The sequence below is a fragment of the Larus michahellis genome, chromosome 2, assembly GCF_964199755.1.
Source record: "Larus michahellis chromosome 2, bLarMic1.1, whole genome shotgun sequence".
In the NCBI taxonomy this organism is placed as follows: Eukaryota; Metazoa; Chordata; class Aves; order Charadriiformes; family Laridae; genus Larus; species Larus michahellis.
The window spans coordinates 39,031,942-39,318,334 of record NC_133897.1 but is presented as its reverse complement, the minus strand read 5'-3'; the positions used below and the strand labels follow the sequence as shown (position 1 = coordinate 39,318,334).

The following is a 286,393-nucleotide window of genomic DNA, read 5'->3' as shown; positions in this document are numbered from 1 at the left end:
TAAACTTAACCACTGGGAAAATCTTTTGTACAGTATCTTTTTGTATTTATTCCTGCACTCTTCTGATGTGATTTTTAGGCTGTATGTTAAAGTACGAGAAAAGTCAGTGAATGATTCAACTGAACCCATAAACAAGGCTTGGACTCTAAGCACGTTTTCACTAGCGCTCAGGTAACTGATGCCTCCTTGGAGTGGAAACGTGCATTTCTCCCCTTCTGCTGGGCATGGGGCTTCTCCTACCTCAGGCTTCATGACCTGAGGAAAATCAGGATGGTGCTTAGTGACCTAGGCACCCCCTTCAGTCCTTTAAAACACTTCAAAGGTACTTATATCCTAAAATTAGAAATAGAAATCAGTGAGGCTTTGAAAGTCCTCATTCCACAGTTGTTGGCTGTAGATGTGAAGTCGGGTGGAGCTTGAAGTACCGTTTTGGCTATTATTTTAGTCTCATCTGCTAAAAACAAGGTGTGGTTAGCAATAACCTGGAAGATAATCAGATACATGTACAGATACATTTGAAATACAAGACACTTCTGGTGGTGTTTAGAATCCTCAAATTCTTTTTTTACTCAACTTCTGTACAGAATTTCATAGAATACATCGTTATGGTACATGATATGGTGCAATACACTTATGTCCTTATGATGGTTCACAAAGGCAGATAATTTATGGTAAGATTAAGTCTCTTAAACTTTTGTTGGATTGTGGGGGTTTTCTTCAAATGGATTTGGACTTTCTTCCCATTCCTTCAAACTTATTTTTCAAAAACTTTTGAACTTGGAAAATGGGATGAAACAGCTTCTGAAATTTAGATAAGGAAAGAGTGAAATCCCTGAAATTGTAGCCAGCAATTAGACTCAGGCTCTCTGTCTGGCACTTGGAAGACCTAGGGTCAAAGTAGGAGTTTGGATACAGCATCAGCTTCCATGTTGTGTTCTTAAGCCTGCAAGGGATGGATTAATTAGCAACTGATTAATTTCCAAGAACTGGCTTCAAATCTTTGATCTTTGGTTTGCTTAGTATAGACAACCATGTTTTTGTACAGACTGCTAAGCTTCTTGGCCAAATTGTTCAGCTGGACTGGGAGAGACTTTGCTGGTGCAGGTCTGGGAGACTTGAATCAAAATACCCTGTCTCTCAGATGAGTATCCTGACCAGCAGCCTGTTTCACATTTTATGTCTTACTGGCTTTCCATCCTTTTCTGTTCTTTGCATGGAAAAAATTGAAGTTGGTTCTGACGTAACAATATTATTTCTAACCTGAGAAGTTAATAAGCTCTGACTGTGTAGCATTAATGTTACCGTGTGATATCATATATTGTTCTATGAACTCTTTCCAAAGGTGTTTCCAAACTATTTTTTTGAAAAACATAACATCTCGTCTAAGCTATCACATCTTTGTAAAAGCTCAGCAGTTTATTTTCAAATAGAGATGGCTAAATTTCCACTCAAGGTATAAAAGAACCTATAAGGTTATATGTGTGTGTATATATGCATACATGTATACGTGTCTGTATAAGTAAGAAATGAAATCATGAAGTTTAATCATTAAGTTTTCTCGTTTGTTGAAGTTCACTAGAAGTTAGAAAGTAGTTCAGTTGCTTCCTTCAGGAAAAATTCCCCAAATTCTTCTTGCCTTTTGTTATTAAGAAAAAAATTAAATTCCAGACCCAGGCTGTGTCCCTTACAGATGTTTGTGTCACCTTTTTTCCTGGGGGTGAGGACAGCTGTTTCTCAGGTGTGCTTTTGGAAGCAGAGAGGTGTGGTTGTTACAGTCTAGATCATGAAGGGGAGGTCCAGGAGGTCCTGAAGTGGGCTGGGTGACCTGGTGGAATAGAGAAGACTCATTCCCAAATTCCCAGTAGAAAGTCAGACTCACCAACTACAAGGAAACTGGAGGCGTGGGGAATAAAGGTAGCCTCTTTCTCTACTTTAATGGAGAATTTCAACTGTAGCGGGGAAGTATGAGATTTTTTGTTGCTGAGTGAAGGCAAGGAGTCAGTCTTTTGTATCCAGCAGTCTTTTGTGTACCTCTGGAAATGCAAAAGGTTATAGAGGACTATCTAGTGTAAAAAGATCAGTACGCTTTGACGGAAGAGTATTTGGGTGCAATGTTAAAAGAATTTTCTCCAAGGGTAGGCTTCGGCTGGAGAAAAGACTCCCATTTTTGGCATCTTGTTGTGTTAATGAGCCTAGAATAAGTATCTTCCAATAGTTCTGTCTCTGTACTGGAAAATATGGAAAATATTTAAGTCTTCCTGTAAATGCATTGTAAATTTCTGTTTTTCTTATTTTTTGTTACAGGAGCTAGAGTTAATGCCAAAGACAGCAAATGGTTGACTCCTTTACACAGAGCTGTGGCATCTTGTAGTGAGGTATGCTTTCTTTTTTTTTTTTTTTTTTTAAATTGCTTTGTGTTAAAATAAGGCATCTCAAATTACCTTCTGTTCTTGGTTCTGTTTTATAAAATGAAATGACTCCAAATGTTTGGAATTGCAGAACACTTGCAACAACGTGTGGAGAGTATATATATCATATGCCTGAGTAGGAAGAAAGGGGAAAACGATAAACTTCCAGTTCTCAGGTTTGCTCTCTGCTCAGATGCCGTTACCTTGGCAGAGAGGATTCTGCATGCAGTGTTTCAAGTCCAGGTTGCTTCTCTTAAGGTGACCAGAGTGGTTCAACATGAGGGAAGCAGAGATGAAATAAGATTCAGTACAGCATTTACAGCATAATCTTTGCGTTTCTTCATTTCTTACACATTCATCCGTTCAGGCATTGAAGCAATAAATGGTTCTATAGGCCTGCAAACATATTTTTTTAAAAAAGCAAGTAATGAGTAATGATAGTATTGAAAATCACTTTAAAAGGCATAAATGAAATATGTAGAAAGTTTTTTTGAAGTCTACCAGTGACACAATTGTGAGAATATAGTAATGGAAGAAATGAATTTGTTATTGTTCCTCTATTGTTGATGTCCTAATAAAAATTTTAAATGCCTGTAGAAGATCAAAACAAACAGAGAAATGCCGAGCTTGTTAGTTTTGCATAAATTCGTCCATATATCTCCTTTGGGATACTGAGTCAAATCAACGTTCATTTCATGTCTCTAAAAGAAAGAGTTTTTAAAGATTCTGTGTAAATTTTTGTTTGAGAAGATTGCCAAAACCAAAATATTCAATTCAAGCATTGAGCTTCAAGTATTTGATCCACAAACTATCTAAACAAGCCTTGTTTCAGTTTTTGCTTCTGTATTCCCTGGATAAGTTGCATTATTTTGTCACTAGCATTAATACTGAAGTTATGTGGAGGTTGTGGTATTCAAAACAGCGTTTGAAAATTAATCTCCAAGGGCGCCTTTTTCCCAAATGCTATTTGTTCTTCTTGAGGTATTTTTAGGCTGCTCCTTTGGGAGCTGACCGAAGCACCAAACACTGCATTCTTCGGAGCTGAGGGACAATAAAAGCTCCTTAATCAGTAACACTTTTAGAGAGAATTGCTGCACTCAAACTGGACCTAAACGATAACGTCAAGAAATGCATTCATGGTAATTTTTTTTTTCAAATGTGAAATATTTTAAACAAAATGCTAACCAAAGGCAAATGAAACATGTAAACCAATCAGTCTACCCTAAAAGCAATGATAGGTGCCTGTCCGAATTTTCTATTTATAAACACGGTAAGTCATATGAGCCCACGTACGTTAGGTGGAGAGGTGGTTGGTACGTGTAGGCACTGTTTTCTAGCTGACAGACTTACATGGTTTCTTAGGTGTTAGGTCAAAAAAAGCTGTAATGAAAAAAAAATAACAAAACTCGTGCTAATAATTTCAGTAGAACATCTGGACTTACTCTTGAAGCAAGGACAGCTGCAATTAAATAAGGACACTGAAACATGCAAAATAGCTGGAATTACAGATCCGGCTGTTAATTGCACAAGTTCAAGCAACTTCATGGCAAGACTGTCAGGCTCCAGACCTTTATATTGGCGTGCCTGGTGTACATATGTGCAGAAATTATATATAGGAAATTATCTTTATGCTAGAATTACAGTGCTTCCTTCTGCAAAAGGAGTAACAACTGTTCTAAAATTTCCTTGTTCTGATTATGGTTTTTCTTAATACTTCGTTCAAATAAGACGAAAGTTCAAAATATTGATTAGATTTTTAAATCACTAATTGTTTCTTAGAGAAGAGAAGCTGTTCCGTTTCTCATTAAAATTAGAAGCCTGTGATGCAGTGTTTTCACTTTTATGTTTGTTCCTATGTTATTTTGTATTGACAGTAGAAGAAATTCGAGCATTGTAAATATAATTTATTGTAATAAATAGAATCAAGTGTTACTTAGCATTCTGCTTGTGCCCGAGAATAATACCTAGCTGTTGTACCACGATGTAATTTGAAATTTCCAGTAACTAGTTGTAACATGTTTTAAGTTCAAAGTACCAGCGATTCATTTGTGTGCTCAGTGTTTGCGTCGGCAGTCACCGAAAGCAATTAGTGAATTGTGGGAAGGTCATGGAGTTGACATAAAATGCGGTATTCATTGTCATGTTCATATCACCAAGAGATTTTTTTTTAATGCATTCCAATTGTGTGCACATATTTTAATGGGATTTGTTTATCTTGCTGTAAGAATTACAGTCTTATTTGTCAAATTTGCACAGCTTGTATGTTTAACAAAAGGAAATGAATAATCTTTTTGTGAGATGGAATTCAGTGCAACATTTTGAAACGGTTTTCAGGAGTTTTGCAACAGTGTATGTTGAAACTTTTTGTGATCGTGCTCTGTTTTATCTGCGCTAAACGTACCTTTGATAAGCTGCTCTTCTCTTTGCCGTTTCTTGACTTTAACAGTTGAAAACTTTTGCTTGGCAAATGCATGAAAATGCATTATAAGTTCACAGTAATCACACTAATCCTTAGCAATGGAAGAATTCCTAAGGAGGTTTACTGGGCTGTGGAAATTAGTTGTGTTGGCAGTTTGCCAGCCAGCTTAAGGAACTGGATAAAAGACCTGGAAATGGTTGATTCAGTTGAATCCTGTAGGGAGTATATTGCTCATGTTCATGAGAACATCCCCAGATCTGCATTTATGATAAAGTACAAATACCAAAGCATAAGATGATTTTTTATAAAAGAAAAAATTGTATATAGTTCTATTCCATTTTACTGACCTTGGATATAGGGCTGGCATTTCAAATCTTTACTAAGTGTCTTGGGTTTTTTTGTAAATGCTTTCAGGATGCTGTTCAGGTGTTGTTAAAGCACTCAGCGGATGTCAATGCTCGTGATAAAAACTGGCAGACACCCCTACATATAGCAGCTGCAAACAAAGCTGTGAAATGTGCTGAAGCTTTGGTGCCTCTCCTAAGCAACGTAAATGTGTCTGACCGAGCAGGCAGAACCGCATTGCATCATGCAGCCTTCAGTGGACACGTTGAGGTAAGAGTTATTATGCTTAGCTTGTTTCCCGCTTGTCCTTCTGTCCCTCACATTTCTGATGTTTAGTTTCTCAGTTTAAAATCTTGTTTCTCCCGTCCCCTCAGAAAAAAACCAACCCCTATTTTGTATTTGAATTTGTCGTTTGTATGCGTCTGTGTACAGAACAGTTGTGGAAAATATACGTTACATCATTTAGTTGGAAGGTTATTACAGTATTCACCTTTCGTAAGATAGAAGCAAATTTGCCTGAGTTAAGTAACAAATTTAAAATGGAAAAAAGAAGATATTTTTCTGTTTAGTAGATAGTGAACATATGGAATGTGTTGTCACTGAAATGTGGAGGAAATACATGTAATCAGCTCTAACTTGCTAGTTTTCGAGCCCAGAAAAATGACCACTGAGCAATTCGCATTGTAATTTTGCATAGGTAATTGAAGACAAAATGGCCATAGGCTTGCTTGTAATGATTACCTTTAGTGAATCCTGTAGTAATAACCTGTAGATTTCAAAGATTCCACATATTTCCATATGTCCACATTCCAGCCATATTTAACTGGGAAATCTTTTTGTTGGCATTGAGTTTTGTGTCCCTTACAGTCACTTCATTATTGCTGCCAAGGCAGGCAGCCAGATTTTTCAAGCTTATGGACTATTTAAAAAACAACACATTTACATCCTTTGAAAACACATATATTTTTGTTTTCTCCTATGATTTTCTTTGCCTAACTTTAAGCAGAGTTTTCCATTACGAACAGAGGATTTCTTTTCTTTCTGTTTATCTCAGATGGTCAGCTTACTGTTGTCTAGAGGGGCCAATATTAATGCATTTGACAAGAAAGACAGACGAGCTATACATTGGGCAGCATATATGGGTATGTACATATTTCACTTGATTACTGTTGTGGTAGTAAAAAAAAAAAATCACCTTATGTTTAGTGGTTTTATATATTTCTAGGAAAAAATTTACATTGTAAGCATTGAGGTTATCTGTGTGTCTGCCAGAAAACCATTAATAACGTTGTTCGATTTGCCTTGTAACTATGTTTTTGTGTTGAAAAAAATCAATTTGTTGGAAAAAGAAAAATAAGGTAAGTACTTCTGTTCTTTAAAAAGGAACGATGTTCCTCAATCAGCAGGAGTCTAATTACAAATGAAAACTTTTGCAATAATGCTAAATAGTAAGCAAGCAATTAATACAAGGGGCACCTGAAACATTACACCAACCTTGGGGATTGTATTTTAAAAGACGACTATTTCATCTCTAAAACTCCAAATTCTTGCCTTGCCATTCTCATTCCAGGAATGGATAATTATTATTCTTACAGTATTGATCAACACACTGGCAGTACTGTCAAGAGTCATGTACTTCATTGCCTTCTATCACTTTACCCTGAGTTTTGCGGGTTGATAATGAGTTGTTTATTGTATGGAATGTGCTTTGGTCCCAAGGACTGAGAATTCTGGTCTTTACAAAGGCAAGCCCACATATTTACAAAATTGGGCTTGTTTATAAGTTCTCAACAGGTTTTAAAAGTGATCTTCTCAGAGACACCTGGATTCACACAAAAGTGGAATTATTAACTGTTGTCTTTGCACAACTCTGTGTTTCAGGCCAATTTCACGTTAGTTTCCCGTCCCTGACAATAGAGGTCTGAAATAATCTGATAGCAATGTAAAATAAGGCTGTGAAATCCACATGTGAAATGCTAAAAAGAGCAATGGGACCCTGTTGAGCTTCTCTTCAGAGGAAAAGGCTTGAATGTGCCGGTGAATTATGAAATGATCATCAGAGCATTAATGCTCTAACTTATAATTTGAATCTGTATGATATTGCACTTCTAAGGAGCATCAGTGAGAGGACAGAGATGTTTTCTGGCCTGTTCTCACCTAGATGGGAGAAAAGCCTTCTATTGTTCAGATAAGCTACATGTACTCCAATTGTAGTCAGTGCTATTTCATAGGCTATTAACAGGAGACTGTTAATGAACAGTGTTTGGGTGGGAAAAATGTAATTTATCCGATGTTGATCAACTTAAATATCCTTGCAGACAATCGAGTATAGAAAAAGCTTTTGAAAGTCTTCAAACAAGGAAAAAAAACCTGTGATGTTCTCTCTCACATTTTAGAGCCATTTTATGTTGCTCCAATTGTTTGAAGAAAGCCTTAAAGCTTTTCCACTGTATAAAACTGGCCACACAATAGAAGTTATGCGTTTCGTCACTCTACTATAAATAATTTCTAGGGTTATATCCATTGTTTCCCTTCCTTCCTGCTTTTCACTCGGCTCCATTGCTGTCCGGCTGCAATGCTGCGACTAAAATGGACTTTCATTCGTGCATGTCTGCATCGCCCTTGTTAGTGTATCGGGATGTCTCCTCAGCGCGTCCCACTTCAAGTACCTTGCTCTTCTGTTTGAGTGTCTTCCACTGATTGCTGCTTGCGTTTTCAATGCAGGTCAGGGATATTTTGTTTGTTTTTTTCCGTCTCTTTAAAGTTTTTCTGCCACTGTTCTGTGCAGTGTCTTCCTTTCACTGCTTTCAGTATCTTCTGTACTTCTTTCTCTTGTATAGGGCCTGTTTTCATTCTTTTCCCCATTATATTTGGGTCAGAAGATGAATATAATGTTTACATTTCTCTTTCTCTTCTTTCCTACAATACTGAAGTAATTCAGAAGTGAAATTGCACTGGTAAATTGTATGTTTCTGGTTGGTGTAGGTAGCTGAAGGATCATTCTGTATGTTGTTGGGCATGCAGCATAAAATACATATCATGGTGACTGAATGTTTATTGAAATAGCTTTGTCTGTATTCCTTTGTGAGACGCTTCCTATTCAAAGTTCTGCAAATCTTTTAGTCATTGAAAAAGCAAAGACCCTCACTTTTTATGAAGCACTTTTGATACTTTTTCTTACACGTCTGGTGGGATAAGCGTAAGTATTCAGTGTGCCCCTCACCACTTTCTAAACTAAGGTAAGGGTGTCACTTGAAAGGTAAAATGAAGAATCCCACATCTGTGTATACAGGTCAGTTACAAAAGTAAAGCCCTACATACATTGTGGTCTGTTTAACTCAAATGTGCTCCTTTATTGTGCAGACTTTGTCATGATTATCCGTGTGTTTTCAGCGATTGACTTGTTTTGCGATTAAATTAACAACGCAGCAAGAAGAACAAATTTTTTTGTTACCCCATTTTCATCGCTTTTCTCTTAATGGGCAGTGTCATGACTGCGTGTTAAGTTCGTAGGGGAGCATGAGGGCACGGAGAAGGGAAAGCTGGTTGCCCTTCAGAGCAGTGGTGTGGTGTTGGGGCCCCTGTCCCAGCCACAAAGCTGGTGGTGCAGGCGGCTGCCCCCTGCTTCAGGGTGGGCTCCCCACTCTCCCCCTTACCTGGAGCTTTCCCCAGCTCATCCCTTCCCCACGATCCCGCTCAGACTTGTACTCTCCTCCCCGTGTCTCAGGAGAATAGTTAATGCTTTCAAAAGGCTACCTTTCCCCAAAGGCCTGAGTCAGTTTTGAAAACAGAACTTTCCTAAATCCTGGATGATTTAGGTCAATGTTTTAAAGGCTTTGCAAGTAAAGGGAGTTAAATTTGGGGGAAGGATATATTTTTATTTAAAAATACAGTATTTTTGTTTTTTTCATGTTTGTGTAATTTTTTTCTAAGTTTATGCTGAAGGCCTTAAAAAACCTTAACGGGCACGTTGGCAGTTGAGATGAAGGTGGAAGACTGACAGTCACATTCTCTTTCAAGTTGTTCACAGAAATTTGCTGTAAATGTTTAATAATTACAAAGTTATGTCACCTCTCTAGTTCTCAAATCTTCCCAAGAAATCCTTCTATATAAGCAGAAGACAAGAATTTTTTTTTAATGTACAAGATTATTTTTGCAGTATAAATATTGTGATTATTGGAGGGGGTATGTGGAAATACTGTTTTCTGGATATGAACATTTAATGTTGCTTTTATAGTTCATGATACAATTAGAATACAAGAACAATTTTTTATTTTCCAGATGAGGTCCAAATGAATAATGTCTTGTTCATGTTATAACAATTATAAAGTTATTAAGCTTGTAAACTTGGGGTGGTTAATATAAAATGCACCTTCATTCTTTTTGTCTTTATTCTTTTAGGTCATATTGAAGTTGTGAAATTACTCGTGGCCCATGGAGCTGAAGTGACATGCAAAGATAAGAAATCGTATACACCCTTACATGCTGCAGCATCTAGTGGGATGATCAGCGTAGTCAAATATCTTCTAGATCTTGGAGTTGATGTAAGGAAGAATAAAACAAAGCGATACATTTTTTGTTGTTGTTTGAAATGCTCTTGTTAGTATTGTAGCACACTGTTCATTTAGGTGGGTTACGATATAGTGAAAATAGTATTTCCAAAGATCTTCATTCACACGCCTTTTGTGTCATGAAGCCTTGTTCCCCCAAGTAATTTAAAAGCCTTGCAGATTTTGCAGAATTATTTGGAAATAAATTTGTATTTAGTAGGGTTTTTTTGTTCTTTTGGTATTTCTTAGTCTTAATTCATTGGGCTGGAACTCAGGAAATAGGAATTCCGTTCCTAGCTTTGCTAGACAACCCTCTTTGAACTGCAGGAAATTCAACTCTTATACTTCAGTTCTTTGTAAAATATAGATGTTACTGACTTACAGCACGTAAGTTCTGGAAAATATTAAAAATTGTGAGAAACTTCAATACTACAGTAAGGAAGGCTATGTTAATATTAAAATGCAAAATAAATTAAAAGGCTGTACAGTACCTGCATGTAGAAAGTTTGTTAACAACAAACTGTGAAACTGTAAGAAATCTGTGGTTTGCGTCACATTTTAGTCTTACAAGGCTGGGGAATGCTGCCAAAGTTCTACTCCTTGCCCGCCTCCCCGTCACTTATATGTACTTTAGAGTGTTGTTTGGTTTAGAGATCGTCTGACGTTTTCTAACTTGAATATCTAAACAGTGGCACTCTTACAATTCATTAGCAAAGTGTAAGTGATTGTATTTTAGAAGTAGTTCATAACTAAAATTCTTGTTGCACTCCGAACCTACAGATCCTCAATATCACTGAAAAATCTGCCTGTGTGTGTATACACGCACTACATCTAGGAGTTCTAAATTTAAAAGCCCAAAACTTATTTTGGGGAAGCTCAGTCCCTTTGACCTCCGTTTTTAACAGAAACCCACAAATGCTGTTGAGAAATGATAGAGGTCCATGCTGTTCTTGGTCTGTAGTGTCTGTGCAAATTGCCACTGTTGACATTTTTTCCGTATGTGTGTTCTGTCAAGTCGCGTACCGCGCACAGGAAACTGGTGTGGAGACAATTGGAGGAGGTTGGCTCACTTGTAAAGCAATCGTACTCTTCCTCGGTACATGCTTCTTGATCAAAGTACTACATCCAGAACTTGCTTTTAATTTCTGCTTTTGAAGAGTTCCAAAACATAATGAAGAAGTTGTCTCATGACAGGAGATTTTTCTTTGTGATAATTAAGTGCTGCAGTAATACAGGTTTTTGCCAATTAACTAATTTTGTTGGTTTTGTTTTATTTTTTTTTCTCTGACAGATGAACGAACCAAATGCCTATGGAAATACTCCTCTCCATGTAGCTTGCTACAATGGGCAAGATGTTGTAGTGAACGAACTCATAGACTGCGGTGCTAATGTAAATCAAATGAATGAGAAGGGTTTTACACCTTTGCACTTCGCCGCTGCGTCAACACATGGAGCGTTGTGTTTAGAGCTTTTGGTCTGTAATGGAGCAGATGTAAATATGAAGGTAGGTGAATCCTACCATGCCATCTGTGCACTCTTAAAGATGCGGTACATCTTTATCAGAGGTAATTTTTCAAAATGATTGTTACAGTAATGTTCTGAAGTTCCCACTGATTGGTGAAGTACTTCTGTGAATAGTACCACAGAAAAAATGAAACAGTGCGTTGCTGCAAGGAATTTGAGCTGAATCTGAAGACCTCAATGGGATGTAGTAAATAGCTGAAAAGGATAAAGAAGAAAGATGACAACACTGTCTGGTCAATCTTAATTATGTTTAAATGTCAGAATTGCAGGTAGTTTGTCTATCCGTATGAGTAAGAGCAAATAATGGAAAAATGCAAAAGAACATGGTGGGTTTTTTTTTTACAAATAAGCAGCATTAACAAAATCAAATATATTTCAGAGAAACGTGCATGAATAGGCCAATGCTGGAGCAGTTGAAGAGCTGATAGTGTTAAGATCCTAAAATCTAATTAACAAGGGAGAGTTGCAAAGGGTGTATTAAAAATACAAAAGTAAGCAGATTAGGCCAATGGAAAGTGTTAAATAGCTGGGTTTTTAATTACTCCAGCAAAACTTCACGAGCAGAATCAGTATGCTTTTTACATCTCTACTTGGTCATAAGTCTTTGGCTGCGGAATATTCCTTAGAATCCAGTCTTATGTAGAATTTCTAATCCACACAAGCATAAAAGCAAACTGTAACCTGTATCTTTTATTAGTTTATCGTGTGCGTAGGGTAAGGTCTTGACCTGTGAAAGAGAGATGTGGAACCCTCTGTTTTGTATTAAGTTGATTTTTACTCTAGTAATGAAAACTTAATTGTTTTCAGAAATATTCAGTGGCAGCGTCTGGTGCCTTGACAGGTTTCAGGCTGGGGGAAGTGGGAAACTGGTATGTGGCATGAAGAGTCCAAACACTCCTCTTACAAAACATCTAATTGCCTGTATGGTTACACACATGCGGCGGGAAGAGAATTATCCTTCTGTTTCTTAAAAAAAAAAAAAAAAAAAAAAAATTAAAAAAATCTGTTTAATCGAGTTATGCCTTAATTTCAGCACAATCTGGGTAAAAGGTAAATATTAGAATAGCTAACATTTCTGTTAAAAATCATGGGATTTGTGGCTTGCTTCATATAAGATATTCACATTGATCTTCAGATGACTAATTCTAAAATAAATTTTATATCTACTGCTGGTACAAAATCCGTAGCCCATTGAAAATTTGGGAGTAGTTTAAAAATAAGCTATTTGATGTGGAAGAATCTTAGATGTATGTTACTGCTCACTTTTACATATATGTAAACATGCAGCTCTTTTAATGGAAATGTATTTAAACTCAGTTCTGGAAAAATTCGTCACCAAACTGCCCTGGAGAAGTAAGGAGCTGTGCTACAGGATTTATTGACAAATTGTCCTAAAATACACAGGTCACAGTCCATTTAATATTGTTGCCAGCTTTCTGCTCCGCATAATGTCCTGGACTGGATAGGACTGAGGGTTTAGCCTTACAGGGCTGACTTCTGTCCCACATTCTTGAAACAGCCTTTCTCAGTAACATGTTCTGTCATGAAAATAATCCCCCAATGTTAAATATACTGATTACGTAAATATGTTACTTACACAAATAAGAGCAAAAGAGCAAAAGAGAAACATAAATATTATTACCAAGCAAAGAATTACTGTTTCCCTATATGCTGGCTTGCAAGGGTTCATGACTGTGTACATCTTTTTGATGTAGAAGAAAGAAGTGGGAAGGGCTTAATTTCAGAAAGATGTGCAGCAAGTAACAGGGGTTGGGGTTTTTTGGCTATTCGTTTTCAATTCCACCTAATTTTAAGTTGGAAATGAAAATGAAAAACTTTCAACATTCTATGGTGATAATTAAACACTCTTAAAGATTATAGTAATCTTTATGTTTGAACTTAAAATAAGAATCTTTGTTTTACATATGGTATACACTTGTAGGTGCTGACTACATTTAGTCAGTTATAACACTAAGTAATCTTAGAAATTGTGGAAAGAACAGCTAATATCTTAAAGTGACTGGCAAAGTTCCTGAGTTCTTTGAAGTTTATAATGTGGGTCAACTTTTGTTTGGAGGTGACAGAAGATGTTTTAACATGAGAGATGTATTGTTGCCTTCTTTCACATTCAATTTTAAGGTACAGCATCCAAAGTATGGATTTGTTGGTTTCTATAACTTTAAAAAAAAATCCTCAGAAGATCTAGTATGGGTAAACCCAAGTTTTCTCTTAAGCTTACTCTGAGATGACAGAATCATTTTTTCTGAAACATGATTGTGTTGGGGCTGGGAAATGCAGCCTGAAGCATATCAGAGAGCTGAGAATTTCAGCTGAAGTCTAAGAGCTTAGTAGAGATTTGGCTACTGAAGTTAGCCAGCTTCAGAAGAAAATGCCTTTACAGTGGAAAGGGTTAGTGGCTTTAGCTATAGGTTGGCTGTAATTAAAATGTGTTGATGTAGGACATACCAAAACTGTTAAGTGCAAAATTAAGTAAGTAGGGTTGTGTAAGGATTTTAAGCAATTATAGCTTGAGAACAGCATTTATCCCCTGTTTCTGCACCAACATGTCTCCATTGTAATTCTGTTAATAGCATTTCTGTGGATTTGTACCAGCATAACTGAATTTGGCCTGTGAATTTCCACCTGAAGCTGTGAACAGGCTGACTTTGTGTTTGAAAACTTACCACTTGCACTGTTGAAAAGTGCAAGAACTGAGGGAAGAGAAAATTGTTTCCAGGTCAGCTTCTGCTTCCCTGAAAGGCTATAAGGTTAAATCTTCAATTTAATCAGAAGAACAATCCTGAAAATACAGCAAATGTAAATTGAATTAGAGTATGTTGTGTAGCTAAGAATAATTTGTAGAGTTAAAATGGGATGCTTTTAGAGCATTCTTACTAAGTATTTATTGAAACCAAGCCTGTTCAGTTTCCAAATAGTGAGGCTGAAGTTCAAAATAGTTGTTAAAATTGTCATAAGATTTCTTTTTCATCATAATTGTATTGCATGTGTAATCTGATCCGATTGTTCCCTCCCATGTGCAACTGCTGCTGTGTTTGTGGAGGGAACAGAGCCGATCTGGATGGTAATCCAGGTGCAGAGTAGACAGTAGTATTAGAGCACTTTCTGCTGTGCGTGACCTAGTGGGGAAAGCTAAAGGGAAACGCTCTTATTCTTGATGGCAGGTGGTGGGTAAGTGCTTGTGCGTATCTCTGGATGCTGGCCTCATCTCAAGAAGGGAAGATGTAGCAGAGGATAATGGAACAGTAAAAATTTTAAACCTCTAATATGCTTTTTATCACCTCTGTAGGTGGAGGACATAATTTCATGCTATTTTTGTAGTCTTGTCAGTGTCCATATAGTACTGTAGGACACTGAATCCTGGTAAGTGTTGCTCATTACTGCAGCACTCTCTCACTATTCTGGATTTCCATGCATGAAAGAGCACGTTGAAATGAGAATGTAATGGAACAGTATTAATTGTTTTATGGGCCCCCTTGCTGCTTGAAAATTCAATGACCTAAATAGAAGTATTTTATTTCCGTTCGTGATACTAGAACATAGGAACTGTTGCTAGGGGGAAATTTCACTTGGAGGAGTGCTTGGCGGCATGGTAGCCCCACATTTCCCCCGACCCTCAGTAAAGCTCAGTGGTCTGAGAACGGTTAATGTCTGAGTAATCACTTGATAGAACACCTTGTGCTGTCTGTTAATTCTTTCTGCCTAACAGCAATTAGTGCTCGTAGCAAATTTCATATGATCTTAAGTATTTTGTGGGTATGTTTTCTCTAGTGATAGAGGAGGTTTGGGTGATTCCTTTCCTATTACCACACTTAATTGAATTTCAGTGCAGACAGCAGAATTTATCATTAGCCCGTAGCTATGCCATCATGTGCTCTGATCCTGTCTGATCTCAAAAAATCAGACAGCTGTAGTTAATATTTAGATAAAAGACCTTAAAGGCATTTAAAAAAAAGGGAAAATGAAGCAAAAGTTTTGAAGATACCTCCTTGCTTATGCAGTCCAACCTCCTGGGATCTCAGGGAATAGTGTTACAAAGACTTTGCTCAATAAATCGAGCCTCACTGTGTCATTGCTTAAGGAACTCTTTGGCTACTAGTTCTGATTGTGTATATCCTTCCCTCGTGGCAATGTCTAAGAAAGGAATTCTGAATGCAGTCCTATACCCAGCAGTTCAGCTTCAACACAGCAATTATCACCTTTGTTTAATTTTATACCTGTTCTGTGTTTGTATGTTGATAGATAGTTGTGTGTTATGTTATTTCTGGGTTTCAAAGGAACCCAGAGAGACTTTCAGACTGGAGAGAGGCATTGTGGATAATCAAATCCATTGTCTTAGAAATCTACATTATATATCTTTTTAGGTAAATTTTAGCAGGGTAAATTTAAAAATCCGTTATTGATTGTATTGTCATTTTTCATTTGCAACGGGAAAATGGTTTTGTAGCTTATTTTGCTGTCCTTTGCAAGATTTTACTCAAGCTGTCTTGTGAGGCTTCTTGCTTGACCATTGTGCCCCTTAGTTTCTAATACTGTCACCTTAGGTTATTCTTATGTCCTGGTAAAGTACTTTATTAATGTGCTGAGTGAGACTTGAACTACTTTTTTTTCCCTGCTCCATCTTCTTACTCTTCATTAACCTTCCTTTGAGATACAGATACAGCATACCTGACCCACTGATATTGGAGGCTTCTTTATTTGAACCCTTAAATTCTTCTGTCTGTTGACTTCATAAATTTCTTTCCTTACTTTCTCAAAGTTTTCCCTTCTAAAGTTTAGAACGTTAGTTACCAAAGCAGTTTTTGGTCACTCACTCCATCTAAGCTTGTTTTATATGATCATTTTTCTTTAAATTAATTGATTCTTTAGCTTAAATAAGGAGAAGAGTGAGGGAAAGAGACAGCAGGTGTGTACCAATTGTTTTAAAGGAGGAAAATAACTGGACACAGAGAATATTAATGGTTGGATAAAGAGAGTAGACTTAAACTGCGGGGAGAAAGGTGAAAGGTAGACATTAGGAGAAGATTCTCTAAGAAAATCAGAGCATAGAGATTGCTTGGGGAAGTTGTCACTTATGATGTGTTCGTGTGGCATTTTCTTAAGGCCTCCAGTGACAGAAGTAAAATCGATTGTCCAATTCCAAAGTGGATTTCAACCTAATTTTCTGTGTTTCTTTGCATCTGCTATGGGTATGTGGATGTGTCTTTTGGATTATTTACAATCAAAGAAATCTGCTAGCTGAAACATCTGGAGATAACTTGGCTGTCATTATCAAGTGGTTTATCTCTTTCAATCTAGGTCTGAGAAGACAACGTTTCCCACAGTTGCATTGTTCTAGGTGGTGCATGCTGTTCTGTGCAGTGACACAATGTAAAATTCCACATCCAACTCTGTCTACAAGGCTCTCCAGCAGACTTTCAGTAGCGCGTCATAGAATCATTTAGGTTGGAAAAGACCCTTGGGATCATTGAGTCCAACCATCAACTCCACTCTACAAAGTTCTCCCCTACACCATATCACTTAACACCACATCTAAATGAGTCTTAAACACATTCAGGGATGGTGACTCCACCACCTCCCTGGGCAGCCTATTCCACTGTCTAACCACTCTTTCTGTGAAGAATTTTTTCCTAATGTCCAGCGTAAACCTACCCTGTTGCAGCCTGAAGCCATTCCCTCTTGTTCTATCACTAATTACCTGTGAGAAGAGACCAGCACCAACTTCTCTACAGTGTCCTTTCAAGTAGTTGTAGAGAGTGTTGAGGTCTCCCCTCAGCCTCCTCTTCCTCAAACTAAACAGTCCCAGCTCCTTCAATCGCTTCTCATAAGATTTATTCTCCAGGCCCTTCACCAGCTTCGTTGCCCTCCTCTGCCCTCGCTCCAGCACCTCGATCTCTCTCTCATATTGAGGTGCCCAGAACTGGACACAATACTAAAGGTGTGGCCTCACCAGTGCTGAGTACAGGGGGACAATCACCTCCCTCCTCCTGCTGGTCACACTATTTCTAATACAAGCCAGGATGCCATTGGCTTTCTTGGCCACCTGAGCACACTGCTGGCTCATGTTCAGCCGCTTGTCAATTAGAACAGATGCCAGGCAACTCTCCAGCCACACTTCCCCAAGCCTGTAGCGATGCATGGGGTTGTTGTGGCCCAAGTGCAGGACCCGGCACTTGGCCTTGTTGAACCTCATTCCATTAGCATTGGCCCATCAATCCAATCTATCCAAGTCTCTCTGTAGAGCCTCCCTATCCTCATGCAGATCAACACTCCCACTTAGCTTCGTGTCATCTGCGAACTTACTGATGATACACTCTATGTCCTTATCAAGGTCATCAATAAAGATGTTAAACAGAAATGGTCCCAACACAGCCCTGAGGGACACCACTTGTGACCAGCCGCCAGCTGGATTTAACTCCATTGACCATCACTCTTTGTGAGCGCCCATCCAGCCAGTGCTTGATCCAGCAGATCGTATGCTCATCCAGGCCATGAGCCGCCACTTTTTCCATGAGAATTCTATGGGAGACAGTGTCAAATGCTTTTCGAAAGTCTAGGTAGACAATGTCCACAGCCTTTCCCTCATCCAATAATCGGGTCATCTTGTCAGAGAAGGAGATCAGGTTCGTCAGGCAGGACCTGCCTTTCATAAACCCATGCTGACTAGGCCTGATCCCCTGCTTGTCCATTAGATGACTTGTAGTGGCACTCAAGATGATCTGCTCCATGACCTTCCCTGCTACCGAGGTCAGACTGACAGGCCTATAGTTTCCTGGATCCTCGCTTTGCCATTTGTTTCCAAAGGAAGAGTAAAGATGGGAAGACACTTTTGCGCATGACAGCAATTCATATTTCAATACATATGTTCATATCATATATTCCCCCTACCATCTTTGTCTTTTTTAACTTCATATTTTGTGAACATTTCATACTCTTCAAAGCCAATGTTTAAAATTTACAGATGTGGCACGTGCATCCAAGAGTGCTTTTATCTTCTGAGTGTCATGTTTGCAATTTTTTGTGTGCTTTTGTAGGATTGTTTTTCTGCAGTAGTGCTTTGCCATTCCCTATAAAAAAGTACAGGGGGAAAAAGACCATCCTAAAATAACAATAACAGAAAAAAACTGGTTTTGTAAGTGCATTGAGATTGTTCTGTTAAACACTGAAGTTCCCTTATGCATTACCATTGGCCTACATGAAGGACATCTTCGCAGGGTGAATGACTAAGTGCACATTTGATATGTGTGTCAAATATATAGTACCTATTATGGTTGATTAGTTCTACCCTAGGATTACTTGTGGTTTATGATAAATTGCTTAAAATATTTCTTTATGGAAATTTCCATGAAACGCACGAGCTTTTTAATGTGTTGTCTTCTAATATAATGTGTAAACCTCTATAGTAAATATGGCTATTTTCTTTCAAGAAGCAACTTAATTTAAAGAAGCATTGTTCTGTTTTAGACTTGGGCAGGGGGAGAGTTGTTGCTAAAGTTGTGTGCTGTCATCATCCTCTTGAGTGATTATCCTAAAGGCATAATTGTGAGTGAGTGGGCGTCATTGAGTTGTCACTCACAGCTGGAAGAGTGATTAAGAGCAGTTCTTTTGAAAAGCTTGCCATGTCATGCTGACTTGTCACTGCCAGCATCCGTCTTGCAGAGATGCATAGAAACAATTTAAAGGAGGCAGTAGAGAGGAGAGAAGACAGTAAAAGAATGTCCTTTTTCTTTTTCTTTTTTTTTGTCAGTTCTGGTGCATTACTATTACTGTCCATACATATAAACACTGGTTTTCTTTTTTTCTTTTCCAGAGTAAAGATGGGAAAACACCTTTGCACATGACAGCGATCCATGGTAGATTTTCAAGATCTCAAACCATCATTCAGAATGGTAAAAAGCAGGAGGGAGTAGTTTTGTCATCAGATTTCCAGTATTACGAACATTTTCCTTCTCTTGTATTGATAACAGTGTACTGAACTTTTTTTCATATCCAGTGTCCAGTAATAGTTCATTTAATGGTGGAGTCTGGCATATCTGTTTATACTGTTAGATAAGTTATGTTGAAAAATGGTTTATTTTTCACAATGCAGGAAAATACATTAATTTTTCTTCCATAACCCAGGTTGCAGAAAGTTTGTCCCATACGGTTACATAACAAAATGCTTCTCTCTATTTTGCTTATTATTAATACTAAGTACCACTGAAAGCGGTATAGATTTTAAATCCAAAGGGAGTCATTCATGGGCAATTATTAATGTTGCTTAAATTATCATCAGTGCTGTTTTTCTAACAGAAGTATTTGTATGCCTACATATAGTCTTACTTAGTGTAATTACTTTTTATTATAGGAGCTGAAATAGACTGTGAAGACAAGAATGGAAATACTCCTTTGCACATAGCAGCTAGATACGGCCATGAGCTCTTAATCAACACTCTGATTACGAGTGGTGCTGACACTGCAAAGTAGGTAACTTTACTGACATGAATGCAAGCTGAGAAAATTTAGAAATGTATTTATTAGATTAACAAGACTAGTATGATTTCTTTTTTTAAATATCATCTTCAACTTGAAATAGGAAATACTTTGTGTATTATCCTGTACTGTTTATTAGCTACTCAGTACATCGCAATTTGTACAAAAAGAAAGAGAAATAGATTTTCCTCTATTGTATTTGGAATAAAAGCTCTGAAAGTTCTAATAGGCTGTTGCGCTGACTTAATGCATCCTGCTAGCTTGTAAGAAAGTGTTTAATGTGTGAAGTTTTCTAAGGCTCAGTATTCTAATTAGGTGGTTTGCTGAACCCACCATGAGTGTGCGCTTTGGCACACAATCATGTTTGTTTTATTGTAATTGTAATGAAACTGTGATACCTGATTATGATGTATCTTAGGCGGGGTATACATGGGATGTTTCCTCTCCATTTGGCAGCATTAAGTGGATTTTCAGACTGCTGCAGAAAGCTCCTCTCGTCAGGTAGGATACTCTTTAAAAATTTTATGTCTGCTTTGTATTTAGTTTTTTATTCCATAGAATAGTTTTTAATTAAGTCTTAATTTAGCAATACATAAAAATCTTTATAGTTTACTGGTAGCTTGGAGGTAGTGCTTGTTTTTTTTAATGGACAGTCCATAGTTAAAGTGAATGCAAACCTTTACAGAAGTAATTTTTTCCAGGAAAAAAAAATTATCCAAATTGAAATAATGGGTCTATAACTTCTTAAATGTTGTGTTTATGCATTTGAAGTTGGCCATAGAGGTGGAGTGACTGGTTCAGACCATAATGCAACTTCAAGGACAAAGACTAATGTTGTCTTAAATCATTTCATCAAGCATCCTCCATTTCTCTTCCGTGTCTTTAGCTTAATAGAGATCAGTCTATTCCTGTAGTGCGCACCTAATAGCTCTGAAGATTCTGTGGACTGCTACATTAAGAAACTGTTGGTGGTTTATTGTTAATTAAATGCAACCCGAACCATGCTTTGCTTTGACTGTTTGATTCCTTCCTGAAGTTGGGGAGGGTCACAAGGTTATTACTTCCCGTGTTGTCCAGAGTCTGTTCTGGTGTGAATTCTGAGCTCTTTGAACCATTGCAATTCTGAGAAAGTAGATTTGTCTGAAGGATTGTGGAAGCTTCAGGAACAGAAGAAGAAGAAGAAACTAAATGGTTCTACATTAATCTGAAGGCACTTCATGTTTTTTGAAAAAAGAAAATTAGGGGGCAGAGGGTTGGGGAAAGGGAGAGTAAGAAGTTGCTTCCCCAGCTTTATATTGTCTGTCTGGGAGAACAATTAAAGGATTATAACTAAAACTACCACTAGTAAGGCTTTTTATTTCACTGTCCTGTCATGGACAAGCTTGCAAGGATTCGCTCCAGGAAAGAACTGCCCTGTAGTTGACTATATTTCAATTGGATGTGTTCGAAATGAGGAATACTCTGGCTCTTTCTCCTTTCTGCGCATGGTGCTGTGCTGGCTGTGCTCTTACTGGAGATTTAGTATGGCAAAGGAATCCCTGTGGAAGACTTGCAAGTCTTGCAAGACTTGTACATGAGTTGAGCAAACTTGGATGTAAATCTAGCCTGGAGCACATAAGGACTTGAAGAGCGTTCAGCCTTCAGACTGGAAAGGCTATAGATGCTAATAAGCTAACAGCTTATTAGTACATGCTCTTGGTGTGGGGATTGGTATCTGCAGACTATGTGCCCTTTTGGTTTTGGGAAGAGTCTAATTTATGTAGATTAAGAATCTCTGATTTTTAAATTCATTAATATTCGTGTGTAGACCTCAAAAAAATTTAAAAAATCATCAATCTGCCTCATCCCAGTACTGAATGACGTATAAGTTGTCAGTGGTACTAGACAAGCAACCCAGGGATGTGGAAAGGGATTAAAGACTACGTTTCAAATCAGATTGGTAAACTATCTTAAATTGTTTGCTGTATTTCACTGCCTGTTGAAACAGGAGAACATAGTGGTGCTTACAAAACCTATCTTTTGGGGGATATGGAGTAGGAAAGCACTCCTGAATAGCAGTACTCCTGAATAACAAACACATCCTGTGTTGTCCACTATTTATTGTTCCTGAACAATTCATTAAAAAGGGAGGAGGGGATTGCATTCCCAGGCAAAAGTACCAAAAACTGGAAATTTAATGAATAAGTTTTATTACAGGAGAGCATGGCTCTTTGGAGAATATAGTTTTCTCAAACTAAAACATGTAGCTTTGAAACCTGATTTAAATAGTAATTTTCATGTCGAAGGATATGGTTAGGTATGGAATTGCACAGTTCAAGTTTGTCATCTCAAATTTGAAGTTCCATAGTTAACACATTTTGGGAGAACTACAGTGTTGTCTAAAGGGCTCCTCTCTAAGTAACTGCTATTTAAAGCCTTCACTCCAGCTTAAAAAAGTTCTTTTTCTGGGACTAAGGAGCTAAACTCAAGGATGAAATTTAAGTAGCTTCTGGATTTAGCAATGCTGACATCCCCCTTTTTGTTAAAAACCCCATATATATATGTATATTTGCATAACACTGTTAAATTCTAGCATATTCTTAAATTTTCCTGTTACCTTCCTATATTTTATATTTGATACTAAACTACACAGATATATTAGCAGGCAAATAGGGTGGGAAAGAATATAGCCTCTTGCCTCAGTGCAGCTAATTGTCTTTTACCTTATCCTGTTCAGTTTTACTTGAACGCCTGTTTTTCAAAATGTTACAAATAGCAAGGATGTGTTTCAAATGAAGTAAATTTTCAGTGCTTAAGTGCTATTTTGCAAATAGCTGTTAAGTTTGCTTAGCAAGCATTTCTCTTAAGAGTAGATGAGAGCAGTTTTGTGAGAGATGATGTTACATAATGACTTTACAAAATACTTGATTTGTAGGTTTTGATATTGACACACCAGATGACTTTGGCAGGACTTGTCTTCATGCAGCTGCAGCTGGAGGGTATGTAAAAAAGCATTCATGCTTTCAAATTTACTCTTCTCTTCTCAATTGCTGATCATTCCTCTTCTTTTTTTATTATTTCCTCTCTGTGCTTTTCCTGCCCTCTCCCCTTGGAATTTATGTAAACACAAAAATAATTTCAAGATGGATTCTATCTACAAACAATAAAAATAAAATATTCAGCCTAATAAGTAATTATTGGAGTACAGTGTCCAGGTATTATCAGCCTTACTTTAGGTATATGCTTGGGGATGAACTGAATTTTATTTTTAATTCCCATGGATGATGATATAATTTTTAGAATTTACAGCATTCAAAGATGGCATGCCCAGCTAAGATCACTGTAGGACATGAGGTGGAGAACAGCAACTTTGGGAAATACATTTTTACCATATCCATAAACAAAAGAGCAATCTAACTAAATTATTTACTATAAGCCATAATTAAATTCCAGAGTTTAGGTGGATGAAGTAGTCAGAACTACTTGCTCATGATCCGTATTGATTATTGTTATTGTATTGTAGGTTTTCTATAGCAGCTACTCAAAATTGCCTGGAAGAATTGGGTAATAAATTTCATGATACACTTTGTGGGACACAAGAACTCCATGATATTGATATTTTCATTTTTCTGTTTCAATGTTGTTTAAGTAATACTGTTAAGTAATCATTCTAAGTCAAAAGATACTTGATAGATACATCCTTGTTGCAAATGATTATGCTTAAAATGCTATCTTTTCATATAAAACCACATAATTTGTGACACATTCCCTCATTCATCTCCAGTTTAGGAAAGTTACTAAGACAGTGTTTAAACTATAAGCGGTAGTGTACATCTATTATAATGATCATATCGTTTTGAAAATTAATTACACTAAAAAGTAAAATATTTATGTTGCAACTTGTATTTGGCCTTAAAAAATATACATTAAAACTTGCCTCTGTGCTGGAATCCTGGTAGCAAAAAGCATGTGACATGCAGGTGTTATTGTTTGTTTGTTTTAAAAAATTTAAATTTCTATTAAATTAGGTTAAAGTTTTTGTGCTTTTATGCATGCCATTTGATGTCAATAAAATTTCTATATATGGACTTGAAATAATTTGTATTCTTTCCTGGTCTTGGTCCTGCAATTATGAAATCTGTTTTACATATAAAAATATATTTATCAAAATTTTCATATGATAGTTCAGTTCAATTAAAAATAATGTATGAGATGTATATGTGTAGCAGTTCTGATATTTGCAGAGGCCGATATTAAGGAAGTAAAATTTGCAATTACAAATAATATTGCATTAATTTAATAGGAATTTGGAGTGCCTAAATCTTCTGCTAAATACCGGTGCAGACTTCAACAAAAAGGACAGATTTGGGAGGTAAGACATTCTAGATTTTTATATTGTAAAGGGCTGTTAAAAGTATTGCAGAAGTAGCATATTGCTCTGTGGGCAAATCTGTGTATTCCAGCTTAAATGTTTTTTAAGATACAATGTCTCTAATAAACTATGCTTCAGCATATGTTATCAAAAGTTACAAACATATTTTGTTTATTGTGTTTTGTTAAGTAAGTGTTGAGTCTTGTTTTTAAAGACTGATTTCCATATTCAACTGTAATTTTTATGAGCCTCTTTTGCTTATAACATGGATCTAATGAGCTTAAATTGCTCTCATCCAAGGACATTAGTGATGCTCTTCAAATACTGTATTAGTCAAACCTATCAATCTGTTGCTATTTTTAAGCTTTTTTATTAAAAAAAATGTTATTTTATTTATAACTGTTTCACCTCTTTCCTTTCATTATATCCATCCTCTTCTGTTTCCTTGTTCGTGCTGTGAACTATTTTGGAATGACATTAATTTCTATTTTTAGTATAGAATTATTTAAATTTAGATGGCTTGGTCAGTACTTGTGTAAAATCTCACATTGCATCATGGAAAATATGGCTTTCCAGGATGTGAATGGCAGGAGCAGGGCTTGAGGAGAATGTTACGGATCCAAAGTTGTATTTTACTTTAAATTCCACTTCCACTCTTTCCTGAGAAAGGAATAACTAATTGTCACAACTTTTGTTATTGAAAGTTGGTTTTTTGTTGGGTTGGTTTGGTTTTTGGTTTAACATGCATGTTATGTAGAGTGATTATTTCAGGAGAGGTAAAAGATTAAAATAGTTAAAAATAGGGAGAAATGGGGAAAAAAGAAATTTTAAGGGAGAGAGAAAAGATAGGAGACTTTAAAGTGCCTGACTGTCTCCTCAAAATTGAGATATTTATAGTAGCCATCTCTTTTTAAAAATAGAACATGGAATTCTGAGTCATCTCTATGCTTTTGAAATTTTATCCAAACTGGTTTATTTAGAGAATTGTTGATGTATTTGAAGTTGGAATAAGTTGCCTTGGAGATTACATGTTAGTACTAATATTTCACTGTTTTGTTGTAAGAAGACAAGATATATTTTTAAAAGTTTTCTTTAATAATACCTCTGCTATGTTAGTATAGTTAAAAATAAATAATTAAAGCTTGCCTCTCTTAGAAATTCTGATCTGTTTGTTGAAAACATCTACTTGTTAATTGTTGTATTTTATTTTGACCTTGTTTAGTTGCTCTGGGGTTCTTAGATTTGTCCATATTTTTCCATGTGTCTTGAAATTACTTAACTAAAAATAATATTTCTAAGGTAAACTTGATTTTCCTCTATATGTTTACACAAGAAAATTCATATAAAGCTTTGCTTAATACAAAGTCTGTGCATATTCTGGCTGGCAAATAGATCCCCTAGGTATTGTTCTGCGTTATTAAATAGCCCCTAGAAAATGGCCCCATTTTTAAATATTGTAATGATGTATTCTTCACCACAAATACTTGTTAAAATTGTAAGGAGGATTTAAGTTTCATTTTATTTTGCTTTTTCTGTCTCTAGAATATTATTTTGCTGTTATTTACCATTGTACTTTTTATTTAAATGTGTACTAAAGAACTCCACTCCATTATGCTGCTGCCAATTGTAATTATCAGTGCCTGTTTGCCCTTGTGGGATCTGGAGCTAGTGTGAATGACCTTGATGAGAGGGGTTGTACACCTCTGCACTATGCAGCTGCATCAGACACAGACGGAAAGTAAGTGCCGTGCTTTCTACTAAAGCCTTTCTCCTTAGAAACACTTGAACTGTGAATTTGTGTGTCTATTCTGCCTTCAGACTTGCCAAATGCTTTTTTTTTTACATATATAGTTTTTTAATGATTAAACCTGACAGTGGATCGTTCATGGTATATAAAATATTTTATGTAACAAATATTTCTGAGAAGAATGAACAATAGTATAACATATTGTCATTTTTTGGTTATGTCCTGTAGTGCAGATGTCCTAATTCAGGAATTCATTGGGAATAGAGTTTTTAATCCCACCTGCAGTGTAGGGGTTGCATAAATATCGTTTCTGGGGGTTATAATGACAGTTGTGAGCAGTGGTGTCATTTTGCTTTAAAATCAAATTCTGATGAAGCATGGTGTGTTTTAGGGAGGATTCTTAATGTTGCCCTAAAATCTGTGTAATTAGTCAGAAATACACGGTAAAACTAGACTGCAGGTTATGTACAGTAGGCCTGGAAATTAACTGCCTAGAAATTAACTTGACATTTCAATATAAGATGCTTTATCCATTTGGTGTTTGATTAATCTATTTTTGTTTGGCATTAGAACTCTATCTCGTTAGTGTAATTTTTTGTGAAGTAGTTCCACTTTTATTAATGAAACACATCCAGAAACTTTCATACATCCATCAATGTCTCTTGAGCATGTTTGTTTTGTAACTCATGGTTATATTTAACGTAGTTATTAATGACTTAAATGCAAAGCTTATGTCGATAGCACAAACCTGATGAGGTTACTTAAGCTCCCGGCATTGTCTGTATTGAGGAGACTCGAGACGCATGCCGCTTGCATGTGCGCACACTCACAGACACAGGTCGAAAGAAGCTGGTGTGCAGCATCGCGTTTCGAATGCGTACAGTGACACTTTCACTGGAAAAGAGTGCTGCTCAGTGCCGCATCATCTTGTTTTAATATAGCACCTTTTAAAGGGTCAGGTAGCAATAGGAACGAGGTGGCACAGAACTTACAGGTTGGGTTTTGAAGGATAAATAAAGAATACTTTCACGGCCATTTAACTAGTAAAGTACACGCCTTTCTTATGTACAGCCAAATCGCGAACCAAAATTGTCTGCTGCTTTTTAGATACGCTTTCAATTCCTGCTGGAGTTTGCTGAGAGAATTTTCCTTTAATTGCCCTCTTACAAGTTGAGCTGGGGTTAATTTTAGCTTCACAGTTGCTCTGAAAACCTCGGAATTATAATGGTTCTTCAGATGACAACGTTTTGCCATCTGTCTTATAAAAGGCACGAGCAAGAATGATGATGGCAGTGCTGCAGAGCTTTGGGAGGTAACTCAAAGAATCGTCTCTGGAACCCACGCGATATTGCCCTTCCGATTACAGTTGGCTCTCGGGCAGACAGGCTGCAAAGCCGAATGGCCCGAGGAGAAGCTTCTTATATTGATGCAGCAAGATGATTAACATCTCGGGTAACAGCTGGAAACCCAGTACTGCTCAGCTCGTATTCAAAATAGGAATGAAGCTAAAAATGATTACTGAGTTGGAATATAAAGCCTGGGGAAAAAAAGTCAGGAAACTATCTATATAGAAATTCCAAAGATATTTTTATGCATTTTTATAGTCTTTGTTCAGACATCTTTAAAGACAGGTTTTAGGGACAAGGATGTTTTTGTTGAAAATTATTTTCTGGTTTGTTCAAGCGTTTCTTTTGCATCTTTAATAAATGCTTCTGATCTGGAACAAACACCAGTAAGCTTCATTGGGACAACACTAGAGAAAGAAGCATGATCACAGAATGAGATAAATTAAGCAGCGTCTTAGAGGAGAAATAAACCACGCTCTTTCAATGTTGTAATTATTTAATAGACAGTACCCCAATAAATAAATTGGAAATAAATTTAACTTAGCTGGCCTTTCAGAAAGTCTGATTAATCTCCTTTTAAAGAGGCCTGCTGAGGACAGTTAAGTATGCAAAAGATGCAAAGTTAATCTCTATCCTGGATGAGAAGAAAAAGCAAAAATAATTATCTGGTTTGCATTGGAAAGGATGGGTATGCAAGGATTTTTAGCAGACTTTGCTTCCTGCAGAGTATTTAGTGTGTTGTGGTTTTTGCGAGCACATAAATATAGAAAGTACACAAGTACAGAAATTAAGATAGCCAAGGCCAGTGATGTTTAACATTTATTAATGAGCCATGAATGTCAGTACAACATCATTGATTAAAATGAACAAAGAAAGTTAGATGATTGGACAAATAAAATGTAGGGACAGTAATTCTCACTCAATGGGACAAATTGACTTGTCTTTTGATTCTCAGAAATCTCATCCTGTTTCAATTCAAATAAAAATATACAAGCATGGTTGCCACTAATGAAATCCAGGCATTTGTTTACTGGACAAATAAAATTCAAATTAGTGGGTTAGGAAACATAGATATGCTTTACAGATAGCTTTTTATTAGATATATTGAACTTGTAACATAAATTATTCTTTAAAACTGGAGAAATTTTACCTTTTTCACTGCTTACCTGAGTTCTTTTCTCCTTTATGCTGGGCACAAAAAGATGAAAGTGAGAGTGCACCTTGGTATCGCTACTCTGCTTCTTGACTTTGTAATGAGACAAAGTACTTTGTAATTAGACAGTTCCTTGTTTATAGTTTTTCCTGCAGCTTTTTGACCCATTCATCTTCACTCATCTGGTTTTGTTACTTTCAACCTTTGTCTGGAAAAGCAAGTGTCAGGCCTTCTCTTCAGCAAAGGGCTGTTGTTGCACAGGAGGTTATTGGGCCCTTGACCCAGTAGAGCTGTCTCACTCCTGTTGAGATGTGCTCCTGTTTCCATCACAGCTGGTAGTGGATCATCATTTAGATGATGAACTTGCTCTGTTCCTTCTGCTGGCTTGTTCCGTGTTCCTTGAAACAACTTAGGAAGAGTTCTGATGTTGCAGGGTCAGGCCGTCTTCCCTCAGGAGACGGCTGCTTTTGTAGGATTTCTGCCCACATTTCTCCAAGGTTTGAATGTTCTCCGGGGTTTTGAATGGTAAAGTTTCTACTCTTAATGGCATTCATCAGAGGTCGTGTTAGCATTCCTGCCTCTCAAATCTAAACCTGCCATATCCTGCTGCAAGTTTATCACAGCATAGTCATATCATACAACTACAAACACTGAAATTTCCTTTAACAATTTTCCATGAGATAAATGGGAACTAAAACCCTCACATTATCAGTGTATCTGTGAGATTACATTATCTGTGAGACCTTCAGATAAAGTGTTCTAAGGAAAAAAGATTCCAGGCTGGATTTAACAATATACTTTTCAGCTTCACATGCGTTTTGTAATCCCAGAGAGAGGAAGGGATGGTGAACTGTTGCACACTTCAGAAAACCAAATGGCTTCACCAGCAAGTTCAAGGTCATGCTAGTGACTTTGCAAAATGTTGCTGAAATGATAGACAACAGAAAATTATGAATAAGTAGGGTTATTGGAATGGTTCTGTGTGCATGCATGGAGTATCTCGGAAACAGAAAAATAAGGAGAGGGAGCTGACTTTAATACCCTGTTTTTCATCCTCTTGGCTCAATGTCTGTGGTTGAAACTACGCTGATCATGTCAGGCCTTATAACTTTGCGTAATGAAAGTTAGGAATGGTGGGATATAAGTATGCCAACAACTAAGTGTGTTTACTATATAAATAAATCAATAAATTAGTGTCTGGTAGTGGAAGTGTATGTGTGTGTGACTCTTGGATACATACCATGAAGAACTCAGCTGCTGGTTCTCTTCCTTTTGTATTTAGATTTAGGTAGGGTAGATTTAGATTGGATATTAAGAAGAAATTCTTTCCTGTGAGGGTGGTGAGGCACTAGAACAGGTTGCCCGCGGAAGCTGTGGATGCCCCATCCCTGGAAGTGTTCAAGGCCAGGCTGGATGGGGCTTTGAGCAGCCTGGTCTAGTGAGAGGTGTCCCTGCCCATGGCAGGGGGGTTGGAACTGGATGATCTTTAAGGTCCCTTCCAACCCGAACCATTCTATGATTAAGTACAGAAGAGTGTACTGATATAGAAAAACATACAAAAGTAGTAATCATTTATATTAACAAAGGTAACTGCAATTGTATTAGAGAGGAGGAAAATAGCTGTGAAATACTAGTTTAAACCAAGTCAGATAATTCAGAGGATGTGGGATGTCTGCAGAGAAGGATTCTTTCAAATTTTAGAAGCTTCGTGATTGACCTTAACACTTGATATTACGAGTTAGGTGTTCTCTAGTCCTAGCCAATATTGTATGTGTGCTGTATTCTATTTTCCAATTGAATTGGAACAATTTATCATTTAGCGTAAAGTTGAAATTCAACATTTAGATACATGGTTGCATATGTCAATTTGAATAGGTGCCTGGAATACTTGCTAAGAAACGATGCCAATCCGGGGATCCGAGACAAACAAGGATACAATGCAGTTCATTATTCAGCTGCTTACGGTCATCGCTTGTGTCTTGAATTGGTAAGAAAACATAACGCAGATGAAAGCTGTAACAGCTGCTCTTACGGAGTATGATGCAGAGGCCAGGGGAATCCTCCACCTTGGAATACACTGCTAAATTTTTTCCTGATGGCTGAAATGAAATAACCACAGGTTATCCCACTGTTTAAAAAATTTCACAAATGTCATTTGAAGGAGCAAATTAAAATGTAGGGAAAACATGTAAAGTAAGGGTGCCTTTTAAAGTAATTTCTGTAGTTGCAGTAACTAACAGCCACATAACAGAATTGTAGACAATAAAGCCTCAGGTAGTTTTTTATTAATCCCTTTGCAGCAATGTGTATGTTACTTGATATGCTAATTTTATCTTCTCTGTGTTATACAACTTAGTATTTTTATACAAATTATGCTTTTATATTCAAATGTATTCAAACATGAATTCTGAATGTTTTTAATTGCAGATTGCAAGCGAAACGCCTTTAGATGTTGTAAGTGTGTATTATTTCTCACTGTTAAAGTACTACTGTACAGCAAAAGGGAACATGTAATTTAAAATATACTGCTTATTTTTAGACTTATTCAAGCATTTCTTCAATGCATAGATGTATTATTTAATTTCAATTACAATTTAGATTTAATTGCAATTCAGAATTTTAAAATAGAAGATAATTTTTTAAGCCTTTTGTTTTACTTAAACATTGGTATGACCAGGTCAAAAAAGTGTGATTATGAAAACTTAGTGATCTGAATGTATTTGGTGTTCTTCAAACACTTGAATGTTTTAATTCTACTAGTGTACTTAATTAATTATGGTCTTGAAAAAGACCCAGAATTAAAACTTTAGAACACATCTGAAAGTAACAAATAGAAATGTATACACATAGATATTTTAATGCTGTTTTAAAATATTTGTGCCTCTTTGGGTCTGTTTATTCTCTTTGGGAAATGCTTTTCTGTTCTGAAAAATCAATCCTGTCTTCTGGCTTTTCATATTGTTTTTTTGCTGACTTTTCACCTCATTTTATGCTTGCTTCTTCGGTTTGGCGGGGGCTCTTCCCTACTACAGCTGTTCTCACCTGCCCTTGTCTTCCCTTTGTATGCATTTCATCTATATTATTTTATATGGCTGCTTCAGGAAAAATAATAATTAGCTGCTGATTTAAATATTGCATTGTCATGCGGAATTAGACAACTCTGCCTGGGAGATGATTATGGGGGAGGGGCTGCAGTCATTGCAAGGAGATCTAGAATCCCTATGGAAACTGTAATCCTATATTATTATTCCTGTTTTTCTTCCTTTATTTTTTGAACTCTGTATACCGAAAACTGTAGCAATTACTGATGCATGTTTTTTGAAGGTGATGAGGGGGTTTTGCACTTATGCTGACTTTCTCTCTCTGCTAAGCTAATGGAAACATCAGGTACTGACATGCTGAATGATTCAGACAACAGAGCACCTATAAGTCCACTGCATTTAGCTGTGAGTATTTCATTCTTTAGTGATGATAGCTCATCTAATTGCAAACAGTTGTTGACATAGGTTTATTCATTCTTGATTTTTTTAAAATAGATCAATAACAATAAATGAAACGCAAAAATACATACTAATATTTCTGAATGAGATATACAGGGTGACTTTTTCACTTGAAACTTGCTTCATGGAACAGCTTTCATTTGGAATCTTCTAATTAAGACTGATGTTATGATATATACTAATGAAGCTTTTAGAAGACTTGTTTTATAAGGAACGATAACCTTTTTTTTTTTTATCATCATCATTGTTTAGTATGAGAAATGCTTGTCCTTAATACTTCAAAAGAGAGTAGCAAAGAGTAGCACAGGAGAGGATCTGATGAAACTGTCTGTACAAATAGACTCAAAATACAGAGTAACCAGCTCAATATGTAGCCTTCATCTTTTCACTGGACTTCGAGCAATTGAAAAACCACAATGTACTTTCTGAAAATAGCCTAAGTCTCATGCAGTGTGTGTGTATATATGTATGGCCAAAGTAAAAAGTAATCTTTAATACTGGTAAATAAAAGCAGTTAGAAGAGACTGTTCCTGTAAATGAGTTTTTTCAGGGGGCAGAGGTTATGTATTCATGACTATACACTTAAAATTTATTATTGAAATTATAAAACCATAGTTACAGATGTTTCTTTTCTTTACCAACTTTGACACTTTGACTTGACACATACCTACAGAGTATTCCCCATGCTGGTTTTTTGTCCTTTTATATCCATTCTGATCTCTTAACTGTTTCATCCCCTAAGTCCCTTCTGTTTTACCAGTTATGTTAACTGTAGCTATTCGCAGTGTATTCTTTTTACTTATAAATTTTACTGGCTTTTTCTTTTTAAAATATTTTATTTAAGAAAACTAATAGGAATTAGTTAAGTTTGCGTATATTCCTCACTTGAAATAGTCTGAGGGTGATGTAACTATAACATAAAGCAATGAAACATGCAGTATTCAAAATACTGATAGTTATACAAACTGGAGAGGGAGGATTTTCCGAAAGTAGTTTCAGCTGCTGACTGAAAGGATAAAATGGAAAAAACCCACCAGCCTTCTTGCTGAAATTAGTTTTTTAAATTAGGGGGGTTTTAAATTAGTCATAAATATTGTAGCTACTTACATGTTGCATCAGTAGGTCTTCCACATGTTAAAACAAAAATACTACCTTCACAGTTTCATTTGTGTAATCCTGGTAAGAAAGGAAATGTGAAGGACGGGAAAACTGAAGAATTTTTTTATTCTTGTAGGCCTATCATGGCCACCATCAAGCTCTGGAAGTGCTGGTACAGTCGCTGCTGGACCTTGATGTGAGGAATAATAATGGAAGGACACCACTGGATCTTGCTGCCTTTAAGGGACATGTGGAATGTGTAGATGTGCTCATTAATCAGGGAGCATCAATCTTGGTGAAAGATTATGTTGTAAAGAGGACCCCAATCCATGCTGCAGGTATGTGTTGAGCACTAACCTCCTCTAAAACTTTGGCTTTTGACCTGGATCATCATTGTGTTTAGAAGCCTCTATCATTAATGTTCTATGAAATGGTGTTTAGGAATAGATGATGACTCTTAAGGTATGTGCTGTGCTGAGAAAGGTGTAACAAAGTGGTTCTGGGTAGAAATCGATATTAACCAAATACTAAATTATTGTGGCTCGAGGGGTGTTGTTCCACAGTGCTCTGTAGATGGGTGTGTTGTCCTTGTCCATTCAGCTGGTGAGGCTCCCTGTGCCGACAGCTGTCAGTGACATGTTCCTCTTTCTCTCCTCATCTTTCACACAGCCCAAACTATAGGCCCAAATTTAGATATGTGAATTGTGTTGCCTGTCTTGGCAGTAAAATACTTCTAAAAATGGCTGGAGTCTTGGAGAATTTTGTCAGTTGGAGAAGAGACATAAAAACTGTACTTTAGGTTTTTTTCCAAGGATTTAAACGACTCCCAAGTGTTTTCAAAATAACAGCAACTTCACTGCATTTCCTAGAAAACTTCTATCAACCTACCTTTCTCAAAGTCTAGCATTCATACTATATTCTTTTTTTTCTCTCTTTGAAAATAGGCTTATTTAAATTGACATTTATAGTTAATGGTGTTACAGAAATGTTGCAGTAAAAAGAGCATTATGTACAAAACATCGTCATTCTAACCACTTAATTTGTTGTCCATGAGCACAAGCTGTATTCTTCTGTTTGATTTAGCTTCTCCTAACTTCTGTTAGCGCTTCTGTCGGCTGGAGAAGCATGAATCTTCACTGTTCTTATGTGGACTGAATGCAGCAGCTGTATGTCAGAAATAACTTCCCCTCCGACAAGCAATCATTTATCTTTCATGAGTTGCATTTAAATGCGATTTCTCAAATTTTTTTTTGTTTCTTTTCTTTTTCCTTTTTTTTTCAACTGCTTGGTTAATTACTTTGGTGCATTACATTTCCTTCCTCTCTTTCTAAATGTGATTTTGGTTATTATTTCACAGCTATGCACATGCTACACTTGCTAACAAAATCTGTATGTGATTGGCTAGGTGTGAGTTTACCTGTGCCTTAAACAAGCAAAAGTTATGCTAATTACTATATTTAGTTATTCCTTCTTGTGGATGTTGTATAAGCATATATTCTAATTATGGTTAATGTGTGCAACCTCATTTATATGTAAAAAATTGATACCTGTTGGCAATTGACAGTTGGAATCAATTACTTCTAATACTATACAGTTGAGAATGCCTGATTTCTGAAATACTTTCTAGTGTTTATATTTTTGGTTTTTCATTTAAGTTATAACACTGGTAAAGCTGTACTGTGGGTTCTTAAGCTAACGGGCTTTAGTCTGAGCAGGTCACTGTTCTGTTTGAGATGTATACTCAAAGGCAATTCATGTAAAACATATTTTTATATGATGTTTTACAGCTACGAATGGTCACTCAGAATGTTTGCGGCTATTGATAGGAAATGCAGAACCACAGAATGCAGTGGACATTCAAGATGGAAATGGACAGTGAGTTTAAACGATACATATTCTGTTCTTCACAAGTTATTGCATTTTATAAAAAGAAAAATAAGTTTTTACATGGGTGATTTTTAATTTATTACTTTAAAGGGAGATGATATTTGAACTAGGACAAATAGGACTGTATATTTTGCAATAAACGTAATGTTGGCAGTGAAAAATGTTCAGTTGGGAGGAAACTAAAATGTGTCTTATTGACCAGGTGCTGAAAAAAATGGATTCTAGTAACTTAATCAGGACTTATGAATTGGGGGATATTATTTTATTTTATTGATCTAAAAAGCAAATACAAGTTATATTTCAGCTGAGTGCCAGTCTGTTAAATTTCCATGTAGATTACACTTTATTTCACTCTCTGCTTAGGACTCCTTTGATGTTGTCAGTTCTCAATGGGCACACCGACTGCGTTTATTCACTCCTTAACAAAGGAGCAAATGTAGATGCCAAAGATAAGTGGGGAAGGACAGCATTACATAGAGGGGTAAGAGAATATTCCTCTTCTGTTCTTTCCAGTTTTATACATATTAACTTCCAATACAGACTTAATATGTAGCGTTACTGAATTTCTCATTATTCTCATCTTGCCATTCTTAGTTTTTGTCATTTTAGTTCTTTCAATAAGCCAGCTTTTGCCTATTTGCTATATGCTCTCAGAATTCTTTTGGACTTCCAGAGTCGCTTAATCTTGCTGTGAAGTGTTGACTGGAAACATCCCAGAGTACAACTTTTTGTTATGGGGTGGGGGTAGTGTTAATGGGAGGAAGAAAAGCATGATGCGTGCCATATACCAAATATTTTCTTATAGTCTCTGCCAGCAAAGACAATTGAACGAGCCCTAGAGATCAGCAGTTCATTCAGTGTTGTTCCAAGAAATTATTCTGTCATCAATATTATAACATATTGCTATTTTTCCAACAGAATGGTTGTTTCCAGGAATAAAAATAATAACTGTGCTTATTTTGTTATCGCTTAAAAATGTACGAAATTGCTTGAAGTGTGCTTGCTTTAGTTATACACCTTGGCTTACATACATGAATATTTGCAAACGTACTCTTTCCTGTCTTTCTCTCCCAGGCAGTTACAGGGCACGAGGAATGTGTGGAAGCATTGCTTCAACATGGTGCTAAGTCCTTATTACGAGACTGTAGGGGGCGAACCCCTATACACTTGTCAGCTGCATGTGGACATATAGGTGTTCTAGGAGCTCTCCTGCAGTCAGCTACATCTGTGGATGCAGTACCTGCAATAGCAGACAATCACGGCTATACATCACTGCATTGGGCCTGCTATAATGGTAAAATACATTAAAGTTAAAATACAGGTCTAAATGTATTTGTTGATATCGAGGTAGAAGTTATTACTACTTATAAAAGCAACGTATAAAGTCTGTCCCGTTTCAATTCGTATTAGTCAATGTGACAATACGGCTGATATCTTGAGGGGAGATGTGTTAACATCTAATACATAATATGAGGTGTTTATTTTTTGGTATTACATTTTTGTTATAAAATGCCTTCTTAGTTTTATGCCTCAAGGAGCCTTTCAAGAAATTCAGCATAGTACCTGTGAATAGAAATGTGCCACACACAAAACTCACAGGGAGTTTTGGGAGGAATAGTTTCAGATTAAATCTTTTTTTAAACTTGATTCAAATCAACCTTGATAGGCATAAGAAGCTAAAGTATATAAAAGTGATTCAATAAGAATTTTTTTTTTTCTTCACTGATACTTCTCTTGGGTTTGGGGGTGAGAGAGACCTTAAAAGGTAGGAAATTCATTCAGCTCCTTTGCTCAAGATTTTGTTCTGTGTGTTCATTTCCGACAGCGGAGGTTCTCAATTTCACCTTTGAGTCACATGACAGAGATCAAAAAGTAAGGGTTTAGAGCTTCATTTTCCCAATTTTTTTTAAGTAAAAAGCTAACTAGACTGTCTTCACAGCTGAAGCAACTGAGTAATACACTGATAATTTGAACTGGAATAACATCTCTTTATCACATTCATAAAATTAAACTCTTCCAGCTTGGTCCATTTTCAGAGTGACCACAGAGTTCGAATAAAACAGAACTGAAATATGTTTGATTTGTAGAATGAAAATTTGACAGGACTTGTGGAAATACAAATCTTCAGAGACTGGTAAATGTTGAACTAAGGTTCTCTACATATATGCATCGAAGATGAAACAGATGCAGTCGTTAGCTACCTGTACAGCAGCAGCCTATAGAACTTTGAAAAGAATGATACCATAGGTTGAGCCTGTTCTTTTTAAGCTTTTGTTCTGACAGTCAGCTTGGTTTTTTCTTTGGGTTTAGCAAGACGGTGGAATAAAAATAACCCTCAAATGGTGGAGACGTTTTCGTGTAGACTAAATGGTGAATGTACAGAAGAGTTTGAAACGTGGAGGTGTAAAGAACTAAATTAAGTGTTCTGGATATTCTGCAGACAGCATGAGATCCCTTCGAGATTTCACAAAGTTTAAAGTGTGAAATGTTAGTTTGATTTTCAGGATTCTAAAATTGTCTTAGGGTTCCATTTAGGAACTATTAAATATAACCAGCGTGTCTTTGAAACGTTCAAATAAAATATTGCTTAATCTAGTTTAGATACATATTTTTGTTATAATCCATAAATAGACTTTTTCCATTTTTTTAATACCCAACTCTTACATTTGCCTTAGGTCATGACAGTTGTGTAGAGCTCCTCCTGGAACAGGAAGTTTTCCAGAAAATGGAAGGAAATTCTTTCAGTCCGTTGCATTGTGCAGTGTAAGGAAGTGCAAAATTATTCTTCATACATTTCATTGCTGTATTTAACAAAAGATTTATCATTCTGTAAATAACAGCCTGTTTAATTCATTATAGGATAAATGACAATGAAGGTGCTGCAGAAATGTTAATTGACACACTAGGTGCTGGTATTGTAAATTCAACAGATTCAAAAGGAAGGTAAGTGTAAATGCACAGTGGAAGAATGTTGCTAATGTAATAGAGTGGCTCTGCTAAATTCTATGATCATTTGGGGTTTTTGTATTTGCTACTTATGTTAATTCCCCCTTCCCCTGCTTTTATTCTTTGAAAAAAAAAATTTTATTCTGTTCTAGAAATAAATTTTAGATTTCAAAAAATCCTGGTCCGATTCATTAAACTTGAATTGGCTTTTTATTCTGTAGGAAAGTTTGAGCATGTTTTAATTTGTATCACCTTGTGGGTAGTATTTTATGCATATTTTATTCTTTCTGAATCAAATTGTGTCTCTATTATACACTACATAGAGGGAATTCTTTGAAACTTGAAGGTGACTTTCTAAAGGCAGTGGCACAACTCCAGGCATACTGATTTCAAAGGATTCAGTGGGAGGGATTGCCCAGTCTTTTGTATCTGCAGGCTGACGGTCGGGATGCCCTTCTTGAATAAAGTAGAAAGCATGGCTGAATGTGGCCATATTGTCTTTTGATCTGTTGCAGAACTCCTCTTCATGCAGCAGCTTTTACAGATCACATTGAGTGTCTACAGCTTCTGCTCAGTCACAATGCTCAAGTAAATGCTGTAGATTCTTCTGGGAAAACACCTTTAATGATGGCTGCAGAGAATGGACAGACAAATACAGTTGGTAAAGAGAAAGCTTTATATATTTCTGCTCTTAGGAGCTCATTATGGGTGAAGTTGTCTTGTAGTTAACGTTCCTGTGGATATATTTTGTCAAAATTATGTTTTCATTTTGCACAAACGTAAGCCATTAAGTCTTTAAGGAATATGCTTTTAGTTAATACAAATCTTTATTTCCCCAGAGGTGCTGGTTAGCAGTGCTAAAGCTGATCTGACTTTGCAAGACAGTTCTAAGAACACAGCACTCCACTTGGCTTGCAGCAAGGTGTGTGCGTAGTCGGATTTACCAGTGCGGAGCTTTGTGTTACCACGCACTGTTTGCAGATATTAACTTGTTATTTTGAAATGGCATTGAAAGCAATTTTTGAAGAGTTTGTTATATGACAGATGTTTGTTCTGTATTAAGGGTCATGAAACTAGTGCCTTGTTAATACTGGAGAAGATTACGGATAGAAACCTCATCAATGCCACCAATGCAGCCTTGCAAACGTACGTATCAGCAGTGAGTGTGCTTTATGAGTGAGTTTTTGGTGTGTATCTTGCTCATAAAGAGGAATATTTTTCTGAATTTTTTTACCAAATTGGTTGAATTTTAATTGCTTGGTAGGAACCGAGACTTGAACCGACTTGAAGTGAAATGGTGTTTTGCTCATACTTAAAGTTCTGGTTTTAGATGGGTGAAAGGCATGATAAATAAATCTTCCGGTATTGTGGTTCAGGGAATCCTGTGTGGAATTACTGCAATCCACTGAGATTACCTGTAAACCAATATTCTTCTGTTTTGTAAATTATCTAATTTTTCAATTATAATTCACTTCAGTTAACAACTCTTTCAAGGCAAACTAAGACTTGCTCTTCAAAGCTAGCTAATAAAAAAAAAAAAACCCACCACCGCAACCCTTGCTGAAGTATGCTTGCATTCTTCAGCATGCTTTCTGTTAGCGAAAGATACCTGTTACTACCAGGATGAAAGACTGTCTTCTATTAAATATTACGGGGCATACAGTATTCTTAATGCTTCCTGAAGATCTTCTCTCAAGTAGAATTAAGCCTATTTTGTTGGCCCAGTTCTAAGGAAAACTTAAAAATGTAGTGGTATGTCATACTGGGGAATATATATCAGCATGGGCTACTAAAATGACTTGTGCATTTTTTTGCTTCTTAAAGAATATATTTGTGTTATGGGCAATATTTGACACCTGATATGTAGCTGAGTTATGTACGTGATTTGTTAGGCTGCTTTAATAACAGACCATTTAGCAAAAAACACCGGAACTTGTAAGTAACTCGCCTATTTCTCTGGCCTTACATCCCTTCTGGAATCTGTCACGTTCAGACTCCTCCAGTTCTTCCAGCCATTCCAGAGATCTGCTTGAACCCAGGAGTTACGATAATAAAACTTCTTGCTCTGCTCTTGCTGCTCACCATGGTGCACCTTGGGCAGCACGAAGTAACCAGAAAGCAGGAGAGGGACTGATGGCCTCGTTTCTGGCTTGAAGTAGGGATGTCTTGAGAGAAGGAAAAGCAAAAATGAGATGGGAACAGAAGTAGGAAAGGATGCTACCACAGGCTCATGTAATTCCACCCACATGCCTTGGCTCATATAGTCTGATCAAGTTATGTCATGGGGGAAAATAGGTACATATTCGCACCTCCATGAAATGTTTATATAAATGGCGAGATTTTAAAAGTTGTTTAAAATATTACTGGTTTAGCAAATGTTTTTCAATAACTAAACTGACTTTCTAAACGGCTTAAACAATGTTCTCCTTTGTGGATAAAATCGTTGGCCTCTGTATTAAAATTATTTTAATTACAGTACACTTTTCAGTGTATCTGTGGTGTGCAGTAGTTCTTTAATACTTTAATATAAGGACCATATATACAGCTGCTTCTGTTTGTTATGTTTTGCGCTTCTGGTCTCTAAGGCAGGCACTTGTTCCCAAATCAAAATACAGTTCACAGTTAATTCAAACAATTTCAAGAATCTCAAAATAACTGAAGAGCAATATAAAGCACAAGGGAAGTAAGCTGATTATTCTGTTTCCCGCTGAGTGATGCTAGGGTTTTATTTAACTCAGTGGGAACCAATTTTGAAAAACAGTTGCATTTGAAAGAGATGTAATTAGAATATTTGATGTAAAGCTACACTTTCCTTCATAGATCAAGTCATCACAAAACAGAGATAGTTAATAGTTTGAGGTTTTGAAAAGTAACCTGCTTTTCTTGCTGCATGCGTTATAGTGTAAAATAATTTTTTTTAATCTCTAGTCACGATGGAATATAGTGATTTCTAAAAGGCAGATTGATTAAATGCTTCTGCATCTCTTAGAAGCCTTTACAAGCAATAAAATGTGACTACCATTCTGCTGTTAGTATCCTAATGATTATTGCCAGTGATATATAGTAACTCAGATGCAATGATATCTGTTACAACAGTTCAGTGAAGGAGTTACCAACAGTAGGATACCAGGTGTTTCTAACTTTTTAACATGATAAAGTTCATAAGCAGCAGGTCTTTTCTGGTAGCTACTGCCTCACTGTGTGGTGCTGTAAAAGAAGAAGGTGCACAATTGTTATTGTACAGTTTCTTTGCAATAAGAAAAGAAATCCGCTGTTTTTCTCATCTTAGTTATTATATCTACAATATTTATACAGTGTGTAAATAACATACAAGTACTTCAATAATCCTTTAACTAGATGCAGGCTACCTGTCTTACTTAGTATCTTGTTGTAAGGTTTATAAATGAGTTTGCGTCTCTTCACAGACCTCTGCATGTTGCTGCTCGGAATGGACTAACGGTTGTAGTTCAAGAGCTTTTAGGGAAAGGAGCAAGTGTACTTGCTGTAGATGAAAATGGTAAGAAAAATTTAACTTTGTTTCCCCATAAGGAACTGTGGTTTTAAACTCTGCTCACTGAAAAGTAATAAACCTTCGGAAATTTCATATGAGCCTTGCAGTAGGTTCCCCCTAGGAAAAAAAAAAGTGTTGGTGATGGGTCATTTTAGCAAAGCAGAAGTGTAAGGAGAGTGAAAACTTTCAGAACAGTGCAGGTCACGCCATAGAAGTGTTTGGTTTGCATTTGTAGGTTTATAACGTATACCCTATAAATATACTAGCTTTGGCATACTGAAAAGGGTCAGAAAAACATAATGCTGAAAGTAAAATATGACTTTCAGCTGTTAAGAAGCTGGATTGAATTGCTATTCATTTTGTCACCGTAGGTATATTGGTGTTAGCTTTTAAAAGCAAGTATAAATTACAGATCTCAGTTACTGGTCTCAAGCTTTTGGCTCTTCAGAGTATTTTGCACATAGAAATAAGAAAACGTAACTGCTTTATCATAGAGAATAAATCCTATAGCTTGTAAGAACAAAAGAAAATTAGATCTACTGACTTCTTACATGCGTATTTTCATGTGAGACATCTGTGGTCCTCTGAAGCTGTGCTTTTAAAAGCGTAAGAGCTCCTGCTCTTATGCCGTATCCCACTGTGTCTTAAATGAAAGCAGTAGCCCCGGGGGTGTGGGGATGTGTGTTGTTCCGTCTCCGCCCCACCCGAAGGGATGTGCCTAATTAATAGTTCTAATTATATTTCCAGTTTGGAAAGTTCTTCCTCTCTCAATGTTTGTGTGACTTCCTCTGGGTGTTTCTCAAATTACATTGGATAGAGTGACATGGGTGATTTGAAGATCATTCCTTGCCTAAAATAGGGGACAGGGGTAACTACTAAATGAAACTCCCTAAACCGAAAAGACTGGAAAAGATATCTTTTTGATTTCTGTTTCTCATCACAAGTATGCTAACTGGAGATGTTTGCATTTTTGTGGGCTTTCCATGTGCAGCCAGCCAGTCCCTTGTTAGGGTGGATCTTTGGCTTAACAGAGGAAAACATTGTTTGTATAGAAGTCGCAGTTCTCTGGCAGCCTGGGGATCCAACTGCAACATGTTAAAACTTCTTTTTAATTCTGCGCGTATTTTAAATTTTAAAGTAACTCTGAATTGCCACCTAGCCTTGTTCCTCACTGTGGATCTTTTCTTTCTAATAGCAATTGCTTTGTTTATAAAATTTTGAGCAGCCTTGAGAATACTTGAGTTCTTTTTCTGTTGGATGAAATGTGCCAGCTTAAGGTACAGCGTGTGCAAAGCAATGAATACCTCGAGCTGTGAAGAGAGCAAGGGAGACTTTCATGGGATTTATCAATTTGTTTCACCTGCCACTGTAATTTTTTCTTAATTCTTGGAAGTATTAGTATGTCAGCAGGCTTGCTAAACCTGTTCAAAAGTCATCTTGATTTCCACAGTGTACCTTTTATATTAAATGGAAAAGCTAACAGTAGTGATAGCCAGGTTCTGCTTTAGGTCTGCTTGTCTTTGATTTTAGCATCGACTGCTAGAGTGAAGTGTTTCTAAAGGAAAAAAAATTACATATATTTATTTAATTCTAATAAAGTAAAAATATAGGAGAAACTTCAACTAATTAGTTTATTTTTTTATTAGAAAGGCTTAAAAGTATGATTCTTTTCAGGGGGTGAAAGCTATCTGTTTAGCAAAGCAGGCTGAAGAAACAGACAGTGGAATATTTTGCATCGCAACACTGACAGTCTCTTACTTTATCATCGTTCAGATATGATCTGCCACGCAAGCTTGGCATTTCAGATAGTCTTTGGAAAAAATGTAATTCACTTGGTTCTTAGAAGATTAAATGTAACTGAAACAGCAAATTAACTGTCTGGTATACTTTCCAAAAGGAGTCTTGTTGAGGGTTCTTTCTTAGTTCTGTATCAGTTCTCACTCAGATCTTTCAGTTTTTTACCCATGGTTCCACACCTGTCATGATGAAACTTTGCCATCACCCACATCTACAAGAACTATGTTGAATTTGACGTTAATTATGCAAGTTTACCTGTCTTAAAAGAAATTACTAGCTTTTTCTTTGATTTGACACCATCTGAAGCTTTATTTTTGGTCATTCAACCAGATTTTCAAACTTTTTTTTTGTTTTGGGTTTTTTTCCCCTCACTATTTAACTTACTAGGGTAAGACAAATTTCCTGGTACAGTCTGTCTTCTATTTGTCGTACTAATGTGCACCACAGTAGTCAGAGGAGGCATTTTCTAACTCTGGAGACTGACATAGCATGGAGATTTCTGTTATTTTCTAGATTCATCGTTACAGTGATCGTTGACCTTCCAAGTTTTTTTTAAAATTTATTTATTTATTTTGTCTAGTTCTTTTCCAAGCCTTCCTTTACTCGTATTCTAGTTTATATTGGAGATTCTGGACGGAATTTTTCTTGTAAATGCTTACAAGATGACTCATGCCTCAGATGACTTTCTTCTCTTTCCCAAGTGTAAGACTTCATTCAGTTTATCTTGAGAACCGTCTTTGCGCTGACCGCATTAATAAGCCTCTGATTTTCCTGTAGGCGCCTTCATGGAAACTTTAAAGCCCCAGAGGAGGGAGCAGCTCTGCATTTTGGTGGGGGGAGCCCTGGTCTTAAGTCAGTGTCCATTATGCAGCCTCTGTTTTCTGTTGTGCGAGGAAGTTGCTCCTATTTCCCCATCTACAAATGAAGATAGTAATTTTTTTTGTTGTTGTGTTAAGGCATATGCAGATACAAGTACAGATGATGGGGAACATTATAAAAGAACTGAGTAAGAGTATTTCAGTAGAGTCAGTACATTTACCAACATCTTAAAAGAAAATTTGAAGTATTTATGTCTATGAATGATCACTTTGCAGTTAAGGGACATAAAAATATAATTTGTTCTTATAGTTTTAAAATAACATGGACAAAAATAATATAGACAAATGCAGTTGCCAGTCTTTCATGGTGCAAGCAGTTACTTTATCTTGCTGTGTCTAAGGCAAGAATAAAACCGTGGTATTCCATTCCTACTTGTGAAAGCCAGGAGCTTAAGACCTATAATCGAATATTAGTTAATATAAAAACTATTTTTAGAGAACTTTTAACAGAAGAAAGTAATCTGTTTAATCTTTACCTTGGCCTTTAATTTTTTTATGATGCACTGGGATACTCTGTTCCAGAAAGAGCATAAGTATGAGTATTCAAGATTTTTTGCAAGAAGCAGCCTTTTAAAAAAGGAGGGCGGGAGGGGGACAAAACCCAAAAAACCTAAAAAGGATAGCGAGTGACTGCTCGTTTTCCTTTGAACTTTTATCAAGTCATGTTAACGAAAGAAATGTTGTTGAACGTGGCCAGCTTGCATAAACTTATTTCGTGTGTCATCTTACCATCGTACAGTCCCCAGCAACTGTAGATATTAAGTTGTGTGCGTTTGAGTATCGATGTGGAGCCTTCTGTTCTGCCTTACGTGCCTGAAATGCCGTCTTCATCCCAGTGCCGCAAGCTCTGGCCTTTGCTTCTGAATCCTCTCAAAACGCATTTCTTCCGCAGACTGTCACTGTTAACTCTGAGCTCTTTTATGTGCTGTGATTCCTTACTAACAATGAAAACATCTGCTGCGCTGCACTTCTGTCCGGCCCTATCGCATGGTCAGCTGCTGCGTTTTGTGCTTGAATTCTCTGTGTGTTTCCTTGGATTGTGTGCTCCTTTGGGCAGGGCCTGTTGTCTTACTCTCTTCCAAGCATCAAGCACAAGGTCTGTCCTGAGCAAATAGTAGTTCAACTGCAAGATTGTCCCCTGCTTGCTGTTTTCTTAATTTCTAGCTACACTTATTTTCCATAACGTGCCTACTTGTTTAAAACCTCTGTGCAATTGTACAACGCAGAAACTATTCCTGAGCTCTACCCTAAGACTTGACCTGGATCTACTTCTACACTAAAGGTGATTCCTTAGCAGTTGAAACAGTTGCTGGCTTTGTCTCATTTTCCATGCCTTCCTAAGGTCTGGATAGAAATCCACCATGTGGTTTGCTTTAAAGCCATCTGTCATTTAAAATCATTTGCGTGCTTCTTACCTGGATGTTGTACACCTTTAAGTTGTGGACTGGGGGTAGTGCAGGACTTCGGACTCCCAAACATACCTGAACATGAGTCTTCCCCTTCAGCTCACTGTGGGCATATGTGTCGCATGCGGTGAGATACCGCAAGGGTGTGACAAGGTGACGTGGCCACCCGCTTCTCTGTGGACCTGAGTACGAGGGAACTTACTTTGGTCTCGACAGCAGAATTAGCTGTTTTCTGTGGTTGTACTTATACGACTGCCATGCTTGGAGAGCTGCTATTGTCACCACCGATTGCAGTGCCTTGGTGATGTAGGGACCTGTGCCAAAACTCGTCCTCAGGTGCCTCGCTGAATGATTAAGCCGAAAGCCTGAGACAGGAGCAATACGCGGATCTCCACTCAGGAGAATTTGAAGTGTTTTTCTTGACATTTAATGAGTAGAGGCAAGTACGTAGGGAAGGGGGAAGCTGCCAAAGGAGAAATGTTGGAGGATTACTAGAGGCACGGTTACCCAGAGATTTCACAGCTACGCGACCTGACTGCAAATCATGCCACAGCCCGAGACCTCCTGCATTTTGGAGGTTGTCAGGGTAGCATTGCCTGGCAAGAGGAGTTTAGCCAGGCCAGTTGGGCAACCAAGCAGTGTAGTTTCTCTCTCCAAGTCCTACCCTACTAATCCAGCTGGCATTTCCTCAAGCTTCTGTGGATTTCTTAATTGATATCCCTCAAATAGAAGTTAGACGTTGGCTTGATAGTTTATATTACTGTGTATTGTAATAAAGTATAGGTTGGTTGAAATTGTATACTCTGCCTTTCCAAGTAACTGCCTCTGATGTTTTAGCCAGGCTGTCACTGAGATAGGACAGTCTTATTAAAATAACTGTCTGTGATGAACAGCTCTATGGAAGCTTCTGGATGCAGTTCTGCAGTGGCTCTCTAGTGAATGCCCTCACCCTTCACTGTTGGCTGCCATTAGTTGTCTCTCCTCGGCCAGGTGACTTCCTCACAATTTTCAAATCCAAGTTTTTCTCACTGGCCCAGAGAGTCTGACTGTGCCTAACAAAACAATTACATCTCTATTCCAAAGCCCAAAAACTTCTGGGTTGATTTTGTAACTGAAAGTTAAAAAAAACTCTAATTGGTAATGCATTTCATGTTACGTTGTTTGTTTGGGTTTTTGTAACAGTGCAGAACTAAGCAATATAAAATACTTTTGGAGCTGAAAGATGACGCGGTCTTGGATAAACTTTTACATTGTCTTTAATTTTAAATTAAAGTTTTGTGTTTTCCTGACTTTCTAGGTTACACGCCAGCTTTGGCCTGTGCGCCCAATAAGGATGTGGCTGACTGCCTAGCGCTCATTCTGGCCACGATGATGCCTGTTTCATCGAGCAGCACGTTACCTTCCCTTACGTTCAATGCCATTAATCATTACACCAACACCTCAAAAACTGTCACCTTCGATTCCTTGCCAATCATGAGGAGTGACCATAGCTCTTATTGTACTTTCAACAACATTGGCAGGGAAGGTGGCTACCCGTACACAGAAGAAGACGAACTCAACGACTCAGATTCTGAGACGTATTAGAAGCTACATTTTGTAGGTCTGAAGAGAGAACCCTCGCACTGGAAGGTCAGACTCGTGCTTTTGAAAAAAAGCTATCAGTGTTTGAATACAAAAAGAGGACAGACCTTTGAGAAGATGTTTTTTATTGTGGTTGCATATAAAAAAAAAAAAAATCTGTGAGACTCTAGGAGGATTTTTAAGAGCATATTTTGCAGAAGAAGCATAAATTCTTGAATAAGTACTTGGAATCCATGGCAAAAAAAGAAATAAAAAAAAGAATGTCAAAACTGTTTTATTTAACTGTATTATTCTACCATTCTGTTTCTGGTGCCGGGAGTAATTTCTGCAGGCTGAGCACCCTACTTGATGTAAATGAACAACACTATTGTACAACACAAAGGATGCTAGATTTAAATATTATCAATAAAACTAAAACCATTTTGAAGGCAATAAATGAGTTTGGTACAGTAGGCATTGTTTGTGCTGCAAATTGCCAAAGGACCAAATAACTTAAAGATTTTTTTTTTTTTTTAATTAAATACGTTTTTGTGAAAACTGGAATAGGTTATTTGAGAAGTTGTTTCAACCAAACCTTAATTACTTCTGGAAAAGAAGCTTAGATTTGGTTTTAAATGTTGATTTTTATTTTTTTTTAATCATCTGAAAGCCTTCCGACACTATTAAATGTACCGTGAAAGAAAGCAGATGTACTTTTAAGTTTTGTTTTCTTTTTCTTTTAGGTGAAATGCAAATGAACTTGTCATACTTTTATAATACTAAGATTAAACCAGCTAACAAGGTGAAGTCAGGGTGAAAAATGTACAGTGTAATAAACAAGGGAAGGGGTGGGAGATGTGGGAGGGAAGCAGTAATTGTTGCACAGGTTTAGATTATTTTTTTTTAACTTTTGGGTTTGGGATTGAGATTTTTTTTAATTTAAAAATGCAGGAGAAACTATGAAACTGCATAAAAAATTGAAATGAAGAGTCATGATAACCCTGTTGTGACTGAGAGTTCTTTTCAATAATTTGTCCACTTCCTCACATCATAAATTTGTATGTAAGTTTAAAATTGTATATCCCCATCACTTTTTTTTTTTTTTTAAAAATCCTGGAGTTAAAAGCGGGGGGGAGGTCAATTTAAAAGTCTATTTCCCTATTAGAGAAAACAGTACAGTGTCTGGTCTGTGGGAAGAGCTGTGTATCTTTGTTGTGCTCCATTTAGAAAATAAATGGCAGAAACAGGTCCCTGTAACGTAGTGCAAACTCGCCCGAATTATTATTATTTTTTTTTAATTTATAACAGACTACTGTGGTTTTCTAATTGCCTGAAGAATGAAAAACTGACATAAGTAAGCTGAAGTTTTGTCTGTTAAATATGAATATTTACTTCATTTGGCTCTGCTCTAACTATAACTGTTACTTTTCAAGTGAATTTGTTTATGTACATGCAAGGAATCCTTGCATGTCCTGGTAAAGTACAAATAAATTACTACAAACTGATTCCAATTTCCTTTTTATCCTTTTTGTATTGTGAAACTGGAAATCTTTATGATATTGTAAATTATCAGCTGGTTTTCTGAACATAGTGTGGAAACACGGGACAATATTTTGATCTATTTGATAATTTTGTGGGTTTTTTGAAGAATTAATGAGCATGTACATAGAAATAGTGACTGCTTGAATACTGTATTTACCTGCACTCTTTCAGTACTTCAAGATTCCTGTATATTTTACAGAGTATAATAAAACCCAAATGTGAGTTCTACTAATGAATAATTTATTTGTATCTACTAAGCATTAATGACGAAGTCTCTTTTGTTGAACTGTTAGAATTTGTAAAATCTACTCCACAAAGGCTTTGCCACCATTTTAATTCTAAAGTAAAGAGTGAAAGGGAGCTATTTAGATTAATTTTAAATGTTAAACTACTACGTTATTTCTTTAGGCTTCCTTTTAAGTATTACTTTCTTAACCATTTGTGCCTGCGTTCGTTGTTTATATATGCAACGTGTTTGTCTGTGAGCGGAGTTAGATGACTTCAGGGAGATCGTGATTTCTGTATTTTCTTCCATCTGAGTCTTTCAAGTGCGGGGCTGTGTGGGAGTGATGTACGGGCCTCGGCTGAGCACGCAGGCGGCGCTCAAAAGATCCATATTGGCCTGTCTCGAGATTCACTGCGGCTATTTAAATACAAAGGTTGAACCAGCACAGACCTATTTTAAATCATACGCCCGTGGAAAACGTGAATCAGAACGCCAAGTAGCATGCCCGTTATTTAAAAGGTAACAATTGCATATTTCCGTTGATAAAACTGATATTTTTTTTTTTTTTTTGTTGTTGCTTCAGATGAACTGTGAGAAGATGGTATTAATAGGCCTTTATTATCTGTGCTAACTTACATTTGACTTCAGGGTGACCTCTTAGATCAGAGTGTGGTGTCTGTAGCCACAGGGCAGTTCATAGGAGGGGACGCTCCTGTCGTCTTTGACAAAGCAGCAGGGCAGTAGAGACCGGGAACTGCTCGTGTCCACTGTGTGCCTGGATGATGGAGGAGAAGAAGCTCAGAAGGTGGTGGTTTAAAAGTTAAAGATTTGGGTACGGAATACAGGCAAATGCAGAAAGCAGAGCTGTTGAACACCTTTGTTTCCTTCTGTCAATCAGAAATTGTGCCTCTCTTCCATTTCATTACTGCTCGCCTCTTGAGGAGGAAAGCTTTTTTGCTGCATTAAATTGGATTCATTATTTTTAAGTTTTGCAAACTTTTTGGAGCTAAATATCTGTCTTTTTTTTTTTTATTACAAAAACAACCAAAAAACTCCATTACTACCTGGCAGTATGGGTAGGACAGTAATTGTGCCCTGTTAAGTGATAATTGGGACTATTATTAGAATATGGTCTTCCTCCAGAAACGGAACATGATTTGTTTAAAGAACATGCTGCTGTGGTCAGAGACCACTTTCTTAATGAGAGGTCAAGAAACAGAAGGTTCCTTGTTTCTGTAAAACAAATAATGCTGTCCGTGGCTGGTGGTTTTCTTTTTTTAATTTAAAAAACAAAACCAAAATGCGGTCATACCTCAGTGGAGGCCTGTTCGTTTCCAGAAAACGATATTGGAACCTCCATCTTTCTAAACGAAATCCTCCTCTCTCTGTACAGATGAATAGAGCAAGGTTACTGTTACAACCTTCATCTCCTGGATTTTCACTGAGAGCAGTGAGCCTCGGCTGGACCACTGAAGCAGTATGTTAGAATAAAAGAAACCCTTTTTATCCTGAAAAAAAAAAAAATCGAATGGACTTCAGGAACGAGGATAACCAGCTCTGCTTAGCTTTCTGTGTACTCTGACTTCTGGGATGTCTTACGGGTTTTTAAGTCCTCAGGATAAATATTCTACAGAAGAAAATGCCAAGTTAGTGTTAACCTTCTAGGTGGAGCTGTCACTTTTCGAGTGTAGTGTGGTACCATAAATGCTGGATGCTGTTAAAATGAAGAATCGGTCTGTCTCCACCCCTCAAGAGTGACCCTACTGTGATCAAAAAGATTTTTCTCATAATTTCTTACAAAATCTTGACCTCTCTGTGTCTCCTGCTTTGTATTTCCTCCTGTTACTCTCTGTTGCTTCCCCACGCTTAGATTATCTCCAAAGTAATCATATAAATATATATTTGGAACATTCAGATGTAGAAATACGCACGTTTTAAACTTGGACCTTGGTTGCGGTTGGTTGTTGTGGGTTGGTTTTTTTCTGGTTGTATGTTGTTTAAAACTGACTTGTCTAGCAGGCTAAAGAATTAATAAATGTTTGGTTAAAAAAAGTTAGTATTTAAAAATTAATTACTTAAAAGTTTTTCTCCTTTTAACATCTACACAAAGGGCACTAAAGCTGTTACCTAAGCTATATGGAAGATGACTAAAAGGGAGCATGAGACAATATTTACAGATTCTTCAACCCAGTAATTCTGGGTTTGAGAGGAAGTAGCCTTCCTATCTTGCCCAGAGATTACATCTATTTTAAAGGCAACAACTAGGTGAAGATGGAACTAGATGATCTTTAAGGCCCCTTCCAACCCAAACCATTCTGTGATTCCATGAACTACTGTAGTAATGCAGAATAACATATTCCAGTTTACAAAAAAACCCAGAATGTTCATTAAATCCAGTTAGTTTGAGATAATGGCAGTGTTGTTCTGGTAGTTCAGATTCTTTATTGGGGGGAAAAAAAGAAAAAAAGGTTGTGGTGACCTTTCTGTTAATCACGCAATAACTGGGTGAAAGGATAAGCCTGTAGAAAGGTTGTAAGCAAGTGTGAATACTGTACAAAGGACCGTTGTCTAGCATATGCTTGTGAGAAGCTTTTTCATGTGCATAATCATGGAACATTTCTAACAGGGAGCCCATCCTACTTAATTCCATGTTTGGATCAGTGAGGTTCACATCTTAAAAACTGAAACCTAACTGAAAAGGGTAAGTGTTTATGGAAACAGCAGTTCTGCAGAACTGGAGCTCTTTGGCTCAGTGTACCGCGGGGCGGGTGAGGGAGCTCCGGGGGCTTCCCCGGCTGCAGCTGCGGGAGCAACGGGAGGAGCTGGCAGGAATACCCTCCTCACCTCCGACCACTTTGCTGGTGGTACCTACCCATGTCCCAGAAGAAATGCTATTGTGCTTTTGGTTAAAAAGCATTGATTCCTGCTAACAATACTTCCTGATAATCCAGTCCTGGTTGGATCAGACTAATAACCTTGGAGAGAAGGGCCTTTATAATCTCTTACTAAGCAGTTTAAACTTTTACCACCCACTTCCATAGGTCTAGATTTAAACTCGGCAAAATCCATTCTAATATCAGGAAAAAGTAAGTATTTAAGTTCTTGAAGTTGATCCATCAAATTAATATAAATCCTTAAATCCAAGATTGGTAGTTATTGCCTCTTGTAGTCATCTCTCAATGATTTGTGATGACTTCCTTGTAATCCTTTTCTATGCTGCAGAAGCTGATGGGACAGCTGGAGAAGAATTCTTTCAGGTTAGGATTACAACCCTTTTATAATAAACGTGTAGCTATGACTCTAAATTGGACAAGATAAGAATTTATAAAACAGAAGTCTCCTTTACAGACTGAAACCTGAGATGTTAAATGTGAAGAGACGCAATACAGGCCTCGTAGCTGATAGCATTGGCTTTTTCCTTTTTCGGGAGTCCTTTTCTCCAGAATAATAGCCGTATGTTTTGAAGAATGTTTAAGGGCAAAAGAACCACCGCACATTAATTTGAAACGGCAAAACAACTGGTTATTCTTATGAAAATATCCTATTATTAGATTTATAATGATCTATAGGCCTTATCAAAAAAATCCCTTAATTTTACTGCTTAACAGGAGAAGCAAACGCCTGGCTGGACATTGTAAATGTCACCCAGGAGCCACTGATCACTGTGTCCTCACATACCTACCAAAACTGTCTGAAATGGCAGCCTTGGGAAAAGTGTTTCTTTCAGTTGTTCAGTCATGTGGAGCCCAAGAAAATTGCAAGAGTGTTTTGGTTTTCCTTTGCTTGGGGGAAAAATAGTTACAGGTGTGACTAAAATTTTCAAGCTGTGGACTTTTTCCTCTCTCTACAACTCATCTCGCAACTGAGTGTTCCTGACGGGGGAAGATGAGTGTCCCTACTCGCAGGCCTTGCAGATGTCTCGGAACTCTTTCCAACCCGGCATCCCAGTCTCTTTAGCACTGTTATTTGTCTTCAAATAAAGCAGTATCTAAATTCTCTCTAAATTATCCATGCTTCCCTGCTGCTGTGTGTTATCTTACCTTAGGATAAACTGAGCTCCCTCCCTTCCTTGCTATGTTTTAGCAATTTTCAATTTGAGGTTGGGAAGGGAATCTTGCAGTATTTCACCATGTAACTGTAAACACAGCTGAATAATATGGAACCCAAAGAGCCTTTCGAGCTGGCTTAATATTGTTCATGTCACTAAATATTTAAAGAGGAGAAAAACACCTTACATTATCTTTTTCATTAAAATTGCAATAGAAGCAACGCTATTCCGATTCCCAACAGAGTAAAACAAACCCCCGCTTCCAAGCCTTGTCAAATGACAGACGTGCGGGTTCTCTCCTCGTTGTACCTGGGGCTTCGACTTAGTTCACAAAGCTTAAGACACTGAGGTCTCAAATTTTCTTTTACATTAAAAGAATATATTAGATACCTTAAACAGCTTTAAAGCAAAATCTGAAGATTCGTGTCCTATCCTGTCATATATTTCCTATCCCTTGCCAAACTTTGTTACTCAAGCTGTCTGCGTAGTTTTCTTAAAAATCTTTCTTAGAGTCTATTAACATCTGACTGAATTCAGCCTTTCTCATGTCTTCTACCGAGAGTCTGTCTGCTCTGCTGTGGGTACCACTAACTCCTGTCGCCGACCTCTGACCTGCGCTGCCTACGCCTGCTCTCCCAGCGGAGGGAGGAAGGGGAGCACAGTGAATCTCTGAAGTACCGCCATTCCCCTTGACAATTAAAAACTTGATTGAGTGATAACTCCCATTTCAATTTGGGAATATCTGGGGTTTTCAGGAATGGCATTCATCGCCACTTTGGGTTTTTTTTACCCCGCATAAATGAAGGAGGGGGTAGTTCCTTCTAGCCACTGAATCTGGGTGCGTGCCATAGTGGTGGTTAGGTATTGTTCAGGCCCTCTTTCTGTAACAGTTCTGAAAATGTAATTTTCTTCAGTTGGCTCTTTTACTGGCTTTAGATGCTATGTCTGAAGCAGCCAAAGAGGGTCGTCAGTTTTTTGTGTTGGTCCTCTTGGTTTTTCTGTGAACGCTGAGGGCGTTTGTTAAATACCTGATGCTGCAAGACAGGTCACAGCCCGGGTAAGACCTGCTGTGCCTCACCCTGGTGGCTTCCTTACCTCCGTGTTGTCTGCAGGAGGCTCTTGAAGCTCGGTCACTTCAGTTGGGGGGTTCATTTCACCTGTAAAGATCTGCCTAAATGAGCTTATGCTCACTTGTGCACTGTGGAGGTCTTTGTTCTGTGCAGATTGTTGCAGGCTGTTACCGGCTCCTCAGCCTGTTCACGTGCCTCTCGATAACTGAACTCCAATGTCCTGTTTGCCAGATGTTCCTTTGGTGTGCTTTCTGGTGGCTTCTCTTGCTGTAATCAGAATTATCCCCACATCCACCTGGAAAACTCCCTGGTCACTTGAATCCCAAAGCAGCAGATACCTTAACGAAGAAACCCCCAACAGCTCTGGCTCGCATGCTGTTACCCCTACCCAGACAGACAGTTTCTGTGGTTGGTGTCCCATTCCCAGGGGCAGCGTCAAGGCCCTTCAAAGACATCATCCCCTGCTGTCTGCCTCAGACAGGGACGTTGGGTCTCGCTACAAATTTCCAAATCCTGATTTCATTTAAGTCAACAGACCGAGTGATTTAAAACGGTACTTCCCGGATGTCAAAAGATCCTTGTGTTCTGGTTTGGTTTTTTTGTACTCGCAGACGGAAACAGTTCAGGAAGCTTTAGTAAAACTGTTTGTATCTGCTGAAGAGATACAAGATGATGGGCTGCGTTCCAGTATGTTACGAGTCTGCCTGTGTGAACATCAGCCTTGCTGAAGGCTTATCAGTAAACGGCAGGTAGCTGCGCTCACGTGAACACGGGTCGTTCAGGAGCTGTGCTGCGTTCCACAGGGCAATGCCGGGATTGCTGTTCCATGCAGATGCCCAAAACCCACCGACTGGTGGTGGTGAGTGTCATAGGTTATTGCCTGGTCACCCTGTTTCAGAACAGATACATCTGCTGTCCCTCAAAAATCAGGATGGTAGTCAGGGGAAGCTACTTATTGGTAATTCTCCATCGTGCCTAGTACTGTCCTACTTTTTCCAGTGTCTCTTTGCTAAAGGCTGCGTTTTTGGGTGAAAGAAACAAGGTATGAGAACACGTTCTAATACTTCTGCCTGCACTTCTCAGGGAGGAGACACAGCAACATGTCCTGTGCAAATCGTAAGGCCAGAAGGTCTTCGTTTTTTTAACAGTTTTGACGTACCCAAAGTTAGGATGCTCTATGGAACTCACTGTGCAAGTATCTCACAGATAAATGCATTTTTTTTCTGAAGCATAGCAAATATGTCTATTTACTTGTTTAGCCTAATTTGTGATTATGAAATATTGTGATAATAAGTCTGCTTTGGAACTAAAGCTGAAGGATTTCGTTTCTATGAAAGAGGATGCATGTTTTTCAGCCTACGAAGTGAGGTGGGGAGGCTTGTCCTGAGAGCTGATATTCTGCAGCTGTTCATTGTTCCTTTCTTTCAGACTTGGCCGCTTGGCACTAGAACCAAAAGCATAAATAAGCACCACACATTTTCTGTTCTACCCTGTATGTTCTGGAATTTGGGCAGTGTTCAGCAAGAACACCGCTATGGGTGCCAAAGAATTAATGATTTTTAATAACCCTGCGGTGGGATGGCCTACTTCTACATCAACAAGTTTATGTCTAACGAGATACAGACATTCCCCTCTCCGTATTTCTGCCCAATATATGCTGCAGGATAAACAAACCTGTTGTGTTGCTGTATCAAAGCTGAGTGTGACTGGGTCCTGGCTCACAGTAATACAGCTTGGAGAAGGAAGGTCTGACAGAGCACAAGTATTTACATACTTATTTTGTGTAAATATTTATAAAACCTTGAGGTAGAAATTCAGCAATTTCTCAGTTGTTTTGCTTTCCAAAAGCAGAAAGTGAGTTCACTGAAAGCAGGAGCTTCTTGAGCACCTTTCAGTACACATACTTGGAGCTGCTGTAGTGGTTTGAGTTTAAACACATCTCGGAATTGACTCAGACAACCAAAGGGGAGACTTCAGCTCTCCCGTTAGCGCTCTGCTCCCCACTGCTCCTCCCGGCAGTTGGAATGCAACTAACATACTGAGCAACTGGAACACAAGGACTCACCAAAGTATCCGTTGTGTTTATTCCATTACTCAACAGCTATTATGCAGATGAAGTCATAACAGCCAATAAGAACACACAAAATTATAACGCTTAAGAAGAAACTATCTACCTTCTCTGAATTTAACCCCCAATTAATATCCTTTGAATATTCTCTTCCTAAATTCTTCATCGCAGTAGAACAGTTTGTCACTGCAGTACAATATTTATAGCACTTAATCTAGTTAGTCTCTGGAAAGAATGGTGTGTTTTACTCATTTAGCAGCAGGAACCTGCCATCTGGCACACAAAGTATTTATGTAAAAACCTTGCTGTCCCACAATTCATTAGGTGCTTTTCATAGCTCTTGTTGAATGAATTTATGAACAATGTGTAAGATGTCTTAAAGTCAAAACAGTCTTGAAATGACCTCTCTTTTAAACAGAGAAAGTTAAAGTAACTGAGCAGTACATAACCTAGTCGTTGATATTCATTGCTGACATTTTCTTTAAACACAATTCTTTGCACAGAAGGCTGGAAATTATGTCTTAATGCAGTCTAGTTTTTCACAATCATTTGATATCCTCTTCCCCAGACTAGCTGTTCTGTAGATGTTCACAACTGCAACATTCAGTTACTGTTAAAAGTGTATGAGAAAACCCACCAAGATTTTTAATGGGATTACAGACAACTGAGTGCCCAGTAAATGGTAAGGATTTCAGATGGGGGGTTTTGACTCTAAAAAAAATAATCATGGCACCCTGGCCACAAATCAGAACCTCACCATATAAAAGCTGTATGTATGTATACATACATATTTTCGTGCATGTCACGCACAGTGTTTCTGTCTTCGTTCCCTTTCTTTTTTTTTCTTCCTTTTGCAATGGTTTTTCATTCCGTTCATTTCCATATTCTGAGCCAGGACCCCAGAAAACCAAAGGATTAAATTAAAAGGAACAAATTCAGTTGAAATGAGAAATGTTATTTTCCAAATATAAAACATCTCAACGCATTACAAACCTTTATCTCAGCGAGGCAGTTCTTTTACTTCTGGTAGGCCATAAACTACGAAGGTACAGACTGTACTTACAGCCTCTTAGGTTAAATGCTTCGCTTATTTCAAATGTGGAATCCAATCAGTCACATAACAAAACCACCTGAAGCTCTAGGGTACAGATGTTATGTTAAGGTATATACTCTGAAAATAAGGGCAGTTTTTTTCTGATTCAGTCAAGTAATTGTGCTAATCCTTTTCATACCATCGTCCATATAGAGCAGCTGTCAGTAGGCCAGATGATGTTCTATTTTTGCTTATGAAATAGTGGTTGTTTTTCCAGCCCATGTGATCAGCATAGTCCAAAGTAATACCAGATGTCAGCAGTAAAGGAAAGATGTAAGACGTACTCATATTTCCCCATAGCTGGAAATCTATCAGAGCGGTGGCATCTGTAACCTCCTGTCCACAAGTGCTAAAGCTGAGACCACCACACTTTACTAAGGCACAGGCCTGAACATAGTATGTGCCGTGCACTGTATGGAGCCCATCAAAAACTCCCAAAGCATATAATTCATCGGTTACAACAGCTCTCTGGTAAGTTAAGTAACAACAAAGGGTATTGGCACAAACCTGGAGCTCTCCTTTTTCCCCCCATACAGGAACAAAGGTAAAGTTGTCGTACATCATTTCTGCATAAAACGTGGGAGGTAACTGTTCATTTCCTATTTCTGATACTCTGTCAGGGGTCTCTTGTCCCTCCTTAAAGCAAACTTGATCATCCATTGAGGCGCTTGTAAAACTCTCGCATGAGTGATGTAAATTCTTTATGAATCGTTCATTACTCTCCAAATTGGTTTTGTAATCTGTGGTAATCACAGGAATTTCTGCTACTATGAGCTTGCCACCGTAACCTTCCATGTCGTGGTAGATGAACGATTTGACTGGAGTGTATATGCCGCTCCCTGTCATGCCCAAGGTAGGGTAGTGGATATTAGCTGCTAAAATATTGACGTTGAAAGCTGTTGCAAAAGCTTGTTGAAATTCCACAGCAGACAGGAGCGGGAGCTGGTTCATCCAGGCAGTTGGATATACAATTTGTTTCAAACTGTATTGTCTGACGAGGTTCACTGCAGGCTCAAAAAAGAGTATATCAAAGCAAGTAAACATACCAAATTTGCCAGCAAAAGGGGTATCAAAGAGTTTATAGTCAGGCTCTGGAGGGGTATCAAAAGCATATTCAAAATACAGATTGTGTTTGCGATATGTGGCTACCAGCATACCGTCATCATTGAATGCCACATTGGTATTGAACTGGTACCTTCCATCAGATGGACAGTGAGGATCAGTGTGCTCACAGGGTTGCTTAGTCCCTAAGTTTGCCACAAGGAATATTTTGTTCTTCAATGCCATGCAGCTCAGACGCTGAAGAACCTGGAGATGGTATGGCGAAACATAAGCACTTCAGAATATGGAGGGATAGGTTTTACTTAAGCAGCTATGATTTAATACTTTTCAAATTATTATTTTCAACTGGAAATTGAACACATTTGACCGTATCTGTAAAATTTAAAAGTACTGATGATTTTGTGATGAAAGCTACTGGTAGCCAGTAGCTTTCTAGACTGAAAAATATTTCAGAAATTATTTTCAAAATAGCATTGAAAAAATTATCTGGATTTTTCTTTCCTGAGAAGTAAGTGAATAAATAATCTCTATTTCAAGGGCGTTAATGGTCAGAAACTTGTGACTTGCAGGAGTGCCAATGGCTTTAAAACACCACAGGTCAACTGAAAGCTTTGACAAGGCAGCATAACTGGTCTGTTTGTGCTGTTAGAACAGCAAACTTCTAATAGTGATCATTTGCACTTGCAATTGCTTGTTCCTGCAACTAGATGCTTTTACTCTAAATTTTTAAAAAAGCGATTACTAGCTACAGCTTAGAGAAGCAGACACGTAAATGGATAAACTTTGCATAGTTATAGAAAAGAAATACAAAAAGTTACACACTACAGTATTACTGGGATGTTTCTTCCATGCTATAGAGAGCTGCACCAAAGACCGCCAGTACTGCAGTCTCCAAATAGGATCTGAGTAACAAACTAAGTTCTTGCTTGTTCATCATCATTGGTAGTAAAGATTCACATGCCAAAGTAGGTCACCATTTACAATGGTGGTTCATGCTGGCACACACATTCTGCTTAGTAGGCACATGCATGATTACTTACTTTCGTTATAGCGACTACTGTAACCTCAACAGTCTGTAGTACTAAGCATGGTTATTTTTACTTCAGGTTCAGAACAGTCAATAAAAATACTCTTTTTGTAACTTGCAGGTCACATCTGTAATCACATTGGTATGTGCTAAGCTGTGACTTCTATTACATTATAACAGGTCAGGTCCTGTTACTTTTGTTAATTGTTTCACACACAATCACTGAGTCAGAATGTTCTGATGTCACTAAGTCATTAAAACTGAGTAACAAGAATGCATCAAAAGTGAAGATACTGCTATGGTTTTTTATATAAAACAATGTTGTTCAATATAACACTACTAACAATGTATCTTATTATAGAGTGATTAGCATTCCATAGGTTGGGGAGGGGGAGACGACAAATCCAGATGGCTCATATACAAGCTAATCTTGCTTGTATCTAAAACCCTCCTCTGCTAAGAACGAAACCAGCGTCAACTGAGAGTTCATGAAAACAGAATCTGGTACTATGAGTTGTTAAACTTCTTGCTTACTTCACCAAGCAAAACTACTAGAGCTAGTTTCCCACTTGGAGCACAAATCTAGCATTTAGTTATTCTACCTCTCTGCAAAAATCACTCCGACATTCACCTCTGTGTCATTGAACAAATACGGCTCTCTGCATGGATTCCACTTCACAGAATGTGAATGCACAATGAAATCTAAGTAAGGATAAATGGAGCTTCTGGTAAAGTTGAAGCCATGGATTCCATCTTCAGGAAAAACAATGATCTGTGCTCCCTGTATGTAAAACAAAGACACGTTTTGTAGGCAAAGCAAAACCAACCTACATACAAAAGGGAAAAAAAGGGGATCTCATAGGTAAAAAGACCTAAGGAAAGTTAAGGATAACCCAAGTACCTTTTGACAAGAATGTAGTTTGAAAATATCTTTTCTTTAACTTAATAGTATGTGTAACGACATGTATTAAAAATAAGCTTATTTAACCTGACACATACCTTTAGCCTGAAAAATAACTTATATGACATTATATTCAGGGCATGCAAGTAAGAGCAGACTTCATCCAAATTCTTACCAAAAATATTCTCCATTCACATGAGTCATGAGAATGACATTATTCAGGTTAAAGACTGATAATGTTAAAATTTGTCGTAAATTTTTTTCAGAACAATGCTATTTGCAGATGAACTTTGTCAAAGGTGCAGTAACTGTGTCAAAGGTGCTGTAACTGTGTCAAAGGTGCAGCATCATTTAGTCTGGGCTATATACCTTGATTAGGTATGTAGGGTTGGATAGGGTCAGAAACAGCTTGACTGTGGAAGCAATGCAGATTCCAGCAGAAATGTAGCCATGCCAGAGCTAGCCTGGCTCTACCTGAAGTTTGGGGAGATCTGTTCCTAAAAATGTAGTGTATTCCTCTTAAATCAGACACAGCAGCAGTCACTCAAATTCCTGTGACTGTTCAAAAGTCTGCTCAAAAGTGTTATCTGTGCTATGACTTTGGGATAATTTATGTCTTGGCTGCAGTACTGCATAAAAATAGCTATTATGCTTCTGGACTGTGATGCCCTATCATTCTCAAAAAAAACCCCCCAAAACCACCAAAACCAACCACTTTTTCAAATTATACAGAAATTGTAATTCTTCTGTTCCAAAACAATAAATTTGTGAAAGTTGCAAGTAATTTCTTCTCTGCATAGGGACAGTAATGCCTGCTTCCTCTGAATAGAACCAGCTTTGGGTTTTCTTGGTGAGGGAAGGAAAGGAGGCTGAGCCAGAAATACTAGTCTCCCTCCTCTAAATATATTTAGACTGAGAGCCATTCCATGGAGGGTAGGAGAAAGGAATGGAAAACTTTACTTCCACAAAGTTGTTAATGGTGGAACATTCATTTCCAAAGCATTTAACTTCCTTAGTTTTTAGAAACATTCAGGAATTTCCATTGAGAAAACTGGAAAAAAATCAAACCCAAAGACAGCTGCCTGTAAGACAATCTTTCAATAAAAACATTCCATTTAAGAAAACAGAAAGGAGCTAGGTATTCAGACCAAAATAGAAAATTAATTTCCCTATACTAAATAACTATAGGCGTGCTTTTCCAAGCTTGGAATAACTCAAGTCAGGCGAGCTGCTAATTGGCCTGATTTTTTTCAGAGCTGCTGGCAGGTCAGAATGTCTGAAAACCCAGACCACATTTATGTATATAAATATGGCTTTAGTTGCTTGGGAACACAAATGTGAAAGATTATCCTCAAATAGCACTTACTCTATATATACATGGGATAAAGGCAACTGCTACTAAGCTGCGCCATACCTGTCTTGCAGCAGCCACTACTTGCTGTTCATAGATGTCTAAGTTTCTGCCCATGAGTTCCAGCGCAGACCGTCGATCAACTAGGGCTGTCGGGTTAGGACTCAATATGGACTTGTGTTCATACACGGCGGCAACATAATGCCCCTCCTTCTGAACTCTTCCTGAGACTACTTGATAACAAAAAAAGCAGATGGACAGCTTCCAGCACGGATCCACCATGGTGCACACCATAAATCTAGAGGGGAAAAAAAGAAAAAAACCAAAACAACGGGCGGGGGAGCTTGAGCAACAAACAGTGCCAGGAATTTAAATTTACAATTAAATATGGACTGTAACTGAGACTCTTAGCAGTGTTTGCACTGTGTTGTTTTTAAATTCCTGAATGACCACGTGCATATTGTTTCCAAACCTAACATCTATCTACGTTGGTGCTTTAAATAACCATGTCCTGGTTAAAAGCATTTTTGCTTTGTGTATAGTTCTACTGATCTCCTTGCTTTGTCTCCCTTTCCAATTAACTTGTTCATTCATTTATAGATCTTTCACACCATATATCAAAACGTCTTTGGGAAAAGTTAAAAGCAGCTTGTACATTTGCAGCTTCTCCCCCATTTGGTAGTGGGGGATGTATTCAGAAGTAGCATTTCATCAAATTATTTGGAAACAATATTTAGTAGTCAAGTAGTGATATAACTTATCAATACCAAAACAGAGAACTGACAAAAGAATTACACTAGACACTACTTCTGCATTTATCTCTCTCTCTATCATGAAAATACCTCTCCTGATGGATTCTGGATTCACTCTATTCCAACTCCACATATGTAATAAATAGACTAATTTGTCTCATACAGTGTGGCTTTTTTCAACGTTTATAAAAATATTTTGAGTGCATTTCAGATCTGCATTCCTCCTATAAAATCCCGATAGGTAAGGTTAAAAACACTTTCATAGTAATAACAATAAAGCAAAAATCCATACAAAATGTGGAAAATTTGCATGACTGAGCTTTTCTTAGAAAGACATTAAATACTAGTCAGTCTAGAAGGCTGGGGCACTCTCTCCCACATGGGCTCCCCATGTAGCCTTATGACGTCCCAAGTTAGGAAAATACTTATACAGAACAAGGACTGACTGATACAGCTACTGTCTGTGCAATGCTTAAGAAATACTATAGAAATACCATGTTATTCTCACAATATGAGACTTCTGTATTTGTCACCACAGTGTTACTAGTATTGTTAACAAATTAAATCTTGAATATCAGTAAAGTTGAAAGAGCATGCAAGAGAGATGCACTGATGCTATATATTGATGGTCCACAGTCTTCAAGTTCAGTTACTGACTTTGTATTTGCTCTTTGGTAACTCTTATCCAAGAAAAAAAAATGTTCCAAAACACTCTCAGTGCCTTTCAGTCTTTGTGATCCATAATTCCTCGAGATTTTCCAAAGCAAGTACAGACTCTGAAAGACACATGCATGAAGAGCCTTCTCTAGTTCCCATTAGTTCAGCAGGAAGAGATGAATTTTAAACTAATCCCATTTTTTTTATTCATGTTATATTAACTGTAGTTTTCTACTGAAAAAAGAAAGTCTGTGACAAGTTAACTTAAACTTAAATTCCAGAATGAAAAGCAACTAATAAGCAATCTTCAATACTGTTGGTTTGTGGGTTTTTTTGTCTGATTACCAACTGGTTTAGTATCTAACAATGAACAAATTGAAGCATTTAGTAAGTAACAGCCTAATTTAGGCCACTTCATTGCTTCCATGAGCTCTACACATTATTTGCAATGGGTTTGATAGCAACACAATCCCGTGTAGGACAGGAAAATCATAACCTTATTGCCTATGGTAGGCAGAAGACTTGTTTTCTCAACCAAAAATTTTTAATATGTAATAACACTTGTAAGGGTCCAGAAGTAACTTAGCTATTAGATGCTGCTAAGCTCAACTACATATTCATATTTTCTTGAGGCTTATTTTGCCAATGTGTCCATATATACATGCCTTCAACAGTAAATTTAAGTTACCTAAAGCACAATAAAAACAGAATAAAGCCTTGGTATTTCTGTAAACACTTGTATTAAGGAGACTCCATTTACATAAACAGTTTTGAGAAGTGATGAGGATCCTACTTTGTCCTGTGGAGCTCAGCTTTGCAAATGAAATACCAAGATACACGTGAAGACATAAAACAGTAGCAGGGGGAGGGGAGAAGAGAGGTGGGAAGCCTCTCATCAGTTAAAGAAGCCACTGAAAAGAAACACACAGTGTTGCACTTCACTGACAAAACTATCTTTTCTATTTCTGTCATCCCTTCAGAGCCAAAACGCCTACTTAGGACAGGAATGGGTTCTAGTCAGCCGTTCCTCAACAAAGTTGTCAACTAAGATGCAATTAGAATTCATCATTACTAGTGAAGGAAAAAGTTGGAGAGTTTCAGATCACAGGATGGAATTGCTATGCATTAAAAAAATAGCCTTTTTGCCTTCTAAGACAAACACACTAACATAAAAAATTAACAAGTAAAGGGCTTCTACAAAATTTTTTATTTTACAGACATGCTTGAGGAATTCTCATTTTTCTGCCATGGTTTGTCTTCTGGTGGTCAGAAATACTCTAACTACTAACCTGAATCCCCTCCTCGTTTAGATGCACAAGAGGTTTAGCACTGAACATCCAACTACACAATCTCATCTGTCTGAACCTGGGCCAACTAAAATAATAACTAAAGTAACTCCTCAGATTCCTTATCCTTGGTTGTGATTATTGGTAGTCCCACAGACAATGGCTGAGCACTTATGTGAGTGCTCACTTATGCCTTTCCCCTATTTGAGAGCTTAAACAACAGAACCCTGCCTGTGGGAATGGATTGCCTCTAACAAGGAGAGCTGTGACAAGCTCCAAGGCTGGGCCTGGGGATAGTAACCTTTCCAGACAAAACAAGGACACCATCAGGGTTTACGCAGCTCTTAGGCTGTGAGACTCCAAGTCAGTCCCAGCCATATTCCATTTTGGGTTTTTTTTTTTCCAGAAAGTTTTTTTTCCAGAAAGTGCTACGCTATCTAATAACTCCTTTCCTTGAAGAGAAGTTAATTTGTTTAGGGTCTTCAGAACTGTCACCTCACCTAAACTACGGCTTTAAAAGAAATTTTCATGAACTGAGATGCTTTATAAGTTAATCTCTTTTTCTGTCCCTTTCCTGTGATTTACGTGGTCTCTTGCCTGGCAGATACGCTTCGGTAGGCTCATCTCACCCAAATATAAGCATCTCATAGCAGTATTACTGTCATGCAGTCACAGTATTCTAGTTATAGTTCTATACAAAACGTAAAGAGACTGGTGTTTAAGTCTGGATGCCAATTCAGACAAGTTTTTTCCCCAGTCACAGTTTTTCTCCAGTCACTGATTTCCTATTCACTTTTTCAGAACTATCTAATCTTGGTACACTGTGAAGTAAAGCACCCAGTCACTCACATTTCAACAACTTTGGAAACCTCACCATATATAGATGTTTACACAGAGAAAGGCCATACATACCCTGCTTCTTAGAACTTTTACTCAGAAGAATTCACCAGACCGTAAAAAACAGCAGCAGCACAGCACTCGTCTGGGTCCTTGTAAGCGACTAATAACAAATGCCTGTTAAGATGTAGTAACATAAACACTACTAATTACTACGCAAAACATTAAATTTGCTATGAAAAAATATGTGAAAGTCTTTCTTACATTGACTGATATCCATGAATTGTGATGTTGCTGCCATTCTAATATATAGAATATATAACACAGAAGCCCCTACAGAGATGTAAAAATACAAATAAATTCAAGTTTTTCCCACTGATCCCTCCTGTCTACTGCTTTTACATGCTGCACAATATTTAATACAGTATTTTACTATATAGGTTTTAGGAAGACTTTTTTTAGCAATGCAATCATATCTCATTTGAAACACATATCTTGCATTTCATTTTCTGAAAACTGTTTATTCTGTGTGCAATGCATTATATAACCTTCCTCTAGTTTCCTGGCTTTTATCCAGAAGCACAATCTATTTTTAAAGAATGCTGTCCATTGTAATATAACGGTTTACAAAAATGTTGTACGTATTTCACAGGATTCCTGAAACATGCTTTGTCTCGTAATTAGAAGATCTATGTTATCTAAGTTATCGACAGAGTGAGGATGAACTGAACGCGGCCGTTACTAGCGGTTCAGCTCAAACAACTCAAAACACCTGCACAACTGACAAGTCAAAAGAGAGTGAGGCAGAGCCTACTGTCAACTGTGTCACTTCTCAGACACATGCAGGCTTGGCGTGGCCAGGATGGGCAGACCAGGTAAAACGGTGGCGCACCATCCTTCCCTTTGGTGAGGATTTTGGGAGAAGCATGTCACACTACGCTCCCGCTCCTCTTCATGAATGCTGGCATCAGGCATCTTCATCTAAAACTACCCCGTACTTTGCCCTGCTCTGTGGCAGCAACCTCTGACCGACTCCACAAAGCGGGTTACACCGCCGAGGCGGCCGCCCTAGTTACAAACTCGGTTCGCCCTGCGGATCACACAGGCCTTCGAAGCCGAGCCGCCACAGGCCAAGCGCGGCCTTAGGGGAGCCTGGGCCGGGCGGGGAACCCGACCGCCCTCTCTCACCTCCCCCAGCTGGAGACCGATGGCTCGGCTCCCCACAGGAGCCGGGCAGGCCCCAACGCCTCCCTGCCCTCTCCCCCGCCGCACCAACCCCTCACAGACGCGCCACCGCCGTTCAACTGCCGCCCCCCGCGCGCCGCCGCGCCGCGAGCCTCACGCTGCGCCGCTTCACGCTCGCGCCCCCTGGCGGCTGCGCGGCGCTCGGCACGGCGTGGGGGCGGAGGGCAGGCAGGCTCCCCTCCCCGGCCTCTGATTGGGCTCCCGCTCTAGCCAATAGGAGGCTCCTCTAAGCCTGCCAACGGGGGTCAGAGGTGGCCACCCTCGGACCCGCCCCCTCCGCTGTCTCATTGGCCGGGCGGCGTGCCATTCAGCCGCACCCGACCTTCGGCCGGGGGTCCTCTTCGCTCCGCTTCCCCGGTGGGCGGCTGGGGCCGGGCGGTGCGGGGATGGCCTCCGGGAGCGGTGCGGAGGCTGTCAGCGGGGCCCAGCTCATCGCTGAGTCCCTCAAGGCTCAAGTAAGAGGGCGGGGGGACCGGCAAGCGGCTTCCCTACGGCTAGCGGGGACAGTTCGTCCCTGCGGCGTAGGGGGAGGTCGGGTCGGGCCATAGGTGCCCGCGGGGCTGGACTCACCCTAGGCGCCGCTGCCGTTGTCCCGGGGGCGGGCACAGCGGGCGAGAAGGGCTTGCCCCGTCGCCCTGTGGGAAGGAGGGAGGTGCCGCTGCAGCAGCACAGGGAGCGGGCCCCGGCCTGGCCTCGCCAGGTCCCGGTGCCGCCGTGGGCAGGTGGTGACCCCTCTGCGGCTTTCCCCAGTCCTGCACTTAATTTCTTCCTTTGTATGAGCTCGCACCTTCCTGATACCTCCGTTACCGTCAGGCGCCGCTGGCTGCCATCTGCGGCTCTGGCTGTGGCAGCTCCACCTTTACAGCTGCCAAAAGTCTGTGCTGTCTCTGAACGGGAGATGGTGGTGAACTGACACCAGTCATAATGAAGGACTTTCTTTTTTGGTCTGTGATACATGAAAAGGTAGTCCAGTTGTAATAAAAATAAGCATAGTTTTTTCACGTCTAAGCTTCTTGGGCATGGTACCATCCCAGTTGTTTCTTGGGGCCTTTTTTCTGTTAATTTTCTGTGAAAGCATAAGAACATGTAATGCTACAAGGAATTTTCAGAAGAGACAAAATTGAGGTACTGAGAAAAAGGAAGAGGCATCCCAAGTAAGAAGTGGTCAGTTAAAAAAGCTAAACGTACACTGACAGAGAAGCTGAGCTGAACAGTTGCGGAAGCACTGCATTTTGGAGGCCTACGAGCAGTGGAACAACTACAGAGGACTGAGTTGCAAACACCATTGTATACATTCCTACAGTGGCCTGTGAACTTTTATGTGAATGTATATGTTGTTATGATTTACTTTTAAATTGCCTGTATAGTTAGTGTGACTGTGTTTCACATGTTTAGTAAAGCTGTCTTTTGTAAACAATTCTAACTTCTTCTAACATTTTTCTTTTTAGAATATTGAATACATGTTTGGCATTGTTGGTATTCCAGTCATGGAAATTGCAATTGCAGCTCAAGCAGTTGGAATCAAATATGTAGGAATGAGAAATGAACAAGCCGTAAGTGTACATCTACAGTAGCACCAAGTCTTTCTTTTAACTGTTTTACAACGGAATGAAATCTAATTTACCTTTGCTTACCAGGAAGAATGTGGTCTCTGAACGGTCCTTTAAAGAACCTGTAGAGAAGCAGTTACTGTCATTATAGAGTAAGGGAGAGCATTGATGGATTGGGTTGGGTGTTTCTTTTCCCCTTCCATTTTGAAGTGCTCCCTCCTCTTCTCATAAGGGAATTGCAGCTTTCTTTTTTTTTTCATTTTTTACATGCCTTTCTCCAATAAGGGAGAGAAGATAGGATAGAAATAGGGAGAACAAGAATTTGAACAAAGCATTCTACTGCAGAAAGAAAAAATTATCAATTCATTTTTCAATTTGTCATCATTCAAGTAATGTATTGTCAGATTGTGTCCACCACTTTTTGGGGAGGCTCATCCAGGTTTTTTGTTTTTCTGTAGACTTACCAAGATCGTTCTCCCTTAAATTTTTCTACTGTCATTTTCTTTTGCTGATGTCTTCCCTTCCAAATTAGGACAATATTATCATTGTCTCTTTAATTGATAATATTTTAATTAATTTTTTAGAGCTTTCTTAGCTACTTCTTTATGTTTAGTTTTTCTTAGGAGTTATTACATACAGGCCTAAAAAGGTAGATTTTTCCTTGTCCCTGTTCTGTTATTGCAGTGCTCAAACAGGAAGGTTTTCCTGGTGATAAACTTGTCCTGACTATTTTCAGTAATTGTAGTATCTTTTTTTTCCTTAGCTGTGTTTTAAGAGCTCACCAAACAGCAAACCATATAAAGTTACAATGCTTCTGAATGCTCAAAACTAAGCACAAACATACACTTAGTCTTAATTGCATATACTTAAGCTTCATTGTCTAGGTATCAGAAATTAGACTCAAGCTCATTAGCATTTTGATGTTATGCCGCTAGTTCTCAATTTGTTTGGTTTTTCCCCATTAGTAACTCTTCAAGCATGCAGTAGTTTCTTAGGTGGTGTGAGGCTGAATATAATAACCTCAGGCTTATACCTCATTTTCAAGGATCACTATACAAGCTGCCTCTGTATTGGACTGCTAGCAAATGGACCGTCAGCATTCTATACTGAGTTCCTCTACCATACTTGTCAATTTTCCATAGCTGATGTCAACAAATAAATTAATTGTTTGATTATTATCTTATCAGGAGATTTTTTTCTTGTATTTTAACTTGTTTATGAATTCTGTCTCTCTATGAATGCTATTAATTAGAATTTTACCACGTTTACAAGGAACTCCTTTTAATATTCTGGACCTGCACGGTATTTTGGTGCCCATATTTTGCAGCAGTGTTCTTTTTCCACCATGTAGTTCATAAGCTTTGTGGATTGTCCCAGATGTAAAGTATTAAAATAGTATTTCTCCTAAATTAGGTGGTCACAAGCTGTATGTTTTTGCTGTCTGATCCTTACATCCTTATATTGGAATGTGAGAACGTGGAGAGGACTGCATGTCTCTATGGAAAATCTGTAACGTATGAGAGAGGCAAACATACGCAAATATGTTTAAAAGGTGTATTTGATTCCTTTGAAGGACTGGGAATTCAAAACAGTCTTTATATTCCTGTAGGCCATTTAGCAAGTATTCTAGTTTTAGCTTTGGTTATTAACATGATTAAAATTAATTTCCTCATGCGTCTGTAGTCAACAGAGAAGATTGCTTTGCACTGCCAAATGAGATGCTGTCCTATTTTTCAGTCTTTACTAAAAGACTCTTTTCTGTTAGTGAAGAAGGCAAGAAGCATTCTTCTCTGTAAATGATATTTTTGCTTAGGGGAATAACAATAACATGAAGACTTGTTTCAACATCAAAATATCAGGGTTTCTCTTCTTTGGGGAGTGGAAAAGGATAAACAAAGGTATATCTTGTAGTGGGTTTTGTTTTGTTCTTTGTCCTCAATGAAGACAAGCTAATTGCTTGGTAGAGGAGAAGGTAAAAGGTTATACACAATATATTCAGAAACACTTAATATTTACGCATGTCATAGTTCTAATTGTTTAAGTTTATTAGTTGTGTGGTCTGGCTGTGGAAGATGTGTATACAACTGCTTCCATTTTGGTGAAAGCAGCCATATATGATCTGAGATATATGGAAAACAAAGTTGTTTTTTTTTTTTTTTTTTCCAGGGGTTGAGTTTCCGCCTCATTTCTAGGCCAGATGTAGCAAAAGCCCACACTTAAGTTGTATGTCATAACAAAAGACATCAAGTACCAAGCTCAGGTTCATACAGCAAGTTCTCCTAACAAGTTGATCACAAGCCCTGTGGGAACGTTTAGCATTAGATACAATTAACATAAGGGCTTCCAGCCTGGTCCTAGGCATGGAAATACTATTTTAACTGGGCCACTCAGTACAAAAATGCTTAACTATTGTTTACCAACTATGTTGTGTTAGTTTGCTTGAGTTGAAGACAAACTAATTTGATTAAATCCTATTTATTGTGCTTCTGCTTGTATGGGAGCAACATGCCTCTGCTTTGGCCACAGTTCTAGGCCATCACTCATGGGTGGTTGCAAACTTTGAGTTCAGTGCCTGCAGCTGGACCTCCTACATTTTTTCCTAATTTTGATTGTTTGTTTGGTGGTTATTGGCATTTTATATGCCTACATGCTTCTTGCCTGTCTGAGCAAAATAAGGATCTAGTTTCAGCTGATCAACTGTGTTGTGACCTTAACAGATAATGAGTGCCATTACTTATATTTTAGTGGTTGGAATGCAAGATTCATAAGTAAAATGGGGTTTCTTTCTTACTGTTCACACATGCAAAGGCATCTTTTAAGTATACCTTCAAAATTATTTACGATGTCCTTTCCTCTAAATACAGATAGATTAGTCATGTTGCTTTCTTGCAGAATGAAGCAGTAAAAGTTTTAATGGCAATGACTGTACATGAACTCAAATTCTATGTGCTGCTTTGTTTTGCCACTCAGTTCTAAAAAAGCGATTGTCATGGAAACTCAACACCATGCTTTGAGCTCCATTAACAAGATTTTTAGTAACACCTACTCCAAATATTTCTAAGCTTTTGCACACAGATATGTCATCAAATTGTTATCTAATTCTTGAACATCAGCGATATTTTTCTTCTCCATGTCAGAGGCTTATGAAAAATAGAAAGAGATTTTTCTTGTCAATATACTTTTTTGTCAACAATTCCCTATCCTAATGCTGCAAAGAAAATAAGGGCTGCTTATTATTCCTCTACTAAGCCCCATGTTTCTCTCAGGCATGTGGTCTGTATCTGTATGAGCATGGGGTATTAAGCACAGTTTCTCCTTCTGTGTAAAAGCTTATAATAAGTCTGTGTTTTCACTCATTTAAACTGACATTGCTAACATGCTGTGTCACCTAGAATTATTCATAGGTTTGAGGAAAATGTTTAGTAGCTTTGTAAACTTACAGAAGGAGCTTTTGTGTTACTTATTCTCCTTACCACAATAGTACTCAAAACTAAAAAAAACCCCAAAATTCCAACTCTCTTTCAAAATGAAAGAGGCAGGTTATAAGGCCAGGAGCTTACTTTACTTTTTTTTTTTTTTTTTTTCAAAATTACTTTTTTCCATTAAGTGCTAGAACTTGCTGACTGCAAGACAAAAGCATGAGAATATGAGAGAGGGAGTTGGCAATGTCACATGTGTGAATCCTTTGGAGTTCTCAGGTTGCCCCTAAGTTCCTGTTTCTACTTGATCTCTTGTTGTCTTGTTACCAGGTGAACTTTATATCTGAATGTTTAATATTACTACAGGAATAGCATAAAAACATACTGTGTAATAATACAACTGCTAAGCTATGTTAACACATGTTGTAGGCATTACTTCTGTGAAAATTACTCAAAATGCAGTTTTTCTTTAAAATGTCAAAATACCTAAAGCTAAGTGTGATATCAGAAGTGGAATGAGAAGTACTTCACCAGCTCATCTTGTAAAAGACAATCCCTGATCTGCTAATGAATCTCTCCAGACTGTGATTTCAACCTTTTTGCTTAATTTCTGAAAATGATGAGTCATTCCAGTAACGGCTGGATTTCTGTTTATTGCCTTTCTCTTGTAAATCCCTCTTCCATGTTAGTCTAGAAGGCAGAAATTTATTATGCTGTTCTGTTCATTTTGCTTCCCTGGTTACGGGGGTTTTCTTTTATGTTGTTGTTTTGTTTGCTTTTTTAAATCCTGAATATTCCTAATGTAATATCCTGGAACAACAGAAGCCTGAAATGTGGAGACAAGTTTTGAAATTTTTCACATAGGCCTTCATGAACGTGCTTTATAATGGAGAAGGTGAAGGGGTGCTTCTCCGTATATTTAAGCTCTAATGATGAGGGCAAAATCTGTACCTGCTTATTTTCAGTGTTTTTGTTGAAAGTCTTGTACAAGATATCATAAATGTATATACAATAATAACTGTATCATTGATATTTTCAATAGGCCTGTTATGCTGCATCTGCTGTTGGATATTTGACTGGCAGGTACATTCCATACTTATTTATAATAATATTAACTCTGTTAGACTCAACAGTTAGAAGCTAGGAATGTTTTTCTGTTTTGGAGCTGGATGTTTTTAGTGCGTGCAGACGTGGGCAGTTAAAATAGAGCATGAATTCTAAAATAACTGTCAATAATAGTTATCAATATTTCTATTGCTATGATTCAGGGCAGGAAGAAGGAGCTGCTTAAGCTCATAGAATATAGTCCATCTTATAACTTTCTTTATTTTTTCTCTTTTAATTTCTGCATAGTAGCTTAACACCATTGGTACGAAGGGCAGAAATCAGGCCACCATAATTTGTTGCAACTTGGTGGACCTTCTGTACCTTAATGTCATCATCCGGGTGTATTATTCAACAAATACCCTGTCAATACAGAGACTGATCATATGCCTTCCAGTCTCCCATGTGCTGCTTCTGACCCAAAATACTGGCTTTTCCTCTTTTCTACTGCATTTTGCTCTTAATGTTATTGGCAACTATTCTGTGTCGTATGTCTTGTGAGGTGTCCGTCTTGGGTATCCCATGGATCCTTTTCTGAATTAAACACCTGGTGTCTGCCTGCTCACAAGGGCAGACCTGATGATGCAGGTGATCATTCCTTATTCTGTTTGCAAGCATGACACCTGTGTTACACAGTTTTGTAGTTTTTCTTCCTTTGAATAATTCTCTAGAAGTAAGCTGACTTTTTTTTTTTGTGATATGTAAAGAGTCTGTAAAGCTACTAAAGAATGTTCAGTAGTTAAGAATTGTCATTTTCTCATCACCTGGAATAACAAATGCCTATGCCTGAATTGAACTATAATAAAATTTGTCTTGAATCAGATGCACTTCTTCCTTTGTGAGCTTTCTTCATTGATATCTAGTGCCAAAGGGAGTTGAGAAAACTGCAAACATAAGTGACTTACCAAATTCCATATAAATGCTAGATGATGGAGTAAATGCAATAGAAGAAGTAAGGAAGCCGTGTTATGATGAGCCTGCATATGTTGCAGACCTCTGTGTGGGTGGCATTTAACAACTGTTCACTTGCTTATTCAATTAGGTTGATACAGCTAAATGATTTCTGATTCACATGTCTATCTTTAGTTCTTCATACAAACCCCTTGCTGTTAATGCATTTTGATGACATGAGTAGAACTTTAATATTTTATATTTCAGCATCTTACTATTTTTTGTCGGTCATCTATTCAGTGTTCCCTGTGCTCACTTTCCTTTTCTCTCTCCCTTTTTTTTTTTTGTTTGTCTGTTTTGCTCTAGACCTGGAGTATGTCTTGTAGTGTCCGGTCCAGGATTTTTACATGCACTTGGTGGGATGGCAAATGCAACCATAAACTGCTGGTAATTTAACTATGTTTTTCCCTTCAAAATTCTAATAATTGTTTGCTGTTATTTGTTGCAGATGTTGACCTCTGCAGTATTTAATACAGGATTATGTTTTTCTATCTTGTGGATAATGAGAAGGGTATTCTTCATTTATCAACCCTAAAAGTAATTTAGTTCCATTTTTTTCTATTCTCATGGATAAAATTCTCCTTTTTGTCCTACCCCATTATGCATATGTTGGAAAATCTATCAGTATATCTGATTGTATGGATACATTTGAAAATGAAGTTGCTGTTCAGCCTGTAATGCTTTATTGATTGTGGAGAGTCTTAGAGTTTTTTTCTGAATTTAAATACACGTTGCCTTTGAATTACTGTATTTCATATGTGAACAAATTGACAACTGCATTGTTAAAATCCATATTTGCTCCCCACGCAGACATTTAGAGCAGTAATTAAGTATTGAATTAAATAATGTACAGAGTGATAGCATTTACTCCCACAAGCCTTCACTGAGACATGGCAACTTTAGCTGGTCTGCCAGTGAAAGCTGTTCAGAAAGCTGTATGAGGTATTTTGGGTAGAAGCTCTGGTAATGCCGAGCACACGTGATCTGGAGCACATGGCTGATAGACAAGGGAACTTTTCTTGATAATGGGAATGCTAACAAATCAAGTCTCTGACACTTTGAAGATCAAAGACCTCTAGCGTTCAAATTCTTTTTTAAAAAAAGTTATTGACTAAAGTTTTGCTGTCCCTATCTAAAACTTTGCTTTTGAACAGTCGTGGATTTGGTTATAAGAAAAGAACTGCTTCTTGCCCTCTTGACAACTCTGGCACTTGTCTGCCCCAACAACCACATTCAGTTCATTATTCTAGCAAAAAGCCAACCCAGCAAAAAATAAGTAAATAATGTCATGTTAGGTAAGTGATCTAAATCAGCTCACTGCAGTCAGGCAGGCATCAAGCACCTAGGCAAGGGAAGGAATGGATTATGTAGCTGGGAGCAGAAGTTAGAGAGGTCTTCCTCTTTTTGCGGCAGCAAGGTGTTAAGTTTCCTGCTTTATACTGTCCCCTGCAAGAAAGTGGCCTGAGGAGACCAATTTGTAGCGCAAGGTTAGCCCTCATCAGTATCTCCCAGATGTCATGAGATTCCATGGCATTACACCTGGCACTGCTAACATGCTACAGTGGCTGAGCTTTGGCTCATTTCTCACAGAAGTAAGCTAATAGTTGAACTGTCCCTGCTGGTTCTGACATTGAATAACTCAGGGTAAGTGATAGTCCTTAAAGCTCAGTCTGATTTGTCCTCCTTGAGCCTGGAGACGCATTCTTCTGATTCTGCTCCATTTCAGTCTCTTCCAGGTAAAAGAAACCTCTTCAGTACCCACTTGAAAGAAATTCAAGCAGTCTGAAAGCACAGTTTGGTACCAATTGTGCTTTTAGATTGTATTGCCTGAGCACAGGTTGGCTGAGTAGAAGAGCCTTTGGTTTACCGTGGAAGCTTGTCACAGTGAGCTCTTGGACATGTATATCTAGCCAGCTAGGTAGCTAATTAGGTCTTGGTAAACTGCGTTGTGTTTATTGAAACACTTAAATAAATTTGAAAAGGATAAGTGAAAGGAACACAGGGTTTGTCACTGTGAAACAGACTGGTTATATATGGATAGTCATAATCATTTCGCTGAGGGGAGAGAATCAGCAGAATAAAATATCTAGAGTGTACACCAAATGGGTTTTCGATAAGGATTTTTTTATAGAGGGTAAGATATAGCCTGAAGTTCTCATCTCACTGTGTCAGGGGATTAGAACTGAGATTTTTGATTTGTGGCAGAGAAGTGGCCTGGTTATGAAGCTTAGATCTAGATACACATACCCCCAAATTTTATGGGTGGTTAAATTTAGCACTATGCATTGAGCATGCTGTAAATGTGTCAGCTTAACACCTTCTATAGATAAAGGCAGTTGAAGGAAAGATGGTATCTGAAGAGAAATTGTTTAGGAAAAAAAGCCTAGAAAGCTCTTGACCCAATATTTCAATTTAGTGTGGATGAATGAGCAGATTAATAAGCCAGCTTTATCTTCAGTCAGCATTTAGCATTTTAAGGAGTTTGAGTGTGACCTACAAACTGAATAAAAGGCCAGTTTTCATTCACTGTAGGACAATAATTTATTGTATTTTGTGGAAATTATAATAAAAACGTTCCTGTGGAGCATATAGCTCATATTGTAAATTAATGCTGCCCTTCTCACATAGCTATGAACTAATTTAAGAACAGGACCACTTGTAGGTGTGTTAAATTTTTGTTCATCTCTTTGGTCTTTGTTTTTTGGGTTTTGTTTTGGTGGGTTTTTTTTAGTAAAAACTGAATGCAGGGAGAAAGAGAGAAGTGCTGTCAGATACTCAGCTAATTTCTGCTGTGTTCCAAATTATATACGAAGAAAATCTAATCTTGCTGAAAAAATTGTTTCCTATTGTGTTTCTTAGTTCTAGTGTTTGTGCACGTTACAGTGCCTCTTATGAACAAACATCTTAATGCTTTCTAGATCAATCAATGCATTTTGGATTGGCTGTTGCCAGTCCTCTCAAACCATCTTGTCACCCGTGTTATCAAACTTTAATGACAATTGTGAGCAGTATGACTTGGTTCTAGAATTTTTATGCTAGATGTGGATCGCATAATACAGCCAGACTGTCCTAAAACTAGTGGCTCAAAAGCTGCTAGGAAGTCTGACGGCTGACACATTGATATTTAGAATCCCCTCCTGTATTGTGCCGGTCACTTTCTATTCCTGTTGAGATCTGTGCATGCTGAAGGTGCACAATATCCCAAGAGCAGTAGGATTTGACCATCAGGAGAGTTTATTGATGTGATTGCAATTATAAAATATATATGTATGCTTAAGGCTGGGGTTTTTGTTGTTTGGTTTCTTTTTTATACACTTTTCTAGGCCTTTGATTGTTATTGGAGGCTCTTCTGACAGAAATCAGGAAACCATGGGAGCATTCCAAGAATTCCCACAGGTACACAGACATAAACTTTGTACAAAAAGATGTCAGTTAAATAATTGGTGTTGTTTCTTCATTAGTGTAAGAATAACAATCCCAAATGCTAACACTTTCTAACAAATCTTATAATGCAGTCGATTTACTCCATCTACTGGTTTAAGACTGATACTGCGTAAGTACAGCAGATTATTTAGTATGTCTTTGTCTACAGTCATATTAGAATTCATGCTCTACTTCAGGTTCTCTGCTGGTATAAACTGCCTTTGTCTGTCTGTTCTGAGATGGAAGAAAGAAAAACAAGCTTTCCAATAAAAGAGGCACCATTTTGGTGGAAAAGAAACCCTAAGTACTCAGTGGAATGAGTATGGCTTTGACAGTTTCTACCAGCTGAGGAACTGCAATTTTTTGTGGGAGTTTTCAACTTGTTGCTTTCCATTTGCCTTTTTTTCCTGGTTATTCATGTTGAAATGAGATAGAAATGAAGAAATCACTTTGATAAATCAATATGATGGTTATATGCATTTATTCAGGTTGAAGCTGGCAGGCTGTACAACAAACTGTCTGTCCGCCCAAGCAGCCTAGAAGTTATTCCTGCTGTTATTGAAAAGGTATGAAAAAATACTAAGTTAGCAACAGAACATCAAGTAACCGTCTCCTACTGTATAAGCTTTGAGGGTTTATTTTTTGTGTAGCTGTTACTGTAAGTAGTTTGATCCTGCAGATGTTGGATGATGGTTTATTGCATAAAGTAACAACCAGGGAGGTTTTTCCTTTGAACTGTGCTATGGAACAGGTTAGAAATAAATTCTGGTCCAATCTAATGTGTACTGATCTCTGCAGCATTTTATGTTAGCTTCAGTTAGAGATGGAAAGAGTTTATGAAAGAAATGCCTTTAGGGAGAGGTGCAAGAACTAGAAATGCAATACCACCAACTTCAGCACTTTTACCATTCCTATTATAGTGAAGATTTGGAGGGGTGAGGGTGGAGATGGTTGGGTTTGGGGGTTGGTTGTTGGTTTGATGCGTTTTTTGAGAGAGCAGGAGAAAACAGCCTTATCTCAACACTCCAGAAAGGATTACAAAAGTCTCTTACTACTGCTGTGGCAATGCTTTAGCCACATCAGCCTAAGTTCTGCATACAACGATACTATCTCCAGAAGTGCAAATGCAGCAGAGCATCTACCTGTAATAGAATTGGAATCAAAAGTAATAGAAAATGGAAGCATTGGTTGTCTTGGTTTTCTTCTGTTTGTGCTACTTGAAATAGAATTTAGCATGAAAGTTTAGTATTTCCAAATACAATAGCTGATAATGCAGTTGTCTCATTGTAAATTAAAGAAAGAATTTACAGTCCCACACTATGTGTCTACCGAAAGGCTTCAGATGGTATATAGTGGAAAATGTAAATAGCTGTCAAAACTTGAATTTATTGACATAAATCAGTCCATGGGAAATTTTCTTGGGTTTTATGTATAAAGTTTTTCAAAATCCTTTCAAAAAGTGGTTAAAACTGTGATCATCTGTTTTCTAGGCTGTAAGAACCAGCATATATGGTCGTCCAGGTTCCTGCTATATTGACATACCTGGGGATTTTGTGAATCTTCAGGTGAATAAGAGCTCTGTCAAGTGCGTAAAGATTATATTCATTGTTTTTCAAGGCACTGAATAAAAGAAATGTTAGTTTTAAGTTACTTTTATATTTTCTCAAACCAGTACAAACAAGAAGATGATAAACAAGAGCAAGAGATTAATTTGCCACAAGGCTGAAGCGATACTAAAAATCCAGCCTTTAAATGTAACATTGCATTATAACATGTCATATAGATTATAGTTTGTAATGAAATGTGCAAAAAGGAATTAATTAATATGATGGCAGTACAGCGATGTCACTTTGTAAATCTCTGGAACAGCACTACCTGTAAGACTAAAGAAACATTCTCGAAAAATTTCAAAGCACGTTTTAAAAAAATGTATCCTGTTCTGATAAATGCGCTCAGTAACATGGTGTGCAGCAACTGCAGTTTTATGCTTAACAATAGGTTTTGTCTTTCAACATTTCTTGTTTTGAAATTTTTTAAGAGCCTCTTTTGTTTTGCTTGACTTGCAGGTACGTGGAATGCTGCCTGCCACCTCCCATTAGCACGGCTGAACACTCTGCTGTATCTGAAGCAGTGTCTGTCATCGCTTGTTCCAAGCAGCCTCTGCTAATCGTTGGCAAAGGTACCATGCTTTGAACTGCACAAGTTTGGGACAAGAGCAGTGATCAAAGTGATTTCTTTTCCCCATAAGTATTAGCCATCTCTCTTTCACACTTTATTAAAACAAACAAACAAAAAACAACAAAAAACCCAAACAAACTGCTTCAAAATTTGAAGTTAAAATCTACTCTGTTTTTAGAATATCTTTATTCTGTTGTGTAACGGTTGTCTCTTTCATCTAGGTTAAGAGAAAAGTCAATTGATAAAATACAGGTTTAAGTAGCAAAAAAAATTCAGATAACCATTGTTTTAAGCGTAGAGCCAATACCAAGGGATCACTTCCAAAATCCCAAACAAATTGTCAGAATACAGAAGTTATATTCTCTCTCTGATGCTCTGACATATATGGCAAGGATCAGAGTAACCGAAGATCATTTTTCCATATGGACTTACTGAAGGTGCCAGCCTACCTGTGTGCAGACATGAAGCAACGCAGCAAGTGTTGCTGTTATTGATGTTTTACAGACTTTCCATTGTCCTCTGCCAGTGTATTTCATTCCTGAAAGAGGGGTCCCTAAAGATAGAGGATAATTATTCTCTGTGCTGGTTCACTTATTTTGTTCCACCTCGTGGAGTGTCACCCACTGCAGTGGCATTTCTGTTGAAGATACCAGTTTGCTAGGTACAGAATTGAAATAACCAACTTGTTTCACCCAGGCAGTTCTCCTGTGGACCTGGGAATGCTTTGTGTCATGGAGAGAGGTTCTATTTTTAACCAGGGAGTGAGATGATTGATACAAGATGGATCTTACCACTGATTAGGTAGTGAAATAGTAGACAAAAAGTAGATCAGGAGAGGTTTTTCCCCTCTCTCTATCTTGATACACATGAACAAAAGGGTATTCTTTGAATGTGAAAGGTAAAAAACCTCAAAAATATGTAGATACTTAGTTTGTTGATGTCAACAATTGAGAAATATTGTGCTTTCTTCAAATCTACTTAAGAAATATATCTGGACTTTCTGCTTTCTGTTTGTTTTTAGCAGAATTTTTGGAGGAAATATAGAAGTTTATTCTTCAGGATTTAAGACTCATGGACTTAAGTCACTGCACAGGGACCAGTCTTTTATTCTAGACTGCCTAGGCAACTTTGAGCAGCCTTGTACCACGAAGGTAGTACCACAGTAAATGTATGCACAAATACATACCTTCACAAAGTCTTCCTTGAGCTTCTTTTTTTTCATTAAAGACCTGTGTGGGCAGGTTGTTATGGAGCATGTAATACAACGGCATGCAGGGGGCAAGCAAAAAATGACATGACATGACACTAAGGTCATCTCCTGTTGCTGCTGCTGAAGTCTTTGCCCCGCAATACAGAACTTCACCCACCCAAAACTGTCATTTCAGATAAACAAAATCTCCTATTTTTCCCTGCCCTGCTTCACAGAAATAGCTAAATACTTCAGCTGAAGTCTTAGGAAAAAAAAAAAAAAAAAGAAAAAAAAAAAAGAAAAAAAAAAACTTTTGTCAAAAATATGGGAAACTTGAACCCGAATACCTGTAGTTTGGCACTTCATGTTTTGTGTTCTCCAGAATACAAAATGACAGGCAGCTTTCATAATGGGAAATAGCACTCTTTCTGCCAATAATGAAATCAGGTTAACTGAAATTCAAGCAAATACAGTAGGTTTCTGTAGTATTAAGCAGTCTCTTTTATTTCATTCAGGTGCTGCTTATTCACATGCTGAGAACAACATCAGAAAGTTGGTGGACCTTTGTGGACTGCCTTTTTTGCCTACACCAATGGCAAAAGGAGTAGTTCCTGATAACCATCCAAATTGTGTAGCTGCAGCAAGATCAACGTAAATATAAAGACGGCTTCTAATCCTAACATCTGAGAAACAACTAGGAATAGTGGTGGTTTACGGATGTCAGGGAAGACAAAATGCATATAACAAAAATTTTTCAACTACATTTTGCACCTCATTTTCGAGCGCTGAAGATCTTGCTTGGAAAGAGACAGCAGACATAGGTGGATCACTTCTGACAGTGCTTAGAATTCTGGCCAGGAAGATAATTTGTCTGAGAGCTAATATTCTGTAATTGTGATTCTATGGCAAGTAGATTTGTCAGTGTTTTTAGTATGTATTATATAACATAAAGTGAAACTGGTAAACAGTTTATGTTAAATATTTAACTTAGTGCACTAGACAAACTACTAGCCTTTTATTTTAACACCATAAACAGAAGCTTAAGATGCACACATTGCAGTTGAAGTTTTGCTATGTGCTGTCTCCGCATGGTGTTTGCGATACACTGTCACTAAATTGCACTTTATTTAAAAAGCAAACTAAGGTATTTCATCTACACTGAAGGACTATGTCTAAAGCAACTTATAAGAGCTCTTTTTGGCAAAATTAATGTGAATGAACTATAAGAACCCTACTAGGCGTGAATATGCGCTGAGTCAGCTTGCAGATGGAGCATTTATATTTTGAGATTAAAATATTGGCGGCTGTTGAGCATCTTAGCTTTACCACTGTTAAGCATGCTGTTATGAAAAGTGGAGAAGAAAAGAATATACCAAATATTGTCTACCCAGATGAAAGGTAAATTAACAGGAGTCTAAACTGAGAGATCCACAACCATCTTAATTTTGGCACCCACAGTAGTGAGCCTTTTGCTTTAACCTCAGCATCATTATAGCATCTTGTTAGTCTCTTACAGAGAGTATTAGGAAAATAGTAATTAATTTTCTTCTTGAGTTCCTAAACTCACGAGTGGCTTGATGACTGGCTATGTAAAAGGATACAGGATTTTGGGGCTAAGCAAGCAGCTTAGAGGACGGAAGGATTACATGTATATTCTGGGAGTTGCTGTGGTGGTTAAGATTACTTCTAATTTTGAAAACACTATTAAATTTAATAATGATTCTTCCTTATCTGGTTATCTTATTTCCCTTTATTAGGGCATTACAGCATGCTGACGTAATCATCTTGCTTGGTGCAAGGTTGAATTGGATTTTGCATTTTGGTCTTCCACCAAGGTTTCGGCAAGATGTAAAGGTTATTCAGGTAAGCAGGAAATTGATTGTCACTTGAAGGAAGTCCTCTGAGCTCTAGCATTGCTTAGAGCAATTGTTGTAAATTATTTTGGTAGTGTACTTCATGTGGCAAATACTGCCCTATGGACAATGCAGTACAGTGCATATAGTTGTGGTGGTTCTCCAGAAATTCTTCTATATTCTTTAATTTTATTTCTTTTACCTCCTTATTTTTTCTAAAAATAGGTACAGCGTTGTTCCAGCCATCAAGGACTTGGTGCTGCTGTAATGAGGAGGGCAGACACTTCTACGTAGTTGACTAATACAGGATTAGACTCATGATACTTGTGTGATCTCTGGAGCACTGCAATTTCTGTGATTGAAAGCAAATTGCCTTGACACTGTGAAACCTTTCATACTGTTTGACTGCTCTCTCAGATGGATTTTTTTTTTTTTTTGGAATAGAATTACTTTCAGCTCCAGAGTCAGTCCTTATAAGAGCTCAGTCACTCAGAAATGTTCATAGGAAAAGAGAAAGAAAGGCTATTTACCTAATTAATGTATTTGGCAATCTGCCAGCTCTTAGAAAGGCAAGTCGTTCAATTGTTTATGTCCTTAAAATCTCCTCCCTTAGAGTCTGTGATCAAACAGTAGTAGTTGGTTCAGTGTGCTGACTGGCCTGCCTTCAGTGATCTGGAACATAATCTCAGCTTCCAAACTTTGCATCGTTTCCAGAGGGATAACATAAATTTTTAAGCTAGAATTCCTTTTGACTTATGAAATAATACCTCTTTTCTGTTCGTTTTATCTAGAGAATGTAAAGAAAAATATTTTTTCATCTCACTTAAAGTAATTTTTTTCACCATCAAGGGTTAGTATTAAAATACTGATTCGGTTCATAGTCTGTGTCACGTGGTCATAAGTTAGTGTTTCATGTAACCTTAGCGGTCTCGTACATCACTGATAAAGAAAGGGGGGAAGTTTCTTCAGTGCTCGCAATTTACTCTTCAGTTTCTTCATAGTAGCCAAATTCTTACAGCCAAGTAATATACACAAACTTTTCTCAGTACGAAAATTACTGCTTTGTGTAGACGTAAGGGTATGACTAGGCCTAGATTTTTAAGTTCTCATATAATCGTCACTAAAATCACCACTACCTTCTCCTTAAAATTCTAATAAAATTCTATACTGTCTGTAAGAGCTTGAAAGAAGCAAGCAGTAAATTTTAAGGATATATACTTTTATTTAAATGGGTACATACCAGAGGATTTTACTTCGAATAAAGCGTTTCCTGATGTCATTTCAATGAAAGGCAGAAGTTATCTGTACAGCCAGAACAAGGCATGAAGACATTGTTAGACAGTGCTCCTCACTTGAACTGAAAAAAATTCTCTTTAATATCCTTGAGTTAATGGTGGTCTGTCTTTTTGAAATATAGATCGATATTTGTGCAGAAGAGCTGGGGAATAATGTGAGGCCAACTGCGATTTTATTAGGTGACATAAGCGCCATGACTAAGCAGGTAACATAATGTCAGGTGTCCTTTTATTTTGACCTTAATTTCCTCTGATTTATATAAAGTAAGTTACCAGTTAAAAAAAAAAGAAAGAAAAAAAACTGTTCAAGGAAAACTATTTTTCAGTCAGCATATTTATGCTGTGCACCCAGTCTATTCCCAAACTAAATGTTAAAGATTCTGATTAGCGTTACTGTGATTGTGCTGGGATCTTTCTTGATAACATTATTCTTGATGCTCATGATGGTTTTTTTAAGTATGTTGAAAGAAATGTCTGCAACATTTCAATGTTGTTCCAGCTCTTAGAAGAATTCAGCAAAAGACCATGGAAATATCCTTCTAATTCAGAGTGGTGGAAGAGACTAAGAGAGAAAATAAGGAACAACGAGAAAAGATCAAAGGTAGTGTTATATTAAAGAAAAGAGGAGGTTTCTTGCCTTAACAGGAACCGATGCATAGTCAGTTTTGTCACTGGTCTGTATTCAAGCTCCTCAATTACTTACTGATAGTCACGTTACCCCGCCTTTGAAAATTTATACCATTCTGGTACAGGCTTACTCTTGTCAGGCTTATGAACTGTAAGTTAAGTCTTAATACTAAACTGTAAGTTAAGTATTCTAGGTTTTGTATAAATTCAAACTGTGTGGACGTCATTGAACTTTGGGATGGGGTTCATAAAGCCAGTAGTAGAAGGCCACAGCTAGAGCTGCTGTATTATGGGCAGTGACTTCTAAGCAATGGGCAGGTACTCCAGGTACCTCCAACTACTCCCAAAGGAAGCTTGCTTACGTGAAGATACCTTCTTAGTTTTCTTCTGTAACTGTGCTGTTTAGCAATGCTAGTGGAAGTATAATCTTAAGTTAAAAGCAAGCAGCTATTAAGGCCAAAAGACCACAGGTGCTTGGCGTATGCCTAACTTTCTGCAACTCATATTCTGCAAGTTCAAATATATGTTTCGAGATTGGGATCTAAAGTAAATTCATTCTAGCAGATGGCAAAAACTGCCTCCCAGCACACAGCTTACCCAAGTCACTTAGTGTTATCAGTAGTCAAACCTACGTGCAGAAAAATTTCACATGCCTCTCAGGTTAAACTGAATTTTAATAGCTTCCTGTTAATGGTACGCCATCCAAGAGTTGCTGAGCTGAGTGAGCCTCTGATAAATGCATCATGTCACCAGGATTAGATACAGAAGGAATGACCCTGATATAGTGCATGGAAGACCAAATACTTCAGCCTTATCTAGCAGACTGCATTTTTATTTCCATCATGTCTCAGTTCTGCACCTTATTATGAATTCTATGCATAAGACTTACTAACATCTCTTATTTTTAAGGGATTAGCGTTACAGAAATCCCTGCCTATGAATTATTACACAGTCTTTCATCACATCAGAGAACTGATACCCAAGGACTGCATCTTAGTAAGTGAGGGAGCAAACACCATGGACATTGGACGAACTATGCTTCCAAATTATTATCCCCGTCAAAGGTGTGGTATTTTCTTTGTTGGGCTGACTCAACAGGCTAGATCTATGTATAAATGTTTTCATTTACCTGAGAAGTATGATGATCCAGAATTTTTGTAATCCTTTTTAAAGGTTCTAATTAAAAAATTTAGTATGTTGTGAGAGGGGTTAAGGGAAACTTTCCACTCATGTCCTGTCATAGATTTTAACAGTTCTCTGCAACAGAATGGTGATAGTTTCTCACTCTCTTGTGGAAGCTGTGTGAGGAGCATCATGTTGAATTCCCTGATCTAGATGTTTATTTCTGTGCTCAGAGTCTGTGGTAAATACTGATTTAAAATAAAAACAATTGCTGGAATTCTCATGTTGAAAAGAATTCATACAAAGAATTTTTCTTTGAAACACTCTTAAAAACAGGGAAAACATAAGAAGAATCAACTTGTTTTGAAAATTGGTTTCTATATTGGGCACACTTTCGTATAAACCTGCATGCCCAAAATGTAGTTTGGAAGTGTTGGTATTTCAGTTTAATCATTATGATTAGTCTAGTTTTAATGTAAGTAGGAATTAAATGCTCCTTATTGAATTAGGGGAAAAAGTGAGTTCTGTTTGTGAAAAAATGAGTTCTGTGAGGTGAAACTTCTGATTTGACTGTGAAGCTTGCTTGTAAAAGTAGCACTAAAGTGCTAAATGAACCTAAATACTTCTTTGTAAACGAAAAGCAACCAACCAAACAAAAAAAACCCTATTTCTAGTAAAGTTGGGGGAATTTTTTTTCACCCTTATTTAAAATAAGGGCACAGTAATGTTAATGGTTGTCTTTTCAGATTACATTGCACATATCTAAAAGCAGATTTAAAAGTTAAACCTAGAATAATCTAGTTCTTTATGTACTTTTGTATCCATTATGTGCTTCTGACTGAAATGATCTAACTTAATTACAGCTTTCAATTTGATTTCAAAAGTTGAGCGGAAGACTAAAATTTGAACAGCAGTATTTAACCGATGGCTTTCAGACTTCTAGTTATGTTTTCAAGGAATTAAATATAGAAAGATTTCATGTAGTCTGCCTATCTCTACAGTAATTGAATGTTTTTGAAATATTGTTACTATGCAAGCTAAAAGCGTACAAGAATAGTTCTTTATTGTAGTACAACTAGTGTATAAGAGTTCTTAATTTTAATTAGAGTTCCAGTATGTTTATATCATTTAAAACATTTTCAGTCTTATCAAATGTTTGGCTGAATATAATAATTTATACATCTGGTATCTCTTTATACCAATTGTTTATGAAACAATGTTTGAATAGTATATGGCAAATTATTAAAAGTAAAGATAAGTCACTATGGATCAACTTAGAATTTTGAGTAGAAATAAAAGGATAGTAATTCTGTATTCTCTCTTTTAGGCTTGATGCAGGTACTTTTGGCACAATGGGAGTCGGACTGGGTTTTGCTATAGCAGCTGCAATGGTAGCTAAAGACCGAACGCCCGAAAAGCGAGTCATCTGCATAGAGGGAGATAGCGCTTTTGGATTTTCTGGGATGGAGGTGGAGACTATTTGCAGGTAACTGTTTTTTGCTCAAGAAGATCCTCTTCATATATTGCCAGGATCAATTTAACTAGAAGGCCAAGGATGCTGCTGTTAGATGAAGTACTTTTAAAAGCACATGAAAACAAACCAAAAAATATGCGTGGTTGTTTTTATGCTGTTCTGATATAATGTGTTACCAGTGGTGAGTAGATCACACTTCAGGTGAAAGTGATTTATTTTTATTTTTAGTTTATTATCCTTTTAATGAAAAGTAACACTTCTTACACCTTATCGAAAGGTGCAAGTATTTCAGAAATCTTCTTAATGCATCTTTTTGTAGATACAATTTGCCAATCCTGATTATCGTGGTAAACAACAATGGGATTTACACAGGTTTGGATGCAGATGCCTGGACGGAGATGTTAAAGTTTGGAGATCCTACTACATGGTGAGCATCTTCAAAGTGTGTCCTGTTAATTAAGGAAGAAGTGACCAAAACGGTCATTCTCTTCACGTTTAATGCTTTGTGATCCAGATTGAATTTTTATGTAAGGCAAACTTAGTCCTAGGTTAAATTCATGTAAGTAAGAACCAGTCACCAAAAGCAAGCAACCAACCTAATTCCAGACTATTGTTTACACAGGAGCGCATCAGAGAGATGACTCTCTATTAGTTGTCCTCCGTTCCTGCAACAGTTGAGGCACAGTACAGATTTCATAGTGGGGTAGCCTCCAAAATCATGATAATCTCCAAAATTACCTGTGTTCTGAGTTTACAATGGGCTTCTGCTCTGGAACAGAGATCTCTGTACCCAGAGAACTAGGCTAAATCTTTGCTCTGGAATGTCTTCAGAAGATGAAAATGAGTATGCTACTCTATAAACATAGCTTAAGTGGTATAGGAAACATAGCTCTTCCAGCCCAGAAGAATTCATCAGGCCAGCACAATAATCAGCTTACACTTCAAAATCAGAGCTGAAGTAATTAAATTGGTCAGTTTGGCAATTCTTCCCTGACATTAATCAAAGGTTTTCCATTTCGTTACAGCGTACCTCCTGTTTCTCTCCTGCCAAATTCACACTATGAGGAAATTATGTCTGCCTTTGGAGGTAAAGGATACTTTGTTAAAACTCCAGAAGAATTGCAAGGTGCTCTGAAAACAAGCTTGACTGACAAGCAAACACCTTGTCTCATAAATGTAATGATTGATCCACAGTCGGAGAGAAAGAAACAGGTATATATATATGTTCCTTTCTTTTTCTGCAAGCTTCATGTGGGCAAGCCTCTGAAGTCCTCGGGAATTACCACTTAAACTGCAGAGAAGGCAGAGGTAGTTCCAAGGCAGAAAAATTTTCTTTAAATTTGGGAGATAGGAGAATGGGTGCTTTTACACTGTGCCATCTGCTTTCCTTGTTTTTTGGTTTAATTTTTTTTCCCGCTCACTAGTATTAATGCATAGTGTATTTAGTGAATGTTTCCAGAATTTATGGTTGTTCCTTTCCATTCCTGACAAAAAGAGATAAAACGTTTTTGAGCAGTCTCTATTTCCTGTGGATTCCATCTGGTAGTTAATACATATTTAGGTCCTGTTCCTCTTACTGTTTGTCCATTCTGATATGGTTTTTATTCGGTGTTTTTGTTGTTTGTTTTTTTTTGCTTCCAGGAATTTCCCTGGCTGACTCGTTCTAACCTGTAGTAGAAGATGAAGATAATGGCAGTGTGTTAAGCAAAACTAAATTGGCTTCCAGGAGTGCAACTGGTACAACTCTCTTCTATGTAAGCATTGGAATAAAGTGGGATTTTAGAACTGCTATTAGAGGAATCTTTAAATGCTGAAACCAAGTAATTGTTAAATGAACAAGACACATATGAATGTGTATCAGGCCTTCTAACAGATCGTACAGAAACACTGATGACAAAATTACGTACTACTTCTTTTACTTAGAGTCATATCTGTCAAGATTTGTGAATTAAAATCTTGGATGTTCTGGATGAAGGGAGTAAGCTTTGAGGATTTTATGCTGACAGAAACGTAGAAGTCTGGCATTCTGCAGTTACAGTAACTTCATTTTTAACCGACCACCAGAATGCTACTTGTTAGAGACTTTGTCCTATAAGGACCGAAACAAAGCATCTTGTTGTGGAAAAGTGCTGATGGGCCTCACTGTGCGTTGAAGCCTATTGGGTTGATAGTCACTTCATAATTTTACAGGTTGCTTTTTCAGCTTCTACTGCAGGTAAAAGTAGTGTATTAAAAATGCAGGCTTACTCAAGGTCTGAGTTTCTGTCTACCGCATTTGGTTTTGTTAACTGCGACTTACAGTGCTTGCAGGGAAAAAAATCGTAGATTTTTATTTGAAGCTTTGCTCTTTGCAAAGGCAATACCATACCCTTAGGCTGAAGAGAGGACTGGATTTACTAGTGAGATTTCCAGGATTAATAAATCATAAATCTTCCTAATCAGAAACATTTTTTTAAAAATCAGCACAAACAACAACAAAAGAACAAAAAAAAAGACCAAAACCAAAAAACTGCTCACTGAAACAAACAAAAAAGAGCTGGAGCTTAATGTTCAGTTTGGCTGGCATCTCGAAGCAACCACCAGCATTCATGTGGCTGGCTAATTGTGCAACAAAGGTTCTTCATATAATGTATTTACTGGATAGAAACTCAGTGCCCAACTTGCATTGACTATGATGCAGAGCGAACATTTACAGCAGGTAATTGGCCTGTCTGAGGTTCTGTCTACTGGTTTTTCATCTGTTGCTGCATCTGACGATCTGACTTAAAGCTCAGACTTTGAAAGTGAAGCAGTTCTTTATGTTCCTGTCATGGCCTATAGCAAATACTATGCAGTACTCTTTACATCTCTTCTTATACACACTGGGAAGTTCTTTATTGTTCCATATGTAAAAGGGAAAATCCTGGCTCTGATTTGGGTTTTGATTGCTTTATTGTCTGTTTTTCCACTGACATTAAGTTAGTTAACTAGTGAAAGGCACTTGCATGACCCAAAGAGGAGGAGGACTGGGCTGGCAGGGAATCCTGGCCTTCAGTTAGGTTTGTTGCAAAAACCTTGGCTTATTAGTTCTTGCACTTTAGTCCGCATCTGGTACGAGGCCACGGCTTACTGTTAGGCAGGGGGATGTCTCTGCACAATCCTGCAGAAAGATAGTATCTGACGTGAGCAAGAGTACTGCAGTCTGACTAGAGGTACCACTACTTGCTATGTGTGTGGGAGTAGCCACCTGACACTACGAATGCTTGAGTGAAGAAAGGTAGTATCCTTAGGAGGGCTAAGAAGTGCAAAAAGATAAAATCCATGGAATGGATACAACTCGTGAATGAGTCTACGGCTGCTGAGAAGACAACTTGGTATGTTCTCTGGGGTACAACATTGGCTCTTGTAACTGATACTGTTTCATTCTTCTTTTTAACTCTCAAAAATTGATTTTAATATGTTGGAGTGATTAAACACAATCCATTACGATGATGTAAAATATCTGTAAGAGTTAATGCTGGGACTGACCACAGGGGAGACTGTTTGCATTAGATAAGCAAATGCAGAAATTCTTGGTTTATATTCAAAAAAGTAATAAAAAGTGATTTTTTCATACTGTTTCTCCTTTAATTGAGAGTATTTGAATTATGTCAGCATTTTGTGTCAGCTGTTGGAAATCAGCTTATGTTGTATTTTTAGAAACGTTGTTGAATAACCACAATAACATGCACAATTAATTTTAATGAGTCAAGACACCTGGAAGATGGAAAGCAAGGAATTTGAAACTGTGGGGAGGTGATAACATAATTGATAACATCAGTTTGGATTTCACTGAGGTTTTAAAAGGCTCAAAAAAGAATTGACACTGCGTTTCCTATAGCTTTTAAATAGACTAATACCATGATACAGCAGAAATTCTCAGATTGTAATTATTAGCGTTTTTGAGTGGCAGAGTACACAATTTCCATATTAAACCCAGGAGAGTGAAATCTGTACTACTTCGTTTATATAGCATACCTGCTTGTTACTATGTTTTACACCACGGAGTTGCATTGAAGAGCCGTGTTAGGCAGATGAAACTATCTGAAAGAAAACAGTTTCAGAGATGAGACTCAAGACACCAAACTCAAGAGGAAGAAAATGCCTGGGCCTCAGCTGAGGGAAGATGCTGTGGAAGAGGTACTGAGTAAAATTTACTGAGACATACCAGGAGAAGTTAGTGTTTAAATAAGGCCCAGTTCCGAGTCTTTTTTTTTTGACATGGCTTTCAGGTAAATAGAGAATACTTGAAACTTTGCTACTCCTGTTATGGATGACCTCCATCAATCATTACTCTAGTTCCTGTGGAAACTTTTCTTACGCAGGGGCCTGCTCAGTTCATGTGGTTGGGAAACGCCTCTTCAAAGAGAGGACACTGGCATGCATGGAAGGGGTTGGAACCTGGGACCAACAAGTGGTAAAGAAAAGTATAACAGAGATGTCCAAAACCCGGCAGGTAATTTAACTGTGGGACCACAGGTGAAACAATCAGCAGCCACAACAAAATGGCCAGGTATAAGGAATAAGAAGTAAGGTTTGTTACTGTGTCAGCACCTCACAATATAGTTTAAGGTGCTGAGTATGGGTTCCTGCGGACTCTTGCTATGCCCAGCTTGCTAACAGGTTTAGTTTGCAGTAATTACTGACTTTTTAATGGTTATGTTTCACCTTTAGTCTGCAGTGAATTTTGTAGACTGTCAGCCCTGACATATGTCAGACATGACATACGTTTGGTGTGCTTGCCTTCAGTTGTAATGGCCATATAGCATATAGCCATTTTGGTGAGAATTCAGATGTATACTTGCTCTGGCTAGATTTGTTTTTAAGCATGCATGCAAAATCCCAAGTTAAGCAGTAATGCATCTTCAGGCCTGCCACTCTCTACCCAAGAAACCAGCAGACGCTAGCTGTAAGCTATCGTTAAGAGTCTTGTTAAGAAATGTGAGTGACTCCTGCCCTGACTACATCATTCCTTTATATGTAGGAATCAAAATCCCCATTGCAGCTCTTTTTATGCTATTTAAAGAGCTTGGTGGCTGTGCTTAGAGGAGGAAAGAGTGCTTGGCACTCCCCTACTTAGTGATGTGCTGAAGTCAGACCAGGTATCAGAACTGATGGTCTTTATGACATTCAGGCAGTGTGACTCCTGCCAATTTATTTACTTATAACTGAATATTGTAATGAGCAAGAAACGGCTATTCTGAAGGACACATTTGCTGTTTCTTTTGATGGTTTGACTGAAACCAGATGGACAAGGTTTAAAGAGGCCCTCAGTAAAGCAGACCCTTACAGCTAATTATAGCACACACTAAAATAAATGAGAATTATTTCAGTGTCTGTTCTTTCCAGGAATCTCAAGGTTGCCTGAAATAGCACAGAAATAAGTAAGAGAAATTAACAGAATGACAATTTGCTTGCTTGAGTCAATACTCTAAGACATTTTTGGTTTTCATCTGTTGTTTTGAGGGGTGACAGAGAATGTAAGGAAGGACGCTGATGAAAATGTTGCATAGAATAGTCAAATCTGGATTATTTTTTTTTTAATGTTTTGTTAGCTACAGGATATCTGAGCAATCCAACTAGTAATTAGTTGTGTAATACCTTGGGTCAACAAATTCGTTGGGCAGAGAGGCCCTTTGCTCTCCTCATGGTGGCTACAGTGGGTTTGCATACCTCTGCATCACCTTGCAGCTGCAGCGGTGACCACAGTGTCAACAGACGCTCAGGCACTCATCCAAGCTAGAGCTCCACGGTGGCCGGATACAAGTCCCACTCTCTAATGAAATTATCCCATTAAAAATAGAAAAAAAAAAAATGGTTGGCACTTTTTTTGAAGTGCTTGAAGAACTTGTCGTCTGTCTCTTTGGCACCATCATTAAGATATAATGTACACATATGGCATTTTATAGGCCTTGGTTGATATCAATACTGGTGGACTTGCAGGCGCACCCCAAGTTCCAGCCAAGGCAGTGCATCCTTGTTAGAGCACAGAGACATGGGTGCTGGGGTTTCAGTATGAAAGCCTCATCAGCCAGGCCATAAACCACCTGCTTGCCCTGCAAAAACAGGGGTATCATTCAAGTGCTCAGAAAATAAATAAAAATTATGTTAAGGAAAAAATAATATTTCAGCCCTACCAGGGATTTTAAGGTGCCTCAGATAAGCAGCGAATACTGGGCCTCGTGCTATGCGTTGAAAACAGGGGGAACCTTTATTACTGCATTTAGTGTAACAGCTGGTTTTTCTCAAAGTTTTCATCCCTGTGTGCCAAATTGCCACTTGGTAAGGATGTCTTAAATACAAATGAGTGAAGCTTCAAAAGTAGGACTTTACAACAGAAATGCTAATGCAGCCTTAATTGTAGCTCCCTAATTCTGTGAAGGGAGCTGGGAAAATGCATTTGTCTAGTTTGATTAGGCTCAGCTGTTACCCTGTGTTTGGAAGACGACAACCCTGGCATACCGGAATGACTGGGCAACGTGCAGTGCCCAACATTTGGTATGCTGCTGCAGTAGAAGTGCTGCCTGGGCTTCAAAACTCAAAGCACTGTAAAAAGGGCAAAGCTCCTTTGCCCATAGTCTGACCCAGCAACCCTTGAAGTCAGCGTGAAATTTGCCATCAGCTTACGAAAACACGGCAGCTTTAAAAGGTAGGTGTGGGTTGCCCAACAGATGTGGTACCAGAGAAGTCTCATTGAGTTCTGTAGTGTCGTGGCCGGAGCTTGTGGCCATCTGTTTTGGCGGGGGGGAAAGGCAAGGAAATTTGTCACTACTTCCTCCTACTCTACTGTGACCTATTTCTGTACTCATCCCCAGCTTTATACCATTGGTTCTTTGGATAAACAGGTGAGTGTTGTCCTCTCCTACTGCTCCCCAGGTGGATTCATCAGCTCTGCTCCTGGTTTTGCATTCTGCCCAGAAGTATCCGTGAGAGGAAAGGAAAACCATCCATGGGAAAGTGAGGCAATATGTTATTTTAAAGACAAGGCATGTAAAGCTTTTTCGGGCCCTGGTTTGGCATGGCACCTATGCACAGGCTTAATTTCAGGAGCAGCTTCATTGGTTTCACTTGCATGCCTGAGGTTACACTCATGATTACGTCTCCTCCTGAATTCTCTGGGTTACGTCTTCTGAGCAGCGGTGTTCTGGCCACTCATCTGGTGGGAAACCTCTATAGAAGGCTACAGTGCTTATGTTAGCAGGCATTCAAGGTGTGTATGCACTCGTGTTCGGATCCGTGTTTGCTTCCATCTTAATGATGTAACGGGCTGTAGTGCAGTACAAAAATCGGGCGCTGCATTGCCAGCATCCATGAAGCTCCCAGTTCTGAGACCAGAGTGAGCGTTAAAACAATAATGTTAATATTTATTCCAGCAAGAATCTTCACAGAGAAAAAAAAAAAAAGAAAATTGTGCTTTGTGGTGTTTAATTGATTGGGCTTTTTGGCAAACTAGATGATAAATCACTTAAATTAGGAGTCATGAGAGCAGATTACTGCCAGATATTCTTCTGTTCTGTGCCTCCGCAGCACTGCAGTGATACTAGTGCAGGTGGTGAGTTCTGCAGGCCTTTACTAATAGAAGTAAATAACAGCAATGGACAATCCAGATGAAAATAAGATGAAAGAATTACCCTGAACACCATTTCCATCCCCTCTAGATGTAAATGTCAAGAGCAGACCAGGTTATAGCTGTAAGTTGTTTGTCGTTCACCACCCTGGGATGCTAAAGGCTATTAATTCACTTATATACTAGTCACTGTAGGTATCGGCTGGCCTGGACTTCCATTCTCAGGGCTATTATATGCATGGATTTCCACGGGCATCCTCTTTTTTTCTAGTGGAACACATTTCTATGGATAATTCTAGGATTTTGCATGTTTGTCCAGGATTTCTAAATACCTGGCCGTGTCTAAAATCCTGGATGTCTCTCTTGATTCTGCGTGGACTTGGGAGCGTGTGTGGTGAGTACATCTCATCCAAGAAGCATCAAGTATTGTACGTGTGTCCTGCATGGCAGTCTGCTGCTACGCAGTAGTTACAACACAATTGGAACATATTGGACGCACTATATATCCACCAAATAACCATCTAGTACATGAACATCTTGAGGAACCATCAGACTTCCTGCACATTTGATCAGCACATTCAGCAAGTCCAAGGGATTCCTGCCTATACAGACTTTTTACAGCACGTGCAGGCATCTGCATGTCTGCCATGTTATTACGGGCATATTTCTGCCATTCGTGCCCTGCCATTGTGCAAAATTCTATACAATCCCACAGTGAATGCTAAATGATTTTCGGTTTGAAAGGCAAGGTCTAAAAGGTAAACAGGAAAGGGGAAGAAGAGTAATGTTATAAAAGTCAGAGGCTGAATTATTGTTTTAAAATTGTTCTACTTCATGCCTTCCAACATTATAAGGGCACAGTGGGGTGGTTCTGATAGCTTTGATTGAAGTCACTTGGCGTTTTCACATAATATTTAATCATGTTCATAACTCTTCTAGGCTGTAGTTTGTTCTGTTATCATCAATAGAAAAAGAAATGTATGCATGGGAATTACTCATAGGAGGAAAAAAGTGAAGGACTGAGCCTTTGAAATAGGTCTAGAGGTACAAAGTTAGAGTTTGGAGCTCAACTTTCTAAAAATGGGGTGAGAGCTGGGCAGCTCTGGAAACAAATAACCTCTGAAAGGTGTAAAAAGAAATCGGGTTGCCTAGCCAGTTTTGCATTTCTGCAAATACGGAATATAGACAAAAGAGGAGGTCAGAATGCCACTACTTGTGCAATTTGTAACATCCATTAAGTGGCCAATTTGCAAAAAGGGTTGCTTTTGAACATTGCCAGGCATCAATGTCCTGCCTTTACCAGGACATCAGTGTTGTGCCATCAATGTCCTGCCCTCGCCCTGTTCATCCAGGGGGTAACCTGAAGACTTACGAGCACTGGCTTGCCTTTGGCTGGCCGACTGCCCTGTGACCTGACACCCTGCTGGGTGACTGGCGCAAGTGGAGCTGTCGATTAAGTCAGAACTTCCTCGTGTGGTTGAATTTACTTCATCATGTGGTTGAATCTACTTCGTTGTGCAGTTAGTGGGTCTCTTCCTATAGGGGCTTCTGAATTAGATCTAAATAAGTCATCAAGGAAATGGTGAAGCCATTCATTATTTTTCTGCCCTTACTATCTCTTTTACTTCAGCAGCTGCCTTTGTGCTCTTAGAAAATACCGTCTTCCAAAGTAATGTTAGCTATCTTGTCAAAGTATTAAATCTAAGTGTCAGGCCTAACTGTTTGAGATGTGCAAACTTGAACAGGTATTTTTTATTGTGAAAAACAATTGTTGCTAAATATCTATCTAATGAGGAAAATATAATCACGAAGAATCTTGTCCATCTCCTGTACTAATTGAATGAACAGAATTCTTCTGTGCTACTTTGCAGACGTAATCTGTTACTGATTATTGCATTAACACTGGGTTGCTGTTTTACCTTTGCCCCACTCAGCAGAAGAGCTTTCAGGCATTTGAACTGGAAAGTCTCGATTATCTTTGTCCTCCTAACTAGAACTGTGTTCATACAGGACCTTGAGATTGATGATATTTTAACTACATTAATTTTCCCTTGGTTTGTTGATGAAGGACCTGCCAACCAAAAGTGGATAGGAGTGGGAAGAAACCTTCTTTTTAACAAGTATTCATTAATTCTTGCACAGAGAAGATAGGTTCATAAATTCTCTTTACACATAGGATCATCAGCAGATTCTTTCACCCACTTCTAAGAGTTCAGGTCTGGGTTGAAAAGGTCAAGCAACAGCTACTTGAGCTGGTAAACTGTGCAAACTTATATTTTTTTCATTGTGTGTTGGTTGGCCTTTGACATTTTTAGTTGCTGTGACATCTACTCAAAATAGGATTTTTAAAACTGCAGTTGATTCCCTGTGGTAAAACCGTGGGGATCTTCGTCTTTGAACAATAAACTGCAGGTGACATTTGGGCTTCTGGGGTTCTCACTGTGGAATAATTTTTTAAAGTCAAGTCCTCAAAACCCTTTGACATTACTTAGGGCATTGGGGTATCTTATAAGACTCAGAAGCTGCAGAGGGTGAATACTTTGCTGTGTTTCTTTCTTAAGATGATGCCACCTTGAAACAGAAATGCTGCCGAAGCCATCGTATTTCCATTCGATGAACACGGCTCCTGGTATCACAGTAGCAATTCTAGGTCAGACGTGAGTATGAATTATGCGGAAAGAAACACTTCCTCTGTTTCTAGCAAATCTGTAATTTCATAGCAAAACTTTAACATTTTAAAAAAAATATTTTTATTCCCAAATTTTTATGGGATCTTCTTTAGTGGTTGCACCATGAAGTCATATTAATGTGAGTTTTTGCCACGCCAGCAACAGCAGCTGCAGTGAAAGGAGAAGGAAGAAAAAACATCCTGTGTTATTAATTGCTATTTGGATGACAGAGACAAGGATTTATCTTTAATCTCAGAGCACTGGCCTTAACTGCCTGGCGCAGAGCTCGCTGAAGGGAGCAGAGGCTTTCTGTTGGCTTCATGGGCCCATGGGAGTAGCTGGAGGAATGAACTGCTTGACTGAGCAAGTTCACGGATGATAGACAGCTCGGGGGCCTGGAAAGCACACGTCTGTCAGGCTTCTCGCACTGTGTAAGACTCACTCTGCTACGTGACACTTCCCCTTCTCACGTGTGCCGATGCCTCAGAGGTCAGAAACAAACCGTGTAACCAGGTGTACATCCCTGTCATCTAGTGCGGAGCAGTTGGCAGGGAGTGTCAGTCTTGTACACTGTCACCTGGCTAAGTGACTAAATGGACTTCATTCTTCTCCCACAGAAACCTTTAGCAGCCTTGACAGCAGATTTAGCCTGGCTGATGCCTTAAAATTAGAGGAAACAAAAGTGAGTGTTTGCACCTTGACGTGGCCTGTCTTGCTGCCTGGTCATGAGAGCTCTCCTTTTTGTCAACCTAATGGTGATCCCACTAAAAACTAACGAGTTGATGAACCACCACTATGTTGTGACGGTGAGGTCCCTTCAAATATAAGTCCAAGCGTGCCTTTTGAGTCCTTTGTGGAAGATGGCATGTTTTCCACAGCAGAATGTTTGCCTGCAGAGCTCTTGCAGTGGCTGGGAGCCAGTTCAGGTCAAACAGGCTCAGACTTGAGAGTGATGGAGATGCTAAGTCAAAAGAAAGGAGAATGTTGACAAAACATCCATTTTTAGTCAGGGTTCTCCACTGAAAAAGTGGATTAAAAATCGCTACTTAAGAATTGACTGCAAAGCTAACCTTTTTCTTTTTTTTGTTTTTAATTTTAAGCAGCCCTGTCTTTCTGTGTCACTTCAATATAGCGCTCACACTTGTGAGGGAAAGGTATATTCTTTGTTCCTATCTTTTTTTAGAGCAGGTCAGAAGGGTGGTTGTGGTTTGTGATAAAATTCCTTGCAGTATTCTTCAAGCAAGATGTTGTCGCGTTTTTGCTTGAACGTGCATTTCTGTTCTAGGCTGAAGAAGCAAGAACTGAAATTGGTAAGGGGGTGAGGGAGGAGGGGAAAGACACAGGTCCTACTACGTGATCCTGGTTCTTTGCAGTATTACTGGATCAATTAATTTCCTTATCAAACAGAACGTGTTTTGTACTACAAATTTCTACCAAATGTTCTGTTGCTAAAAGACAACAGGAGGATTTGAAATTACTCACTTGTTGCTTTGACTAGCTATTGAGTTGATCAAATATTTCCAGAGGTGAATCTTTTGATAAAATCTTGACATTTTAACTTTTGAACGCTTTTTTTTCTCCAGCATCCATGTAGGCTTCTAGTGTGGGGATTGTCCACTGCTTACCTTTATAATCAGGCAGCTGAAGATTTGTCTTACATACTTAGGGCTTGTCATCATAAACATCGCAGGAACTGTGCCTTTCCCTCTGAGATGCAGCATATGGAGAGAACTAATGGCACTTACTTAATCCATGGTTATCTTGGTCAAAGAAGAAAGAGGCCAAACTACTATCTTCACTAAAAATAGCCAAATACTAAAAAGTAACAGACAGTGGAATAAAGTAGATTAAATTAAAAAATAAATTCAGTTATCCAAAGTGTTGCAGTACTGGAAAGAGATTTTAGAAAGCATTATGGTTATATTAAGCATGCTCTTTAAGGATAGAAATATATAAGGCAGATGTGATTGTTCCTATCAAACCATTACATTTAGAAAGTTTTTGTTAATGTATTTGCAATGAAAAGAACAGCTAAGGCTGTTTAACCAGAATTGCAGAAATACATCCCTTTGCCCTTTAGTGGTGTACTCAGTAGGAGTTAACGCCCAGGGGGACTTGTCATCCCATCTGTCAATAGGTACTTTTCTCAAGTGAAAAAAAAAAAAAATCAATTCTGTAATTAATCCAAAAGATTTCCCTGTTTGTCTTGGGAGCAACAATAAACAGTGGGCAAAGAAAATAATCTCCATCTGGAAGGGAGGAAGTCATGATGGTTTTCATGCTGAAGGAGCACCTCTGCTTTTCATGGAAACCACTGTCGGATCCCAGGCAGAAAGGAGGATCTCTGTGCTAGTTATTCACAGGACAGAAATCTATTTGCAAAGCGCTGCCAGCTGGAATAAGGCAGAGAAACACCGAGCTTTTGAAGAGGTAACAAGGGCACATGCTGTTTTTCAGGGAGGTTTGTTTTTTTTCCCACAGTGCTGTGTAGTGTGTTGACCATCGCCACCCCCGGAGCTGATAACGTTTCACTCACCCCATCACGGCACATGTATTGTTTCTTCCACCTGTTCCACCCTGTCAGTAAAGTCTTTGCGGTCCTACGGTGTCTGGCACTATCAGTGATACTGTGATTTTAACTTAATTCCTAAATAATAATAACCTGTTCTGCGGTTTGTGAAGCCTTTGTGGCATCCCTCAGCCTGAGCTGCACTACAAGCTGCAACACTCGTAACTACCAGTGATAAGCAGATGTTAGGTCACTGCTCATCTCTCTCATTAAGGCAATTAGTGACCTGTAGGAGATGATCAATCAGGGATTTTATCCATCTCGACGTCGGTGTCTGGTTGCCTGCACTGAAGGATGCTGTTTATAGTCCAGTTCGTAATTTCTCCCTTTCCTGCTCATCATTATTATTATCCAAAGTGCCTTTTTGCTTCTGTTAGCAAAACCAGAATCCCCCATGCCCCAGCTTTAGCAGCTAATGTCCACAATAGGGGCAACTGATCCAGCACAGGAGTTAAATATAACTGTGTCTAGTGTAAGGAGAAGATTTAATGGGAAATGGTTGGCATTCTTTCTTCCTAAAGGCACGGGGAGGGGTTGGGGGGGGGAGAGAGAGAGAGAGAGACGTACACACACAGACACACACACGCATCCCACAGCCAGGGAAGAGGCAGAGAGCAGGCAAGGCAGAGAGGGAGCAAGGGTAGAGAGAGAGAGATCCCCAAAGCAGCCCTGCGCCTCTCAGCTGGAGTCTGCCAGGGCGCTGCCAGCATGTTGGTCCTCAGCCCGCTTGTCTGGGGATCTTACCTGCAGCTTCTCTTCTGCTTTGCTTTCTCTCAGACTGCGTACGTTGACAATGTCTTCTCAGTTTCAGCAGGTAAATTGCTTTAAGTCTTGTTACTTTTCCTTGCTCGGAGCTCTTCTCTGCACCTCTGATTCCTGTACTTTCCAGTGATTGGGAACACAGGAGGAAAAAAAAATAAATACTTCAGTTGCAGATCTCGGTGGAGGAATTTTGCATTGCTGACCTGTTCTGCCACATGCCAGGACATTTTTGTTGCTTGGTTCTTTTTGCTTTATTATTTCTGGTTTTAAACCCCTCCCTTCCCTTCCCCGGGAGAAATAATAGACAAGATCATCAGCTGCTCTAAAATGCTTTTTTTCCATTGGCTTCTATGGTGCTGTGCTAATTCGTGGATCTGGCCCAATTAGTATATTACTTGCATGTCTGCATGTTTCTTTCTATTTTGGATGAGCTTAGGTAGATTACAGCAAGGGAAAGAAAATGAATCTCAATGTATATCTGCTTCTATAAATAAAGCCCTGACCTCAATGAGCGCTGCCGGAGTCCGACTGGATGTTAGCAGAATAAACATCATCTGGCTCTGGCTATGACACTAACAAATACTCGGATGACTTACATAGCAAACAAGAGTCCACTGCATGGAAAATCCCTGCTAGGCAAAGGCAAAACAAATTAGTTGTCAGCTGAGCCAGGGCACTGGAAATCCCACTTAATAGATTTTACAGTATCATCAGCGGGACTTTCCTTTAGCCACGTTCTGTGCAAAGGGAGGGGAAAGTTGGCGAGAGCTCTGACTCCATCTCGCCTTTGAGGAACTTTCACCAACTTGTGGCAAATTGCTGTTTCCCACCTTCTGTCTGTTATTCTGCATCTGTCAATAGAGGTGCTTCTAACTAACATCCTAGATTCCTTCGGTGGCGAATTTGAGATGGTTCAGCTGAGATGTGTAGGTTAAGGTCAGCTGTACCTACAGATCCTCCCCGTGTCTTTTAGATGAAGACAGTGACCAAAAGGGTGTATGTTTTAAGACTGTACATAAAATCAACCTTAGACACGAATCTAAAGACATGCGGCCTTTCTCTCTCTCTAATGTCTCTGGTGTGAGCACAGAGCCAGATGGTTTATATTCAAGGCATTTAAGAGAGAAGGATGATCAGGAGGGTAGCTTGTATGAGATGTTAGATTTCTGCACTAGATAGATAACAGTATGCATGATTTCTTCTAAGAGGTTTTTTTTAAATCTTTTAAAATGTGCAGAGCTAGTACACTGTATTTCACTCCCAATAGGTTGAACAGTCCATTCATTTAAAGATATTCTTATTCAAGTCGTAAGATTCTGAGGATCACAAGAGTAATGCAGATATCCTTTGGGGAAAGGCCCTAGAGCATTTAATAACATAGCCATTAGCGTTCTGTAGTCATTTCAGATAGCTTTTAAGATAATATCTAGACAAGCTTAATGTTCAAAGAAGTACATCCTTGGAAAAACAATTTAATCCATTCTTTTGAACCTTTAGGAACTAATAATTTTTTCTGATAAGCTCTATAGGATGCTAAAAAGCATTTACATTTGTTATCTTTTCTGTTAAACTGGGTATGCTTTTTCCATTATGTTGAGATTAGCTAATGCTGAGGTACAGAAATCATCAAGATTTATTTTCTGTGATATACTGCAAATTGCTTTGTGATAACATGTAAGTTATTAGATCTCAAAAATTGTTTTGAAGAGCTTTACATTTACTTGATGCTTGTAGCTGCCACCCAGGCAAACAAGAATTTTACGTTTCCGTTGCCTGCGTGGCCTGGCCTTTCTCCTATGGCAAACACTTGTGTGTCTAGAGAAGCCATTTAGAATGTTCCCTTGAAAAATAACAGTACAACAAACAAGTCCTTTCTCTTCTGAGGGGAAAGTTCCCATATCTGCTGAAAATGTAGTAGAAGAGGGAAATATGAAGGAAAACACATAGCCTCTTATTGTCCATATGGGTGCTTTGGGGCAGGAGGATATTTTAGTATTTCATCAGTAATTCAGCTATGTTAACAAGGAGCTATGAACACCATTTGAATCCCTAAATCTGCACCAGTGAGAAAGCTGAGACAGAATAACAATAATTGCACAGCAATAAAAATACTTTACAGCAGTAGTGCCACACGTCCAGATTTAATGTTAAGGATGGTAAAGTGTCAAAGTCAAAAGAGCATTTGGGGGTGCAGACTAATTTTCCACCCAAATATCACATCATGAAACAGTAACCTGTGCCTACAGCCCTTGAAACTGGCTGTTAGTAGCAGCAAATGCTGCCTGGTTGCTCTTAGGGCCAGACTCCACTCTTCGCAGTAGAATATTTTCCACGGTGCAGCCCCTGGGGCTTGTCCACGAGGGACCCCAGGGCTCCCCAGGCAGCGTCTGATGACATAATAAAAAAATTCCTTTAGTCCTTTGATTGTATCTGTATTTTAAGAAACATTTAAGAAAAAAAGCAAAACGTTCTCTATTTTCTGATAGAAATCTCACAGTAGGTACAGAAGGTGAATTAATTCCATCTAAATTCCCAGTTACTTTAATGGTTTCTCAAATGTTCTGTGGCTTTCAACTGAGCCAATTATTTTTATCTGGCACCAAGATGTAATTTCACATTTAAAGAATGGATTTCAGCTCTGTACTTGCAAATTCTAAAACTAATCCCATTTAATAGTGAGGATGTTCTTAAGCAACAACTTGTCTTTCCTATAGTTGGGAGAATATGTTTGGGTATTTTCCAGGTATGTCTGAAAACTTTTGGGCTAAAAGTACTTTTATTTCTGTCCTCATGCATCTTTGCACAGCAACAGGTCACAAATAAAGATGTTTACGAGTCACAAAGCAGTGACTAGAAAGCAGAGATGAACAACCCGTAGCGGGGAAAAGTGTTTGTAGAATAATTGGGGAAAGAGGAATAATCTGGATCTTGGTCTGTTTTGCTGCCAACTCCACCTTATAGTCCCGTCAGCCTCAAGCAACAGTGCGTCCTTGTTTCTGCAAGTATTTTGAATGTCATGTGAGCTCCAAAGTCTAGGGGCTCCTGGTGCTGATGCATCATTTCTGGAGGAAATGCTTCAGGGAGTAATATTACAACATGCTCAAGTTTGTGGCTGGGGTTCCACGGGACACTGAAGACCCCCAGGGGTGGGCAGATCAACCCTCCTGGAGACAGCAAGTTTCTCTTCAGGGTAACCTGTTGTATCCCACCCTTAAGCCACGGTGTGGATGGCGTCCTTTATAACTATTTTTCAGAGCTCTGCTCTACTGAGGTTCCTGCACTTGAGTGGGACATCCATGGGTGAGTGCCTTCACTGTTGCACTCACGTAATGAAAACTAGGCATGAATTTTGTACTCATTTTCAGTAGGGTTATGTGGACCAGTAAGAGCCAACCTGGAGAAAACCACCTTCCAAATTCAGGTAGTAGAAAGACTCTCTTCCATTCCCCCTCCTTGCTTGTCCTCCCCTCTTCTACTCCTCCAGGCTGAAGGTTTCTAAGGTTTTATGAAGAGATGGGAAAGTATTTAAAATACCAGCAATAGCTGGAGAGAAGAGCAGTATCTCTGCTTCTTCTGGCCCAAACTGCCTTTTACACATGCCACAAATTTATCCCTTGATTGAATTTTCTCCTACGATCAATATTGATACAAAGCCTTGTGAAAAGAATATGGTTAATTAATTTAAAGGAACAAAATGGGATGGTAACATCTGAGCATTATTGGCAGTATGCCTCATGCTTTCTTTGCCATATTCCCATTATTTTCCCAAAGAAAAGGAACACTACATCTCACTGGCCAGGTGGCACAGCCTTTTTGAATCAGGAAGGCATAATATTAACCAGCAGCTGGACCTTGTACGGGATGGCTGCAGAAAACAGCTCAGCTTTCTTGTGGACCAACACTGTCGGGGCAGTAAGAGCTGAGGTGATGGGCAAGGCGGGTTGGCAACGTGCAGGGTGACAGCTTTGGCTGGGCAGCGCAGGGAGGGGACCTTGGTACCCATTGTGTCTCTGCGCTGTGGGGAGAGGGATTTGTGTGCATTTGTGAGAGAAACAGTGGGAGAAAGAAAACACAGAACCAAGTGGTGACTCCTGACGTTGAGGGAGTTGGGATCCTGGCTGGGTTTCTGTAAAAGGAATATCTGACACCATCATCGGTTGTGGGGTTTTTTCCTCTAACAAAACAACCTGCAGGAACCCTAAATATTGTCAAAACAGAGATGTCAGGCAGATATTTTTCATTTCTAAGGAGAGTAAATGTAAACACTTATTTATGTAAAATCACAAGGGAAAAAATGATCAGCCTGCTTGCAGGAGTAGGAAAGATGCAGAAGGAATTTAAAATAAGACCAACAGTAAAAGCTGGAAGACTCTCAAAGGCAGCAGCCAGAGACTACAGGGAAAACAGCCCAAAGGGTGACCAGCAAGCAGAGGTGAATCTTTGAGGGGTAAAACCATCAGTCCAGGGAAGGAAGCTGGGCTCTGCCCTCGAAAGTCAGCATGGGCCCAGGCGGTGCCCAGCATCCTGATGCTGTTGGTCAAGGGGTTTCTCATGGAACACACACGAGCAGGAAAGCTTTGGTTGGATTAAAATGCCTGATGGAAATGAGCCACTGGTAAAGGCTACAGCTTCATTAGGAGAAGGAAAGCGAAGTATCATTGGCCATAAGAGAAGGCAGTCACCGGGCTTGGGGCTGGACTCAGCTGGGCATTTAAAAGCCTTTGATCATGTAGGTGGCTGACAGAAGCACAGAAGGGAGAAAACAGATTCTTTCAGTAGAATATCTCTTCAGCTTGAGAAAAAAAAATAACCTTGGAATTGGCCGTTTGCATTTGACAGCCCAAATGAGTGGCCAGAAAGTTAAACCAAGAGAGCGGTTGTGTAGTGGTTAAACTTCTACGCTGGTAAAGAAGGCGGTTCTTGAACAGCCCCTGGGGAAAGGCTTTGACAGGTAGCAAAGTAACGGTCTAGTATTGGAGTGGTTACTGTTTCTTTAAGTAAAAGGGTCTTTAAAATAAACACAGTTAAAATAAAGAAGCACCTGATTTGACTTTATCTGTACTTTCTCCCCTGGTAGTTACAACCTGCGAGAATGCAAAATTGGGTTTCCAGCTCAGGTCAATATGGATAATACTCAGGAATTAAACTACCTTAAGATTCATAGACCCTTGTCCGGTGGCGTACGGTGCAACGCCTCGGCTGAGTCAGGTGAGAGCTGAGCAGCCGCCCTGGTGAACAGCCCGCCCGCGACTTCGTGCTTGCACCCAGCTCCGTGTCGGGAAGGGCAAGGGGAAGATGGATGCCAGCTGAAACAGCAAAGGACCCCCAGGAGGTCCTGTGAAATTGGCAGTAGACCAGTGAGTAGAAGCTCACTTGATTCTGTGGGTGAGGGACAAGGAAAGGACATGAGAGGCAATTCAGGAGGTTGTGGCATTTGCCTTGCAGCAGTGAAAAAAATCAGAAGAGGACGCAGCCACTAATGAGGAAGGTGGAAGCTGGTTGTGGCAAGGCTCCTCAAGTACAGCTCTGGGTCTCGCATGCAGGAGGGGAAAGGAGCTTCTGACCTGCTTGTGTCATTACTGCGTGACGAGGTGCTCGGCTTGTCAAAAAAGTTTCAGTGACTATAAAGCAAATGTGGGGAAAGGGTTCAGTGAAATGCTGCTTCAGGTGAGTATCATGAACTCTCATTCGCTCAAGAAAATGCATGTCAGAGGTCCATGTGGTCCCCCCTGGGTTCCCCTGTTTTCCTCTGGTTTAATAGGAAGGTTGACTCATTTGTCTTCATGTGGTGAGCTGATGGGGGTAGAGGCATCATGAAATACAGAAGCCAGGTTTGATACCTGGACTCCTGAAGTGCTCCTAAAGCTGGGACTACATTGGTGGCCAGTTCTGATTTTCTTTCTGGGACAATGTTCGTGTTACAAGTAAGGCAGGTGTCCAACTTCAGGCTGTAGAAGCTCCTTTGGAGATGCAACCCAAGCAAAGCCAGTATTTTTCAGTCACTGTTTTGTGGTGAACAAGTGCTCCTGCTGCCAGAGACAAAGGTCAGTCCAGGAGCTGAGGTGGTGCTTGCTTGGCTTTCCAACGAAGGAAGCAGTAACCTATACGAAGGTTTTTCTATAACCTGTGAATGTTTCTGACAGGCAGCAACCAGTCCAAAAGGGAACCTCATCTGAAAGCGATGCTGCAGCTGACATGGAGAGCCCAACTGGTTTGAGCAAGCTTATCCACGCTGTTTCGTTGATGTGACTGAGCATAGCACTATCTGTAGTCCACAGGTATTGAACGTGGTGGTGAATACTAGGTTTTTATTGTGACCAGACTGGGAAGTGGAGGCCTAAATTCCAGCACAGCAATGCAAGCTGCCTAAAAACCAGGTGTTTCCAGCGAAAGTGTGGGAACTTGACCAACAAGCAATCCAAAGTGCTGTATCATCAGTTTATTCCCTATGTACCTGTAGGCAGTGCTTGTAGGCCTCTGCTCCTATTACAGACAGTTTATTTATCAGTTCGTCAATATTCTCAAACCCCTCCACAGGGAGGAAACAGCCTGTGACTTTGCATTTTTAGCCTCCTTGGGTTTTAAAGCCTGTGCATATGGGACACAGAGGCTTCCCATAGATGAGCTGTATTGGCACAGGAGCACCAGCAGCGTGATTGCAGCAAAGGAAACTGCTAGTCCTGGTTAAAACTACAGAAAAATACCGTTTGTGATTATACAGAAGGAAGTTTTTTGTCAGGATAGGCCATGCATCCCTGCAGTCTGTAACTCTTGGTGCTAGGATGCTGTGTGATTGCAAAACCAGGGGGCACATTCAGCTTCAATGCAAAACGCAAAATAGGACACGTCCAGGTGCCCTATTTCGTGTTGCAGCTTAGTAGGTAGAAGAGAACTGGGAAAGCCCATCGGTTACAGAGGGAATTCTTTGAGGGAGACCAGAAATAGGAGGGAGAGGAAAAAACCCCACAGGAATTAACAGACCACAAACTAGATGTTCTGTTTCTTCCTTTCTCCTCTCCAAGGAATCACTGCTTTAATGAAAAGGAAACTGGGGGTATGCTTTCTGTAATCACACAACTGTAATGGTGAAAGGGCATTTGGGATGAGAAGATGGATATAGGAAGAATGCAGAAGAGGGCTGAGACAGTGGGTGAAAGAAAAGAAGCTGTTAACCGTTTTTCCCAGGAACGGGCAAGTGTGTATGCGTAAATGCATGCACTCGGGGAATGCACACAAGTAAAGGGAGATGCTTTGTCTAAATAAGGCAGTACTACTATTTCAGTTTTCTTCTACCCAGGGAAAAGTGTCAATGGATTATTTTTTTTTAGCTTCTTGAAACTACAAAGGTAATGGCTTTTTACAATACCAAGTCAATACAGAGTTATTTTTTGTGAAAGGCAGGAGAACAAAGTCAGCCGGGCTGTGAATCTGCTGCAGCGAGGGAGTCATGAGGAATTGATTTAATCCACGGTAGCAAAGTTTCAAAGAGGAATTTGAAGGCATTTCTCTGAAGTCTTTCTGAGTGTACGGCAACATCCACAGTCTCATAGGGATTGTCTGGGACTGTCTGAGCATATGGTGGAGCAACATCAAAGACAAGTACACTTTTGATCCCCGCCAGCACTGACAGATTACGATCTTGCAGTTGTGGAAGGATGGCACTGGAGTCTCTCTGCTTTGTTGCTACTGATCTCACAGGTAAAGTGGGAGAGGACTGTGTATCAATGACTGATATGCAGAAATCTTTCTGCATAGGGCTGGCGCAGATGCCATCTTGCATTAACCTTCAGGGTTTCAGGCTCTTTTATGGGTTGTAGCAGGTTCTTAGGCTTTAACACTTGGAGCACTTCTGATATTGTTGTGTAACAAGCAGTTGAGTTTTATAATCCGGTTCATGAAACAACTGAGACGAGATACTGTGATTTACCAGACTGGAACTCTGATTCTCGTATTGAGAAATTGAGTCATCCATGGCTCTGGGGGACTTGCTTAACTTCTATGTGCCTCAGTTTCTCATGCACTGAAGGGGGGCACAGAGTTGTCAACATCATTTAGCAGAGCTCTGGACCTCTGCAAATGGAAGGCAACAGAAGGAAAATGGCACAAAACAGCCCTGTTGTGGTTATTGGGATTTATAAGCCATGGGTTTATTTTGTAAATCCATATTATAACCCATTTAAGTGTTCCACACTTCAAATTTCATTGGGATTTTTGTGTTCTTGTGAAACTGGAGCACAGAGCCAACCCAAGCAAATGCTCCTCTCTCTTTCTGATCGAATTTTCCTTCTGCACTCAATCGGAGAGAACAGTATATGATCTTTTGGCATAGGCGTTGCCCTCACACATACACACAGACTAAGTGTCTGAAATATTTGCGTATAGGGAGCAAAAGGCCTTTCCCTCACTTAGAAATCTCACATGCCCCTTCGCTTTCCTGCGTCTTGCCATTTCTGCAGTGTTTTCTAAGGCTGACCTGCAAGGATGTAGCTGCCTACTGCTGGCCAGCCGGGCTGCGAAGGGCTTGCCTGGGGCCCCAGTGCCGCCTGTGAGCGTTCGGGAGGTACCAGGGGATCCTGGGGGATGCGGGATGAGTCTTAGGTGGGGACAGGAGACAAAGCGTCCTTGCTCCTTCGGCCGGATGAACACCGAGATCCGCCGTCCAGGCAGCGTGCCAGGGTTCGTGCTATTGTCAAGCTTTTTGAGTGTCGACTGATTTTTCAATACCTTTATTTATTTATTTATTTATTTATTTGTTATGACATCTCTGAGTGTGCGCCAGCTGGTAATGCACACGGTACTGCTGCCACAGCCCGTAGCCACTTTGGGGATTAGAAACAGGGTATTTTCAAATTTTTATTGGTTTTTTTTTTTTCTTAGCTGAAAAGAAACTTGCAAGGTTTCAGCTGGACTTTTTCATTTTCTGTCAGAAGGATGGGGAATTAATTTCTGATCAGCTTTGCTCTGTTCCTTAAAGACTCTGAAGCCCCATTTCAGGAGGAAAGCAGAAGCTGGGGAGAGCCGCAGTCCTGCGTCTCATCCCAAAACTCCCACGGGAGCTTCCTGGGTCACGGCCTCCTCCACACAAGCAACAGTACCTAAGCTGTAGGGCTTGATATATTTCTTTGGCATATTTATATTAGCTATTAGATATATTTAGGCCATCAACTATAAGGTCTAAGTTCAAAGGGGTACTGAGAGATGCAGACCATTCACCAACCTGACTGTCCAAACCAGCTCCAGGCCTAGGCCGTATTATATGTGCTTGTAGCATATTTTTGTGTCACAAAGCTTTGTAAAACACGTTTTAAAGAAGTATTTGTTGTCAGTGCTGACAAATGTCTTTGGGGCTTTAAAGGAGAGAGTATTGCTTGTATCTGCTCTGTAAGTAAAGGATTTTGACCTGTATGGCTGTCAAAAGGCACCTTTGACAAGCTCTTAAACTTTCCTAACTTAAAAGGAAAAAGCACCTTAGTCACCTTGCAATAGATGTACAGAACGGTACCAGGTGGCTGCTGCCCGTGGCACGCTGCTCTCTCCTCGCAAGGAGGGTGAGAGGAGCCTGAATGAACCACAACAAAGCAGATGAAAGTCTCAGTTTCAGCTGGACAAGCCCACATCATTAACTGACTCGGCTGCCCAGCTCGTTTATTATTAATGGCAAGTGCCATCCAAGTGGGAGAAGCACCTGTGATGGGGTGTCAGCCATCAGAGGTCTCTGTCTAGCAGAGTCCTGCCCGGTGCAAGCTGGGCAGGCCACCAGCGCTGCTGTCGGGGTGACAAGCGTCTGGATAGCAGCTTGGCTTCCCGTCAGGGCTTGCTGGATGAATGTGGTCACAAATAGGAAGGGAAACACATGTTAAGTATCTTTTTCCTTTTTTGTCCTTCCCTCCTGACAGTTGGCCTATAGCTTTTAGATTTTAGGGTAAAAGTCATGTTTGTGGTTTACTTACGTTTTTTTTCCAATGAAATCCTGTAAATCTAACCTGAACCCAGGACAGCACTTCTCCAGTATCTCTGTTGCAGCCCAGGGAGTTTGTAGGGTTGAAGGTCAGCTCTAGGATCAGCTCTAGGGCTCAGAGACCTCATACGAGCCCTGCTCTGGAGGACTCAGCCTGGGTAAAGGCTCCTCTCTGCCTCTGCGTGGGACCATCCCGGATAAGAGTTCCCAACTTCCAGCTGTGGTCAGAAGCAAGCAGGAACAAAATGAACCATTGCAACAGTTTATCTAAAATCTGCTATTTTCTGACGCAACCATCACCAATATACTCATAGATTTATACAGTCACTTCCTTGAATTAGATTAACATATTTTTACAGTCCAGACTATAATTTGAGTTTGAAAATGATAAAGACTTTCTATTTTAAAGCTGACTATTACAAATTTTATGTTCTCTGAAATCATTTGCCACTCAGACAAGTCCTATAAGGAGGTTTTCATTTTGTCTTCCTCCTTCTATTGAATATGTTCTTTGATAATGAAGCTGTTGAAAGAGCAGTTTCCATATGAGATATGTAAACACACGCTCTGTGTAGGCAGGGTCTTCACATTTCACAGAAAACTATGACAGTCCTATTCTTGGGCTGAGATTTTTTCCACTGAAGGGGACTGGAGCATTCTGAAGCTGTGCTTAGCAAACAAAACTAACCTGGAGCCTAAAAATATACGCTGTGTTTGCAGAGAGCCTGTAAGCCTGTCAAGGTAACCCTTTTGTGATACGCAAACCAAGCCAAATACGGTGATGGTGGTACATCTTGGATCTATTGCAGTTATAAAATCCACACCAATGAGATGCAGTGCTTATTGGAAGATCAAATTATAGCAGTCATGCATATATATACGTAGGTCTCACTCTGTGACTCACTCATTTTTTTTTGCTCCCTCTTCTGTCAAATCCACCTGCCATACCTGAGTGTAGGAGAGAGTGACTGAATTCAGGATAAGCCAATACAGAACTTAACTACATATCTTTGTATTTATTGCTTGTGAGAACTGGAGACAGGCGAACTCAAACCTTTGCCACTTTTTAAAGGGCATTGGCATTTGCAGTATGTATTTAAAGCTTTAAACGAAACAATATATCTCTATTTTTCTCTATTATAGATCTTCCACCTTTCTCTTAAATTGAAGTTTTAAGTTGAGTTTCGAACTTGTGAGGAAAAGTTGAGAAAGTGTCTTCGTTATGGACCATTTCAAACTTTAATTGGCTCATCTCTCAAAGGTATCATCGCAAATAGTGTTCCGATAGAGAAAAAAATCTGGATAACATAAACTACCCCTGAATGCTGCTGAATCACACTCCTCTGGGCAGCTCTTTTCTGCTCATCAGGCCTGAGAAAATGCTATCCCCATTAACGAGGCATAGTGGAACTGATGCGATACATTTTCTGAGACATTTGAGAAACTAGAAGTATCTCTGTCCCTTAGAAAGCTTGCCTTACCTTGAGACGTGACTAATATCCAGCCTGCGATTGATTTGCCCACAAATCTAGCAATTTTGTCGGGTTTGTCTTCCTAGAAACTTAATTTAGAGATTTTCTATTAATACCAGATACTTCACCATAGGCTTTTCTTCCTACTGTATTTGGCTCCCTGCCACCTTTCAGTTCACAGACACCCATTCCAGCTGCCACTAGCCAGAGGAAGAAACCAACAGACATAAATAAATGTTTGCTGTCCTTGGCAAAACCTTTGCAGAAGGCCCCCGCCCTGATTAGAGATGTATTTCCCAAGGAATGAATAGATTTAGAAACAAAATCCCACAGTATAAATTCATCTTCTTCACATCCTTTCTCTGTGAATCTTTGGTTATGGCTTCTTATATTGTTGATGGAATTTTATCTCTTAGAAAAGGTTAAATACATTGCCGAACACAACCGAGATCCCATCTTACCAGTCAGTTGGTGGCAAAACTGTCAGCTAAATGTGTGCGGCAGAACATTTATTCTTAGGGATGATGCATGAATCAGAAATAAGGCAACTTGGTTTCAGTACCAAGGGAAATACAAGCAAATGTGCTGTGGAACAACTTCCCGCTCTGCTATCACACGAGTGCCTGAAGCCATTAGGTCCATGGGGAAGGTTAGTGGCAATAGCATGGAGTGCTTCCTGGTGGCATGTGGGCAGTAATGAGAACCAGAAGATGCTTTTTCTAATACACTTTTGGAACATGGAGGGGAGAGAGAGAGAAATATTTCCATTTATTTTCTAATGTTGCCTATCTGAACTTTTCCAAAACCAGCCTGTGTCATAGCCACGTTAAGAGCTTAGAAATCTACATAGCCTTCAGCACAAGAAGGATCTTACAGACTTTAGGGACCACCCAGTTTCTTAAATCCCTGCTTGGATTACAGTGTTACAGTCAATGCACAGGATGTAGAAAAATCCTGTGGAATGAAAACTCCTCCTATTCTGTAAGAAATGTTTGTGGTGTTCAAGACAACGGATGAGTGTTTGTATTGAACAGATCTCCCTTGTTTGGAACAGAAGAAACAGCTCAACCGCAGAGCGTGCTGCCTCCTTGGCCCTCCTCCACCACCCTTGTTTCCACCACCGCACTTCAGGCACGGCTGGAGCACTGTAAGTGTGGCCCGGGAACCTTTCTCTTCTTTTTACATGACTTTTTGTGTTTCACAAAGACTGAAGTATCCTCTCGAGCACTGCTTCATGGTGTCCCTCAGCAAATCTGTCTGGCTGTGTTGCTGTGGCTCTGTTAGGACAATCATTCAACATCCCAGATTGGGGCTTGAAATAAATCTCAGGTAGATCAAAGAATGAAACAGGGCCGGGTTTGTTCAAGCAGCTAGTTCAGGTAACTTAAAATATTCTCCTTACTCTGTTTTGGGACCTTCCTAAGAATAAGGCAATCCTGAGCTAAAGGAAATAGAAATGCAATAAAACAAGTAAGGACGGAAAGGCCATTTCCCATCCTACGCAATGATTTCAGAGTATGCATTATACATGTGTCCTGCTTTGCATCGCTTTTCCCTTACCCAGTAGATGAAATGAAGGTCCCGAAATCCTCCTATGGAATCTATTTCCATCATTTCATTTTGCAGCAAGAAAGACATGTTTGGGTTGCTAGTATGGAGTTTTCACTCACCCACCTAGGCATGTACCTGCTCTATATGATATGTATACATACACATATGTTAACATATGAAACATACGGGATCCAATGATATAGCACTTATTACCAGGGTCTATTAACTCCAATATATTTTCCATCCCAACACAAAGAATTTTACTACCTACTGAGTAATTCCTATTTCTTTATTCTACTATGGCAAAGACTATATGCAAATTCTACTATGTGTAAATGCTGTGATTATAGCTAGTGTTATGTAAATAGTGATTAGAAAGATCTCTGACAGGAACTAACCTAAGAAAAAACACAGTGTAAAACCGTCCATTGTCTTCAGAGAGATCAGGGTGCTATACCCTCCAAACCAAAATCTAGCTGCCTCCGCTTTTCTCATCCCCTCCCCTCCTTATGCCTTGATTTCCACAGAAAGGAGACCCAGGAGGACAAGATCTCCCTAGGAATGTGATGTACTCCTTCAGTGAGGAGGAGGTTGGGACCAAGGTCCCAAGCAGCTCAGAGAGTAATCTGAGCATAAAATCACCCTTCAAACCATCTCCCCCATAAAAACATGAGATAAAACTAAGTAGTTACTAGGAGGATGGGACCCATGTGAATTCACTACAAGCAGTTTGTGTTTGGAGTCTCTAGTTGGAGTTTTTCTGGAAAATGGCTTTTCACTTGGAAGCTGAAGATTAGTTCTGTCAACCCAGTGCCTCTGGCTCTGTGTTCGTCTGCATTTCCAGAGGAGATCGCTTTTGTCACAGGACATAAATAAGCCAGCTTACTCACGCAAGCCTATATTTGAAGTCAAAAGATTAGCCGTTCATTGATCATTAAAGGTCTGCAGTGAATGAATGCCTGTGGGTTAGTATCTTCTGGAGCGAAGTTCATGCTGCCTATACCCCCACTGAGCGTAGTCTCTATTATTAGAGCAAAGACGCTATTTTTGGAGAGGAGCTGCTGCTGCTACTTGTAAAGTGGGATGGAGAGAGCAGGGTCAAGTCCAAGAATAGGCCAGGGTCCCACGCTGGCTTGGAGGGGCGTGTGACAGCCTGGCTGCGACGCGCCTCTGGGACAGGAGGAGAAGGAGGAAACGTGGGGAAGGACACTGTGCCGATGTGCTAATGTTCAAGCATCCGTGAAGATAACCTTGGGACAAACCCTAGGCTTCTCCCTGAGGGAGCAAATAAATTCTCTTGAGGCTGTAGCGTTTGATGGCTGTTTATTTATGCATTTTTCCAACATGCTACGTGTGGCTGCACATTCACTCGTATGCTTTATGTTACGTAGAAGCTGCTTGCCCTGGATATGAAAGAGTTGTGTCTGGAGCTCCAGATAATGCAGGCTTCCTCCCTGCCCGGATCGTATTGCCCCACAGGGCCTCCTGGCCCCCAGGTGAGTGCTGCGTTTGTGATAAAACCACATCGTTCTCTCACTTGCTCCAAGGTCCTTACAAAGATGTGAAACATCTGCAAATGCTTTTTACCGCTTAATAAGCATACCAAGCTCTGGCTTAATTTCATTTTGATATGACTGTGCACAAATCATGTAGGCTTTTTACCCCATGTTCTCATCCCTGCCTGGCATAATCCAGTCAGTTTCAAGTTCACCCTTAATTTTTGTGGAGTTTTACAGTGGGTAGCACCCATCAAAAATCTGGGAGGTGCAATCACTTCCATCAGAGGCTCTTCACTAGTTTTTTCTTTGCGTCAGACTCTTTTGTCCTTTCTGTGAGGGAAAGAGCCCGTGGAGTGGATGCACAACAGGTGCCATGAACTTGAATGTTAGTGGAGTGCATCCCTGAGAGGTCAAACACCTACAGTAAACTTCAGAGACAAGGAGGGGAAGTGGGATGGGATTCAGGAGATGTGGGATCTCCTAGCTTGACCTGTGATATCTCTGCCTCTGACTTTACAGGTAGCCTTGGGCCAGTCCTTTTGATCTCCCATTTCATTTTCTACTATTTGTACATTCTAAAATCTTCTGAGGAACTAGTCCACCTCTAGGGGGAAGGTTTTTGCGAACACCTGTGTAGTGCAGAGAAGATCACCCATCTGCCTTTCCTTTTCAGTAAATTCCCTCCGAAGGAAAATACAGCCTCTCAGGGAGAGGTACTTCTAGTCTCTCCTGGGGCACCGGCGGTCCCTATCTATGTGCCATGCCTGGTGCTTTGGGACAGTGATCTTCCTCGAGCCACCTGGGTGCCAGTTTTATTACCGTACAGCTAATAGCAGGCACGGCATGGGACCGTTGCTGCAGCAAAGCTGTGACTAAAGGCTTTGGCAGCCTGAGTAGTTGTTAAAAAGCACCCAAATACTGCTTAAAAAGTAAGGACAGTGCATCATAGTAAAGGGCTTAGCTTTAATTATTTAGAAGTCGATACTGCAGAAGATATTTGTAAATAACCTAGAAGATGCAACATGAAAGCCACAAAGTCTTGTTTTATGAACCTTGGCTTTTCTGTTCTGCCGTTTTGTCTTTGCTGAGACGCAGGAGGAGGCCTGTCCCACCTGCATTACAAGAAAAGTCTTCTCTGCATTATGAGACAGCCCCGCAGTGTGGTTGGCCACGATCCGGAGTTGCACTGCATGTGAAAGAAGCAGTTGTTATTTCAGTCTTTGCTAGACTGCCTTTTTAAAAAGAAATCGCCTTAGTACTCTCTCTGACTTAAATTGGAAGAGCAGTAATATCAATTCTATTGTTCTGCAAGGTCCATTGCTATAAATAATATTAATCTTGCAACTAAATGACCTGTGATCCCTCCAAGAATATTTTTAAATGGAGTAGGCTGGCAGATTTTATCACAATGGCAGACAGTAGGGTAGGTGTAACATGGCTTTGGAATTTTTAATTATAAATTGCAGGACTGTGTCTTATAATGGGACAATGTTAGAGCCAGCAGTCCTCTGGGAAATATTTTTATACCATTACAAAAAAAAATCTAGGAAGTATTTTTGAATTCTTTTCTGCTGTAGCTTGCGTGACTTTCAAAGGAGTTGTAAAAGCTCATCCTGTTGACTCAGAGCTGAATTTTAACACTTTTTCATAAGAAGGAGAATTAGATTTGTAATGATGTAACTCAGAGTATAATTCCTCCCATGTGTAATCTAAAGGAAAATGAAAGAAATAAAATAAAATTTAGCTCTGACTCTAATAGGGTGCATTCTCATTTACATTATTGAAAATTCAAGTAAGTCTACTGACTAAAATATCTGGAATAATTTGCTTTTGAGGGTACACTTTGCTCCCATTCATGTACAATCTGATCATGTTTCGACAGTGTAAGACAGCCAGGATCCAAACCTGGAGTGATTAGTACGGTGATTCTAATGCTCCTATGCTGCAGGCTCATGGGACTTTTTTCCTTAGTCATTCAAAAATAAAAAGTGGTCTGTGAACTAAACTATTTAGAAACAAAACTGGTTTTCATATTTTTTTTTCCGAGATGGGGTTCAAGGTTTACCTGGATTAAGGAGTCTCCTGAAAGGAGAATCAGCCTCATTTGAGAGAGAGAAATATCTTTGGGATTCAAAAGTGGTGTCAATCCTCCATGTCCATACCACACTGCAGAGCCCGTCCCACGTGTTTTGTGCCACTTCTCCTACCACCCCTTTGGCTGACCTCCTTTGCCAGCTGACACGGTGTCTCCGTGTCCTCATTGTTGCTAATTCTTCAGGACTCCGATAACTTCTCATCTTTCATTTGCCCCAGACCTTTTTTATCTTGCTGGTCTTTTTCATCTAGATGTCCCTGCACTTTTCATGTCAGTCCAACTCTCCAGCCTGCTGTTCAGCGGTGGCACAGACCTGGCATTTAGGGGCCGTGTTCAAACACCACATCAACACTTCAACCTTGTGGGTTCATACTGTTCCCAGGAGACACCCACAGGGACAGGGGTAGGAGGGAAGACAACAACAAGTGCTTATTACTAATGTATTCACTTTTCTCCCTAGGGTCCACGAGGAATTCCTGGTATAATGGGACCAAAAGGGGAGAAAGTAAGTGTCTGTGTTAAGGAGTTTGATATGTTTTTGACGGGGCAAAGGAAAGAGATGGGGGGCTTGTGTTCACTTTTTTCCTTGTCCGTTTAGTCACTGGTGGGCCTTTTGGACGTGGGGCTCTGCTTTAATTTGAATGAAAGCTGTGAATTGGTTTGAAGCTGCAATTTAAATCTTTGTCTTTCAGTGTTTATTTTCAATCTTGAAATATTTTCGATGGCTTCTCATGATAGCTACCTAGGTCTACAGCATGCGTTAAGAAAGCAGCTCAGGTGCACAAGCCAGGGATCTTACTGATCCAGCAGCCTTTGACCACCTTGTCCCTCTGCGAGGACATGAGAAGCGGAGCTCTCGTATGCAGTGTTAATTGTATGGGTCAGCTCAGATACTAAAAATGGCTTATATGTTGAGTTATGGCTTCAGATCTGCAAAGCATTTGCTCCATGATGATGTTTAAAGAACCTTAATTACATGCTTTGCTATACAAGGGCGTGAATGTAGATTTAGGGCTGAAAACACAGCAAAGACCAAGGAGTTCTGTTAAAGTAATTCTTCTCAGTTTACCTTGGAAGCAAAGTCTTGAACATAAAGATATTTCCAATATGTGTGGTGCCTATGAGACTAACGTGTTCCTTTCTCTGGCAGGGGGAGATTGGCAGGCCAGGAAGAAAGGTATGAACAAGTCTCAGACACGGGTCTAGTACTTGACACATAGCAGCTGTCAGAGAGTGCTGCAGATAATAGTTAAATAAAATTAGCTAATGTTGAAATTTAACCTGTTTGTGCTGCTTCCCCTGGTACCAGGATGGGTGGCAGGGTGCTCCGGGTGCAGGGCTGGAGAGCTGGGCTCTCTGTCTTGGAGACCTGTCCCAGCTGGTTTGGATTCAACGGATTCCCTCAGTAAAAACGTGTGGCTCTGGCCAGACAATTATAACAGAGTGGGAAATTATCTGAACCATGTCTCTGTAGACAGAGGCAGAAGAGTGTAGGAGCTATCATAAAAGGTGTATTAAAAAAAAACAGAGCAAAATCAAACTTTCCCCTGCTCCAAAGTCAAAACAAGGCTCAACCAAATAGCCCAGAAGGAAAAATATTCATTAATGATTACACTTACAGAGTTTTGGCATCAACGCAATATGCTGACTACAATCCTAAGCTTGGTGACATACGAGCCATGATATATTGTCAAAAATATGTGCCCCTACATGTGATGAAACAGAATACGTTATCTCAGTCGCTAAGTGCCTCCATTTAATGTAATTAACTTTAAAAGAAGACAGAAATGCAGGATGAAATCAGAGATATGCAGGGAGTAGTCACTAACCAGGAAAAGAAGTACCCTTCTAATAATATACCAAGGATTTTAACACCCTTCTAATAATATACAAAAGATTTTAACACCAGCTACCAATTAGTAATTCAAATAAATACGAAGCACATAAGGAAAAGAGGTATTTTTATTTAATCTAAATTGCAAATGCCCTACGGTAAAAAAAAATAAAAATTACTTGTATAAATTGAAGTGTTCAAAACAGTAACATCTCAGAGAGAGTCACCCACCAACCTAAAAGGAAGTGCAAACCTTAAACGCAGTGCATCAGTACTTACTCTTCTGACAAAAGATAGTATCTCCCAAAAGAGAAGTTGCACAGGTTGGAAATAGAACAGTACAACTCCTGCTAAAAGCTGTCTGGCTTGTGGGAGGTCACTCTTAGCCTCAGATGTCATGACGACATTTATCAGATTATTTTGTCAAGTGGCGTAAAGCGGTGGGCAGCAGTATTCTGCAGCATTTTAGGAGATACTCAAAGAGTGATTTACAGGCAGTAATTAAAATAGATAAATAACTGTATGTATGTAGTTATTGCTAGTCATATAGCAGCTAATAAAGAGGAATTATAGCTAGTAATGTGAGAACGTTCAGAATAAGAATAATAGTAAATGAAAATAGGAATATCTTAGTTAAATATTTCATTCTGTTCTTAATGTAAATTGGATTCATACTCATGTAATTACACGCAAGTCTTTTTTATTTACTTCCTCTTATTAAATGAAAAGAGGATTTAAGTTATTGATATTGGGTTTTAAGGATTATTATTTTGACTGCATGTAGATTTACCCTGTAGCTAATCTGCTTGTTTGAATCAGTATAACCTGGTATTTCTGCAAGCCCACACCTCTTCCAGTAGCATCAACACAGACTATATTATGAATATGAGATAGCAATTTTTGTATTAAAAACAAGGTAAAGAAGAATTTGCAGGTCTTTTCCTCAAAAACCTATATTCCTCCATGACTTCTGTCTGCAGTGGAGGCCTGTGTATAGGAACGATGTTAAATGAATGGTTGTAATCGGTGTTTTCCGTTCAAGGGTAGACCAGGTCCCCCGGGTGTCCCTGGGATGCCAGGACCAGTGGGATGGCCTGGACCTGTGGGACCGAAGGTAAGACTGAAATTCACATGGGATAACCCGTTAAACCTCATGATCTGAACACAACAGATGTCTTGGGACGTCTCTAAACCGCAATCTGCTGGAGGCTGGGAAGTTGCAGCAGTGCAAGGACACCTGTGCTTGTGCCATTTGACCTGCCCAGAATAAGGTTAGGTTACTCCACCTTCAGCCTAGCCCCTATAGCACTTCTTGTGTTGATTAAAATATGTCAAAGGAAAATTGAAAATCAATCTAAAGAAGACTCATTGATAACCACTGGTGTCTCACCAGCACATGAATCAGTGTTTCAAAACTCACCATCATTTTTGTGTCTGCTCTTTATGACGATCTCTTTGCCTGAGTTTGGACTTCTTGGCAGCGTAACTGGGTGTCCATGTGATCACAAGGAAAATACCGGGCTGGTATCAGGGGAAAGAGATTACAAAACACATGGACTGCTGATCAGATATTTGAAGTTCTTTCCCATACAAACAAACATTCGTTCCTACGATTTTTATAGCCAACAGCAGAAGAAATGCCAGGACACACTTTGCAGAGTGAACGCTTCATCTGCATTTATTATAAAAAAGCTGCAGGACAGTCCTTTACTGAGTATTACCTTATGCAAAAGGTATACAGCTCTTCATAGGAGCCACACTATACAAAGTTTCTACTGGGACTTTTGAGACAACTTTTTTGCAATCTAGTATGTATCAGGCAAAAGGACTGCACGCAATGTTTAGTTCAAAGCTGCATTTTCCATTAAATCTTTGACTCTTCATTTGCTCCATGAAGGTTGGTGCCCCCAGCTCAGAGAACATGATGCGATAGCTCTTGCTACTGCAAAAATAATAGTAGATGACTTCTGAATTCAAGCCACGCTGGGAAGTAGACCCTTAAGGTCTTCACAGCTACATTAGATGAGGAACATAATACTATAGTATGTAGGAATGTAGGCAAGCAACAAGAGACTATGTACTAAAAAGAAGTCAATGTTTGCTTTGAACTGCGAGATGAGAAACGGTGTCCTCCCAAATACATTGTAGGAGCAGTGAGGGGAGAAGGAACTTCCAACTACCTTGTTCCATCAGTCTGAATACTGAGAACAGAGCAGTCAGAAAACTCATTCACTTGGCCTTTTCCTTATATAAGCTCTAGTTTTATTTATGAAGTCTTCCTAATTTTGATTTTATCTCCTCTTTGTCTATTGTAACGCTTTTTCATGACACTCCTAGAAGCATCCCTCACATTGGGTAGTAGGACTGCAAGTCCTACTTGCTCTTTAATTCCCATTCTTCTGCTTTTATTGTCTCCTCTGACACCTGTCTCTGTTCTTTAGAGGGGTTCCCACTTTCACTTCTGGTCTTTATAAATTTCTGTTTCCTGCCTGTCAATGAAGGCTCCAGTTGAATAGACGCCAGCAGATCTCTGTGCTCACTTCCATTGGTTGTGTCTCTCTTTCCTTTCTAGTCTTCTGAGCTCTATCTTCCCAAACTCCTGATATTCATCTTCACTATTGACATTCACTGCATTATCTTCTTGCTGTAAATCTCCAGTAAGCTGTTGGGTTTTTTCATTATTCCCATCTCTGCGCCTTCTATTTCTTCAGCTGGGTCTCATTACATGTCTTCTCTTTCTTAGACACAGCCTTGATCCAATTCTTATTCCTCCTACTTTGTTTCTTCAAGTCTTTTCTGAACTTCTGCCATGGCAGCAGCCAATGTGAAAATCCGCTCCGCTACTAGAACAGTGAAAGCCAAAGGAGAATGAGAGCCAACTGTATTTGCCGGTAGGGCTGCTGCAGGTCTGCAGAGACCACTCCGTAATTCACCCTAGATATAATTATCTGACAGCAGCCAGAGAAGTTGCTGTAAAGCCTTTTCATGATTTACTGTCTCCAAACCACTGTAAAGCACATGATGTCTCAGAACTATGATAAAAGTAGTCACTGTGCCTCCCCAAGCCATAAAGGCTTGCAGCAAAGTACCTTTCTTTTCTGCAACTCGGTGGAAGTGAGGCTGGGTAGAGACAATGCACCTTTATGCAATAAAAGGATGCACTGCTGCCGCTAATTCGCTTTTGTGTCCTTTAATAGCATCTGGCAAAACTGAAGCACAAGTTACACAGCCAAGAAAATGCAAATAGAAGAATAAGATAACATATGAGGGCTCAGGCAGAATACCATTGCAATATAGACCTCTGACTACAATGCTACACCAAGGTCAGGCTTTCTCAAGTACGTTCAAATATGGCCTCATCAGAGAGCCACAAACAATAACTGTCTTTATTGACCCCTTTAGGGTGAAAAGGGAGAGTTGGGTGTGATGGGATTGCCAGGTACAAGAGGACCAATGGGCTCCAAGGTTTGTCAACCAAACGGTGCATTTTCAGACATTGGTTTCTAATGCTCTGCTCACAGCTGCTTCCCTCATGAGTGTGCTGGAAGGCACTTATCAAGATATATCTTTTCTAATACAGATAAAAAGATATGTTCTCCTTCAAGCAAGGTCATGTTGTCTGGTTGGGCTTGGCTGTGTTTTTGGCTTTTCATAAAAATGCTTTTGTGCAGATTCCTGTAATGCAAAAATTTATTTTAAAAGCAAACCATATATAATTGTATCCCACTAGAAAACTGGAGTTCTTAAGTGTATCCTGCAGCATTACTTGTGTCTGCAATGTTTTCCACCCACCCCATGAGACATCCGTAGAGATCATTTTGGTCCTCTACTAAAACTCTGCATATGTATTTCTCAGGTTGCCCAGGGAGGTGGTATATGCCCCCATCCCTGGAAACATTCAAGATCAGGTTGGACGGGGCTCTGAGAATCCTAATCTTCTTGAAGATGTCCCTGCTCATTGCAGGGGGGTTGGACTAGATGACCTTTAAAGGCCTCTTCCAACCCAAACTGTTCTATGATTCTATGGTTCTATTGACAGTTGGATAGTAAGCACAATTTGGTCTGGATGTTCTAGTATCTATACATAATTGTCTATAGCATAGCCTCTGCCTTGACAAATTTAGGCCACAACATTTCAAGGTACTTGAAAAAAAGTATGTAATTAGTTTACTCAAATAAAGGACTGGATAGAAGAGCTGAACACCATTGTTTATTATGTTTCTTAAAGAGAAACTCAGTTTTATAGTAATCCAGAGGAATTCATATTAGGTTACTTAAAAATAATTTAGGGATGTTTCACAGGAGAAAAAAAAGACACAGAAGAGGAAGATTATTGCTAAAATTATTTTAGATTATTAATTGTGGCATCTAAGGCTTCAATCTAAGGCTTCAGTTACATTTTATTTCCCTTGTTTCAATTTTAAAAGCAATATCAAACCTGCTGGCTTTACCTGGCTTTTTCACATTGGCTTTTGGGCTGAGTTGTCTTGCCTTTAACTCATGTTTTGCAGTTCTGTTTTGGTGCAGTCTTAGGAGCTATAAGTATTCATTTGCATTTACAAGTTGATGCAATTAATTTTTTGTGTTTCGTTCTTTTTCTTCACTTTAAAGTTTGAAAGTCCTGCTTCTTGGGTAATCTTGAAAGCGAGAAGCATTAAAATATCTATTATTCCCTTTAGGGTTTTCCTGGAACTAGAGGAGAAAAGGTCAGTGTGACAATAGAATAATGTATAATTTAACAATTGTAAACAGTTAGGTAAAAAAATTTAACTGTAGAAATGAGATTGAATTTTGATGGAGTGAAATCTAAGGGTCCAATTGAGAAATGAAAACAAGCATCAAGAAGGAGCACAGTCTTGTGGCTTGGGCTGGGATGCTAAAGAAATGAGTTTTACACCCTGTCTTCTTATGAACAAGTTACTACAGCACACCTCACTTCAGTTTCCCCATCTGTAGAATGGGTATAATCATCCTTAATTGTTGGTCTGTTTATTTAGACTATATATACTTTGGAACAGAGAGAGTTTTTACTGTAAGACCATACTAGTGGGACCTGAACTTGGATGAAGCCAACTGGGGGAAAAAATCAAGTTTGGAAGTATTACATCCAGGAAAGCATGTGTTTAAAGTAATTATCTAGGGAGAATGAGTTCCTTTTTCTACAAGCCTTACTCTTAATTCTGTTATGATATCAATGAAGTAATAAGAAAACATTTCAGGGTATCTAACATACACCTCACTCTGGAGATATTACTGTATTCTGTGTGACTCTAAATAATGCCTCAAGTAGGGAAAATATTTTTTGCTTTCTTGTGAAATGGTAGTAATTAAGCTACTATCACCCTGTTATCTCTCTCCCCAGGGATCCAGAGGTGACAGGGGTGACAAAGGAGTCAAAGGAGACCAGGTAATTTTATTTTCCGAATGGCTGTGAGCTTTATCTGAATTGTGCACATGAGGTCTAACGTACTTCTCATAGCAAAAAACAGGAGCAGGAGCGGTATGGAGGAAGGGAGGCATCTTCCTGGGAGGGCAAGAATGGTGAGAGCAGGCAGTGATGCTACCTGATGGGAGGGCGGTGGGGCAACCTGCATGTCCATGTGCCCCCCAGCCCCAGTGCACTGGGGGGTGATGGGGCAGGGGGGGATTTCCCTGGAGGTAGCCTCAGTCTCTCCTGACCTGTGCAGTCCAGGACCACGACAGCTTGCCAAAATATTTTTGGCTAGTGATATGATAATTCTGTGAGGAGGAAAAAACAAACAAACAAACAAACAAAAACCAGAAAAAAACCCAAGTGAGATTCTTGACTTGTGGGTTCTTTTAACTAAGGAAGGAAAAGTAAAATGCTTTTGATGTAAACGGAGAAATGCCAGTCCCAAATGCAGGCTTTGGGAGTCGTCCAGATAGCAAGGTTGCCTGTAGATAAAACGCAACCGGGATGTTTTTGCTGGAGGAGAGGAAGCAGGGAGCAGAGGAACTGTGCAAGTGGATTAAGTGGACTTACTGTAAAATTTTGCTTATAATTCTCCACCCACGGCGCTGAATCACAGTGCGGGTATTTTAACGGGTATCAGTACAGTACATGGCACTTGATTTTCTTCCTTCCACGGAAGGTGCTGCTTTGTCAAAGATCACTCCACATTTTTTGATGCTTTTTCTCCTTTTACTTTGTAGGGAGAAATAGGCTTTCCTGGAATGCTGGGACAAAAGGTAAATGGGTGTGATGTATTGGGGAGTTGTGTTAAGTGCTGGCATAGAGCCAATGAATAGCTTCAGGGACATCCTGGAAAGTATTAAGCATTGAAGGTCTTGCTTGACTCCATGGCCAACCCTTCTTGGACTTGACCAAATTCTTTAGGCTTTTTATCTTAGGAGAAAACTCTGAGATGTAGCTGTTTGTTCTTGTTTCTTTTTTTTCCCCAGAACACTGTTTTAGTCATAATTTTCCACCCGTTTGACATGCTTAGACTCTTGATTACAGATTCATAACTGGCCTAATTGTTTGGGTGTTATTCACTTGAATACAGTAAATATTTCCTCCTTGATATCTGAATCAAAATGGCACTACTATAAATAGCAGTAGTAATCCTGACCAGTTTTGATATCATCATGATTCCGTACTTAAAAACCAATCACAATTCAGATGTTGTTTTACAGATAGAAATCCTAAATGAGGATTATTTTATGACAAAATCACATCTTGTCTCTGAAATTAGGATAAGGAAATAATGTTTGCTTCAAAGGAGGCTAAAAGATGAGTCAATTCACTTTCGTTTCCCTGAGTGACTTTATTACATGCGCATCTTAACCGCAAAGCAAGATATTGCTAAAAGAGACAGGATTTTGATAGCCTTGACCTCCCCAAGTCTCCCCAAGCACATTTCAGATCTCTCCATTTGGCTTCCTCTTTAGGAAAGGATTTTTCAGGGAAATTTGGGTAAATTGTGAGAGATATTTTTCACTTTATGCTTCTTTTAAAATGTTTTATTATAATTTTGATGTTCTGAGAAACAAGTGGTGCCAGCATTATCTAGAGGAATCGTGAATTAGAGCACCATCCACCTGCTGTCTAGCACAAGGAAGGTATAACCACAGTAACGTGTATTTCTGTACTTACGTCCTGCTTCCTTCCCTCCACACCCACCAAGGGAGAGATGGGCCCAAAGGGACAATCTGGAGTACCAGGACACAGAGGACCTATAGGAAGACCTGGAAAACGAGGCAAACAGGTAGGATCACGGTGTTTCCCCTTCCTGTGATTACTGGTGTCTGTGTGGTCACGGTGTACGCTCATACGGCCTGTGCTCTCATGGTACCGTGCACTTTGTCACAGTGGGACTGGGCAGAAGCCCTGGAACACCTCACGCTCCTGCACGGGCAGTGCAGGAGTTAAAGCCCCAGCTTTAGGGCTGGAACCTTATCTGCAGCAATCAGCTCCCCGGCTGCACAGCATGGGGAAAGTTGTATTTTGCCTGGCTTGGTAATGAACTCATTGAATATAACTTGAGCAGACCTCCAATGCCCCCTTTGAATCCTAAACAACACACAGCTACAGTCCCAACCCCACCTGCCGGATGGCTAGGGAGTTGGAGCAAGGTCCAGGTCTCAGACAGCGCGGGATGTAACGCTGTGGGGCCCAACACTTTGTAGATCCCTAGCTCTGAGGCTGACTTAGGGGGCAGGGCCACTGGATTTACAAGCAGCTTGGTAGGCTGCAATGGCAAATGGGATGTATCCAAAATTCAACACATTTCAGCCTGTCCAGGTGCCATCCTCTGCGCCCCTAGCTAAATCAAGTTCTTGAGATGAGTGAAGGAAGATTTGTAGGAAAACACTGGATTTCTGGGGCTCTGAATGAGGGAAAGATTGCTGTGGGTGCTACAAAAATCAGCCCCCTTCTCTGAGCTCCGTGCAGAGATCAGCATCTTGCAAGGGACATCCCATTGACTGTCCATGAATTTTCTCCCTGGCTCACCAGTGCAAAGAGCTACACTACTTCTGATGGCAAAAACACTGCTTGTGTGCACTGGCAGTAGGCGCCTGTACACTAAGAATGGTATGCTGTAGTGGGTTAAACTGGTGTGTGGTCCGTGGCTATGAAAACCTCAGTCCTGTATTACACTGTAATACACTCCTGGTTTCTAGCACACACACTTAGTGTGTATCCAGTGTCTGTTCAGGCCCGCCTGGAGGATGCTTTCTGTCCACATCACCCAATTTTGTTGAGTCAGGCTTTGCCCAGGCCCAAGTGCTGGTCGACACAGATCAGCTTGCGGAGCCACAAAGCCTTGGAGATATCCCACACACAGTGCAAAGAACCAAAGCACCAAAACACTCTCTCCGTTTCTCACGTTTTCTCTGTTAACACTAAACGAAGATTGATTTTTTTTAGACTGGATATTTATATGACAGTTCTCACCACAGTACTGCATGCCAGGGACAGATTCTTCTGCTCTGAGAAAGGTCAGGAAGACACATAGTGACTTTAAGGAATGGTAATCTCATATGGAAGCTGTTCGGGAATGGGATGGTTGACAAACGGTCCTTACTTAGAGCTTAAAATAATTAAGCTGGCAGAACTCTTTTTCAGACTTTCGGATGAGTTATAAGGACCAGGAATTGCACGTAAATTTGATGCTGCCTCCTCCACTATAGCGTTTTCCAAGGAGGAGGTAGCAATATTGGTATAGTTACCTGTTCGAGTCACCAAATAGGCCTCTCTGAGTGCACCTTTCCTTGTGTATTTATTTTAAGCAATGATATTGGGGATACAAAGGAGACCAGCTCCCGGTGCTCTGAATTGCCAACTGCAGAGCCTGTTTCTTTCCACTAACTGACAGGGAAGGCAGCCGGTTCTCGCTACACCGACTTTGGTGCTAATGGGCATCTGCTCAGATACAGGAGCTTGTAGATGTGCTGGTTAATGGGCTCAGCCAAAAGCATTTTATGCTCAGCCTAAAGCATTTTATTTGCAGTCTGGTTATGCCCAGCATTGCAAACAGAGGCACATGCCTGCTTCACTGTTGCTCTGACGCCATCAGCTAATATCTGAAGGGAAAGAACAGCCAGCGTGGGGAAAAATTAAAAGTTGGGTGCTAGGGAGGGAGTAATAGCTCACCATAGCTCACCATGTAAGGAAGGTATGTGCAATGTAATTCTGCTAGATGACCCAGAAGAAATATTTTTTTTTTGTCCTCGATATGTCAGATTTTAAAAGATGATGTGTGCTCTTTGCCGTTTTGTTGGGTTTGGGTTTTTTTTTTTGTAAACTGTGCTCGTCTATCCTGCCGAAAGTAATGTGCACGGAATATCTTTCTGTCGTGTAAGGCAAAGAGGACATAGCGCCTGCAGATCAACCTGAACACAGCGCACTTCTTACTTGACCTTAGATGTTTTGTTAGATTACGTAGTGTCTTAATCAAAAAGTGGTGACGTAAGGCGTGTCATAATTTAAGGCAACAATCAGTGTGACTAAAAGAATTATAGTCTGGCCCTAAATTATGATCTCCAGGCCCAAGGCTTAGTACACAACCCCTTCCTGCTGCCCTGAAAGCAATTTCAGCATTGATCTTCTGCAGGAAAGCTGTGTTTCCCTCTGTAATTGGTAAACTAGCTATTTCCTTTCTTCTTTTCCAATCCTTTGAAAAAACTTGAGAGTGGCATTTTAAGGCTCTGTGGGTCTGCTGCTGCCTGTAAGTGCTGTAGTTATCGTCTGGCTGTTTGTTCAGCTGAGAGGATAGTTTCCATCAACATGGGGCCATTTCCTGTCCCTTGATCCAGCTGACATCCCTAGATAAAAGCGGCTAAATTAGGAAGGTGTCACTTCCATTTCCATTTTGAGATACGTCTTGATTATCTCACTGACTTCTTCAGTTCTCCTCTGCCTCTGCTCTTCCTAAAAGGTGGCCAGGAGGTGGAAGTCACCAGTCATAGCCCCACTGTCCCCAAACTGAGATATAACACCCAAAGCTTTGTAACTTGGGAATTGACCCAAGGAGCAAGTTTAGGCTTTCAGCCTTGATGAGGAGGAATGACTTAGAGCTTTAGATAATGTTTCTTTGAAAGAAGGGAGAGGAATAGAAATATTGTCCATGGGAAAAGCTTTTCTGAATGCCATGGGTGCATGTGAAAAGAAACAAGGCAAAACTATTTAATAGAAATCTCTGCCCTTGTTATTTAATGTCTCTGTGCTAAACAAGAGAGCATTAAGCAATCATTCTTCCAAAGCAGGAGACACAGCAGACGGCTCGTTTTCAGGCAGTACACGTCTGACTGGCGCTGGCTTGCCTCTGCCAGATCGCTGTTGTGTGAGGGAGAGATTTCCCATAGACTTCTCTGGGGCTACAAAATCCTGGTCTGCTGGTTCCGTGTCACGTAATGTAAGAAGTAATGAGGGATCAGCATCGTTGACGTTCACATAAATCCTGGAATATTTTGATGGCACAGAGCTTACCTAATAGGATTAAACAAAGCATATATTCAATTAGTTCTTTATGGGCCATGTCAAAATCAAACTTCTTCTGTTGAAGTGGTGCAAGTGACATTCAGACATACCCAAGGGATACGATATATTCCACAACAAGAAATTATTTTAGCGTATATTACTATATATGCTTCATTACTCTGAAATTAGACATGCAACCACTCATCATGCACCCATAAATGCACATTAACTTGGGATTCCCCCACCCTCAAATAATTAATCTCCTTTGTCATTAAAAGGAAGGTTACATAGCATTTGTTATGCTAAATAATGTATGCTGTTACCTAAAAATCAAATCAGATATTTAAACTTTAAGCTATGTAATACATTTCGGAAATATAAAGCTGAGAAATCTAAGCCTTGGAGAGTATATGAGCAGGAAGATAAATACAGTTATTTTTAATAAGTGTCACCATATTAAATTCAGGAGCAAAAATAAGAATGTTCTCAACAGTTCTGGGGTGAAAATTCCAAATGCCTAAGGGTATGGCTGCACAAACAAGATCCCATGAGGAAAATTAGGGCTTATTTTACAGAATGTTAGCTATTGTATGGAAACTGTGTGTAAGTTCATCTCCCCTAAGTAATTTTACAGCATTTTGACTGAGTGATAAGGTACCAGAGGGACACCATTTGTCAGCACGGTGTTGCCACACACTAGCTTGCACTTTGTAATGCCAAGCCTATGCTTGCCTTGCGATGATTTGTTAGCAGAGCTGTACCCATGGTGAAAGTCAAGGAGATACAGGAGTCCAGGCACCTAAAGTACTTCTGAAAACAGTGTGGGCCTCAAAGCCATTAGTGTGCTTCTGAAAGACTGCACCCTAAGGCTGGGAAATGTCACTGTGGGAAGCCCCTGCCAACTCCTTATTGAATTTACTCCTCCCCTCTCCACCTCCCCCAATGTGTGTTAGTGCAGTAACTAAAGATTTCCAGGGTCACCTATTTCAGCTCCATCGGACCTTTCTTTCTGAACTGCACTGACTCCTGGAGAGCTACGAGGAGGCATCCTTAAAGAAAGGCCACCGAATGATTGAAGTCAGAGCGGGAAGATTCCTGACTCCACACACAGCAGATCTGCTGGGACCATTCACTTTTAGGAGCAGAAGTCCTGCCTGTACATGCTTTTCTGTCTCCGTGTAGAAGAGGACAGCACCTCTTCCCTGGGGTGGTGTCTATGAAGTTCATGCTGCATGCTCCTAGTGGCAAATGTCTTGGGTCTCTTGAAAGGGAAGCCAGTGCTGGTTGGAAGAGTTTGTATGTTCTTAATAGTTGAGCAAATAAATAGATGTCTCCTCTCTCCTAGGGGCTAAAGGGAGACATTGGACCTGCGGGTATCATGGGTCCACCTGGAAGGCCTGGTCCTTCTGGCCAGCCGGGCCCCCCTGGACCTTCAGGATCAGGTAAGCAGGAGATCGAGTGATTTCCTAAACAGTGTCCCTGCTCCCCAGCCCTTCCTGACTCATCACATATGCCAACATATTTCCCTTTACAAGAAGCGCAGCAGGGCTTCAGTTGCTTCTCCACTGACAGCAAGGAGAGAATTTCTCCTGAAGGCAGATCATGCCATCCTTGTCCATTATAAGGACTATATACATTACTTTATAGCTCCTGATGTTTCAAATAAAACCAAAAACATGACCTTTGGGACTTTGGTTAGATGGGGATGATGAAAAGCCATATGGCAGCCTTGGAGGGACTAGTTAATTTCCATCATCAAAGGTCTGCTGCTTCTCCAGATATCCTTACTTACAGTGAAAGATCGTGATTTCTAATCAGCCAGGGCATACTCACCCTGTGCAGATCTGTAAAAGAAAAACAGATGAGACTCAAGACACAATGGCAGTCAGGAAAGAAGGGAAGAGAAGGAAAGGGATAGAAGTCAGAGGAAAAAAAAAGAATGGTGAAAAAAAACCTCTCTCTTTTTAATTAAGTACTGTAGATCTATGCTTACTGCAATTGTGCATGTTGTAGAAATCACGAGAAAAATCTTCTAACTGATAATTGTACAGCTTCAAAGCTATGCATGCAGATGGCATCTTGTGAGACCAAGTGTAGACATGAAGGACAATACACAACCCACAATGTTCAGTGACAGTGAATCCCTAGGTAGGGTTTTCTCAACATGGATATATACTAAAGTACCTGAAAAGGAAAACAAAACCAGGTGGAAACTACTGTTGCCTCAAAGGGACAACAGCTACTTTCACTACAGCCAATTTATTCAATGTCCTCTTCCATATTGCTTTGCCTTTTTCTTCCCTGGCTTAAGTCAGTGGGAAGGAGGTCTCTTCTTCTGGTGGTGTAGCAATGGTACACCTGTGAAGCTGGGGGCTGCTTCAAAATCTTCACATACTTCATGTCTCCCGTTATGAAACATCTTTGTCTTGAGTAAATTAGCTGGAAGTTTTCAGAGGGCAGAATTTTCATCATGCCTATTGGAAGGCAGCCAGCATCTTGAGATCACTTTCTAAAGGCCTTATTCCATCCACAGAAAGTTTATGTGTCAGGCTTGTTAATCTTTTCCCACTAGAATATAAATTCTGATCCTAAAAGACCTTTTTGTAATGATGTCACTGCTTGCAGTATGAACATGTTGGCTCATAGTTTAATTCTGCAGAGCAGCACATCCTTGCCAAAGTTTGAAAGTCAAAAAGCAGTATTTTTTTTCTTTTTATTTGTAGCCCTCCTGTATTTCTAGTTGGGTTTTCCTATGCAGAAATGTCTGGAACAGCATTGCTCAAGTGGTTGTACGGACGCACAAGTGCAATGCAGAGTCTGACTCTACTAAACTTGGTGCATAGGTGCTGTGGAGTGATCTGTGTGTTCATCACGTCCTGAATCTCCATAGCTTCAATCAGGCTGGCATTTATTCTAAGTAAATGATCTCTCACTTTCTCTGTAAAGTTGGTAGAAAAATTTTAAAAGTGATCTGAAATAATATGACTGTTGTACAAACTCAAGTCTTTCTCCTGGTGTGCTGGAATTGGTGGTTCTGGTAATGCCTCCCTCAGTTCCCAGTGGGTTTGGTGGGAGATGTGCGTACCTGAAAACTTAGGTAAATGCATATGTCCACCTGACCTGTCATTTTTCCAATAAAGCTGCATTTGTGTTTTGTGTATTAACATCACAACAAGGCAACCTGGTATTTTGCTTCATAGGGCAATTTGCAATAGGACCAAAAGGGGAAAGAGGACTTCCAGGGCCTCCAGGGAGATGTCTCTGCAGATCCCCACAACATATGAATAACCCGACATATGAGGAATCTGTGTTTGGACACAGTTATCCAAAAGTTCCTGCGGTAAGCAGATTTTCTGGGAGAGGGTGTGAGCAATTCTTAAATAGTTTTGTTATTAGAGGTGTTGTATTCACTAATGGTTTGGATTTAACAGGGAATATATCTGTATGTGGTCAATGTGTTACTTCTAGTATGCACAACCTCTGACATCCAGTCAATGGAAAAAAGCCTGGTCTCATAACTAGTCTGAGGGCTGTGCAATCGAGGGGCTAAAATGCAGCTGTTCCAAACCACCAGTAATGTAGCATGTGTTTAGAAAGCATTTTACAAGCCTGAGGATGCTCTCTTCTATCTGCTACTGTATATATATAATCTGTTCTTGTTATTTCAGTCAATTTGAAATATATTTCAGATTGGTCAGTGAAGTAAGCATCTTTTTCTTGCTTATTTTTGATATTGTTCTGCAAGGACAGTGATTTCGGAATTGAATATTGGGGTCAAGCATTCCACATACAAGATAGAACTTTCTCCCAAAGCACCGACACTCTACCTTGAACCAAAAGGAGTCTCCACGAACGACGGGACTCAGGCTTCTGAGCTCCTGTCTGTAGACATACACTTTATACAGCTAATTTCAATCTCTAGCCTTCTGGAAAGCATTTTTATGAGCAAATTGGACAAAGTACTTTAAAGGACAAATCATTGCTGGAAAGTGACCTAGCAGTCTTTCATCTCTGATTTCTTTGGGCTTTGTAAATGCTATTTCCGTACTTTTCCTGCTGCTGGGCCCTGCCTTATTATTCTGTGCATTGTAGCATTTAATCAGCAATGAAAATGCTACCTTGCTGCTGTGCACCAGCGCAGCCCAGCCGCTCCACTCCTGCAAGTGAATATTGTGCGGTGTCTGGTCGCCTCTGAATAACAATGAGCAGCAATTAGGTTTGTTAACTTTCCCATGTGTCACGTTGTCAGAAAGCTGGTAAAGTATGTGAAAGGGACATAGAACACTGTCCATTAAACCGTGTCATCGAACACAATCTTTTGCATGAGCGTGCTGCAAGTCCTGACAGCTGCTCGCTCATCCCTGGCTGTGTTGCATTACAAAAAAGCCCCATTATTTTTAAAACTTTAGGGTGAGAGAAGAAACTATATGAAATAAAAGCGCATACCACATCATGCTGCACACTGTTGCAGGAAACCGTCATGTACTTCATGGCACGGAGAGCTCATAGGACAAGGTATAAGGCTTGCAATATTCTGTGTGGGTGTTATGACCCTCCTTCTGCATCTGGCACAGTTTCATATTAGCTTTTAAAAGACAGTAATGAAAGTGTAAATACGTAAAATATAAGTACTCTACACTATCTCTACAAACTCTCATTTGCTGATGATTGTCATTTCTGTTCTCAGGAATGAGGGACAGCAAAGAGGCCAGCCTCAGCTGTGAAAGCGGACTGCTGGCAGAGCAGCGCTCCCCCTTTGCCTGCCCCATTTGATTTACTCCCTCGAGTGTCAAGGGCAGGAGCTTAAACATTGCTATTATTTATTCTGTTCGGATCCCCATGTAGCAGCTTAGAAGCCTGCCTTCTACCGCTTGAAAACTATGGTCAGGTTTTCTATAGCTGCACATGGAAAAGACCCAGAGATGGTGCTCTGTGCCCCCAGTCCCCATGTCGCGTGGTTCTCCAGAGCTGTGTCCTACTGCAGCACGTCCCCACCGCAATCACCCACTCGCCTGTCACCTCCTCCAGTGCCAGCACTGCCAGAGGAGGGGAAAGGCTAGGAGACAAAGTGCTGGTTTTCTGTCACTGGCTGAGGTCCGTTCCAGTTTTTCAATCTTCTGCAACTTCAAAGGCCAGTATCTGTAACAGAGGGTTTCAGAGAGCACAGATCTGCTATTGAGTTCAAGAGAAATTAGAGCTCTGGGGCTGGGACTTGAGCTCCTGAACACAATTACAGAATCAGTTCTTTGCTGGCTTCCTTTGCTTTCTTTCATTCAAGCTGAAGGCATTTTTATTCAATGCTCCTTTAATGAAATTGGCCTTTGTCAGGGTCTGTGGGAATATTCCGCGATGTAAAAATTTCAGGGTATTTCAGGGTTCTAAAGAGAGCCAATTCTGTTTATGCTGGTGGAAATCAGGCTCAGACCTAAATCCATTTTGTGCGGGCGCATTCCGTTTGCTTTTTCTTAATTTAAAAACTGTTTGAATCTTGCTAAAATTAAATTGATTAAGCTGCTGAAGGAAGAGATTATTTCCTAATGCCCCTTACAGCCAATTTCAGTGACTGAGACATTAAAAAAAATTGGTAAGAGAACAGCTTGTCCTAATTTTTCCATTTTGAACTATTTTTTTTCTGTTTAATTGAAGACTCGGCTTTAGACTAAAGTATATGCATGTAAAGAAACATGCATTTCAGTGACAAATATGAACAAAGTACAAAGTACTAAAATATAAGTGAGGGTTGCATTGAGCAATGCATTATTTATTTTGTAGCCATGAGCATGCCTAAAAAATTATAGACAAACCCACAGAAAGCTCTTATGCCCATATGGGTTTAGCATTTGGGCACCTGATTTTTTTCCTCAGCAATGATTGTGCACAAGTATTTGATCGTTACCTGTGCATTTTGAAATAGGGGCCCTTGGAGCCAGAACAAGTGCTCGGGAAAGACCATTCTCCTTTGGAAACTCATGTCTTCTTACCAGTTGCAAAGGAGCCTCTTATGGTCTGGCAGTCCGTGGGTGTAAGTTCTCGCACCATTCTGTTTCTGAAAACAACTGAACCATTTTTTTCTGTGCAATTATTTATTTATTTGCAGAGACATTTGCCAGTTTACAATTCCATGACAATCCAAAATACTTCTTGAGAGGGTTACCCATCACCTCTTTTTCTGTGCCTCAGATTTTTGTGGTGAATAATCAAGAAGAATTGGACCGGTTAAACACTGAAAATGCCTTAGCTTTTAGAAGAGACCAGAGATCTTTGTATTTCAAGGATACCTTTGGATGGCTCCCAATCCAGGTGAAAATATGACTGTGGTCTCAGAAAACTCGTGAGTGTATGTTTCATTTTTAAATACGCCACATACTTCTGTACTTAAGGTGTCATATAGAATCAATGAAACAAATGGAGAAAAAGCTCTTTTTTGAGCAGTGCCACAACTCTACCTAATTCTTAATTACTGGGGTGTTAACTCATCCGTGTTGCAGGATTTGCTAAACTCCCCGTGAACCAGGAGCCACTGGTGAACTGGGGATGAGTTTGGGGAATTACAACAGTAAAGAGCATTTTTTACTTAGGTAAAACTCACCAGTGTACAAAGTTGTGGGAAAATACATGATCGGCAAAGCAAACCATGTGTTTCCTTATTGCTTCAAGGAGCTAAGCTAATTCCTGCTGAAATCAGCAGCGGGATCCTTCTTGTGTCCACTGGACTTTGAATCAGATCCTGTATAAACCCTGTGAACCACCAAATAGTGGGATATGAAAACTCGGTTGCAGGATGTGCCCCTCACGGCCCCTCACCTCGGCTTGCTAGCCAGGCTGCTCGTGGTCGGCTCAGTAACCGCTGTGTGGTTTTTTTTGGCCAGCTCACCCCTTTCTATCCCGTGGATTACCGCTTCGCGGCTGGCGGTACCTGCGGCGATGGGATCGTGCAGGATGGGGAAGAGTGCGACGACGGCAATGCGGTTGTGACTGATGACTGTATAAGTAAGTTGCGGCACATCAAGAGCAGCCTTTTTCTACCAGGGACGTGCATTGGTTGTTCCCACGGGGGACACCGCTGCGTAAATCACACAAGTGTTTTGCTCAGGGGAGCTTGCCTGGATTGTGGATGGAGCGCAGGCACCAGGAGAGGGAGGCACAATGGCCATAGTGTGAAAACGGAGGTCCTTTGGGCATGTAGATGCCACACACCAGCACAAGACAGAGGTGATGCCAAGTACTTCTCGAGGACTCTGTACCCCACTGAGCAGAGGTGTCTGCAGACAGAGCAAAACCACTGCATTTCAGGGTCCAAACCCAGCAGCTGGTTTACGTACACACCTTCCCCGGGGGCTGCCGGCTTTCTGGCCAAAAGATGTGGCATACCCTTGCAGTGCACCACAAAACCCCTTAGGATAGACACTGAAGCTGGCTCTTTCTAATAGTAAACTAGAAACTGGGTCCAGTAAAACCACTTTGGATTTAGTTTTCACTTGACTAGGGATGGTGTCAGCCCACAACCTTCACTATTAAGTTTGCACAGCATTTGATTCCTATCTAGTCAAGCTTCCTTTCCATTTTGCTTGTTGCAGATAGCAAAGAGCATATAAGCATGCAAAGAGCATATAAGCATGCAAAGAGCATATAAGCATACAAAGAGCATATAAGCATACAAGCAGCTGTGGCAACCTTCACTTCTATCTTTCTGTTGCTTTTACCGCTTGATTCCTTCCCCAGAGCACAGCACTCTACACCATCTACAGCTGACACACAGCAGGTTTGGTACTCTGTTGGTTCTAGCAAAGGGATGTCTCTTCACATTTCAGAACAGGTATCAGACAACACCGAAAGATGCAATTTTTCTTTTTCATTTATATAGCCCTCCATTTTTAAGCCTGACTTTGAAAATGAGGTGTGTGCAACCACGTTTTATGTGAGTTTGATCATCCACCTGTCCATCACCACCCCCTTCCCCTTACAACCTAGGAATCCTAGCCAACTTCTCCATGATAACAGGAAAGAGATTTCAAAGACAGTTCAGTTACAACAGGTATAGGGAGACATATAAATAAATGCCCCTCTAAGCTTGCCTGGCTGCAGAGCAGTCCAGTGAAAGAGCATGAGCTCTCCAGGCTCCAAGCATGAGAAAATGATTCAATTAGAATTTGCAATCAACCGTGAGGAACAAGCATACAGGAAAATAGTGTTCATTAGTTCTAGTGCCTGCAAAATTGTACATTGTGTGTCTGGAGGCACATCGTGTTACTTTGTGCTATACACTGGGTGAAGCTTCAGGTTGATCGAGACCTTGCAGTACATAGACTTCTGACACTGACTGACCTGAAGAGTTACCATTGAGTTACTTGGAAATAAGCACATTGTCATCATTCTGCTCCTGTGACTGAACCAAAACAAACCAAATATTAAGTGGATTTAATTGTAAAATAGGCTTGTTGTTCTGAGAAGCATCAATTTCTAACAAACAGATCCTCGGTGCAATTAATTAATCATTTCTATTTGTAAATAACTCACTTTAATTCTTATAAACTTCCTCTTCTTGAGTGTCCTTTTAATCAGTTGCTTAATAGTGTCTCCAAGAAGAAGCCAAAAGGATTTTAGCTAAATGAATTTCTTCAAGTTATGAAGTCATGCTCAAAAAGTTGAAGACATCAAAAGCAAAGTCCAGTTGATAAAATAGCAAACAAACCCACAAATTGCTGCAAACTACATGCCAGCCACCATGAAAAAATGTCTCAAGGCGCACTCACTCTCAAGTCAGTAGGAGTCAGCAGTGGGAAAAACACCTTTTTGGCAAGCAGTACATACTTTTTTTGTTTGGATAGGCAATAGGTCTGTGCAATATGTGGGAATTCATTTGCAGTAGGCACACATAGATACTGTGCAATACTGGGTGAATGTCTAGGTTGGGATTTTCAAACAACTTAATGACCTCAGAGTGTTTTTGTGAAATTGTTACCTCCCCAAATCATTTATGTTAACTGTATTTCATGCTTCCTTTAATTTGTTTTGATACAAGTTATCTATGGTAATAATAATTATTAGAATAAATGCCGTTGTAATTAGTGTTTCTGTAGTAATTATTTTTATTAGTTATCCATTCTCTCCCTTGGGTCATTGAAATTAGGCTTTAAAAGGCATATTCTTTGTAGTGAAAAACATTGCTCCTCCTAAAACAGTCCCTCATCCTGTGAGGATGCCCTCCCCAAAATGCCTTCTTTTACACGTTACCCTTAAATTCTGGTTCCACTTACCTCACCTTCCTCTTTTACGTATGGAGTGCCTTGAAGGTATTTCTTTCTGTATTTTTCACTAGGATGCCGCCGTGCTTACTGCGGAGATGGCTACAGACATGAGGGGGTTGAAGACTGTGATGGGAAAGATTTTGGATATTTGACATGTAAAACATATCTCCCTGGGTATGTACGAGCTCTTTTCACTTTGGTTCAGGGTTTTTGGTTTTATTTTTGTTTGGGTTTTGTTTGTTGTTTGTTTTTTTTTTTCTCTTTGACAGCTTTAAAACAGAAGTGCACTACCCACTTAATCCTTGTTCCGTAGGGACCACTGCAGGTATGGGGGAGAAAGAGATTATTTCTGCATATCATTGACTTTAAGGGCTAAATCTCATTTCTCTGTAATAATCACATGCCTCTTTCCTGTACAAAAATAAGAAAGGTCATATAGACATATGTTTGCCCATTGCTTGCAAACATTTCCACATTTGGTGATATTATCATTGCATGAATGTTCACCCATAACATACCAAGAGTAGGAAAGACCATGAGGAGGAGGTGATCGCACTGAAGGGAGAAAAAACCCCAAACCCCAACCGACCTCCCGTTGCTCTTACCGTTAATGGGTACTCTAGGGGTATCTTTGTTTCTGAATCAACCCGTCATCTATCAGCCTTCCCAAAGACCAGGAAATTCACTCAGCAGATGCAAAGCCATGCATCTGCTTAGCAATGTCCTTCATTTAAAACATCTGCTTATTGTTGACTTGCCTTCTCTGCCTTTATTTGAGCAGCTTCCTCTGGTCAGCATTTTGCCTCCAGCAGCAGTACCTCTATTTAACTGTCAGGTATTGTTACTGGCTAACAGGAAACATTTAATTTGCAAATGAAATTATGCGCAGAGCCCTCATCATTCATGGAAGAATAATGTGCTAATTGACAAGAATAAGAAACCACAGGATGCCTTTGTAAGTCAAGTGCTGTGCTAATCCTTCCACTGCAACTGTCGGAGCACTCCTGGCGTAAGAGATTACTAAAATCGAGACCAGCAAACCTGACAACCTGAAACATTTTCCACAGATCTCATTTTAAGACAACACGGAGCTGTTTCTCTTGTGAAAACTATTCCCTTTTGAGAGTCTGAAGTTTGGTGCCAAAAAAAAGCACCACAAAAGCTTGAGAAATTTTTATAAATTTCATTTTCCGTGTATAATCAAGATGTGGAGAGCAACCAAGATCCTTTATTTTTGTGTGTGCAGTCTGAAAATTATCTGCTAAATTTAAGAAAAAGCTGTGACTCATCATTAAATGGGATAAGTATGTGAGCTTGGCACTCCCATGGGAGTTTCATCCCAAAGCACTTTCTCCTCCAAGAGCTCTGCTGCAACAGATTTTCTCATTTTCTGCTTTTTCCAGACCCCAAATCCCTCCTCATATCTCACACACCTTCAGTTCAGATTTTATGTTGGTTTTCTGCGAATGTGGGTTATCTAAGGACATAGTTTTAAGGACCTGCTTAACGGCTGCTTGTGGATTATCTAATAGATGGGTTATTCAAATATGCTAGCAATAAAAACTCATCAAAATGCTTGTTTTATTAATATCTCTTGTCAGGACTCCAGTAGGTGAAGTCACTGCAGTTCGGTTTAAGTCAGTAGAAAGACAAAAAACACTGTTTTTCTTTATTTTTCAAGGACCCTTCCATTTACCTTTTTTTTATTTCAAAGGTGGGTATGTGTCACTACCATTACTTGAAGTACATGAAAAATAAGTTAAAGGAAAGGCACAGTCACGCCTGCTGGAGCTATTGGAAGTAACTGGAAAAACACTTACCTCAGAGCCTCAGATATTTCCTTACACAGTTCCTGTGGGTGAGCGCCAAGGCGTCCTGCACCCACCCCCGCGTAGCACTCAAGTCCCGCTGCCAATTGGGATTTGATTTTTTTTTTTTAATTGATGTTACTGGGAATTTAATCTTCACTCATAGTTTCTCCTGGACTCTATTTTTGATGACAAGGGGGAGCACTGTTGGAAATTACCCTCCTATTTTTGTTCCCGTATGTCGCTGCATTTTCTGATGTTCTTCACTCCTACAGAGACTTACATCCAGAAACCATATCGTGTGAACTTTAGCGTACTTTGAAACCGAGATATTCTCTTTTCTTTCAGGTCTTACGGCAAATTGCGATGCACTTCTTACTGCTACATTGACTCTACACAGTGTCGATACTTCACATGAGGGGAGCGGAGGTGGGTAGCATCCCACACGTAGCCGGGTGCTAGGTGCTACACTATCATCTATCCAAGAAGGACTGGGACAAAAAAAACCTCCTACCCACATCTGTGTGAAAACAAACGAAAGGACATCATGCTGCTGATGGCCATTTTGAGATGTTTTTCTTTTTTTTTTTTTTTTTAAATTAAGTCAGATTGGGAAAGAATAGGACCACTGCATCCTGTCTTAATAGAGAAATGTCAAACAGTGTTTGCCAGTAAGACTTTCATGCGGCTGTGGACAGCAACTTGCTCTCCATCACAAATGCAACATTAAGCTACTGGAAACCGAATTTCATGAACCAGGAATATCATGTAACTATTACCTCGACTTAGCACTGTTATTCCTACATGTAAGCTCTTCAGGGTTTTTGTCTTTAAACCTTCTCAGCATAAACACGAAGCATATCTGGGATGCGGTGTTTATAGAGACTTACTCTTTTATTACAATGTGAACTTTGCAAGTGTGGAATCCACATGAGTGATGACTTCTGCGATATTAAGGTTAACTGTACACCTTTGTGGGTCGAAGGAGCAGAGGCCTTTCAGTAAGTGCTTTAAAGATCAGCAAATCATCCAAAAAAGCTGGTTAACTTCACCTTCGGGCTAAGACATTTGGCTGTGCAAGCCCGTGTGCGTGTACGGAAGTGCAAGCAGTCACAGGAGGCCTGAAACTTCAGACCACAAAGGCCAAACTGGACAAATAAAGTGTGAAATAGCCAAGGAGTTCCCTCCAAGGAGAAAATCAGACAAGGAGGGAAGAAAAAGATGGAACATATGTCAGTATTTTTCACCTCTCAGTATTTTTCACCTCTGCATGACCCCGAAGGGGCTGGGACAGCATCAGTTACCTGCCTGAACCCACAGCCTGACCATGTTCCACATCACCTTCACTCTGGTTTCCACACTGGAAGGTCTTTCCGTTTTCAACCCCTTGTCCACCCGACCTTCATCATTCAGTTACTGGTTCTACCCTGTCCTCTCTCCCCCTCACTGTTTTCGCTGTCGTGTCTGGGGTATCCCCCCCCAGTGTATGTTCTCACTTTTGTATCGCTGTAAATCAGATCTTAGAGTAGGGCGTTTATGGATGCTCATTCATGCTGTGTAATGTACATAGATTTTTGTTTTTCAGAAAGTTTGTTCAACTATATTAGCTCTGATAGGAGCCAGGGTAATTATGTACTTATTTATTAGCAGGCATTAAAGAGCATATTTCACGTGGGAAGCATATTAAATGTTATGCGAAAAAAAGTCTGTAACAGAAGAAAATGAAACAAAGGATGTGCAGAATTCAGGACTAAGAGCCTCAAATCAAGGTGTTATTTTGCTACAAGCCACTCTTTTCTGCTTCGCGATAAATGCTGTACACGACTGTTTGAAACGTGCGTGTTATCTGTACCAGTGACAGCGCTGCAACGGCTGCACTGCTGCTTTGGTAGAAGTTAAATAAAGGTGGATGTTGCGTTATAATGATAATGCATTACAGCAATCAAGAAATGCATACAACTTTTATCTCCTGTATAGAAGAATTTAATTCTGCATGTCCAAAGTGATACTGGAAATCACCAATTAAAAAAAAAAAAAAACAATGAAAATTAATATGACCTTTGTGGCTATCACTTACCTGGGCTCTTTATGTTGCTGTAAAGTCAAGCCACCAGCATTCGTAGCCCAGTTCAGTAGTTCAAAATTTTTCTTCTTGCCTTTTTTTTTAAAAAAAAAATCAGAGGTCTTAATAAAAGGTCAAGGAACTATTGGGCTGAGGAACTTGCCCATCATAAGCTCTGGAAATCTTGGCTTTAGCACAGCTGCCTTTTAATTTCCTGCGCTTGTGCAAACAGCAGGTTCCAGCAGCGTCACATCATGCAGGAGAGCGAGTCCAGCAGGAGGCTCCCAAGGACAGCCATTCCCAGCATCAAGTCCTGATGGCCAACCCTCCCGCTGAACCTCTGGCAGCATCTGCTGAGTGTTGCCATCCTGGGCTTGGAGAGACTTCATCTGAACCCCTCACCTTCTCCAAGGAGTTCATCTCTACACCTGCCCCCCAAAAAAGGCTGGAGTCTTTGAGAAATGTGGTAATCCCAGTGGCCTGTCACCTTCAGTTTTAAGTCACATCCTTTTTAAAAGCTCCTACCTCTGAAGGACATTGAAGTTGCAAAGCCAAGCGCACGGAGGGTAGGAAATGTAAACAGGAGTTGTGGTCGCATAGGGAAAATTGTCCCGTGTTCAGGAAGGGGCGCATCGCTCTGGTCAGGAAGCATTCACAAAGCATGGATTTTAAATGGACTTTACTAATACAGCACAAACAATCCAGCATTTTAACAGAAGGGGGTGTAAGATATATGGAAAAAAAAAAGGAACAAGTTTCTTACTACCATTACCGTCTTGTTCCCCTCAGATGATAAAGCAAGAGAAAGACACCTGGAAAGGTGTTAAGTATATATGATTTTAAAAATGGCAAAAAACTCCAACCCTTCCTCCTTATTTCCAACATACCTGCTTTATTATTAATTGGTGATTCTTCAGCTGGATGCTGCCTGGTCTGCTGTGAATTATCCTCCCTCCTTCTCTGAGTTTCTTAACACATTGTGCCAAGTCTGGTTCAAAAGTTAATTGAAGCATTTCAGTTCCTTGGCCTTTTCGCAGCAGCAAATGTTTGCCGGAAAGTTTTCTAATGATTAGTATGCAACTCTAGAGGAATACAAAAATAGTATGAGCTTACACCATGCACTGTATTAAATGTATACTAAAAATCCAGCTTGCACTTAATATGTGATTAAATATATGTAGTTACCTACTGCGTGTATTAGCAGCTCATGTCAATAAATCATGCTACCTTAGTTCTGCTATGTCCTTTTGCTTATTTCATTTGGGGTTTAACAACACATTTTTATAGTATAATTACATCATATAAGATGCTGGGGAGGGGAAAAAAAAAAAGTGTCTCCTCTCCCATGCCTGCTGCCTTCCCCATCTGCCGCTGGAACTGATGCACTGGCGTGTACAGCCTGGGAGTGTGACCGTGCATCCCTGTGCCCCGGTCCAACCACTGTCTCAGCCCAAAATAGACCTGTGCAACACGCCATGTGCAGAACTGCTCTGCTTTCATCGATTTCTGGCTGTAATCAGTGTCACATGGACTACTTTTAACAAGGCTTTGGGCTGCGGTTTGGGGATTATCTCCTCCTGCTGCTTCATAACGTACTGGCTGGTTTGTAACTCCTGCCAGAGGCTGAGCTGACGGCTGCAAACCAGAAAGCAACGGCGCCAAGTGCTGATGGATGATGGGAGCAGCGATGTTGGCACCTAGGGTTCCGTCACTCCCAGCAGCCGGCACACAGGCTTTGGGAAGAGGGTCCTGCCTTGAAGTGGCAGCCAGCAAGTCTGTCCTCCCAAGGCTTTTATGTAGGACAGAGCATCCCAGAGAAGGGCACTGCCTTCTGCCCCCAGGGAAATGGAAGCGTATTGATGACCAGGGAATGAATGTGTATTTGGAGCAGTGTATTATCTGCCTGTCCTTTCTTGAAGCTCAGCTTCTGTGACACTTGCCTCTCTGGCTTCCCAAATGCCTACGTCATGGCTCTCAACTTCAAATAATTCAAAATTGTAGCTTCCAGACCTGCCCTTGCCTCTAAATCTGGTCACACAGCTCATCTCCTCCTTTCTTTGTTCTCACAATTTCTGTTAACAGCACCAAAGTTCGTATCCTTTGCAGCCCCTCCAAAACCCTGCAACGCCCTCGCTGCTCTGCAGGCACTGGGTTTCATCCTCTTCTTTTTCAGCCTCTCATGCCTTCCCTTTTCTAATGTCCTCCACATGTTGCAGCCCCGCTAATTTCACAGCAAAGCCCCTGGGCCACAGTTCTTACTTTTTTAAAGGACAGCTTCTTGGAGATGCCAACCCAAATGCCTCTAAAAATCCCATGGTACAATTCCTATTTCCTTCCCGCTGATTTGGACAAGGTGAGAAGGGATTAGCTGTTATCCTTAAACTGTGAGTCCCCCAGAACAGGCATCGTCCTGGAGCACCAGCTGTTTTGAAGTAATACCAGTAATAAGTCCCCAGTTAGCTGCTTTTGGGGTTGATTCAATAGCTTTGGCACTCTGCTGCCACATACAATCAGGGCATGTATTAAAAAAAAAGACCAAAATAAACCCAAAAGAAGTAAACCAGTACTGTGCTGTGATTCTTTGGTGATACTCCAGTGTGTCTTGCAGGCAAGGCAATGCTGCAAGAAGATCTTTAAAGAGATGTTGGAAAAATCATGTTTTAATTCACAAAGGGTGAGGCGACATAGAGCATTTTGTGGTAAGACTTTCAAGTTCTTCCTCTGTTAGCTTTTGCCTAGGGAGACGGATATGGCAAAGCAAGTGCCCCTTCCCTGGAAACCATTCTCTGGCACGGCAAGCACCCACTAATGGGCTATTGAACCCTGCTATAGGAAAAATAAGGTGCTGGCAGAAAGACAGACTGAAGCAGACAAATAGGGAATGTAAAATTAAGATCAGGAATATACTTCAGAGTAACTGATGCTTATTGATCTGGTAAGGGACTATGCAACTTGCAGACTGTCTGAGCACTGCCAAACCTCAATCAAAAAGAAAGCAGGAACAAAGCCTAAGCAAGTGAGGCAATTTATACCTTTATTGAACATGGTCGGTGAAAAAAACCCAACCCACTGTATTCATTTCCATGCTGGGCAATGTGCTCTTTGCTGCAAACTGGGGCTTTCTGCGGTAAAGGCTGGTGTCACTCCAGGTCTGAAGAGGCCAGAGCAAAGCCTGGGCACATGCTTTCATTGCATTGGTAATTACTGGGGCATTTAGGAAGATGGCCCTGAACCAGCCCAGCCGAGGAAAGGCTGCCTTTGAAAGGGTAGCCAGGGCAAATTATATTAAAGGAGTGTACTCCTGCTGGAAATTACATTAGTGGCTACTTCCCTTCCTCTGCCCCCAACAAAATCTTGGCACTTAAATAGCATTGAGTTATAGCCCTGGCCTTTCGGTGTTTTTAATTCACTCTGACAGTTTCATGTGCATCTGATGGAGGGTCTGTTTTGGATGCACAATCTTCTCAAGTGAGAGAGAATAGGGTTGAAACAACCATGTTTTGCTGCAGCTTTTCCACCCACTAGTGAACGAGTAGCCCTCTCTGCCCGGGGTGCTGCTCAGCATTTCCTTTGGGAAAGGAGGGGGAAGGAGAACCATGGAGCTGAACCCATCAAAGCCTCATGCAGCAAAGCCAAGCGGTGCTGGGGGGCACTGTGGGGAGCTGGAGCCTCTCTGGACATCGTGCCCATGGTTGGGAAGGGGCCTCATGCCATACATAGAATCATAGAATCGTAGAATGGTTCGGGTTGGAAGGGACCTTAAAGGTCATCTAGTTCCAGCCCCTCTGCCATGGGCAGGGACACCTCCCACTAGACCAGGCTGCTCAGAGCCCCATCCAGCCTGGCCTTGAACACTTCCAGGGATGGGGCATCCACAATCTCCCTGGGCAACCTGTTCCAGTGCCTCACTACTTTCACAGTAAAAAATTTCTTCCTGATACCTCATCTAAATCTCCCCTCTTTCAGTTTAAAACCATTACCCCTCATCCTATTGCTACACTCCCTGATAAAGAGTCCCTCCCCACTTTTCCTTTAGGCCCCCTTTAGGTACTGGAAGGCTGCTATAAGGTCTCCCTGGAGCCTTCTCTTCTCCAGGCCGAACTCCAGCTCTCCCAGCCTGTCCTCACAGGAGAGGCGCTCCAGCCCTCTGATCATCTTCATGTCCCTCCTCTGGACCCCAACCAAGATGCATTGGAGCATCTCATGCCCTTCAGGAAAAGCTGTCTGCTGGGCTGTCCCCAGGGCCAAGGCTACTGGTGGCATCTCCTGCAGGACACAGGGAAGGACAAAGCGGTCCCCCAGCAGTTTTGCAGGGGTGGACGGGAGGCTGGTGTGCGACAACCCAGCCGCAGAAGCCTCGGCAGAGCAGGAATCCGAGGTAACGGCACGATAAATCATCCAGGAGGAAGAGGAGGTAACCTTAACCTCCTCATAGAGCAGTGCCTTCAGTATATTTAGAAACTTGGCAACTGATGACCCTCTCTCAGCCGGTCTAAAGTGTCACGGCTTAATAAGCGAACAAACTGACATCAGCGTTAAATTCAAGCCTGTGGCAAGATGTATGTGCTTGACCCTGGTGCCAGGCGTGGCAGGAAGCTTTCAGGATTCATCTTGGAGAGGAGACAGAGACCTGTCAGGGCCCTCAGCATCCCCCATGCAGGGGGAGAACAGTTCTTCATCTTCACCCTCCCTTGAAGAAGAGGCACCCGACAGCGTTTCTCACTGCACCACTACTGAGTGTGACTTAAGACATGGAAATGCAGGCATATAAGGCTTATTTTCCATTACACTTTTAACCAGCGCATCTCCAATTTGGGCAAGCAAGGAGGGAATAGTGTGGGGACCCTACACTGTTTCCCAGCCCCGTCGCACAGGCCCAGAAACTTTTTAGTGATTAATTTTGTTTGAAAGAGAAGAGCTCCACTGCCCCTTGCCCTTCTCATTTCCATTGGCCATGTTCCCCCATGAAAGTCACCATGCAGGAGCTGGGGGACTTTGCACTGAGGCAGTCACCCATTTGGGGCAGGACATCCGTTTGGTGCTTCCCATGCCTTCCTCTCAGACATTATTTGATGGACAAACATAGGGGAACCTGGCAACCCTGACACTTCATAGCAATATAATTTCTTTTACACATTTTCATTGGGCTCATCCTCTTAACTACCTGGCGCTACTGCCCTGAGGATGGGATGTGCCATGCAAGATGATACCGAGGTATTACTAAACTTAGATTTTGAGTTGTTACCAGATTTAAAGGGGAGGATGAATGATTAGAGGTAATAAACAGACACTAGGCAACTGAACTATCCCAAAGTGTCCTGTGGAAATGTGTATATTTTGGGCCAAAAACCACAAGGAAGCTGGTCATGAAGTACAATAAAAAGCCAGATTTAAGCTGTGATGCTCCAGTGCATTCAGATAAACCACCATAAACCATCTGGTGGCCGTAGTGGCAAGTTACAGTTTCACTGTCGTTTGACCAGAGATTAGTTTTCAAAGCCAGCAACAACCCGAGAGCAGCAGCGTGGGACCAGTGGGGTGAAGCTGGTAATCCCACTGGTCTTGGTGGGTGCAGCGAAGGGCAGAGAGGCTTGCCCTGCACCAGGACTTTTTGAGCAAGACAACATCTGGTGTGAAATGCTGCAGGATTACAGCTTCTAAATAAAGCCAGGGAGCTGTACCTGTTGCTGCCTGGGGTCAGCAGGCTCTGCTTTAAGCTGTCTGACACCGAGCTGCTATGCTCATCTACCTAAACATATTCAGTATTTGTTCTCTGCTTCACACTATCCCATTATTTGATGAGAAATAATGTCCTGTGGGTTTGCCAGGGAGTGACCACATGGCAGGGAGGATTGAATTGCTGTGACTGGCCCTTGGGGCAAACACGTTGACATAAGAGAGTTTGGACCGAGTATAGACAAGGGAGAACCGAGCCCTAAGGACATAGAAATAATGTGATTATTCTTCCTGCACCCAGCAGTTGAGTATCTGTTAGGTCATTTGTAAGGTGAAACCCATTCTCTCTTTAGCTGTATTGCCCCTGTATTTTGCAGCCCTGAGGATGGCGGGATTCCAGCTGCAGGGTAAAGAGAGGCAAAGCTTCCCTCCAAACCCAAAACCACCGTAAAGACCATTAGCAATGTCTCAGCAGTGGGGTTTCTGCAGTGCCACACAGCACATCTGCGGGCAATGCCGGGTGGGTCAGGTTCCTCTCCTTACCTTTAACACCCATGCTCAGGTTTCACGGCGGGGTCATCTGGTTTTGCTCAACGCATTCGTATGTGAAGATTGAAGACCTCTTAATTTCTATTGTATCAATGGCAGATGCATTGCATTGGGAATTTGGGAGTGGAAGGAATTCCGCTCCACACCCTCAGCACCTATGGATCAACTGAAGGTTGTTGCTGAGGCTGAGGGACACACGCTTGACAGCTCTGATTTACGAGGATGATCATATCTGTCTGACATTTACTTAGGGATATAAACCACAGCAGTTTTCCAGACCCTCTCTTGGTTTCATCAAACTTTGAAGCTCATGAGAAAAGTCCTTTAAGGCAGGACTCCATCAGCAGAGCGCGGATTATTTCTTTGCTTCTTTCTTTTTTAATAAAAAGGGTAATAACAAATAGTTATTTTTGAAAAGTTACATTTGTGAAGGCATAGCCTGCTTTTGTATGTTTTTAAGCATCTTTATCAATAGCTGAAAGCAGAGCTCCATTTGAGATTGTCTGTGGACAAAAAAAATATGAACACAGACGGATGAATCCTCTCCCTGTACTGATAACGGCTACAAACTCACAGGCTGTTCACATTGCCCAATGATACAGGCTTAAGAAAACGTACATTAATATTTAATTACTTTATCCAAAGCGTAAAAGCTTCAACAGAGGAGAGTCCTATTTCAGAAGGAGCATAGCCTGGATGTATGAACTCTCCACACAAGTAATGGGCCAAGATAAGAAAACAAAATGCCACATGAAGAAACTTTTGGGCTGGCTGACAAGAAGTATGCCCAAGTTCTTTGAAACGGTCCGAGGTTTTCCCCAGCTTCCACCCAGGGGCTGGTTCGAGCCCCTGGGGAGAGCAGCCTGCTCAAAGTGAGTGACGAAGCGTGAGGTGGGTGAAAGTAGCGGTGACTACTTATACACTGACAGTGTGCTGTACATTAAAGGTGAGAGAAAAGAATCCTTAAAAGACTGGGGAAAGGGAGGGGGGGAAAGCGGAATTTAATAAACCGGACTGAAGAAAATAAACTGTGAAATGTCCTAGCAGGATCCAACATGCGGCTGGGACATTCAGCATGTCCCTGACAAGGGGACGACTCCTTACAGACAAGCGCCTGCAAGAAGGTCCCTGCGCCTGGCACATCTGGTGAGGCGGGACTGGTGGTCCCTCAACACGAGGGCCGGGGGTGGCAGAACGAAGCTCCGCGTGGGAGACCGTGCCTCTTGCTCTCGACGAGGGTCTTCCGCCATGTTTTTGTCAAGAAAGCTCTCCCAGCTGCCACAGTGCCTGGAGGGGTGCAGCTTTCACAGAGACACCCGCAGCACCCCGCTCCATGCGCAGGGGCATCCTGCCGCTGCAGCACAGCTGCTTGTTTTGCTGGTTTTGGGGAAAGCCAGTTTGCAGCTCGATGGCATGGGACGTGGAGCGTCAGGCTCGGCGAATGTCGAAGACCTGAGACCACGGCTCAAATGTCGCTTTCGGGAGAAAGCCGGGCAGGCGGAGCAGCGGCTGCAGCCCACACGGCTTCCTCTCGCCTGCAGGAAGGAGGCTGGGTACCAGCTGCTAAGCAAGAAAGCAAGTGGAAAACTGTGACCTATAGGAAACTATGTGAGGCACGTCTGGTCTCTGAAGACTACAGATGAGCTGGCGATACGAACACTGCAAACAGATGCTAAATTGATTGGAAATTATTTTGGCGGAAAGCCATAGCTGGAGAAGGAGCCCTGGTAGGAAGACAAATTGATGCAAAACGCGTTTTGAAGTCTCAGATCTCTCTGGTTTTGAGAAAACAGTGACCTGTTCTCTCTTCGACATTGCTGCAGGGCTTTGCACAGGCCACACAGCAGCGCATCTTGCCAAAAGCAGCGAGGTACACACTCAGAAAACGGCTGAATGCTGCTGGCTGGCACCAGGACCCGCTAGGGGCCCTGACAGGGAAGCAGCATCTCAGGGACTCCTTGATTGACAGCTCCGGAAGGACATGAGTAACACCAATTTCAGCTCCTCCTGCTGCAGGTGAAAATCCAGCACTAATGACGATGCCTTGCTAAAGCGGTGGGTAAACAGCAAAACATCCTGGGGAAATTTTAACGGATCTTGCAAGCTGAAACACCAGCCAAGTAGTACAGGCTGGTAAAAGGAGAAGGTTGGGGGAATGTAAGAACACAATGAAACTTAGGAAAGCCTTTTTCCCTAATCCCCAAAGTCGGGCGTTGAGCCTGCACTGCCGTCACTGCAGCTTCTCTGGGAACCATCCCCTCACAGGGCAGGGAAGGGAAGCTGGAAGCTAAGGCTGATGTGGGTTTTTTTTTAATGATAACACACAAGAAGAAACAAATCTAAAATCTGTTAAGACACAGAAGAGGAGGAATAAATATCTGCTAATTTAGAAATACACTTTGGTCAATGTACTGAAATATTTGGAAAAAATACATGGTAACATCTTGGACTAAATTGTCCACGAGGACAGACAGACATGCAGCTTGGTTGCACTAATGTGTGGAAGTTTCTGGTGTACTGCAACATCTCCTGCACTTCCTTTTGTCAGTCCTAACACTCGTGCTTGACTCTTAGTCTACTAGTCCCACAATGACAAAGAAAACTTTTCTCCTCATGGCTCCAATTTGGGGAACAGTTTTGTGCAAACGCATTAAACTTCTGTTCGAAACCTGTGCTCCGTCCAGGCTGTAGCACTGAATTATGGCCCCATATTCTGCATTTCAACAGCTTCGTATTTCCCACAGGGCAGCAAAACTGCACGCCAGCCCCACACTGCCCTCAGCGTAGCAGGGTTCCCAGCTGGGCTAAGAGTAACCAACCCGGTAAAGGCTTCACTCTGCCTGGTTCCATTAGTCAAAGCTTCGGTGCTGTGACCTTGCGTTGCCTTTCCTGCTCAACTTCAGAAAACAGTCTTTTTCCATATAGGAGAATCCCAAGAAAAAATTATTTATAGATAATTTGGTCATTGTTGAATCTTTAATGTGTCCTCTTTGAGCTTCCCATTTTAACAGCAGCATCTGTGTGTTCCTATAAACCCCACACGTTCAGCACACCATTTTTTATTTTGAACCACGGATCTAGATTCCTTTAGGGACAGGGGTGGGGACAGGAATTTAGCGGCCGCTATCACAGCCCATGACCTTTACGAACAAACATCACAAACTCCGTCAAAGCTTTAGCTGGGCCTCTTTCTGCAATTCATCTGGGATCCCGTAATGGCAACAGATTTGCTTTTTTTAAACCAGTGGAGGTTACGGTGAGGAGACACTTGCCCAGGAGATCTCTTTTTGTGCACGGGGTTTCTATTAGCGTACGTCTGTGCAGTGCTGCTGCGCTGTGTTTGGCTATTCAGGAGAGCAGAGTATTTTATGGAGGTGACTCCAAGGACTCACGCTGGCAGACAGTCCCTCCGCACAGCCACAGACCTCCTCGTCACAGCCACCACATTCTGCTTCTCCTTTTAACGCCCATCTCTGTGTACATCCTCTTGGTTTCGGTGTGAAGAGCGGCAGGTGTCTGGTACAGCACACCACAGTGGAGATACCAACACCAGAAGCGCCCACGCTGCGTGGGACTGAGCTCTGCCCCAGCAGCAGCCCCATCCAACCGCCACATGTAACAGCATGGCTTCGGAGGAGCTGCCAGGCAATGGAGTGAACTGGGCTCACTGGTTCATTGCGGCACAGCTGACACTTCAGGAGAGCCACCAAAGGAGAAAAAAGAGAGATGTTACACCCACATTAAGTAAGGAACATTAGCCTTCATCTGCACCTCAAGATGACCACACAGATTTCAAAGACTTCAGAAACTCCGACAGAAGAGACTGAAGTCCAGGCAAAAGGGCATATAATATACCAAATTTTTAAAAATGAATTCTCACAGTGCCAGGCTGGCTTTTGTAACTACAGACTTCACACATTTAGACTGGCCAAGGACCCACAACCACATGCCAGACACAGCTTTTATTCTCGTAATCAAAACAGGCTCCATGTGTGTTAACATTCTTCTTACAAAGATACATACAGGTAGTTTCTATGAACCAGAAACATACTGTTTTCGACTGTTCACACAGTACCTAGAACAGATGCAGTCCTGAAGAGCACTTTAGGCCCCCTACTGTAATAAAAGAAACAAAATCCATGCGAGGAGAAAGTGAGATTTTAAAACATGCTTATTTAAAATAAGTTTATTATAATGAAATAATATAAAAGTCTGACAAAGGTCTTAACAATGCTCCAAAAAGAAAAGAGACAGATGCTGTATGATTTGAGAGATGATGCTGACCGGAAACTTCGAAGTATTTCAAGCCCGAGCTGCTTATGCCAGCACAATTTGTGCAATGCTTACACTGGAAGGGGTGATTCTGGGGGCACAAACAAGCCCTTAGAAAGAAGTAAATTTAAAGTGTGAGGCAATATACCTTCCCTTCATTTTACACATATGTATGTAATATATTTCAGCATGTATAAGTAAGGCTTGGAGTAAGCTCTACTTGACATTGACAAAATGTATGCCCAAAATTGTCTTGAAAAAAAGAAAGAGAATAAAAAAGGAAACCACAAAAGCAAGTTGCTTTGGTTTTCAGTTTAGTCACCATATTTTGGAATGCAATTTACTTGTTAAGTTTAGTTTCAAGTAGACATAAATCTCAAACTTTCAAGATGGCTTTAAATAAAGGAATTAGAGAGTAAGTTTTGGACCGCCTGAATGCTGCAATGCAAAATAAACAGTGTTAAGCAAAAATCAGGATATGACAACAATGAAATTTCATATATTAAAAAAAACCCCAACCAACCTTTAGCACATCTGGAGTATCTGGGGGGAGAAATAATATACCAAGAAAGGGATATTAAAAATGATCTTCAAAATGTGATCTTTGACTAAGTGCATGCTAGCGGAAGGGTAAGCATGTGTTTAAGCGAAGCACATACACACCTACGTCCTAACTTCAAAGCAAGTGCTTAAATCCTTGTGTGAACTGTGAGCAGGATCAGCTACTGCCTGGGCTTGCTCAGGGCCAGTAACTCTGCTATGATACCCCTTCTGCACAAGGGTGATTTCACATTGCTCGGAGCATGCAGTAGTTTGCAGCGTTTGTTCACCAAGGGGCTACAGAAGGTAGAAGGCATGAATTCAGTCATCCCTGCACCGCCCCCCGTTGGTTTTTTCTTTTTTTTTTTTTTTTTTTTTTTTAATCAGTACTATGCAGGCAAGAGAACAGAAATAAGTCAATTAAAAAAAATAAATCCGTGTGTTTTCACTCAAAAGAGGTAGAATTGCCAATTTTGAAGTGTCCTGATTTAAATTCCATCAGTGAAATTAAAAGTTCAAAGCGGCGTGGTTTTCCTGCAAAATATGTCAAACCAAGGACAAACTTCAGAGAAAAGCAGCAGCACATTCTCCATCTGACTGTATGTTTGGTTGCCTGCCAAACTAGTCAGGTCTGATTGTCCAAGTTTACATTTTTATCACTTACAAAACTTCCTGCTTTGTGCTCTTATAGAGAGATGCTTCAATTTGACTGCAACAGCTCTGGCAGCAAGGAAGCTGAGGATGGAAGGAAAGGAAGGGGTGGTGACCAGGTGAGGGAAGCTGGGATGTTAGCCACATAGGAACACGCTAATGAGCTTTTCTGGTGTCTAAAAGGCATTTTAGGGTTCCCTAAAGCTTTTCACAAAAGCTGAATTGATAATGAAAAGAAAGGGTTAGGAGGCCCAGCATATGGACATACGTAACACTGTTTTCTATAATGGTCCACATCCCTTTGCCAAAGTACGCTGCAAATAACTGGAGCACGTTTTGGGCATACTTTTTACATGTCCAGCCAACCGAGTGACACTTTTCAAACTATGAAACATTTTTAAAGCAAACAGCTGTAACCTAAGTCCTGATGATGCTTTACAAAAAGCTTGCAAGTGAAGGTATATGGCCCTTAACTTTAAGTGCATCTGTTAAAGGGGGAGACCCACATTACAAGAGTGTCCAGATGGGATGTTTCAATGACTCCTTAAGTTTATGCTAAAGCACTTGAGTATCCAGTTCATATTATACAATTTTTGTGTCACAAAACTTCAATATGCAACTGAGTGTGATGTCTTAAAATAGCAGAGGGGGCTCCAGAACATAGTTTGTTTTAAAAAAACCCAACAAAATAAATAAAATAAATAAAAGCCTCCCATTGCTAAGCAGAACTCGACTGAAATTATTTGAGAGCTCTGCTCTAATGCCAACAGCACTATATTACAAAGGTGAGTTTATGATCTCTATTCAAATATGCTGACAGCCATTATTCAGTACTAGATAGCACTTCTATCAGATTGCTTTGGGATTTACCATGTCTCAGCAAGGATGTGCACTGGATAGACGCCGTCAGTGTCATATGCTGTTTCAGAGCTCTACGCTCAGCTATACTAATTTCACAAAAAGCAGCCTTGTTCCCCTAGAGCAAGGCTGTGATTACTCTTATTTTGCCATGGCTAAGTAAAATCCCTGAGAATATGCAACTGTTAGACATTGAAGGAAATGGCCGAAAGCATTTCTCAAGAAAAGGGACGCAAAACTTTAGACTAGTGCGGTTTAAGAAACCAAACCAGTTCAAGTAAAGTATACAGAGCAAGGGTGCTGTTATCTAAGAGTCATATGGACCTCTATCAGCATCCAGGTCAGTTGTTCATAAATGTCAGCCATTAAAAAAAACCCAGAACAACACTAACCAATCAACGAACCAAACAAATCAAACAGAAAGCACCAACCTTCTCTCCAATTCTAAATTTGAAGGCCAAAAGTTAATTGCTTGTTCTCTACAATTATTAAAATCAAAAGCAATCCTCTCTGCTTGCCAAACTGACATCCCAAGAAAAGAAAGAAGTGAATCGTCTAGCAGCGTATTTGTTTCCACTTGGTCATCTAGTCTACCGCATCCTTGGAGGCGTAACTTGGCAGTTTGTCTCTGCAACATGCTGCATGGGTTTCTTTCTCAGTGGTGGTTTGACTGGAGAGGCAGCTTTTGTTAGTCTTAGAAGTGCTCAACACCCTGCAACAGCAGTGCATGGTGAAGTACAAGTTTTCAAGGCAAGGAGACCTTGCTCAACTCCTTTACAAGTCCCCTATTCAACAACAAGCACACAGGGGTCTCCTAAGAACATTCTCAGAAAGACCAACTTTACAGAGAAGAGCAAGACAAGAAAGCCTGCTCTGAGGCAGGATGCCATGCTGATCAGAGGATATGCAACGTGGACCGCTCTCTATTTGGTAGAAGAAAGAACAATGGTAGAAGTTAGTAATTGCTGAAGCTAATGGCCCAATGAAGCTGTTAAGTTCTCTGCTTACAAAATAAAGCCTCCTTACTTTTTGCGTCAAACGTTGGGTCTGATGCACTACTAACAAACCACTGTTTCTCCTGCTAGTTAAAAAAACAAACCAAACCAAACCAAACAAACAGAAAAGTCAAAAATAAATCTAAGACTAAGTGCTGAATACACTTTCCTGCTACTGTAAAAGCTTAGAGCAAAAAGGGAAGCCAATTTTCTTCATAATCTTCACAGGTAATTTCTAGAGAAGAGGGATCTCTTCCTGCTCTTTCCATACCCCCAGCTGATATTTTGTGGAAACGTGGTCTCCATTACCTTTCCAGAGCACACAGCTAGGAACTGTTCAGTGGAGTTTCCCACATAATAGCCAAAAACCTCAAGGAAACCACGCAGGGTGGAGTTGGTTGTCCTGCTGCAGGGGTGGTTTCTTTCCATTCGTGCTTAGAAGAAGCAGACAGCCAAATCCCAAGGGCTCTCTGCTTCATTTTTAGCGCTGCAAGTAGTGAAATAATTGAATGGAGCTTCGGTCAAAAGTTTTGACTTTGTACTCCAACATAAATATATAGTGCTTAAATTAAGAAAACCCCAAAACCTAAAACTCCCACATCCTTCTGATTCCATTTGGTGTATGTAGGAGCTACAGGTAGGCACAGGTCAGAGAAGGTGACAGGAACAAGAAAGACACGCTGTTTAAATGCCTAATTACAGTTCTGGTAGCTTGCTTTATACACCAGGTGTGACGTTTGGTCTTCTCTTCAAGTATCATATGCTTTTCTTAAAGCTCGCAATGCTAGGCTCTTTAGAATCAAGTATTCTGTGTGCAGAGAGGTGACAATGCAGGGCAGCAGACCTGCAGTACATTCATTTCACTGACAATGTGGCTTTTAGCCTAGCAAAAGACAGTACTTCTCCCGTGAGTATAATGACACTGAAATTTCTCCTGTATTTATGATGGTTTACTAATTTTAAGTATCTCATTAGCACAGTCTTCTCTCTTCCTGCACGAGTTAAACTCAACTCTTTGCACAAAGCCATCTGAAGCCCCAGGTCACCACTGAGAGACCCACTTACGCCTTCAATGGGCAGCCAATAATTCACAGACAGCCTTCTAGTCAAAAACACAACTGGGAATTTTGTCCTTAACCATATAGCTAGCTAAAAGGACTGCTTTGTTATTTTTAATAGCAGCAGTGCCAAGGAGCACACTTTTATCTGTATCAGCAAAATGGGAAAAAGGGGAAAATCTTACTTTCTTGATTTCCAGTTGCTTCTACATCATTTCAGACTTTCAAGTTTGTAATTGGCCCAATGTGTATTGGCTCCACGACAAATTCTAGCTTCTCCTACGCTTTACTCATTTCATATCCACTTTCATGAAGTCTCTGCCCATAATGGCAGCCTAGGAAGGACTTCAATAAAATCTGCTTTTTAAACTGCTAGCTGTATTCAATTGAAAAGCAAATATTATGTTTTTGTGTGGATTTGATTTAAGAAAACCCTAAACCCAAAATAGAAAAACCCACCAAGACCTTACTAAACCAGGATGATGGACATGATCTTCAGTTACCATCGTGTGTGTGTGCGATTCGATTGCTCGTGTAAAGCACTGTTGCAATCAGCTGGGCTCTGCCAGTCTGCGCCAGCAAACTTCTTGTGGCCCGCCGGCAGGAACTGACAGGGAGAACGTGGCACATACTCAGAGCTGGTCAGGGAACACGACCCCCAGTTTCAAAGGCTAGCTCCTGGGGATGCTCAGACCACCAACCCACGTGTGCTTCGTGGTGAAGGTCTCTGTAATATTTGGGGAGGTGCTGCATTAAAAAGCTTCAACCCAAATTAAGGGAAAAATACACCGCGTACCTTATAAGGTGGCATTTAACCGACCTTCTCTTGCGCTACCGAAGTAACAATATCTGTCACTACCTCTGGCCTCCTACACCGTCGCAGGGGGTGGGCACAGGGCATGGGAGAGCTAGAGGCAGCTTGTCCGTCTTCACATCCTGACCGCTCTGCTGCACGCACAGCTCTCTCCTAAGGTACGGGAGCAAAGGCCAAATTCTGCTCTGTTATTTTTATGAGGTGAAGAGAAGAGGGAGTGCATGGGTAGGAGAGAAACAGTCAAAAACATTCATCACGGACATCGTTATGACCCAAAGAGAAACAGTACCTCTGCATTTAAACACAAAACAAGTGTTAACGAAAAAAATAAAAGTCATACATACCCTTCCCCAAAAACACTCACAACACCCTTCCCACCTGAAAAGCTACAACGAACAGAAATGATGTCCAAAAAAACCCAAAACAAAAGAAATCTTTGTTAACAGACACAGTCCCTGAAGTTTTAAGACACGGTCTTGCTGTAGTCATACCACCTCATCTGACTCCAAACCATGTACTTCATAGAGAGTGTCCAAGATATTTAGCTGCTTTTCCATGGCTGGTAAGTAAATGTTGAGGTCCCTCTGCATTCCTTTGTAAAATGTTTCTTCCTGAGGATCACACTCCTCTACAGACAGAGCTGCCACAAAGTCTTCGTATGTTGGAGCTGCCCTTAAAGCTAACTGGGAGAGGAACCAAAGCTTTTAGATTTGCAAAACAGAACAGGAAAAAAAATGTAACTAAAGCCACAAAAAACTTCTAAGACATCCCTCTTTGCACTTAAGATTGCATAGCTTTAATGTATTTATGTGTACAGGCATATGCCTAAGATTTTTTACTGACAAGGAGGCATATACATATACACACACATATTTATTATCATCTCTCTGTAGATCCCCAGTTTAACACATCTTCAGAGAGGTCTGATGTTTAGGAAGTGACTCAAATACAAACCCTAAATAAAGCAGAGTTTGTTAGGGGGGCTCCCAAGCCAGTGTCACCCCATTTCAACAGTGAAGTCCCATTCCCAAAACAGTCTTTAGAAAGCTTTCCCCAACATTTCTGCTTCTCCCAGTCAAAGGCTCTGTCATGACTGCCTGGATGAGGCTCTTTTTAATTTTATAATTTCAGTGATAATTTCCAGTGACAGACACGAGGGGGAGCTGCCAGACTGGACAAAAATAGACCATTTCCTCTAGCCAATATATTCTGCTTCAACTCCCTGACACGTTCTGCACTAACTCTTCTTGAATGCTCATATCCAAAGACAGATCAATCCTCAAAAAAGCAACCTAAACCCCTCGTTCTTCATTTAATAGTCCTGTGAGACTGCTGAAAAACACATAATGGAAAAAAATGTGCCTGCAAGCATGATCTGTCTGGTTTGGCTCCAGAAAACAGGTTCCACCCTGAAAGCCCAATACTGAACGCAGTGATACCCACAGTCCTCACCCAGAAAATACGGTCTGACAAGGGAATCTATTCGTTTTAATGCTTATAATTTTTAAATGGTATTTAATTACACATAACATAAGATCACATTAACAACGCCCCCAGCTCTGTCAGCTACCAAGATAATTACTTACCGCAAAGACCCCACGGACAACCCAACCATGGTGCTGCCGTAACGTCTTTCCATAAGCATTGTCTTAAAGGAAGGGGGAAAAAAAAAAAAAAAGTCATTCAAGAGATAAATGTATGGCAATTTTAAGTTTGCATCACAAAGAGGACTTAGAGCTTAGAAACGACCATTTAAGGATATATTCTTGCCACTGGATGGAACTAATGGCTGTTTCTGAGCACCAAAGTTACGACTGAAAGGAGATGACAGATTTGGGATTTATGCATCGGGGTCTCAGCTCTGCTGTCAAATCTCCTTCAACTCATCTATGGCAAGTAAGTATTCTAACAGACAGGAAGGCAAATGTAATTTTTATTTGACTAGCTATGCTTCAAGATTAACACTTCTACTATCTAGTTCTCAGTTCAGTGCAAGTCTGAGAAAATAATATATGGGGTGAAACAATCCTGCAACTTGATGATTAGCTGGCCTCAATCGAGATCATTAGCTCAGGCATTAACCCAGAACTCTCTCTTTACATCTGAGGGTCAAGTCTCGAGGGCCATTGGAAGAGAAAGCACCGGGCCCGTATTAAAATAATCCTTAGGATTTCTATTGTGAGCGCCCCTGAGTGTAGCCTCTGAGGAAGGCCCTTGCTATGTTCCTAGAAGGCTCCACCTTCATATACAAAGTCAAACATTTTTGAGCCATATTTTCCCAGTCTTAGCTTCTCACTGTCGTCATTTCATATCCCTTCAGTTGAATTTTTAAGTATTTGACATCGTATTATACTTTCCCCGAGCTGTTCACTTTGAAGAAAGAGAACCTCTACATTTTACTCCTTTAGGAAATTTTCTTGAAAGACTGAAGACAGTTATTATTGGAAGAGTGTAAAAAGTTAGTGAAAAACAGCTACAAGTTTTGCTGTACTCCTCATCTATCAGTTTAATGACTGGGGAATGTGGCTTTTCAGGAGTGAGAATCTATGAGAAAAGCACACAGTAATAAGAGCAACAAAACAAGGAGAAAAAGACTATTGTGCAGCAAACAGGACTGACAAGACTATTCTCTGCCTTATCAGCAAATACAGGGGAATTAAAAACACCAAAAGTTGAAAAGTTTGCTTAGATTTAAATCCCGACTAAAGACAAATCCCGTTAAAAAGCTGTTTGTTCCTCAGAAAATCATAAGAACTAGTGGATATTCCACTTTTTATTTTCATTAGCTTGACATTTGAGGTTGTAGAAAGAGAACATACACCCCAACTTTACTTGAATTCAAATAGCACAGTAACTCCTAAATACGAAACTGTAACAGTTAACCAAAGCTGCACTGTTGACACAGATATGGAAGAGCTTTTCAGGGGGAGAAAGGGAAGGAAGAAGTGAGAAAAAGTCAGCAGCATGGCTGTGCTGCAGACACAGAGCAATTCAAGAAGCAGTTCAGTGCTGAAGCCTTCAGACTCAGAAGGTCAAATAAGTGCCTTGACTTTCTGTGGTTTTAACATCCACATCTGGCAGCAGTGTATTTACAGTCCCACTTCCAAGAGCTGCTTACATACTTTGCTGTAGTAGTTCTTTTTACTAATCTTATAGGACGACTGCTTAGCTGTTTAAAAGAAGCTAAAAAAAAAAACCCAAACTTTTAAAAACCCCTGTTTTAAAGCTGTTTTAAAGGATTATCATCATAACATTAGACTGCATTCATACAGAGGGTCTTACTCAGGAATAACCAAGTCAAGTCTAAGAGGGGTTTGTATTTTGTTTTATACTTGCTGTGGGCACTAGCCTGACTTGGTAAGCATCAGAAATTGTGAACTTGGAAAAAATTCCTTCTTTTCTGTTACAAACTCCCTTCTAACTGATACAGGCAATTCACAGCCATACTGGCAAAGACGTGATTTCAAAGAGTGATGGCCAATCTCACAAGGAATAAAAAAAATAAATAAAATAACACAACAGCAACTATAAATTTGGAAGCACTCTTGCTGCAAACCAGTAGAGAAAACGGAATGAGACAAAGCACTTTTTTCCCTAAGATACGATTATCTCCACTGCCAAAAGTACGCCAATTAAAGGAATCTTTCCTACTATTAAATCAACATTGACCAGTTATCTAGTAATCTGCCCGAATTGGCCATTTTAAAAAACTGCAGTTTTCAAAAAAGTTATGTCTTGGAGATTACTTGCATCATTAGTCACTGAAGAAAAGAAAACACAGATTCTAAACGAGGAGGAAACTAGCCAAGTATGTAAATTCAGAAGCACACAAAGAATAAAGCAACTGGCACTTACTCAGAGCTGTTTGGATATTCTTTTCCCCATTCTTCACTTCCGTCAAAAACCCTTTCAAGAACTTCAAGCCTCTGTCAGGATGAACCCACAAAGTAAAAAGAAACCAAGTTTATAACAAAGTAACCCAAAGGATAACAAAGCCCCCAAAGTTGCAATACAACTCAGAAGTGCAATAAAACTCAGAATTAAGATGGCATTTTCAATGTGAATAAAAAAATGCAGCCACCTCATCCACCCTTTCTCCTAGCCCAAGGAGAAACACCTTGCTAAAACATTTCTGCTGCAGCCTGAAATCACCTGCCTAATGTTCTGGCCCAGCAGGAGCAGTCACTCACTGTTAACTTCACTTTTATGGTAAAAAAGGTCGCCTGTGATTGCTTTTTCAGGCCTTTTGGCAAAGTTGTGGTGATATAACCACAGATAATACATTAATCTTGATCCTAGCCAGTTTGGATTGACGGAGCCTGGGGAAAGTAACCAGTTTGCTCCGTGTACATAAGCTTGCACTGGTGAAAGGCCCCTCATTCCACTTTAGCGGTTCATAGTGTAAGTAGATACAAGGCTGTTACCTTTTCAGCCACAGGAGAGCCTCTGTAGCAGAGTTTCTAACTTGTGCTACGCCGGCATTCACTTCGTGGAGCACAATCTTCTGAAGGGTATCAAACTCTTCTTTGTTGGTTATAAATTTCTGGTTTATTTTCTGGAAGGAAAACAAGAGGCAAAGTTTTAGGCTTTTATGACCAGTGGCCTGTTCTATAAATACCACCTATTTACCAGGACTCTTCCCTGCAAAGGGATATCACAGATCCTCAACCACATCACACGCTCCCACGGCATGGCTGTCCTGCCACACTGGGCACACCTTCCCAGGGCACAACCCCAGACACATCTGGCTAGCCAGCTGGCTAAGGCAACCAAAAAAAGAGCATCTTGGTCAAAGACTTGCATGAAACCTACCATTTCTGTCTGACAAAATGTTTTAGGTTCACATGACATCCTCTACACTGGTGGAAAGGCGTTAACTCAACCTGCTCTCTGAAAAAAGTCCCATTTGCCCCAAGCTTCAAGTAGAAGCAAGATTACCTTCTGACAACTGCTAAGCTGCACATTCTCAATTACACTTAGCAGTTGTTGGTATACTTAAGCTTTTATTTTATGCCAAAGTTTGTTATACACAACTCCTTACAAAAATAGGAGGGGAAAATACACAAGGCAGTTAAACAGAGTCATCTTCCGCATTAAAGGAGCAGCTGCCTATCACTTGACAATAAATATTAATTTTTTTTTTAAATAGCACTCTTCCCTCTTGCTATTTTCAGTCTTTCAGTGGCTACCTTCAGCAAGATAAGTGCATATCTGCCTTACTTTGCACCAAACAAGTCTGAATGCATGCAATCTTCCTTATCTCTTCCGCAAGAGATATATTTTGCTTTGCTTTTTTTTTTTCTTGAAAGAAGAGCAATGAAAAGCTCACTATGAATACATCTTGTCTCACAAGTAGCACTTCAAGCCTTTTCAGACTCTGAGATAGAAGGACTGTCAGAACGAGAACTGAAGCTGCAGGGTCTGCCCCAACCTGCTGCGAAGCTCCTTCTTTACGCACTAATTTGCTCCTACTTTTTTGAGGTAAGGTGTTTTTTTCCCCCCCGGTTTGTTTTACAGTCTAAAGTCAATATTGCTACCGTCACATCATGACTTACAACCTATTCAGCTCAGAATCAAAGTCATGTTTATGAGGTGTAACAGATGTTTTACTTGGCAGTCACTCAGGTATTTTATAAGTTTGTGCATAACAGTTGGATTTATTGGATTTATGTACTGTAAGAACAGAATTACAGACATTTCAGCATTCCAATCTGACAGATGGTAACATTATCAAATATTAAGTAGCCTTACAGTATTGACCCCTACAACAAAGACTCTTGAGCTTTAGCACCTAAAATAGGTATTTTGGTTAAAAAAACAAACCAAAACTATTAGAAATGAGCTGTTACCTTGATGTTACCCACAAAATCCATTTTAACAGGAGCAAAAACAGTTGGTCCCAGCTTGTCTAGAAAAAAAAAAAAAAGGCAGCCATATTTTAAAATTGTGTCTTTTTCCAGTCCTCACGTCTTAGTAACGATTAATTTCATTTACTCTCTTAGCGATCCTTCTACATGGCAGGAGTATACCAAATGAATGACATAAACCAAAGTCTGTCTTTGGTGTAGAACCAATCTACCCCAGTACAAGTGTAAAAATACACCGACCTACAATTTGGAAGTCTTCAAAAGGGCACGTGCTTACAGGGTCCTCACATCTACTGTTAGATTCAGGGGCCAAGCAAGTGGGGGGGGGTTTGCACTGTCTGGAGATAGAAGTCTTTGGAAAAATCAAAGAGCAGCAATAGCTAGTACAGCAGAATGGTGTACCGTCAGCAGTACTAGACATGCAAGGCATTTCACGCCGTTCTTTTGAAGGCAAGAAATTGCTGCTCCAGATATACCCATAGATTTCCAGACAGCTTATACATGGCTCCCACCTAAATGAGAGTGGATCCTCTAAAAAGCAAGAGAGTAAGAAACATCTGGTACCAGTCAAACTGATTCTGCTGACAGCAACTATTTCTACTATATCAATTTAGTGAAGAAACAAATTCTCCAAACTGACTGCTCCACCTTTTCTCACAGCTGGCAGCTGTCAAAAGCAGTCAGATGCGTGCCCAGCATGAAAAGAAAGAGCTCCTTACCCAGAACGGGCACAATTGCATAACATGACTCCAAAAACTCTTCTGTTGGTATGCCCTCCTCCTCCCGAAGTTCAATATCACTGAACCTGGTGTCCAGGACAAGCAGAAAAGATTGTTACCTTAACAACTCCTTCTGTGCAACTTCTAAAGGCAAAGTGACGTTTCACGCCCACTTCACTTGCATAGAGGTAAAATTTACAGACATGATCCACCATGATGGCTTTTGTTCCACTAGGTTAAAGTAAACAGCTGCAGAAAATACACTTTTGCTGGCATGCAAGCAAGGCCTGTAATTATAACCAAGGAAAAAACCTCCCACTCCACTCTGTACAGACAATTCTACAAAGGGTATCTTCCTCATATACTGTGCTGTACGCAGTCTTGTTAAATAATCTCAGCAAATACAGCTTTACAGACAGAAACGACTTAAAAATGAGTCAATTAAGGGCTTAGAGTTTCAATAATCCTTGTAGTTTACATCTGCAACATGTACTACCTATTGCTCATGACACTGAAGAAGGTAGGAGAATCGTTTTCATTTCTGTCTTCCTCACACAGGGTCAATCCACTTAAAGAATTCATTTCCGACTGCAGCAACTTGTGGGCACCAAAGCTTTCTACAGCTTGCAGCTTGTTCTCTCCATCTTCTTCAATGCCTTACATTCATAGGAAACAGAAGAAAAACAAAAATAGAAAAAGAAAACAGCCACACACCCATACTGTTATTCCTTTTCCTTAAGACATGTTCTATTTGAAGGAAGGCACTTGGATATCTGTATCATGAAAGTTTAAAAGCTTTCCCTGCTGGCACCATGACCTTCACCACAGTTCCCCTGCTGCCGGGTGCTCAGACTGCCTTTCACCCAGTCCCCTCCCCATTTCTTTTAGCCATACAGACCAAGCACCAGGCTCCAGTGCAGGTGAGCCCACGCATCCTCAGCGAGGACAGTCTTAGTAGAGGAGAGCACTGAAGAAGCGATTGGGTGCAGCAGGGAGTTAGACTCATTTCCTTGAAAGAAAGATTACTTCTGAGATGACTGTAACTTCCCCAGGACTGATAAAGTGGCACAGTGCGTTTTCAAAAGCAAAATAACAACAGTGACTCGTTTGCTCCTTCTGATAAGTAAGTAAACTGGCCGCTAAACTGGCTATTGCTATGATATCAAAGGCTGCTATGTTCTCCCCGATTTTTATGGATGTCTTTAAAGTTTCCCAGAGGAACCACTTGCCTCTTCACTACTGTGGTCTATTTTATTTCTTCTTTGGTGTCAAGTGCATCTGTTTCATATAAACAGAGCATTACATGAGCACCTCCAAAGGAAGCCAAAGTCTTAGACGCCCAAAGAAAGGTCCCATCCCATGCATGGCAAGACCTTCTGACCCCATGGACAACTGCAGAGAACAAGTCAAGAAGCAAAAATTGTATATTTGCAGCATCTGCAGTGTACAAGCCATGGCAACAGCACATCTTGCTGCCACACTGTCAAACTAGCATCCAAGATTTCCCAGGGAACCTTTCTCCCAGGAAGAGAATACTTTCAAATGCCAGTGAGGATTTATAGACCTGAAGCAGAACTGAGCTTCTGGCTGAAGGGATCAAGCTGCAAGGAACTCACTTCCTCCAGGTGAAGCCTGAAAACAAACTTGCAGCTTTCCCTATTACTTGCAGAAGAACCGAATAAGCTGGGTGAAAAAAGAACCACTCACACCCAGTAACAGCAACGAGACTTCAGCCATTCTCCTCAGGGCAGAAAAAAATGGCCTCAGCCACCATTGACTGTGCCTCATTCACAAGCAGAGTGACTCTGCTAAGGAAGTAGAGTTTAAGGGATGTCGCTGATCTGTCCTTCACCAAGACACATGGGCTGGTGAGTAGAGAAACAGTGACTCCAAGTCCACAGTGAATCCACAGGAGTACCACGCATAAAGCCTGGAGTCCTCTGAAACTTCAAACTCAAACACTGTAAGCCCTAAATGACAAACACCAATTTCTTATGGGACTTGAAATGCTTGAGCGTTTTTAAAGACTGACTGGTCTTAATAAAGGGGAGAGGGAAGGAAGAGTGTCTGCCCAGGGTAGAGCTCCTGGGCTCACAGGGAGCACCCAAATACAGCCATCGGCAAGACGGAGTCCCAGGCTGGCTGGCTGAGTCCATCCCATACGGATAGCACTGCACATCCTACTCCACCCTGTACTGCCAGCACAACTCTGCAACTCAGATGTGCGTACCCAAGAGGGGGTAGGCTGTACTCTTTTTTGCACAGGAACAACCTCAGTAGCTAAACGATACCAACAACCTGACTTGAGTTAGTTTGGCTTTAGCACTGTATCCTTGAGGTGTGATGCTAAATGGTGACACATGCGTGTTATTTCTGCAGGGACTTACCACACTACACAACACCAGTTACAGACATGGGAAAAACTGCAAAGAGAACCCATGTAGGAGCGAAATAACCATGTTCATTAACTAGGGCTTAAAAACTTCAGCCGATTCACTGACTGCATATGTATGTTTTGGAATAATAGCCAGGCAGAGAAGGTTACTGTTCAAGAATGATACAGTCCATTCAAGAGGATGAGCAGAAATCATACGTTACTTGTATAGACTTATCCAAATTAAGTTCATCAGCCCTTAACAAGATAGCTATGTTGGATGGAATTTTATACTGAATTAGTTCAACAGTGTTTTACTGAAGTCATGCACAAATTTATGTTTCATGGTATTGCTAAAGTAATGGAAGAAATAAGGTGCTTTCTAGTATACTCTTAGTTGCAGGAAAAGGGTTAATTTTCCATAAAGATTTGTCAGAGCAATCAAGAGTGACTACAAGGTCAAGCCCTCCACAAGACACGCACACAAAGCTTTAATGCCCCCCTTCTGACAGTGCAGCCCTACATACTAGCAGAGGTGCCGGCATTCCCAGCGGAGGGCCTCTGGGAATAATGTGTCTGTCCACAGCTCAAGCAGTGCCCAAGCTCTGCCAGGCTCTATTGTTACGCACGTCAATCAGCATCTAGAGGAGCCCCCACTCATCCCCAAAAGAATTTTTAATTTTCTTCCCCATTCAGACCCAAGTTCGCTATCAACAAGGGCAGGAGCTATGCTGAGAAGACTTGCAAAGGGCAGATATCAGACTAAAATACACTGATATTCCCGCTCATGGGAGCAAGGTATCAGCACTTTCACAGGCAGCCTACACTTCCCTCCATTTACACTTAAAGAGTAAAAATTCTGTATAAAAGACAGTGTGTATATTTACCTGCCAAATCCTCTGCTATGTGATCTTCAACAGAAACATCCCTGCTCCCCTCATTTGTTCCCAGGTTTAAGCATTCCAGACTTTTAATAAGGGTTTGCTCTTGATGGTTAATTTCTGCTTTTACAGAGCCATTTTCACAGGGGTTCAATTCCATCTGCCTGAAGAAAGGGAAAGAATACTGGTTAGTGTATAAAACATTGCTTGGTAAGCTTCTTCCTGTGAAAACACACAAATAACAGCAAAAGAAAAATAATTGACCGAAATTATAGGCTGTCACAGGCTGCTCTGAGCAAAAGAACTTGTCTAAAATAATAAAAGGAATAAGGCAGCTCTTTGCAGCAAGTAGGATTAATGATTCAACCTCAGTTTGCAGAGTTTAAATATATTTACAATGACCTTTATTAAAAAGAGACATAATCAAAAAAATACAATTGATTACAAAAAAGGAAATCACAGGCAGATATTGTAGCTAAAAGAATACCCTCTCATTAGTACTTTAAAATATATACCCGTGCCACCTACCCCATAAATCATAGCCTGCTCTACATCAACGATCTTATGAGCTCATGGAGTGGAACCCAAAATGTGGGAAAGAGCACTGAAGTGGGTGAGAGCTGGCTGGTGACTGACCGGTAAGTCACCAAGTGGAAGGCTGAGAAAAATAAAAGGGAAAGGGCTGATAAAGAAGAAACATGAAGTGGGGTGAGCCAGCTCCCTTTCGTTGCGTGTAATTCCAAATACACAGCTGAGAGCAATACAATTCTGCCTGCATCCAGTACTAGTAATAGCAGAGTGAAAATACGGGAAGAACAGACACTACCAAAAACAGATTAGAATGAGACTGACAGTAAAAGACTTCTGTTATACCTTTCCGTTGAGGTGTGACTGGACAAGACAGAGTGCTTTATCTGTAAGATAAATGGGGAGAGGGAATATTCTTTAAAGCAAGAAGACTGTATCATGCTTCTCAAACTTCACATTTTATTAAACCCAGGCTGGAGTCAGCAAAAAAGCTGAAAAGCTAAGCATACGTTCACTTAATTCTCTGACCTGGAGACAGTATACAGACAAACACAAAAAACGTGCTGCGTTATTGCACCATTAAAATATTGGCGGGGGGTAGGGGGGGAAGAAAACCAAGAGACTTCTTTCAGAAGCTAGCAAGTGCCAAGTGAGACACCATATGGTATGTGGAAAAGAAGAAACAAAGCAGTGAGTTTCCTTTGCAATAATGTTTTCTTTACTTAAGAAAACTGATGCAAAAAAAAAAAACAAAACAGAAGAAACGTGAGGCCAGACACCATGAATGGTATGGTGAAGTAATCTCACTTCCCAGATGGCAGTGAAGCATCTACATCCCTACATACACCTTAATCTGCTGTTTGCTAGAGAAGCTCCAGTTTTGCATACGTAGTTGTGGATCCAGGATTCAAGAAAGTGCCCTTGTCATTAAAAAGATAAGCTCATCAGCTCCTGTTGGCATACTACCACAGATCCGATGCTGCAGTAGCTTAGAAGAGTAGTAATTGCTGTGAGCTCCCACAATGGACCAACTTGCCATACAGCCAGGGTATTTTGAAACACCACTGTCTGCAGCTGGATCAGGCCCTGAAAGTTAATGCTTAGTAACTTTCACCTACCATTAAAAGCTAAGAAATTGGTTACTGCTTATTAAAAAATGGCCCTACCTCACTTGCAAACCACAAGAAATAGCAGGGTACGCCCAGTGGAGGACTACTAGCTATAATATGGGTAGAAAATGCATTCCCTGCTTCTACAAATGCTACTTTACAAAAGGGCGCCTTACCATCCATGCCAAGACTGAGAGGAAAGGATACGGGCCATTACCTTGTTTGTTCTGAGAACTGCTAAATGTGGGGATCCAGGTGGGGTCTGATGCAACAACTCAGAAGTGAAGGCAGTATTTGCAATCTGCATACATTCTTCAAGAGTCTTCAGGAAGGTGTCACAGGTTGATTTTAACAGAGCTCCCATATCAATCCCACTCTGTGGGAAGAAATCAACTGGAAGACATGGACTCAACCACAGAAGATCAACTTGGAGCTACAACTCCTGTCTACAAATCCCACAGCTGCTACAGTCATAATTTCTGTTTAACGTGAATTAAAGTGCAATGTGTCAGCTGCTCCGAGAACTGGCATCGCATATTACTGGGGCTATGCCCCCTCACAGCATTACCACTCATCAGCCTCTCACTACAAGCTCAGTATGCTTGTGTTTTAAAAGCAACACCCCTTAGTTGCTTATCTCTGGTGTTAAATGTGTATTAAATACTAAGCCTTGATGTATGGCATTCCGGAAGACACCACTGACAGGAGAAATGAAAAGTAAACAAATTAAATAGATATAGAATGATCTGCAGATAATAATTTCAAAAATCCCATGAAAAAAAATTACTGCAATTGAAAAACAGGCAGAATGAAGTATCACATTGCCACAATACTCTTCATTTCTGCAAAGTGCAGTTATTGATGCTGAAACGCTTTTAGCAATAAATCTTTTCAGTTAAATTGTGGTAAGATCAGCGAAAGCAATTTTTCACCCAGAACCAGGAACTATGGGTTGGATAAACATCCCATTATTTGTTTGTTGTCAAAACCTGTGAGCTGCAAGTTCTAACAGTGTCTTTTAGTCATTTATATACTACATAATTCTTCTGCACTGTCTGTTAATCCACCATAAACAGTTTATCAGGTATCTTTACGAAGATGGTTTGGACAAATGATTAACCTTCAGGTGTTCTGCCTGCCTGTGCTGCACTTGACGACCCAGCTCTCCCATGGGAGGCATCCTGGAACACCACACCAGCTTCTCTAGCAAGTGATGTGCATCCCTTGTTTCTCTCTCAAAGCAAGGGGTAGATCACTGTCATTAGGAGACCCCTCTTAAATCAGGCTCCTTTGGTCAGGAAGATTTGCAAGGTTTGAAACTTTAACTTAAATGAGGCTAACCAGGCAGTTTTTTATAGCAATTTGGGGGTTTTTTTGTGGTCTGCGTTGTCTCTTGACCCTTTAAGGGTTTTGGTTGAGAACAGAAGGGAGCAGGATATTAATGATTCAGAGGCAGACAAATGCGCGCTTCTTGCAAGTTATCTTTTTATAAAAAAATCTTTTGCTTTTTTGATCCACTATATACACACGATCACCTCCAGGGATGTTATTATCTAGATCACAGATATCATATCTCATCTCATGACTTGCTACCCCAACACAGGGAGAGTTATTTGCAACAATACAATATTACTCCATTTAAGTAAGAACTGTTGCGTGGGTACATTATTTCCATTATTTCCCGTAAGTTCTCTGCAGAAAGAGGATGCATTATCAAGTAACTGTGAGTGAATACTACACTGGCTAACCATAAGAGTTCACAATGCTCAAGGCTTTACAGACATGGTCCACACCAAAAAACAGCGCTGTACCTCTGGTTCTGATACACCAGAAATGCTGGCTTCCTTCGTTTTATGCACTTGTTGAACAAGGAGGTTACAGTACAGTCTAAGTTCAGACATTTTAGTCTTCAAGGCTTCTGTGTTTTCAGTGAACTCTAAAAGTGAAACAAAAGAAGAGTTAAACTTACTGTATCCGCCTTGCAGTATACGATTTTGGAAAGCTGCTGAAATAGTATTATCCAATTCAATCAATACTTCCTTATTTCAAAACATTTTCTATCAACTCAAAAAGATGAGCTGGGCTGGCCATAAATTACGCTCCTGACAGGTAAAATACTGTTTCATTATTTGCCATCATAGACAGGAACAGCACATTCCTAGAGAGAATAATGCAGAGAAAAAGCAAGTATACAACACTTGACCTTAACGGGCCTTTTAAATAGGGCAAAACCCCTACATACCATATTTTTTGTTTTCACTAAGTAATTTAAAGTGCAAAGAGTTATACTACGCTGTGAATTAAAAGACTGGGGTTCTGTGTAGAGGTTGGGGTTCTGTGGAGGGAAAATACACATCCTGTCCAACACAGAGGGATTAATTTAATACATATCCTTGAATTATAGAATCGTAGAGGTTGTAAGGGACCTCTGGAGATCAGCTAGTCCTACTCCCCTGTTCAAAGCAGGCTCAGCCAGAGCACACTGCTCAGGGGCATGTCTGGTCAGGTTTTGAACACTGCCAAGGATGGAGACTCCACAGATTCTCTGTGCAACCTGCTTCAGTGCATCCTCATCCTCACAATATAAACATTTTTGCTTATTTTGCAATGGAGTTGCTTGTATTTAAATTTATGCCCATTTCCTCTTGTCCATTCACTGAGAAGAGTCTGGCTCCATCTTTTTAATGCTGTCCCATCAGATATTTCCTTTAATCATCTTAGTGGCCCTTTGCTGGACTCACTCCAGTATGTCCATATGTTTCTTGTACTGGAGAGTGCAGAACTGAGCAGACTAATCCAGATACGACTAACAGCCAATCTGAGATTTTTCAGAAGTAATTTTTTGACATTAGAGTCACAGAATTACAAAATAAATTTGTCTGTTAATAAGACTAACATAGTTTAGTTCTGCAAATATATCAGTAGCTTTTCACCCTGTGCTACTGTATGTCAGTTTATAGATATAATTTTGTTCTGCTTCATGGCACTGTGCATCAGATCCCCATGTTGTGTAGGACCCTACAGTAGCATCTTCTGCTCAGTTCTGACTCAGTTTGCAGCTGGCAGCTGCAAAGCCTGGTGAAGATGCACATAGGGGTAAGAGAAGTGATTCCTCACCTCAGGGAAAGGAAGTGCCTGCCCCTGCATTTGCTCGGGATCACTGATACAGTAACAATAATTTGCTGTTTTCCCATCTTCTGCATAGTCATCGTTTTGAAATTATGCAAGGTAAAGGCATGAGGTCTCACACTGACTCATAAATAACACCACGCTTGTAAGCAAGAAGGGTTTTCACTGGGGTAAAAATTAGATTGTTGGTGAAAGCAAAGAGGTAAATGAATTTATTTTCATAGCTTGACCATGATCGGACTTCAGTTTCCAAATACTACTATACACATTTAAAACCAGTTGCAAGCCTTTATTTTAACTGCCAAGGCAATCTTGAAGTGCACGAGACCACCCAGTTAGAAGATGGAAGGAAAGGGTCTGAGGAACTCCAAAGCTCAAGAGCCACTGATATGAGAGGCTGGGTCACCATACTAAGACGGCTGCACCAGGTGGGGGTCTTACCTTCATACACAGTCTGCATCCCAGTGGCCTGTTGCCAGGAGCTACTCACTCCATGTACTTACAGAACACATCAGCACACAGTTTTCAAATTATTTATACACAGTATATTTTAAGGAAAAGCCCAAGTTTTCAAATCCCTGCACCAAGAGTTAACACGAGATTTTTAGCTGGAGTTCCCACATGGCTTGGCTTTTAGTGGCACCAAAGACCTGAAGCACAGGTTGGACACAAAGTCCAAGTATGGATTTTGTCATCTTTGTGCGCACATCTACTAGGGTAAGGATAGAGAAATAAAAAGCAAACAGCATGTGCCAGCAAAAGGGTGTTCTTGCCTTTTTCCTTCTGTGTCCTGCTGTCAGTCAGACAGGCTTTGGCAGTTCCCAGCGCAACCAGCCACTTTTGCCTTTCAACTGCATTTCTTGCTTTCAGATAGAAGTATTGTTCCCCTGGGATGATCAGGTCCATTCGTGTGTTATCTGCAGGATGAACTGGAAGCAACATAGATTTCAGATCAGTCCCTCAGCCCTTCTCAGCCCAAGCGAATATCCCAAAAGATAACGTCGGGTGGCAGGTCAAGCAGTAATGAAAAAAGAGGAATCTACAGCCCCACACTTCCCCAGCTGCCATTTTATGACTTCTCTTCTGAGTTAGGGAACGGCCAGCACACCCATGTGTACAGCTGTGGGACAAAAGGCTATGAAAGGCAGTTTTGTGATTAGTACAGTATCATCTGGGAGTCTTCGTGGAAAGGGCATCCTCTTCTGACAACCCTCTCTTTCAGGTTTCCTGCCCATAACTGAACCCCAAAGATGCGGCAAGTAATCCAATACGAGTGAGCAGACCTAGTACTGAAGTTTATTATTCATATTTCTAGCTTCAGCTTTGTGCCTATGAAGAGTCATTTGAAGCTGTGTGATCTTCCACCATGGCTCATGAAAAACAGTGGCCCACCAGCATGTAGGATACCCATTATATTTGAGGCTTGCAGCTCTCTTAACATTTTAAAAATACTATAGAATAAAAACTGGCATATAGATCAAGTTACTGAGTTACTACAGCAACTTACCAAAGAAATCAAGACACCAAATAACTCTTGTGACCTGAAATCTCATCTTAAATGCAACATTATTGGACAAACTTTGTGCAGCTGAATGTTACTGTAGCTTAGTTACCTTGAATTTCACACACGGCCATTTGGATGCTTCCCTTACAACCCTTCCAGGCATCTTCCTGAGAGTCATAGTAGGACAGGATGCCACCACAGAGAAGAAACCATCGAGGCTGCCAGCCTGAAAAACAAAACTGCATTTCTCAGTTACTTCTCTCCTAGCAATTCCACCAGCTCTCTCATTCAGAGCTCACTGCAAATAAGATCCCAAAGATTCTCAGTCTCCCCCGGGAAAATTAAACCCTTTGAAGGTTTAGTAAGATTTGCGGACAGGCCTGGATGTTGTCGACCACAACCCCTGCTTGCTGGCAGCTACATGTGCTTTCTGCAGGTAGCTGGACCACAGCAGTATGTTCCTGATGTGCCGTATGTCATCTTCAGTAGTTTTGCTAACGTGGCATCACTGACTCACTCTCTCTTCCAAAGCCACCTTTTCAGTCCATCATTCCTCAACACACCTTTTCACTCTTCCCAAAAGCCACCCCAGATGTCTTTTGCCTTACATGTCTTCCTCCCCTGCAGAAAGGGCTAGCCAAATTGTCTGAAAAGCAATGGGCAAGAAAGTCATCAAAATCAAGGGAAGGAGGGGACAGAGGCAGATGTATTGATTTCTGAACACCATCCAAAGAAGCAGTTCTCAATAGCTCTTGAAACTCCTGTGCTGCCCACATAAAAAGTACTTTCGAATTAATGACTTGCACTTCTGGATACCTTCCCAGAGAATAACCAAAACACCAAGCTAGACCAAACCCAATAGTTCTGGGCATACTTTTGCCCACCCTGCTGCCCAACTTTAGAAGTAAATTACCGCTTTTGTTTTCTTCTTTTGGGAGTAATACAGCAGTATGAAAAGATACAAACAAACAAGACACGACAGCCATCATTTAGGTCTAATTAAAAACTACAAGCTCATTAACTTAAGAAGAAATGAGGCAGCAACGTCACTGGAGGAAAGCCGCTTTCATTACTGAGCTGCAACAAGCTTGCCTGGCCAGGACCAACGGAGCGAGATATCAAAGCTCCCACACTGTGACAGCAAACCATCTCTGGGAAAAAAAAAAACCACTTTGACAAGACCATGTGGGCCATGTGGATCCTATGCATTTTTGCAGAGGGGCCTCACTTCTGCTGCCCCCTCCAAGAGGGCTCTGCCAACCAGCATGGCACTGCAGGAGCCCAGGCTGGGCTTGGACCCACACCGCGTTGGAGGAGGAATGGCTGTTCCTTACCAGCTAGGGACTAATTTCTTACGCTCCTGCTGAAAGCCAATCCCAACTCAGTTAAAGGTTAGAAAGCCCTAAAGCCACAGGCTAATAGTAGGAGTATGGTTTAGGGTTTTTTGTTCAGGTGTTTTTTCCAACAACCAATACCACGGCATACAGGCCAACCCAGTCTATAGACTGCTGAACCCTGGGGGTGGCTAGAAAACAAATTAAACATAAATCCTTTTTCACATTCTCCCAGAGCTCTTCCATTATTTCCTAGAAGAATATAAAAGCATTATAAATGCCAAAGTATTCTCAATACTTCTTTATTTTATACGAAGGGAAAAAAATCAGAAGAATGAGAATTAAAAAAAAAAAGAAAACAGCAAGACTGATTTTTATTTGTCTTGCCACCAAAATAAAGAAACTATCCTAAAAAGTCACTATTGATATGGAGAAACTCACAAAAAGAGGTGATTGTTCAGCAGAGAGAAGCAGTTAATTGCTTCAGACACTCAACGCACAGAACCAAGCCTTTAAATAATGCACAGCGCCACAGTCAATACAAGCCTCTAATTCAGTCTGGAGATCCTGCTGCTGCGCATGAATCATTTCAGCCATGGTCCTACAGCTTACAACTGCAGCTGATGCTCAAGCAAATTGCATCCCATCAATCAAAGGCTGTGCAATCAATTAGCCAACATACAAAGCACTCTGCCTCGATCACTTTGGAGGCTGGTTAAAAATATGTTACGAGTCAATATAGTTTGTTGAGGTTTTTGTTTGGTTGGGTTTTTTGGATCTGGGTCTTTTTTTTTTTTTTGAGGGGGAAGCAGCAATTATATGTTTTCCTCTGCAGTACCTAACTCTTCCTTATTAGATATGTATTAAAAAGACTACGATAGGCAATTGTTAACAGCATATATTTTCAGAATGGAATTGTTACACTAATAAAAATACATTTTTGTAAAAGGAAACCAATTAAAAAAAAAATAAATCACAGCAAGGTTCTGTCAGGAGATGCACTAAGCACCTGGTACTCGCTGACACTGAGTCAGCAGCCATGGGAAGGTTATCCTGGACAACCAGCTAAAAATAGCGTGTGGCTGACAAATCATTGCAACAAGGATACAATCTTCAATTACAGGAGCGTCACATTTGCAGACAAGCAAAGAGCAGAGGAAAAAAAAAACACACAACAAAAAAAAAAGTAGCAAAAAGACACTTAAGACACTTGCATGAACAACAAGTCCTGGGTTATTCAGTTTTATTCTCTCCCCATAAACTGTCCTAGGAATATTGCAATTTTTGGAACTGAGCAGTCAGACTTCACCTGATATAGAAAGTTAAAGCTGAACCTTTCGAGGTCTTACTGGTGCCAGCTCTAACACAACTTTGAAGAAGAATTTACTAAGCCCATTTATACTGGTGGTGCACAGGCCGGACAAAATATAGCTCATACTTCCACAGTTCATTTTAGAGGCACAGAGCCATTAACAGTAAAAACTGACCCTGCTGGGGAAAGACATATATATATATATATATATAAGAAGACAATAAAATGCAAAGTGTAACAGAAGTGAGCAGTAGCTTAAGGTCTCAGCCACACGTATATTGCATACACATATATATTGCACTCCTGTGTGAAACCTAAAGTTAGTACCGGCAGTACGTGAAAGACCTGATATTGTCTACTACAGAAACAGATATTTAAGGAGTCTGTGCCTGCTAAGGATTCAGCATTTTTCCAGAAGTTTCCACATGAAAGATCTGCCTACTTCCCTTGTTACACTCCAGGAAGTCTGGATGCAGCTATCACTGAGCAAACTTGACATTTCTTGATAACACAGTTGAAATTTGGACATAATTCAAACTTTAATGTTACACAACTCAGACTCCAGACAGCATTCGTTCCAAAGTGCCAAGCCTGAAGAAAAAAACTCCAAACATTTGAAGACATGTAGATCATGTCAGATGTCCACAAAGCCGAACCATCTGGGAGAATTACATACTCAAGAAGTCAAACTGATGACCTGGAAAACAAGCTGCAATTAAGAGATGCCAGTTCCAGTTGCATTTCTAAAACGCACAAAGGCCAGACACCCAGGTTTTTACTATTGCGTGCTTTCCACTAGAATTATGTAAAGCTTTGTGCTTATTAATTTCTTGAGCTTCAATGTAAGTCTTTCTAAAAACTTATGCAATAGATAGTCCTTGGACTTCTTTGACCTTAATTCAGATTTTAAGTGTGGATAGGAGATTAATTCTGAAATTTCCACATTAGAGCAACATTCGCCTAATAGGAGGAATTAAAGCCTTCATCACATCCCTACTGCTCATAGCACAGGGAAGACCCAAGACTTGGCTGCAGCCCACAGCCCAGTGGCAAAGCAGGGGCAGAGCCCTGCTTTTCTGTGCAGGGTCGCAAGAGAGTCCCAGAGGGGCTGCTCCAACAGTCAGAGACATCTCAAAGCAAGAACAAGCAATACCCATCTTTCCATCCCACCCTGAGCAAAGTAAGTTGTGGGGTGTGTTCACCGTACCACCACCTACCTCTTTTTCTGCCAGCACCCAAGGGCAGAAGAACCACAGCCTCTGCCCAGCACTGTGTCAACGACTGATCGCTGGACAAGAGCTGTTGAAAACTCAGCTCAAATAGGACCAAGACAGTGCCGGTGTCTTGCAAAAAGCATAAGAAAATCCAACATACGCCTTTCCCCAGCTGCCAGTGCTGCTGTAAGTCTGTGAATGCCATCAGGTTCACACCTTTGCTAGAACCCAGCCTGCTCCGGGTTGTCCACGTAGCAGCAGCTGTTGGCCAGAAGATAGCACCTTCCCCTCGTACAACTGTGATGGCAGAACACCCGCCTTCCAGTTACGAGGAAAGTCATATTTTCCAGCTAGAGGACACATCTAACAGCCAAAACACAGGACCAAGTCAAGAGATCTTATTTCCAGTTTAGAAAGAAGATTGCCGAGCTGCCGTGCACCATGCTGAGAAAACCCTGACTTCTGCACTGAGCTGCCTGTGTCTCCTCACCTATACAACACGAATGTTCCACACTGGCCCAAAAGGACCACGGCTGGTCTTAATGCACTAACGCCTGAGGATTTCCCTGGGGAATTAAGGCTATGGAAATCTCAATATCACAAATGGACAAAACGTTCGCTTTCAAGATCCCAAAGCACTTGCAATCTCAACTGCTGGACACCCACACTAAATCTTACAATCCAATTCTTAACAACCGATTGCGTGACAAAGTTCAGTTCACGTGGCCGCCTGTTTCATGCTGTCAGTCACCACCAGGAAAAGCATTTAGCAAAAGAGCACCTTACGCAGACCAAACTTGAAACTTTCCCCCCTTTTTTCTCATACAACAAACAGAATACAGTTAAAGGGTTATCTTGGCATAAGAAATTTGCACCCAAAACTGCTGCCTGCTTTTTCCATACAGCCTCCAAAGGCTACACAGTATTTTGGGAAGGGCAGTCCCAGGGACTGGAACACATTTTGCAGCCTTAACTCTGTAGCGAAACAATTTGACAGGATAAAAACCCAGACTGTATCCAGGAGGGACAGCAGAAAGGCAGAGAAGAGTGTGTGACAATTCATGTCTCTTCTCTGGGCTATTATCCTCTCATCACCTAGAGAGCAGCTTCTAGAAATGCCCATATTGCAATTTTACTCTGATTATACTCATATTAACAGCAGGAATCAATACCAAAAGCCCCTAAAGGTAATGGAGTTAACAGATTCAGCACTTCAACTATGGCATCACTTTTTAAAGCACTTGTTTGAGGGACGCTAGAGGTTCAAGTGAAGCAAGCAACAGCTGGAACCAGCTTTAACACGGTGACCTTCTCCCAAGTGATTTTTCTTGCGGGGGGTCCCATAAAATCCACCCTCATTTCAACAACAACTGTTAGGGCAGTGCTAGCAGCACTGAAAAAGCATCCTGCTGCCACAGGGCAGCTGGGTTTGTTTGCAAACGATTTTATGCCAGTGGCTACCCAAGGCAGGGAGAGCGCAATGTTCCAGCAGCCAGGCATTTTTGAAGGGAACACGGTGAAAGGATGAAGGGCAGACAGGATCATGGCGAGTGATGGAGGCAAAAGTTCAATAATCCAGGCCACTGCTCAGACACACTAATTCAAGTCATTCAAAGCACCAGGGAGTTTTCCTCCTCTGTTGACACTTCCCAGCCCCAGCAAACTGTCAGCTCCTCTCTCTGACCCCTGGGGTGGTTATCACACCAGACTGAGCCCAGGCAATGAACTTACGTAAACACAGGAGGTGGTATCTCTTCACCACCATTCTGCCACACCTTTCGCTTCTGTCCTAACCCAGACATTCCCTGAGATCACTTATTTATTTGGGTGCAGAGGGACTGAATGCAGAGGCACCGGTACTGCAGCATACCTGGCAGGGAACGCTGCACCACGTAGGCTCTGCAGCATTGCTCTAACACCTACAGAGGAGAGAGGGGACACCCATTTCCTTTCCTGCAGCCTCATCAAACTTTTCGAGCACATTACTCGATTCCAAAAAGGTACGACAAAAGCAAGATTGCTGTGTGAAGAAAAGGAGGGGGAAGGGAGGAGAGAGATGAGAAAGAAGGTCAAGCCACACAAACGTAATTATGCAAAATCTAAGGAGAATGAAGTAACCAGTCCCTGAAGTATTACGGGTCAGAAGCGTAGTCAGGACCAGGTGAGACTCGGTCAGCCATCTAAACAAACTCACAGCCTCTGAGAGCAGCTATGGTCGGGGTAATACTGGGCAGACCATTGCCCTGAAGGCAACAGAAACCTCTGCTGCCTGGGTCCACCTCCACAAAAGGCAGACTTCTCATTTTATACAATCAGAACTTGGACTATACCCAGAGGCTAAGAAGAAGGGAAAAATGATAAACAAAAGCTTCTTAGAACCAAATGTTTATCTAAGTGCGAAGTTTTCAATTACTTCCTTCATCTCTAGAAACAGAGGACCTCATTTCCAGAGCTTGATATCAACTGAAAGTGTACGTGTCTCCCATCCTAAAAGGTCAGTTTTCTTTCATTAAACTCCCAAAACAAAGACTCACTCTAAGCAGTATCATGTGCATCCCAATTCAAGCTATAAAAACCTAATGCTCTTTCACCTTTTCTCGAGCTCTCCCCCCAAGTTTGTTAAGGAATTCTGAACCATTAGAGACATGAGTAATTTAAAGTTTTAAGTGAAAGCTGGAATTTACTGCTTGGTTTTGGCTCTTGGCATCTCGGGGATAAACTGAAAAAAATGCAGAGCACCACAATAAGAGAGTGGATGATTACAGACAGGAAGGTGGGGAGAGTGAACTATGGTTCGAGGTACGATGCAGCGTCACCAGTGACGGTACGAATGCGAGGGTGTTGTGCCTTGAGGAAGATGAATTAGTTAGGGTTAGAGTTACTCAGCACAATTAAGGAAGTGAATATTTAAATACCAGCAAAAGATTAGCTTTGTGAGGAAAGGCTATCAAAGCCATTTCACAGAGTGTACAGAGAATACTAGGCAAGCCAGAGGAGGCAGTCAGCATTTTTCTTTCTAATGACGAAGCTGCCTTTAATCCCCAAGCCAAGAGCTGATACATACCACCTCTTCCAGAGTCAGCGGCAATCCTGCCTGTGGCCAGTGATCCCAGATAAGACATGCCTTATGGTGAAGATCTGAACTGAAATGAATTTCAGCAGAAAAATCAACTGAAAGTGCCAAGCTTTTACACACACACCACTGAAGGAAGGTGTTCCCCAACTCCACGCTCTGTTTCCCTGTGAGTGAGTGATAGCTTCTTCATTCTATAAGGCTGGTGAGAAATCAAAATCACAGATCATTTTTAGAAGGTAATCTCCAAAGACTAGAGGAATTTCTTAGGCTTAAATAAAGAGCGTGAATTGCAGCTCGAGTTCAGTTGGGAGAGCCTCCTGTGGGAGACAGTTTCTGAACAGCAAAGAGCAGCCTTCAAGTGCGGTTCACCTCCTCTCTCCATCCTGCAAGCAGCATCCCCCGGGTTGAGATCGGTCCTGCCACAGCACCACAGCCAGGATCCTGCTCCGATGCTGTCCACGCCAGAAGGCTTCACGCTCAGCCAGGACCACAGGCAGCAGCACAACAGACTGACGAGCTATAGGGCAGGCATAGGGTGATGCTTTTATCACCCCAACTGCTTACTACAATAAGCAGTATTGAAATGAGGGTTATATGCCCTTTATCCATGCTATAAGCCCATCCCTAGCCTCCACAACCATTACCAAGCAATGCTGACATTAGATAGAGAGTTTTGCCAAAGGATGAAATCTAGGAATTTTTTAAGATCAAGTTACACGCTTCAACTGTAGGCTCTGCTGAGGCCAACTTACACGCCTGCATGATTTAAGTCACCCAGCTCTGGGTTTTGAGGATTAATAATTTGAAGTTTGCAGAGGCATCATATATTTGCCCAAGCGAAAACGTGCTATCACACTTTATATGTCAGTGATGATTCTCCTTGCAAAATTCCCTGTTCCCTTAAGGTTTTAACCAACTTAGTCGGGGAAGCACAGACAAGAGCTATCTCAGGACATGCTTATTGCAAACACAAGATCCCAAGTGGATTTTCATAGGCTAGATCTGTGTGCATGCATATCTAATCAAAAGTTGCCGCACTTCCCTTGAGCTTAAACAAAACTATCGCATTGAGAAATCATTATCTGGTGGCCATTGCATTAGGGAAGAGAAAAACTCTAAAATCTCTGCTCTCTAAACTCAGAGATTTCAGAAGCAGCGCTGGAATTCCTGCATGTAGAAACCAAAACGTCAGTGCAGGATTAATACCAGAGGAAAAAACCCTATCTCCAAGGAGAAACCAAGTAACGCTAATTTAATTTATCGTAATCTATATAAAGCAAACAAGTGCATATATTTTTTAAAAAAGATAACTTGTTTGAGCAGTAAGGCAAGCTAATCTGTCTCTCAGTCACTGGCAAACATGCTGTGCTTTCTGACCTTTGCCTGCAGAAAGCCAAACTTGTTTCCTGCTTCTGAAATGTTCTTCCTGTCACTAACTATGTAATTTGCAACACAGATCTAGCTCCCTGTCCAAGGGCCACGGGGAAAAAGGTTGATGCAGACTTGATCTCTCATGATGGCAATGACAGATGATCTTATAAAACCAAAGTCACCAGAAAAGACTCGATTACCAAGAAACACCATCAGCTCCTCTCTCACAGCGAGGAGGGAAAGCAGTTCTCCTTTTCTACAGTTTTAAGCTTGTTCTTTGGAGAATGTCTTATCTCCTTTCTGACTGTGTGAAACAAAGGTGTGTTCCTCACAATGAGGAGGAAAGGGCGTAAGACACCTCCTGTGTATGTTTACATCAGCATTGTGTTAGTAACACAGGCATATAAACACACAAAAGATGACACACATTTTCCCTGACTTTTTGTGTACCTCATTTACACCACGAAGCACCAGAGCACTTAACCTTGAGCAAGAGGAAAAGCAGAATACTGACAGAAATACTGTTCTGGATGACCTGTTGAACCCTCTTGCCTCCTTTAATCCCCGAAAGATGGCTTTCCCGTCTCTCACTCCCCAGCTCCGTGCTACTGCTGCGATAAATGCCACATTCCAGCACGATATTTTTTTTTGCATCATCGCATAAACTTATAACTTAATGGCTGCAGGGCAGGAAGTCATTTTATGCCAAAAGAGAGCACATGTAAGCCTAGTTAGCTTGTGGAACACCAAATTTACTGTTCTCAAACAGACACCAGACAGGACTTCTACAACCTAAGAAACGCCATGGAGTCACCTTGACCACCACACTTAGTAGCAGAGTCAAGTTTCAGCAAAGAAATCAGAAAGATGCTTCAATCCTCCATCACAGATTTTCTCTCTGTTGAGAGCAAGAAAATCATCTAGTTTGCAGCTGGGGCAAATCTCACATGCTCAAGGAAAAGAGATTCCTTCAGCCTGCATCCACTTCAACCACGGTTTGCAAAGCATCTTCCTTCTTCATGAAGGGTCATTTGGTTGAAAGTACATATCGATGAGGCTAGGCAAAAAAAAATATTTAATTTTGATGGAACTGGAATATTTCCGGTTCTTAGTCTTCATCTTACCATCAAAACAGAAGACAGATCCAGCTGATCCTACCCCAGGCACACTCGGGCACAAATGCTACAATGCCAAATGCCAGTCAGTCATCTACACACACGCACTGATGCTCACTCCACAGATCTCACGGCACAAAAGCAAGCACAAGGGTTCCAAACGCGCCCCAGCATCTAAGCAATGCAAAGAAAAACAAGCACATAAAACTTTTGATTGACTGAACCACTGACATTTTTATTCCGGGGAAAGGATTAATAATGCTGCCTAAGTTCTGCAATCCAAATGGGAAAGCCAAGCATGGCTGCTCCTTCTGCCACACGCTCCGTAATTCAAGAGCATTCACAAATAGTTAAAAATAAATAATAAAATAAATCCATGCCTATTCACTGAGACCTGACAATTTTTGATCCCCTTCTCAGAACGCCTATTGCCTAAAAAGGAAAAGCAATCTTCCAGCACACCGATAAATCCAGCCTCATGCACTGCTCCCCCCCACCATCCCCCTGCCACATAAATTCATCACTTGCTCGCCTTTCAGCTTTTTCTTTGTTAAATTTTGATTTCCTACACTTCCCCAACTAACCAGAGAGGAGCAGCTGTTCCAGCCTCTCTGAACAAAATCCCTGCAAGAAGGCAGCCCTCGTACACGCGCTATGGAGCAAAACTCGCACCTGGCAATGTCAAGGTCGTGGTTATTTTTCTCCGACCATGAGGTTTCCAAACTGTTTCAACAAACCACAGAGAGGTTTGCACCAGGCAAGACTCCATCCTCGCACCCCGAATTACAAGCCACCACCAACTCCAACGTGCCTGGCGGTGGACACCCCACAGGACACGGTTGGCAGCAGACCCTGCCCGCCTCCGCGGCGTTCCTGACCCCACCACCTTTAACCTCGGCTGAGGAAACCCCGGCCACCCACGGCTGCTTCCAGTCTGCTACGAAAAGTCAAGCACGGGAACACCCAAAAAATTAAAATTCTGGGCCTAACGCTAGGAGAAGAGTCCCTCTATTCCATTTTTTAATAATTTTTTTGCATGTGTTTTCATCCAAGTCAAACAGACCTTTTCCTCCCAGGTCCGGGATTCCCCCAAACTCCCCGAAGCGACTCAAATACAAGCAATCAAAGTTTCACGGGGATGTACAGAAGGGGGAAGCCCGCTGGCCGGTGGGTACGACCCAACGCATCCGAAATAACCCCCAACCAACCCCCGGACCCGGGGGGGGGAGGGCAAGGGACGCCCCAGACCAACGCTGGCACCCACGAGTGGGCGAGACGATGCCCGCCCCCCCCCCCCCCAGCTGCCGGCCGGTGACAATGTGGCAGCATGTCTGGAAAAGCGGGGTGCACGGTGGGGCCAGGGGGCAGCGCTGACCCGGACTCAGCACACACATATACTTGCATAAACATATATCTATAAAAGAAGATGACGGTCTCGCTCGGGAGGCCCGCCCGGCGCCGAGGCTGAGAACTGACAGCAACTCACCACTCAGGTAGTTGGTCCACTTGTACAGCACCCCCTCCATGGCGGCCGGCCCCCGCCCCCATGCAGCGCGGCCGCCCCCCGGCGGAGTCACGCTGCCGCCCGCCGCCGCCGCCCCCCGCGCCCCGCCGCGCCGCCGGCTCCCAGGGCCATCGCGGGGCACCGCCCGCCCGGCCCGGCCCCCGCCGCCGAGCCTGCCCCCTCCCCGCCCCCGCCGCCACGCTACTAGCGCAGAACGCGCCACAAAACACGGTTCCGCAGCGCTACGGAAGCGCAAACAGTTCTAGGAATCGCAACGCACGTGACCGACGGGAGCAAGGAAGGGGGGCGGCCGGAGAACGCCCGAAGCAGGTGGCCTCCCGCAGCCAATCGAAACGCGCCGTCGGTGAGAGCGCCGCCCAATCGGCGGCCGGCAGGAGCCGGCTCTATTGTGCGCGCGCTCCGCCGGGCTCCCCCGCTCGTTAACGTTCGCTTCCTAGAGCGCCGGGGCCCGCCCACCCCCCTCACTCAGCGCCCCGCCTACAGACCGCTGCTGCCGATTGGACAAACCTATCGACGGACAGGGGCGTGCCCCAATGGGCGGCTGCTTCTTCTGGGATGGCTCTGAGGTTGGCCAATCAGAGGGCGCGCACCCAGTCCAGGATCATCGGAAGCCGGGGGCCGCCGGCTGTGAGGGCCGCTGCCACGTCTGCGGGGTCGCTGCTGTGGGGAGACTCGTAGGCGCGGGATGGCGGCCCGGTGGCGGTGAGGGGGGTGCCGGGGGGACCCTGGCTGTGGGGCGGCGATGGCGGCGGCGCTGCGGGCCGCCCTGCTGGTCGCGGCGCTGGGCTGCGCGGCCGCGGCGCTGATCCCTGCGGCTGACGTGAAGGTGGAGGTGCTGCAGAAGCCGTTCCTCTGCCACAGGAGGACCAAGTGGGGGGATATGATGCTGGTTCACTACGAGGGGTACTTGGAGAGGGACGGCACCATGTTTCACTCCACGTAAGTAGCTCGCCCCGGCCGGCTCGCCTTCCAGCGGGCTGGAGGGTGAGCTTGCGCCAGGGAAAATATATATAGGTCTATGTATATGTACCTTTATACGTATTTTAACGTAGGTGATCTCTTCTGGCAGTGTTTTCTCCTCACAGTGGCCCGCAGTCACTCCTGTGAGGAGTGTTTTGTTGAGGGCGGGTGGCTTTCTATTTTATTTGAAAAATTACCCTTCTCCCTCCTAAAACGCCCCAAACTTGCATTTTCCTGTGTGCAAGGAAACAAAAGAAATGCGTGCGTGTTCATAGCATGTCCTAGATTTTATTTGTTATTGAATTAAAATAGCTTAAGTAACGCTGCACAAACTTGTCAGCGGGACCCTTTCCACCGCCACTTATTTTTGGAAAGTTTGGTTTGCTTTTATACTTTGATAGTTTAGGAAGCAGTGACTCACAATGCTGCTTAAGGTGAACACCAACACGTCAAGTTTCTTTCCCTTTGCCAGATCGAGGCTATAAAATAAAACTCATTTAGCTTTTTTTTTCTTGCTAGTCTGTGGGAAGCAGAGCCATGTGGCATTTGTTAATAGATGGGAATGTTAGGCATCCTCTTCTGCAATGTAGACAGGGGTTTTGGTATATAATCTTAGCGTTTTAATAAGTCTTCTGCTATGCACGAATTTCTGTCTGGTTTCTAAAGCAAACTTCTATTGGAGAAGTCTGCCTCTAATTTAAAAAAACCCTGAAGTTATATATAACCTTTCACTACCGACAGCATAATGTCAGCTTTTCATTACTGAAACGGCATATTCTTCACCTGCCCCCGACCAGACAAATCAACATGCCAGAGTAATGCAAGTAGGAGGAAGAGCCAGAAATTCGAGGGAGTCTGCTTAGAGCCTGCAACGACTTGCTAATGTTGCCTTTCCTGTAAAACATCAACGAAGTGCTAATAGTGAGAGACAGCAAAATGCTCAAGTATATGTATGCTATGTCTGAAGTCTACTTTTGTGGAACGTGTTTTAAAAAAAAAAAAAACACCAAGAAAAACAACAAACCAAACAACAACGTTTTGCATGTTTATACTCTTGCAGACGATTTAAACTAAAATCTCACTAATTTTCTCTTGTAGTTAACCTGCCTCTTTAAAAGGAGTTCTAGTGACACACTAAGTTTTTGCTGCTGACTAACTTCTGTAAGTGCTCTGTTTTCTTCTTACCTGCATGTACCTCTCCTGCGTGACTAGTTAATCGAGCTTTTAAAATTCTGTGTCTGTCAGTAGAGTGAAAGTATTCCTGGAGTACCACCTGGTTAAGTTATAAAAGAGGCTTGTCTGCCTGTTTTAAACTTGAATGTTTTGCATGCATTTGCTTCTGGTTTTTTTGACTGTCTGTTGTGTAGTTGTTTTTTTCCTAATGGCGTTTTTAGAAGAGATGTGGCTGATTCTTCTAAGCATGTTATAAGGTATATTGTAATCATGGCCAAGCTGGTTTTTGACTTGCAGTTTACCAAAGAATATGCATGCCCTTGAATGTAGATTTTTAAATAGAAATGCCTTTCTAGTCTGATCAGTTTCAAAGTGGAAATCGGGGATCCAGGCTGCTCAGTGTTGTAATAAATACACCATGTAGATAGTTTATTTCTTTACATTTTTTAAGGAACCTTGTCATGCAAGGCATAAGTTTTAAAGACTCTAAAAACCTAGGTCTTTCATTTAAGAAATGCCAAGGTGCCAAATAGTGGTGTGGTTTTAATTATATATCTATGCTGTGAGCATATTCCATCTGCTCCACTTGCCTTTTGTGGAACTTGCTGTCTAAAGACTAAGCGTTTTATTCCATTCTTTTACAGTCACAAGCATAACAATGGTCAACCTATGTGGTTTACACTTGGCATAAGGGAAGCTATCAAAGGCTGGGACAAAGGTTTGAAGGACATGTGTGTGGGAGAGAAGCGGAAGCTAACTATTCCACCAGCCCTTGCTTATGGAAAAGAAGGGAAAGGTAAAACACCTGAAGTCCTTCCCTTACTTTAATTGTTTCTAATCTTTGTATTTTTCTATTACTCTTGGCTAAGAGGTTATCAAGCTTTCAAGCTTTCCAGGCTGATTCCATTAAATAAGAAAAATTGATGGAGTCAAGTGCTCTTTCTCATAAATTTGTTTTCTGCAGAAATAACCATTAAGTGGTTACATGGTGAATGCAGGAAAAAACAGGAATTGATGGTAGCTGCTGTGTGGTATGTCCTGAGCGTCTCTTCTGTTAGTGCTACACTTAACAGTGCCCTGCTTTTTTTTTTTTTTTTACTTTTTTTTCCCCACTTTCTTTTTACAGTCAAGCTGGAAGTGGTTGCTTAGGTAACAGTTAGCTTTTTGGCTGTTGCATCTGTGTTTGTAGTGATACTTCATGAATGTGCATGTGCAAGCCTTGTTCTTGCTTGCAGGTTCCTTTTAGAACCCTAAGAAACTCCCTGTACTGCTACCCAACCAATTTTTAGCTGATACGGTCACCATTTATTTCTCTATATAAGGACACTTAATTATTTCTTTTAGCTATTTTCAGTTTGGCCAGTAGTCCCTGTTATCCACAGGAAGATAGGCAGGTACATGGGCAGTCATGTTGGCATCTACTGAAAATGTATTGAATGGCATACGGACAGATAAAATCATCGTTTGTAGTGTTTTCTCAACCTGTCTATTACTGAGGGTTTTGGGGGTTTTTCCTTTCAAACATTTCCAGATTCCTGTTTTAATGGGAGGGCCAGATTGGGAATTTGCATTTTCAAGTGACAGTTTGAATGATACAAGAAGGTTACTTTTCTGTTTCATGGGGTTTGGTTTAGCTAACTGTTGTCATGACAAAATATTCCTAATAATTGCTCCAAAAAGTTTATCACAAATGACCTAAGGTAATGCAAGAATCCAAAGCAGAAAGGATAAATGTCTTGGGAACATATAATCTTTCCTGCTACAGTCCTCTCCCATTGATCTGAGACTGTTTTAGGAATGAGGAGTGCTTGCATATCTGTATCTTCTGGCAAGTAGGGCTGAATGCAGGCTAAGTAGTACTCCATAAACAGCATACTCCATACCCTCCTTTCTTGAAAGTATCCTTTTAAAACATATTTTTCTAGAAGCCTTAGTTTGTGATCCAAGAGATAGTATTAGAAATAATAATTTTTCTAGTAGAAAACAGGAAACTTGTGGTGATCAGTTAGTTGACTGTATGCAGGGCACAACTGTATATTTTTCCACAAAAAGATATTAAATGCTGCAGTGCTCCCGTAGTCATCACAGGCCTAATTGCCTTGATTAATATGTAAAGCAGTACAGTTGTTCTTCAAAGACTTGCAAGCCTCACCTCTGTGTGTAGTGCAAGAAGGTTGAACAAGTAAACACTACTAACTGCTGTAAGAAATTACTTGCTTTAGGAAAATTTTGAAGTATTTGAATGTAATTATGTTGCTATTTTCAAATTATGCCCTTAAAGACAGAATTATTCCATCTGCATGCTTTCCTCTGAATGCATGTAATTTCACTAGCCTCCCACCTTGCTTGTTGTCTGACTTGAATGATGAGTCAGATGCCTTTCTCAGAAAAATTACCTGTGCTCTGAACTCTAAGCAGGCCACTGTGCCCTGTACTTCCAGAACTTTCTGTGCATTTACTCATCCCAGAAATCTACAAGCCTGTTTGTTGCTGCAGCTCAGGGTGTATTTAACACCATAGCTCCAAAATAGTAGACATGGATTAGTTTTTCCCCTATCTTCTCAAGACATGGTGATTATTTTATTTTTATGGATGCTGCTAGTATATATAGAAATATATTCATCCTCCCTGTATAAGGAGCAAAGTGGTGTGTTAAAAGGTTTTTGACAGTAGCTTTAGCCATCAGCATGAAGGCATATCACATCACTGTAAAAGCCAGTGCCTGATAAACTGAAAATCTTGGAGGGTGGTGGTCTTTGGCACTATTAGGAAATTATCCGTCCGTTCACCTGCATCAAAAATAGCATGATGCTAATACATGTCCTTTGAGCAGGTTTATGTACTTAGTTTCTGCTATGTGTTTCGACATAGCTCAGTGCTGTTTGCTGCAGTCCAGAGACAGCTATGGGATGCTGACAGCACTGCTGCCTTTCTGCCTTTCTCTGACAGAAGAGTTTTTCCAGTGGCAGAATAGCAGGTACAAGGTGTCGGTTGGCAGTAGAGGGGAATTTGGAGACTGGCAGGGTTATGGTGTGTCAGGAGGACTGAGCTCTCCCTTCTTGCTACCCTGTCCATTAGTCTTGGCTCTATGTTGCAGTAGTGGCCACCTGTTCACTGTTTTCCACTTTATCTGTCTCTGGCCATGAAAAAAAAATTAAAAAACGTTGTCTGATAAACCTGTGATGATGACTGCTGAGTATGAGCTCACATCAATGCATACTAGTCTGCAACGAAACTGGTTGCATTCAAAGTTGCGTGTGTGCTGTAAGGGCTGCTCAGGATCCAGGCTACAGTCTGAAATAGTTACAGTTATCACGGTTACAAATACTTACCCCTGTCAGTTCAAATTGCAGGATGCTTTGAAAGGAGTAGTATTACTGGAACACTGCTCTGACACATATGGCTTTTGTATGGCACTCAATATGTAATTGTTTTTAACTCTTCTCCATGTTTACCATTTTGCACAGGAAAAATTCCACCTGAGAGCACACTGATTTTCAACATTGACCTTCTAGAAATTAGGAATGGACCAAGGTCTCATGAATCATTCCAAGAGATGGATCTTAATGATGACTGGAAATTGTCCAAGCAGGAGGTGAGTGGGTTACCATTCTTGTCAGCAAACCTAACAGGATGGGATAGTGGAAAGTGAAAGATAAGCTTAACTTGATCCTCTTAGGGACATATCAAAACACAAGTGAGATTTTAGTTATTATTGTGCACAGAGCACCTCTGCAAGCAGAATGCACACTAGTATAGTCATGTGGGGAAGGGTCTGTTCTTCCCAGGAGATGACTTTCAATGTTGTTGCCTTCCAGTTCTCTACTTTTTTTGCCTTTGGAGTTTTATGCCTTTTCATGTTGGTCTCTTTCCTGCTGATTGCTCTTGAACTACTGTTCCTGGCCTGACAATTAAACTCTTGTCTGTGCTTTGCCTTTCTTGCATGGCTTCAGCTCACGTGCTTTCTTACACCTTAACAATATATTTTTTTTTTCAGTAACATTAAGCCAAGGATGCACATCTATGCTGCATCACACTGTGCCGCGGATCCCAGTGGAACTGTTGGACTTGGGCTTCAAAAGTGGCCTCAGTAAGCTGAGGCATAGGCATGTGACCCATGCTTATGGGAGACTTGGATGAAGTAAAACATCTTAGAAATATAACCAGACTTCAGGACTTCTTAGAGTTAGCTGCTGATTTACAAAAAAGCTGGAATTAGAAATTTTTCTGCTGTAGCGCAGTCCTGCTTCATAGCATTCCCTGTCTGAAGGACATGTATTCAGCAATATTTATTTTCCATTTGCCTCTTATTTTCAGTTGCCGTCTTTTCTGATGTGCAAAAGTCATCCATGAGAAGTTAAGATAAACCACTGAGTTTGTTTTGATTTGGGGCTGGTACAGCTTGCTAGATCCAAAAGACTAATCTTTTGTACTGTGCATCAGACAGTGTCAGTGTGTGCAGTGTCTGTGTATTAGAAATGTAAGCAATGACCCTAACAAATACCAGAATGTGACACAAATAAAAGAGACCTGAAACATAGCACATTCATCTTGCTATTACCAGTCTACTCTACAGCTCTTGTTACACAAGTGGTGTCTGTTTAACAGGTGGGTATGTTGGTATTGATATTCTTGTAGAAGGCTCTGCAATTTAGAACACTTGGGATCTCAGTAGCTAAACTTTAAACTCAGTAAAATAATCTGATGTTCAAAACACTGCTCACCATTAGTAACTAGCTTAGTGTAAATAACTGTTCCACTAGCCTTTTTAAAAGCTACCTTAAATCTTTGTCCTTCAAAACTTTGAGATGTCTAAAATAAATCTTTATTAATGTAGTACCCATTAAAGCATCAAACGCTGAGATTGTGGATGGATTTGTCTATATATTTGGGGTGGCTGTTTATATCTACTGGGTTGTCAAAGTGCTAGGATGTATGTGAAAACGCTGATTGGCTTTCTGACCAATTGGTAGCTAATAACTTCTGCCTAGCTATTTATTCTTTACTGTATAGACATCAGATGACAGGTTTTCCTGGCTCATTCTTCAGTCAGATACCATAAAGGTATGGCAACTGATTCACTAGTTTTACTGTCTCTTACATTACTAAAGAGTCTTTCATCACTGAATGGGGCTGCAGAATCAGTCAGACAAGTAGTATTTTGGCAGTGGCATAGGAAGGAAGGTATCTATTTTCTAATACTGCCATGCTGAACATAGTGGCCCTCTTCTATACTACAGTAATCAATTCTTTCATAAGGCTAAAAACATCAGCTCTCACCTTTTTGTCTAATAGGTGAAAATCTACTTGAAGAAAGAATTTGAAAAGCATGGAGCCGTGGTAAATGAAACCCAGCATGATGCTTTGGTTGAAGACATATTTGATAAAGAAGATGAAGACAATGATGGGTTTATATCTGCAAGGGAATTTACGTACAAGCATGATGAGCTGTAGAAAAGGGTGGCATAATTTTTTTTGACGCAAATGGCAGTGACTTAGACTGTCTGGTTCTCTTGTCGTCTTAATTCTGTGTTTTGGAGTTGACAGCTGCTGTTGGCAAAGAAACACTCTTTATATAAAGAGAATTTCTGTTCATTATGTACAAATGTTTTAAACTATTTTAAAGTATGAATATGTACCTCCTTTCATGCAGCAAAGACTTGCACATCAGTGTTTTTTAAATTTTGTATTAACTTATTTTTCAGAAATGAAACAAACTTTCCAGTTATCAAACATTGTGAAAATCAAAATCCAGTTTAGTGCCTTTCTGTGATCTGTTTTTAAGAACACTTTCAGTGACTGTTTTATGTATAACTTCTAGTCTGTGGCTTAATTACTCGACCTTCCTTCTTGTGTGTCACTACTTGAAAGGCAGCGTGCTGACCTTGCTTTTTGGTGCAGATTTTTAAAAGATGTGCTAGAAGGTATAAGCATATCTTTATACAGCTGAGAAACTGATACAAAGCTGAATGACAAGAATGATTATCCTGTGCTGATTGTGCCCTTCTAAAGGGAGAGTGTCACTAACCATGCCAATAATTGTCTGCATTTTTATTTAAATTATGTGAGCGAAGTAGGAGTTAAATGTTTCACTTCTAATGTCAGCAACGTTCTAGGAAATGTTTGTAACTTGGAAAATGGCAAGTTGTGCTGCAGTGCAGAGGTAGCGTTCTTTACATAAACACACATACTTGTTTTGAAACTCGTAACTTGCATTCATGAAGAAAGATTATACCTTTCTCCTCTCAAGTTTTGAGGGAGATGTTGCAAGTCTGAAGCTTTTCCAATTTGCAGAAGGGGAAGAGCATACTGACGTGAGGATCGGTGTGGCCCGAAGAACAATTTGCATTGGCTTGCCAGCTGTGCAACTGCCTGAGTTGCAGAACTTGTTTCATCATTGCCCCTTTGCCATATTTGCACAAGTAGCACGAGTGATGTGAATTTTGGATAATAAAGTGACTTTTTAGAAAAATAGAGGCATGAGGTAAATGTTACAGTGGTGTGTAACAGAGGTGGAGACCATGAAGATTTCAACTCCTTTGTTTTGTTTTGTTTTGTTTGAGCTGAGAGAAAGAAACATTTTACAATTGTCCATGGTTTCTTAAATAAGAGGGCAAGGTATTGCAGGGAAGGAATTAGCCTGTATCCTGGTACCACTAACATATGGATCTCTGAACACAGTATTTTACTTGGAAAATATTGCTCAAGGCTGTGTGTGGACACAAAGCAAATCCAGTTGTTTGAAACAGTTTGCTGCATTGCACTAATCCTTAACTATTCCCAAGTGAGACTCAACATTCAAGGTTCTCAATGCTGTAGATGAGCTAGATGTTTTCCGTGCCACCTAGCGGTGCAAGTAAGTATTAGAAGACTACTTCATTAAACAGAGTTCAGCTACATATGGACATTACAGATTGCTGTTAATAGTATCTGTTGTGGAGGGGGAAAAGTGTAAGTGAAGGTATGCTGTGGTGGGGTGGTTTGTTCTGTTTTGGTTTTTTTTTTTTTTTTCTTCCAGCATCTGGCATTTTGTGGCTGATGGCCTATATGATCTAGAGTTCTGGCCACATACTCTGTTTTCAGTAACCTTTAGGTCTTTTTCCTCAATGGTGCTATCTAGTTTTCTTGAACCCGTTTATGCTTTTGCTTCCATAATGTTCTATGGCAGTGAGTTTCACAGTAGAATAGTGAGGAAAATATTTCCCTTTGTTTTAGGCTTGTTGCCTGTCCTGATTCTTGTATTGTGAAGAAATAATGAATAATCATTACATATTTAGCTCTTCTTGCTGGTCATAAGTTTGCATATTGTTTTTTGTTGGTTTTTTTCCCCCTCATCACTTAGGAAAATTGAGGTTGCCTGATTTCAGCTCTCACAAGGTTATGCATGTTCTGTGCTGCGTGTCTTTATTTCCCCTACATGCCAGAGCACTGCGCATTTTGGGGCAACTCATCGCATTTATATTGCTCATGTTGTATTGGGAGAGATGCCTTATCAAATAGTTTCCTGTCTTTCCCCATTGACTACATGGGGAGCCTAGGCAATTAGCATAGCCTAGGCTGAGGAGGGCTAATGGGATATGAAGTTGACCCTTAAGACAATCTTACCTGGGATGTGGGAACTGGCAGGTACTGTGTGTGCGCACTGCTGGGAAGAGCAGAACTGAGACTTGCATTGGGTCTGACGGGGTTTTGGATGATTGTTCACAGTGTTTAGCATGTTCCCCAAAAAATGTGTCTCAGGAATGAAAGTATAAAAGCATGAAATAAAACTTGGCCCAGATTAATGACCAAATATATAAAAAATTAACTTGAATAATGGGGTGTGAGTGTATGCCTTCAGTAAGGGACAACTTGTTTCCTTTATGTTAAATAGGGGAGGGAGTCACTGGGAGTCAGTGAATTCTGTGAAATGTACATATGCATTATCTTCTACTGGGATTTTTAAAGCATTTCATAAAAATAACTTTCAGTCAACATGTACTGTAGTTAATTTGTTCATGCCAGCACAGAATTAAAGCTGCAGGACCAAGACGCTTTATTTGGTGGTATGTGTAGGTTTATGCCAGATGAGTGGATGGGTTTTGTTCTTGGTGCTTTTCTTGGTAGCTGTGTTAAATTTCTGAAAGTGAACTGAAAAAAACATTTTCAAAAGTGCAGAATCAGCAGCAGATTTGAGAATTCACTCCAACTTTATTACCGTTTGCTATCATTAAAGTCTTTCTGTGAAGATGAAGGGATTTCTTAGGTAGAAATAGTACTACCTGTCTTAACCTCAGTTGCATCTGCTTGTTAATCCACAGGGCGTACTGCTGCAGTGCCAGCAGGAGCCAGCTGGCTACCGGCAGGAGAGCAGAGGCAGGTAGCTGCCTGTCCTCCAAGGGGCGAAGGAATATTGGAATTTCAGTGGCACTCGGAAACGTTTTGACTGGTTTATCTGTGAAGTGCAAGGTATATTTCCCTTGAAGAAACAAATCCTTGCTGCTTGTCTGTAAAATGCAGCACTAAAGTGGAGGGGGTGCAAAATGGTGTTGTGAGCACATACCGGATTGTTCCTCTTGCATCTTATAGCCTTCATCACACATTTCTTGTTATTTTGTGGTTATATAGGAAAATATGTACTGATGGTTTTTAGAACGGCAGCCTGTCATTCAGAGCCACTACTCAGCAATTACAGTGGGAGTTGGTGCCTTCTGTAGGTACAGAAGCAGCCTTCAGAGATCATTTTATTTTAAAATTCTTGATATGCAGTGCAGTGACACAAGAAATCTTTTGGCAAAGCTTCAGGAATGCTGTTTGTAGTCTGAAATGTTTTTTAAAGCATTCTTCTTTGAGATCAACTGACAAGGCAAACAGTGTTGAAAACAAAGGAATCACTTTATTGGGTCTTAAATCTTTGCTTTTCAGTACCTTATGTCCTTGTGCTGCCAGCAACATCCCCAGTGTAGAGGTGTTTTGGTGAGCGCTGTATGTGACAGAGTCATAAAACTGCAGTGTTAAGTACATATTGAACAAACTGCTACCGTAGTTTCTTCTTCATGACATTTAGAATGAAAATGATCCACAGTGTGTTTCCTGAGTACTTCAGTGTAAAAATAGGTGGTATAGGTCAGCCTTTAAATTACAGTTGGCTTCGTGGTACATGTTCCCCACACCCCGTCGTTTCTGCTGTATCCCTTGACCCAGAAATCCCAGTTTCAGATGGCAAGTGAGTATCAGCAGGATGGAGAGAGCTTGCTGCTTTGGGGAATTCTGGGAAAAAGAGCAAAGCTAGGGGAAATGTGGTGAGAGTGGAAGCACGCAGAGCAATGTCAGAAATGCAAAAAGATTTTGTTTCATAGATTGTTTGGTATCTGCTTGCTTGGCAGAAAGAACATTGGCAGCCACTGATGTAGGTATTGCAAATTATAAGGCTGGTTCCTGATCTGACTTTGACTAGAAATCACTGCTTCAGCTAGTTTCTATATCGATTTTTACTCTTATGACAAAGTTTAAATTCACTCTTCTGAGGTCCATTAAAGAATATTCAAACTAGGTATATTGCATTTGACTGCTGCTTAAAAATACATCAGCCACATTATAGAGCTTTTGCAAAAAAAAAAAAACAACCCACAAAAAAACAAAAACCCACCACCCCAAAACCCTTCATGTATCTTCAACACTGAATTGTTTTTGGTAACAGGAAATAAAACAAACAAAAACTGCTTATATTTGTATAATCCTGGATAATTTTAGCCTCTCTTGAAAGTTAATCATAATGCTTACGTTCTGTGCCCTAGTTTTCTCTTGGTACACAGGAAAAACAACTGACAAAATACGGATCTTTCTTTAGCTATCCTGTTTCTGTTTTCATGCTCGTGCTTGATCATGTCAACAGTTTCACACAAGAAATGTAATTGAAAAGCTCAGTAGGAAGCCGTGTATCTGTTACAGGGACAAGGACCTTCGTTATCAGCTTTCCCAGCCTGGAGGGGATTCGGATGGAGCCTCCTCCTGCATCATGTTTCTTCCTTCTGGGACGTTCTTTTCCAAAAGCAGGTTGGTTTTGATAGAGGTTGCACCCAGTTAGGAGCTGTGTGGTACTTTTGTCCTCTTGAGTGATGTAAAAAAAAAAAAAAAAAAAAAAAAAAAAAAAAAAGTAGGAGCTTGGTTTAGCTGAGAAATTTGCCATAAAGAAAGAGGATAGTTTGAAACATGTCAAGTAAGTCATTTTGCTCAAGGTTTATGAGGGGCATGTTCCTGATGGAGGGCTGGAGTTTGTCCATGGGGATAGTCTTTTTTATATATATACTTTTTTTTTTTACTTCTAACTGCTCTGCATCTCCATTAGATAAACAAGGAGCAAAGCCACTTTTAAAATATTAGGATCTGACTGCAGAAATCTAGCGCAGCCAACTCTTCAGAGCTCCCCAAATCGCAGTTAGATTTTTTAGAGGAAAAACACGAGGCTGATGCTAACTACCATTAAGAGCTGCTCTTCATACTAGATACAATGCTTCTAATTTCTAGTTTGTGTCATGACCTGCTTAAGGAGATTAAATGACGCAGGATAATTGATTTCTCATCTGGGAGTCAGACTGAAAGCGTTAAATCAATCCTGTCCTCTTACATTTTATTGCCATTGAAATTTCTTTAAAGCAGCTGATGTTTCCTCTTCTGCCTCTTTCCCTGGATAGCGAACTAAGTAATACCCATTTCTTTTGCATGCTTGGCCTGCTGTCTCTCTGCGAGTAAATAGTACAGCTTAGCTCTGGTCTCTCTAATCTGCTGGGATGTGTCTTTAGAGAACGGGTTTTCATTCCATAAATACAAAGCAAAATGTTCTTAGTGACCCCGTGTCCATCTCTGGGTATGGAATCTATACGGCTATAGCTAGCAGACCAATTGTAGCTTAAAGAAGATTATGTCCTGCTGGATTTTACTCTTAGCAACGCTGACCACAATACTTAGAGAGTTAAGACTCGCGATGTTCCTTCCTTTTAACAGAAGGTAAAAATTTGCATTTGTGTCCAGTATTTCAGCCCTTACGTGCTGTCATGTCCTCATGGCTATTGTCACTATTACTAGTTGGGTCAAAACCTGGGCATAACACGGTGACATGGACATCGTGATGTAGGCTTGCACTCTGAAATAATTCAGCCCTCTGCCTCTACAAAACCTGGTCTGAAGCAAGGCTCTCAGGCACATGGTGCTCATCTTCCAGCTGACAAATGAGGACAAACTGCAGCGGGAGCATGTACGGAGCAGAAATGGCCAACACTCCTGTTCATTTGGTACCAGATCCTGCTACTGCAAACCTGAGCCAACTTCAGCTCATGGTGGCACCCTTCCACAGCCACAACCAGCCATTCACGCTGTGGTGGGGCTGTGTGAAGGCAGGCTGGTGACGTGGGCTCTAGGACATAAATTAATCTTGCTTCTTAAGCAGGCAGCTGCAGGAGGGCAGCACAGGGATGTGTCAGTGCCTCCGGACAGACCAGAGCAGCACCAGCCAGGCTTGCGCTGTCACACCACTGCCTGGTGTGGGCAGGTTCTCCAAGGGCAGGCTTGGAGAAAACAGCAAGGGCCCTTGCACTGGGGGGAAATAGCAGAGAAAATAGAATCATAGAATATCTCAAGTTGGAAGGGACCCATAAGGATCATGGAGTCCTCATAGCTCCTCACAGAGCTACCTAAAACTAGCCAACATGACTCAGAGCATCGTCCAGATGCGAACTCTGACAGGCTTGGTGCCGTGGCCGTTTCCCTGGGGAGCCTGTTCCAGTGACCGACTTCCCTCTCAGTGAAGAACCTTTTCCTAATGTCCAATCTGAACTTCCCCTGACGCAGCTTCATTCCATTTCCTCACATCTTATTGCTGGTCACCAGAGGAGATCAGCCGTCCCCCCCTGCTGTCCCTTGTGAGGAAGTTGTAGACTGCAATGAGGTCACCCCTTGGCCTTCTCTTCTCCAAGCTGAACAAAAAAAATAGGTGGGGGAACAGCTCTTGGTACCATCCAGTTTTTCTTGGCTGATATCCACAGCCAATATAAGGCAGTTTAAAAACTCATGGGTAATATATTGTTGACATTTCTTTATTAAAATATGTACATAAGGAATAACATACAACCAGTATAACAAGCAATGCAGTTTGAGCTTTTTTATTTTTCCAGTCTCCTATTAACTACTATTTTCCAGTTGTACATTGTGGACAACGCCATTTATGTAAACTTGGGCTGTTCTATGAGAAAGATTGTGGTTGTTTAACCCTAGCCAGCAACTAAGCACCACACAGCCGCTTGCTCACTTCTGCCCCATATCCCCCCACCCCGGTAGGATTGGGGAGAAAATCAGCGGAGTAAAAGTGAGTTGCAGATATTCTTAAATATATATTTTTCCCATCCTTTTGGAAGTACAGGAGCCAAAAGGACTTCTTTGTTTTATCTAAGTTTGAAGTATTCCTGTTATCAGAGGTCCCTTCCCACTTGCAGCTATCTACCACTTCCATGAATAAGCAAAATTACTTGATCAAGGGGTTTTTTTTGGAGTCAGGACAGCTTAAAGGCATATTAAAAAAAAAAAAAAATTAAAAAAAAGACTGTCCAAGTTTTAAGTCTCCTGAAAAGTGGAATAATGGGAAATGCTGCAGCAAAAACATCCCTAGCCTAGGAAGGACATGCCACTACTCACACCCCGCGGTGTATGGGAGGAGAAAAAAAGGTTGCTGACACATGCAGAACTTTTTCAGCGTACTCAGCAGACCTGTTGCTGTGGTAACTAACCAGAAGACTGTACCTCCTCTGAAGAGCTGCTATTTGCACTGCACCAGATGGCTGATAAATCACATAGTGGCACTTTCTGTCCCTTGTATTACTGTCCCATCTTTTCTCTTAAGTGCTGTGATTTAATTTGCAGCAATTTACACATAGATTATTCAGAGATGACACACTAAAATAGCACATAAAGCTGCTTCAGGTATGCAGTCATTTTAATGAACTCCTGTATCACCTGCATAACACCAGAACTGTTTTCTTATATTACTGATTTATGTTCAAGCTGTTGCAATTTTATGAATAATGCTAAGCTGAGAAAAACTCTATGCTTGCATTTTAATATAATTTTAATAAGAGTAACTACATAGTACCGAGTTACTATAGCGCATTTCTTGCAGAGGGAAGTGAGACACTTTTCCAGTTCATCGGTCTGCTTACAAGCATTTCTGCACAGGCAGCATCATAACAATGGAAGCATACATGAAGCTTAAACAGGATCACTGCGTAAGAAAGTAATGCTGTTGTCTCTGTATTTTCTGCTTCTTTGTTGTCATTACTGGCTTATCTTCTCAGGATGACATATTTCCTTCTTCCACCCGCCTTGACTATTTATTATTTTGAGTCTTAAGCTATTGTCAAGTGGTTTAGCCTCATTGTTACAGGTGATGTTCTAACGCACTAAAAAAGCTCCAGGCTAATGGACTTGAAAAGCCAATAATAATAAATGTGTCTTGTGATACCTTTTAGAGTTATGAAAGTAAGTATGGTGTCACAAGTTATTATAAATTAAAACAAGGAAAACTATAAGATTTATGAAAACAAAGCAACAGACTGATGCTTTTTTGATAAATCCAACCATTACTCCAGAAGAAGGCAACCTTTTTGAATGTGCAATGGAGCAGCTTAGTGCGGTTCTGTGCTGTGCCTGACAGATTTCTAGACAGAGGGTAACTGCAGCGTGCCCAGAGTCCCTGTAGCATGCCGTCTTCTGTCCCTGTGACACTGGCTAAGCAGTTGTGTTCTGTTATGTCACTTGTGCAATGGAGAAATGAATCACCTTCTGTGGTGCATGAGTAAGAGCTCAGCAACTAAGCTTGCCACTGTGCTTACAATGATATCTTATGTACAGCTGCAGCCATTTACACAGATTAATCTTCAATGGTATAATGGCATAAAGGGGCTGCAGCCAGGATTTCTTGTATCTTTTGCATTTTGAACATTCCGTGAGCCCAGCAGGTGACATCTTTACTTCACATCAGAATATTGCACCTGCTACCCTTTTTCTTTCTTTTCTTTCTTATGGGCGAAGCCACCTTTAGTGTGGGAGAAGTACTCTCAACTCTCTGCTCCAGTCCCCTGAGTATATAAAAAACCCAAAACGCCCAAGTACCATTGATACTTTTTATTCTTCAGATTTGTTTTACGACATCAGTTGAATTTATGGGACTATGGTGAAACTATTATCTGTTATGTAAGAAGTTTTGTGTTCCTGTAACTTGCTGTAAGAGGAATCATTTAAGTTTAGAGGGATACCTTTATGGCTAAAGGCTTAGAATTCTGACTTAGCAGCAACCAGGTACATTTGTTCTGTGCAAGCCCAGTTCATCTGCTTTTTAGGTACAGTGTTCCACCGGAGAACACCAGAATACGGTGGCTTGTAATAACAAAAACTAATACCAACAAAAGGGCTTTCTTGGCTGCACTACCCTTTCACCAAAATCTATCGTAGTACATTTTTTTTACATAATTTCAACACTTAGGTGGTCTTTTTTTACCATCTGCATTAAGCCAGCTTCTCTCCTAAATACTGTTTGCTGAGAGAACTAGTTCCATTGGTTGTATGCCTGCACGGCTGTTGTCTTGAGCTTGCAGAAAGAAGTATTTTGGAAATGATGAATCAAAGATTAGTGCTAAGGTGTCTTGAGGATTTTGGATACTAGTTCTGCTGAGTCGGCTTTGATCTCTTAACTAAGGAGGTGTTTAAAGAAGAAAAAAAATAAACTGTAACTTAAGCTATGTGTTGCTGTGTTTGCCTTTTGGTCTATTCCTTTCACAGATAAAACATGGAACAAAGGTTCTTTGAAATTCTCTTTTCTGAAGATGTGTCCTTCCTGCTCTCCTTCTTTGATGTTGCATCCCATTGGAAATTCATCTTTTACAGGAGAAAAAAAAATTAATATCCATAAATTCTGCTGTTATGTTATTAAAGACAAAGAGCAAATAATCAATAGGTAAGCATTGTGGCTTTGTCCTAATGATTATAATTTTGTACTTTCTGTTTATGCAGCAATCTCCATTCAAAGATTTCAAAGATGCAGCTGTGAGTAAATGCTCTCCCCACTTCATGTATGAGGTAATTTAATTGCTGTGAGGTTACAAGCTTATGGCAGAACAACATACACCCCAGGCTCTCTTGATTCCCAGGACCATGCTCTAACCGCTCATCCTTGCTGCTTTACACAGTTCATGACAGCTTACACAGAAAGGAAGCATGCAAGATTTCTGTGTCTCTGGTATGTAATCATTTTGCAGACAGTCTAATAATTATTAGGTAGATTATACTCAGCCATAATCATCTCCAGTGTAATTAGAGAATAGACTTAGTCAGCTAAGTGAGCATAATATGGGCAATGTAAGTGGTGTGTTATAGGATATAATTTAAACCCCCTTTTAAATTGCACCTGCTCTTTTCATCGGCTATCTTTCTGATTCTAAGAAGCAAGCTGCCTGTGACGCAGTTCATCCTTGATGTAACTCCAGAGCAAGGAATTTGGGTTGTTATATTCAACTGAAGTTGTTACAATTAAATTGATATAAACTCCTCAGCTTTTCAGTGGTTCAAATCACCTTTCAGTTAGATATTTTAAGCAGGAGATATCCAGCCTTTTTTCTACTGCAAAACACATTGAACTGTAATTCTGATGACAGCAAACTGATAGTAGAGGAAAAAAAAGGTCTTGCTTAAAATACATAATGGAAGGTCTCAGAGTATGAAAGGCTCCATGTTGCTAATGATCAGCCCTGCTTTTTAAGCAAAGGCACTGAGGCTAAGTGATGACTTCTAAATTAGTCCCTATTTAGGTTACTGATATACCCTTAAAAGGTGCAGATGCCACAATATTTCACATTCACTGAGATTTAGAGTGGGAACAACAAATTACTTTCTCTTTTGGTTATGTAATGAAGTTGCAACTTCTGGTCTGCAAGGAAGTTTGGCAGCAATGGTGTCCAAAGCTTATCTATCATTTCCAAACACACGCAACCCCATGGATCCTTCTGCTACCTGTGCTGATGACAGGAAATTCTTTTTGCCACGCATCATTCCAGGATTTTTCCTTCTAAATTTTCTTTTCATGTAGGGTCCTATATGCAGATTCTGTCTGGCTTTCTGTTTTTCTTTCGGCAGGTTACTAAACTAGATCTACTGATCTAATAAGCAGTGTGATATTTAAATGTCTAGATTCCTACCTTGTAGGAGTGCATGACGTGTAGTACTAACTGAAATGTGGAGTGGCTATCAGTCCTGTGCTTCTTGTGGCAATTGATTCTGCAGACATGTTAGGCTGGCTTGGCCCATGTTAATGAGTTCGTCTCCTGAAAAGAAACAGGAAGAAAAGCAAATATCCTGAGGAACTCAAGTTCAGCCACCACGTTGTACAGCACTATGGAGAACGTGCTGACACGACACTTTCAGATAATTAGTTCTGCTGGCAAAAAGCATTAAAACCTGTGAAATGAGGCAAAAGCTAAGAATAAACCCCTTAGACTATAGGCACAAAGCTCTTTTACAGATTTCTATATTTTCTGTGCCTTCCCCAGGTTTCACACTGCTGCACCAACCGTACTTGCTTCCTCCTCCTCTTATGCTGAAACGCTCTAATTTTTAATGCTCTTTGTTCTGCCTGCTGGCTCATCTGTGCCTTTCCAACCTCCTCCCCAGCTTCCTTTTAACCTTCCCATTAAACTTAGTTGGCAGTCCCTTCTCCACACCAAGCGTCTGGTCTGGGGCAGGCATTGGTGGAGCGTGCAGCAAGGTTCCTTGAAGAAGGAGACAGAAACATAAAGGTGCTGCCTCACACCAGCAAACCATGTTTGTTTTCCTAAACCAGAGCCATTTAACCAGGTAGCGGTGGACCTGCACGACTACAGTTCGCAGTGAAACTATTTTCACCTCTGTATGGAGGTGCAGGTTGTGTGCTGAAGAGGGAGCACAGGGGACAGACCCATCTGTGTTGGTTTGGCCAAGAGAGCCAGCCACCTGCTCCGTGCGCCATGGCGTGCTGTGCTCTGCGTGGGGCCTCGGAGGGAGGGACAGTCACTGCCCTCTTGCTCCAGGCCTGGTGGCGCTGGTGCTCTTGTACCCGAAGAGCTGAGAGGCCCCCAGGGGTTCGGCTGCGGGAAGGGCAGGAGCCCGCCGCGACACTTCGCACGCAGCCACCAAAGTCCCCGATCGTGAGGTCACCCCATCAGATTTGCAAAGGTTGGTGGGCTCCTTATCTGGCGGTTTGACCTGTTAATGCGGTGGCAACCACATTTTAAATGACCTGTGTTACTTTCTAGACTGATCCTGCCTGTGTGGCAGAGAAGCGCAAGTTACCCATCCAATTATATGACTAAAACTGAATAAACGAGCCCCTTATTTTCATAGGCCTAACCTGAAGGCAGTATTGGTGCCCTCTCTCGGTCCCCGAGGCAGACTGAGGGAGGACGCCTGCCCCGCTCTCCACCCATGCACGCGAAACGTGGAAGCTTCTTCTTGGCACCATCTTCATGTCCTCGTGCTTTGGTGGTCCCTGCCCCGGTGTGGCCTTTGAGGGTACCCCCACCCACCCACGCGAGCCACCGGCGGCCACCACCCCTCGCCCTGAGGGCAGCTGGCAGCCGCCAGGAGCCAGCACCGGTGCCACCTCACGGGGGAGAGGGGGTCGGGAAGACCCCGGGCGAGGGCACGAATGGCTCTGAGGGAAGAGCCGGTGCCAACCGGCCAGCTCCGCGGTGAAACGCAAGGAACGGAAGGCCCCGGAGGCCCGCGCTGGCGGTGGGGCAACCCCCGACAGCGCAGGGGGGTGTGGCGGACCTGCCGAGCGGCGATTCCCCAGGCGGGGACGGGACGCACCACCGCCGCCCCCTCCGCCACCGCCGCCGTCGCCGCACCGGCCGGGCCTCGCCGCGCGGAGCGGTTCGGCAGCGGCTGCGCGCGCAGGGGGGAGGGGGCTGCGCGCCGCGCCTGCTCCCACCGGCAGGGGCCGCCGCCGCGAGGCTGAGGGGAGCGGAGCGGAGCGTCGGGCGTGCTGAGGTACGGTAGCGGTGCCAGTAACGCTACAGGGCAGGGCGTCGCATCTTCCCTCTCCCCTTCTCCCGCTGAGCGGCGGGGCCGGGCCGGTGCCGTCCCGCTCGGCGAAGGGGGGCTGCGGGCAGCGACCTGCCCGGCGGGGTTCGCCCCGTCAGCGCCGGGCGGTGAGGGAAGGAGGGAGGGGATGGCGGGATGAGGATGGCGCAGAACCGGTTTCCCGGAGTCGTTGCGGATGATGTCCCCCGGCGGCGATGTTCCCGGGCGCCTCCGCGCACCTGCTCCCGCGGCGGCGGGAGGCACCGCGCCGCCCTGGGCGGGGGCTGCGGGCACCGCGTAACATGGCTGCCCCGCAGGCCTCCCCCGGCCGCCGGGAGTGAGCTCCGGGGGTGCGGGTGGGGGGCCCCCGGCGAGGGGCCACTTGGTCTTTGGTTTACCGACAGCGTCGGTAAACGCTGTCCCCGGCTGTCGCAAGGCTTTCCGGTCGCTGCCTTCCTTTAAGGACCCGGCGTGAGTTGTGTACCCTTTCTTTTTTGTGAAGGTGTCTTTTCATATAGTCACCTTGAAATCTACGTGCCTTTATGGGCATTTCTAAGCATGCTGTTACGCCCGGGTAGGTATGTGATGGTTTCGTTCACTTGAGCAGGCTGATGAGCAGACATACCTTCCTGCAGGAGTCTGCAAACCCGAGATCTTTATTTGTGCTACTAGAGCCTACGGTTAACCTGCCCTTTTTTTGCCCTTTTTTTGTTTTTGGGTTTTTTTTTGTTTTTGAAAAGACATTTTCTCCAGTACTGATAATTAAAGGGGGGGAAGTTGTATTAAACTAGTATCTCAAGCAGAAGACAGCTTTGTTAGGGCCCTGTTCCTGTGTGTGCACATACATATATATATATATATAGATGCCTGTGAAAAATCTCCCCAGAACTGAGTAAACCCATCCATACCTGTAGGAAATGAAGCTTTAATAATCCCAGAGAACTGGTTGTGATGCAATGCACTTTGTAAATTCTGTGATGTGAACTATCTGTGTATGCTAAATTTACTCAGTAGTTTAGAAGATAATAAATACAGGAACTTGTGGGAAGCGGAGTGACTGACTCATTTGGTTACAGACTATTACCACTTCGGCTATTGGTCTAAAAGCTGTTTTAGAGTCAGGGATTTAAAGCATCTCTAAACGTACTTGTTTTTTTTGTAACATGCACCCCAAACCCTCCAGCCAAACAAAAAGAAACCTCAAAACAAACCCTTAAGCATATATATTTAGGAGGTTGATCTCTGTCAACACAGGACTTCCACTGATTTGAGATGAATCAAGACTGAAGTTAACTTAACCGTCCATAGTGCTGTGAGCTTTTGCAAGCAGTTTAGACCCTAGAGCTTACATAGACAGTCTAAAAAGACAGGTGTTATACTGAGGCAAATGTGGTGGATGGAAGTTCTTTATTGATATGAGTAGGTTTTGTCTTCCCCAAAAAGTATTTCTGTTGCTTAGAATTTGAGATTTTTATGGTAACTTCCATTTTTGGAAGACATTTGGTAAAGCAGGGCATAGCTTAAGCTCCATTTGTTTACTCTTTCTGAGTTTGGTATTTTTGGTAAAGGCTACTGAATTTGGCTCTACACCTTCCCCTTCCAAAGTCATCAACCATGAATGCTTTACGCAGCTTGCAGGTGGGAAGGTGTGCTGGTTTGTGCTAGAAGCTTCCAGTAAGAATTTCTTTCTTTATTATGAACTTGAAGAGTTGTGAAGATGGACATTATCCCTCTAGTCTGTTGGCCTTCTCTTTCTGTAAATTCAGCAGATCGAGAAGTTGCACAGGATTGCTGTCTACACCTGCCTCTCTGTGAGGTACCCAAATGGCTGCTTTCTGCCACAGTGTGTTACATTACATCCTAACATTTACAAACTCTTTTTTAGTAGTACTGTAACACTTGCTGTTGTTCGGGGTTATATTTTAAACTAAACTGAGACTTCCAACAAGATACTTTGATGCTTTTTATTTTACCCTTTGCTAACATAATGATGTTGCTAATTTGAAATGACTACCAGTCAGTATGCATTAGCCAGTTCTGTGTGGAGGTGGACAATCTTTTCTGTGCAGTGATCAAGACCTAACTGAACCGCAAAACTGGATTGTGCCGGCTCTACAAAGAGGAAAAGCTACATGGCTAAGTATTATGCAGCAGTTAGCGACTTCTCTTTACGAAGTTGTGTGTTGTACAAAGATGCTTCAGATACTAGCAGATCCTAACAGGGGTCTCTGCCCCAGTGACAGAAGCACGAAAAAACAGGTGCTTCTCTACGAAATGGAGAGTGTTACAAATACGACCTCAGACTGCAGGCTGTAATAGCCGCTACAAAAGGAATACAGTTCTATGACTGCTTGGAGACTTAATTAAGTGCATTGACATCCACTCAGTGAAAAGTCTGTATATATAATGAATTTTCCCTGTATGCACAGCCTGTGATGGAAATGAGACGGAAATCTGTTGTCTTCTGGATGACTGACCCCGATTTGTTTTTAAATAGAACTACGTTTTCATTAACATAATTCAGATTACTTGAGGCAAAAAATAAGATCGAAAGATCCCTGCTTTGAAAGGTTGGATGAGAGTGTATTAGACAATTAAAATAGAACTGGTTGGTCAAGGGACTGTGAACTTCTGGAACAGCTGAAATCTTACCATTTGTTAGGACTTTAAATGCTGAAGAGCTTTACCATGCTGATTTGATAGCCAGTATCTAATTTGTTAGACAGTCTTAAGAAACCTGGCAGCTGTGGCCAGGAATATTCCAAATTTTCCCACATAAAGCAAGAGAAATATTTTCAGTTTTTTCCAGACCTATTATGTCTCTGCTCAGATAAATGACTGAGGAGGGTGTACTGCTTAGGAAAGCTTTGAAATGCAACTTGATTTTATGCCTGTGTAGGGAATTGCTACTTCTTGTAATTCAAAAATAAAAGCATGGCTTGCTAAGTTTCAGCTGCTGATAACTCCTCTTAGATATCTTTTTAGACACAGCTTAGAGGAATGGAGACAATTGAAGTTGAGTGTGGCACCTTCGAGTGGTAAATTGCTATCGTCATCCATTGGTGGTATGGAAAAAGTCAAACAGTTTGGCTAAGGTCTAATAATGAAATGTCCAAACTATAGGGACACACAGATCTGGCATGGTTTTGTGCTTTATATTCAGGAACAGTCTCTGCTTTCTAATTTCTTAATAAATGCAACCTTCCTCTCTCCTGATAAGTCATGCATTAAAACTGTCCAAATTGTCAATGAAAAAAAAATAACCTTTCAGTGTTTCCTAAGATGGGAACAATATTATTATTGTGCCTTTCAGTTTGCTGTCTTTGTTCTGTGCCTGCAGCTGAATGAATTTTGCTTTTCATTTCTGTTTTTGGAAACATTGCTTTTCTGCAGAATGCACAGATCACATGTCTCTGTGTGCATAAGACACTAGGCTTGATTTGTAAATGGAAATACAAGCTTGTCCCAGACACAGGAAACATCTTAATTTGAAGGTTAAAGTAGAGGTTGAAAACCAACAACTAAACCCTGAACAAAGTTTTTACAGTTTTAACTGACCTTTCTTCTGCCACCCCGTTAAAAATATGGAAGAGTTGAGAATAAATAATGTGTGGCCTACTTGATGTATTCTTCCTTCTCTAATGAGAGAGCATTGATCGAAATCCGAGGACCCTTGTTCAGGTGCTGCCTCTCAGTTTTTCATTGTAAATGTTTCTTGCAGGTTAGGTCACTTACCCTTTTTCTCAGCAATGAAAACAGATTTATTGAAATCTGTAAATGTTACTGAAATAGTTCAGAAGTATTAGCACAGCTGGGGTTCTGTTTTATAAAAGCCAAAAATATAGTGAGAAGAAGTCATCCTTTAATACACAGAAACAAGTTGTACGTCTTCGTAAAATGCTTAATGTGATCTCTGGACTTTCGAAGCAGCTCAAATCTCTTTTGCAATACAAACGTTAAAGAAAAGACTGTCATCACCAGAATGCACTCAGAATTTACCAGCAAGGAATTTGTCAGCCTCTGTATTTCTGATACCTAAAGCACCCGTTCCAGACCAGCTTTAATACGAAGAAACTACAGAAGTGAGGGTGGAAGAAATGAGGCTGTACGATCAGTAAAACTGGTGTTCAGACCAAACTGCTGTGGAAGTCTGAGGTGAAACCTTAGTGTTAACCCTCCCACCCTTGTTTTTGTGGACACCCACACTGTCTTGAAAACATGATGTTGATTATCACCAGCATTAACAATGGGTTATCTAGGACAACCACAGGCATGCTTGAAAAACTGGGCATTAGGAGAGGTTTAGACTTAACCCTCTACGACACTTTTGTTACGTCTGTGCTTCAGAAAGCTGGACAGTCATGCCAACAAAACTCTTGAAGACAAACTTACAAAATGTTTGAAAGACGAGTTTGTATGATGGATCTGTGCAACCTCACTAAGCCGAATGAAAGCGAAGTGTGGTATTTGTGGTTCCATCCATGCTGTAAGACTTGCTATTGTAGCTATGCTGAGTAATGAATGCAGCAATTATGCTCCTAGGTGAAGGTTTGGCTTGATCAAGCTGAAGCTTTGCGAGTTTGTAAGTCAAATCATATCAATGCAAGGCAAATTTTACAGTTAAATTCTACTCATAGTAACATGAGGTGAATGCTTTTCTAGTGTCAGTGCTGACTGCTTGGTCTCACTGGACGACTTTAATATCTACTTGAGCATTGTTTTGAGCTCTTGTGAAGAGGAGCTGTAATGGTGGTAGCTGGCTTCTCATGTAATATCTTTTACTGATCTTGTGTTGCTCTACATGATGGTGACCACGTATTATTAAACTTTTAGGCTAGAGACTATATCGGTGTAGAAATCAAAAATTTTGCGTAGTGTATTAAGGGCAGAACTGTTTGTACATGTGCATCACTTAACATGTCCTAAATGGTGCCTTGTCAGGAAAGGAGTAGGAATAGCTGCTTCAGAAGTTTTTTTTATTTGGTGTAAGTCTTAATTAACATTAACAATCGATCTTAATTAACATTTCAGAAGCCCCAGCTAACTTAACTTATATTAAAACCAAAGGGTTCTTATATGTGACTTTAGGGACGTCTTTAACTTTTCTTGAGATAAAGTTGCAGGGCATTAAGTTATCAGCAATTAAAATGTGAAGAGCAAATATTGGTTCAGTTCAATAAGCGTGAGTTAAATTTCAAGACAGACCCTTTTTTTTGACCCTGTTTTCTCACACTAATCCTTTTTATTACCCATTGCTTCCTAGTGAGTGCTGCACTTTCATTATAAACCTATTGTTTTGTTTTCCAATTGAAAGAAAAGACAGAGAAAAGAATTTACTGTTGGCAAAAGCAGTTTTACTGCTTTAGAAATAAGCTATGGAATTGCTTGAACAATAAGTTATTATTAGCTTCAAAACCTAATAGTTAATAATATTGAATTTTTATTTTTGGTATTTTTTTTTAATAAATAAGACATAGCAATTATGAAAGCTACTGTTGGCAAGCTGGTTTTCACATAGCTTGTGACTTTGTAAAACTAGTAATTACATTATGCTTAATGTCTTCCCGGTATTTTGGCAAACAAGGAAAATTAGTTGGCTTGAAAAGAGTTGATATCTATTTAATATGGGAGGATAAAGTTATTTTTCTGAGAAGTAATTTTATTGTAGCAGTCAATTTTTTGAACTTTATAAAAGATTATTTCAGTACCAAATTGCAGCTTTCAGAGAAGCAGTACACGGTGTTGTTATGGAAAAAAAAAAAACCTCAAAAAAGTCTTGAGCAAGTTAGTATGAAAATCTTCTTTTCTCCATTTTGGACTCTGACTTGCTAAGCTCAGAGTGCTTTGTTGTGGATACATAGTTATTTCAGTTATCCTGGGTCAGGGGAAAGGTTCCAAAATGCACTGAATAATATTCTCCTAGGAGTGTGGCTTCAGTCTCTGATAGTCATGTGTCCATGAGGGGAGGATGGGATACTGCAATCTGTCTTCCGTGTCTGTTGCTATAACAGCATTATTTGTCTGTTCCTTTTTTAATAAGTGAAAAATGACATCTAGATGAAGCTTTCATTAGATTATGTTACAACCTTTATGTATGGACTTAAAGAATAACAATTTTATTCCTCATTGGCCACTCTAAAAGCCTGATTGTAGACAAATTTTGACACTAATGGTGCAAGTTGTTCTAATGAGAATTTGTGACCCTTCTTTATACATGGTATCATTTGTAAGATCCTCATACTGTGAAATGGAAAATATGTGAGAGTGAAATGTTCCAGATCTTGATATTTTCAACCTGAAGACTAGTATTTTATGACTATCAAGATTTATGGGTTAGGTTTCTTGAGGTGATGCTAGGCAATAGCACTTCCATGTTCCCCATATTTCAGGAGTATAGTGATGTTCAGACTTGTTTATAGAGCCCTGATAATTGTCATACTTGTTGTTTTACTTTGTGATGTTTGGAGCCAGACATTGCCCGGTGGATGTTACTCCTTTCTTTCTGCATCAAAGTACTTAGGAGCTTGTCTGTTTTACCATTAACAGTAGTGGTGATTTGTTCATAGAATTAATTTGGCTTGGCAGTCTCTAAATGAGATTTATCACAATGAGAGAAGATCTTAATAAAGGAACTTGTTAAACAAAACTTCTTCATAGTGTCAGAACTAAGCTAAGTGCCATAGTGACCAGGAGACTCTGGAAAAAATAAGACCATGTGCAGTATTGCATGCCTGCTGTAGTTCGTTACATTTTTGTCAAATAAAAAGAAAGCAGGTGGAGTATATTACCTTGTGGGTGTCACTCAGAACTGGTTTTCCAACCTTTGTACCCACTGTGATTCTAGGTCACCCAAGTGTGATGCCTGTTAACTACCTGAAACTGCAGCAGTTATTATGTAGTGGCATAGCATAATGTACAGCTCTTTGTCTGTTTCTAGTGCTTTCATATGCAGAATGGTTTTGGATATAGCCTGTAATAGACTGTGGTGTCCCTGTTCCTCTTAACTTGCAGTGGCCCATCCATAAGTGTAATGGTCTGCAATCAAATCTAGGACCTGTTGACATACAGCGTAGGTTTACCTCTGTCTACACCAAAGTATAGGTCTGAGCTACGATCTGTTGAGAAAATCAGGCCTGTGGTAAACAGGCTAACATGCTCTGTGGTAAAGAACTATGGCAGTGAATAGGCAACAAGGTGTTCATTGAGATCTATTTGCAGTCATTCCCAGTGTCTTCTAAGGTTTTCAGGATTGCCTTTTGTTTGAGGAGCAAATAATCTGTGAAACAAGAGTAGGTGGTTTTGTATGTTAGCCTGATTTACCAGAGGTACTATGAAGGAGGAGTATTCTGTTCCTCCAGTAGATAAAAGGTAGAATCACAGAATATTTTGGGTTGGAAGGGATCTTTAAAGGTCACCTAGTCCAAACCCCCTTCAATAAGCAGGGACGTCTTCAACTAGATCAGGTTGCTCAGAGCCCCGTCCAACCTGACCTTGAATGTTTCCAGGGATGGGGCATCTACTGCCTCTCTGGGAAACCTATTCCAGTGTCTCACCGCCCTCATTGTAAAAAAAAAAAAATAAAAATCTTCCTTATATCTAGTCTAAATCTACCCTCTTTTAGTATAAAACCATTACCCCTTGTCCTATCATGACAGGCCCTTCTAAAAGGTTTGTCCCCAACATTCTTATAAGCCCCCTTTAAGTACTGAAAGACTGCAATAAAGTCTTCCCGGAGCCTTCTCTTCTCCAGACTCAACAACCCCAACTTTCTCAGCCTGTCCTCACGGGAGATGTGTTCCATCCCTCTGATCATCTCTGTGGCCCTCCTCTGCAGCTGCTCCAACAGGTCCATGTCTTTCCTGTGCTCAGGGTTCCAGAGCTGGATGCAGTACTCCAGGTGGGGTCTCATGAGAGTGGAGTAGAGGGGTAGAATCACCTCCCTCCACCTGCTGGCCGTGGTTCTTTTGATGCAGCCCAGGATATGGTTGGCTTTCCGGGCTGTGGGTGCACACTGCTGGCTCATTTCCAGCTTGTCTTCCTCAGGGCTTTTCTGAATCCCTTCATCCCCCAGCCTATATTGATACTGGGGATTGCCCCAACTCCGGTGTAGAACCCTGCACTTGGCCGTGTTGAACCTCATGATGTTCACATGGGCCCACTTCTCAAGCTTGTCCAGGTCCCTCTGGATGGCATCCCATCCCTCGGGCGTGTCAACCACACCACTCAGCTTGGTGTCCTCTGCAAACTTGCTGAGGGTGCACTCGATCTCACTGTCTATGTCATTGATGGAAGATGTTTGTTTGGTACTGAGTCAGGATGGTATCTTGTGAGAGGGCAAAGAGGTGGCAAATGTGTGAAAAGGAGAATGAGGACAACCTGAAGTTAAACTATGAAAAAAGGAAAATGAAGTAGGCAAGTAAAAATGTCCTGCTTGGATAGTTAGCTGCTGACAGACTGCTTTAGTTACATGATGGAGGAAGATGAAGTTCAGTAGTGTTCTGCACAAACACAGGCTGTGGGTGTATCTGAGAAACTGCCATCCTTGCCATATTTAAAATGAACCAAATGAGGTTCTAGGAAAAACTGCTACCTAGCAAACTGAGTGGATTTAAGCTGTAGTATACTGCTAGCTAACTTCCTTCTCTAGAAACCTAATTTAACATCCCAGTGCCAACCCTTATGACAATCATGTTTTCAGTACAAGGTTGTACCATTCAGCTTGCAGCGTTCAACTGTTACATACTCCCCTGTATGGAATAGAGGTGTGGTGAGGTGAACTCTAGTTACAGAGTATCTTACTCGTACTTCCATACTTAAAAAGCGTTACCAAAATGGCAATTTGGTTTTAGTTCAGTAACTGTTGGTATATTTCAAGGAAAAAAAAAATCAAAAACCTTACAAATACAAATGAGCCTGCTTTATTCCAAGGAGGACTTCAGGAGTCTGCAGAATAGAAGACAGATAAAAATACTACAGATTTTTAATTCTTTTCCCTGCCTACTCAGTCTGTAGGTATGTAAAAGTCTGCCTTGCATACCTTCCAATTCATTCAGTAAAGCAGTGCTGAAGCATTCTTTCCCGTCTTTTTAAGCCTACCTGGCAATGTGTTTGGTATGTAAGTTGAAGAACTTCATGCAGTAAAAATTAGTACTGTGTATCACTTTAACCTTTCTGTCTAGGCTGTTGGATGTCTAATGTCTTTCTACTGCCTTATTTATTTCAAATCAATCCACTTAGTTTGTGTTTAGAATAAAGAAAGTATTTATTTTGAATAATAAGATACGCTGTAAGCCTGCAAGTTATTCAAGATTTTGGCTGGTCTGGCAAGGCATCAGGAGACAAATTTAGAACATTAAATGGTGACTTACCAGAAGGTAGATGTGAATTCTTAAGGTTCTGGAAAGCAGTTACATTGACATCACCAACATGGCAAAATAAATGTACATACTGAGAATAGTTCCTAGAAAAATACTAAATGGTTTCATTAGTGATGAAGCTTGGGCAACGCTTTACGTGTTGCATTTTAGTTTAATCACAAATGATAAGAAGTGATAATAGTGGCAATTGAAGTCAGGCTTTGTCGTCATATGTGTCTGCAAGACACTCGTCTAGAACCAATAACATACTGAGACTTAGTGGCACAACATGCAGGTAGGTGTTCTCTGCTGGATGTCTTTTATCAGCTGAAGTCATTCCTTCCAGCTTATAGTAGCTTGTTCCTTCACACTTGTCAAAACTCCCCATGTAAAAAGGGGTTTGTTTGTTTCCTAAAACATGTTCGACTCAACTGGCTGATTATTCTAGTATATAATCTTACCTAAATTAAAAGGTGGTGTGAGTTCCCTTGACAATTCATCCCCCCACATTGTGTTGGTAGAGGATGCCTTTAACACATCTTCTCTTGAAATTTTTTTGCAAGGTTGAGTGTCATTGTGACTTGTTCATAGTCTACAGGCAAACTCTTAAGTGTTTTCTTCACAATTACCACTTTATAGCCTTTATTCAAAAGACATTCTTTCTTTGGTTTAATACTGGAAGCCTGCTATTCTGTGAGAAGTGTGTGCTGAAATGGTACTGCTTTAAATAACAAAAAGTCACATTTGAACAGTTTGAAAGATGTTCAAGTTAATAATCAAAACCAACTTTGCACGCACACACCCCCTCAAAATTATCTTTCAAATAAATTAGCACCTTTTGAGGGGGAAACTTTTGATTGTATTAGTTGTTTCTAAGGAGTCCAAATGTGTGCAGATATTTTTACTTGTTTAGGGTATCGTGGAGGGAGAAGAGGAACATATTTTTTCATTTTGGGGTTGGAATTTCTGATGCATGATAAGATCTATGAAGAAAACTCAGACATCTGTGTTGAATGCTATTTCAACAAGCAACAAACATCCCACCTTTTTCTTTTGTAAGCATCTGTGCCAGAAGTTGCCCCAAATGGTGGAAAAAATGTAAGATATGGCAATGTACACAAGACCAGCTACAGTAGTGTTACAGTCCTGAAACAGTTTACATTTTTTATTAATATAATGTCATTGCAAACACTTAAAATCTTAAAATGTTTGTGCTATCCTCTAAGCATTTTAAAGAATATTCACATTAGCCTGCATAAACAAATAAACTGCAATCAATTAACTTTAGGCAAGAGCAGCAATGCAGACAAACCACAGAGGAAATAAAGTGCAGTTAGTGCTTCAGTATCTCTCTGATCTGAGTAGTTAAATTGATGGACAGTTTTTGATATAATTATGCTGTATCATTGTTCTGTTTCTAGTTACACCGTTATCCTCCCTCAGAAATGCCTCAAACATGTTTTCTCTTTCCTTTCTTAAAGTTTTAAACTGCATGGGAACAGAGAGAGTAAATTATTTAAAATTATTCTGTGTCTCTGCGCTTGTCTGAGTCAGCAGAATACATCTGGGTCATGTGTTGTCAAACAGCTCTGGTGCAGAATATCTTTTTTCTTTCTATGGGGACTAAGTAGACTCATTAAGGTACAGTCATCTTGCCTTTATTCCTTTTCTTTATGCCTCACAAAGGTGAAAAATGTCTGAAAATAACTATAATTCTTTTTATTAAATCCAGATAAGCTTCCTCTGAGCTGACCTGTTCTTCTGTTGTCATTGCTGACAGATAGACTGACAGATAGAGGGAATGCATTGTCTCTTAGCTACAAGTAGTGGTAGACTGAATGAGTCTCTAATGCATGCAACTGAATTGAGCAAACACTGCTTCTGTTCGTTTACTCCTTTCCTGTCTAGGATGGCTGCAGCTCCCCCAAGTTACTGTTTTGTAGCCTTTCCCCCATGTTCTAAAGACGGACTGGTGGTGTTTGGAAAGAACTCTGCACGGCCTAGGGATGAAGTCCAGGAGGTGGTCTACTTTGCTGCCGCAGATCATGATCCAGGAAGCAAAGTTGAGGTAAGGATGAGTTGTTACATTAAAACTGTGAGAAATTACTGTTATTGGAATAAATGAATTGTGGTTTGTTTTATTGACAGATTTTGGAGTCCTTGTTCCCTTCACTCAAACCTCTCTCAAGACAAGATTTTTGAAAGTCCTGAGGGTGAAACTCAGAATGTGACTTTTTTGTTTAATTGAGGAATAATACATGATCTGTACTTTCTTCAGCAGACAGGCTGAACACATCTCAGATTCCTGCCCTGTGTAGCTTATTGCTTGCCTTTTCCTTTTAAGGGAAAAATATCCTGGCTAACTGGAACTAGAAGGAAATTTTCAAAGTTTGTCACTTGCCATATGAATTGTTTTCATTTGTGGTTGTTGTTTGACAGTTGTAATGGGGCCTGACTACCATAGGCATGTTGCAAAACAGGTAGCCATAAATCTCTGCCTTAAAGAACTTGTGCTTTAATAAGGGAGTGTGAGAGGAGGAATATGAGAGCATAAACTTTGTAAGCCAAACATAACTTTTGTACATACAGTTGGCTTTGATGACATGTTCTGCAGCTGAGGCACCTGCATCATGGTCAATTTTCAGTGCTGTGGCTTCTCTCTGAATCCAGGCTGGGTTTGGAGTCCTGAAGCTGGACGCCACTGCCATGGATGCAGGTGGAAAGGGACCCTGCTGAAAGTAATTTTAAGTATAATCTGTTACTGCAGCTTCACTTTAATGACAGGAAAAATGAAAGGATAAGCAGATATGGAAGAGTGAAGCAAAGGAACAAATGAAACAAGACCAGGAAGAGGGGAAAGTGTGCAGTAAAGGTGGAATGAAGAGACTGAGGCAGCAGAAGGAAAGACAAGGATTGGTGGGGGTAGCCATTTTTAGCAGAGGACACAGAGCCTGATCTGCACTGTAAGGATGCCACAGGTTCTTGGTCTGGCTGGCAACTGGGAAAGCAGAAGCTGTGAGATTCCCTGCATTCAGCTTCCTCCTGTCCCTATGACTGTGCAGAAGGCTGAGGACACTATGCGGTCTGCACCAGGCTGGTGTCTCATCCCTGCAGATCCTTTAGGTAATTGTTGCTTCCCCAGGAGAGATCCTAAGGCCAGTGCCAGTTTTAATTCTGTCTTTCAAGGGGGACGACTTCCAAATTTCAGACGATTTGGTGCTGTTCTTTCTAATGGTTAATGTTCTCTTGATTCCTGTTGCTACCTGCATCTAGTAAAACTCATGCATTATTAAGTGTTTTAATCTTGGATGTAAAGAAATCCTCTCCCCCTGTCCAAAAGCACTAACTGCTGTTAATTGCAGTGTTGTATTGGTAGCACTCTTGTAGACCTGTGCTAACATGCAGAACACAAGTGTGACCATAAGACAGGAAGAAAACTTCAGAGACGTTTTTTTAAAGCTTCTTTTCATAGAACTGGAAATGAAAAAAAAGTTCTGCTATTGTGAAAGAACCTCCAAAAGCTGCTCTGGAGTGTTTGTGTCCTTAAAGGAGAATACCTTATAAGAATGTAATATTAGAGTGCTTGATTCTTTTGTTCTCTTTGCCCCATATCTTAATCTTTGATGATATTGTCATAATTTTCTAAAAAAAGGTATAATTAAGCCATATATAATCTATTATGATCCCTTTTCCGCCCCATGATTAAACAGTTTAATGCCTTTTATAGCATTCAGTCATAAACAGGACTGTCTTGTCAGCCCTTTTGGAAGTGGGGAGCACAGTCCCTTTGCCTAGCACACTGCAGTTTGTAGATTGGTTCTGCAAACTAGTATCTGCAAGCCTTCCCTTTAAATGTTGAGGACTTGTTTTGGGTTTTTTGGTTGGTTTGTTTTTGTTGTGTTTGTTTTTTTTTTTTTTTTTTTTTCAAATGAGGGTAAAGTTTGTTGCGGTGTGGTGGAGATGTGCTTTTAGACAAGGGACTGGAGTGGGATAATAACTATTTTTTGAAGTAGGGGCTTAAGCCCTAATTAGATGGGTACTTTGGCCTCTGCTAGTCTATGCTACTGCATCGTTCTTCATTAGCTAGTCTGAGCTTTTGCAAGCACAGTGGTGTACAGAAACATCCAGGCTCTAAATGTTTACTGAAATTCTTCCTGTTTCCTCCCAGCAGAGAATAAAAACATCTTCAGTTGCTCTGGGAGTAGTGCAAGCAATCACTTACCACTGCATCTTTGGCACACTAAGTATTGTTAATGTCCTTTTTTAAATTTTTTTTTTCTCATAGGTATTTTGGGTAGAGTAAGCTGGTTAAAACAAGATACTGATTTTAATTCTTTTATTGGGTCTAACCGCTGTCTGGTAGCTTTGCACAGTCCTTAAAATGTTCTCCTTTAGACAGACCTAAGCATAGATTTGGTTGTTAGTTTTTTCTTTAATGTTCAAGGTTTTTTTCCAGCCTCAGAGTGAGTAAGTGTATTCAATCAAACAAGTCTAGCAAATATCAATGTAGTAGAGTAATTCTCTTTAGAAATAACCCTGTCTTTTTTAAAATCTTCTGGTCAGTTCAAAGGTCTTTAAAGAAGTATCCTTAGTAATCCCCTTTGCTGTAGGAATAGTGAAAGATTGACTGATATCAATAAAAGCTCCGATCCAAGTTTTAAGATGCTAGATTTGCTTCTAGATTTTGCTGTTTTAAGAACTTAAGGGAACTAGTGAATAAGAAAATTGCAATTTCAAACATGCAAACTCTTTGTGATAGCAGAACAGAAGTAAGGTCTTCAGTTTCTGCTAACTAGCTGTAATGTATGTATTTCTCCTATTGTAGGGATGTGTCTAAGACTACTCATGACAAAAACATACTTATGGAGCTTGTGCAAAGCCTTTTAATTCCTTGAGTTCTGTTAGTGGTACTTCTAAAAGTTAAGAAAAGCTTTAAGGAAGGGCTTGAATTCAGCTGCTTCACGTAAGTAACAGGCATGCAGCACTATATCCACCTTTTAAGCAATCTTACTGAGTTGTCAGAAGTAATTAGCCAATAGGGGGAGTGGAGAGGAATGTTAAAGCTTCTAGTTGTAGTCTTTGACATATTCAGAATTATTATGTTTTTCTTTAAAACCCATGAAAACTGCCAACGGTTCAGTTATTGTTGGGTGGGACTTTTTTGCTACGGCTTTCCTTCCCTTGCATTTTATAAAACTAACTGAACAGGTCTGAGAAAATTAAATATATGATATTTTGCAAATGGAAAAATGTTTTTGACCAATTTCCTGCTACTGTTTTTCTAAGTCAGTAGTCCTTTGTGCCTCTGACTAAGTTTTCCATCTCATCCATCCTAGCATTGTTTTTGGGTTTGGTTTTGTTTTGTTTTGTTTTTTTCTCCAAATGAACAGCTTTTCTCTCCATCCCATTTGTACATTTGCATTGGTCTCTTATGTTAGATACATGATCCTTTACCTTCACTGGGCAATGATGGTGGACTTGGTTTTCGTTATATACTATTCTTTGCAGGTAATGTAATACAAATTTTGATTTCTTTGTGAATGTCACCAACATTCTGAACTTGTGTTAAGAGGTGGCTTTCTACACACTAACAACTTGGGTTGTTTTATAAGACTTTCAGGAGGTCTGTATCCTATTTATGTTCTGTGCTGCTCATGTTTGCAAATGTGGTAACACGCAGTGTAACCAAAAATGGCACAGTAGTTCAGCTAGATTATTGCCATAAAGGAATGAGGCAGGCTGTGCTATATAGCTGTCAGCTAGTTTGTGGCAGGGCCTTGAGCAAGGGAATTCAGTGAATACTGCAAGTCATTCTAAGCTTGATCTTTGTGGCTCAGTCTACCAGACAAGTAACTCTGCAGCTGACTCATCAACATAATTCCCTCCCTCCATGTCAGCCAGTTCCCAAGACCCTGAACAATGGGGCTTTTCATAAAGCTCTGCTCTGTGTGTGCGTGACAACTTTCTCAAAAGCTTGTTCTTGTCTTGCGTTGTAATTTTGCAGTGGCAGATGCTGATCAGCACTCTTCCTTGTTGTAGTAGTCAGTCCAGTAAACTTATGTGTGCAGGTGAAATATTACTCCCTTAAGCATAAATAGGGTCCTTTTTTGAATTCTCTACTAAAAGTAAGCGCGTTCTTTTTTCCCCAGATGTGGATTTTAAGAATTTTTCATGTGTTAGTGAAAATCTGTGTTGTATGCGTTTTAAGATGCAAGCCCCTCTCTTTTATTTTTAAGGTAGATTTTACTGACTAGATCGCTCTTGTTCTCTAGTAACCTGCTGCTTGTTGTGAGTTTCTTTCTCCTGAAGAAGTCTTCAGTGTGTGACTTTTTCTTAGTTGAATTTTCCAGTTGGATTTTTTTTTCTTTTTGATCAACCTTCCTTTCTGCTAATTTGACCTTTTATCCATGACTTGAAAATAGTCATGGTTGCTTGCTTCAGTTTAGAGCTCTAGAAGCTCTTTTATCTTAATAGCATGCAACTTCCTGTGCAGGAGTGGAAGGGGGAAAACAGAAAGGGTGATCTACACAAAGTCTATCAAATTGTGGAATACACAAAATTTTTCTAATACGTTGGTATTAAACACTCTTCTGGGCTTAAAGCCAGCTGTCTGTGGAGTAGGAGGAATTTTGTGTTCTCTAAAACTTTATGGCACAGTTATGCCTTAGTTGTGTTTTTGTCTTCTCTCTTTAAACTATACATTTTTTTAAAAGGATACCATCCTGTCTCCCTTTGCTCTGAGTTTTCAGAGGAGCAGTAAGATTTTCTTGCTGTGCGTTCGTCTGAGCACTACAGACATAACTCACCTGAAGCTAACTGAGGGGTTTCTGTCTGGTGTTGCAAGATAGGTATGAAGCTTAGAAAGTATATTTGACTGTATTAAAGTTGGCTTTGTATTACCTGGAGGTGTCTTAATTCTGGTATTTGTAACATGATTACCAGGCACTGGGCCAGTGCCGCAGTTTAGTTCTGGTATATTTTGATTCTCTGTTATGCCAGCTGTTTGGCTTATCTGCTTTGTATCCGGGGGTAAGATGTTCAGAATCTGGTAACAGAAGCCAAGCAGCAGTCCAATCTACTGAGAATTTGCTCTTTGGGAAGCCTCCAGATCAGATTGACAGTGCCACACTTATGGTCATGTTACTGCAACTGTGAGCTTGAACCTGGGCATTCCCACTATGATACCTCCATAGGTAAGCGCTAGTAGGAAACTTTGATGAAACACAGCGGTGTTTGTGCCCATGATGAAACTTTTCGTTTACTCTATGTAGATAAAAAAGGTTGTAGTCTAAAGGCTTACAATTCAGTGATAGTTCAGGAAGCTGCTGCTTCTTGCCTCTCAGCTGAGACCTGATAACTGGCTGTGTAAGCAGCCTATCTCATGACACATGCAGTCAGATGGCTTACCTCAAGCCACCTTGTTTAAGCTTACCTTTAGACTTTGCACAGAGATAGAGGAGAGGCACCATGCAGGCAGAGAGCAACTAATTAAAGAGAGAAACTGGTTGCTGCCTTCAGTGGAGCCTATTGCTTGGCTAATGTGAGCTTTTTCTCTCTTCTGCTCCATTGCAGGCCAGTGGCCTTTAAACTAATGTGTTTACCTTTGCTTTGTAACATGATGCATGAACCAGCAGCAGCGCAGAGGTAGAAGCCATAATCTCTTGTATGTTTCTGCCCTCAAAGCCTCTGTTTTTACTGTAGGAGCACTGCTTCTTTGCTCCCTTCTGTTACCAAAGCAAAATTGGTTAGTTTGAATTATTTTTTTTCTTAATCTCTTTAATTTTTTTTTTTTAATGGGAGCAGAGAGGAAGAGGAGTGGGCAGTTTTTGCCCCACACAATTCCAGCACTCCAACTATCTGGTCTTGACCCCAAACTGTTTGCTTGTGGCAAAACAGATGTGTTAGCAGGTATTTCAAAGTGGCCAAGCAAAGAAATCAGTCCTAGGCTGTCTGTGACTTCAAAGGATATCTCTGTGATGGGCTTTTTGTGACTTCTTTGAAGTCTGTTTCTTACTGTTTAAGAAAATTAAATGAATAAGCTTCATCTATATTTCAGTTTCACTTTTGCTCATCACCTGGGAGACTGCTAGATTTGTAACTTAAAAAACAAGAGGTGAGTTCTTGACTGCAAAATCAACTCTGACATATAGTGTATCCACAGAGTGTTCTCAGCCTTGGGTACCTTGCTGCACTTTGTGATGTTTCGTTTGTTTAAAGATTTTTGTATTTCATTTTGTTGAGCACATCTCCATACTGTGTCTCACATGCCTGAGGCTCCTTGGCGGCTTGATAGAGTAGGTCAGGGGGTGTGTAGTTCTGCTTTTTGACAGAGGAACTGTTTGGCTTTTTCTAGCTTCTCTAATTCTCTTCTAGAATAAAATCGATCATCCTTAGTCTTCAAGATATATTACACTGATAGAGATCAGAGGCATACAGTTTCAAATTAATTTTACAGTTACTGGTTGAAATGAATAGAAACAGCAAGGGGCAATGTATGTATGGCTGTCCCCTCCACTGCAGCACAATGGTTTTGCTGCTAGTAAAAGATGTCATGGCTGTGCTTAATGGGTGTTGTAAAGTCATCCAGGTGTCTTCCACTGTATGCTTAGTGCTGCTTAGTGCATAAGTAAGCAGTGGTAACTGCATCAGCTAGCCACATCTTCTGTATGGCGTGCTGCTGCTTGCATGTATCTCTTTCCAGAGATTGGTTATTCCCACTACTTTGAGCATTTGTTCCTGTAAATACACAGCAAAAGATTTTTCGGTAAAAACACATTCTGTTAGGCACATCTACAGCAGATGGGTCTGAGGGGCTTTCTTGAACAGCTATGCATCTAGCTTTCCAGTCCTCTACTTCACCATGATGGGAGGACCCAGGTAGCCCATGTCACCTGTGGAATCATCTCTCTAGACAGTTCCAACCAGGCTGTCAGTCTTGATGGCTGTGGAGGCAGCAGGATTCAAGACTGCCTCATCGCATTTTTGCCATTCCTTTTTTTGGGAGGGTTCAAAAGCAGCCATGGTGCAACTTCTTGAGTTACTGTAGGCAACAGATATTTTGCCTACTTTCAAATATGTGCTATGGTACAGCAGTGCTTGAAGTGATTAAGCAAAGAGTTAATGCCAAGTTAGAGCCTGGATCTGATGAGGGGGTGGTGTTGGGGAATCTCTTCTGTAATCTAGACTCTTGTGGCCTTTCTTCAGAGATATTTTTTTTTTCTAAAGCATTCCCTGACTATTGCCTTTGTTTTCCAGGGCTGAAGCCCATGTGATTTCATTGATGTTTCATAATGACCTGACTGACAGTGCTAGGAATCAGGCTTCTGCAGCCTGAGTACAGTAGAGGCTGCACAATAGTTTCTTTTCATTAATGAAAGAAGAAATCTCTTGTGCTTATGACTGTTGTGTCTGGTTTTGGAATACATCCAACATATCTGCATGCCCTAGCTAGCGTAGGAGGTACATTTGTGCCTTGTACTATACTTAGAACTGCCTTGATAAGATTCTTTTCTTGATACTGTAAGTGAAATAAAAGAAACGTCATTAGTTTCCAGCCTGCTTAATTCTCTTTAAAGTTGTTGGCTGCATCTCTTGTATGTGAAGTCTCTGTTCTTTACTTTTATATTTCCTGATGGGAATTTACTGTCACAGGGCATGGTGCCAGTTATGCTGCTTGCAGGGCTGGAGTTCTGGCAAATCAATGGAGCCTGACACCACTCACTCGCAGCCTTTGCCACCAAATGTGTCAGTATTGTTCTGTTTTTAGCATTCATACTCAAAGAAAAATGTTAGTGTTAGAAAACTCTGAGGCTGGATGCTTCAGGAATTTTAAAGACAGGGTTGGAAACAAGCAGAATCTCAGTAGTACCTTATATCTATTTTGTTTGGCATGGCTCTCAGTAGAGCAAGCTGCTATGCTGTTGTGCTGGAGGGATTTGCCAGATCGATGGGGTGGAGGAGAGAGGACAGGGAGGTTGTGGTTTGTGCCAGCTTTTGAAATCTTGTCATTATCTGAGCTCCCATTTCTAGAGATCTCGTGGCCAGTGAGGTTTTTTTGGTGGATAGTGTTGTCTTTCCCCCAGTATTTCCTTCTGAGTCTGAGCTGTTACAAGCATATGTTCTGATTTGTGTGGATGTCGTGGTTTGGGCTGGACTGGCCACTGAAAGGTAGCAAGGGTTTGCTGTGCTGCAAATCCAGCGTTGGCTTTAGTTGACCTACCTTTACGATTGATGTGTCATGGCTACAAGTAGATAGCCCGGTTCCTCTGTTTTCTGTGTGAAAACATTCTTTGATCTGGAAAAGATTTGTCTGATGTTACTTTAAGGGTGTTAGTGGTAAGAGTTATGAAGAGCGAGAGGTTTATGTTTACAATTAATAATCTATTGTCATATCTGGAGCCTATTTTTTTGAGAAGCTCATACCTATTATTAATAAATATGAACCAAATGCTTGCCTTAATACACTAGTCCTATTGAGTGCCTACTTTTCTGCTTACTGGAGTAAATAATTCTAATGGGAAGGTAAAATCTCATGAAGGCTTTTCATCACTGTCAATAACCATGGCAAAGGATTGTTGAACAAGAATCAAGTCGACGGTAGTTTTACAAGGCCAGTCAGCTGCTGTCAGATTGGAATAGTTTTCTATTATTTAGGTCTTCTAAAGCAATTTATATAAAGAAGGCTTGAACGTTGTCTACGTACGTGAGTTATCATATGGGAGCTGAAAATAATGTGAAAATATGGTCCATGTTCATTTGTCATTTGACTGGGGATCATAAAGCAGCAATATAGGAGGGGATGGCTGTATTCTAAGGTGTGTAGAGACGCCTCTGGATGTTTTTTGTCCCCTGATTACATAGTTACAAAGCAAAAGCACTTTTTTTCAGAATGGTCTGGATCCTTGGAGCAGGAGCTAAAAACTTCCTCTTTCCCCTTTCTTGACTGCTACCATTGTCAATAAAATCTTCATAATGAATAGCAGCTTTGGAAATGCTTGGTTTTGGAATGAGGCCCCAAGTAATAAGCATTTGGTAGCAAGGATAGCCAGAATATGTTTTGCAGAGAAAATCATCAGAGTGTTTTCATCATTTTTCCTTCTAGAAAATCAAAGCGTCAGTGTAAGCAAACTTGTATAATAGGGCTATTCAGCTAGAGAATGCTTATGCAAGTGGGGGTTTATGGAATACTGAAGTCTTTCTGCTGCAGAATTGAGAAGGTTCATGTCCTGGATGGCTCTGCAGGATGAGTCCAGCTAGCTGACCACCTGTGAGACTGTAGGGAGCCAAGACTTGTGCTGTGCAGGGCTTGGTGTCTGCCTGACTTCAGACCTGTCTCCTGATAGCTGCTCTGGTCTTCACATGATGTGTGGGAAGGTGCTTGACCCAACCCCTTTTCCTGCTGCTGCATCTCCTCCTTTGCGTATTCAGGAAATATAGTTATTCTCTGTTCACTCACACACACGCATTAAGTGCTTATCCAAACAGCACTGACCTAAAGCTCTAAAAAAACAAGCTGCACGGAATGTCAAAAATGAGATTTGCTTGCTGACAGCTCATATGGAGAAGGGGGAGTCTTGATAAGAAATGTCTGCTCTGGCACGGCTTGGTTAGAAAATGAAACAAAGGGTGAACTGTATAAAGTGGTTTTATTAGTTGGATATTAGCTCCTGGCAGTGACAATTGTTGTTGCACCTCAATAGGTGAGGAATCTGCCTCTATGAAATCATAGTGTATTACTACATAAGCAATTTGGTCAAACAGCTTCATCAAATATTAGGGATTTTTTCCAACAAATACAGTAGATAAGTTCCTACTGGGAACTTATTGCCTAAGCCAAAAATCAAAACGAAGCATGCAGCAGAAAGGAAAAGGGAAGCATGTCTCTACTCTATCCTGTCGTCTGTCGTCCCCCCCCCCCCCCCCCTTGTTTTTTTAAAATCATATGTTCTCTGTGAGAAATCATCCTCTTATTTCACCTATAATTTTCCTGGTTTTATAGAAAGGTGACAGTTTGACCTGTTCAGACCCAGTTCTTAATGAAGGTTACAAGCTCATTTCTGGTGTCCTCTGCGCATGGTCAGAGTGAAGAACTCTAAAAATGCCATTTCTGATCAAAGATGGTCTGTAATATATTTTAATTGCATGCTAGACTAACTTTTACTGTAAAAATCATTGCTCAAGAGTGGAGGCTGAAGATGATCACACTGTGTAATTCTTAGAGGGGGGGAAAGACGGTTTAGGAAAAAAGTGGCTTCTCACTGCTACTAATCTTGGACTGATTCCTTTGGGTTTAGGTTTTAATTTAGACAGAGCATTTATTTTAATGGCAAACAGTTTTCAGTCCACAAGTCCATTCTGCTCATCCTGCGCACTTTGACATGTCTGACCAAATGTTCCTTCAGAAAAATGTTGCAGATTACGTCCTACAAGGAAGATGTTACGACAGGAATGCTGTACACTAAGAGCTGTCTCTTAAATACCACAGACAGCTTCAGTCTCCTCAAAAGATAATTCTGTGGAGTTTGGTCCTTGAAGAACTTCATGTGACCTCAGTAGTAAAATGTAAAGCCCATTCCTTTGGCTTGGTCAAGCCAATAATCTAATGTTGGATCAAACTCTCTTCTGTGCTGTCTGGGAAAACCGTGCTTGTTTTTATGTCCTAGAACAAGGGAAAAGTAAATATATTTGAAAGATAACATATAATTTCTTTCTTCCTTGCAGTCTCAATAACTTCTCCGCAACGTTACTCTGTATCTCTGACTTATCAGAGTACATCTACAGACCTCTGATTACAGCAGACCATTTAAAATAGAAGAAACATCAGTTTTAAGCAAAAATAATGCCTCTGTTTTGTTTCCTGTGACTGTTTATCAAAGAATTCCACTGAATCTTTTCAAGTCTTGATTTTTTTCTTTCTTCTTTCTACCAGCAGTCTCAGTCCTGGAGGCAGCAAGGAAGAGGGGAAAGCCTTTTAATGTACTTTGCCCAGTTAGCATTGTTACACTATGTACTTAAGTACTGGAGATTGTGCTCAGCTGAGATGGTAGAATGGTTTGATGTTGTTACTATGTACAAAAATGATCTGTGGTTCTTCACCGTAACAGTACGGTCTGTCTAGTGCTGCTTTCCACCGATTCTAGCACTAGGGTTCTGCTTGACTCTTTGAAGCAATGACCAAGAGAGATGTATTTTCCCAGACTTTTGCAATATAAGGATATACAGGTTCAAACATGACAGTTAAATGTTGTTTACAAAACAAAATCCCCACTTATACAAAGGACATGTTGTTTTGTTTTTTTTTAAATAACCTGTATCCTGTCTGTACATTGAATCACAGAATGGTTTGGGTTGGAAGGGACCTTAAAGATCACCTAGTTCCAACGCCCCTGCCATGGGCAGGGACACCTCCCACTAGACCAGGCTGCTCAAAGCCCCATCCAGCCTGGCCTTGAACACTTCCAGGGATGGGGCATCCACAGCTTCCCTGGGCAACCTGTTCCAGTGCCTCACCACCCTCACAGTAAAGAATTTCTTCCTTATAAAGTCTTGTGTTAATTGTGTTAATTAATTAATCATCCTAATTGAAATCTTGTGTTACTTCAGTCACAGCATTAGATAAAGTGCTTGCAATTGCTTTGCTTTTTTCTCTTCCTGCTCTCTCTGCAGTGCACATATATTGAGATTGAGCAGGTGCCGAAGACTCATGCTGTTGTGTTGAGCAGGCCCTCTTGGCTTTGGGGGGCAGAAATGGGAGCTAACGAGCATGGAGTCTGTGTAGCTAATGAAGCCGTCGTGACCAGAGAACCAGCTTCTGAATCTGAAGCCTTGCTTGGAATGGATCTTGTCAGGTGGGTGGCTTGCCGAGCGGTGACCAGCCTTTCAAACAGCAAAGGTTTAGATGATGATACTGGCTAACAGCTTTGTCTATTGGCATTAAGAGAATTTAAAACAATATAAGTAGGAGATCTGTCTAGCCGGAACTGCAGACACAGCTGAGTTAACACTTAAAATGCTTGGAATTTGAATATGGCTAGCAAATATGTACCAGCCTAATGTGAGTTCATTAAACCTACCTTGTCTACCTACGCTACAGTCTGGCAGTGGGTCTTCTGACAGGAGGAGAAAAGATTACATTGTTAGTAAGGAACTGCTAACTAATTTGTAACATCAGATGGCTGGTGTGTCCTTCCTTCTCCCCCGCTTTACAACAGCCTACTCTGACCTAAAAAGCTTATCCTGGGCTTACAGCCAATTGTAGGCATAAACAAACTACTATGTCTCACTTCAGCCCATGCATACCACTGCAAACCATCGCACTTATTTAAATGCTGGCAAACAAACTCCTGTAAGTCTGTTCATTTAAGGCTATCTGCCGAAAAGGCTTGTGCTGCACTGTAAGTCTCAACCTGCATGCTGATGTTGTAGTAAGAAGAATTTAAAGGAGAGTTGGATGGGGAAAGACAGCTGAAAATAAAAGAATACGAGAACATGGTGCAAACGTGTTACAAAGAAAAAGGGAGCAAATGGACTCATTTTAGTTATGGAACAGGATAGCAACTGCTTACTTAAGCAAATCAATGTTAGACCCAGTGATCCTACTGGAATTTGCCATAGGGTACTTAATGAGCAGGCTGAACCAGTTTCAGGTGAATTTTCATTTTTCTTGAGAACTAGTGAAAGATGGGAGAAGTTCTGGATGACTGGAAAAGGTTAAATTTTGTGGCAATACTTCATAGAGTTAAAAAGAGTTGTTGTTATAAACCACCTAACCTCAGTTCCTGAAGGGGAGAAAACCCACTTAAATATCAAGGAGTTGATAAATGTGCAATAGTAACTGTTAGTCAAGAAGAATCCTTTCACCATTCTACTACTTTACTCCTGTAATGAGTTAACAAATATTATGGATAGAGGCTAGGAAATGGATACCTTGACTTTTAAAAGGGTATTAAAACCTTAGAAGGTATTCTCATAAGCAAGCTGGGAAGCACGAGTTAGATGAAATTGTTGTTAGGTGTATAGCTGCCTGAAACTGTAATTGTAAATGTTCTCTAACAATGTCTCTGCAGAAATACAGTATCTGTTTCCAGCTACCAAAAATCAAGAGGAATGTAAGCCAGTTGGAAAGAATGCAGTGGAAATGGGAAATATCATCAGAGATTTATAGGATCTGACCAATGAGAAAATCAGGAGGGAATTGGTGTTACGTTTTTCTTTGGTATTTTCTCTAAGCTCTGTATTACTGAAGGAATCTGTGGAGAAGCTATACCTAGGAGGACTAGTGAGTTTAATTGCGTCAAGGGAGACTGAATAGACTCGGGGGCTCTTCTAAGAAAAGGTAGCTTCTTAAAAGCTGGGGGAAGAAGAACGAAGGCGGGAATGTTTGGAGTGATGGCGTTTTGTCTTCCTGAGTAACCATTACATGTGGTGGAGCCTCACTTTCCTGGAGATGGCTGAACACCTGCCTGACAATACAAATTAGTGAATTAATTCCTAGTTTTGCTTTGCTTGCGTGCTCAGGTTTTGCTTTACTTATTAAATTGTCTTTATCTCAACCCATGAGTTTTCTCACTTTTACTCTTCCGATTCTTTCCCCCATCCCACTGGGTGGGGGCAGTGTGTGTGTGGTGTGAGTGAGCGGCTGCGTGGAGCTTAATTGTTGGCTAGGGTTAAACCACAACAGTCCTTTTTGTCAATAAAAGGGATATGTTAGGTGACTTTCCAAGCTTCACCTTTATTTTTTCCCTCCTACTGCCATCCTTTTGAAACTTTAACAAACCATTGGTTTAGATGCAGAGCTCTGCTTATTTTGGTCTCAGTTATTGCAGGGTCAAAGTAACTGTTGAGCATTCAAATATGTATGTCATCCAGCAGCTCTAGATTTACCCACACTAGTGAATCAGGAGGTATCAAAATAAGGAAAAACTGGTTGTAAACTAGGAGTGATCATCACCTGTAGATATTACCCACCCTCTCTTCCTTCTTCTCTTTGTAAGAAATTGACTGTAGCTCAAATGCAGAGAGTGCTTCAGGCAAGAACTAGAGATGTGTTGCAGACTACCATCTGCCTCTTGTTCCAGCCCAAAATGATTCCTTCTCTTACTGTGAAGACTTGGCCAGTTGCATTATGCTTGTCTGTTTTGGATCACCTCATAGAATAGAGAGCCACCAAGCACAAAATCAATCATATAGGCTGCAGTGAAGCAGCTGGCACCAGCTCTGCCTCTTTTTACCCATCTGCAGAACAGACTAATTCTACTGCTCAGGATTTATTGGAATAAAAATAAACTGAGGCGTTTTAAGCCTGATTAAGAAATGCACATTTCTGCTGGCCAAATTCTTCTCACACCTATGTATATGTTGGACTTCTGCATCTGTGTCAGATCTTAGCTGAAGGATGGAGACAGACATTCTGTGTGTGCATGTATGACTAGCTGCTTGCAAAAGAAGCTAAAAGGTTTATGAAAACATGTTCTTCAGAGCAGGCATAAGAGTTATCAACCTGGGAATGTCATAGGTAGTAGAATTAAATTTTGCCTGAATGCTTGGGCTCCCTTAAGAGTTTGCTTCTACATTCTCTTAAAGTGATCACTCTTTTTCCATAGAGGAGGCTTCCGCTTTCTTTGAACTCATCTGGAATTGTCACTCTTCAGTTAGGATTTAAAAGTCAGCTAACATGGGCAAAGGCTGTAGATGGGTGTTGTGAGAGCACATTGCATTAAACAGGCCAGAGGCATCTTTCAGCAGGGTAGTATAATTCTGAAGTCAGCATGTTTTGTTGTTGAAATAGGAAACTGAAAATTCATCCCTTAACCTCATAGACAAAGTGGTTTTTTTTCAATAAAGATCACAATGGATGTCAGTAAAGATGTCTTTCACAAAGTTTTTAGCTTGTTTAGTAACTGGCTGCTGGCTTAATGGCTGAAAACTGTGTTACCTGGTATACTGTAGTATAGTTACCTGGTATACTGCTGTATCTGAGGATTAAGGCAGACATCTACAGATTTGTGTAGCTTGATAGTGTATTGCAGCATGTCAGAACACATGAATGATTCTTAAGAAATTAATAAAGTTTGTGTGATTGACTTGAGGGGTAGAAGTTGGTCCTAATCCGCACATGCTTGTCCCTATCCGAGTTTATTTAAATGGATAACGTGAACCTAGTCACAACAGACAGAAAAAAATGTGAAAAAACAGGTTCCAGCATAAATTCCTAAGAAATGCTTCTTTTCTGTTCTAGGGATTTATTCAAAAGCTGGTCTGTGAAAGCTGCACCAGTATTGCCGCGTTGATTAGCTTATCAGATATTCCTCAGTGTATGGTGAAGTTGTGTTTGTTTTTGAGGCACAGTTGCCTCTATAAAGCACCTGTATACTTAGGGAAGTACATTCATATGAAGAGGTGGCGTACTGTTTTGCTTATGCTGATACAGTTAGAACAGGGCAACGTTATCATACAAAAGGTATATATGAAGAAACTTGTAAAATACAACCTTATTTTTGCATTGTTGTCTTAATTTTTAATCCTTGTGTGTTTGTATTATTTCTTTGTTCTTTTAATTTGCTGGTGCAGTCGCTTTTTCAGAGCCACACAGAGATGCCAGTCTTGGCAGGGAGTCAAGAATGCTCTTTAAAAGGGTATTAATTTGTTTACTGATTTCTTTCCTTAGAGACATCAAAACTGAATAAAGTAGAATGTCATCATCATGTATGTTAGTTAGTTCATTTGGAAAGTCTGCAACTGTAACTGATATGTGATGTTGAAAAGCTTAAGATAATGTTGTTTTGACAAGGCTATAGTATGCTGTGATAGCACATTGGAGGTGCTGAGGCAGTGGATTGTACTAAGTCACTGAAATTTTCTTAATGAATAATTCAAGCTCTCATCTGTGGGTGAAGTGACTTAGAACTTTTCTTTCAGCTTGTCTTGAAGGGTACTCCAAAATGTGTTAGTGGGAGGGTTATGCTGCGGTTACCCACGACACTGATGCTCCACTATAGTTTTGTGGAGATGAGCTGTATGGTGGTTGTGTAGGGTGGGTTTTTTGTTTTCTTTGTTTTTTGCTGTCCCTTGTGACTGACAGATAGGAGCACCCAAACAGGAGCAGAGCCTAGGCCTTTGTTAAATGAAAATAAATGTAACACTGGAACCATTTACAAAAAAATGATCTAAAAGATACTACTTCAGCCTGAATCTCTGCTGTAGTTTTGATAGAGAAATCTAGACTACAGCCATCTCAGAAGGAAACTTTCAGGGAGGCATTATTAAAAGTTTTAACATGACGTTATGTCTCTTGCTAGATTTTGATCTAAGTATAACCTTTTGCTCATAAATTGGGGAGAAGGGAGTAGATTATCATTGGATCTAGTGACTATATGTTCATCAAGGTAGTTCTCAGCCCTTTCATTTACCCGTGGCAGTGACAGCTCTTGGAGTTGTTCTTAGGGAATAAATAAGACATGCTTTTGGACTGGTTTTTGAATGATGTCCGTGGTATGTGCTAAGACCGGCATCTCTGTATTGCTCTGAAAAAGCGATTGCACCACTGATGAAAAGAATGAAGGAATAACATAAAATGCATAGGGACTAAAAGCAGAGAAAACAATGCGAAACAAGTTTCAGCTAATAAGATAAACAAGACGAGAGGGAAAGACTTTGTCACTATAAGTTAGAATCTAAAATTCTTGTTGGCTCTCTTTTGCCACTAAGTGATAAATAGATGCTTCTCAGAGAGATGAAAACACTGCTTTCACTAATTCAGCCTAAAAAAAGGCTAATAGTGCCCAACTATTTAACAAAGCAGGCCCAGTGTGGAGATCAGGTTGCAAAGTATTTAGATCAATGAATTTATATTCAAGTTATCAGGACTTGATATGTGTACTCTAGTTTTTAAGAAAGAGAAAGTAGTGTTTTCTTGTCATATGATTTCCAGGGAAATGAAAAAGGGCTAGCATAGTACTTAAATTTAAAAGGTGAATTTCTTGGAACTAGCCATCAGTCAAAATAACTTTGTCCATAGAGCTAGTAGAGAAAGTCAGAATATTAAGGTGACATAACCAACAGAAGGAAATTTTGGACTGATCCAGGTAACTCTCCAAAAGGATGGAGGCATGGATATGCTGCTGTTTAAAATAATTTCCTTGTTTCCAGTAATTGCATTTTGGAACCAGTGGAATCGTTTACGGGTCTGATTTGGACTCTTCTGGTTACTGCTTTCGTTGTTGACTTGATTAGGGCTGTAAATTATCTCAAGGGATTATTTAATCCCAGATTATTTAATCCCATTTATTCAAGGCAGGATGCAATCATTCCATACAATTTTGTAACACGCCTCAGTTTACTTTTCCCTAAAATAACCCTTGCTTTGCTCAAACTTCCTTTAAAAATCATATTGGTTTAGACATATGGTTACTTTCAATTCAGACAAAAGCTGTGTCTGGTGTTTAATTGTTAAATGTTTTTTTTGGAGGGAAGCCTCTGCAGGAACACTGAAGTGTGACTGTGCACAAATGCTTCTGTCTATAGCGTGCAATATGCATCAAGGGATAACATACATCTAGTTTCTGTGGCCAATTAGATATCGGAGCACTGGGAAAGAGAGTTTGTAGAGATATTGAAATACTGAATACTCCTACCATTTTTTGATCTCTGGTAATATTAATTTGCAATTTCCCACTCTTCTGTACAGAAAAGTAAACTTGCATACAACTGTTACTTTAAAAAGACCTTTGCAAATTGTCCTTCAAATTCATTCCGCTTGGCGGGGAAGAAGATAGAACGTTGCATGTTTACAGTGCAATTGAGGCCATTGGTTGGTAATTGGACTCTTTTTAAAAAAAAAAAAAAAACAAACTAAAACCCAACTATGATAGGCTTGAGAATAAAGAACCAATGTAGAAAGACTTCAAACAAATAATATCTCATCTGGTAATTCTAGTAACTCATTAAAGCAAGGATTCTTACACTGGGCATACCTCGCACTTCGGTATTTTAGAACCAAATCAGTGCTAATGTTTAAAATGAATAACTTCTGGACACCTCACTGTTACATGTCTGTCTGAATCCCTGTGTTACCCTTTTCTTTTAGGCTTGGCCTAGAAAGAGGTGCAACGGCTAAAGAAGCATTGGATGTAATAGTTGCTCTGTTGGAAGAGCATGGACAAGGTGGAAATTATTACGAAGATGGGAGTTCATGCCATACTTTCCAAAGTGCATTTTTGATTGTGGATAGAAATGAAGCCTGGATACTGGAGACTTCTGGAAAGTACTGGGCAGCAGAAAAAATCACAGGTCAGTTTATCACTCACAGGAAACCTCTCTTACTATAAATAGCTGCAAAGAATTGTCTTGGAAGAATTGGTCTTAAAGTCACTGAGTTTAAATAAGTGACTAATTTATGCAAGTGTTTGATTAAATCATCGATTTTAACCTTCTGTATTTTTACTACTCTTATTTTTTTAAATGTTGATTTGCATTGGCTGGTGTAACTTAGCATTTTCTGTGAAGCTGGAGATTGTTACCTGTATACTTAAGCTATGTATTAATCATAATGTTTAATTTTTTATCTTTGGTAAGTGTTGTATGTTGCCAGATTTATTTACTATTTGAAATGTGTCAACTGTTTTTTTTTTTTTTGATGGAGTTAAAGCCCAAAGTTTTACTTACAAATCTAAAATATTAAGAGGGAAGGATAAGCATCAATAGCTTTGAGAAAAGAGCCTGTGTTAGGTGGTAGATTGAATGGGCTGCTGCTCATTGCTTTACTGCAACAGATACAGTCCCCTCATATCCCCTTTTCTTATCTGATACTGCAAAACAATACTTTTCTGCTCTTTAAACTTGCAGGTGGTTTCTTTTTCTGTATGTGTGAAGCTGGAGCTGCCAAACTAACTTACAGATTTCGCTGGCTTGGTGGCGGAACTTTTAATAAAACTTTGCCAGCAAATATGTGCTGCCTTAATACAATACTATTGTCTAAGGCGTATATTTAATTTATTCTCAGTTGTTGTTTTTAGTTTTGAAGGGATTTTTATTTTCATACGAATAGAGCTTTTTAAAATCTTCTCACATTTGAATGAATTAAAAATTAAGGTAATTTAAGAGGATTTTTATCATCTGTGCTTTGAGATATGACAGATCTGTTCAATTCTCTTTTTGTTTCCCCTTCACTGAAAGGTAGGAGATAGCAGATACGGGGAGGAGGGAGGTTTGTTGAAAATACAAAGAAATAACACCAGGCTGTGTAATGTTGTGTGATGGCCTATTGTCAGTTCATGCCATCCAATGTGAATCAGCTTACCTTAGCAGAGATGTTGTTTTACCAAGCAAAGCTTGCATTTTAAAGATACCTACAAGATGGAGGAAGTTTTCTAGCACAACAGATACCAAACATAGAGAAGGGAAGATTGATGATGTTGTCCTGATAAAATCTAAATCCTGGGAAACAGCTGGCTCCTGGGGTTCCTAGGATTATGCGGTGACAACCTGCCTTCTTCTGTTGACCTACCTGGCCGACATCTGAAGAACAGTGCTTTTTACTTATCCTTTTTAGCTGCATCAGCAATACATAACCTTCGTGTCCTTCTTCCCAGCAAATAGCGTTGCCTTCATCTGCTGCTTGCAGCTTTTTGAAATGATACTGCAGCTCTGTTCTGATTTCTACCAGCGCATTTCTCTTCGGGAGGTCCCTGTGAGCTGCAGATAGAGTAGTTTCCATCTCCTGCAGCCTGCTGAGGCTGCCAGGAGGAAAGGCTGCTGGCTATGTAAGAACTCTATATTTCATACTTCGTTCAGGGGGTTCTTTTTTGCAACCATAAGGATGCCTCTTAAGCTTTCAAATAAATGCACAAATGCTGCTAAAACAGGGAAAGTGGGTCATCCCCCAGTGTGAAGGCATTTTTTTTCCTGACACCGTCCTCAGAGTTGTTCTGTTTCTAATATTACTGCTGCAGTTCTGTAAAGGTTATAGTGAATGTTTATCAAGCAACACTCTGACAGTAATTTAAGGATAAACACTTTAAAATCCTTCCTATTACTGTTCTTCAGTATGAGTGGAAAAATTTATTTGCTTGATAAATTTTCATTTTTTGAGGGGGATCAAAACAATGAAATATTATTTTACGTGAGTTACTAAATGCACTATTTAAAGAGCTCTTAAGGAGTGGCTCGCCTAGCTTGATACGAACACAAATATTCCTGTCACTCAAGAAAAAATTCCCTGACAGGTATGCTGTTTGAAAGTGTGAATCAGAACAAACTGGCAGTGACCTACTATAAGTCAGAACTGAATGACAGTGACTTTTTTGCACAACGATGCACAGAACTTCCTACTGTTGTTACTCATTTAATTTGCATACATGAAACATTACAAAAGCAAGCTTACTTTTGTGGAAGGCAGTATTAATAACTTTCACAAATACTACTTTGGTTTCTGTTTAAGAAAAAGTTTGTGCCAAATTCCAGAGTCTGTTTTTATTTTAGTTTGCGGATCTACTTTATCAGCTCTTTCCCTGGCTTCCAACACATTTGCTTTATTCTCTCTGAGGAGTATCTGCAGCAGCCACTGTTAGTCATGCTGTAGATATATGGATATAAGCACTGCGGTATTTTTGAGAAAAGCAAATTAAAAAAACCTTTCATATTCTCTGAAGGTTACTTACAATTTCTTTTTACTTCATGCCATCTTAAAATTTTAGATTTAAAATTAAGTTTAATATGAACTTATCTTCCTGCGTGCAATAAAATTATTTTTCAACTGCAAAGCTTACAGCAACTGGTAAGCTTTTAAAAACATTTTCCAAATTAAATTTTCAGTTTTGAGGGGCAGAGAAGGGTCATGAAACTAAATGCAGCTTTGCTGAAATATACTTTGAAATCAAGGCAGACCTCAAGCCTTGTTGTGGCAGTGGAATACACCATTGGAGAAAAGATCAGACAGGTGCCTTTGGCATTTGGAGACCACTCTTACTTCATGGTCAGAATGTATGAAATACAGATTGTGAAACTGGTATTACTGACTAAATAGCACTATTAATCCCAAGGCAGTGTAAATACTTAAGCAGGGCACAGAAACTTCTGCAACCTGCAGTGGCTGGTAATTCTGTGTATGTGTAGTTACGCAGTCATGCCAAATATACATCCTAACCAATGGTTTAATTTATTTCCTAATAGAAATTATCTTGTCCTTCCAGCTTCTCCCAGAAAAAAATGTATTAATGCTTTCTTTTAATATGTGGCCCTTTCTACAGAGGGGGTGAAATGCATTTGCAATCAGCTTTCATTAACTACAAAAATTGATGCTGAGCATCCTGAACTAAGGAATTACGTGAGAAGTCAAGGCTGGTGGAACGGAGACTCAGACTTCAATTTTTCTGAAGTGTTCTCTCTTGCTGATGACCATTTAGTCTGCTGTTCTGGCAAGGAGAGCCTAGAAAAGCAAGGTGGTAAGTGTCAAAGTGTGTGCGGTGGGATTTTTAGTCGCTACTGCCTCCTGTCAAGCATTCTGTCCAGAACTACATGTGACTGAGGAGAACACCTCTACACGTAAACCGTGTAGAAGGGAAGACCAGAACTGAAGACTGTCCCTAAACTTGCCACAATTAAGGATGAAGCCCTTAATGTTCCCCTCAAGTTTAAGGTTTTGAAATAGGATTACAATTATAAAATAACGTCCTTCATTGTTGTTCTGATGTGCATGATGTGCCACTACATTTGTGCTTCGGTGTAATTACAGTGGCCCTACCTACTACTAAAATAATAGTATTTAAAAAAACAAATTAAAATGGCCTGAAATTGTATGTATGAATGTTGGCCTGATGTATGAAAGTTTAAGCTCAATGGATTCTGCATTTTGGGAGGTTTGCTTAGGCTTTTGGGGAAGGAATTAAGGTCATAGTTTAAAGAAGAGCAATGGTAGTCAGTTGCAAACTGAAGTCCCTTTTTCATTGTTGAGCAGAACAAAGTTACCGTAACAGACAATGTGCCAATTGCCTTCAGTCCAAGGAAGGGTTTATTTCCAGACCAAAACTTAAGTTCACTGGAGCTAGCCAAAAGAGCTCTGAAATGATCAGCCTGCAGCAGTGCATGGCAGACTTGTATCTGCTCTGTCATGTGTGAAAAATGGTACAAATTAATCTTTTTATAAAAAGCCATTTACTGCAGATGTGAATTTAATAGATTGTTAGTATTTTCACGCATTGGCAAATGTCAAGAGGAGTGTAGAGGTGAAATATTTATTGCAATGCAGAGTTCCTGCTAAGGCTGTAGAGTTACATGGAACATGGTTTGTGTCTGAGAGGCAGATACAGTAATTCTGAAGGACCATAGGTGAAAGGTCTTAAAAAAATTGGATTATTGCACTAAAAAGCCTCAGGGCCCCTAGAGACAGATGGCTATGGATGCAAATGTTGCAGGCTGTGGGGTTGTTCCATGTCTCCTGGTCTATTGACGCACCCGGGCATGGAAGGGTGAGTCAGTGCAGAGTTTGAGAAGCTGCTGGGGAAGAAGCCCTACCTGCCAAAGGGCTAATGCAAGAAAATACAGAGGTGCCATGGGGAGAAAGCTGGGGTAAGACACAGGCAGGAAACAGAATGAGAACAGGGGATTCCTGTAGATACTGGTTTGGAGAAAAATCTCGGTGTCTAGGTCTGCTGCTGTAACACCTGTGAATGCGAGATGACGTTCAAAATTTTGACTTGAGAGCTAATGGAAGTAGATGAGAAGTGGGAGATCACGGTGCTCCCATTCTGCCTGGGCTTGGGTAGAGGTAGCCTCTCAGAGGAAAATGGTTGTTTTACCTAAGTAGTCTGTTCATAGTGATTGCTAAAGCGATGTTACAGACATGATGGCCTTCTTCCTGCAAAATACCTTTTTAATGACATTTCTCCCTCCTTAGCAATTGTAATGCCTAATTAATGCTTCTTACTCTTCTCTTTTACTAGCTAGGCAAGTTCATTCTGGGTTTATATTGTTTAAATAGAAACTATTAACTGGGATTTATGACATGTCTATGTCGAGTGTCACTGGTCATATTAGGCCAAAGCCTGTTCAGGCTAAAATCCTTACCTGTGGTCCAAGCCATTAAACACCCAGGAATTTTTTTTTTTTCCCCTTCATACAGGTGACGTTTCTGCACAAGCTATGATCGATGTCCTGCGTGACAAGGATAGCGGTGTCTGTGTAGACTCTGAATCTTTCCTTACTACAGCTAGCATAGTGTGTGTTCTGCCTCAGGACCCTAGTTTTCCCTGTGTTCATTACTTCACTGGCACGCCAGACCCTTCAAGGTAAGGCACAGCACTGGGGTTCCCTGGGTGCAGAGCAGGTGATGGGTTGAAAGGTATTAAACAAACCCTGCTACCCAAATTGGAACATGCTTCAAAAGCACGTTCTAACCAGAAACACAATCAGTAGTTGTTGGTGTGCAATCTGTCAGTCCCGTGTTACTGAACTGCATCTTGCTGCATTCTAAGTGGACACCACTAGGCTGAAAGGCCGCATCTGGAACTTTTCCCAAATTCAGAGCTTTTAGAGTAAATGCAGTTTAGGGAGGACCCAGGAGCTATTATTCCAGCATAGTTGCTTTCCAGTGGGTTCTTGTTGAGATGAGGTGGTTGTGGAGCTTTTTAGTCACTTCTCTTGAACAGAAGGGTGCAAAACTGAAACAAATAGTGTCTAAATAGTGTCAAAATGTTAACCAAGTAAACCATCTGCAACTCTTAGGTATCCCAAGTGTGTTTTTTATTGGAGGGACAATTTCCAGTTGGTTTAAATCAGGTCTTCTGGTCTTCTCTGTTTGAAAGCACCAGAAGAGATAAGGGAAGTCATGGGCCACATCATCAAAGAACTAATGAATTATCTTGTGTTTTAAACAGAATCCACCTGGGATTCACAGAAATTTATAGTTTAGTCTAAACTAAACCACTTGCAGTTATTCAGGAGATCTACCACTTGCATTGAGCTAAAGAGGTTATGGGGAGGAAAAAATGGTGCCCTTGAACAGCTGACAGTCACTCCTATAAGAAGAGTGGTAGTAAGTGTTAGGTTCTACCAAGGGCTATAGAGGTCATCCATGCCAAAGGGACTTTCCACCCACCTTGCATTATGCAACTCAGACTTTCAGGATTAAGTATGAAGTTTGAGCTTGCTTACTAAAACTTTTATTTGATTTCATGCAAATCCTTTGAGATAAAAAGGAACAAGGCTTCAAATTGTTTTGGTGGGATTTCTGTCCTTTTTAAAGGTGGAGAGTCTAGCTGCAAAAAAACTTTAGAGGCCTTTCTTGCATTATTTTACACTCAATGCATTAAAAAAACCATTATTTTAAGTGCAGCTAGTGAGTCACATAAACTCTTAGTCAGCAAGGCTTTGTGACGGTGACGAAGAGGGTTGCAGCAATGAGCCTGCTGACTGTATGCAGGCAGTGATTACTAATCATGTTTTGCAGAAGTCTTGCACTTCTAGTAGCTCTTTACTGCAGAATGCAGGGTGCTGTTTTTCTGTGTATCTAAAGGGGAGGAAGGCAGTTTCTCCATGCACTTGCCAATACCTACTCACAGATTCTCAGGAATGACAATCCTGGATTGCTGGGGTTTTGTTGTCTGTCTGTCTCTTTCTGGAGTTTAGATCCAAACTCAGCGTTGAAGTTGTTTGAGCAGTGTCACAATATTGGTAGCTATGTCTTCCCCCCCTCCCCTTCCTTGATATAAGATTCTAAATTGCTGCTGGTTATATGCCAAATCCTCTGATATTGACCAAGGTATGTAATCTTCCCCGCTCCACAAGAAGTGTGTATTTGTGATTTTAATGAAAACTAAACCTGGAGGAGAAGGAGAGATGGCACCAACCAGTACCAACTCTCTAACCTAGTCCATGCCTAGTGTAGATGAATTACCTATGCTGTTCTGTATGTTGTTTTAAAATAGCCTGGTGAACATTTCAATAACATATACAAAAATCTCTCTTATTACTGCAAGCAGTAATTCTCATTTCTTTCAGGTCCATATTTAAACCCTTTATTTTTGTTGATGATGTAAAATTAGTACCAAAAGTACAGTCTCCTTCTTTTGGCAATGATGATCCTGCTAAAAAGATACCTCGATTCCAGGAGAAACCTGATCGCAGGCATGAATTGTACAAGGCACATGAATGGGCCCGATCTCTCCTTGAGAATGATCAGGTAAGAGCTGTGGGACCTGGAATTAAAGAAGTAAATGTAGATTCCGAACTCCACGATTTACTTCAAAGTCACTCACTGAAAAAAATTCTCTGAACACTCTTAGAATCCTTCCGAGTTTAGCTTGAATAACGACGCCCTCTGAAGGACAAACTATTCTGCATAGGTTTTTTTGGTTATCTTGAGTGTTGTTCTCCTCCATTACTTTTACAAGGTGAAAAGTCAAACTGAGAAGCTGATTAGTTTGTTCCGTACCCATTGTGTATGTAGTCTTTTTAAGTGATCATGGAACACTGGATGCTAGTGTAACATGGTATCAGAATTATATGGTAGGATGATGGCTGGAATGCTGTAATTTAAATTATATGCTGGATTAAGAACTACATAGTTTGAGGGGTTTTTTCTTGAGGCAAAAATTTGGATGTGACAGTTTTGCAAGTCTCAGTTTAATGCATTTCTGTTAATTTGTAAAAATTAACTGAAAATGCCATGCAAGAAGAAAGGATGCTTTCCAGTGCTACACAACAGATACTGTAAGGCTGAAAACCTTCCAGTGTAAAAACCTAAAGTGTTGAAGACCTCTTATGGGAATAAATTTCAGAATAAGTAAAGGCAGGAAGGGGAACATTCTGTACAGCTTTTCCAACTGATTGAGACACAACTTTTGCTGTCATGGCGCAAGTAGTTCAGCAACTGTTCTTTGACATTTGCAATTACAACTACAGCAGTAAACTGGATAACTGGTTTTAAGAAAGTAAAACAGAGGGAGAGATCATCAGGGCATGCCAGTCATGCTGGTGTTGGTATGTTGGGCAATTTGCGGAAGACCCACATAGTCATGTTGAACTTCCACAGAGGACTTGCTTTTCTCCAGTTTTCCTCTGTGTGTATTTGGGTAGGTCAGAGTCTTGCTGAGATTGTAACAGCATTCAGACTTATCCATTAGTGATTAAGGAAACCATGGTAACCTTTGCTAATACAAACTTTATTTAAACATAGTTTTGGCTAGATGTGGTTTTTAATCCCTTGGAATGGTTTAATTTAAAATCCGTGGCCTCTGTGGTAACATTGAGTCAATGTGCAGCTGGCTCCCATAGCATTGTGCGAGATGCTGATTTAGGGAAGACTTCGAAGAGCTATTTTAGCATCTTGTGAACTCTTGCCTGTTAAAGTCCCACAGCGTGACGCCGAAAGTTGTGGTAGAAAAGGAAATGTAGCTTTTAATCAGGGTTCATGCTATAAAAACTCGTCACCTGAGAGCCTAAAGCCTAGCTTAGGTGCTCTACTCTTTCTGCACAAATGCTGGTATAAATCCTGGAAAGCTCAGAACCGTCACTCATTCTGAATGCCTCTTTTTTTTTTTTTTTTCTGGAATTCAATTTTGAAAGCTGCAAGCAAAACAAACAGTGCTTCTCCATTAAAAAAAATAATTAAAAAAATAGGAGACTTTAAATAACATCTGGATAAAACAAAGTGACACCTTCAGGAGTGAATTTCCTGCCCAGAAACATGAAGAGAAGTCAGAATGACACACAGAGCCTTCTCTGGGATCTGGAGTCTTACTGCTGTTACATCACACAGCAGTTCAGATCTAATCATCATGTTGCAGATGATGATCTGAGGGATACAGATGTACATACCATGATCTGTACAATCCTTAGGGCTTCTAGTCTTTGCATATAGTTCTGTTTGCAGGTTTACAGGCTTAAGAAGCTCTTTACATCTTCATCGTGTGTGCAAGCCTTGTACCATTTTCCTCTCTACATCTTTCACTCCATCTTCCTTCCCTGCTTTAAATTTAGCAACTCCTTTTTGGTTATTTTTCTTAATGCATAAAGTGTCCAGCACTGTTCCTTTTAGCCATCCAAAAAACTATTAACAGAAACAGTTTGTACTTCGAAAGTCTTTCTCGTTTTTAATAATACTTGAAAAGTTCTCCATAACAGAAGAGAACAGTAAAATGCTTTAATGCGCCTTTTTGCTGGTTAATTGAGTTTGGTTGTCTCATGCCTTTAGGACAAAGGCCAGAAACTGATGAGGATTATGTTAGAGCTTGAAAAACAAGGCTTAGAAGCAATGGAAGATATCCTTACTCGTACAGAGGTTCTGGATCCTGCTGAAGTAGTGGATCTTTTCTATGACTGTGTTGACACAGAACTGAAGTTCTTCAAATAAAGTAAGCAAACACTTCAATTCTTTAGATACTGATTTTCTGGTACCAGGTTTCAGTGAATGTGAAATGCTGGATCCGATTCTGATTCTCCTCCTCTTTTACACTAAGCTAAGGGTGTTCAGAATCGGGTCCAAAGCCACCTTTCTACCTCAGTGCACCTGCTCCGATTTGTCTCCAAAGTTCCTTTTCCTTAGGCTACATTGCAGGCAATTTTTTTTTTTTCAATTTCACTCTTGCTCAGAATGGATTTTAAATGAATTTTATCTCATTTCAGCTACGGTGGCTATTGTTAGCCTTTTCTCTGGAAGACTGCAAAGTTCTTCGAGCCTTGAAAGAAAGTCTTCACACTTGTGAATTTCCAGGAAAAACATTTCTAGAGGAAAAAATGTTACTTGCTAGCTGTATCCGGTTAACAAATTGCTTTCCTTTGTCCAATCTTGTGGTGTTCCTGTTTGTGTATGTATATAGTGAAAGGAGAAAGTCACTGACTGGTCCAATTACTGTGTGCATGCTGGCTAATTTAGTACAGAATGTTTAAATATGTATGTTGGGCAACCAATTAAAGCAAAGATTAACTTCATAAGGCTAACTGCCATATTGTCATTGAAAGCAATCTGTTTTGTCCTCTATTCCTCAGGACTAGGCTTGCAGCAAAGCTGACTTGCATTTTTCTCTTCTTGCTAATTCATACAAAGAATGGTAGAGTTGAAATCCCAGTTATGAGGGGGACAGGAAGGTAAGTCCTGGCTCTTCACCTTGCTGTACCAGCCTCATATGGGCATATCTGGTTACAGTAACTCAGCATCTGACATTATGCCCTATCACAATTGGGTCCCCCAGATTAAGTTTTGCCTTCACCTGCACCCAACTTAGGGAAGCTTGTGTTGGTAATGCACCTGGCTGCCGTTCTAGTACTGAGTACTAAAATGCAGAGCCAGCCTGGATGCTTAAGACATCTCTACATAACCTATTGGCTCTTAGGATGCAATTATTAAAGTGTCATATTTATACACAAGCTACAAATTTGGAATTTTTTTAGGGAATAGATGCTGGACATTGATCAATACCTGACTATTCTCCATCTTTCTGCCTTTTTACTGCTGAACAGTTCCTAGTAATCTCTGTGGTGAGCATCACCACACGAAGCACCACCAGTCATGAAGTACCAGTGAGTTACTGGTGGGTATGGCAATCCAACCGGTTAGGCTTAGAAATGGCTGTATTATGCTTCCTTATATTAAGTGCAGTTCTGCAGCATGCTTCCCTTCCTTGACAGTCTTACAGACAGACCTGCTTTTCGTGTATTTTCTTCTTGTAGAAGTGAGATTGGGCAAATGCATTAAGAATTAAAACCAGTGAACACTGCTTCCTATGTCATGCGAAGATGGTTGGGTTTTTTTTAACAGGAGGTTCAGATAAGACATCCATGCCTTTAATAAGGGAAGTTAGCATATGGATTTAAAATGCTTCACTGTCCAGGGAAGGGGATGGTGAAGAACCACAGACTTTTTTTATTGGGGAAATAAAAGCTCCTTAGAAGGCAGCAACACCTCAACTTGAAACTGTAAGAGCTGTGCATTAGGGAAATAGTCATTGCCGTACTGGCACTCTGCATTCCCAGAATTATTTTATTAAATTGTTCCATTCAGACCCATTACTTTGGTATTGCCTTGTATGACAACTGGCAATTGGACAAGAAAACATTGGGCCTTTTCACTTACAGAAAACCAGCATGAAGATATTTTCTTTTATGGCCTACGTAATAATCTTCCTGCTCACAATACACTCCTCCTGTGCTCTCTATTACAGGAACAGCTCCTGTGCCTAGCTATTCTGGAAATGGAGATAAGGGAAGGAGAAAATAGGCAAGTAAACCCTAAAACTTCTCTCTGCCTAGCCAGAATAGGGGCTGCAAGGAACACACTTCATTTCAGAGGGTTTTGTGCTGGATGAAGCCAGCTGGAAGAGCAGTGTGCTTTTGCCAACTGCCCACAACTGAAGTAAATGGGTTTTCCATGAAATCCACTTTTGGAATGGAAAATACTCTTCATCAGAGTATACTTAACTAACACACATCATGTTGAACTTCAAAGCTGTTGCTTGCTGAGTACTTTGAATTCTGACATGAGTATCTGGATATTTGTGAACAAGGGGAGAACAGGGATAAAATGATTGCCCCATCCAGAGGGCAAAAATTAGGATATACCACTTCACACAGCTCTTTTGCACAACTCAGATCTCTAACCTTTGAGAGTTGGGAGGGAGGCAAGATGAAAGAAGAGGGTGTTCCTCCTAAAAACATATTATATTGTATTTGTCTGTTTCTTAAGAAAGAAGCAACCAACACTTGCAGTTATTGTGTGGGAGTTTATGTCCTTATTTGGAACTGCTTATATGACAGAACTAATAAATTGTTTTCAGCACAGTGATCCAGGTAGTAATTTTCTAATAGTATGTTGCTTTTACTTCACCTGCATAGTACACGTAAAAAAACAATCCACAAAACTGTGCTACAGCAATATGCTTGAGTGCAATCTCTAGTCCTATGAGTTTGAGAAACCGGACACCCCCATGGTCTTAAACCTTCCAGTGGTCTTGAGCACAGCTGTGGCTCAGTGGAAGGACATAGTGGGACTAGTTGGGACCAGCTGCTGCTGGGTGACAGCCAGTGTGATTCTCTCTATCTCCAGCTAATAGCAACTTCAGAAGCTTCAATGGATCTTGAACAATTCAGTATATATGGAAATAACACTTCACCAACGCTTGCAAATATTCACAGGGTTTCTAATTTAATCCCTGAAAAATGCTGTTTACTTCTAAAGTACCCCTAATCGTAATAAAAACAGGAGTAAATTTTTTTCTCCTTTAGGTATCTTCAGGCACGTAGTCTAGCATTAAGTAGTTTTAAAATCCTTATGAAGGTACTTATTACGTAGTAGTACACAAGTTCCAGAACAAATGAGAACCAACAATAAGTCACCTTTAATAGTACTATAACAAAATATTCTTCAAAGCAGTATTAAACTCTCCCAGTTGTTTGAAAAGCAATGTATATGCTGACCTCTGCTTATTAATATATTCATGCATATTTATCAAGTAACTATAATAATGACAGTGATAGTAAGCGTTGGTCAAAGCATCAGTGTTTTTTTTTTCTTTTCACATGATGTACAGCAAGGTGGTATAATAGGCTAGAAAAAGACTAATGATGCGTTCTTAGAGTCCTACAGGTAAAGAGATTCTCACCCTTACACCATCTCCACACCATGAGCGTTCATGTGTGTGGGAGCAGGAGCTGTAGCACAACTGAGCTGTTGGAAGAACTAAGAGAAAAGCAGAGATATGTAAAGATGCAGTTACCTGTCTTTTCCAAATAGTTTTGTTCAAAGGTATGGCTGTGGGGAAAGATCTTCACCTGTGATCTATAATGTTATTACAGCTGCAGCTGAGGGGAATTTACGGCAATTATATAAATTAATGTCATAACTGTAAATAGCCTGGCTGTTAGCACCAGGCTCATCGTGGAACAGCAGTGCCCTTTTGCAAGCTGGTGAATTACAGAATCATTTAGGTTGGAAAAGACCTTTAAAATCATCAAGTCCAACTGTTAACCTAATACTGCCAAGTCCACCACTAAACCACGTCCCTCAGTGCCATGTCTACCTGTCTTTTAAATACCTTCAGTGATGATGACTCAACCACTTTCCTGGGTAGCTTGTTCAATGGTTGATAAGTGAAGAAAATTCTCCCACTATTGAATCTAAACCTCCCCTTGGAAAATTGAGGCAGTTTCCTCTTGTCCTATTGCTTGTTACTTGGGAGAAGAGACTGACCCCCACCTGGCTACAACCTCCTTTCAGGTAGTTGTAGACAGTGACAAGGTCTCCCCTCAGCCTCCTTGTCTCCAGGATAAACAACCCCAGTTCCCTCAGCCACTCCTCACAGGACTTGTGCTCTAGACCCCTCAACAGCTTTTGTGCCCTTCTCTGGACACGCTCCAGCACCTCAATGTCTTTCTTGTAGTGAGGGTCCCAAAACTGAACACAGTATTCAAGGTGCGGCCTCACCAGTGCTGAGTACAGGGGGAAAATCACTTCCCTAGTCCTGCTGGCCACACTATTTCTGATAGAAGTCAGGATGCTACTGGCTGCCTTGGCTACCTGGACACACTGCTGGCTCATTCAGCTGGCTGTCAACCATCTGCCGTGCAGCTTTTCAACCACTCTTCCCCAAGCCTGTAGTGTTGCGTGGCATTGTTGTGACCCAAGTGCAGGAACCCAGGAAAGCTACAAGATGGGGGAAGCAAAGATGGCTGCAGGTCGTGTGGTCCAACATCCCCTGCTCAAGCAGGGCCACCTGCAGCCTGTTGCCCAGGACCCACATCCAGACAGCTTCTGACCATCTCTAAGGGGTGAGACTCCACAGCGTACCTGGGCAACCTGTGCCAGCGCTCAGTCACGCCCACAGTGAAAAAGTATTTCCTCATGTTCAGATGGAGCCTCCTGTGTTTCAGTTAGTGTCCATTGTCTCTGGTCCTGCCACTGGGTGCCACTGAGAAGAGCCTGGCTCCATCTTTATACCTTCCCTTCAGATATTTATACACATTGATGAGAGTCCCTCTGAGTCTTCTCTTCTGCAGGCTGAATAGTCCCAGTTCTCTCAGCCTTTCCTCATAGGAGAGATGCTCCAGTCCCTTCATCATCTTAGTGGGCCTTTGTCTGACTCTGTCCAGTATGTCCATGTCTCTTTTGTACTGGGGAGCCCAGAACTGGACACAGTACTCCCAAGTGTGGCCTCACCGGTGCACAGCAGAGGGGAAGGATCACCTCCCTCAACCTGCTAGCAACACTCCTCTTAATGCAGTGAAATGCACAAAAATAAGGGTAATTCTTGACGGAAATAGACATCTTATGATCAGATCCGAACAGCTGTGATCCAAAGACCTTACTCCAGGCTGCATTTTAAAAGCAGAAGCTCAAGTCTTGTCCACTGCTAGGCTGTTACTTTTTTTAACCAACTCTATTCAAGGGAACAACAACTTTGGGGACTGCTTGTTCCGTGTGGTGTATTTTGGACAATGAATCCTCACTGCTGCGCTGGCTGAACGACAGTAGCTCTAGTTGCCTGTTCAAAATTTAGGTGTTGGACTCCTCATCCAAAGGCCTCCTAATTGCTGGGTAAAGACAGTCTGTCACACAAACGTAAATACCCACTTTGCCAGCAGGAAAAGACGAGACACGTGCCCCTTACATACATACTTCATGGCATGTATATTCACATACACCATTTTTTTTTTCCTTCTAGTAGAACAACTTTCTTTTCCTTCAGTTTGGAAAAGTTCTGTCTTCTTTGTCAAGTCCATGACCACCCTACCCAGCTGGGCTTCTTCAGAGACTATCCTATAAGGATGTGTAACCAATAGGAGGGAGGCTCAACAGCAGCCACAGCTCCTTGTCATCTCTTTCCTCTTCGTGCTTGATGAGAAAAGGATTGTGGGCCCATCTGTTCATCAAAGTGACATTCTGATGCAATCTGAGGACAGGCAGAATAGAAGAAGTGAAGAAACATACAAAGGGACTAATGGTAGCACGTTAGTTTCTGATAATTCATTGAAAAATGTCTCAATAATAACTGGAGAATTTCCAAAAAAATTAAAAATGATGGTTGAAGAGGGAAAAAATGAACTACAGGCACGTAATGCAAAAAGTATTCTGAGGTAACATCTGTCAGCATGATAAGAATAAGTATCGTTTCAACACTACAAAGAATTTAACTTTTATGCTGCTTTCCTTAAAAAATATCCACCTATATACAATAATTTAAAAGCCTGTAGTAGCATTCCTGTAGTATGTAGCCCAGTTCAAAAAGCGTCATTTAGATTGCTTTTCCAGTTTGTAGAAATGTTAACATTGCAGCACTTGCAATTCAAATATAATCTCTATCACTGTATTGGGGACCCCTTCTGTTTTATATGTTATCTTCATGTTGTTCTTTTTTAATATTAATCCAGAGAGGATCAGAAGACTCTTCTCATCTCACATGTGTTCTTAATGGAGGATTTTTAGAGGGATCTGTAAACAGATAGGACAGGTTTAATCAGAGGAGACAGATGTATTTTTTTGGATATGTATTTCGGATGCAGTTCTACATCAGGGATGCTACATTTATCTCCTGCCCTTACATATACCTATATATATAGCTCATGCTCTGTAGCCCTTCAGCAAAACCATCTTTTGTAAGATCATACAGCAGACAATTTAGACTGACTGAGGCTGCTGTGAAAAGTCATGCAAAGTACCTTGGCATGGAAACCAAAAAAGACTTAATGAAAAGCTGGAGATAAATAGTTGATCTAATAATACAGAAAAGGCTGGGTTTTATAAAAAGCAGAATACGGGCATGAGAACTTTTGGTACCTTCAACTACCAGTTTTCAAAGCTGGATAGATGAACTTCTGCTCCTGCAACAAACACCTGATGCCAAATTTCTAAGATGGGGGGGGAAAGCAAGGTTTGTTCATTCATTACTTTCCTGACAAGGTTCAGCTACTAAGTCCCTTTGTTATTCAGGTGTGTAAAACGCCATGCACAGGATTTAAATCAAAACACACAATTGAAGACATGGATTGAGTCACCTTTCTGTTGTGATTTCACAAGTCCATGAGCAAAAACCCCAACTCGGTAGCTGCCTAAGTCCGTTTATGTGACATCACTGCTTTTAATAGGGCTCTGCAAATTCAACAATCTAAAGAACACAGGCTGTGTGTCAAGCCACATCATTTTATTTTTAGCTACTAAGACTTCGAAGTAATTAATTAAGTGCTTTTAAGTATCTTTGGTCCCTGTTACCACTGTAACAAATCCCATTCCTCTCTGTGCCTATGCTAGCAACCCAGTTCTTCACGTTAATGCTGGTTTCTGTTCCTTATTTTAATTCCGTGTTTTTAATCCTATTGGATAATTATCAGACTATCTCATGTTTACACACTTACCTCTAGCTATCTTGCTGGGGTATATTTTCTGAAATGGCTTGAATTCATCAGGTGGGGGAAAGTCTTCCACAGAATGGAAAGTGAATTTAGATTCGAAGTCATCTGAGAAATTTCAGGGAAATAAACATTAGTCACTGTTAGAGAGATATGTAAAAATAAAAAAAACCACGAACATTGCCACAGGTAATTTCAATTAAAAATACTGACTTGTTTTCCCCCAGAATTGATAGTGGCTCATTCCATATAAGCAATCTTGATGAGTACTTCTGTGAGCCGTCCGAGTGTCTGGCTTAATTGCAAACACTGCCTGCTACTAACTAAAGAGTTAAGCTTCTGGCCGTCATTTGTTTTCTGCATTGATAATATTGTGGTAATAGAGGTATTCCTAGGTGGTTTTTCAAGCCATTTAGCTATAAGCAAGAATGAAAGGCCAATTCATCAGACCACAGAAATAATTCTTAGCAGTCTTTGCTCTGTAGGATTGAAGCTACTAAATGTCCATGAACTGGTTTTAAGAATAGTAATAGAAGCACACTACAACAACTTTTCACAACCTGAAATAATTTTGCAGATAGCACATGCGTTTCTTGTCTACTGGATGATTCAAAACGTTTGCAAAAAAGCCTTTATTTTCTCTCATTATATAAGATTGTACAAAAATGTTTCTAACGGGTTTAGTTATACTAACTACCCTGTTATTGCCATGAGAAAGTCTCAAATGAGTTTTTGAGGTCCAAGACATGCACGGGCTTTTGTACTAAAATTATGAACTAAGGCTGAGATCTAATTTAGATTATATTACCAATGATGTGCATATTTCCGTTTTTAAGTGGTGGGTAGGGGTCATGAGCTGTAGCCCAGGCTGAGACTCCAGACTTGCTCGTAAGTTCAGTTGTTGGCGATCTTGCTGGTGGCTGTGGAGGTGTGACTAGCTTCCCAGCACCGGTTCCTTAAAAAGAAGCAGCAGACCGGCACATAAACATCATCGTGACTTAAAAAACCTGAGAGTAAGCTTTGCACAAATGCAGAGGCAGTGTAGAAGGAATGCAATATTTGGGCCAAACTTACCCAGCTTCAGAACTGCTGTTTGTCAAGCCTGACCATGGATTTATAGCATTAAGTATTAAATTTAAGTCACTATTGGAGCTGGCTTGCTAGTTCTAGTTCTAGGCAAAGTCTGACATTCTGAAGTATGGTTTCGTCCCAGTCTGGAGGGGAAGACTATCTTTTCACTTTCACAAGAACAAGCAGTTTCTTTAAGAAAAAAAAAAAAAACACCAAAAAAATCAACCACACTAGATGGTATCTCTAAAAGAAAATCATTTCCTGACACTTTGGCAGATACACAGTAGAATTACCATTATTCCTGTGCATTTCACTGAGAAGTTGCAAGAGCCGTCAAATTTTATATCTTCTGGGCAGACCTACCACAGTAACTGTGTAAGGGGGAGGAAGCCCAAGGCTTCCAAGTTAGCAGCCTCTCAAAACTGCTTCTCCCCCTAGATAACCAAGAGAAACGCAGGCTAATTATATAGAAACCTCAAAAGTTGAACCACCATGAGAAACAGACATCTTGATAAAATAACAGTTCATGAGGCAGTTTTTGAGCAGCATTAATCACCATCACGAAGCACCTGATCTGCTGTACTCACATGGCCTTTCCCCCATGGCTGTCAAAGGGAACCTGTAATTTTTTCTCTTGACATCTGGCTGCTAAAACACAGGGTACAGAACATTCTCTTCAGATGTTCCTTATTAAGTAGCTGTCTCCATTTCTCAAACCCACACAGATTTAGGCTCTTTTTTTATTTTATTGTTGTCATTATATCAGAGAAGTCTGATAGAAGTTCCTTCTACCATCTGCTCAAGGAAACACTAGCTAATATCTCCACTGCCCAAGTAGTCAGCGAAACCTTTGGCCCAACCACCTTGGGCACAGGAGGCACTGGCTGCTCCTCTTTGTTGAAGAGCAGAGGGCTGCATCCATACTTGCTTTTGCTCACCTACGGCTGTAGCTGCCCCGTCTGTGTTTTATTCTCTCCTCTAACATTTCCCAGCCATTGCCAATATTGCTCCAGACTGCATGGGTACAGCAGGAGAGGGATGTCATGGGTAGGCTGGCACTCGAGCAGCTGCAGATCCAGCAGACATGATGGTGTACACTCTGCTGTCCTACCTGAGACTGTTAGGAGACCACTCCTGAGCTCAGTCATTGCACTGCTGGAGACACATCAACACCAACACAAAAGCAAAAAGCAGCCCAGCGGTCCTAAAATGTTGCTTTCACCGATCACCATGTTGCTTCCAAGAATCATAGATTGAACTATACGGCATGTGTGCCCAGCAGTAAGAAGAGCCTGGTGTCTTGCACGCTCATTAGACGCCATGTGACCTGCAGGTATTCCTCCCACCTGATGGACTTCACCCTCCTGCTACATGTGCTCTTCATCCTCACCCCTCCAAGTTCTCCAGCCGCCAGTGCGATTTCCCCCGCTGGCCAAAGAGAGAAAAAAGCCTCCCTTCTCCGAACGTCCTGCTCTCACCTGCGCCTCGGCCAGGTCTCTTCTTCCTGGTCTCCACCACCCCTGGGGGCTGGGGGAGGCCGGGGGGGGGAGGAAGCGGCATGGACTGGATACTGCTTGGCTTATGGAACTGTGACAGCAGGTGGGGAGACTTGGGGGGCAGTGGAGGGGGCATGTCAGCAGTGCTAAGAGCTGTGCTAAAGGCTGGGGAAGGTGGAAAGGAGAGCCTGTTTGAGGTCAAGGAGTGCGTGTGGGGTGGAGGAGGAGGTGGTGGTGGTGGTGTGGGAGGTGGACAGTCCCTTCCTTCAGGTGGAGAGGAAGCAGCAGCGGAGAAATCGGTTGTCCTGCTGGGAAACCCGCAGGGGGGCACGAGGGGCAGCGGAGGAGGAGGAGGAGGAGCGGGGAGCGAGTGTGCAGCACCCCCTTGAAACTTGGTGGGTTTGTCAGCCTGAGGAGGTGGGAGTGGGGGCGGAGGAGCAGCGTTGGGGGAGACCCCCTTGGGAGGGCGCTCGGCCGGAGGTGGGAGAGGGGGAGGAGGGGGGAAAGTGAGGGAAGGTTTGCTGGAAGCAGGAGGCGGTGGAGGGGGAGCGGGCAGGCTGGGCCGCCCGGGGCTGGCTGCGGCTCTGGAGGTGCTGGGAGGCTCCGGTAGGATGGCTGCCCTTGGGCCTTCAGCTGGGTGTGAGGGGATGCTGCTCGCCTTTGCAGCGCTGCTGCTCGGTGCGTTGGAGGTCCTGGGAGCCGCTGCTCGGACTCCAGGAAGCTGCCCAGGCCTCCCAGCTGAAAAACATGTATCACATAGATGACATCAGGATTTTGATCTCACAGAACAGCGCAAAGAGCAAGCTCTTCATCTTTCCCTCCCCAGAGGTTACCCTGAGCGATTAATTCACCCAAAACATCTCATATCCAACAGGTTGCCCTTGCTGTAACAGGGCTTAGGAGGTGATGTATGCCAGTGGGAACCAGGGACTCTGCCTAAAGATGACCTGCTGAGAGACCCTGCTCCACTCCCTGTTCCTCAGTTTCTGCAACATGAAACAGTTTAAGGAGAGGGAGCTTTTCTGCGGGGGCCTGGGATCCTTCATGTCAGCCTCATCTGCCTAGCACAGCCCGCTGAACAGGGATGAACCGTCTGCTTGGAGAAATCAAGTCCTAGTGAAAAGGCCTCAAAGAACACAAGCAGGTTGACACAGACCACCTTGCATCCTTGAAGTTAAGTACTTGCTTAAGATTAAAAAATTCATACAAATGTTACATAAATATCAATCCCATGGATAAAAGCCAAGTTCTTAAAAGTAGTGCCTCAAAGGCTTTCCAGAAGGCACAGGTTCAAACGTCTTCTGTTCAACAGCAAATGCCTAAAGACTCGGCCTTAAAAAAAAAAAATGTATTTTCCTGAGTAAATGTCAAGGATTTTTCACAAAGCAAGATGTCAAAAAAGGCATCTTGTTCTATATTCATATAGGCTGACAGACACGGTCACAGTTACAAGAGCAACTCAAAGTAGCTACTGCAGCTGAAGCTACGTGAGGAAGCCCGGTCACAAGCCGTGCTGCGCATCTCGGGCTTGCCTTCCAGGAAAAAACGGCCCAGGCAGAGCCAAGTTCTGTCTTTTCCCGCAAATGCCCACTTTGCTCCGTGCTGCCTGAGCAGGCACCAGCTGCCCAACAGCGCCAGAGGCCATCGCTGTGACTCTAAAAGTCACCCCTCATTGATGCTGGCGCTTCCCCAGGCAAAAGCAGCAGCAGGGCTCCCACACATGCCTTCCTCCTGTCCTTGTGAAGTGACAGGCACCTTATTTTTCAGGTCAGTAAATTACCTTGCTGGATCAAAGCTATACTTTATAAAATCCAGAGGACAGAAATCTTAAATATAAATCCTTAAAGTTAACACGCAAACCTGTAATACCATAGAAACACACGCTAATGAAGGGAAGGAAATAATGACTTAGCATTTGTGCGGAAGTTGGTGAGCTCAGATTTCAACTGTGCCTATTCAAGGCACAATCAAAAGTTTTCATTAATGTAAAAAATCTCCATTAAAACTCTGTACAATCTATTCAATCTCTCTCTTACCCTATGTAGAGATAGCTTATTATTGACATTTTAAGGAATAAAGCACCCGAGATCTAGAAAGATGATTTCAAGCATGTTATTAATTGAGCCTTCCGTGGTCACAAGATGAATTAAGGGTTCATAATAAAAATCAGTCACTAAAGCTAACCCCGAAGTACTTTCATACCAAATCGCCATTCCCCCCAGCTATTCTTTCATAGAAATTAAGCCCTTACCCGGCACGTCCCTCTGGCCTGCTGGTCTGAGAACAGGAAAGCCACCAGCAAACAAGCCTCCCAGAGGCTGCTGAGAGCCACCTTTATTAATGGCTGAATTAACTCCATCTCTGTTTGCTCCTTTGGGTTCTGTTTTTTTAAAAAAAAAAAAAAAAAAAAGTCACAAAAACCCCAGGATCTATCAGAAAGTCATTTCATCCTTGCCCTCAGACTGCTAAGACTTAGCACCAACAAACATCGTCAAGACCAGGGTTTTCCCTCTTTGGGCAGGCTCAGGGAGGAAAGTTACTATTCATAAAGTAAACTGCCATTACTCTCTGACCCGTGCCTTGGAGCACAGCACCCTCTGGTGCTTTTTAATTTCACACCAATGGTGACACCAGCAAGAAGTGTTAGACTGCACTGAGTTTATGACTCCAGAATTCTTTGGCATTTTTTGTTCATTTTATCTAGTAAAAAACCAACTCTTTTGCCTGAGCCAACTATTCCAGCTTAAAAACATATTTTACTGAGAAACTCAAGGATTTCATCATTCAGGATTGTTTTTTGGACAAGGTATGCCTGTTAAGGTGACACCCAGTTATAGACTTATTATGAAGTGTTAATAGTTCCTGATCTTGGAGCAGGATGCGAGTTTAGAAAGTGTCCCCTCGGCATCCTAAAGCCATGTGAAGATGCAGACCTTTGCTGGACTTCAAACCTGCCCTTCAGCTTGAAAACTGTCCAGCCGACCTCCACAAGTGAGGCTTCAGCAACGCTCACCCAGGGACCTTACGCAGGAACACAAACTTACTTTCAATCTGTGGTGCGCTGCGGTCATTGATTTGAGTCACTTTTCTTAAGCGAGTTCCCTGCTGGATATCAGCTAAGAGCGCGTTTCGTGCTTTTTGGTCTTCCTTTCGCAATTTTGGTATCTCTGAACTTGCCTGTTGACAATAAGAGCAATAGACAAAAATACATGCTTAGAAAGGCCACGTCAGCAAACATGGGACAGAAGCTTTGAAATAAACCATCCTCGGCAGCTGTCATTTCAAAGCCTTTTGAGTCGAATGAACAAGAGCAGCATGCAGTTGTGTGGGAGGTAGGAAACCTGAAAGTTTTAACATAACACGAATCCAATACTAGCTGTGCTAATACAGTTGAAAGGCAATTAGGGGACACGCTTAAATGAAACGTGACCTCTTGCTTGGCCACTTACGGTGTCTGCCCCCACAACTCCAGCTCTGACTGCCTCTCTCTTTAGCTCTTTTCATTCTATTTGCAATTCTTTACAACAAAGGTTTTCTATGTCCCCTTAGAATAAACATCCTTCTGCTTTACCCACTTTGCCTTAGGAAAAAGGACAGGTAATTGCACACTGCACTTATATTTGAATTAAATCATTAATTAATTTAAACTACCTCTGTATTGGAGATATACACCAGTTTGAGTAGACTGTCTTTAGAAGAATACCATTATATTTTAGTAACTTTTCTAGCCTAATCAAGGTCCGTAAATGTAAAGTCAGGTTGTAGTTTGAAGTTTTGTAATAAACCCCCAAAATATTTTTATTCTTATTTCACCTAAGTTTCCTGTTATTTAAAAAAAAAGAAATCTTTAAAAAGTTTGGATGTTTTGCTTTCCTGAAGCAGATATAAACCAGCAAAGCTGTTACTTCTAAACCTATCCCGTGGTTAACAGAGTGCTCTAACAGAGAGGAATCTTCACGACAGAAGAGCTGAATGTGCCGCATGTGTCCATACTTACTGCAAATTCCCGTAGGTTAGCTAACTTCACAAAGGGAACGAATACCAGAAATGTTTCCATAACCCTTAATTTGAGCATCATAGTCATAATAAAGCAGAACAATACCGTCACGCTTTAAAACAAACAAAAAACACAACTTGGAAATAGCATTCTGAAAGCAAAAGAGAAACGTGAAAATACTTAACCAGCTGCTGAATTAATAAAATGTCCAACTTGCTAATCCTAAACAAAGAATTATACCGGTACGATATTAATTGTTACTTTTGTGTTTGCTAAAAAAAAAAAATAATAAAAGGCACGCTAGATTTGCAGAGCCCCACTAGATGGCACTCCAGATCGCTGCATTCCTGACACCTGATGTAAAAACGCATAATTATAATCTTGTGACCAATACTGTAACTATATATTGTTTAAAAAAATTAGGAAAAAACCCTATTTTGTTACATGGTTTCCTAATTCGAAGCAGCGCTGCCTGCCCTTGTGCTTTCAGGACAGCGAGTTCCACAGCCCATTAAGACAACCCAGAAAAGCTGCCTGTGTAAGCAGCATTAGACCATGTACCAGCCAGAAGCTATTTTCACTCACGTTTTCTGTAAGTTGACAATACTTACTGTGAAAAATGGAAACACCATAACTGGAACAAGGGTGACTCCCCTTCCCACAAAAGCTTTTTACCAGTATCTTGAACTCCACTCCTCTCTACGCCCACTATTGACTTTGTTGTAGCAGGACAACCAGGATCTAGAGGGATCCGATCAAGACCTATGTTTAAAATTAGATCCAGCAGCTGTGTTTTCGTTTCCCGGTTCAAGTGTCCGTATAGTATGCCAGCTGTCCACTTCATTGCCTCGATCCATTTCTCTGAGCATAAAGTCTTGATATCCAAATAGCTATTAGGCTAAAATACCCTACTTGTGGCACCTTATGTTTGCAGGGGACTCATGACTTGATATGACTTTAACATGGCTAAGATACTAATTTGTTCACAAGCTGTAGCATAAAAAAAAAGCAGGAACACTATTCTGCAGGCCCATAATGCAGCGTAACAAGCTGCCTTTCTCTCGCGATAGATGCCCTTACTTCAAGCAAAACTCCATCCTATGCCCCAGCTGCTTCTTCCACCTCCTCCTGTAGGTAAGCGATACAATCTTCCATGCCCAGCCTGGTGGACTCGGGTGATTAATCAGCTGCTGAGTAGCTTAATACGGATTCTCTTTTTCCATTACAAAGTCAAGATGGTCTGGGGTGTAGTGTTGCCTGGTTGCACAGCAGTCAGAGCTCATTCGGATTTCTTGTTTGCCGCCTGCGCTCCCAAGGCCAGTGACAATTCTTGTCAAGAATCATTTCACCAGGTAAGTGTGTCACCCACTCGCCTACCGGTGTCCTGCGTTTGCAAATTCTTGTTTTTACCATACTGCTTTTGGATACACAATCAGAAAGGAACCTTCCTTCCTTCCTTTGATTAAGAAATTAATGTGGGATTCACACTCATGCCATGCCTGCAGTCCATAGCACAAGGACAAGCACAAATAAACATATTAAAGTTGTGTATCAAGAGAAAAATAAAAAGAGGAACTCATGGGTGTCAAATCTTCAATCCCAATCACATGCAGAAGAGTTTCAGCAGAAAGACAAATATATTTTGAGTCACAGAGGAAAAACAGCTGCAAAACAAAAGACGTAATTTGTAGGCTACTTTCTACCACCCCACCTCCCCCCTCAATCTGCAGGGCAGCCTCATTTATTTCCAAAAAGAGAAACATCTCAATCTTTCAATGAAAATCAGAAAGGAAGCTGGAGAAGAATGTGAAGATCATTTGTTTTATCAGATGCCAGAGCTGCCTCAGGTAACACAGAGTGAAATTAAATTCCATACTTTATTTACATGAATTGGTAAGGGAACGGTGGGTTCTCATTACCTTAGTAACCATTAGGTTATTCTGCTACTATTTCAGGCACAAAGCATAGCACATTCAATACCTACTTGGGAACAGAACGGAACAAACCAGACACGTAAACATTGAACATAAAAGAACTATTCCCTTCTCATCTCACCAAACTCCACTACTTTTGTCTTCTGTAATTTAGTGTCCTAAATTACACCCTCAGCTATGCCACTCGCTAAGGTGTAGGATCAATGTTTGGGGTGCCTGACAGGTCTCCAAAGTACCTGTAAACAGGAAAATACCATTAAATCACAATATTTAGAGTGGCGTTCCAGACTGTAGATCATCCATGATGGAAACCAACATTTCAAAACTTGCAGGTGGTAACTTAGACTGGCAGAGAAATGCAGGAGGACAGCACGGTTACACAGAGGCACCAAATCACTGCAACTTGAGGCCATTTGAAAAGAACAACACATGCAAAACGTGCTCCCCCGCTGCTGGGCAGGGGGGAAGGAAAAAAGGAAAATGCACAATATACAAGTGTAAAACTGAAAATGACTGGGTGAAAAGTTCTGGCCATACCTCTGAATGGAAGCCTGCATCCAGAGTGCCACGAGCCTGAACCTGGCAGTGGCCTCCAGCAAGTGCGCAAGAGTGCCAGACCCCTAGCACAATGCCACGGCAAGAGGGGACAGCACACTCCTCGGATGTATTTTATCCATTCAGGAAACATAATGCGAGCAAAAATGGGATTACAAGTTCACTTCTGGTCTCCGGATCTTTAAAATAACATTGAAAAACTGGAGATGTACAGGGAAGAGCTAACGTGATATTCAAAAAGCTGGAGGAAAACAGATTTCGGCAGCTCAGTCTGGTCCGTCAGCCCTGAGGTCTATCCGAGGGCTGGTCTGCCTGCACGACACACAAACCTTTACAGGGATATGATGGTGAGGACTCCAGGTCTGTTAATCCAGAGCCAGGCATCTGGTGAATTAACGTAAGACACAGCCAGACAAGCTCCGATTAGAAACCGGCAAGCATGGAAGCAGCCGGAGTGACCGTTCCCCGCAGCAAAGGGCTGCAGACGGCAGCAGATGATCCATTTCTTGGTTTTCAGATGAAGGCTTGATCCTCTCTGGCAGAAGCGCTCTTTGTGAAGCACAAGCCATGGGGCCCCACGCAGAGCCACTTGCCGACATGCAATAACACCCCGCAGTGCAGCGGGGAGGCAGCCAGTGGTTCCTGACAGTTTCTTCCAGTTTTGAGTTCTGTGAAAGTGAATCATTTTGTTTAACAGAACAACTCCCTTTACACTGCATATATGGACCATGCAAAGTTTGTCCCTGAATAATCACAACTGTAACACCCTAAACTGGGTTGTATCAGACAAATGAAGACCGGAGAGACTTCTTTAAAGACAACGGACTGAAATCCATGGCAATGAGCTCCACTTTTGGGTGCGTTACTGCTGCAGTACTTGCATTGCCTTCGGAAAATCACTTTATGTCTTGCAAGATGGATGGGAGCATCAACTTACCCTCTGGGCTCCTATGATACTTAAAATATTTAAGAGGTATACATGTTCAGATACTAAAATGGTGTAAATGCAGAGGTCACCAGGCATTTGAAAAAAAACAATATAGTAGTACAATTACAGGCAAGTACTAATTATAATTTCAGATTTTAAAGAGCACCCCTGCACACAGAAAAGGGGAAATCTTCTGGATTCCAGGCAGGTAGTTCAGGTCACAGTGGATGCATACACTGTTCCATAAATGAGTTATATTCACTCTGATTTTTAAATACGCTCGTTACTGAATTTGCAAAATACTTCAGGGTATTCGGTAGATCTTCACAAACGTGACAGTTGCATCAGAAATGTACCTCCAGCCGTCTGGGCAATCCAGTAGCCAGGCAGTCACGGACCTCTGTTTCAGATTGTTTCCCAATCAGCTACTTGGGAAAAGAGGATCCAGTATTCCAGCTCTATAATAGGTAGGAGCCATATGTAAGATAAAATAAAGCACAATTCCATCCAAAGGCACTCCATTCTCTTTTATTTTAGAGAACTTATAGTATTGAGTATTTATATGCCTAACATGTAATGAATTGTATCATCACAGTAGATTCCCTCTCCCGGTCACTTTTTATAGGAAATATTGGAAATACAGCTGTGCAGAAAATTTATTTATCCATCTGAACTAGATTAAAAAAACTAAAAAAAGAAGTCAAAATACATTTAGCTTATCCCCAACTATCTATCTATTTAGTGAGACATATACCAATAAAATTAAAAATCAATCAATCAATCAATTTGATGTGCAGTATTTTATTATGGGCAGAAAGAAAACTCTCTCTTTTGCTGACAATTTCATTTATTTCTGTGAATCTGGCGTCCATCACCCATCCTCTCCCTCCCATGCCCAATCTTTTCCCCCTAGACAAAAAAAAAAAAAAAAGGATTCAATGCAGAGATCAAGCACACACACTGGCAGAGGGCATACACAGTGTATATTTTAGTAAAAGAAGAGTCTGAGGACATCCCTTAACAAACCTTTGCTTTCTTACTATTTTTTCTCTGCTGTGCTCGGCCAAACCTGCACAGGCAAGGGCTGAGGCAAGGGATCTCCACCGGTGCAGCACGCAACGCCTCCGGTTTGGCTTTTGAGGAAGGGGAAAGATGTTGCAGCAAGATAAAGAAAGATGAACAGAAAGCACTAAGATAAGGGATGCTTGATCCCAGAGACACTCATTTATGAAAATAAGAGCTCCTGGGCCAGTCCTGGCCTTCTCCAGCATCCAATCTGACATGATTCAGAGACTTAAACTAAGAAATGAAAAAGATAAAGTCTACAAACATGGCAATGGACAATTAAAACCAGCATGCAGAACAGCAGACAGGGCAAAATCAGGATTAGCCGCGTAGGCAACGCAGTCAGTGACGTGATGGTGACAGTGCCAAGTCTGGCTGAAGAAACCGTGCATCAACAGTGAGAGACAACTGAAACACCTAAACCTTAATTGAAGGGCCTGCAAAGCATCAAGGAAGAGCCTGAACAAATGGAAATATAATAAAAACCCGCAAATATTATTCCTATATTAACAATAACTGGAATTCTCACGTAATAGGGATTGTTCAGGAATGAGGACAATAAAGGTGAAGCTAGCTGTGTAACGCTGTGTGTGCGTCATGTGAGAGATGGCTAAGACTATCGAGAGGAAAACACAGCTTGTTTGGGGTTGGTAAATCATCTGAGGAAGGACGGTGAGTGCTCTCACCGCCCATATGGCACAACAAGGCTCTCCAAGTAGGAGGGCATGGAGGGAGAGATGATGGCTGGGTCCCCATCTGGCCATAAAGCTCCTGCTCCTTTGAAGGAACGCCAGGCATGGGGTTGGTGCTCACAACAGTCTTGAAGGACACAGACATAGAGTAAGGGGCTGTTAAGGGCAAACATGCAGCTAAAATACCCATCTGGGAACACAGATGATGGAAAAGAATGTACTAAGAATAGGAGAGACCTGCTTGCGAGCAACTTACTCCCTAACTTCCTTCCACTTAACCACAAGCTGCTGACCACAAGTGTTCCATAAGGAGATCCCTGTAAGGATCAGGACTAATGCATTCAAATGAATTCAACTCTTAAAAGACTGCATCCTTTTCAAAAACAGAATTGACAGAAAAAAAATAATATTGACAGTAAAATGCCAGAACATTCAAAGAAACTGCAATGTCATAATTTGTTATTAAAAGCATGAGGTTGTTTTGGAACAAGGTAGAATATGGAAGATGACAAGAAATCTCAGTGTAAGCTAGCCAGTATGTCTTCCTTGACATAGCATAGGATTACAGGAGTCATCTATGCATCTGTAGCCCAACATGAAATCTGAAATGCCAGAGGAACTTGTTTTCCCAAGATCAATCCCCCTTTACTAGATTAGAATTATGCCAAGAATTCACGATTTTGTATCAGCAGCAGAAGCAGTTTGGCCAGCAGGCAAGAGCATTACTTCTACAAAGAATTCTCAAACGGGCAGCTAAAGTCTCCCCTGGGAATGTGCCGAGGAATGCAACTGCAACAAAGACCAGGAGCTTATTAAAATAATAAAATAAGCCTAGTTTCCCGCAAGTCACAAACAGAAGTACAATAGAGAAAAACATTGCCATCCTTCTTGCATTTACTTTAAATATGTATCAGGTATGGTTTCACTCAGGCATAGTCAAATGCAAAATAAAAAAATCAAAACAATCCCCCCTTCCAGCTTAAGGAAAAATTCAGCAAGTCTCAACAACAAAGCACATGACTTTTTTTTTTTTTTTTTTTTTTTTTTAAGCATTTTAAACTGTTCGTTTACAAAGAAACTTGCGACATCTGGTACGTGTGAGATTTGGTTCATCTGTTCACAATGGAGCCCCGACCTCTGATTTAAAGCTTTTTAATTATGGGAAACCTCGCCACGGTGCAAGACTCCACCTGCACAGTCAATCGCAAGATCAGAGCCGCTTCTTGTGTTTCTGCTGTGTAGCATAGGATGAAACTAATTAATTCTTGGCACTTGGTCTACCTGGGTAAACACGGCAATCTCTCAGCCTTCTAGCAAGCTGAGCTACAAACGCTTCCCATGCGAGGGGTCACTCTCCAGCCAACATTTTTTTTTTTTTTTTTTTGAGGGAACTCATATGAAGGGACCTGCCAAATAGCTTCCTGGCAGCTACCGAAGCCATTGTTTCAAGAGAATGACAGGACCAGCGTTTCCACGATTCCATCTACGCCCAGCTCAATAATGATTAACCGTGATCTCAGTCTCCATCGCACACAGTTCGTCAGTCTGAACCTGCCGGGTTGAAAAGGTCACGGAGCAATGTGTGTACCTAGATAGGCTGTGTCTGCGCCAGCCCCGTTCCTCAACTTCTAGCAAGGGAAGGACCCTGCAAAAGTTGTTATAAATCTCTTCCCGGCGTTCCAGCCGCCGCCTAGTCCTGGCATTAGTCCCGAAGAGTGAGGCGTTTTCAGGCTTAGCAGAGACGGCGCCTGCTCTGCGCTAGCATCTACCTGCTCAAAGTGTACCAGCAGACACAGCGGCAGGGAACAAAAGATTAAAAAAAAAAAAAGCATAGCAGGAGTTATTCTCTTCTACGTCTATATCCCCCTGCGCATTTCAAACACCACCAGCAATCACTGCCACCGCGCCCAATAAAACCCTCTTCATTCTCCCTTAGCACCACTCCGTCAGACCAAGTAAAATCTTCTCTGCTCAAAGGGTCAACTGCTGCTGATACAAGTGGAGCAGGGGGCTTATTATCAAGGGTGTACTTCACACTTTTCCAGTGTGTGTTGCTAAATTTCTGCACCTGAATGCAAAAATGCAACGGAATCAATATGATGATTTATACCTGCTGAGCCATTTAGCTTTTCTGTGGGAATTTAACTTACTGACACCCACATTTGAAACATAAATTCTGGCTGTTCTTTCACTAACAGAAAACATGCAGTAACAGAAGCCACCAAAATGGAGACAGTATAAAAATCAAAACGACTCTAGAAGTGTTTCCCTGCAATTCAGAAAGATCGCAAGTCAGATACCAAAAATACCCCGAGACTGGCTTCAAAAAAATAATTTTGAACTTCACCTTCTGATTTCTATACTTTTGGGATTAAAAACCCCAAGATTTCCTCGGCATCAATTAAAACGGAGTGAAAATTCTTATATAAAGAAGAAAACCTGAGGCCCTGGCATTGCAACGAACACGTCAAACAGCACAAGGCTGAAAATACTGCCGTGGGGGCTGGTGCCGCTACCTCTGCTTATTCTCTCTGTCTGCCCCAGCAGGGTCCCCACAATGACAAGGGCTATTATGAGGAGTGATAACGAAATATTCAACATGTGACAACCTACACGTATCACACTTTTATCTCACTCTGTTCTGAGAAGGCTAAGCCATTTGTCCTACCCAGTTACCTGGGTAGAAGCTACTGATCGTTCTGAAATGCCTTTTAGCAGCCGTGCAAAATTATGGTCAGCCCAAAATAGGAAAACAGTGAGAAACCAATCTCTCTTGCAATGTCACCTTCCAGCCTCACAGAGAAGCCCAACTCAAGTATCGCTGTAATTCTGGGTTCTCTTTTAATTAAAAGCCTGCAAGTGTAATATTAATTGACAGATGGAATTTAATATGTAGCCAGTGCGTGCACTACAGATGGGGTACTGATTATTCAGGGCAGTATTACCTTGTGATTAGAATGATAAATTTACCTATTCGCTCTCTGCAGCCAGGCTGCTTCGAATACCTGGGCTTGCTCATTTACAGCTGGTACCTCTGCAACACGCTGCCATTTCCATACTCTGATATGGAAAATTATACAGATAAAAAACAGAGAGTAAGAATAAGAAAAATAAATTTAAATGCTTTCCATTCAAACAACTTGTACAACACATGACATTACGGAGAAACCTGCAAAACAGAACTCACCACCTACATACATTAAAGTTGGTGACCTAAGAGATCTCAAGTGAAGCATTCCGGAAGATCAGCACGTATGAATGTATGCAGTACGTACCTGTCCAGATGAAACACGGGGAGCCGACCTAGTTCTTATGTTTTCCTTACATCTTCCCCACCTTTCAGACCTCACGCTTACCCTTTCTGTATTTGTTGGCTACAAGAGCAGAAGGCTACGGCAGCCGCACTTCGAGATGCCATCGCTACGCAATCACACATTTTCCAGTGTCGGAAAATTAAGTCAAACGAACCACACACAGACACAGATTTTTTTTTCCTCATAATTGCCCCTCACTTCTTTATGAAAGCAGACTGGTGTGAGACTTGCTGCGTGATTAAAACACTATAAATCACTTTCCTTTATTTTGGCTGGAACAAAGCATTCTCAAAAACTTCAGCTGCACTTTGCCCAGCCCTTAGCACAGTCTGTACGATGGCCTGTCATCAAGATTACCAAGCCTCCACTCTCCCTCGCTCCAGTATGTTTTACCTAGCAGCAATAAATATTATGATTTAGTATCTCCTGACCTAGGGACTTTGTGACAAAGTACTAAATATCATCTTACTCACAGCTCGCATAAAATTTTAATAAACACATTCCTACATATTTTGTAATTGGCGCTATGCATGATTCTGTTCTTTCCATGTTACGCTTGCAGGTCTAGGCGTCTCAATGAAAACTTGAGAAACTACCTTAATTTTTACAATAAATAATTAGCAAGCATGTGCACACATTTATGCATATGCACACTTACATGCACACACGCTCTTTCTCATGTTATATTTGGTAAGACCAAATCAAAATACCATAAATCACCGTTATCTTCAGCCAAGCTGTTTTACATACGTTGTTTTTTCTCTTTCCAAAGAACAGTAGCGCTAAATGTCATAGGAGCAAACCCAACTCCCACACAACTTCAGATAAGCGCTGTAGCACGCTCGGTTTCTTGGGAAGGTTGAAGGAAACAGCTCGACGAGGTTTACGCTCTGACAACTGCATGAAGGAGGGAAGAAAAACATCTCCCCAAGGACGACTATCAGCTGATGTTTTTCATAACCTTGGAAATCCTACCTCTGTGTAGATTATGTATTTATCAGTGTTATACCATGAGGAATTGCTTTTCTGATTTTTTTTATTACAAGAGTAGAAAATAAGGTCAGAATAATAATCTTGGTAAACACTGATATATCTTTATCTACAACAGAAATTCTATTTATTTTCTTCTTTTTTTTTTTTTTTTAAACTAAGAGTGAGGTAATCATTAAGATCAATCTACATGCCAGTCTGGCACTATTTCAACAAAGTAAGCATATTCCTAGTTTTCAGTATGCCAATAAGGCAAATAAACTCCTGATGCTACCTTACTGGTTTTAATCATCTGATCCATTGTGATTTTGGGGGTTAATTTCTATGCTAAGTCTTTAATAATAACAATTCTAAAGAGAATAGAAGTATTTTCTTAAGCTCCAGAAACATATGAATCATTAAACAAACATCTTCTCTGAATAAGGCACAACCCAGCAGTGCTGCCACACATACACACTTCCTTCAATATTAACATTTTAATAGGTGATGACTGATCATAACGCTAGGAATTCAGACGTACAAAGGCAGCACAGCAGTGACCAGCCTCCACTGCACATAAAAAGTGAACATGGTTTATCAAAGCAGAATTCTCTCTTGATCCTCTCCTGGGAGATAAGGCAGAGAAAAATCTTAACCAGTCTCAGTGGTGATATCTACTTCTGGAAATACGACAACCCAAACTAACCAGAATGCCTCATATGCCAAAGTAAAAGGCAAAAAGGCATAAAAGAAATGGGGGGGGGGGGGAAACGACAGAAAAATAAGTTCTTCAGGAGCAGAAAGCTTTAAAGAAAAAAAAAATAACCCAAAAAATTATGAAAACCCCACCTTACGTGACGCACATATGCCTATAAAATTGAAAGAGCTTTAGGACAGACATCCTAATGCCTTATTTCTAAGTTTCCTTTATTAGGGTGGAGGGGAAAAGGGAAAGAGAAAAGATCTGAATTCTGTAAGCCAGTGCCAGAAAATGTGTTTGGGCACAGTTTTATTCTGCCTACTCATCCCTCTCATCTTTATCTATGACCCCCAGAAGGCAGGCATTTGAAGACACGCTCAATTAATCCAATTAGCTGTATTTACATTTTGACTCAGCCACCTACATCTGCTATTGCAGATACCCTACCGTTCCCTCCTGAAAAATCCACTTCGTTTTCTTTTAAGTACGCTCTAACAGCCAGTAGCTTTTCAGCTGTTGGGCACAGGTGGCTCCTACCATGTCTTAAATTCCTCCTCCAAATCACTTTAGTTGTGCCTTGCAACAACTTTTGTGAGCAGAATTCAGTATGAGTACTTACAGACTATCTGCAACTCCAAAATCTTGGAAAACAGTAGGAAAGAACCTAACTTTCTTCTGCCTTAAGAGGGAGTTAACAGTACAAAAAAGGCAAGTGCCAACAGTGCTTAGGATTTCAACGAAGTAAGGACTGCAAAATCATTTGGGACCGCGGCTCACAATATTCACTAAGAAAATGTGCAGAAAAAAAGACAATGTGGTGATTAGTTCTGCTACAAATCTCTTAATAATGAAAGCAAGAGGAAAGTACGGCTATTATCCATATAATTAGAAAAACAAGGCAAGTCGATGGTACCCATGCAACGGTATTGTGCAAACTGATAGGATTCTAAAACCTCAACCTATGCACAGACATTTCTCTTTTAACATAAATCGAGTAAATTAAACTAGTGGCTCGCCTGCATATCAACAGGGAAATTAAAACCTAACTTTTAATTGCTAACATGTAAATGTTACTGGTTACTCCGTTTTAATTGTATCAGTATAATAAAAATCACAGTGCTGTTTGCTTTGGCACATTTCCAGGTGCTGGCCAAATAAAACTTCGGTATTTTGAAGGTTTTCCTTAAAGCTACGTGCCTGTTGGAATTTATTTCTTCTTCCATCTTCCAACTGTAGATTTAGCAGCTGTAACAACAGCTGGGCAGTTCAGCAGCTGTAAGAGACAGATGCCAAGTTCTAGAAAATAGCTTCCCAGTAAAAGAAAATAGGGTCCGCAGCAAGTTTTTATGGATTCCCCCATCAGAAAATTTTAGTCTGAAACTTGGCACCAACTGGAGAGTTGACTCTCTCTCGTACCGCGCTTTTGCTGAACTCACCGGGGAGACTACAGACCCTCTCAGAGTTTGCCCTCTCTCATTCAGATTTGACAGAGAAAAATCCTTTTGCTGTTACAGAAAAAACAATTCTTTGTGTTGGTTCACGTGCTCTTTTTAGTGTCAACACTTCTTAAAAGGAAGGCTTTAATATCAAACATTAATTAGAAATACGTTTAATTTGTACCGTATCACCATGATAAAACTGACCCTAAATTCTGTATGTCTTACCCGCAGAAGATCATATTAGTAATAGAATGATCTGACTAAAATGTGGCAATACCATATAAGCCTTCTTGTACCAAAACCCTATCACAGCAGTGGGTTTAGCAATCAGAAAAGGAGGGGAAACAAACAAACAAACTTGTTTATACTGGTCCTTAGGGGTCTTCTCAGCTTTCTCAAGCTTTTTACAACTGGCATATGTTAGAGGGGGCCAAAAATGTCTCTTGATACTTACTGAGCTAAATTTATTAGGATAAGAAGCAGCTTCTGTTGACTTTAATTGCAGTTGTGGGCATTAAGTTGCTCACAGAATTCAGCCCACTTATTTCAGTATCTAACTATAGGTTGTGTACCAACCCAGAACAGCTGCTAATTGAAAACACTGCTCATAGGGACCAAGGTTCAAATGGAACAATAAAAGGAATCAAGCACTGCTGATTTCATGTACTTTCTTTGTCTTCCTCCTCTTCATCTCCACAATTCATGGAGAGTTTTACAAACCAACAGATCTTCATAGGAACAAAACAGGCGGGGATGCCAGAGAATGCAAGGGAGAAATGAAGTTCATAAAAGAAAAATAAATAAACAAACAAATAAATAAATAAATAGAAGTACACTTGAAGTACCACGTACTGTTTTGCTACAGGGACTAACATACACTGCAAATAATTACAGCAGTGACAAAAAAAATCATGAAAAGGTCGGGAGAGATTTTAAGTCTTGAACACAACCATGCCAGGTTTCACTATTTTAAAAACGGTCTAAGAATTCCAATGCAGAAACAGGCTATGAACAAATGATCGCAGAATACAAGGAATGACTTACACAGGTTTTACCCTAGGTCCAGTAATTGATTGTGAAGGTATGAAAATGTAATACCCTGAAACTCCACTCAGAGCATCCTCCTCTTAGCACAAACGTGCTGGCAGGGCGCATGCTCTACTTCATGACACACAGAGTAATGATCTGTTACAAGCGGTAATTGTTCCTGCACATGTATAAAAGCATATTGTGCTCCATCCCCAGGAAGACGGCATACGCTAGAAAGAGCAACACCTACAGCAGAACACTGTGAGTCTTAACAGAAGCTGTGAGAAAGAGGATGAAGAAAATAACACTTACCACCTGCACATTACCAATAGAAAAAGAGAGTTCCCTGTCGCTGGAGAAGTATTCACAAATGTTAAATTCTCACCACATGCACTCTAACGCAATCATCCCAAACTTTTTGATCCCACACACCTAGCAGTAAAAAAATATTTCGAGCGTGCACCCCAATATGTGTATATTTATTTATTTATAAATTATACAGATATATGACAGAAGTTCTAATATTTTCTTCCCGCACCCCAGTGGGCCACCTCATGCACCCTACTTCGGAGACCACACCTCTAATAAGCAGAAGAACAAAAGCCAGCAAAACAAGCATCTGCCCCGGATATTTGCTATGAATATCCGCACCAAAATTCTGGGGGCTCTGGGATAGCTACTACAACTAAGCTTTTGCTAACAGAGATGAAAAGTCAATCTTACCAGAGGCGGTGGTGGAGGGGGCCCTCCAGAAGGCGGTGGAGGCGGTGGAGGAGGAGGTGGTGGTGGCGGCGGTGGCACAGGCATCCGTTAAGATTTCTAGCTTCACGCAGTTATGAAAAATACAGCTGAAGTCTATGTCCTTGAGGGGAAGGAAGGGAGGAGAAAGACAAGTGAGAAAAATAAAAAGAAAAAAAAAGAAAAAAGAAGAGGAACGTGTTTATACACTGTAAGCTGAAGATCAGCCAAATTTCTAGCTCTCAGCAGACTGAAGACTTTTATACTGCACTGCTTCCAAAACTACAGTACGAACCGCCTCATTATAGTTCTCTGATGACAACATTCATCTAAAGAGCAAGCTCACAGATCTGGACAAGTGCCACGGACACCAAATGCATAGATGCCAGTCTGTCCAGCTTTAACTGTTACGCCTTGCCTTAATCTAGCCCATAGCCCTGAAATGCAATTCTGCAGAGAACAAATCACAGTCAACCGCATGTGGACACTCCTGCTGGGACAAAAATCTCCATTGACTTTAAGCCAGAGTTTTGCCGCTCTAAGGATAAAGTAAGGAACTTGGTAAGGTTCACTGGACTTCCTCCAATGTTACAAAAAAAAAAGAAAAAAAGAAACAAGGGAAAAAAGACAGGATTGAATAATAAATGAAGAAATAATTCTACAAGTTAAAGTTTCATTAAATATAGTTCTATTACCAAGTGACAGCATGTAAGGACCAAGCATTTCAAGTATTAAAGTCGCGTGTGTTTTCCTGCCATTTTTAAATGTTAACTTTTCACAATTCTTTAGTAATACCCTGACTAAAAAGACAACAAAAGCTGTATGTTGTTGGGTTGGTTTGTTTTTTAGATCCCCTGCAGAATGACAGGGCATCACTCACTGACTTTCATCTCTAATCCAGACCCCAACATGGTTGCATCCCCTCTTGGTCTGAAGTCATCTTGACAGTCGTAACTGTAAAGTTAACAAGCAAACCCTGTATTTCATCAGTAAAATTGCAAATGAAAGTACTAGGCAGTGCTAAAGAGAGCCCTCTCCAAGCCATACTTGATAACTTCTTTTATGTTGATAGTGACTTGGATAAATGCTCCAAACATGGTTTTACATCTAGTTTTATGTCCATTGTGTCATAACTGTCTTCTGAGACTCTTCACAGCGTCATGCAAAACAGTGTCAAAAGCCCTACAAGAACACAAAATATGACATCTGCTATTTCTTTCATTTCTGTAAGGCTTTATCTTAGTGGGAAATTACATTGATTTGACACATTTGTTCTTTATACCTCTCTGTAGATCATAATTTGTTTTCCTGTCTCCTCTAAGCATTTAGAAACATTTTACTCCTTTTGATGTTTTTCTAGAAATTTAAGGTGAAAGGACCACAGTTCCCAGGCCCTGCGCCCCTCATCTTTCCCTTCTTTTTTTTAAAAGCAGGCACTCTGTTTATGCTTCTCCAGCTGCCTGAAACCTTTTGGTCAAGTCATTTAAGAATCCTCTGTGTAAGTAGGAGAAATGAGACAGCTCAATCTGGAGAGCTTCAGGAGAGAGGCCGAGACAGAAATGAGGCATGTTACAATCTTTCGGGGAATACTTAGCTGTTTTGCTAGAGAGGGATAGATTAGAAGAGGCAATGAAGTTAAAAGGCACATGCAGCCTTGTACACTTCCTAGCAAGTGTACGGGAACAATATCCAGGTGATATCTGAGTATTTTCCTTCTGCTGTGTCTTGTAAAACACTTTATGGGAGATCGATCAAAAATTAACTACACAGAGTCTCTGCAACATTTGCTTTCTCCCTTGAGAGACTGCTCTGCAAAGGACTAGCCTATCAAAGCACCCTGGATCTGTAACAGAATTGGTGGCAATCACTTCAATAACAATCACTGCCAGAAAGCTGTCATCGCAGCGTCTCCACCACTCCACCCTCATTGTTGCCCTGTGCAAAATGCTATTATCAGAAGATACCTCTTTTCCTCAATTAAGTCATTCAAAAACAGGGACATAAGGAGAATGAGTCTTCCCTGCTAATAATATGTTTCGGGTTAGTATCTTCCTGCCCTGCAATACAGGCCTTTTGTCTTCATTAAGGATTTAGATTGGGAAATATGCTCTTAGTCAAATTAGAAAAAAAAAATACAACCCACGCTTCTGTGGCAGACCATGTGCATGGCAGCAGGAGGTAAAGCACACTGGAGGCGAGCAGCAGTGGGAGAAAGGAAATGGGAATCAGCTCTTGGTATTTAGAAGTCAGTCTTGCATCTGAAATGCAATCAGTTGACTTTTCTATCTGCCTCTCTCACCAGCCCCAGCCCCAGCCCCAGCCCCTGTTCCTCTAAGCGATGCAGACTAAGCTCCTGGACCAGAAGCTGCGTGGCCATCTACAGCCCAAAGGTCAGTGCACGGGGAACATTCACACCCCTAGCCTGAATCCTCTTGTCCAGTGCCACGGGAGAAGAATCCATTTTGGGGGCTATAACCCACCACCCTTGAACAAAATACTGGAGACGCGCCATGGCTTTCCTCCCATACTGTTTCAAGTCCTTTACAAACAAACTGTTTTTCAGAAAACTCTGCGTATGTGCCTTCCTGTGTCTCCTATCACAAATTCAGAGGCTAAGTGTCCTGACCTGGGTGTGCTTTTGTGCACACAAACAAATTAATATGTTTTTATACCGGTACTATTACAGTCTGAAGGTTAACCCGTCTAATACCTATACAATGAAGAAACCTTTTCCATGTAAGGGTTCTATTTGTCCAAGCGATCTTTGGACGGAGTGCTGTCATACACACAAGCAGACACTGATAGCAAAGAAAGACTGTATGTAGATAAAGGTAGGCATCTTCAAACTAACTTACAATGAAAAAAAAAGGCTCTTAATATTTAGTCATAACTGCATGATCTACACATTTTAATATGTAGGACTGGATATGAGAACCTCTTTTGTATCACTGCACCTGCCTCACTTACGTGGTTTGTATTTAAATAAAATTATGGAGAAGACTGCAACATTCTCAATATATCAAAACACATTACTTGGAGGCCTCTATTCCTTGGTTAAAGGCTGTATTTCACTTGCTTCCCCCCCCCCCCCATCAAGTTGCTAGTTAAAATATGGTTGGCAATTTCACATAATGGCTTCAGAACATGCCGGGGTTATGGATTTGCAAAATATAAGCTAAATAAATTCCAAATTAAAAACAAAAAACCGGTACCACATGGATCAGTTCTTCTGTCTCTGAAGAGCCGGACAAGAGGGAAATGCCACGAAGGGTCCTTAAGGCACACGCGCCCTTTCTCCTCTCCTCTAAATATACGTACTTATAATTGGAAGAGAGGGGTCTGAACTACCCCTGAGGGACAGAAATAAAAAAGATATGGTTTACAAAGTTGGCAATAGGTGGAGGGGAGAAGGCTGCGTGTTTAGCCTCAGTTTTCTCCGGCAAAAAATAACATAAATCTTCCCTTGGCTTCCACATCACAAAACAGAATCAGGCCCAACAATTGCAGAATTTATTGAAAAAAAAAAAAGAAAAAAAAAAAAAAAGGAAAATCCCAAACCCTGCCTTTTCTAGTCCACCTCCCTGCCAAAGCAAGGTTGTACTTTTTTTTTTTTTTTAGTGCTTTCTGAAATCTAATTTTAGGTGTCCCAAATAATGTGGCTTCTATTATTTCCCTTGGGAAGCTCTTTCTCAGTCAAATAACTCTCATAGTTCAGACTGGCCTGACACTCAGCCTAATTTCTTGTTTTCTTAACTTGATCCCATTTGCAGATGACTGCACCTTGTAGCAGGTACAGTCACTGCAGATGACTGTACCTTGTAGCAAGCAAAATAGTTTCTCCTACTCCTCAGCATCAGCTTTTTGAAATATAAGAATTATAGTTCAGAAGTACATTTACAAGGACTAATTATTCTTTTTGAGCTGTTTTACTTCTTACAAATGGTCCCATCAGTCAGTGAACATTATTACTGTTCTCCGATTCCAAAACAATTGGTCTTTTTTTGTCCTCCTGGTAAGGGTAATTCTAAGACCGGCAATTTCAGGTGTCACAGACTGTTCCCTGCCTCTCACAGAGCTTGCCTGAATAGCAGCTGGGTTTAAGTAAGAACAGCAAGCGCAGACCTCAATATAGAATTCAAGCTCCAAATTTCTGAAGGCCCAAACGAAGTCTTCACCCAGACTTTCATTTTGAAGTGTCAGACAAGACAGAGTACATGCAGATGTCTCCTCTCCACAAACTGCTCTCAGCCCTGTGCTGGTTTCACCTGTGGTAGACTCAATATGTCTGCCCAAGATTTTATGTAGATTTGGTCTCACCTTGCCCAGCCACCAGACGTACAGAAGCTCTGATCTGAAAGCTTTCCAAAGGTCTCCTTCTAAAGTGTCACTGCCACAGTGACTCTGCCACTGGGCTCACCCTAAGACAAAGTCCTTCTGGGAGCACAGAGCCACGCTAAGGAACAACGTGGTTTCTGGAGAGCAGCTGACAACGTCTCCTGCCACCCTGATGCCCAGCAGAACCACCACAGGTCTGTCTGCAAAGTACCTTCACCCACCATGGAAAGGCAAGGCATGGAACAGCTGTGCCTTCAATTTGGAATGATGTCTAGAAGGGGGAAGGACAGAGGAAAAAAATCACAGCTATTTAAATGCATATAATATGCATTTATACACAAAATTATTTCTTAACTAGTAGCATCTATTCCGTTGGGGCTTTGTGTTTTTTCTTTTATATGGCTAGAGTCCTTAGGTGGTACACTCATTAATATATAACAACACAGCTGGAACTGAAAATGCAACCCTTTTAATCCATTTAGAGAAAGGACTGCAAAATAACTGATTCATTATTACTGGATTTGCAATCATTGCAACCATGCTCTCTGAGGTAGGTAATTCAGCTTTGGGGAAACTTACAGATTTAGATGGGTATTTCACAGGTGTGCAGGAAGGCTTATCTGAAATATAGGTCTTATTTTCTTGACTGAAAACCGAAGAAAAAAATAGACCACAAACTCCGTTTTTAACTTTTAATCAGCTTTTATATAATCAAATGTGATTTCCCCATTAACTACACTGTTCTAGCTTTTAAGTCCTGATATTTTAACAGAAAAGTAAAAGAATTTCAGAATTACACAGAAGAAAGAGCATCAAGAAGCATCTGCTCAACTTTCATGATTTGGAAAGTAGACAATGAGCCTAATTGTGCCCCCATTTGCTCCTGTCAAACATTGCTGAAGAACAGCTGAAATCACTGGTACAAGCACACCACAGACTTTTAAATTAAAACAGTACAACACATGTAGGGGCAGAGAAGAAAAAAACCCCAGACAGTAGTAGACGTGTGTTACACAGATCAATTTTTCTTCTGTCACTATCACACAACTGGAAATGACTTGGAAAAAGCTTCTGTTTGGAATGAACCAGTTTAGATTTCAAGTATGACGGAATCAAACTATGTGATTTTTAATGACCAGAAGCTACATTTCTTTCTACCATTTTCAGTGTGAATGACATTTTATGTTCAGAGAACAGAACACGGAATAATCAAGGTAGAGCCTCCAAGCATCCTCACAGTCTCTCTCCCCTCTGCAAAAATAACCCTGTCCACAAAATACTTGACAGTCTCTGCTGTATTTGAGAGACTTAAGAGCAGTGCAGAAGCACGAAACTCATACCTTCTTTTACAGCTCATGAGAAGTGCAAACACTCACACACGTACCTATCTTGCTAGATATATTTTAAGACATTCACAGGTATATTCCTACAGCTGACTAAGAAAACTCTAGCCTTTCACTATTTCCTAACAGACAGTAACCCGGATTGCACACCATTTATGAGACAAACTTCTGCTCTCAGTCGCCATTTACATCACTGCAACTAAAGGCAGAATCTGGCTTTTTCATTTCCTTTGAAACTTAGAAACTTTGGGGGCTCCTCCTCCATTTAATAATCCGATGAAACACGCTTAAGCAGCACTTGTCTACACACGGTCTGTGGGATTGTCTCACAGCACGAAACAGTATCCTGCATTTAAGCCAAGGAACATAAGTTCTCCCCACTTTGGACTGTTTCCACCAGGCTTGATCCAGCTGAGGGCAGCATCCCCTTTCTGCCTGAAAACAACAGTATGACTCTCCTTCTGTCAGGAGCCTGCTAACACTGCAACAAACCGGCCAGGGCTGACCTAGCGCAGATTACAGGAACCTGGAGACGCCTTGCATCCATGTGTGCCATGGGCAGACCTCTCTGCTAGGTTCCCTGTGGTGCCGAGGCCAGAAATTAAAGTGTTATGTCTTGACAAACCTCCCTTCTGAGGCAAAGCTGCGCAGATGACTTCATGTCCCTATACATGACTATTTCAGGGTGTAGCTTCCTCTGCTCCATGAGGATCAGCCATAGAAGACTTAATTGCTGTAAGGGAGCAGAATAAGAGAATTTGTCATCTTCTTTTAAATAAAGAGAAAAGAATGACACCTAAGAAGAAGAAATACATTATGCTGACAGTAGCACTATCCTGAAGTTAAAGAGTCCAAAGACAAATGAGGTAAGTTAGAAGCAATTAGGAATTGCACAAAGACATAATTTTGCAAAGAAAACAATTTATACAAAGAATTTCCTTTAAATACATTGTATCATCCACACAAAGACAGACATGGCTTATTTTGCTGCCAGATACATAAGCAATAGTGAATTCGATATACAGTCATTAGCAAAGTTAATCATTGGCCTAAGCTAAATAAAATGCGGCTCAGTGGAAGCTCAAGGTCACTGCCACATTCTGAAGATGACTGCTTTATACTCCTCCAGAGTTCCCACTGTGAACAGCACTTGAGCTCTCTGAGTAGAAGCATCTGATGTTTCAGGTTAACACTCGCAAGTTTTGTGGACTCTCCAGAGAAGTAAATTGTATGTTTTCGCATCATTCTTAATAATGTATTTCTTTATAATTATTAATATATTAATTATCATTCATATAATACAAAGAGAGATATTTGAAAATTATACCTGTACACAAAATGGTTTCCACCAAAGAAATTCCTGAAGTGGTTTAATCAATTCCCCTAAGGGAAGAAAGCTTTGCTTTCCAATGAAGAAGCTAGCATCAAAATAGAAAACCCAAATAAGGTAGTATTCAGCATCTTGCTTTTTATATTTGCTATACTCAGCTCAACAAATGTCTGTTTTCAAACGCCAACCAAGTGAAAAGAATTTGCAAACGTGGGTACCAGAAGACTACAGGACTTTCAAAATCCATGTCTCAAATCATTCTAAAATTTTTACTTTCAACCACATGATGTTTCATCAGAGATCCTATTTTAAACATTCGCAGCTTTCCATCTTGAAAATATAAATTTATAGAAACCTGTATGCATGCCACGTCAGACTGTTATTTACCAGCTTAAGAAACACAGTTCTAATACTGGCAATGCAAGGAAAATAAGTCTGGCAATCTAACGCGAGCCATTCTTCCCTACGATACAGTATCGGTATCATGCCCAAGAACAGGCTGTGGTCACTGTATGCTGTAAGGAGAATTGGCTTTCATAAGGGATGTAAAATGTGATGGTCTGGTCACCTGTAGGAATAAGTTGCCTTTGATCATGGCTTTCAGTGAAGTTGCGATTACTTAATATTCCTTCCAAATCTATTTCCAGTGGTAAAAATGCTAGCCCTTGATGTCCTGAGAAATTAAACTACAACTTCTGAACATGCTTACATGTTCATACTTTCATGCTCTTACCTGTCAATCCTGTTAAAATTGTAGCTCCATTTCAACGACATAGTGGGTAACCTCATCTTAGATGTTCTTTACAGCAGAGTAAGGCTTCCATACTTAATAAGTTATATAAAACTCTATGTTATTAAGGAAGCCTCGCTACAGTACCATAATGTTGCATTTTTAGTATTTTAACTAATTCAGTGTTCTGAAATAAATACAGTGCAAAGTGCTTTTATTGCCCCTTAAGTGTCATAGCCAATATATTTATAAAACTTCCTATGTGCATAAAAGTGCAAATAGGTTTTCTTGTACAGAAAATGGTTAGCTGTTTTTAAAGGCAATGGACAAAATATCAACATGCATTTACTCAGGACAACGATTTCACTTTGTACAAAGAACAACAAATCACAAAGTCATTTACAGCTGTTAATTCCCTAAAAAAAAACCCTGACAAAAGATGTTTTGATTTATAGGCCTAGGCCTAAATTGCTAGTAAAACAAAGTTCTCTGAAGAAACAAAATGAGTTTTATTAAACTGAGGGTTCAGCCCTCTGCCTTATTAAAGGACTTCAATTGCAATTCTCTGTGAAAGCCATTATATTCAGAGACAATGTGATTGATACCTACCCGTACACACAGAATAAGCCACAAACACTAGGAATCCAGAAATAGTCAACTTTGTTGCCTGCTGAAGAAGGAAGGTAATTCTGGGGATTAACTGGCAACAGGTTTTTTTGAAGTTGTGTCTGTCATAGACACAAAGGAGCAAAGTGGTTTTCTGCAATTTTCCTTCTTTAAACAAGTAGATCAGAAGTTGTTGCCAGAATCAGCTCCCAAGAATACTTCCAGTTCAGTCAGTATCTGCTACCATCAGACCATGCAGGGGACAGATGAGGACTCGCCTGTTTCCACCAACTCTGGTGTCAAGTTTTATGCTGGTTTTGGACTCCACCTTCCACTTTTACCAGTCCTTCTTCTACTTTTACCATTTGGCCCTTCTCTTTCTTTACTTCCCTCCATGAAAACTTCTCTGCTTTTCTAGACGTTTACCAGTCTCTCCATTCCCCCTCTCCACTTTCTTCTTTGTCTTTGCTCTTTTCACCATTCACCTCACCTGTTGCTGCTGCTGACGCAAGGCAAGACAAACGGAAACAATTCATTTAAAAGGTCGAGTGGTGTGCCCTGGGGAAAGAAACACTGCACATGGTACAAAAGTAAGTAACTCTGCATGATGATACCAGAGGTTCGTCACAGGCTGCTAGTACTGAGAAATAGAAAAGAAATGCAGAACTAGGCTGATTTGGCTTGGAAAACAGGAAATGTGATTCTAGGAGGTACCGGGAGATATATCCTGACTAGAGCTCGTAGGTATTAGCGACAACGTACGAAGCCTCACATGATGGAGTGGCTACAAGACTGAAAATTTGGAGAAAAACAACAAGGTGAAACAGTGTGGGCAGAGGAAAGCAGTGAAGCAACCACAGTATACGCATTCTGCAGCCATACTGGCCCTTGCAGCTCCTGGTACAGCTTGTTCAGAGCAAGCTCAGGTATCCCCACATGGCAGCGCAGCATTTATCCTACTGCTAAGCCAGTGTAAACTCATGATCACTTGATCCAAGAATATTTTGTACAACCCACTTTTGCATAGTTTCCTTGGTACTTAGTCATTTCAAGGCTAAAAAAGGCTTTCATTCTGCATTAAACGCGCTGTTGGGCCCCGCATCTGTCACTCACACAGTACACTACAGAGATAGTCTCCCCCCCCCTCCTCAATTTACATCTCTTATTATTTTTTATGCTAAATTTTCCTTTGTTTTCAGTAGAAGTGAGGTCAGTTCTTTAGGGTTTAATTCTGGAAATACTCAAGCAACTACAAGCTGCGTGCTGCAACATCACTAACGTGTGTTAAGCTGTTTGCGCTCACACAACTGATCAATTGAAGCAACAACTTTCTGCCCAAATCCTAGGCAGAATTTGACAGATATTTTTGCAGTGATTCACGCATCCCCAAGAGGAGCAAACATCTCCTCTGAAAATAAGTTGCTAAAATACCAGTCTGTTTTCCTGATGTGCAAGTGTGGCTTGCCTTTTCTGTGCCTCATGATTTTCTTTATGTGTCTACACAACTAACACAGCAGATCTATAGATTTAGTACAGATACAGCGTTATTCCTTTTCTTCTTTAGCATACAACGAAAGCGTAACTGACTTGGACAAAAGCCCAAAACCTGACGGGACTATTTTATGTGCAGTCAGTAGCATGGGTGCATGTACATTTTTCACTGCACGAAACTATGCCAGTTAGGAAAGCAATAACATAATACCTTTCAAACAAGAGGATATGAAGGAGGAACAAAAGATCCCAAGGCCTCCCTTGTGATCCAGTACTATATTCCACTCTCCTCTTTTTTCCTTTTTTGTTTGTTATAACGAAGAGAGTAAAACACGATATAGGAACTAGAAAAAGTTAAACGGTACAACAGTCATTTACAGACTGGTGTGTAGTTTGTGAAAGGGTCTGACACAAAGGGGTTACTATCTCTAAACCCATTCATTCACTTTGTTCATCTAGAAGGAAGCATTTTACCCGTATCTTATGAACCAAGGAGAAGCACTGTAATTTCTAGCCAACGCTTTAATTACCAAGGCAGGCACTGCAGTTGCCAACAGTGTAAACGAAGGATATAGCATATCCATTACATAGAAGCTGCAGAGCAGACATGGGAGGTAGTTTTCTTAGACATTTGTAAGAGCGGTGTCAAGATTGAGCAAGAGCTTTCATGCTGAATTTTCTGGTCTCATGTTTAGCGAACTTTACCTTGTCGGGACCTTTCATCCAGTTTTCCTCTGCTTTTCACTTGGTATTATCGCTTACACTGGAGCTGCAGTAGAGCTGGTTTGTTGCTCTCCCCTGCCTGGGCTGGCTACAAAATGATACCATTCTCATCACAGAGGGTTATATACCTATTCGTAACAGTGGTGAAAGATGACACAGGGTGAATGCAAAGAAGAATCCGAACTCCCATGCGTGATCTTATTTGAGAGAGAGGTATTTCTGATAGTCTACAGGAAAACCATCTCAGCTGTTGTCTGAATTACCAAGGCATGAAAACACACTTTTCACACCTTATGAAAATTCTTCAGTTGTTTCACATACTTTCAAAGCAATGTAAAGGCAGCTTTCAGCTGTCATGTATGTAAGACTGAATGAGTCCATTTGACAATACTCCGAAGTCAAATTAAGGTGGGTATATTCAAAAGAATACAAATTTGCTAAAAATACACTCATTTGCTCTCCGATTTGGAAGTCCCAAGACATTTTTTCTGTTTGCAAATACAGCAGTGTTTACACTACTGTTCATCCCAGCTGAAGCCACTGGGCAACCCCGATGCAGAATGACCACAGGTGAACACGCAACTATGAAGTCCCATTAAGGTTTTGCTACTATAAGCCAATTTTCAGAAAGCTTCGGTCTTTCAAAGGGAGAAACTACTTTGTGTAAGAGCACGCACTAATTGAGGAAGATCTCCAAGAATAGCAGTAAAGGTATTCCAGAAAGCTATACCTCAAAACTGCATAGCGGTCACTAGTAATTCAGTGTGAGTACTGAAGACTTTTAGATAAAAGAATTTATTGCATATTGTAGTTGTTTGTTATGTTTATTTAGATATTAATTTTACGTATACTCTGAAGGAGACGGGAATCTTTATTTTGGCACAAGAGAGCCTAGTATCATTTTCCCAAAGCAATCATCTGCTTCAACATTTTATCCGTGATCACATTTATTATATCTTAAAATAAATAGCATAAAATACCCACATAATAATGCAGCAGATGCTCACACACATCCAGGATCAATAACTTACAGAAGTCAAGGGTAAGAGAGCTGAACTGAGCTAGTCCAGTCTCACCGACTTTTGATAACTAAACAGAACTTGTGCCAGTCGCAGAGCACGGAGGTGAGTTATGACTAACAAACATACAAAGAAATTTGAGGCCAATCCTTTTATTGCTCTGCTTCTCTTTGGAGCTAGAATATTTTAAAAATATTAATATTAAACTCTTTAACATTTAATAGCAGTTAATATTTTTAGATGTAATATAAAATTGTAAATCATGTTATTCAACTTTGAAGCTTTTAACATCTACCTCTTAAAATGTGCAAATATTTTTCTATTTGTTATGACTAAGATACTGTTCTCAGTTCAAGGTCTTCTTTTCAGAGGACAATGAATATCCCAAAATACTGACCTCAACAACCAAAAACATTATTCTTTTTCAGTATAAAGAGCAAATATTAGCATCTATGGCATCTATGCTATGTCCTGTTAAGACATTCAACAAACACTGCTGACTCTTATGGTACAATTACTGAGATGTGACACTGCTATGTTTTGGTTTACTGTTTTTTAAAAGAATATCTAAATACTTCCTGCAAATTCAAATGTAGCAGTCATTATGTACACAATCCTACCATGGCCCTTCCTGATGTACTGCAGTAACAGAAATTGAGATGCTACAAGATCTTTATTTATATTTTCTTTGGGGGGGGGTGATGGAGAGAGAGGGGGGAAAAAAAAAAAGGAGGGAGCTGCTTTATGTTATACTATATGATTTGATAAATACAGCCATATGTTGCTCTTTCCAGTGCAGTACAATCACAGAAACAGAATCTCAAGTGCATCTCAATCATATTCAGGAATAGATCCAAACTAGCAATGACTTGAACATTGCACCTAATGAATTAAGCTTTGCGTCTGCCCCTAAGCAACCAAAGTCTGTACACAAAGTTGATTGAAGTATTTATACGCTCCTGTCTTCACAGAATGAATATCTTTGATTCTTTAAAAAAATCAAGTTTCATACTTCTATGCAAGCTGGTACAGGTACCTGCACTTTTGTATGCCACTTAGCCTCCTGGAGCCTCAATCTTAATACGAAGCTGTAGATAATACTTAAAAATGTTTAATAGCAAGGTCACCGTTAACATCAAGAGGGGTTGCATGCTGGTTGCTAAGCCCCACTCCTTTCCAGGACCTTCTACACGAGAGGAATAAACTCCCACAGCATTTCTTTCTGGTTCTGAGTCTAACCCATATTTTGTCATCATCACCTACAGCAAAACATCCAAAGCATTCTATCCGTGAAACAAAACGCACTTATGCAAATCCTCTTTAAGGGTCCCACACTGAGCTTCTTGTATGCTACCTTGTAGGTGGAAGCTGGTAACTGAGGCTCACGTCGGGCAGTGTCCCTTACGAGCCGTGGGTGGCAGCAGCGTCTGCACTGCCTGCACATTCCAGCCGGGACACTGTTTTGGGTCACAGATCCAGGCAGTGACCGGGAACCATCCTCACCCACACACGCCTAACAAGTGTCCCAGCTCGGTCTCCCATCACACAGTGAAGTTGTATTCATTTCCTTCATCATCTTCCCCGTGGCTTGTCTATCAGTGCAACGGATGCGAACGGATGACTTTAAACACTGATTACACAAACACACATTGTCAAATAAACAAGAGTTTGTGCTGGATATGCGGATGGAGAAAGTGAAAATACTGATTGTTATCAGGAAGTAGTTCAACAATTCTATTCACGCAGCATGCACAACTACATGTATCACTGGTATCGCAATTTCACCAATATTTCACTGTCTGAGTCAGCAGAAGCACTTGCAAATTTCAGCCCATAAATCCCAACCGTCCCAACACCGTTCTGTGTTGAAACCATCAACCTTTATCTTATATCTCAGCGCTTCTCTCCTAAATCAGATTTATTTTGCCACCTTTGAGAAATCTCACTTAGTAATATTCCACTTTCGGTAGCAAACAAACAAACAAACAAAAAGGCATGTTGGCTTAATGTGTCTTTCCTATTCCTAGCACTCCTGAACTTCTTGAAGCAGGCAAACACACCTTTCCTCCAACTCCAAGCACACCCTAAGAGTAGTAACAGAAAACCCTCTTGCTACCCCCTGCCAAACGCGACCCGTTGCTCTGCATTAGCGCAAACAGGCTGATGCAGAAGTGATTTTAGTCATGCTTTTACCCGCGTTAATTAGCATTAAATAATAAACCTTTAAAGCATCTAACGCCTCTCCAGCACACTCCCCCCCCCCCGCAACAGATACATCAGCATTTAATACACGGCAGCTTTGACTGTTACTCAACGCCCCCCCCCCCCGCTTTTCCCAGCTGACCTATTCCAGCACATCTACTTCAAGGGCAAAAACTAGGGAAAAACAAAAGTTCTTCCCATCCACCGCTGCCTGCAAACAACCCGTTTTCCTCCACTCGGCAAAACAGAGGAGCAAAACCCCGTACGCAACATGCAGCCGCGCTTCCTCCACCGCATCCCAAAGCCTCGGCCACCCCCGCCGCCCCTGGGCCCTCCGGCCGGACGGAAGCTGACCAGGGCCGGGCCAGGGGCTCCGGAGCCCCCCGCGGGGGAGCGGCGGTGACCGGCCGCCGTCATAAGTTTCCCCGCCGAGTTGTCTCGGCCCCCCACGGTGTCAGGGGACCCCCGGCCTTCGGGCCGCCTCTCCCACCGGCACCCTCAGCCCCGGCGGGCCAGGGGAGGCGGCCGCCTCAGCTCCCACCCCGGCGCCTCCCGCTGACTGGGGCTGCGAGGCGGGACGGAGGCACCGGGGACCCCCCTCTCCCGACCCCTCCGCGCCCACCTGCTCGGCGGCCGGTGCCGGTGTCGGTGCGGCGGGGGCCGGGGCGGCGCGGCGCGCTCCTCCCCGAGCAGAGGGCGCCAGGTAGGGGGGGCGGGTGGCCGCCTCCCCTCAGGGGAGGTGGGAGTTGGCTGGGAGGCGGGGGGAAGGAGCAGGGCGGGGGGGAATCTTCACATCATGAGGAGGGGAAAAAAGTCTTCCTGGTCCTCAGGGAGGGGAAAATGTTTTAATTTTTTTTTTTCTTTTTTAAAAGTAGTAATTTAACACACGCCGCCCCGAGAGGGGAGAGGAACGGGAGGCGGGGAGCGCAGGTGAGAGCCGGCCGGAGCCGGCCGGTTCTGGCGCCCACAGCGCTGGGTGCCCCCGCCACCGCCACCGCCGTCCCCGGGCCTGGCGGCGGCCTCCGCCGGCCTGTACCTCAGGGAGGCGGGAGGCCCTGGGCGGGCGTTCACCCGCGGGCCCGGCTTTCCCTCCCCACCCTTAGAAGGGTGCGAGGGTGAAGTCCAGCCGCCGCCTGGCGCAGCACCCCAGCCAGCGGACGCCTTGGCAGAACTTGGTTATTTTTTAAAAACCCACGTGGAAGCCAAAAATGTTGCCCCACGGAGAGAGAAGATGCCACGGCCCTGTCCCCCTGCCAAAAGATGTCCACCGCTTCTGCCCAGCAGCCTCCTGAGGGCTTGCCCTTGAGGAGCTGGCTGGGCGCCCTCGGTTTTTGTGCCCCAGATCGTGCGCAAGAAGTATCTGCCAAAAAAACCCCAACATAAATCTTGTTTTCTTCTGCATTTTTATCAAGGCGCCTTGCAGATGGGAACATCACCGCTTCGCCCGTGTTTCTGTCAGGGTGAGGGAGTTGCTGCCTCCTGGCCTGCTGGAGGAACAAGGCACCCCCATTTTGTCATGCAGCGAATGCCACAGGAATGAGGATGCCGCTGGATAACTTATTGTGCAGGTTGTGGGCTTCGGATGGTGCTTTCAGGTGGCTGAGGGGCGGGCCCATCTTCTCTGTATTTCTCTCGGCAAACCTGTTTTGTTGTAGAAATGTCAAATCGGGGTTTTCATTGCCCTGCATGATTATAAAGCAGTCCAGGGAAATCAGTGTCACTTGGCTCCGGATGATGGCAATATCACCTTTTGAGATGGGCGGAAAGTCACCGACGGGCCGTGGCACCTCTGCTTGTCAGGGCAGGGGCACCAAAATCCGTGCTCTGCCCTGTCTGTCTTGGGGTGTGGGTTTGATTTATTATTCTAGAAGTACCTTCCTGATTGCTTGTCAGACTAAATAATTCTCAGTCCTAAGTATCTGCCCCAGTTTTTTCCACAGTGGTCAGGGAGCTTTAAACCCATTTTCAGCTGGTCACTAGTTTGAACTTCAAAGCACAAAACAAAGCCAAGAGTGCCATAGGTAGTGCCCCATAAAAATAAAAATGTAAGCATTTACTTTAAAAAATATATATAATGCCACACTTGCAAATAGCTTTCATTAGTCATGCCAACTAATCTCAGCTGAGATTTATATTTAGCTTTCTAATGCTGAAATGGACTTTGTCCACCTTTTGGTTTAGATCAAAAAGGAGCTTCAGAGGAACAAGGTGCAAGAGTGCAGGAAAAAATCAGTTTCGTCCTGTTCCTATGACTTTTCTTTCACTTTCTTTCTTTCATTTCCCAATAATGACAGCAGAATTTGTACAGTGCAAAAGTGACCATTTCCACCTGTGCAGCTGGACTGACCTGTTACGAAGTTTATGCACTGGTCTAGTCTGAAACAACATTGCCCGCGGTACATAGTTCACATACATTTAATACACTGAAGTACGTAATACTTGCCTCTTGGCTAGTGGTAGCTGGTTACAGAAACCTGTTGCACATTAGGTTTTATTAAAA

General features: G+C 40.8%; 8 protein-coding genes across 32 annotated transcripts in view; 5 read left to right on the top strand and 3 right to left on the bottom strand.

The window, feature by feature from the left end:
• ANKRD28 (ankyrin repeat domain 28) overlaps positions 1 to 48,421 on the top strand; it is a 125,437-nt gene extending 77,016 nt beyond the window's left edge. For 3 of the 8 annotated variants that reach the window (XM_074574963.1, XM_074574964.1, XM_074574956.1), the window contains 25 exons: positions 2,305 to 2,375; positions 5,242 to 5,442; positions 6,227 to 6,314; positions 9,574 to 9,716; positions 11,014 to 11,226; positions 19,075 to 19,153; positions 19,612 to 19,726; positions 20,155 to 20,237; positions 22,651 to 22,714; positions 24,019 to 24,087; positions 25,685 to 25,825; positions 30,209 to 30,320; positions 30,761 to 30,787; positions 31,705 to 31,779; positions 33,068 to 33,269; positions 34,719 to 34,806; positions 35,182 to 35,299; positions 35,893 to 36,112; positions 37,494 to 37,581; positions 37,678 to 37,761; positions 38,280 to 38,425; positions 38,604 to 38,686; positions 38,828 to 38,910; positions 41,190 to 41,281; positions 46,654 to 48,421. In XM_074574963.1, the coding sequence (XP_074431064.1) occupies positions 2,305 to 2,375; positions 5,242 to 5,442; positions 6,227 to 6,314; positions 9,574 to 9,716; positions 11,014 to 11,226; positions 19,075 to 19,153; positions 19,612 to 19,726; positions 20,155 to 20,237; positions 22,651 to 22,714; positions 24,019 to 24,087; positions 25,685 to 25,825; positions 30,209 to 30,320; positions 30,761 to 30,787; positions 31,705 to 31,779; positions 33,068 to 33,269; positions 34,719 to 34,806; positions 35,182 to 35,299; positions 35,893 to 36,112; positions 37,494 to 37,581; positions 37,678 to 37,761; positions 38,280 to 38,425; positions 38,604 to 38,686; positions 38,828 to 38,910; positions 41,190 to 41,281; positions 46,654 to 46,940 (2,972 nt within the window). In that variant the 3' untranslated portion in view covers positions 46,941 to 48,421. The remainder of the gene's footprint in view (positions 1 to 2,304; positions 2,376 to 5,241; positions 5,443 to 6,226; positions 6,315 to 9,573; positions 9,717 to 11,013; positions 11,227 to 19,074; positions 19,154 to 19,611; positions 19,727 to 20,154; positions 20,238 to 22,650; positions 22,715 to 24,018; positions 24,088 to 25,684; positions 25,826 to 30,208; positions 30,321 to 30,760; positions 30,788 to 31,704; positions 31,780 to 33,067; positions 33,270 to 34,718; positions 34,807 to 35,181; positions 35,300 to 35,892; positions 36,113 to 37,493; positions 37,582 to 37,677; positions 37,762 to 38,279; positions 38,426 to 38,603; positions 38,687 to 38,827; positions 38,911 to 41,189; positions 41,282 to 46,653) is intronic. The other 5 variants (XM_074574958.1, XM_074574957.1, XM_074574960.1 and 2 more) reach the window with 3 other exon arrangements.
• An 8,383-nt stretch (positions 48,422 to 56,804) lies between these two features.
• BTD (biotinidase) lies at positions 56,805 to 66,720 on the bottom strand. Of its 5 annotated transcripts, none has more exons than XM_074574952.1 (6): positions 66,113 to 66,206; positions 65,101 to 65,169; positions 64,912 to 65,013; positions 61,368 to 61,602; positions 59,684 to 59,833; positions 56,805 to 58,271 (listed from the first exon to the last, which is right to left on the bottom strand). In XM_074574952.1, exons 4-6 carry the CDS (start codon positions 61,596 to 61,598, stop codon positions 57,087 to 57,089), a joined length of 1,566 nt encoding a protein of 521 aa, XP_074431053.1. In that variant the 5' UTR covers positions 61,599 to 61,602; positions 64,912 to 65,013; positions 65,101 to 65,169; positions 66,113 to 66,206; the 3' UTR covers positions 56,805 to 57,086. The 5 variants fall into 5 exon arrangements, with proteins under 5 accessions (XP_074431053.1, XP_074431056.1, XP_074431054.1 ...); XM_074574955.1 differs by having other exon boundaries at positions 64,912 to 64,999; XM_074574953.1 differs by lacking the exons at positions 65,101 to 65,169; positions 66,113 to 66,206 and adding an exon at positions 66,652 to 66,720.
• On the top strand, positions 66,374 to 89,858 carry HACL1 (2-hydroxyacyl-CoA lyase 1). The gene is made up of 17 exons (XM_074574950.1): positions 66,374 to 66,536; positions 67,530 to 67,634; positions 72,093 to 72,133; positions 73,412 to 73,492; positions 76,429 to 76,501; positions 77,017 to 77,094; positions 78,019 to 78,113; positions 78,595 to 78,707; positions 80,411 to 80,546; positions 81,653 to 81,758; positions 83,166 to 83,249; positions 83,543 to 83,644; positions 84,580 to 84,734; positions 86,120 to 86,278; positions 86,586 to 86,693; positions 87,292 to 87,478; positions 87,908 to 89,858. Exons 1-17 carry the CDS (start codon positions 66,468 to 66,470, stop codon positions 87,938 to 87,940), a joined length of 1,725 nt encoding a protein of 574 aa, XP_074431051.1. The 5' UTR covers positions 66,374 to 66,467; the 3' UTR covers positions 87,941 to 89,858.
• A 9,804-nt stretch (positions 89,859 to 99,662) lies between these two features.
• On the top strand, positions 99,663 to 143,052 carry COLQ (collagen like tail subunit of asymmetric acetylcholinesterase). Of its 5 annotated transcripts, none has more exons than XM_074574949.1 (17): positions 99,663 to 99,903; positions 112,336 to 112,428; positions 114,224 to 114,328; positions 116,887 to 116,931; positions 117,577 to 117,603; positions 119,303 to 119,374; positions 121,663 to 121,725; positions 122,940 to 122,966; positions 123,623 to 123,667; positions 124,435 to 124,470; positions 125,409 to 125,489; positions 130,050 to 130,146; positions 131,905 to 132,044; positions 134,885 to 135,004; positions 135,574 to 135,694; positions 138,024 to 138,126; positions 140,109 to 143,052. In XM_074574949.1, the coding sequence occupies exons 1-17, from the start codon at positions 99,883 to 99,885 to the stop codon at positions 140,176 to 140,178; spliced, it is 1,266 nt and encodes a 421-aa protein (XP_074431050.1). In that variant the 5' UTR covers positions 99,663 to 99,882; the 3' UTR covers positions 140,179 to 143,052. The 5 variants fall into 5 exon arrangements, with proteins under 5 accessions (XP_074431050.1, XP_074431047.1, XP_074431049.1 ...); XM_074574946.1 differs by having other exon boundaries at positions 99,694 to 99,903; positions 112,316 to 112,428; XM_074574948.1 differs by lacking the exon at positions 121,663 to 121,725 and having other exon boundaries at positions 99,708 to 99,903; positions 112,316 to 112,428.
• A 10,157-nt stretch (positions 143,053 to 153,209) lies between these two features.
• On the bottom strand, positions 153,210 to 184,369 carry PLEKHA8 (pleckstrin homology domain containing A8). Of its 4 annotated transcripts, none has more exons than XM_074574941.1 (14): positions 184,255 to 184,369; positions 173,456 to 173,572; positions 172,616 to 172,771; positions 170,525 to 170,649; positions 168,931 to 169,089; positions 167,950 to 167,990; positions 167,083 to 167,240; positions 164,318 to 164,477; positions 163,822 to 163,907; positions 163,085 to 163,143; positions 161,660 to 161,790; positions 161,091 to 161,161; positions 158,822 to 158,883; positions 153,210 to 157,918 (listed from the first exon to the last, which is right to left on the bottom strand). In XM_074574941.1, the coding sequence occupies exons 1-14, from the start codon at positions 184,292 to 184,294 to the stop codon at positions 157,721 to 157,723; spliced, it is 1,563 nt and encodes a 520-aa protein (XP_074431042.1). In that variant the 5' UTR covers positions 184,295 to 184,369; the 3' UTR covers positions 153,210 to 157,720. The 4 variants fall into 4 exon arrangements, with proteins under 4 accessions (XP_074431042.1, XP_074431043.1, XP_074431041.1 ...); XM_074574942.1 differs by having other exon boundaries at positions 173,456 to 173,585; positions 184,255 to 184,278; XM_074574940.1 differs by lacking the exon at positions 184,255 to 184,369 and adding an exon at positions 183,441 to 183,543.
• Positions 184,370 to 184,881: 512 nt separating this feature from the next.
• FKBP14 (FKBP prolyl isomerase 14) lies at positions 184,882 to 194,453 on the top strand. The gene is made up of 4 exons (XM_074574939.1): positions 184,882 to 185,232; positions 187,071 to 187,222; positions 189,894 to 190,021; positions 191,722 to 194,453. Exons 1-4 carry the CDS (start codon positions 185,036 to 185,038, stop codon positions 191,878 to 191,880), a joined length of 636 nt encoding a protein of 211 aa, XP_074431040.1. The 5' UTR covers positions 184,882 to 185,035; the 3' UTR covers positions 191,881 to 194,453.
• A 9,882-nt stretch (positions 194,454 to 204,335) lies between these two features.
• On the top strand, positions 204,336 to 245,631 carry SCRN1 (secernin 1). 2 transcript variants are annotated; one of them, XR_012585509.1, is made up of 10 exons: positions 204,336 to 204,471; positions 215,769 to 215,928; positions 227,526 to 227,707; positions 233,944 to 234,146; positions 237,104 to 237,298; positions 238,975 to 239,140; positions 240,852 to 241,032; positions 243,046 to 243,205; positions 243,477 to 243,938; positions 245,012 to 245,631. XR_012585509.1 is itself a non-coding variant. In XM_074574938.1 (9 exons), exons 2-8 carry the CDS (start codon positions 215,770 to 215,772, stop codon positions 243,202 to 243,204), a joined length of 1,245 nt encoding a protein of 414 aa, XP_074431039.1. In that variant the 5' UTR covers positions 204,336 to 204,471; position 215,769; the 3' UTR covers position 243,205; positions 243,477 to 245,631. The 2 variants fall into 2 exon arrangements, 1 of the variants encoding a protein (XP_074431039.1); XM_074574938.1 differs by having other exon boundaries at positions 243,477 to 245,631.
• Positions 245,632 to 246,165: 534 nt separating this feature from the next.
• Positions 246,166 to 285,034, bottom strand: WIPF3 (WAS/WASL interacting protein family member 3). Of its 6 annotated transcripts, none has more exons than XM_074574936.1 (8): positions 284,516 to 285,034; positions 270,100 to 270,238; positions 255,799 to 255,931; positions 255,006 to 255,134; positions 252,737 to 253,492; positions 250,996 to 251,142; positions 250,194 to 250,295; positions 246,166 to 248,734 (listed from the first exon to the last, which is right to left on the bottom strand). In XM_074574936.1, exons 2-8 carry the CDS (start codon positions 270,181 to 270,183, stop codon positions 248,712 to 248,714), a joined length of 1,374 nt encoding a protein of 457 aa, XP_074431037.1. In that variant the 5' UTR covers positions 270,184 to 270,238; positions 284,516 to 285,034; the 3' UTR covers positions 246,166 to 248,711. The 6 variants fall into 6 exon arrangements, with proteins under 6 accessions (XP_074431037.1, XP_074431032.1, XP_074431035.1 ...); XM_074574931.1 differs by having other exon boundaries at positions 246,166 to 249,273; positions 284,516 to 285,033; XM_074574934.1 differs by lacking the exon at positions 284,516 to 285,034 and adding an exon at positions 284,160 to 284,501 and having other exon boundaries at positions 246,166 to 249,273.
• Between the last annotated feature and the right edge of the window lie 1,359 nt (positions 285,035 to 286,393).

What these genes read in the sequence shown, in the direction of transcription:
- BTD (XM_074574953.1), bottom strand. Translation starts at nt 61,598, where the DNA reads ATGGTGTGCACCATGGTGGATCCGTGCTGGAAGCTGTCCATCTGCTTT. An exon ending in TAGTGGCTGCTGCAAGACAG is followed by an intron (nt 59,834 to 61,367) that starts GTATGGCGCAGC and finishes TTTTACATACAG; the next exon opens with GGAGCACAGATCATTGTTTT. An exon ending in ATTTGTTCAATGACACAGAG is followed by an intron (nt 58,272 to 59,683) that starts GTGAATGTCGGA and finishes TACCATCTCCAG; the next exon opens with GTTCTTCAGCGTCTGAGCTG.
- HACL1 (XM_074574950.1), top strand. Translation starts at nt 66,468, where the DNA reads ATGGCCTCCGGGAGCGGTGCGGAGGCTGTCAGCGGGGCCCAGCTCATC. An exon ending in ACAACGAGAAAAGATCAAAG is followed by an intron (nt 83,645 to 84,579) that starts GTAGTGTTATAT and finishes CTTATTTTTAAG; the next exon opens with GGATTAGCGTTACAGAAATC. An exon ending in AGTCGGAGAGAAAGAAACAG is followed by an intron (nt 87,479 to 87,907) that starts GTATATATATAT and finishes TTTTGCTTCCAG; the next exon opens with GAATTTCCCTGGCTGACTCG.
- COLQ (XM_074574944.1), top strand. Translation starts at nt 99,798, where the DNA reads ATGTTGGTCCTCAGCCCGCTTGTCTGGGGATCTTACCTGCAGCTTCTC. An exon ending in TCAGGCACGGCTGGAGCACT is followed by an intron (nt 112,429 to 114,223) that starts GTAAGTGTGGCC and finishes TATGTTACGTAG; the next exon opens with AAGCTGCTTGCCCTGGATAT. An exon ending in TTGGCAGGCCAGGAAGAAAG is followed by an intron (nt 117,604 to 119,302) that starts GTATGAACAAGT and finishes TTTCCGTTCAAG; the next exon opens with GGTAGACCAGGTCCCCCGGG.
- PLEKHA8 (XM_074574940.1), bottom strand. Translation starts at nt 183,537, where the DNA reads ATGGAGTCTTGCCTGGTGCAAACCTCTCTGTGGTTTGTTGAAACAGTT. An exon ending in CAGGACACAGAAGGAAAAAG is followed by an intron (nt 170,650 to 172,615) that starts GCAAGAACACCC and finishes TTTCACTTTTAG; the next exon opens with AGTTCACTGAAAACACAGAA. An exon ending in GCTCTCCTGTGGCTGAAAAG is followed by an intron (nt 161,162 to 161,659) that starts GTAACAGCCTTG and finishes TCATCCTGACAG; the next exon opens with AGGCTTGAAGTTCTTGAAAG.
- FKBP14 (XM_074574939.1), top strand. Translation starts at nt 185,036, where the DNA reads ATGGCGGCGGCGCTGCGGGCCGCCCTGCTGGTCGCGGCGCTGGGCTGC. An exon ending in GGCACCATGTTTCACTCCAC is followed by an intron (nt 185,233 to 187,070) that starts GTAAGTAGCTCG and finishes ATTCTTTTACAG; the next exon opens with TCACAAGCATAACAATGGTC. An exon ending in TTATGGAAAAGAAGGGAAAG is followed by an intron (nt 187,223 to 189,893) that starts GTAAAACACCTG and finishes CATTTTGCACAG; the next exon opens with GAAAAATTCCACCTGAGAGC.
- SCRN1 (XM_074574938.1), top strand. Translation starts at nt 215,770, where the DNA reads ATGGCTGCAGCTCCCCCAAGTTACTGTTTTGTAGCCTTTCCCCCATGT. An exon ending in GGCAGCAGAAAAAATCACAG is followed by an intron (nt 234,147 to 237,103) that starts GTCAGTTTATCA and finishes CCCTTTCTACAG; the next exon opens with AGGGGGTGAAATGCATTTGC. An exon ending in GAGCCTAGAAAAGCAAGGTG is followed by an intron (nt 237,299 to 238,974) that starts GTAAGTGTCAAA and finishes CCCTTCATACAG; the next exon opens with GTGACGTTTCTGCACAAGCT.
- WIPF3 (XM_074574931.1), bottom strand. Translation starts at nt 270,183, where the DNA reads ATGCCTGTGCCACCGCCGCCACCACCACCTCCTCCTCCACCGCCTCCA. An exon ending in AGGCCAGAGGGACGTGCCGG is followed by an intron (nt 253,493 to 255,005) that starts GTAAGGGCTTAA and finishes CATGTTTTTCAG; the next exon opens with CTGGGAGGCCTGGGCAGCTT. An exon ending in GAGACCTGGCCGAGGCGCAG is followed by an intron (nt 251,143 to 252,736) that starts GTGAGAGCAGGA and finishes CTTCTTTTTAAG; the next exon opens with GAACCGGTGCTGGGAAGCTA.